Source organism: Molothrus ater, chromosome 29 (assembly GCF_012460135.2).
Source record: "Molothrus ater isolate BHLD 08-10-18 breed brown headed cowbird chromosome 29, BPBGC_Mater_1.1, whole genome shotgun sequence".
In the NCBI taxonomy this organism is placed as follows: Eukaryota; Metazoa; Chordata; class Aves; order Passeriformes; family Icteridae; genus Molothrus; species Molothrus ater.
In genome coordinates, this window is record NC_050506.2 from 921,089 (window position 1) to 1,182,443 (window position 261,355).

The 261,355-nt window shown below is 58.4% G+C and overlaps 27 protein-coding genes across 45 annotated transcripts in view; 12 read left to right on the plus strand and 15 right to left on the minus strand.

Moving 5' to 3' along the window:
- Window positions 1-6,750: 6,750 nt before the first annotated feature.
- On the plus strand, window positions 6,751-14,657 carry SLC27A3 (solute carrier family 27 member 3). The gene is made up of 10 exons (XM_036397710.2): window positions 6,751-7,336; window positions 7,890-8,099; window positions 8,180-8,338; window positions 8,424-8,548; window positions 9,179-9,373; window positions 10,375-10,465; window positions 11,191-11,389; window positions 12,128-12,225; window positions 12,703-12,833; window positions 13,474-14,657. Exons 1-10 carry the CDS (start codon window positions 6,751-6,753, stop codon window positions 13,648-13,650), a joined length of 1,971 nt encoding a protein of 656 aa, XP_036253603.1. The 3' UTR covers window positions 13,651-14,657.
- Window positions 14,658-19,972: 5,315 nt separating this feature from the next.
- Window positions 19,973-45,350, minus strand: GATAD2B (GATA zinc finger domain containing 2B). 2 transcript variants are annotated; one of them, XM_036397819.2, is made up of 11 exons: window positions 45,201-45,350; window positions 30,113-30,442; window positions 28,321-28,450; window positions 27,308-27,439; window positions 27,058-27,189; window positions 26,326-26,496; window positions 25,180-25,495; window positions 24,040-24,242; window positions 22,760-22,870; window positions 22,007-22,124; window positions 19,973-20,476 (listed from the first exon to the last, which is right to left on the minus strand). In XM_036397819.2, the coding sequence occupies exons 2-11, from the start codon at window positions 30,439-30,441 to the stop codon at window positions 20,343-20,345; spliced, it is 1,776 nt and encodes a 591-aa protein (XP_036253712.1). In that variant the 5' UTR covers window position 30,442; window positions 45,201-45,350; the 3' UTR covers window positions 19,973-20,342. The 2 variants fall into 2 exon arrangements, with proteins under 2 accessions (XP_036253712.1, XP_036253711.1); XM_036397818.2 differs by lacking the exon at window positions 45,201-45,350 and adding an exon at window positions 36,590-36,763.
- Window positions 45,351-45,993: 643 nt separating this feature from the next.
- DENND4B (DENN domain containing 4B) lies at window positions 45,994-62,048 on the minus strand. The gene is made up of 27 exons (XM_036397759.2): window positions 61,986-62,048; window positions 60,693-61,002; window positions 59,635-59,887; window positions 59,491-59,560; window positions 58,668-58,837; window positions 57,677-57,918; window positions 57,529-57,595; window positions 57,116-57,174; window positions 56,891-57,035; window positions 55,942-56,117; window positions 55,757-55,857; window positions 55,028-55,243; window positions 54,274-54,419; window positions 53,187-53,326; window positions 52,992-53,115; window positions 52,521-52,727; window positions 51,540-51,668; window positions 51,316-51,460; window positions 50,366-50,904; window positions 50,146-50,271; window positions 49,770-49,945; window positions 48,759-48,885; window positions 47,846-48,079; window positions 47,643-47,742; window positions 47,081-47,246; window positions 46,910-46,974; window positions 45,994-46,754 (listed from the first exon to the last, which is right to left on the minus strand). Exons 2-27 carry the CDS (start codon window positions 60,986-60,988, stop codon window positions 46,609-46,611), a joined length of 4,365 nt encoding a protein of 1,454 aa, XP_036253652.1. The 5' UTR covers window positions 60,989-61,002; window positions 61,986-62,048; the 3' UTR covers window positions 45,994-46,608.
- A 488-nt stretch (window positions 62,049-62,536) lies between these two features.
- CRTC2 (CREB regulated transcription coactivator 2) lies at window positions 62,537-73,408 on the minus strand. 2 transcript variants are annotated; one of them, XM_054517611.1, is made up of 14 exons: window positions 73,238-73,408; window positions 70,589-70,690; window positions 70,351-70,463; window positions 70,186-70,245; window positions 69,130-69,198; window positions 68,548-68,651; window positions 68,424-68,453; window positions 68,214-68,293; window positions 68,087-68,136; window positions 67,713-67,957; window positions 66,651-67,075; window positions 65,239-65,443; window positions 64,410-64,587; window positions 62,537-63,764 (listed from the first exon to the last, which is right to left on the minus strand). In XM_054517611.1, exons 1-14 carry the CDS (start codon window positions 73,406-73,408, stop codon window positions 63,269-63,271), a joined length of 2,328 nt encoding a protein of 775 aa, XP_054373586.1. In that variant the 3' UTR covers window positions 62,537-63,268. The 2 variants fall into 2 exon arrangements, with proteins under 2 accessions (XP_054373586.1, XP_054373585.1); XM_054517610.1 differs by lacking the exons at window positions 62,537-63,764; window positions 64,410-64,587; window positions 65,239-65,443 and having other exon boundaries at window positions 65,454-67,075.
- Window positions 73,409-73,892: 484 nt separating this feature from the next.
- SLC39A1 (solute carrier family 39 member 1) lies at window positions 73,893-77,545 on the minus strand. The gene is made up of 4 exons (XM_036397880.2): window positions 76,489-77,545; window positions 75,796-76,041; window positions 75,427-75,557; window positions 73,893-74,942 (listed from the first exon to the last, which is right to left on the minus strand). Exons 1-4 carry the CDS (start codon window positions 76,580-76,582, stop codon window positions 74,283-74,285), a joined length of 1,131 nt encoding a protein of 376 aa, XP_036253773.1. The 5' UTR covers window positions 76,583-77,545; the 3' UTR covers window positions 73,893-74,282.
- CREB3L4 (cAMP responsive element binding protein 3 like 4) lies at window positions 76,419-79,048 on the plus strand. The gene is made up of 8 exons (XM_036397908.2): window positions 76,419-77,274; window positions 77,375-77,572; window positions 77,862-77,939; window positions 78,021-78,127; window positions 78,215-78,283; window positions 78,489-78,564; window positions 78,640-78,730; window positions 78,831-79,048. The coding sequence occupies exons 1-8, from the start codon at window positions 77,170-77,172 to the stop codon at window positions 79,046-79,048; spliced, it is 942 nt and encodes a 313-aa protein (XP_036253801.1). The 5' UTR covers window positions 76,419-77,169.
- JTB (jumping translocation breakpoint) lies at window positions 78,091-81,195 on the minus strand. Of its 2 annotated transcripts, XM_036397957.2 has the most exons (6): window positions 81,027-81,195; window positions 80,903-80,943; window positions 80,549-80,634; window positions 80,392-80,471; window positions 79,559-79,688; window positions 78,091-78,245 (listed from the first exon to the last, which is right to left on the minus strand). In XM_036397957.2, exons 1-6 carry the CDS (start codon window positions 81,074-81,076, stop codon window positions 78,228-78,230), a joined length of 405 nt encoding a protein of 134 aa, XP_036253850.1. In that variant the 5' UTR covers window positions 81,077-81,195; the 3' UTR covers window positions 78,091-78,227. The 2 variants fall into 2 exon arrangements, with proteins under 2 accessions (XP_036253850.1, XP_036253849.1); XM_036397956.2 differs by lacking the exon at window positions 78,091-78,245 and having other exon boundaries at window positions 79,257-79,688; window positions 81,027-81,193.
- Window positions 81,196-81,805: 610 nt separating this feature from the next.
- RAB13 (RAB13, member RAS oncogene family) lies at window positions 81,806-84,134 on the minus strand. Its single transcript, XM_036397938.1, has 8 exons — window positions 83,961-84,134; window positions 83,150-83,210; window positions 82,992-83,052; window positions 82,801-82,878; window positions 82,621-82,710; window positions 82,264-82,329; window positions 82,094-82,144; window positions 81,806-82,011 (listed from the first exon to the last, which is right to left on the minus strand). Exons 1-8 carry the CDS (start codon window positions 84,082-84,084, stop codon window positions 81,934-81,936), a joined length of 609 nt encoding a protein of 202 aa, XP_036253831.1. The 5' UTR covers window positions 84,085-84,134; the 3' UTR covers window positions 81,806-81,933.
- Window positions 84,135-84,566: 432 nt separating this feature from the next.
- Window positions 84,567-85,859, plus strand: RPS27 (ribosomal protein S27). Its single transcript, XM_036397989.1, has 4 exons — window positions 84,567-84,642; window positions 84,907-85,015; window positions 85,291-85,401; window positions 85,735-85,859. Exons 1-4 carry the CDS (start codon window positions 84,637-84,639, stop codon window positions 85,761-85,763), a joined length of 255 nt encoding a protein of 84 aa, XP_036253882.1. The 5' UTR covers window positions 84,567-84,636; the 3' UTR covers window positions 85,764-85,859.
- Window positions 85,860-86,433: 574 nt separating this feature from the next.
- Window positions 86,434-90,493, plus strand: LOC118695998 (cathepsin S-like). Its single transcript, XM_036397902.2, has 8 exons — window positions 86,434-86,602; window positions 86,957-87,147; window positions 87,373-87,492; window positions 87,949-88,104; window positions 88,181-88,405; window positions 89,241-89,406; window positions 89,657-89,759; window positions 90,120-90,493. Exons 2-8 carry the CDS (start codon window positions 87,022-87,024, stop codon window positions 90,217-90,219), a joined length of 996 nt encoding a protein of 331 aa, XP_036253795.1. The 5' UTR covers window positions 86,434-86,602; window positions 86,957-87,021; the 3' UTR covers window positions 90,220-90,493.
- A 9,027-nt stretch (window positions 90,494-99,520) lies between these two features.
- ARHGEF2 (Rho/Rac guanine nucleotide exchange factor 2) lies at window positions 99,521-120,863 on the plus strand. 5 transcript variants are annotated; one of them, XM_036397790.2, is made up of 22 exons: window positions 99,521-99,604; window positions 108,270-108,420; window positions 110,560-110,627; window positions 110,760-110,823; window positions 111,311-111,440; window positions 111,839-111,948; window positions 112,030-112,176; window positions 112,971-113,221; window positions 113,408-113,533; window positions 114,039-114,156; window positions 114,869-115,126; window positions 115,981-116,057; window positions 116,141-116,310; window positions 116,507-116,574; window positions 117,203-117,391; window positions 117,957-118,070; window positions 118,154-118,215; window positions 118,325-118,366; window positions 118,456-118,506; window positions 118,960-119,352; window positions 120,066-120,255; window positions 120,337-120,863. In XM_036397790.2, exons 1-22 carry the CDS (start codon window positions 99,587-99,589, stop codon window positions 120,411-120,413), a joined length of 2,874 nt encoding a protein of 957 aa, XP_036253683.1. In that variant the 5' UTR covers window positions 99,521-99,586; the 3' UTR covers window positions 120,414-120,863. The 5 variants fall into 5 exon arrangements, with proteins under 5 accessions (XP_036253683.1, XP_036253682.1, XP_054373584.1 ...); XM_036397789.2 differs by lacking the exon at window positions 99,521-99,604 and adding an exon at window positions 103,599-103,702; XM_054517609.1 differs by lacking the exon at window positions 99,521-99,604 and adding an exon at window positions 105,698-105,717.
- A 308-nt stretch (window positions 120,864-121,171) lies between these two features.
- Window positions 121,172-126,236, plus strand: ANKRD35 (ankyrin repeat domain 35). Its single transcript, XM_054517584.1, has 12 exons — window positions 121,172-121,210; window positions 122,137-122,267; window positions 122,347-122,435; window positions 122,684-122,748; window positions 123,065-123,122; window positions 123,214-123,284; window positions 123,362-123,468; window positions 123,692-123,840; window positions 123,973-125,222; window positions 125,802-125,891; window positions 125,979-126,044; window positions 126,140-126,236. Exons 1-12 carry the CDS (start codon window positions 121,172-121,174, stop codon window positions 126,215-126,217), a joined length of 2,193 nt encoding a protein of 730 aa, XP_054373559.1. The 3' UTR covers window positions 126,218-126,236.
- A 340-nt stretch (window positions 126,237-126,576) lies between these two features.
- On the minus strand, window positions 126,577-128,540 carry NUDT17 (nudix hydrolase 17). The gene is made up of 8 exons (XM_036397909.1): window positions 128,453-128,540; window positions 128,174-128,296; window positions 127,920-128,091; window positions 127,810-127,835; window positions 127,641-127,733; window positions 127,453-127,551; window positions 126,873-127,045; window positions 126,577-126,763 (listed from the first exon to the last, which is right to left on the minus strand). Exons 1-8 carry the CDS (start codon window positions 128,519-128,521, stop codon window positions 126,595-126,597), a joined length of 924 nt encoding a protein of 307 aa, XP_036253802.1. The 5' UTR covers window positions 128,522-128,540; the 3' UTR covers window positions 126,577-126,594.
- Window positions 128,541-130,512: 1,972 nt separating this feature from the next.
- Window positions 130,513-139,606, plus strand: SEMA6C (semaphorin 6C). Its single transcript, XM_036397712.2, has 17 exons — window positions 130,513-130,790; window positions 131,407-131,521; window positions 131,835-131,892; window positions 131,991-132,047; window positions 132,140-132,241; window positions 132,681-132,771; window positions 132,853-132,975; window positions 133,615-133,703; window positions 133,994-134,211; window positions 134,978-135,103; window positions 135,186-135,341; window positions 136,130-136,375; window positions 136,970-137,116; window positions 137,336-137,413; window positions 137,507-137,562; window positions 137,756-137,797; window positions 138,083-139,606. The coding sequence occupies exons 1-17, from the start codon at window positions 130,682-130,684 to the stop codon at window positions 138,826-138,828; spliced, it is 2,559 nt and encodes an 852-aa protein (XP_036253605.1). The 5' UTR covers window positions 130,513-130,681; the 3' UTR covers window positions 138,829-139,606.
- A 7,413-nt stretch (window positions 139,607-147,019) lies between these two features.
- On the minus strand, window positions 147,020-150,983 carry MLLT11 (MLLT11 transcription factor 7 cofactor). The gene is made up of 2 exons (XM_036397935.2): window positions 150,792-150,983; window positions 147,020-148,678 (listed from the first exon to the last, which is right to left on the minus strand). The coding sequence occupies exon 2, from the start codon at window positions 148,669-148,671 to the stop codon at window positions 148,408-148,410; it is 264 nt and encodes an 87-aa protein (XP_036253828.1). The 5' UTR covers window positions 148,672-148,678; window positions 150,792-150,983; the 3' UTR covers window positions 147,020-148,407.
- A 2,270-nt stretch (window positions 150,984-153,253) lies between these two features.
- On the plus strand, window positions 153,254-158,114 carry CDC42SE1 (CDC42 small effector 1). Of its 2 annotated transcripts, none has more exons than XM_036397990.2 (5): window positions 153,254-153,592; window positions 155,758-155,904; window positions 155,984-156,094; window positions 156,571-156,645; window positions 156,734-158,114. In XM_036397990.2, the coding sequence occupies exons 2-4, from the start codon at window positions 155,851-155,853 to the stop codon at window positions 156,640-156,642; spliced, it is 237 nt and encodes a 78-aa protein (XP_036253883.1). In that variant the 5' UTR covers window positions 153,254-153,592; window positions 155,758-155,850; the 3' UTR covers window positions 156,643-156,645; window positions 156,734-158,114. The 2 variants fall into 2 exon arrangements, with proteins under 2 accessions (XP_036253883.1, XP_036253884.1); XM_036397991.1 differs by having other exon boundaries at window positions 155,796-155,904.
- A 1-nt stretch (window position 158,115) lies between these two features.
- Window positions 158,116-163,823, minus strand: PRUNE1 (prune exopolyphosphatase 1). The gene is made up of 8 exons (XM_036397861.2): window positions 163,025-163,823; window positions 161,385-161,489; window positions 161,103-161,308; window positions 160,213-160,397; window positions 159,336-159,494; window positions 159,148-159,242; window positions 158,900-159,058; window positions 158,116-158,791 (listed from the first exon to the last, which is right to left on the minus strand). The coding sequence occupies exons 1-8, from the start codon at window positions 163,061-163,063 to the stop codon at window positions 158,471-158,473; spliced, it is 1,269 nt and encodes a 422-aa protein (XP_036253754.1). The 5' UTR covers window positions 163,064-163,823; the 3' UTR covers window positions 158,116-158,470.
- An 81-nt stretch (window positions 163,824-163,904) lies between these two features.
- On the plus strand, window positions 163,905-171,647 carry MINDY1 (MINDY lysine 48 deubiquitinase 1). The gene is made up of 10 exons (XM_036397811.2): window positions 163,905-164,484; window positions 165,422-166,528; window positions 167,218-167,275; window positions 167,376-167,440; window positions 167,542-167,700; window positions 168,155-168,257; window positions 168,340-168,482; window positions 169,523-169,714; window positions 170,736-170,897; window positions 170,976-171,647. The coding sequence occupies exons 2-10, from the start codon at window positions 165,509-165,511 to the stop codon at window positions 171,024-171,026; spliced, it is 1,953 nt and encodes a 650-aa protein (XP_036253704.1). The 5' UTR covers window positions 163,905-164,484; window positions 165,422-165,508; the 3' UTR covers window positions 171,027-171,647.
- A 703-nt stretch (window positions 171,648-172,350) lies between these two features.
- Window positions 172,351-173,739, minus strand: LOC129046964 (translation initiation factor IF-2-like). Its single transcript, XM_054517585.1, has 2 exons — window positions 173,003-173,739; window positions 172,351-172,873 (listed from the first exon to the last, which is right to left on the minus strand). Exons 1-2 carry the CDS (start codon window positions 173,737-173,739, stop codon window positions 172,351-172,353), a joined length of 1,260 nt encoding a protein of 419 aa, XP_054373560.1.
- Window positions 172,372-177,202, plus strand: CERS2 (ceramide synthase 2). The gene is made up of 11 exons (XM_036397840.2): window positions 172,372-172,487; window positions 173,787-173,960; window positions 174,374-174,491; window positions 174,585-174,703; window positions 174,881-174,938; window positions 175,014-175,064; window positions 175,226-175,318; window positions 175,502-175,630; window positions 175,714-175,820; window positions 175,901-176,054; window positions 176,234-177,202. Exons 2-11 carry the CDS (start codon window positions 173,788-173,790, stop codon window positions 176,360-176,362), a joined length of 1,131 nt encoding a protein of 376 aa, XP_036253733.1. The 5' UTR covers window positions 172,372-172,487; window position 173,787; the 3' UTR covers window positions 176,363-177,202.
- Window positions 177,203-178,206: 1,004 nt separating this feature from the next.
- Window positions 178,207-196,409, minus strand: SETDB1 (SET domain bifurcated histone lysine methyltransferase 1). Of its 2 annotated transcripts, XM_036397762.1 has the most exons (22): window positions 196,351-196,409; window positions 195,787-196,009; window positions 194,854-195,020; window positions 194,251-194,288; window positions 194,032-194,131; window positions 193,575-193,745; window positions 193,086-193,287; window positions 192,122-192,195; window positions 191,650-191,840; window positions 191,153-191,330; window positions 190,581-190,701; window positions 188,302-188,460; window positions 186,850-187,440; window positions 186,394-186,510; window positions 185,946-186,115; window positions 184,434-185,059; window positions 183,958-183,986; window positions 183,736-183,868; window positions 183,064-183,220; window positions 181,742-181,956; window positions 179,344-179,432; window positions 178,207-178,872 (listed from the first exon to the last, which is right to left on the minus strand). In XM_036397762.1, the coding sequence occupies exons 2-22, from the start codon at window positions 195,996-195,998 to the stop codon at window positions 178,755-178,757; spliced, it is 3,858 nt and encodes a 1,285-aa protein (XP_036253655.1). In that variant the 5' UTR covers window positions 195,999-196,009; window positions 196,351-196,409; the 3' UTR covers window positions 178,207-178,754. The 2 variants fall into 2 exon arrangements, with proteins under 2 accessions (XP_036253655.1, XP_054373578.1); XM_054517603.1 differs by lacking the exons at window positions 178,207-178,872; window positions 179,344-179,432; window positions 181,742-181,956; ... (6 more) ...; window positions 186,850-187,440; window positions 188,302-188,460 and adding an exon at window positions 189,797-190,263.
- Window positions 196,410-198,590: 2,181 nt separating this feature from the next.
- ARNT (aryl hydrocarbon receptor nuclear translocator) lies at window positions 198,591-221,894 on the plus strand. Of its 8 annotated transcripts, none has more exons than XM_036397793.2 (23): window positions 198,591-198,658; window positions 205,160-205,265; window positions 207,899-207,943; window positions 208,618-208,662; window positions 209,588-209,632; window positions 211,392-211,605; window positions 212,753-212,966; window positions 213,049-213,114; window positions 213,231-213,330; window positions 213,650-213,715; window positions 213,839-213,924; window positions 214,321-214,397; window positions 214,558-214,692; window positions 215,117-215,191; window positions 215,970-216,121; window positions 216,944-217,054; window positions 217,233-217,308; window positions 217,729-217,852; window positions 218,178-218,277; window positions 218,619-218,772; window positions 218,947-219,106; window positions 219,539-219,693; window positions 220,263-221,894. In XM_036397793.2, exons 1-23 carry the CDS (start codon window positions 198,634-198,636, stop codon window positions 220,350-220,352), a joined length of 2,421 nt encoding a protein of 806 aa, XP_036253686.1. In that variant the 5' UTR covers window positions 198,591-198,633; the 3' UTR covers window positions 220,353-221,894. The 8 variants fall into 8 exon arrangements, with proteins under 8 accessions (XP_036253686.1, XP_036253687.1, XP_036253689.1 ...); XM_036397794.2 differs by having other exon boundaries at window positions 219,542-219,693; XM_036397796.2 differs by having other exon boundaries at window positions 218,619-218,721.
- Window positions 221,895-223,767: 1,873 nt separating this feature from the next.
- Window positions 223,768-226,823, plus strand: CTSK (cathepsin K). Its single transcript, XM_036397901.2, has 8 exons — window positions 223,768-224,051; window positions 224,880-225,024; window positions 225,152-225,274; window positions 225,353-225,508; window positions 225,586-225,804; window positions 225,882-226,047; window positions 226,126-226,231; window positions 226,313-226,823. The coding sequence occupies exons 2-8, from the start codon at window positions 224,899-224,901 to the stop codon at window positions 226,410-226,412; spliced, it is 996 nt and encodes a 331-aa protein (XP_036253794.1). The 5' UTR covers window positions 223,768-224,051; window positions 224,880-224,898; the 3' UTR covers window positions 226,413-226,823.
- A 620-nt stretch (window positions 226,824-227,443) lies between these two features.
- Window positions 227,444-230,941, minus strand: ECM1 (extracellular matrix protein 1). The gene is made up of 7 exons (XM_036397862.1): window positions 230,832-230,941; window positions 230,200-230,274; window positions 229,524-229,822; window positions 228,906-229,271; window positions 228,088-228,308; window positions 227,741-227,828; window positions 227,444-227,664 (listed from the first exon to the last, which is right to left on the minus strand). Exons 1-7 carry the CDS (start codon window positions 230,869-230,871, stop codon window positions 227,491-227,493), a joined length of 1,263 nt encoding a protein of 420 aa, XP_036253755.1. The 5' UTR covers window positions 230,872-230,941; the 3' UTR covers window positions 227,444-227,490.
- Window positions 230,942-231,825: 884 nt separating this feature from the next.
- On the minus strand, window positions 231,826-236,904 carry TARS2 (threonyl-tRNA synthetase 2, mitochondrial). Its single transcript, XM_036397807.1, has 18 exons — window positions 236,848-236,904; window positions 236,520-236,734; window positions 235,873-235,996; window positions 235,666-235,787; window positions 235,475-235,592; window positions 235,296-235,357; window positions 235,145-235,223; window positions 234,915-235,058; window positions 234,744-234,842; window positions 234,212-234,378; window positions 233,967-234,129; window positions 233,757-233,894; window positions 233,606-233,683; window positions 233,430-233,530; window positions 233,051-233,152; window positions 232,668-232,740; window positions 232,444-232,558; window positions 231,826-232,044 (listed from the first exon to the last, which is right to left on the minus strand). Exons 1-18 carry the CDS (start codon window positions 236,902-236,904, stop codon window positions 231,896-231,898), a joined length of 2,106 nt encoding a protein of 701 aa, XP_036253700.1. The 3' UTR covers window positions 231,826-231,895.
- A 199-nt stretch (window positions 236,905-237,103) lies between these two features.
- On the minus strand, window positions 237,104-252,199 carry RPRD2 (regulation of nuclear pre-mRNA domain containing 2). Of its 2 annotated transcripts, XM_036397760.2 has the most exons (11): window positions 251,700-252,199; window positions 246,946-247,075; window positions 246,601-246,701; window positions 245,468-245,542; window positions 244,182-244,234; window positions 243,581-243,707; window positions 243,032-243,207; window positions 242,126-242,411; window positions 241,597-241,872; window positions 241,204-241,407; window positions 237,104-240,648 (listed from the first exon to the last, which is right to left on the minus strand). In XM_036397760.2, the coding sequence occupies exons 1-11, from the start codon at window positions 251,923-251,925 to the stop codon at window positions 237,992-237,994; spliced, it is 4,311 nt and encodes a 1,436-aa protein (XP_036253653.1). In that variant the 5' UTR covers window positions 251,926-252,199; the 3' UTR covers window positions 237,104-237,991. The 2 variants fall into 2 exon arrangements, with proteins under 2 accessions (XP_036253653.1, XP_036253654.1); XM_036397761.2 differs by lacking the exon at window positions 245,468-245,542.
- A 501-nt stretch (window positions 252,200-252,700) lies between these two features.
- PRPF3 (pre-mRNA processing factor 3) overlaps window positions 252,701-261,355 on the minus strand; it is a 10,696-nt gene continuing 2,041 nt past the window's right edge. Inside the window, exons 1-15 of one of the 2 annotated variants that reach the window (XM_054517612.1) lie at window positions 260,412-260,494; window positions 258,488-258,581; window positions 257,668-257,814; window positions 257,483-257,566; window positions 257,157-257,377; window positions 255,938-256,244; window positions 255,205-255,371; window positions 254,584-254,666; window positions 254,330-254,473; window positions 254,036-254,135; window positions 253,821-253,934; window positions 253,599-253,717; window positions 253,263-253,346; window positions 253,116-253,177; window positions 252,701-252,943 (exon numbers count right to left, since the gene is read on the minus strand). In XM_054517612.1, coding sequence (XP_054373587.1) covers window positions 252,797-252,943; window positions 253,116-253,177; window positions 253,263-253,346; window positions 253,599-253,717; window positions 253,821-253,934; window positions 254,036-254,135; window positions 254,330-254,473; window positions 254,584-254,666; window positions 255,205-255,371; window positions 255,938-256,244; window positions 257,157-257,377; window positions 257,483-257,566; window positions 257,668-257,685 — 1,650 coding nt within the window. In that variant the 5' untranslated portion in view covers window positions 257,686-257,814; window positions 258,488-258,581; window positions 260,412-260,494 and the 3' untranslated portion in view covers window positions 252,701-252,796. Of the gene's footprint in view, window positions 252,944-253,115; window positions 253,178-253,262; window positions 253,347-253,598; window positions 253,718-253,820; window positions 253,935-254,035; window positions 254,136-254,329; window positions 254,474-254,583; window positions 254,667-255,204; window positions 255,372-255,937; window positions 256,245-257,156; window positions 257,378-257,482; window positions 257,567-257,667; window positions 257,815-258,487; window positions 258,582-260,411; window positions 260,543-261,355 lie in introns of those variants that run through there. The other variant, XM_036397808.1, reaches the window with a different exon arrangement.

Consider the following 261,355-nt stretch of genomic DNA (forward strand, 5'->3'; position numbering starts at 1 on the left):
CAGTTTTTATAAAGCACTTTAATAGTATCTCCCGCCGGGATTTGGCTGCCGGGGAGCTGCTCCCAGCTTGCCGGGCGCTGCTTGAGCTCTGTTTGCCGCACGGGGGATGCCCCCCGCAGCTGCCACGCCGAGCTCCGCTCCTCCTGCGGCTCCGCCCCTCGCCGCCGCGAGTCTCCAGCCGGACACGCCCCCCATTTCCCCGTCGGACCCCGCCGCTCCGGTACCCGCGGTCCTGCTCGCCCCTGCCGCCCCGCCCCCGCCCTCGCGGTCCCGACACCCGTCCCCCCGGCCCCGGCCCCTCCCACTGCTCCCGCCATCCCCGCCTTTGCCATCCCGTCGGTCCCGGCTACCGCGGGCCCCGCCCCTCAATCCCGCCCACCGGCGTCCCGCGGCCCCGCCCCCTCCTGCCGCCGCCGCCGCCCCCCCCACGTCCCCCTCGCCCCCTTTGCCGACCCAGCGGGGCCGGTGCTGGCCCAAGTCCCGTCGCTGCTGCTGCGTCTCTGCAGTTCCCTGCGGCTCCCGGATCTGCGGTGCCGAGCGCTCCTGGCGCGGCCGCGCTGCGTCTTCAGCGCCCCCTGTGCGCGTTGCCGCGGGAAGCTCTGCCCCCCCCCCACCCTCACGTTCCAGTGCACGCCGCACACCCCGAGCCGCCCACGGGCCCCGCGGCAGTGCAAACGCCCCCGGCTGACCCCGTCCCTGCCGGCGTTCCGGCGCAATCCCCCGGTCCCGGCACGGCACCGCTTGCGCTGGAACCGGAGCGCCCCAGCCCGCCCAGCCCGCCCGTGCCGGCGCCGCGGCGTCCGCTCCGGTGGCTGCAGCCTCTGCCGTGCTTGCCGCCGCTCCAGCGCTGCCTCCCGTCCGCGCCGCCCCTGCCCGCCGGGCCGGCAGCCACCGCAGCCCCCAGCGGCTGCACGCCGCGGCCCCCCCGCCGCCTCCCCGCAGCACCTCCCGCCACCCGGGATCATCCCCCGCTGACGAGGCCGCCCCGCCGCCGCCCGTGGCCGCTTTCTCGCTCCTGCCGCCGCCGCTCCATGGCGGGCCGAGCCGCGCCTTCCCCAGCGCGGCCCCCCCGCTTCAGAGCTGCTGGATGGCGCGGCTCCGCCGCCTCCTGCAACCACGGACGTCCCGGCGTTCCTTTCCACGGCCGCGGCCGCAGCCCCGGCTCCCGTTTCCGCAGCCCCGGCTCCCGTTTCCGCAGCCCCGCGCCCGCCCGCCATGATGACTGCCCTAGTGACGCAACCCACGCATGCGCAGTTGCTACAACCCCGCACCATCAATATCACTCCGCGCCGCCTCATCCAACCACGGCGCTGCTCCGCCGCCACCCCCACTGCTTTGGCCGCCGCTTTGGTACAGCCCGGTCCCGGTTCCGAGCCGCTGCGTGCCGCTGTCCGGCCACAGCCGGCATCCCTGTGCGCTGGCACGGCGCTTCCGCCGCCACCGGGTCCGTACACGGCACCACAGCAGGCGAAAACTGCAGCGCCGTGCATGTATCCTTCCGCGTTCCTAGCTCTGCCGGACCTCTCTCGGCCGCATCACCGAGAGATCCCTCCCCAGCGCGCGCGCGCGACCCTGCACAACCGACACCTGATATCCCTCCGCGTTTTTGCCTTCCGCACCCCTAACACCGAGTGGGACTACTTTGTGTCATGATTCGTCCGCACACAAACCGGGCAACGAGGCTGGAATATGACAGCTGCTTTAATAAATACAGGACAGACAGAGAATTATTTTGCCCCTGCAAATGCCGACCCTTTGATCCCAACAATAAAAAAAAAATTCGAAAAAGAGCTGTTCCCAAATAGCTCCAGTCCCCCCCCAGTGTTTGGGACAGATTTCTCGACCCAAAATGAGACACACTAAACCCTGAAAATTGGCCAGCATTAATCCCAAATTAGAAAACTCACAGAAATAATTTGATAATTTTCAACTAACAGACTGGGATGAAGTCAGAGGCCAGATTTGCAAGGAAGAAAGTCCAAACCCTTTAGCAATGCCTGTGCCATTCAGCCAGCGAGCCGGCGGTCCCAGAACACAGGTGGCTATCCCACCTCATGAGATGAAAGAATTGCGAAAAGCAATAAGGGACGGTGGCATCTGCTGCCCATATTTTAAGCAGCTGCTGAAAAGCACCCTGGAAGGACAGACAGACACCAAATGGCTGTAAAAATCCTGCTGGTGTAATTCTCACAGCCTCACAATGTATGCTGTGGGAAATCAAGACTGCTCACAGGGGTACGAGCCACTTACAGACCAAGTACCGATGCAGATCTTCGTACCCTTGTGGTGTCTAAGCTGACTGGTGACCCCTCCTGATGATCAGAATGATAATCGAGTGAATTTACCCAGAACAGCGTTAGGTGACATTAAAAAGATGGCTCTTTTTTGCAAATTCAGTGTGAAAAACGCCAATCGCTTGGTTTTTAAAATGTTAAAAGTTTCATAGTGACAAAATGGTTATAAAAATAGTGATACAATTGGAGTAATAATAATTTGGACAATTTGGATTAGGACAATATGAGACAATAAAAACAAAGAGTTACGGATGTCCAGGTACCTTTTCTGGGCAGCACCAGCCTGAAAAAGGCCCCACGTTAACAAAGGATTAACCCTTAAAAACAATAACCTATTGCATGTTCATACACCTCATCCATGATGCATAAATTCCATTCAAACACAGGATTCTGTCTGGTCATCATCAATTTCTTCCTCCGAATCCTGACAGCGCCTTTGAGGCGGGAAGAAGTTCGTTTCTCCTGATAATGGAGCAATAAATTCTTTTTCTCTGAAAGATTCAGGTGTCCTGTGGCTGCTATTTTTATAACCTAAAACTACATTTAACACACTACTTAAGAGAATGAAAACAGCATCACTTTCTAACACAACACATATAATAATAATTTGAATATTTGCGAAAAGCCAATCATAAAATACATGCATTTTTGCAAATTCGGCCTGCAGGAAGTTTTGAAAAAACCTATAATCCGATTAGCCAAGACTCCTCTGAACCATTCACCACATTTGTGGACCGGGTGATGCCAGGAGCAGAAAGACAATGTGGTGATGACACAGCTCACCCAATAACGACACGGGACATTATTGAAAATAATGGCAATGCAGAATGTAAAAGAGTTATCAAAGCCCTGGGAAAAGAAAAACCCACAGTGCATGAGATGATCGAGGTAACAAAACTGGGAGTCCACAGCAAGTGGCAATTATCCAGGCAAATGAACTTGGAAAAGCTCTAGGAGAAAAAAATTGAAAGGGCTCTTACAGCTCAAACAGTGCGAGCAGCTGCACAGGCGGCACAAGCAGAAGCTTTACCTGTAAAATTTTGATTTTTTAAAATTCAGATTTAGGTGGTTTTGAGGTGAAATTTTGATTTTTTTTTTTTCATTTGAATTTTGGGGGTTTTGAACCAAAATTTCAGGGTTTTGGGGGTGAAATGAAACAGGAAAGCCTTATCAATATGATTGTCTGGCAAAAGATTTTGAGAATATGGAAACTCTAAGTGAGATTGAAATGAAAGCAAGCTCTGAGATCCCTCAGTTACTGAACAGCTGGAAAACAACGCTGGGGCTGCTGAAGGTAAATCCCCTTTTGATGGAACAATCCCTCTGCTTACAGGTCCAAGGGTCAGAGCAGACCCTGCCAGCTCGGCAGAAGGGGCCCAAAGAGGAGTTTTTAGGATTTAAAATGTAACACAGTGTGGTGATGTAGTGATTCTTATAGGCTGTATGGAAATGCTGTAGGATTTGTGTATTGGACTGGATTGGTTAGTGAGAATCAGAATGTTCAACACTGAAGAAGATTTATTGTATTGTAATGGGAACCTCGCTGTCTTAGCTCTTTCTATGCTCTTGTCTCTTAGCTCTTGCCCCTTTTACCTTCTTATGCTCTCTCAGCCTCTCATCCTCTCTCCCCCTCTCTTCTCTCGGGCCTGCTCCAGCTGTGCCTGGCAGCTCCAGCAGGGCCCTGCGCCCAGGCCCTGTGCAATAACCCCAAATCCCAAAAATCCCCTGCACCCAGGCCCTTTGCAATAAACCCCAAATCCCAAAAATCCCCTGCACCCAGGCCCTTTGCAAAAACCCCAAATCCCAAAAATCCCCTGCACCCAGGCCCTGTGCAAAAACCCCAAATCCCAAAAATCCCCTGCACCCAGGCCCTGTGCAATGAACCCCAAATCCCAAAAATCCCCTGCACGCAGGCCCTGTGCAATGAACCCCAAATCCCAGCAGGGCCCTGCACGCAGGCCCTGTGCAATGAACCCCAAATCCCAAAAATCCCCTGCACCCAGGCCCTGTGCAATAACCCCAAATCCCAAAAATCCCCTGCACCCAGGCCCTGTGCAATGAACCCCAAATCCCTAAAGTCCCCCGCACCCAGGCCCTTTGCAATGAACCCCAAATCCCAAAAATCCCCTGCACCCAGGCCCTTTGCAAAAACCCCAAATCCCAAAAATCCCCTGCACCCAGGCCCTGTGCAATGAACCCCAAATCCCAAAAATCCCCTGCACTTGGCCCTTTGCAATAAACCCAAATCCCAAAAATCCCCTGCACCCAGGCCCTGTGCAATAAACCCCAAATCCCAGCAGGGCCCTGCACCCAGGCCCTTTGCAATAAACCCCAAATCCCAGCAGGGCCCTGCACCCAGGCCCTGTGCAATAAACCCCAAATCCCAGCAGGGCCCTGCACCCAGGCCCTGTGCAATAAACCCAAATCCCAGCAGGCCCCTGCACCCAGGCCCTTTGCAAAAACCCCAAATCCCAAAAATCTCCTGCACCCAGGCCCTTTGCAATAAACCCCAAATCCCAAAAATCCCCTGCACCCAGGCCCTGTGCAATGAACCCCAAATCCCAAAAATCCCCTGCACCCAGGCCCTGTGCAATGAACCCCAAATCCCAAAAATCCCCTGCACCCAGGCCCTGTGCAATGAACCCAAATCCCAGCAGGGCCCTGCACCCAGGCCCTGTGCAATAAACCCCAAATCCCAGCAGGGCCCTGCACCCAGGCCCTTTGCAATAAACCCAAATCCCAAAAATCCCCTGCACCCAGGCCCTTTGCAAAAACCCCAAATCCCTAAAGGTCCCTGCACCCAGGCCCTTTGCAATGAACCCCAAATCCCAGCAGGCCCCTGCACCCAAGTCCTGTGCAATGAACCCCAAATCCCAGCAGGCCCCTGCACCCAGGCCCTGTGCAATGAACCCCAAATCCCAAAAATCCCCTGCACCCAGGCCCTTTGCAAAAACCCCAAATCCCAAAAATCCCCTGCACCCAGGCCCTTTGCAAAAACCCCAAATCCCAAAAATCCCCTGCACCCAGGCCCTTTGCAAAAACCCCAAATCCCAAAAATCCCCTGCACCCAGGCCCTTTGCAAAAACCCCAAATCCCAAAAATCCCCTGCACCCAGGCCCTGTGCAATGAACCCCAAATCCCAAAAATCCCCTGCACCCAGGCCCTTTGCAATGAACCCCAAATCCCAAAAATCCCCTGCACCCAGGCCCTTTGCAAGAAACCCCAAGTTCCACGCCCTGTGCAATGCAGGGATCTCTTGTCTCTGTGTGTCCCAACTATGCCACCCCCTGTCACTCCTACAATGGGGACCCCCCCCGGGACCCTCCCCACCATGAGGACCCCCCCCAGGACCTACCCTGTTATGGGGAACCCCTCGGGACCCCCCAGACCGGTGCCAGCAAATCCCCAAGCTCGGGGTCCCCATCACTCCCTTACCCCCCCTCCCCTCCCTTTTCACCACCTGGGGAGGGGTCGCGTTGCCCCCCCCCCCCACCCTCAGGACCCCCCCATTGTTGGTGGGACCCCCCCTCAGGGGACAAGGGGGGCACCCCCAGCCCCATTTTCCTCCAGAAATGTAAATAAAGGGTGGAACCGAGTGGCTGCTCCAGGATGATTTGGGGAGGGGGAGTTGGGGGGTCCTGCCCCCCCCGCCGCGAGCGTTTTTAAGAAAAGCAGCAATAAAAACTTTCCTGTTTCGTACCGAACGGCCCCGATTTGTGACACGGCGGGGGCGGGGGTCGTGTGTCCCCTCCCCTCAAAAGGGGTGACAGGGATGGGACTCGGTGGCACCACGGGGACGGTGACACTGTCACAGCCCCCAGTGGTGACACTGCCAACCCCCCCAAGCAATGGTGACACTGTCACAGCCCCCAGTGGTGACACTGCCACCCCCCCAGCAATGGTGACACTGTCACAGCCCCCAGTGGTGACACTGCCAGCCCCCCCCGGGACAGGGGGAATCTGGGACACGGAGGGAGCGGGGAGGCCCCGGAGGGGGGACAGGGGAGGGACAGAGGCGACAATGGGAGGGGACAGGAGAGAGTGGGGAGGGGACAATGGGGAGGAAGGACCAGGGGAGGGGACAATGGGGAAAATGGGGGGGACAGAAGGGGGAACAGAGGGGACAATGAGGAGGGGACAGAGGGGAGGGGAAAATGGGGAGGTGACAATGGGGGTGGGACAGAAGGACCAGGGGAGGGGACAGTGGGGACAATGGGCGGGGTGACGATGGGGGGGGAGAGAGGGGACAGAGGGGGGGACAATGGGGAGGGGACATTGAGGAGGGGACATTGAGGAGGGGACAGAGGTGACGCGGTGTGGGGGGCGGGGTTGGGCTTGGCAGAGGGGTCGGGAATGGGGGGGGGGGGGCTCAGACCGGGCGCGTCCAAAGTGGGCGCGGTCGGTGGGCGTGGCCAAGGTGGGCGTGTCCGCCCCGCCCCCGAGGCGGGCGCGGGCGATGGCGCTGGCGGCGGCGCTGGGGGCGCTGGGGGCTCTGGGGGGGCTCCTGGGGGGGCTCCTGGGGGCGCTGGCTCTGGGGGGGCTCCCGGGGGCTCCCGGCCCCGCTCTGGGGGCGCTGCTGGCGGCTCTGGGGGCGCTGCTGGCGGCTCTGGGGGCGCTGCTGGCGCTGCAGCGGCTGCTCCGGCCGCACCTCTGGGCCGACCTGGCGTTCGCGCTGCGGGCGCTGCGGGTGCGGCGGCGGGCGCGGGGCGGCCCCGGGGGCTGCGTGGCCTCCCGGTTCCTGCGGGCGGCCCGGGCGGCCCCGGCTCGGCCGTTCCTGCGGGGCCGGCACGGAGCGGAGCCGCTGGGGCGGGCGGCGCGGAGCGTGGCGCGGGTGGCGAACGCGCTGCGGGCGCTGCGGGCCCCGCCGCGGCCCGGGGACACCGTGGGGCTCCTGGTGGGCAACGAGCCCCGATTCGTGTGGGGCTGGTTCGGGCTGGCGGCGCTCGGAGCCCGCCCGGCCTTCCTGGGCACGGCGCTGCGCCCCGCGGGGCTCCGGCACTGCCTGAGAGGCTGCGGGGCGAGGGCGCTGCTGGTGGCGGACGGTGAGAACCGGGGACACCGGGGGATAGCGGGGGGACAGCGGGAAACGTGCGGGGAAAAGGGCCCGGAGGAAGCGGGGGGACACCGGGGGGACCGAGGGATAACGGGGGGACCGAGGGGACCGAGGAACGGAGGGGGAAAGGCACCGGGAAAACCGGGGGGGACCGGGGGAAAACGGGGACCACGGAGTGCGAAGATCCCGGAGTATAACGGGGACAGAGCCGGGATCCCGGGGATCCCGGGGGATGAGAGGACCGGGAACCGGAGTGGGACATGGGCAGTAAAGAACGGGGACGAAGGGGACAAGGAGTGGGTGGCACCGGGGATGGGGTGGTGGCATCGGGGATAGGGTGGTGGCCTCGGGGATGCGGTGGTGGCCCCGGGGATGCGGTGGTGGCCCCGGGGATGCGGTGGTGGCACTGCGGATGGCACTGGGGATGCGGTGGTGGCCTCGGGGATGCGGTGGTGGCCCCGGGGATGCGGTGGTGGCCCCGGGGATGCGGTGGTGGCCCCGGGGCCAGCCGGGCGGTCCCCACACGGTTCCGTCCCCCCCAGACCTGTTCGGCTCGGTGGAGCCGCTCCTGCCCAGCCTGCGGGAGGACGGGGTCGCCGTGTGGGTGCTGGGAGCGGGGCCGTACCCGGAGGGCGTCGTGGCGCTGCAGGAGCTGCTGGACGCGGCCTCCGAGGAGCTGCAGCCCGAGGAGGTTTGGGAGCCCGAGGACATGAACGACACCTGCCTCTACATCTTCACCTCGGGCACCACCGGTGCGGCCGGCACCGGGAACCGGGAGGGGGCGGCTCTGGCTGAGCCGAGGGGGGGCTCAATTCTTGTTTTCCCCTCCCAGGCCTCCCCAAAGCCGCCCGCGTGTCCCACCTCAAGGCCATCATGTGCCTGAGCTTCTACGAGCTGGTGGGAGCCTCCAGCAAGGACGTGGTGTACCTGGCACTGCCCCTCTACCACATGGCCGGGTCCCTGCTGGGCATCGTGGGCTGCCTGGGCATCGGTGAGCGGGGATGGGCGTCCCGGGGCTGCTTTTGGGGGGTGTTTTGGGGCTGATCTCCCCCCCTCGCCCCGTTCCCATGCCGCAGGAGCCACGTGTGTGCTGAAGGAGAAGTTCTCGGCCAGCCACTTTTGGGAGGATTGCCGCGCCGAGGGCGTCACGGTGTTCCAGTACATCGGGGAGCTCTGCCGGTACCTGGTGAACCAGCCCCAGGTAGGGCGGGGGGCGGCACGGGGGTCCCGGGGCCTCTCCCGGAGCTGGGGGGGGGGGTCCCGGGGGTCCCCCCGAGCTGACGGTGGCCCTGGATTGTGGGGGGGGGGGGGTCCTGAGGGCACCCCCGGAGATCGGGGGCGGTCTCGGGCCGGTGAAGGGGCCTTGGAGGCTCCCCCAGAGCTGAGGGTGGCCCCAGGCCGGGCTGGGGGCGTTCCCGGAGCTGGGGCGGGGGGTCCCAGGGACTCCCCCAGAGCTGACGGTGACCCTGGAGCTGGGGGGTCCGGGGGGGCTCTCCCGGAGCTGGGGGGGGGGGGGGGGGGATCCCTGAGGGTTCCCCGGAGCTGGGGGGATCCCGGGCTGGGCTGAGGGATCCCGGGGTCCCCACGAGCTGACGGCGGCCCCGGGCGGGACTGGGAAGGGTCCCGGGGCTGTCCCGGGGCTGTCCCGGGGTCCCCATGAGCTGACGGCGGCCCCGGGCTGGGCTGAGGGGTCCCGGGTGTGTCCCGGGGGTGTCCCGGGGGTCCCCCCGCGCTGACGGCGGCCCCGGGCTGGGCTGGGGTGTCCCGGGTGTGTCCCGGGGCTGTCCCGGGGCTGTCCCGCGGTCCCCCCCAGCTGACGGCGGCCCCGCAGCGGCCCGGGGAGCGGCAGCACGGGCTCCGGCTGGCCGTGGGCAGCGGGCTCCGGCCCGACGTGTGGCGGAGCTTCCAGCGGCGCTTCGGGCCCGTGCGGATCGTGGAGACCTACGGGATGAGCGAGGGCAACGTGACCCTGTTCAACTACACCGGCACCCCCGGCGCCGTGGGCCGATGCAGCTTCATCTACAAGGTCTGCGGGAAAATACGGTTGTGGAAAGGTTTATTTTTTTTTTTTTAAAGTAAATATATAAATATATTTGTGTATTTTTTTGTTGTGAGATGCGACTAGAAATAAAGTAGGGTTTAGGTTGGGAATCAAGGAAAAAAAAGTTTATTAAGTTATAGTAATTAATACTTAATTAACCTTATTATTAGTTATTAATAATTCTTATTATTTAATTATCTATTTAATGACAATTATTAAGTAACCTTATTACTAAGGTTATTTAACTATTATTAATTAATAATTCATTATGTATTGATATTTATATATTATATACATACGTATAATAGATATACATATTATATTATATAAATATGTATATTATATATGCATTTGTATATTATATATGCATATGTATATTATATACACATGTTTATATTATATATACATATATGTATATACAATATATATAAAACCTAAAATTAATACTATATATTTGCAGTATTAATTTTATACATATATATAATATATATATAATATTTAGGTTAGGAATAAAGGGGAAAAAAAGTTTATTATTTTACCTTAATTAATAATTAATTAACCTTATTCGTTATTAATAAATAATTATTTAATTATCTATTTAATGACATTAATTAACCTCATTACTAAGGTTAATTAACTATTAATCAATAATGAATTATTTATTAATATCTATATAATTTAAATTTCTATAATTTAAATATAATTTATATAATTTAAATATAATTTATATATAATAAATATAACTATTACAATTTATATTTATTTTATTTCTATTTTTACTTACATTTGAATTTTATTTATATTCATTTCTAATTTCGTGACCCCAGTCCCCCTCAAATCCACTTTTTCATGAACCAACCACCAGAAAACCAACCACTCCTCATTGGCCACGCCAAAATTCAGACCTGAGCGCTCTTTGCTTCGGCCACAACCTCCCAAAATTCTGATTTCCTGACCGGTGCTGCCCCCCCTGCCCCTCTCCCCAGCTCTTCTCCCCGTTCGAGGTCGTTCGCTACGACGTCGCCGCCGGAGCTCCGGAACGGGACCGGAACGGGCGCTGCATCCGCGCCAGGACGGGTGAGGAGCGGGCGCGGGGGCACCGGGGGCGCCGTGGTTTATTTAAACCATGGTGGATCTTGAGCTGGAACTGACAGCCAAACGCTCTGGCAGTTTAGAGTTAGAAAGCCAATGTTTATTGCAGGGTAACTCCCCCCAAAATCCTCTAAATCCCTTAAAATTTGTGTTTCACCATCCCCTCAGCTGAGACAGGGCCCCGGTGATGCCCTAATTTTAATTAACTCCAATAAACTTATCTCTAAAATCTCAGCTCCTCTAAAAATCTCTAAATCCCTTAAAATCTCTACATCCCTTAAAATCTCTAAATCCCTTAAAATCTCTAAATCCCTTAAAATCTCTACATTCCTTAAAATCTCTAAATTCCTTAAAATCTCTACATTCCTTAAATTTTTCGCCTCACTGTCCCCATCCCCACGGGTGAGACGGGGCTGCTGTGGCTTCCCGGACGCAGTTCTGGGCTATTTTTAATTAACTCAAATAAAGCTAAAATCTCAGCTCCTCTAAAATCTCTTAAATTCCTTAAAATCTCTTAAATTCTCTAAAATCTTTAAATTCCTTCAAGGTTTGGCTCGCTGTCCCCATCCCCATCCCTGTCCCCATTCCCTCAGGTGACTCGGGGCTGCTGACCACCCCAGTGAGCCCCGGTTAAAACAATTAAAGCAGCCGTCCCTGGGCTGTTTTAATTAACTCCAAATTCTCTGAATTCCTTAAATTTTGTGTCTCAGGTGAGACGGGGCTCCTGATCGCGCCGGTGACCCCCAGGACGCCGTTCCTGGGCTACGCGGGCAGCCGGGAGCTCTCGGAGCAGAAATTGCTCCGCGGGGTTTTCGCCGAGGGCGACGAATTCTTCAACACCGGGGACCTGGTGGAGCAGGACCGGGAGCAGTTCGTGCGCTTCCGGGACCGCACCGGGGACACCTTCAGGTGCCCGGGACACCCTGGGGTGGGGACACCCCCAGGGACACCCCCAGGGACTGGGGAGACCCCCGGGGACAGCCCCAGAGCTCCCTGGGACAGGGACACCCCCAGGGACATCCTCAGGGATTGGGGAGACACCCAGGGACAGCCCCAGGGACACCCCAGGATGGGGAGACCCCCAGGGACACCCCCAGGGATTGGGGAGACCCCCAGGGACAGCCCCACAGCTCACCGGGATGGGGAGACCCCCAGAGGCACCCCCGGGATGGGGAGACCCCCAGGGACACCCTCAGGGACTGGGGAGACCCCCGGGGACAGCCCCAGAGCCCCTCCCAGGATGGGGACACCCCCAGAGCCCCCTGTGGGACAGGGACACCCCCAGGGACACCCCCAGAGTCCCCCAGGATGGGGAGACCCCCCAGAGCCCCCTCTGGGACAGGGACACCCCCAGAGCCCCCCCTCACAATGGGGACACCCCCAAAGACGCCTCCCCTGGGACAGGGACACCCCCAGGGACACCCCCAGAGCCCGTCCTAGAATGGGGACACCCCCAGAGCCCCCTGTGGGACAGGGACACCCCCAGAGCCGCCCCCTCACAATGGGGACACCCCCAGAGCCCCCTCCTTGCATGCCCAGGGGATCTCAGCCCTGTGGAATGTTCTGGGGGGTCCCGGGGGGTGCTCGGGGGTCCCCATTAAACATTTTTTGGGGTTTGGGGGGGGGTCTCTACCTGGTTTCCCCCAGGTGGAAAGGTGAGAACGTGGCCACCACCGAGGTGACCGAGGCGCTGCTGGCCCACGAGTCCCTGCAGGACGCCACCGTCTACGGGGTCACCGTGCCAGGTACGGCCGCCACCCCCATCCCTGCAGTGTCCCCAATGTCCCCCAATGTCCCCAAATGTCCCCAGTGTCCCCAAATGTCCCCAAATGTCCCCAATGTCCGCCAATGTCCCCCAATGTCCCCAATGTCCCCAAATGTCCCCAATGTCCCAAATGTCCCCGAATGTCCCCGAATGTCCCCAAATGTCCCAAATGTCCCCGAATGTCCCCAATGTCCCCAAATGTCTCCAATGTCCCCAAATGTCCCCAAATGTCCCCAATGTCCCCAATGTCCCCAATGTCCCCAATGTCCCCAAATGTCCCAAATGTCCCCAGTATCCCCAATGTCCCCAATGTCTGCCAATGTCCCCAAATGTCCCCAAATGTCCCCAAATGTCCCCAATGTCCCCAATGTCCCCAGTGTCCCCAATGTCCCCAATGTCCCCAATGTCCCCAATGTCCCCGAATGTCCCCAATGTCCCGATGTCCCCTCCTCTCCAGGACACGAGGGCCGGGCCGGGATGGCCGCTCTCGTTCTCCGCCCCGGCCGCTCCCTGGACGGCCCCGGGCTCTACCGGCACCTGGAGCAGCTCCTGCCGCCCTACGCACGGCCCCGATTCCTGCGGCTGCGGGTACCGGGGGGACCGGGGGGACCGGGGGGTCCCGGAGGGTCCTGGGGGGTGCTCGGGGGACCTGGAGGGTCCTGGGGGGTCCTGGGAGGGGACCAGGGGGTGCTCGGGGGGTGCTCAGGGGGTACCGGGGGTGCTCAGAGGTCCTGGGGGTGCTCAAGGGTCCCAGGGGGTACCGGGGGTCCTGGGGGATGCTCAAGGGTTCTGGGGGGTGCTCAAGGGTCCCGGGTGGTGCTCAGAGGGTGCTCGGGGGTCCTGGGGGTGCTCAGGGGGTGCTCGGGGGTCCTGGGGGTGCTCAGGGGGTGCTCAGGGGGTGCTCGGGGGTCCTGGGGGTGCTCAGGGGGTGCTCAGGGGGTGCTCGGGGGTCCCAGGGGTCCCGGGTGGTGCTCAGGGGGTGCTCGGGGGCCCCGGGTGGTGCTCAGGGGGTCCCAGGGGTCCCGGGTGGTGCTCAGGGGGTGCTCAGGGGTCCCGGGGGCCCCGGGTGGTGCTCAGCAGTCCCAGGAAGTGCGTGAGGGGTCCCGAGGGTGCTCGGGGGGTGCTCGGGGCTCCTTGGAGGTGCTGGGGGTCCCAGGGGGTGCTCGGGGGTCCCGGGCCGTGCTCAGGGGTCCCCAAGGGAGGGTCCCAGCGCCGCCGCTGTCCCCAGGAGGGGCTGGACATGACCGAGACCTTCAAGCAGCAGAAGGTGCGGCTGGCGCGGGACGGCTGCGACCCCGCGCAGGTGCCGGAGCCGCTGTTCGTGCTGGACGAGGCCGCCCGAGCCTTCGTCCCGCTGGACCCCGAGCGCTGGCAGCGCCTCCAGGACGGCCGGATCCGGATCTGAGCCGCGGGGCGGGGGTCCCGTGTCTGTCCCGGGGGTCCCCGTGTCCATTTCTGGGGTCCCCGTGTCCATTTCTGGGGTCTCCGTGTCCATTTTGGGGGTCCCCGTGTCCATTTTTGGGGGTCCCCGTGTCCATTTCTGGGGTCCCCGTGTCCATTTTGGGGGTCCTCGTGTCCATTTTGGGGTCCCCGTGTCCATTTTGGGGTCCCCGTGTCCATTTCTGGGGTCCCCGTGTCCATTTTGGGGGTCCTCGTGTCCATTTTGGGGTCCCCGTGTCCATTTCTGGGGTCCCTGTGTCCGTCCAGGGGTCCCCGTATCCATTTTTGGGGGTCCCCCCGTCCATTTTTGGGTCCCATTGTCAATTTTGAGGGTCCCCGTGTCTACTTTGGGGTCCCCGTGTCCATTTTTGGGGGTCCCCGTGTCCATTTTTGGGTCCCATTGTCAATTTTGAGGGTCCCCGTGTCTATTTTGGGGTCCCCGTGTCCATTTTTGGGGGTCCCCGTGTCCATTTCTGGGGTCCCCGTGTCCCTCTCGGGAGTTCCCGTGTCCATTTTTGGGGGTCCCCGTGTCCATTTTGGGGTCCCATTGTCAATTTTGGGGGTCCCCGTCTCCATTTCTGGGGTCCCCGTGTCCATCCCAGGGGTCCCTGTGTCCATTTTTGGGGGTCCCCGTGTCCATTTTGGGGTCCCAAAATCCATCCTGGGGGTCCCAAAATCCATTCCTGTCCCCTCCCTGTCCCCCCCCAGCCACCGGTGCCTTCCCCCCCCCCCGGGGGCTCTTTGTACACAAAATTCCCCATTTTGGGGTCTTTTTTTAGCAAATAAAATTCCTTTTGTAGCAAATCTGGTCCCTGTCACCCCCAAATCGGGGACAGGGACACCGAAATTTGTGTCCCCATGTCCTGGGGGTTTTTTTGGGGGGGCCCCATCTGGATTTGGGGTCCCCCCCCCCCCTAATTTGCCACCCCAGCAAATGATTCTTCTCTTAATTAAACAATTGTTACAAAAGGCTGAAGTTTTAATTCATTTTATTTTTAAGCCTTTCTCCAAAAATTGGGGGATCCTCACCCTCACCCCCTCCCACACTTTGCCCCGAGCTCAAACCCGATGGAAAAGAGGGAAAAATGGGGAAAATCCCTTAAATTTGTGCAAAAAAAGCCCCATTTTCACCCGCCCCCGCCCCAAGACAGAAACTGGGGTCTCAAATCCTGCAAATTTGGGCTGAAATCGTCCAAATTTGGACCAAACCTGACAGATCAGGGGCCAAAAATCCCCAAAGTGGTGCCTGAAAGATGGAAATGGGAATGAAAATCCTGCAGATGGGGCTGAAAGCCCAAAAATGGGGATTAAATTCGGCAATTTTGGGGCCGAATCCAGGAACCGGGCACTGAAATTCTGCAGATTGGGATCAGAATTCCAAACACAGAAATTGGGCCCAAAATGCTGGAAACTGGGACCAAACCCCCACAATTCTGGACTGAAACTGGGCCTAAAATCCTCTTTTTATTTTCTGAAACTCGAGCTGGGCTGAAATCCTGGGAATTTTACTGAAATCCCCAAATTTGGCCAGGAAATAAAAAACCTCGGTGTGAAATCCTGAAAACTGGGAGTGGAACCCAAGGGTTCGGGCTGAAGTGCTGGAATTTTGGGCTGAAATCCTGGAATTTTGGGCTGAAATCCCAGAAATTTTACCAAGAGCAGAACCCAATGGTTTGGGGCAGAAATCCTGGATTTTTGGGCTGAAATGCTGGAACTTTTGGGCTGAAATCCTGGAATTCCGGGCTAAAATAATGGATTTTTGGGCGGAAATCCTGAAATTTCAGGCTGAAATCCTGAATTTTTTTTTTTTCCTGTAATCCTGGAATTTTTGGGGCTGAAATGCTGGAATTTCGTGCTGAAATCATGGATATTTTTTTCTGAAATCCTGGAATCTTTGGAGCTGAAATCCAGGATTTTTTGGGCTGAAATAATGGATTTTTTGGGGCTGAAATCCTGGAATTTTTGGGACTGAAACCCTGGATTTTTTTTTTTTTTTTGCTAAAATCCTGGAATTTTGGGCTAAAATACTGGAATTTTTATTTTGCTAAAATCCTGGAATTTCGGGCTAAAATCACGGATTTTCGGGCTGAAATCCCAGAATTTTCTTTTGCTAAAATCCCGGAATTTTGGGCTAAAATAATGGATTTTCAGGCTGAAATCCTGGATTTTTTTTTTGCTAAAATCCTGGAATTTCGGGCTAAAATACTGGAATTTTTATTTGGCTAAAATCCTGGAATTTTGGGCTAAAATAATGGAATTTCGGGCTGAAATCCTGGAATTTTCTTTTGCTAAAATCCTGGAATTTTGGGCTAAAATTCTGGAATTTTTATTTTGCTAAAATGGTGGAATTTCGGGCTAAAATCACGGATTTTCGGGCTGAAATCCCGGAATTTTTTTTTGCTAAAATCCCGGAATTTTGGGCTAAAATAATGGATTTTCAGGCTGAAATCCTGGATTTTTTTTTTGCTAAAATCTTGGAATTTTGGGCTAAAATCCTGGAATTTTTATTTTGCTAAAATCGTGGAATTTCGGGCTAAAATCCCGGAATTTCGGGCTAAAATCACGGGTTTTTGGGCTAAAATCCTGGAATTTTTGCTAAAATCTGGCATTTCGGGCTGAAATCACGGGTTTTGGGCTAAAATCTGGAATTTCGGACTGAAATCCTGGAATTTTCTTTTGCTAAAATCCTGGAATTTTCTTTTGCTAAAATCCTGGAATTTCGGGCTAAAATCACGGGTGTTCGGGCTGAAATGCCGGGGTTTTGGGTTGAAATCCCGGAATTTTGGGCTAAAATCTGGCATTTCGGGCTGAAATCCCGGAATTTTCTTTTGCTAAAATCCCGGAATTTTGGGCTAAAATCTGGAATTTCGGGCTGAAATCCTGGAATTTTTTTTTTGCTAAAATCCTGGAATTTCGGGCTAAAATACTGGAGTTTTTATTTTGCTAAAATCCTGGAATTTCGGGCTAAAATCATGGATTTTCAGGCTGAAATCCCGGAATTTTCTTTTGCTAAAATCCCGGAATTTTGGGCTAAAATTTGGAATTTCAGGCTGAAATCACGGGTTTCTGGGCTAAAATCACGGGTTTTTTGGGCTGAAATGCCGGGGTTTTGGGCTGAAATCCCGGGTTTTCGGGCTGAAATCCTGGAATTTTGGGTCCAACCCCCCCCCAGTCTCACCCCCCCCTCGCCCCCTCCCCAATTTCCCCCCCGTTTCCCTCCCCTGGGGTCCCTGGGCGCAGGAAGAGGCGCAGCCGGGGTCCTTGGAGCCGTGTATTGTCGGGAAGCCAATCCAGAATAAAAACAGTGCAAATACAGGAACAGGGATCTGGGCCCCCCCGGGGGTCCCGGTGCCGCCCCGTGTGAAAGGCACAGAATCGGGGGGTGGGGCCCTGGGCCCGGAGCCCCCCGGCCCCCCCCCCTCGCACGGTTCATGTCACACACACGAGGTCACACGACACGGACGTGACACTTCCACAACACCAGGCGGGTCCTTCCCGGCGCCTTCCCGGGACTTTTTTTTGCCGATTTTTTTTTTTTTTTTCCGTTATTTTTTTGTCTTTTTTTTTTTTTTTTTTTTTCTACACAATGTACAGGTTTGGTTGTGGTTTTTTTTTTTTTTGTTTTTTTTTTTTTTGTTGTTATTTCTGCTTTTTTTTTTGTGTGGGTTTTTTTTTTTTTTGGCGGATTTTTTTTTTTTTTTGACCTTTTTTTGTCTCTTTTTTTTTGCCTTTTTTTTTTTTTTTTTTTAATGTGTCAAGAAACAGCTCAAGTTTTATATACACGGATGAGTCCTGGTTATATCGGCAGCGAGAGCGGAAGCAAACGGGGGGCGGGATTGGGGGGGGGATTTTGGGGTGGGAATTCGGGATGGGAAATGGGAAATGCCTTTGGAGGAACCAAAACAAAAAAACCACCCCCCCCTCCCCCAAAAACAGAAACCCCAAAAAAGCATTTTCACAAGCGGATCTACCCCTAGCCGGAAAAAAAGCGGGAAAAATCCTCAAAGTTTGGAGCTGGGAGGGGAAAGGGGGGGAATAAAAAAAGGGAATTTTCTGGGATATCACAGCCCTGGGGGCAGCAGGAGGGGGGGGAAAAGGGGGGCAAGCAAAAAATAATAATAATTATAATAATAATAATAATAAAAATAGGGATAAACCTATGCTGGGGGGGAGGAGGAGGAGGGGGCTGGACATGGATCCAAATTCCCCCCTGGAATTCCGGGATCGGGGTGGGGGAACTGCCTGGGATCCCAGGAGGGGCTTGGGGGCGTTTTTGGGATTGGGGGGGGTCCATTTTTGGGGGGGGTGGGAACTGCTCAGGAGCTCGGGAAAGGTTTTGGGGTCGTTTTGGGGTTGGGAACCTTCCCCCCCTTCCCCGTCCTGGGAATCACTTTTGGGATTTGGGGTCGATTTTGGGGGGTGGGAACTGCCCAGGACCCCCGGGAGGGATTTGGGGTCGTTTTTGGGGGGTGGGAACTGCCCAGGATCATTTTTTAGGGGGGGGGGGAACTGCCCGCAGCCCCCGGGGCTGAGACCCCCCCAGGGGGGGTGACAGGGCCGTCCCCCCCCCCAAAATTTCATTTATAGCACCAAGAGTTCGGCCCCCCGGGCCCCCCCCCCCCCACTATTGCACTTGGGTTTGGGATTTTTGTCCAGGTTTTCACCAATTTCATGGGTGAAAATCCCTTTTTTTTTTTAGGGTTTTTAAAATTCGTTTTTCTCATTGAAACTCAGACCTGGGGGGGGGGGGTGGAGAGAGAGTGACCCCCCCCCCTTCCAAAAGTAAAAGAAACCCCTAAAATAACCCAAAAATTCAGGTTTTAGCCCCAAAAAAACCCGATTTGTCAAAGTGCTCCCGGGGTGAGAAAAGGGGGGGGAGGATTTTGGGGGAGGGAATGGGAAAAGGGGAAAATGGGAAAAGGGGAAAATGGGAAAAGGGGAAAACGGGAAAATGGGAAAAGGGGAAAATGGGAAAAGGGGAAAATGGGAAAAGGGGAAAAAAAGGGGAAAAGGGGAAAATGGGGGTGGGCAAAGGGGGGGGGGGGGAGCAGCTGGAAATGGTCAAAGCCAATGAAAACACCCCAAAATTCTGAATACAAAACCCCATTAGCCCCCCCAAAAATCAGAATAAACCCATAAACCCCATTTTTCCTCTGCCTCTGGGGGGGTCCCGGGGGGGATTTTGGGGGCTCCAGCCCCCCCCGGGGTAAGTGCTCATTGAATTTGGGGAGGGGGCTGGACAGGGGGGCCCCTCCTCCCATTCAGGGTGGGTTGGGGTCCCCCCCCGTTTGAATTCAGGGGTTGGGTCCCCCCTGGTTTTGGGGTCGGGGTCTCTCCCCCTTTAGGGCTGGGGAGGATTTGGGGACCCCCCCCCCCTCCCCCCCAATTGGGGGAATTGCACGAGAGGAGCAGGAAAGGCTCAGAGCGAGGGAAAAAGGGGAAATTGTGACCAAAATTCACCAAAACCATGAAAAACCGGGGAGGGAGCGGGAGGGGAAGGCTGGCAAGGCTGAAGTGCAAATCGAGATTTTTCTCGCGGCTCATTTTCTCACTTTGGGTCGTCCTGACACCCCCAGGGGACACCGGGACCCCCCCAGTGCCCACCCCTGGGGACAGAGGGGACAGCAGAGACCCCTCCCCACCACCGGTGCCACCGCTGTCACCCCCGGGTGGCACAGAGGGACCCCGGGGTGGCACAGAGGGACCCCCCCCGCCCCCTCTGCTGTCCCTGGGGGGACACATTGGAGACCCCGGCGCCACCCCCGGGTGACAGAGGGGACAGGGAGGGGTGAGAGCGGCTCTGGAGCATGCAGGGGTTGGGGACACACGTGGGGACAGCTCTGGGGACAGCTCTGGGGACACTCACCCGCCCTGGCCGCGCCGTCCGCTCCGGAGCCGCCGCGTCCCCAACGTGGGGACACAGAGGGGACACCCCCGGGGGTGGGGGGGGGGGGCACCTGGAGGGGTCCCTGGGGACACTGAGGGACCCCCGAGGGGTTCCTGGGGTGGGTCTGGCAGCGTCTGTCACCCCTGGGGACATCGGGATTGGGGCTGGAGCCCAGGGCTCGGGGTCCTGCGGGGAGGTGACACCCCAGGATTGGGGCCAGGGGGAGGTGACACCCCAGGATTGGGGACAGGGGGAGGTGACACCCCTGGGATCAGATCCAACAGGGATTTGTCCCCCCCCCCCCGGGATCAGAGCATCCCCTCAATCCCCCCGGAATCAGCACAGGCTGCCCCCAAAATCTCCCCCTCGGGGAACTGGGGAAGGTGCCCTTGCCAAAGTCTCTGGAAAAAGGGAGAAAAAAGCTTTAACCATCCATGGAGCGAAGGGAGGGGGGCAAAAATAAGGAAAAAAGGGGCAAAAAACAACCCACAACACAAGGGGGAAGCGGCGGCGTTACAAAACGAGCGGCGGGGCCGGAGCCACTCCCGGCCTGGAAAACCGAAGGAATTTCGGGCTGGGGTCGGGGGCGGTCGCCGTTTGAAATGTTTGTTTTGTCTGTTTCGCTGTTTTGTTTTTTGTTTTTTTGTTTTTTGTGGTGTTTTTTTCCCACGTTTTTTCTGTTTGTTTCTCTGGGGTTCTCGCGGTCTCTTCTCCCCCGGAGCGGCGGCGCCCGGCCCGGCCCGGGAGGGGCTGCAGGGGAAATCCCGGGGCTATTTCTGCCCGCTGATGGACTGGGATATGGAGCGGGGCGGGATCATATCCAGCAGGTATTCCCGCTGCCGGTCCGCCAGGCTCGACGCTTTGTGGCCCCCGATGCCGGCGTTCAGGTAGGCGATGTTCACCCCTGGGGACGGCACGCGGGGATGGCAGCGACCCCAAAACTGCCCCGGATCCCACAGAGCCCAGGGACCGCCCCAGAGCCCAGGGACCGCCCCACAGAGCCCACAGAGCCCACAGAGCCCAGGGACTGCCCCAGAGACCCCACAGAGCCCATGGATCCCCCAGAGACCCCACAGAACCACAGAGCCCATGGATCCCACAGAGCCCAGGGACCGCCCCAGAGAGCCCACAGAGCCCAGGGACCGCCCCAGAGACCCCACAGAGCCCAGGGACCGCCCCAGAGACCCCCCCAGAGCCCATGGATCCCACAGAGCCCACAGAGCCCAGGGACCACCCTAGAGACCCCCCCAGAGCCCATGGATCCCACAGAGCCCATGGATCCCACAGAGCCCAGGGACCGCCCCAGAGACCCCACAGAGCCCATGGATCCCACAGAGAACAGGAACCACCCCAGAGCCCATGAACCACCCCAGAGACCCCACAGAGCCCAGGGACTGCCCCAGAGACCCCACAGAGCCCAGGGACCAGCCCAGAGACCCCACAGAGCCCAGGGACCGCCCCAGAGACCCCACAGAGCCCAGGGACCGCCCCAGAGACCCCACAGAGCCCAGGGACCGCCCCAGAGACCCCACAGAGCCCACGGATCCCACAGAGCCCAGGGACCGCCCCAGAGAGCCCACAGAGCCCATGGATCCCACAGAGCCCAGGAACCACCCCAGAGACCCCACAGAGCCCACGGATCCCACAGATCCCACAGAGCCCATGGATCCCACAGACAGCACGGGTCTGTGGCACCGTGTGGATACCAGGGACCCCACAGAGACCCCATAGATCCCAGGGACCCCAAGTATCCCAGAGACCCCAACTATCCCACAGAGCCCACAGAGCCCATGGATCCCACAGAGCCCAGGGACCCCAGAGACCCCCACAGAGCCCATGGATCCCACAGACAGCACGGGTGTGGATACCAGGGATCCCACAGAGACCCCATAGATCCCAGAGACCCCAACTATCTCACAGAGCCCATGGATCCCACAGATCCCACAGACAGCACGGGTCTCAGGCACCGCATGGATACCAGGGACCCCAAATATCCCAGAGACCCCATGGATCCCACAGATCCCACAAAGCCCAGGGACCCCAAACATCCCACATACCCAACAGAGCCCACAGAGCCCACGGATCCCACAGCACGGGTCCTCGACACCGCGCCGATACCAGGGACCCCAAAGATCCCAGAGATCCCAGAGATCCTACAGACCCCACAGACAGCATGGGTCCTCCAGCACCACATGGATACCAGGGATCCCAAAGATCCCATGTACCCCACAGATCCCACAGAGCCCATGGATCCCACAGACTTTCCAGACCCACAGATCCCACAGTCACCCCAAAACCCCCACGAGGCAGGAAGGGCCAGGATGGGGCTGGCACAGGGTGCGAATTCCCAAATTCTGCTCCGAAAGCCAGCGGGCATGGCCTGAGCTGTCCCACACTGCTGATCCCCCCCCATGCCCGCCCGTGCCCACCGTACCTGGCATTCCCAGGAGCCCCCCGGCCACGGAGAGCTGCGGGGCCTGGGCGAAGTTGGAGAGCATGGAGCGGGCGGAGGTGGGGATCCCGCGCTGGAGGCTGCTCTGGGGCTGCGGGGCCTGGAACCCCAGGGACACGGGGTTGGGATTGCGGGGATGGGGGCAAAGGGTGCCCACTGCACCCATCCTGATGGGCACGTCCTGTCCCATCCCCGTGGTCCCATCCCATCCCAGTAATCCCATCCCATCCCAATGATCCCATCCCATCCCCGTGGTCCCATCCCATCCCAGTAATCCCATTCCATCTTGTCCCATCCCATCCCATGATACCTTGCCATGATCCCATCCCATCCCATCCCATGATCCCATCCCATCTTGTCCCACCCCATCCCATTATCCCATGACACCATCCCATGGTCCCATCATCCCACGGTCCCATCCCATGATCCATCCCAGGAACCCATCCCATTATCCCATGGTCCCATCCCATTATCCCATGGTCCCATCCCATTATCCCACGATCCCATCCCATGATCCCATCACCCCATTATCCAACAATCCCATCCCATGATCCCATCACCCCATTATCCCACCCCATGATCCCATCACCCCATTATCCCACGATCCCATCCCATGATCCCATCCCATGATCCCATCACCCCATTATCCAACAATCCCATCCCACGATCCCACCCCATGACCCCACCCCATGACCCCCCGATCCCACGCCCCGGGTCCCATTCCCGCTGTCCCACCTGCCGGAGCGTGTGGTGCCGCAGGATCCCGTCCTGTTTGCCCACGCTGGGCACGGCGGGCGCGGCCGTGGGGGACAGGGCAGCCTGCTGCTGCAGCCGCTGCTCGATCTCCTGGGGACAGACAGACAGACAGACAGACGTGGGACAGACAGCCACGGGAATGCCACCCTCGGGAATGCCACCCCTCGGGATTGCCACCCCATTTCAATGCCTTGGGAATGCCACCCTGCTCAATGCCCCATGGCAATGCCATCCTGCTCTTCTTGGCAATGCCATCCCCTCGGGAATGCCAGCCCATTCAATGCCCCATGGCAATGCCATCCTGCTCAGCTCCCATGGCAATGCCATCCCCTCGGGAATGCCAGCCCATTCAATCCCCATGGCAATGCCATCCTGCTCAGCTCCCATGGCAATGCCATCCCGCTCAATTCTTCTGGAATGCCAGCCTGGCTGGGATGGGATGAGTAGGAGGGGATCAATGGGAACAGAAGGATGGGATCAGTGGGGTGGGATCACTGGGAACAATGGGATGGGATCAATGGGATCAATGGGATGGGATCACTGGGAACAATGGGATGGGATCACTGGGAACAATGGGATGGGATCACTGGGATCAATGGGAACAATGGGGTGAGATCAATGGGATCAATGGGATGGGATCACTGGGAACAATGGGATGGAATCAATGGGATCAATGGGATGGGAACAATGAGGTGAGATCAATGGGATCATTGTGATGGGATCACTGGGAACAATGGGATGGAATCAATGGGATCAATGGGATGGGATCAATGGGAACAATGGGGTGAGATCAATGGGATCAATGGGATGAGATCAGTGGGAACAATGGGATGGAATCAATGGGATCAATGGGATGGGATCAATGGGAACAATGGGGTGAGATCAATGGGATCAATGGGGTGAGATCAATGGGATCAATGGGATGAGATCAGTGGGAACAATGGGATGGGAACAATGAGGTGAGATCAATGGGATCAATGTGATGGGATCACTGGGAACAATGGGATGGAATCAATGGGATCAATGGGATGGGATCAATGGGAACAATGGGGTGAGATCAATGGGATCAATGGGATGAGATCAATGGGAACAATGGGGTGAGATCAGTGGGAACAATGGGATGGGAACAATGGGGCGAGATCAATGGGAACAATGGGATGGGGATATCGGAATGGGATGGGACAGGGTGGTTTGGGATGCTCTGGGATGCTTTGGGATGGGATGAGCCATTGGAAAGGGGCATTCCCAGCAACCCCCACCTGCTCCTGCTGCAGGGCCTTGACGAAGGCGTTCTTGAGGCGATTCGTGTGCTCGGCCTTGAGCGCCTTCTTCTGGTTGGAGGTCTGGCACTGCTCGCACAGGATCCGCCCGCCCTTCTCCTGCTTCCAGTGCGGCGTGAAGTCCGTGCGGCACTGCGCGCACACGAACGGCTCCACGCGCGGCACCGCCGGGGCGCTCTTCCCTGAAACACGCCCCGAACTCAGCACCCGCACAGAACGCAACGTTTCGGGCAAAAATCCTGAAAATCTCCACTGAAATCACCAAAAAACTGGGCGGGAATAGTGGAAGTTTTGGCTGAAATCTTGCGAATCGGCCAAAAATCCTGCACCCAGCCAGAACTGGCCAAAAATCGTGCACCCAGCCAGAACTGGCCAAAAATCGTGCACCCAGCCAGAACTGGCCAAAAATCCAGCACCCAGCCAGAACTGGCCAAAAATCCTGCACCCAGCCAGAACTGGCCAAAAATCCAGCACCCAGCCAGAAGCCAACGTTTTGGGCTGAAAGACTGAAAATCCTGACTGAAATCACAAAAAACTGGGTGGGAACAGTGAAAGTTTTGGCTGAAATCATGCAAATCGGCCAAAACCCTGAGAATTGGCTAAAAATTCTGCACCCAGCCAGAACGCAACATTTTGGGCTGAAAGACTGAAAATCCTGACTGAAATTGCAAAAAACTGGGTGGGAATAGTGAAATTTCTGGCTGACATCATGCAAATGGGCCAAAAATCCTGCACCCAGGCAGAACACAATATTTTGGGCTAAAATCCTGAAAATCCTGGCAGAAACCATAAAAAACTGCATGGAAATACTGAAATTTTTGGCCGAAATACCGAAAATTTTGGCCAAAATCCCGCGGATCGGCCGAAATCCCGCGAATCATCCAAAATCCTGAAAAATCTCATCTAAAATCCCACAAATTCAATCTGAAACCCTGCAAAAACCCCTTGAAAACCTTCAAACCCACCCCAAACCTTCAGCTTCCCCCCAAATCCCCACCACTTCCTCCTACGACCTTTCCAAGCACCCCCAAAGCCCCGAACGCCACGGTTTCAGCCCGGAACTCCCCAGACCGCGGGCTGAACGCCCCGGAATCCCCTTTGGGACATGCCCTGGATCACCTTGGCTGTCGATGACGCTCTGCACCACCTCCTCCAGCCCCACCATGTAGATGAACTCGCTGTTGGCGGCGCTGGGCAGGAAGTGCAGGAGCGGCGCCGGCGGTTTCGGGGGAGGGATCTCCAGCAGCGTCTTCTCCAGCTGCTTGCGCAGCGCCAGCTTGGCCGCGGCCTGGGAGTTGGCGGCGTCCGAGAGAGCGCTGGGGCTGGGGAGAGGGGAGGACACGCGGGCCACCGAGCCCGGCTGCATGTGCGACGCGAGGTTCATGTAGATGGCGGAGGAGGACGAGCGCTGGCACGGCACCGAGGAGCCCGATTGCTGCCGAGGAGGTTTGGGGTCATGGTGGGGATTTGGGGACACAGGGGGGATTTGGGATTGGGTGGGGGTTTGGGATCTGGGTGGGGATTTGAGATCACGGCGGGGATTTGGGATCAGGGCGCAAATTTGGGATGTGAGGTTCGTGTAGATGGCGGAGGAGGACGAGCGCTGGCACGGCACCGAGAAGCCCGATTGCTGCCGAGGAGGTTTGGGGTCAGGTGGGGATTTGGGATTGCAGGGGGAATTCGGGGTCAGGGTGCGAATTTGGGATCAGGGAGGAATTTCGGATCGGGTGGGGATTTGGGATCACAGTAGGGATTCGGGATCAGGGTGAAGATTTGGGATCACAGTAGGGATTCGGGATCAGGGTGAGGATTTGGGATCAGGGCAGGAATTTGGGATCAGGTGGAGATTTGGGATCAGTGGGGCACAAGGGCTGGGGAGTCCCGGGAATTGTGGAGCAGGTGTGGCCTTGTGGCCCAGACTGGTGCAAACTGGTACAAACCAGTGCCCAAACCAGTGCTCAACCAGCCCCAACTACTGCCAAAACCGGTACAAACCGGTAAAAGCTGAGTGCAAACCGGTACCAACCAGTGCCCATGCAGCCCAAACCAGTGCCCAGGTAGTCCAAACCAGAGCCCAAGCAGCCCAACCCGGTGCAAACCAGTCCAAACCAATGAAAAGCAACCCAAACCAGTGCCCAGGTAGCCCGGGCAGTGTCCAGGTAGTCCAAACCAGTGCCCAGCCAGTTCAAACCAGGCCCAAGCAGCCCAAACCAGCCCAAACCAGTGCCCAACCAGCCCAAACCAGTGCCCCAACCAGCCACCCACCGGCTGGTAGTTGATGGCAGGGCTCATCCCGGGCGTGGAGCTGCGGACCAGGCCGGGTTTCTGGGGCCCGCGCTGGCCCTGGAGCTGGGCGGGGCTGGGGGCGATGACGCGCTGGGACATCAACATGTGGGGCAGGGCTGAGCTGGCGGCCGAGCGGATCACGCTGTGGCCCTGCGGGGAATCTGGGGTTAAATCCCAGCAACCGGCTCGGGACAACCCCAAGAACCCCCCCAGAGCTCGGTAATGAAATGGTAGAAAAATGAGGGAAGCTTGGAGCGTTGATTCCCTGATGCACGGAATTCCTGCTTATGCGGAATCACAGTTAATCTCTAATGCCTCAAATCCCTCGTTTTCCCCCAAACTCTCCTGGATTTTGAGGATTGTGGACCTTTTCTCCAGCTCAAGCTGGCACATCTCTGTTTCCTGTGGGAGGCTGGGATTGCTCCATGGTCAAGGAGAGCAGCAGAAATCCATGGAGCAAACATTTCTCCTTTGGGAGCAGCAGGGAGGCTGCAGGCCTTGGAGAATTCCCACCATCCTCATCCCACTCCAGCTGGGACATTGGACATTCAGAGGATCATGGAATATCCATCTCCACAAGGATCACTGAGTCTTAATTCCTGACAAACCCAAATCCAACCCCAAGCACTGGGAATTGAGGGAAAAAGCCCCTCACCTCTGTGTGCACCCACCAAAATCAGCATTTTCCAGGAAAAACCTGGGAACTCTCACCTGTAATGTCCTTAAATTCTGCGGCTCCACCCCCTGAGCTCCGGGCCGGGAGGGGATCTTGGACAGGCCCTGCTGTCCCACGTGGGCGGGGGACGGCTGCACGATGGACGCGGCGTTCTGGACAACGGGGGTCTGGGGGGCACCAAGGACAGGATTTGTCTTCCCAGGAGGGGATTTAGGGAATCCCACAGGTGGAGTGGGGGCTCTGTGTGCACCCCTTGCCGTCATCCCTCCCATCCCCACCCCTCACCTTCTGCACCACGTTTTCCTTCTGGAGCTGGCTCTGCCGCAGCTTCTTGAGGAGCACCAGCCGGGCCTCCTCCAGCCGCAGCTCGTCCCGGAGCTGCTTGATCAGCTGCTGCCTCTCCTCCAGGCTCTTCCCCTGGAAAACCCCAGAAACCGAGCAGGATGTCAGCAAGGGAGAGGGGAAGCTGAATCCAAGCAGGAATTTGGGCCACAGGTGTGAGAACAGGGGAGCTGCACATGGAACTGGCTGAGAAATGCCCCAGATGCTTCATCCTTCCCCAACACCCCAAATGCTTCATCCCTCCCCAATGCCCCAGTACTTCATCCCTCCCCAAATGCTTCATCCCTCCCCAGTGCCCCAAATGCTTCATCCCTCCCCAAATGCTTCATCCCTCCCCAATGCCCCAAATGCTTCATCCCTCCCCAAATGCTTCATCCATCCTCAAATGCTTCATCCCTCCCCAATGCCCCAAATGCTTCATCCCCCCCCCATGCCCCAAATGCTTCATCCCCCCTCAACACCCCAAATGCTTCATCCCTCCCCAAATGCTTCATCCCCCTCCATGCCCCAAATGCTTCATCCCCCCTCAACACCCCAAATGCTTCATCCCTCCCCAACACCCCAAATGCTTCATCCCATCCCAAATGCTTCATCCTTCCCCAAATGCTTCATCCCCCCCATGCCCCAAATGCTTCATCCCCCCTCAACACCCCAAATGCTTCATCCCATCCCAAATGCTTCATCCCTCCCCAAATGCTTCATCCCTCCACAGTGCCCCAAATGCTTCATCCCCCCCCCATGCCCCAAATGCTTCAACCCCCCTCAACACCCCAAATGCTTCATCCCTCCCCAACACCCCAAATGCTTCATCCCATCCCAAATGCTTCATCCTTCCCCAAATGCTTCATCCCTCTCCAACACCCCAAATGCTTCATCCCTCCTCAAATTCATCCCTCCTCAAAGGCTTCATCCCCCCATGCTGTGCCTTTCCCAGGATGGAATCCCCGTTCCCTCACCTTGAACATCTCCAGGTTGGCCGCCTTGAGCCGCTCCTCCATGCGGGAGCTGGAGCGGGGGCTGGAGGCCTCGTTGTCCGACAGGACGATGATGTCCGGGGACGGGGTCAACCTGCCCCGGTCCTGGTCACTGCAGGGGGAGAGGAGTCCCAGTGAGGCAGGAATTGGGGATTTGGGAGCCCCACCGAGCCAGCAGTGTGGGATTCTGAGAGCACAGGATCGCCCTCGTTCCAGTACAGACCCGGAGCGGTGCGGCTCCCATGGATACCGAGAGGGAAGGACTCCCTCAAATGCACTCCCTCCCTCTGCAGGGGTGCAAATCCCACCTGGGAATCAGGTGGGAACCAGGAGCGTGTCCTGGTGCTGGGATGGGAGGGAATGGCAGGGATTCTCCAGCCTGGAATTGCTCGTCCTCACTGTGGTGGAGAAGGGGCTGAGCTCCCCCCACATGAACAGCACCACTCCAAGCCCACCCCAACCCAAATCTATTGGAAAAGCTCATTCCATAAAGGAAAACCTGCATGAATATCCAACTGATCCATGATGGGATCGGGAAACCAAAGGAGCAGCAGGGAAAAGAAATAAACCAAAAAATCAGTGGTGGAATCCAGCAGGATCCAGGCAGGATCATCCCAGGATCATCCCGGGAAGGGAGAGTCCAAGAAAAGCCCTTTGAGACCCTGGATTTCATTCCTGCTGCTTGGAAAACTGTGGGATAATCCAGCATGGAGGTAATTCCAGCTCCCTGGAAGGTCCCTGCAGTGAGGGGAGACCATGGAATATCCCATCCCAAACTCTGAGCTCTGACCACCCAGGAGGGACCCCAGAGACAGATCCCAGCTCCCAGGTTTGGCTGCTCCGAGGCTGGGGAGATGCTCAGAGCTGGGATTGCCTCCCAAACGTTCCAGCTGTTTTTGTGGATATTCCAAAGCACCAGGGCACGGAGCTGTCCCTGCTGCAGCAGAGAAATTCCAGAGCATCCCAAGGAGAAGGAGGCAGTGGGAGCCCGTCCAGGCAAAGCAGGCTGCGTGCCAGGAGTTCCAAACTGGGCTGGCACATCTGGGTGGCACTTCCCTGGATCGGGGCTGTCCTTCCTGCAGCTCCTGGGGATTATTTTGCAGGAGCATCCCGATACATCCAGGCTGCATGACTGACATTCCACCAGGGGAACAAGGGCAGAGCCAGAGTCCAAATCCAAGAGGGAAAACAGATCCATCCATGAGGAATCACAAATTGTTGGATTTCCTTTGTCCAGGGAAGAGCAGAATTCCAAGAGAATCACTGGAGGAGGAGCCAGGGCGAGGGAGGCAGGCAGAGGTGAGGAGAGCACATTCCCAAGGAAAATCCAGGAAAATGAGACATTCCCAGTCTCACTTCTCAACTCCGAGTGGAGCATTCCCAGCTCTTCCCAGGGCTGATTTCCTGATCCAAGTGTCCGTGTGCGATGCTGGTGACCCGCTGGGAACCCTCACATTGCACAATATCCAAGGAATCCCGCTGAGGATGCAGCTCCACACTCAGCAGGACCCTCCAGGGACACCTCCCACCATCCCAGGCTGCTCCAAGCCTCGTCCAGCCTGGCCTCAGACACTTCCAGGGATGAGAAATCCACAAATCTCTGGATAAGCTGTGCCACCTTCACATCCCACCTGCCCTCTGTCCGTGGGAAGCCATTCCCCCTCATCCCACCATTCCCAGCTCTCGGTGTCACCAGAACGGGCTCTCCAGGACCCCTCAAATCCCATTTCGTTCCCAACCCAGCTCCTCCCACCCCGGGATTCCCAGCACCCACCTCCTCCTGGCGCTCATATCCACGGGCTCGTCGTTGATGTTCTCCTTGCCCGGCCGGGCCGCGCTCCGCCCGTCCCCGTGGGGCCTCAGGCTCCCGTTGAGCTTCTCCTCGTAGCCCTTGATCCCGTCCGGCTTCACCGGGAGCTCGTGGGGCACCTCCAGCCCCGCCAGGTCCTTGCGCTTGAGCAGTGCCAGCATCTTCAGCCTCTCCATGGCCTCGTGTCCCTCCATCTTCAGCCTCTTGGCCAGGACGTCCTCGCGCTCCTCCGCCGGCTCCAGGCTCCGCTTGAGCAGGTTCAGGCGCAGCGCGTCCTCCGTCATGCGGTCCATCCTGAGGGACAGGGACAGGGACATGTCAGTGGCAAGGATCCCAGTGAATCCCCCCAGGACCTCCCCCGAGCTCAGCTTGGCTTCCCCAGGGAGCTCTGACCTCCTCATGGAGCTCTGACCTCTTGGAGAGCTCTGATCTCCTCATGGAGCTCCAATCTCACAGAACCTTAAGGTGCCTTGGAGAGCTCCAATCTCACAGAGCTCCAACCTCTTGGAGAGCTCTGATCTCATGGAGCTCCAATGCTTTGGGGAGCTCCAATCCCACAGAGCTCTGACCTCGTGGAGAGCTCCAATCTCCCCACAGAGCTCTGACCTCTTGGAGAGCTCTGATCTCCTCATGGAGCTCCAACCCCTTGGAGAGCTCCAATCTCACAGAGCTCCAACCTCTTGGAGAGCTCTGATCTCATGGAGCTCCAATGCTTTGGGGAGCTCCAATCCCACAGAGCTCTGACCTCGTGGAGAGCTCCAATCTCCCCACAGAGCTCCAACCTCTAAGAGAGCTCCAATCTCCTCACAGAGCTCTGACCTCTTGGAGAGCTCTGATCTCCTCATGGAGCTCCAACCCCTTGGAGAGCTCCAATCCCACAGAGCTCCAACCTTTGGAGAGCTCCAATCCTACAGAGCTCCAAGCTCCTCATGGAGCTCCAACGCTTTGGAGAGCTCCAGCCTCACAGATCTCCAATCCCACAGAGCTCCAACGCCTTGGAGAGCTCCAGTCTCCTCATGGAGCTCCAACCTCTCCAGCCCCCATCCAGGTCAGGAGTTTCCCCCTCTGAAAGGCCCTGAAGTCCCTGGGAACAGCAGCACCATCCTTCCTTTGGGATTAAACCCCATGGATGCAGCTCAGCAAGGAAGGGGAGCTGGGATGAACCCCCTGGAACACCAGGAAATCCCCACCGTGCGCTTTTCCAGGCAGGAATGCTCGGCAGCTCCGGGATGGAGGCTCGGGCAGGTCCATCCCCGCCCTCCCACCTCTCCAGGTGCAGGAATGCCCTCTGGAAAACAGGCAGGAGCCCATCCCAACCCCATCCCAAGCCTGGAGCCCATCCCAACCCCATCCCAATCCCGCTCCCAGGCTGATAAGGAACCAGCTCCGACAACAAAGAGCCAGGGGAGCTCCACCTGCAAAGCAGCTGGGCGAGGCCTTTCCCTGAGGAGCAGGGCTGGGGACCAGGACAAACACCTGGGGAATCAGGACAAACACCTGGGGAATCGCTGGGAATTCCATGTGGCTGGCTGGGCAACACAGGAATTCCTTGCTCTGCAGGGAACAGAAAGTGTCCCGTGGAGCACCTGGAGCTGCTCCACACCTGCCAGGACCCGGCTCCGAGTCATTCCCGGGACAAACCCTTCCAAAGCCCTGCCAGGAGGAGGCTCTGGCTCGGGTACAAATCCCTGGAGTGACGCATCCGCACATCGGCACACGAGTCCAGCTCCCACTGGAGACAGCGGGAGCAGGGGAGGGCAGCAGGAAAACCCACGGAAATCCCAAATACGATCCCAAAAAAAGCCGGACGGAGCCTCTGAGGAGCACCGAGGGCTCTTCCCTACCTGCTCATCCCGTCGCTCCGCACGTCTCCCAAATTTAGCCCGGCAAGCCGGGACAGGCCGCGGGAGCCGCTCCCGCCCCCGTCCCGCAGGAGTGACCCCGGGGGGAGCGGGGATGTTCCAGACACCCCGGGAGCACTGGGAGCCGCGCCCAGCGCTGCGGCTGGAGCCGCTGGGAGCGCGCCAGGAACGGGCCCAGGGCTGCTCCCGGCAAGGAGACAGCAGCAGGAGGAGGAGGAGGAGGAGGGAGAGGTGCCCAGGAGCAACATCCCACAGGATAGGAGCTCGCCACGGACAGCTGAGCTGAGCACGGAGCTGGGATCCAGCAGGGAGAGCCAGGATCTCCTGCTCCAACTTCCTGCTTGTCCCTTCCAGGATCCTGCAGGAATTGCAGAGATCCCCCCCAGTCCCTGCTCCATCACCAAGGTGGTCTCACAATGCCCTCCCCTCTGGCATTCCAAACAAATCCAAAGGGCCGTTACCAGGAATGGGGCCCACCACCATTTAATCCACTCCAGAGGTTCTCCAGGCTCAGCCAGATCCAATAAAAATGAAATTAGGCTTTGGATTCGGTCTTGAATGGGGCCCTTTGGCTGGAGGGGGAAGGGGAGGATCCACTGGGAATTTCCAGAGCGCTGGGAAAACCAGGGCAGAGCTCCTGATTCCACGCAGAAATCCACAGCAAAGAGCAGGAATGATTCCAATCCCGGGAATCGTCTGGAGGTCGGACAGGCTCCGGGAGGCTCCGCGCTGGCCCCGCTCCGGTCTCGGCACATCCCAAACCGGATCATCCGGCCCCGCCGCCCTCGGGCACAGCCGCCGGGGCTCCGGCACATCCCAGGGAACAGCCTCAGCCTCTCCCTTCAGCTTCCATCTAAAATATCCTCCTCACTGGAAACAAATTCCCAAATGGTGGCAAAACTCATGGAAAACAGGAGCTAAATCCACGGTGCGCCTCCGGACCGGGGTTATCCCTGAGAGCCAAGATTCCAGAAGCCGCAGGAGTGGGATGAGCAGGGCGGGCTGGACCGACCTGGGGAGGCTTTCCAGGAATCCCAGGGTGCTGGACACGGCCTGCTGGTGATTGCCAGCTCTCCGTGGGGATCCCGTCCCTGCCGCGGCACCACGCGCTCCTCGGCACGTTCCTCCCGCTCCGCGGGGCCCGGCAGGACGGGTTTGGTGCAGACAAACAAAGCAGCACCCCCTTTTCCATGGGTATTGGATGCGGTGCCCACAGGGGAAAATATCCAACAACAACAACAAAAAAAAAACAAAAAAAAAATTCCTCAGTGGGAGGATTTGAAAGGCTGGAACGAGCGAGCTGGGCCAAAAGAAGGAATATTCCAGGAAGAAGTGGGAATATCCAGGGAGAGATGAAAATATCCTGGGATTTACCCGATGGAATCCAGAACCAAGACTTGGCAGCACCAGGAGTTAATTCCAGCCAGAGTTTATCCAGGCAGGTCCCAGCTCCTTCCCAGCCTCCTTGGAGGGTTTTCCGTTGGGTCAATCCCCATGTTGGTCTTCCAGCCCCAGTTTCCAGCCTCAGACCCTCCAGAGCTCATGGAGGGGTTGTAATTCCTGATCCAGCACCAGGAATGGTCCCTGATCTGCCAGGAACAATCCTTGATCCACCAGGAACGATCCTTGATCCACCAGGAGTGATCCCTGGTCTGCCACGAGGGATCCCTGATCCACCAGGAACAATTCCTGATCCAGCACCAGGAGTGATCCCTGATCCACCAGGAACAATCCCTGATCCAGCACCAGGAGTGATCCCTGATCCACCAGGAACAATCCCTGATCCACCAGGAACAATCCCTGATCCACCACGAGGGATCCACATGCCCCCAGTGCCCCCCCAGCATCTTCCAGTTTCCCAATCCCTTTCCACCAGGACCGGAATTCTGCTGAACGGAGCTGCTGGCAGCCCCAGAGGAGCCGAGGTGGATCCCTGGGATCCGAGGGAGCAAGGATGGGAAATCAGGGATAAACCAGCCCAGCCCCTGCTCTGCCCCTTGGGAAGCTCGGGTATGGCCAGGCAGAGGCAGCCTCGGGGACCCAGAGCATCCCTCAAAGTCCATTTGGGGCTGGGATTAATCCCAGGAGAGACCCAGAATCCAAACCCATCCCCAAGGTGCTCCATGAGGCTCCAGCACCATTCCAGTCACTCCAAACCCAGACACCACTCAGATACAAGGCTGATGGAATAAAACCCATCCAAATCCCATTAAAGTCCCGTTTTCCCGGGATCAGGGAGCGGGAATTGGCGAGATCCAAGCCCTGCAGCTCACCTGGGCACGCTCCCACTGCCCGAACCCCCCTAAATCCCAGGATCTGGCGTCAATCCCCGCTGATCCCATGGGAAATGCACAGGGCTGGCTGCTCATCCGGAGCCATCCGGCCACAATCCCGCTCCGGGGGCTTCCCGGCACGAGGCGGCTCCGATTCCATCTGGGCTCGGCACATCCCGACGTCGTCGTAAAAAAAAAAAAAAAAAAAACCACCAAAAAAAAAACCCACCGCGTTCCGGCACGGAGGAACACAAAATGAACACAAAATGGCTGGCTCCCAGGGCCAGCATTCCCAAGGAACGCCAGGAAAAGGAGAATCACCTAAAAAGGTAATTGGGATTGAAGGGCTCGGCGGCCGGGAGCGGGACCCGGGAAGGGGAAAAGGCTCCTTCCTCCAAGGCTGAACAAAAACCGCGCTGGCTCCAGGAATCCCCGGGCAGGAATCCCGAGGCAGGTAAGGGAGGATGAGGGCGGCTCACGGAGATTTTCTCCGGAGCAGGAGGAGCACCGGGATTAAAGCGACGGCAGAGAAGCCCTAAGAACGGCCCCAGAGCCATCCCAGAAGCCGCAGGGACGCGGCTGCTCCCGGGAGGGAATGGGAATACGAGGGAAGATTTGGGAAGGGATGGGAGCGGGCACTGGGATGTGGCAGAGTGGGAATTCCTGCAGAGCAAACTGCTCCAGGAGTTCTGCTGCTCCCGCTCCTGGAGCCCAGCACGGGGACACCGGTCCCTGCTCCCACACACCAGTGCCAGAGCCTGGATCCCCCCGATTCTGGATCTGACAGACCCTGGATCCCCCCGATTCTGGATCTGACAGACCCTGGATCTCCTGGATTCTGGATCTGACAGACCCTGGATCCCCCCAGTTCCAAATATCCCAGACCCTGGATCTCTTGGATTCTGGATCTCCCAGATTTCAAATCTCCCAGACCCCATATTCCACCAATTCCAGATCTCTCAGACCCTGGATCTCCTGGATTCTGGATCTTCCAGACCCTGGATTCCCCCAATTCCATATGTCCCAGCCCCTGGATCTCCTGGATTCGGGATCTCCCAGACCCTGGATTCCCCCAATTCCAAATCTCCCAGACCCTGGATTCCACCACCAATTCCAGATCTCTCAGACCCTGGATCTCCTGGATTCTGGATCTCCCAGACCCTGGATTCCCCCAATTCCAGATCTCCCAGACCCTGGATCCCCTCGATTCCATATGTCCCAGCCCCTGGATCCCCCCCAATTCCAGATCTCCCAGACCCTGGATCTCTCGGATTCTGGATCTCCCAGACCCTGGGGATCCCCCCAGTTCTGGGTCTCTCAGACCCTGGATCTCTCAGATTCCAGGTCACCACCCCCAGCTCGGGATGTCCTCAGATTCTGCACCCCCAGGTCAAGTACAAAACTAACAATGGGAAGCAGGAAAAGTAGGAAAGGAGGAAAATCCTCCCTCCCCAAAAGTGCTTCCCTTCCCTCCTAAGTTTGTGTTCTTGTCCAACTCCACTTCTCGGGAGCAGGGAATGCCAGGGCCGGGCCCAGCACCACGGGCCTCACACCTCATCCCAGCCCAGGATTTTTGGGATGTGGGAGGAGAGCAGGAATTCCAGAAACTGCTTTATGCCCTGAAATGGGTGGGGGGAAGACCCAAAAACTCCTCAAAGTCTTAGAGAGAGATAAAAATTCCAAAGCATCTGGCTGGGCCGGCCCATTTTGGGAAAAGCCAGCCGGGAAAAAGAAAATGCAATAAAAAGTGATGGGATGGAAGGTGGGGGGGAGGAGGCAGCGCCGGGCCCCGGCCCCCTCCCCATCCGGGATGACGCAGACTTCCCAGGCTCCCTTATATAACGCTTCCCGATTTCCTCGACTGCGGGCGCTGCCTTTGTGCGGCCGCTCCGGCTCGGCGGGGCCATCGATCACTGATGAACGGCCCAATCGATAATGAAATCAATCACCAGGGGAAGGGGAGGGCGTGACAGGGATGCGAGGCATTGTTGTTGCCGGTATTTTTGTCAGCCCCTGTCCAGCGGGCGGCGGGGAGGGTGGGATTGGAGAATTCCAGGGGAATAGCGATGGTGGGGAAAGGGGGGAGGGAAGGGAGAAGGGAATCACGGATCCGCTCCGACAGCAAATCCCAGCGCCAGCGCTCCTTTTCTCCTTAAAACACTCCCTCCTCCAGACACAAAATAAAACCACAAAAAAACCCCAAAAATTAAAAAAAATTTTAAAAAAGCGGAAAAGCACCTTAAGGAACCCTTTTGTCCGGTGCGAATTGCCCGACAAACCCCCGGCACGGTCTGAGGGATACTTACAGGTCCAATATTCCCGCTGCCTCGAGTTGCCGAGAAAGCGAGGGAGGAGCGGAGCGGGGAGCGGAGCGGGAAGGGGCAGGAGGCGGCCGGGGCCGGGCAGGGCCCCGCGCTCCATCGCCCGCGGAGCCGCAGCCGCAGCCGGAGCCGGAGCCGCGCTCCGAGCGGGCCCTTCCCTGCCAATCATGCGCGTTCTGTTTTATTAAACAAAAGAAAAGGGGGGATGCTGACTTTTTCCCATGATGCCTCGCGGGGCAGGGAAAAAGAGAAGGGAGAGGGGAAAAAAAAAAAAAAAAAAGGGAATTAAAAAAAAAAAAAATTGAATGAAAAAAAAATTCAAAAAAAAAAAAAAAAAAAAAAGAAGAAAAGATAAAAATTCCGGTCGTGACCGGTTTGGCACTTCCCGACATGGAACTGGCTCCGGATTTTTTTTTGGGGGGGTGGGGGTTTAATTTTTCCTGGGGTTTCGGCGCTGGCGCGGCCGCCCCCTCCCCGCTCCCCCTCCCCCCGCTGCTGGCCCCCCGCCAAACTTTGTCTTCATTCATGGAAGCTCCTTCCCTCCCCTGGAATTTTAACCCTTTCCCTCCCAAAAAGGAGCCTCGGCGCCGCCGGGAGCCGCCCCTCCCATCGCCAAAAAAACCGCGGCCCGAGGTCGAAGCAGCCTCGGGATCGCCGAGCCCAGGGCAGGGAGAGGGTCCCGAGAGATCCCAGGGAATGCGCCCAGGGATCCCAGGAAATGTGCCCAGGGATCCCAGGGAATGTGCCCAGGGAATGTGCCCAGGGATCCCATGGAATGTGCCCAGGGATCCCAGGGAATGTGCCCAGGGATCCCAGGGAATGCACCCAGGGAATGTGCCCAGGGATCCTGGAATGTGCCCAGGGAATGCGCCCAGGGATCCCACGGAAGTTGCCCAGGGAATGTGCCCAGGGATCCCAGAATGTGCCCAGGGACCCCAGGGAATGTGCCCAGGGATCCCAGGAAATGTGCCCAGGGATCCCAGGAAATGTGCCCAGGGATCCCAGGAAATGCACCCATGGAATGTGCCCAGGGATCCCAGGGAATGTGCCCAGGGAATGTGCCCAGGGAATGTGCCCAGGGATCCCATGGAATGTGCCCAGGGATCCCAGGAAATGTGCCCAGGGATCCCAGGAAATGTGCCCAGGGATCCCGGAATGTGCCCAGGGAATGCGCCCAGGGATCCCACGGAAGTTGCCCAGGGATGTGCAAGATGCCAAGGAACACACCAAGAAGACACCAAGGGATGTCAACGAAGACGCCAAAATCCCAAAAAAGACACCAAGGGAAGGGGCAGGAGGAGATGCTGAGGGATGTGAGGAAGATGCCAAAGGGTCCCATCGAAGGTCACAGGGAGCAGGGGAAGATCCCTGAGGATTCCCTGGGAAGATTCCCTGAAGATGCCAAGGGCTGGGAGACGCCACCTGTGGGGTTTGGCCCTGCAGAGGAGCATCCAGAGGGATTTCAGCTGTCCCAAACCTCCTGATCCAGCTGAGCCCAATTCCAGAGGCGCCCAAAGCCCACTCTGGGTCCCCAGGGCTGAGGGTGTCCCAAGGGGGGAGCAGAGGGAAGAGGATGGGGACAGATCTGGGGCCTCGTTAAGGAATTAATGAGAGCTTGGAGCATTCACCGCATGGAGAACCCAGGAGATGGGAGAATCCCAGGGATGGAGAATCCCAGGGAATGGAAAACACAGTTTTGAACCAAAACACGGAGGATTGAGCATGGATATTTGGGATTCCTTAGCCACAGGAATATCCCTATCCTCGTTCCAGCCCTCCCTGTGAGGGTGGGGAGGCCCTGGCACAGATTATCCCGGGATTCTGAGGCTGCCCCATCCCTGGAAATGCTCAAGGCCAGGCTGGACAGGGCTTGGAGCAGATGGAAGGGCTCAGATTCCCCCAAAACACCCCGATAATCCCATAATCCCCCACATCCACGGCTTGGTTCCACCCCTGAGGTGTGGGAGTCTGGGAATTCCACAGCATTCCAGCACTGGAACACCCAGTTTGCCTTTCTTGGATAAAATGGAACAATTTGGTTTCCAAAGGGGGAAAGGATTAATTAGCTTTAATTGCATGCTCGTTTCCATGGATTTATCAGCTAATGAGGGGGTGGGATGGGCCCGGGGATGATTTATTCCAGGCTGTGTCCATGGAAAACGCAGAGGGCACAGGAGAGCAGCAAATTCCTTTATTTCTCCATCCCCTGGTTTTTCAGGACCATTCCAGGCTGTTTCCATCCTCCCCCTTTTCCTCAGGCCCTTCCATCCCTGTTTTTGCTGGGTGGGGATTTGGGAAGGGATAAAATCCCTCCCATCCCACTGCTCCCAATGGATTCCCAATGGATCCTCCCAGCCAGGATGGGCAAAGGAAGCACTCAAACATCATTTCATTGGATTTGGGGGTTTTTCCCTGTGGATCCATTCCCTGGGAGCTTCTGTTTCCTCAAAAGGTCTTTGAGGAATCTGACCAGAGCTCCTTTCATCCCAAATCCAAAGGATCCCCGGATCTTCTTCCCCACTGATGCATCTCCCTCAAAACAGAGAATCCCTGGATCCAATTCCCTCTCCTCCTAAACGAAACACAGACAGGATCTGTGATCCTGATCCGGCCTCAGGCCAACACTGTGTACTCAGCAAGAGATTCTGCGAAAACTGGAGGGTGATTAAGCAGGGAAATGGAAGATTCTTCCCCAATTCTGGCATCCAGTGGGAATCCTGATCTCCAGGGAAGGCCTCGCTCAAGGAGCTTCCACCACAACCTCAGCACAACCCAAGGATTGCCAGGATCCGACCAGGGGAAGGTGGGAATCCATGATCCCATTCCCGTGGCTTCATCCCAACCCCTCCAGAACGTGTCCTCTGCCTGCTGGGAATTCAGGATTCCCATCCCAAAGGACACCAGCAGAGCCATCCCCACCCACATCCAGCAGCTCCACATCCAGTAAAACCAGCGAGCGTTGGGTTCTGGGATTCCATCAACCTTCACTGAGGCCATTCCTTGGAAAAGCAGGAACCCACGATCCCATTCCCACGGATTCATCCCAACCCCAGCTGGGTTAACCTCTCCTTTGCCTGATGGGAATTCAGCAGCTCCAACTTCCCAAGCCCAGCAATTCCAGCTAAAACCAGCAAATTTTGGGTTCTGGGATTCCTCAATCTTCCCTTGAGGCCATTCCATGGAAAAGCAGGAATCCACGATCCCATCCCCATGGAATCATCCCAACCCTTCCAGAACGTGTCCCTGGCCTGCTGGGAATTCAGGATTCCCATCCCAAAGGACACCAGAGCCATCCCCACCCACATCCAGCAGCTCCAACCTCCCAAGCCCAGCAATTCCAGCTAAAACCAGCAAATTTTGGGTTCTGGGATTCCTCAACCTTCCCTTGAGGCCATTCCATGGAAAAGCAGGAATCCACGATCCCATCCCCATGGAATCATCCCAACTCTTCTAGAACATGGCCTTGGCCTGCTGGGAATTCAGGATTCCCATCCCAAAGGACACCAGAGCCATCCCCACCCACATCCAGCAGCTCCAACCTCCCAAGCCCAGCAATTCCAGCTAAAACCAGCAAATTTTGGGTTCTGGAATTCCATCAACCTTCCATTGAGACCATTCCTTGGAAGGAACAAACACCCAGCCATGGGAATGCCCCCATGGCACAAGGAGGTGTTGGGATTTCTCAAGGCTCCAAGATTTAATTGGAATCCAGGATTTAAGAAAGAGGAAAATCCAAGTTCGGGATTTTTATTTTTTTTTTTTTCCCCAAACAGCAAGTTTGGAGTTACTGAAGGAGAACCATGGGATCATTCTGGAATTCCCTGGAATTCTGTGTCCCTCTGGTTGCTGCCTTTTCCCTCAGTCTGGAGGCAGCACAGGGATGTGTTTGAGGAGCTGGGGAATTCCTCATGGACATGGAGGAGCTCCCCCACCTGCACCTCTCACCCTTGAGGTGAGCTGGAACCGGGAGCAAACCGGGAGCAGCTGAAATTCCCAATCCTTCCTTCAGCCAAGGGCCAGTCCCTGGAGCCTCGACCTTAAAATCCCCTGGGGGAAACAGCCCAGGCAGGTTTTGCAGCCAGGCCCTCCCTAAAAGCCAGGATTTGGGGAGCACACCTGCAGTTTGGGGAGTTTCAGGTGGATTTTGGGCAATTTCTTGCTCGCAGCCGACTGGGAAACCAAAAATGGGTGCTGGGATGGATGACAAGGAGCAGCCTCCCCTTCCCACAGGCTTTGGCTCAGTCTCATCCCAAAAAACCCCAGGGTTCATGCGTCCATCTTCTGGGACTCCATGAAAATGAAGCCCAAATTTTACTGGGAAAAACACCCCAGGCATGGAAAACCCACACAAATCCAACTCCTCCCATCGCCTCCGCCCCCAGGGCTTCCAAAATGGGGCAATTCCAGGATTCAGCCCCAAAATCCACGCTCAGAGCTCACGGGGTGGAGTCTCTGGAGCGGGGATGGGACCCCATGGCCGTGAGGAGCATCCCTGGAAATCAAACCCGGGGCTAATTTTAGGTTTGGAAGCGCCGCTCCCAACACCCTGCGGATTCCAGAGGCTGGGGCTGCTCTTCAGAGGGAGTGCAGGGATTTTCCAGATGCCACCATCCCAAATTCCACGTCCGAGGGGCAGGGAGGCAACCCCGGGGTCTGGAGGGGGGAGTGATCCCCTTGCCCCAGCCCATCCTGAACCTGCCAGTGCTGGGAAGGGCTGCACTCATGGGAAAACCAGGGGAAGAAAAAGGAAAAATAAATCAAGAAAAATTAAAATAAAGAAAAATAATAATAATGATAATAAAAATTTAAAAAGAAGCATAAAAAATTAAAATAAAAATTAAGAAAAATTTTTTTAAAAGAAAAAAAGAAAAATAATAAAAAGATAAAAAGAAAAAAGAAAAAGAAAAATAAAGAAAAATAATAAAAAGAAAGGAAAATAAAAAAGGGGAAAATAAAAAAGGGGGAAAATAAAAAAGGGGGAAAATAAAAAAGGGGGAAAATAAAAAAGGGGGAAAATAAAAAAGGGGGAAAATAAAAAAGGGGGAAAATAAAAAAGGGGGAAAATAAAAAAGGGGGAAAATAAAAAAGGGGGAAAATAGAAAAGGGGAAAATAGAAAAGGGGAAAATAGAAAAGGGGAAAATAGAAAAGGGGAAAATAGAAAAGGGGAAAATAGAAAAGGGGGAAAATAGAAAAGGGGGAAAATAAAAAGGGGAAAATAAAAAAATAAAAAGAAAAATAAAAAAGAAAAATAAAAAAAGAACCAAGCTCAGCACTGCAGCCTCTTCCTGACCCACTTCCCTCAGATCAGGATGAGCTCCCCCAGCTCTGAGTGAGCACTGAGGTGCCCAAAATCCCCAAAGCAGCGGGATGGGGGCGGATTTGGGGATGGAAGGACACAACAGGGCAGCTCCTGATGGGAACGGGCCGGGACATCCTTGAACATTCCCCGTGTCCTGCTGAAGGAGGAGGGAGCTGGGATTGCCCAGCCTGGAAAAGGGAAGGCCCAGGGAGAGCTTGGAGCATCCCCAGCAGCCAAAGAGGCTCTGAGGGCTGTGGGACAAGGACGTGGAGTGGCAGGAAAAGGGGGAACGGCCTGGAGCTGGGAAAGGGGAGATTGGGGTGGGATGTTGGGAAGAAATTCCTGCAGAGAAATGAGGGTGCATCCCAACACATCCCATCCCAGCCATGAGAGCATCCCTAAATACTACAAAACAGAGAATTTCCCTAAGAACCTGGAAAAGACCCTAAAACAGCAACAAAACCCACGGCAAACACAACCCCAGCCATCCATGGGGAGGAATTCCAGGATCCACGTGAACCCCAAACCCACAGATTTCCCTAAAAATCTCAAAAAAATCCCAAAGCACCAACAAAACCCACGGCAAACACAACCCCAGCCATCCATGGCTGTACAGAGCAGAATTCCCAGATCCATGTGAACCCCAAACCCACAGATATCCCTAAAAACCTGGAAAAGACCCTAAAACACCGACAAAACCCACGGCAAACACAACCCCAGCCATTTGTGGGGAAGAATTCCCAGATCCAGGTGAAAGCCAAACCCACAATTTTCCACCAGGAACTCTGATGGACCAAGGAGCATTTTTGCCATTGGAGATGGAAGAGCCAAGCATGGAAAACTGTCAATGACCTGGGAAATAATCAGGGAAAAGCTGAAGATTGGAAGGAATCTGGGAAATTCCTGTCCTGAGCGTGGATCCCAACCCCCTTGGGAGATGGCACTGGAGGGGAAGGTGCTCCCAAGAACATCCTGAGTGGGATAAATAATAAATCCTGCCAGGCAGGAATTGCTGCCCTCCCCTGCGCCAGCAGCACCCGAGGGGAGCCCGGGAGCCGCCCTGCTCCGGGGGGATGCTCTGAGCACAGATGGAAAAGGGATGGAGGCAGCGCCAGGAATGGTGCCAGGGGAAGGTGGCACCCAGATCCCAAAGGACCAGAGCAGTGGCACCGCCATGGAGCCCTGGGATGGATCCCAGCAGCTCCAACACCACCAAATCCCAGCCCAACCCTGGATTCCCAGCAGGGACTCCCTGTGGAAACTCCATTTCACCCCAACAGCAACCTCAGCATGAGCATCCCTGAGCTCTGCTCCCCCAAATCTCAGCTCTGCTTCCCCAAATCTCAGCTCTGCTCCCCCAAATCTGAGCTCTGCTTCCCCAAATCTCAGCTCTGCTCCCCCAAATCTCAGCTCTGCTCCCCCAAAATCCCTGTGCAGATGTCCCAAAGCCTGGCACGTGCTCCAAGCAGAGATGGAAGATGGATGGAGGCAGTGCCAGCCTCGTGACCAGGAAAGGTGCCAGGGGAAGGTGGCACTGAGATCCCAGAGGATCAGAGCACTGGAACCACCACGGAGCCCTGGGATGGATCCCAGCAGCTCCAACACCACCCAGGTGACAAATCCCAGCTCGAGCCTGGATTCCCAGCAGGGATTTCCCTGTGGAAACTCCATTTCACCCCAACACCACACAGATCTGGGGGATGTCCCAAATCCCGGCGCGTGCCAGGGTCTCTCAGGGCGGGCACCCCCAGTCCTTAAAACGCCTGAAATCGCCCTAAAAGCGCGGCTGCCTGTGCCATCAGCCCCAGCCCCCACCCGGGAGCACCGAGGAACAGGAGTCAAATCCTCCCACACTCCTGCCAGGAGGAGGCTGCTCCCATTCCCGTGCTCCCCCTTCCTCGTCCTCCTCCTCCTCCTCCTCCCGCCCGGCAGCGGCCGAGGAAGCTCCAAAAAAAAAAAAAAAATCAAATGGATGTTAAAATTAAAAAAAAAAAAAAAAAATCAGAAATGCTCGGGAAAAGCCAATCGATCCCGGCTCTTCCTCCCTGCTCCCAGATTCCCAAATCTCCTCCTCCTCCTCTGTTCCCGGCAAACCACCCCCTCCCCCCGCCATCACAGATCCCTTCTCCAGGCTCCAAAGGGAGGGGAAAGCGCCCAAACGCCTCAATTTTGGGAATGTGGGCAAGGATTCTCCTCGGGAGCAGAAATCCTCATCGCCAGGAGGAGAAATCCTCTCGGATCTGCTGCTGGGAGAGGATCCAGCTTCCCAAAAAGGGGTGAGGAAGGGGCCGTGCCCCCTCCCACCCCCCCAGTGCGGCGTTTCCATCCCGATCCCACCCCAAAGCCGGGCAGGGGAAGGCGCCGGAGGCTCCTGCAGGGATGGCAAAGTTTCCCCGCTGCCTCCGAGCAGGGGAAGCAGCACCGGGAAGTGAGGGGGGGGCGGCAGGAAAAGAGGGAGAATCCCGCGGGGAGGAAATCCGGGATGAGGCCGGGAAACGGCGCGGAAAGGAACCGGGAGCCGCTCCCGAATCCCGCAAGGAGCGGAGGAAACAAAGCGGGGCTCGAGGGGGGGCGATCCAGGGGGTTCCCGGCATCCGCCCCCCTAAATCCCATCGGGAACACCCCGGATTTCCCGGGGGATTCCCCGGCGCGCCCCTAAACCTCCCGGGCTGAGCCCCAAAATCCCTCGGCTCTGCTCCCCCAATCTGGGCTCTGCTCCCCCAAATCTGGGCCCTGCTCCCCCAAAATCCCTGAGCGCTGCTCCCCAAACCTGGGTTCTGCCCCCCAAAATCCCTCAGCTCTGCTCCCCAAAATCCCTGAGCATTACCCCCAAAATCCCTCAGCTCTGCTCCCCAAAATCTGAGCTCTGCTCACTAAAATCCCTGAGCTCCGCACTCCCAAATCCCTGGGCTCTGCTCCCCAAATCCGAGCTCTACCCCCCCAAAATCTCTGAGTTCTGCTCCCCAAAATCCCTCAGTTTTGCTCCCCCACATCTGAGCTCTGCTCCCTAAAATCCCTCACCTTTGCTCCCCAAAATCCCTGAGCGCTGCTCCCCCAAATCCGAGCTCTGCTCCCCCAAACCCGACCTCCGCCGCCGCCCAACCCCTCGGGCTCTGCCTGCTGCCCTCAGCCCCCCAAAATCCGCCCTCAGCCCCTCAAAATCCACTCTCAGGCCGCCAAAATCCGCCCTGAGCCCCCCAAAATCCCCCTCAGCCCCTGTTCTCGCCCCCCCCACCCCGAGACAGGCCCTGCCCCGCCCCCGCCGGGCCCGGCCCCGCCGCCCCCGCGGGCCTCACCTGGCTCGGGGGTCTCGGCGGGTTCCCGGCGGTTCCCGGTGGTTCCCGGCGGTTCACGGTGGGTCCCGGCGGTTCCCGGCGGGTCCCGGGCGGTCCCGGGGGTCCCGGGCCGGGCGGGCGGAGCAGACGCGGCCACCGCCGAGCGCAACCGGCACCACCACAAACAATGCCGCTGATTGGCCGCCGCCGCCGCCGCGCCCGCCCCGCCTCCCGACCCCAGCCGCGACGCCAATTGGTGCGGCACGCAGACTGGCACAACATCTCACCAATGGAATCCCTGCAACCCGCTCTTATCCCACCTGACAGCTTTCACTGGGTGTCTCAGCAATGATTGACGTCCCGCTGCACCAATGTGAACGCGCCGAGCTTCCCCGCGGGGCGCCTTTAATGGGTCCCCGAGCCTGAACATCCGGGTACCACCGGCGGCGCGCGGTGGCGGCGCGCGACTTCTCCCTCGGCGCGCCGGGGATTTTTGTCCCCTCCCAGCCGCCGTACCCGCCCCGGGCGCAGCACCGGCCCGGTTCCGCCGCACGTGGCGCCTCTGCGAGGCCAGGTGGCTCCGGGGAGGAGATCCCGGCTCTGGAGACACCGGGCAGAGCCCACCAATGCCCGGCGGGGCCGCAGCGCGTGGGGCTCGGCGGCCGCGAGGCCTCATGGCCCGTGCCCGGATCCAAGATGGCGGCCTGAGGGCAGCGCCAGGGTCCAAGATGGCGGATCCGGCCTCACTCCCCTCAGGGGGGTTCCGCACCCTAAAACCCCCCCGGTAAATAAAAATTATCCCGGAGACAGCGAGGAAAATACCGCAGCAGCTTTTATTTACAGGCCCCTGGGGCGGGGGCTGCTATTGCACAGTGCGAGGGGAGGGGGCGGCCCCGAACCCCCCCCCAGTGGCCACCGAACCCCCCAATGGCCCCAAATCCCCCCGGGGGGCACAAACCCAGAGCCCCCCCAGCTGCCCTGGCACCCCCAAACCCCCTCGGGACAGAAATGAGGAGGGGGAACCCCCCCAGAGCGGCCCCTGCCTGTCCCACCCGCGCTCTCACTCTGGGGGAGGCTGAATAAATAAATAAAAATATATTAACACTGACTTATAAAACCCGTCGTGAGCCTGGGGTGCCGGGGGTCCTTTCTCCCCACCCTGGAGCATTTGAGGGGGATCCTGGGGGGTCCCTTCTGCCTCCTGGAGTATTTGAGGGGTTCCTGGGGGTCCTTTCCCCACCTTGAAAGATGTGAGGGGGGTCCTGGGGGTCCCTGGCGTATTTGAGGAGGGTCCTGGCGGGGGGGGGGGGGTCCCTTCCCCATCTCGCCCCCCCACACACACTTTGGGGGTGCCCGGGGGGGGGTCGTTCCCATCTCCTCCTGGGGGGTTCCCGGGGTTCCCTGTGCCGGTGTCGGTCCCGGGGGTCTCTCAGCACTCGGGGGGCGCCCCGAAGCACCGGCGGCACTCGGAGGCTCTGGCGCTCGGGGGCTGCGCCCGCCGCCGCCGCAGCTCGTCCCGGCCCGGGGCCCCGCCCAGCTTGGCCAGCGCCGAACGGTACCGGCGGTCAAAGGCGGCTGGGGGGGACACGCGGGGGTCAGCACGGACACCCCCGGACCCCCCCCGTGTACCCCCCCCGGACACACCCTGAGCACCCCATGGCCCTCCGAGCCCCCCAGACCCACCGTGTCCCTCTGTGCCACCCCCAATGTCACCCCCGTGCCCCCCGTACCGATGTCCGTGTGCTCCCGGCCCAGCGCCGCCAGCGTCAGGAACAGCAGCTCCCGGTAAATGCTCCTGCAGGAGGGGACAGGGAGGGGGGATTTGGGGGGAATTTGAGGGGGTTTTGGGGAGATTTGGGGGGGAATTTGGGGGGGGTTAGAATTTGGGGGTGTGTCCGTACCTGTGCAGGGTGCGGGGGGCTTTGGGGTCCGCCAGGGTCTCCAGGAAGAGCCCAATGGCTTTGTGCACCTCATTGAGCCCCACATGGCTCAGCAGGGCCTCCAGGAAGGGCAGCGAGAACGGGGGTGCCGGGGGGCCCCAGGGGTGCAGCCGGGGGGGGATGTTACCTGAGGGACCCCAAAATGTGACCCCAGTGTCCCCAAATCCCCAGGATTGTCACCTGGGGGACCCCAAAGGTGAGCCCAGTGTCCCCAAGGTGTCCCCGATTCCCCTCTTTGCTCTTGGCCATTCCCCTCCTCCTTCCATCCCCCCGTTTACCCCATCCCCACATCTCCCAATCCCATGTCCCCATTCCAAAATCCCCAATCCCATATCCCCATACCCCAAATCCAATCCTCCACCCCAAATCCCAGCCCCAATCCCATATCCCCATCCCCATATCCCCAATCCCACACCCCAAATCCAATCCTCCAATCCCACCCCCCAAATCCCACACCCCAATCCCATATCCCACACCCCCATTCCCATATCCCAATCTCCCCAATCCCAGTCCCTGTTCTCACTGTGCAGCCTCCAGATCACGTAGAGGGGGGGGCAGCTCTCGGGGTCGGGGCTCAGCACATCCCACAGGAGCCTCACACGGACACGGGAGGGCTCGGGGGGCTGCACGATGGGGGGGGGGGGTCAGGACCACCAAGGACCCCCCAGACACCCCAAGATCCCCACCAGAGCCCCCCCAGAACTCCCCAGAGCCCCCCAAGCGCACCTGTGGGTCCGGGGGGGCGTGCTGGGAGCCCAGCAGCAGCAGGGGCAGCTGGCTGGGCAGCGCCAGGCGCTGGAAGAACCAGAGCAGGTTCCAGTAGATGATGGGGTGTTTGTCCACCAGCTCGGGCCGCGCCAGCAGCTCCCCGCCCTCGTTCTCCACCAGGCTCTCGAGCTCCTTGCGCAGCACCAGGGGGCTCAGGTAGGCAAAGGCCACGCGCTCCCGGCGCCACGAGGGCTGCAGGGGGGGACACACGATGGGGACACCCAGATTAGGCAGGGGGACACGATGGGGACACCCGGATTAGGGGGGGACACGTTGGGGACACCCGGATTGGGAGGGGGACACGATGGGGACACCTGGATTGGGAGGGGGGGACACGATGGGGACACCCAGATTAGGCAGGGGGACACGATGGGGACACCCGGATTAGGGGGGGACACGTTGGGGACACCCGGATTGGGAGGGGGACACAATGGGGACACCCGGATTGGGAGGGGGGGACACAATGGGGACACCCGGATTGGGAGGGGGACACGATGGGGACACCCGGATTGGGAGGGGGGGACACGATGGGGACACCCGGATTAGGGGGGGACACGATGGGGACACCCGGACTGGGAGGCGGGGACAACCTCTGCCCACCCCTGGAACACTCCGGGACCTGGGAGCACCCCCTGTCCAGACCTGGGAATGGGGGGCAAGCCCCAAATTAGAGGGGAGGGACCCCCTAGAATGCACCAGGACGTGAGAATGTGGGGGGGGACACACTTGGGACCCCCTGCCCAGCCCAGAACCACCAAAGCACCCCCGGTGACCCCAAATCCTGGCTGGGACTGTCCCAACCCCAATTTCAGGGATGAGGGACCCCACCCCACCATTCCCAGCCCCCCCCATTCCCAGTCCCCCCCAGTACCGGGGTCTCGGCGCAGCCGTTGCACAGCCCGGGGGTCCCGGGGGTCTCGGGGGTCCCGTCCAGCTCCAGGCAGCGCCGGCGGTCACTGAGCACCGGCCCCTGTGGGGAGGGGGGCACCGGGGGGGGGCTGCGGGACAGACAGGGGGGTCAGAGTAATGGGGGGCACCAAGGAACCCCCAAAGGGTGGATGGATGGATGGATGGATGGATGGATGGATGGATGGATGGATGGATGGATGGATGGATGGATGGATGGATGATGGATGGATGGATGGATGGATGGATGGACGGACGGATGGATGATGGATGATGGATGGATGATGGATGGACGGATGATGGATGGATGATGGATGGATGATGGATGGACGGATGATGGATGGATGATGGATGATGGATGGATGGTGGATGGATGGATGGACGGATGGATGATGGATGGATGGTGGATGGATGGATGGATGGATGGATGGATGGATGGATGGATGGATGATGGATGGATGGATGGATGATGGATGGATGGATGGATGGATGGATGGATGGATGGATGATGGATGGATGGATGGATGGATGGATGGATGGATGGATGGATGATGGATGGATGGATGGATGGATGGATGATGGATGGATGATGGATGGATGGATGGATGGATGGATGATGGATGGATGATGGATGGATGGATGGATGGATGGATGGACGGATGGATGGATGGATGGATGATGGATGGATGGATCCATGGATGGATGGATGATGGATGGATGATGGATGGATGGATGGATGGATGATGGATGGATGATGGATGGATGGATGGATGGATGGATGGATGGATGGATGGATGGATGATGGATGGATGGATCCATGGATGATGGATGGATGGATGATGGATGGATGGATCCATGGATCCATGGATGGATGATGGATGGGGGGAATGGTGGGGAGCAAAGAGGGGGGTTGGGGACACCTTGGGGACATGGGGAGGGCAGTGGGGATCCCTGGGGGCGTCCCCGGGGGTGGCACCTGGGGGGCCGCCGGAGGTCGCGGATCTCGATGCTCAGGAAGGGCACGAAGGAGCGGGAGCAGAAGGGGCACGAGGTGTTGAGGTTGGAGTCGTCCGAGGTCCAGCCGGCCATGAGCTCCTCATCGAACACGAGCGCGGCACAGCCCGGGCAGCGCGAGCAGCTGGACAGCAGCACCTGCGGGCACGGCTCACTCTGACCCCAAAGGCAGCTGTGCCCCCTAAACCTGGGCTCTGCCCCCCTAAACCCGAGCTCTGACCCCCCAAACCTCAGCTCTGACCCCCAGACCCCAGATCTGCCACCCAAAGCCCAGCTCTGTCCCCCAAACCTCGGCTGTGCCCCCCAAATCTCATCTCTGCCCCCCCCCCATTTCCCACCTCCAGGCCGGGGGGCTCCGTCCCCGCCCCCCCGTCCGTGCAGGGCTCCCCTGAGGCTTTGGGGGCGCCGCTGCTGCCCCCCGAGGCATCGGACAGGTCCAGTTCACTGCCCAGGGACACCGAGCTCTGGGGAGAGACGGGGGACACACGGGGGTCAGTGGGGGCGGCCGGACAGACGGATGGACAGACAGACGGACGGACAGACGGACAGACACGGTACCTCGGAGGCCGTGGACTCGGGGCGCTCCCGGGGCCGCAGCAGGGTCCCGGCGGGGCTGCGCCGTGAGGTGGGGGGGTCCCCGTCCCGGTGCTCCGACCCCCGGCGACCCCCGGGCTCCCGGGGGGGCTCCGAGGGGCGCGGGGGGCGCTTACCGGGGGACAGCAGCTGCTGCAGCTTGGCCGCCAAGCCCCGGCGCGGGGTCACCCCCCCGGGACCCCCACCCCCGGCACCACCGGAACCCCCCGCCCCGGGCCCCTCGTCGCCGCCGCTGTCGTCGGTGGCGATGTCCGAGAGGCTCCCGTCGGCCGAACCGGGGGGGCCCCGCGGGCGGTGGGGAGGGGGCGGCGGGGTGGGGGTCACCGGGAGCAGGGGGGGCTCCCCGGGACCCTCCCGGGCCGCCCCCGCCTCGGTGCGGGCGGGGAAACTGAGGCTGCCGCTCTTGACGAGCCGCGGGGCCGGCACCGGGTCCCGGAGGCTCCGGCCCGCCCAGGTGGTCTGGCGGTGCAGGGGGGGGCGCGGGGCGGGGGGCGCACGGTCACCTGGGGGGGGGACAGAACAGAGGGGTCAGGGACAGAGGGGTCAGGGACAGAGGGGTCAGCACAGCAGCCCCCAACCATGGCGGGGGACAGAGGGGTCAGGGACAGCAGATCCCACCCCTGGGGGGGCTCAGTCACCTGGGGAGGACAAGGGGGTGTCAACGACCCCCATAACATCCCCCCCCCCCGCCCCAGGGGGGTGACAAGAGGGGGACAGGGGACAATCACCGGGTCTCCCCCATGCCCTGGAGATGCTCAGAGGGGCTCAATCACCCACAGGGGGCCCAGGTGTGGTGAGTGTGGTGCCACCCCCTCTGTGCCCCCCGTGTCCTCACCAGGGGGGTCTCAGTCACCTGAGAGGGCCCAGGTGTGGTGAGTGTGGTGCCACCCCCTCTGTGCCCCCCGTGCCCTCACCAGGGGGGTCTCCAGCCGCTCTCTGGCGCTGCCTCTGCCTCAGGGGCTGCCGGAACTGCGCCGCCCCCAGCACCACGTTCCGCAGCTTGGCCCAGCGCAAGCGCCCCCCCTGCGTCCCCGCCGGCCATTTGCTCTCCAGCACCGCCTGCCGGGGGGGCGCAGGGGGGGTTAGGGGTGGCCAGGGGACCCCCAGCACCCCCCCCAGGGCGTCCCCTCCGTGTCACCTTGTTGTAGTAGCCGTAGGTGACGGTGTTGGGGACGATGCCGGCGCGCTTCATCTCCAGCAGGACGCGCACGGACAGCACGGGCTCACCGTACTGCCCGCACAGCTGCATCAGGATGCGGTAGCACACCTGGGGGGCACCTCCCCGTCAGCCTGGGGGGCACCCCGGGCACCCCTCCGGCCTCAGGATGCCACAGAGCCCCAGCAGCACAAGCTGTGCCAATCCCCAGCTGGACGCCAATGCCCAGGACTCCTCAGACACCGCCCTGGGCAGCCCTTCCAAAGCCTGAGCAGCTTCTTCAGGAGGGATTTTCCCAAATATCCACCCTGAGGCTCCCCTGGCCCAGCTCTCATCCTGTCCCTGTTCCCTGGGAGCAGAGCCTGACCCATCCCCTGGCTGTCCCCTCCTGGCAGGAGCTGTGCAGAGCCACCAGGTCCCCCTGAAAAGGGCTGAGCCCCTTTCCAGCTCCCTCAGGAATTCTCCATTCCCCTCTCCTGCTGCTCCAGCCCCTCCAAGTCCCTCCTGCCCTGAGAACTGGACACAGCACTGGACACTGGACCCAGCCCTGGACACTGGACCCAGCCCTGGACACTGGACCCAGCACTGGACAGTGGCCACAGTTTCCCATATCCCTCATCCTCCAGCCCCACTGACCCCAGCAGTGCCACCCCAGACAGGAGGGGACAGGAGTAGGACCTGACTCATCCCCTGGCTGTCCCCTCCTGTCAGGAGCTGTGCAGAGCCACAGAGTCCTCTCAGAGCCTTCTTTTCTCCCTTTCCAGCTCCCTCACACGTTCTCCATTCCCCTCTCCTGCTGCTCCAGCCCCTCCAAGTCCCTCCTGCCCTGAGAACTGGACCCAGCCCTGGACACCAACCACAGTTTCCCGTTTCCCTCATCCTCCAGCCCCACTGACCCCATCAGTGCCACCCCACAGCAGCTGCCCCTTTTTCCTGCAGGTTCTGGGGCAGGACCTGACCCACCTCGTCGGGCAGCACCACCTTGTGCTGCTCCATCTTGCGCAGCACGTCGTAGGCCAGCTGCAGCGCCCGCAGCTTGGCAGGGGCAGCGCGCACCTGCGTGGGCAGGTACAGGAACCAGAGGCCGTAGCAGTGCCCCAGCAGGCACCGTGCCCACAGCTCGGGCACCGCCGACGACTTCTGGGCCACCCGCTGGGCCACCTTCATCTCCTGGGGACACCAGGGGACAGTCAGGGAATGGGAGCTGAGCCCTCAGTGCCGTGCCCAGCTGGGCACCTGGCCGGGTGGCACAACTCAGAGACACCTGTGCGGGTGCTGTCCCAGCTGGGCACCTGTTCGGGTGGCACAGCTCAGGGGCACCTGTGTGAGTGTTGTTGCCATCTCACAGGTGGCACAGCTCACAGGGACACTTAGCCAGGTGCTGTCCCACCTGCCCAGGTGTCCCAGCAGCCGTGCCCAGGTGCTGTCCCTCACCTGCTTGGTGCGCCGTGGCGCGGGGCTGCTCGGGGCGCTGCTCCTGGCCTGGCACAGCTGAGCCACCAGAGGGTCCCGGGGGGGCTCCAGCAGCTCCGGGCGCAGCGTGGGGAACCCGTCATACCTGGGTGTGGGGGGCACAGGTGAGGGGGGTTTGGGGAGGGGGACACCCAGGGAGGGGCCCGGGGGTCTCACCTGTAGCGCGCGGGGGGCTCGGCCCCGTCGGGCCCCGCCGGCTGCTCCGGGGGGGTGATGAACACCGTGTGCTCCCCACCACGGGGGTCGTCCAGCTCCATCAGGGGCGTGTCCTCGGGCTTCTCCAGGTCCACCTGCACCTGGAGGGGCGGCGGGGTCAGCAGGGGGACGGAGGGGACACAGGGACACATGGAGGGGACACAGAGACAAACAGAAAGGACACAGGGACACACGGAGGGGACACAGGGACACGTGGAGGGAACACAGGGACACACAGAAAGGACACAGGGACACATGGAGGGGACACAGAGACACACGGAGGGGACACAGGGACACACGGAAAGGACACAGGGACACACAGAGGGGACACAGGGACACACAGAAAGGACACAGGGACACATGGAGGGGACACAGAGACACACGGAGGGGACACAGGGACACACAGAAAGGACACAGGGACACATGGAGGGGACACAGGGACACACGGAGGGGACACAGAGACACACAGAAAGGACACAGGGACACACAGAGGGGACACAGGGACACACAGAAGGGACACAGGGACACACCTTGGGGACACCTGTGAGGAACTTGAGGCAGGGAGTGAGTGACACACAAGGGACACGCAAGGGGGACACACCTTGGGGACACCTGTGAGGAACTCAAGGCAGGGAGTGAAGGACACACAGAGGGGACACAGGGACACACCTTGGGAACTCAAGGTGGGGAGCAAGGGACACACAAGGGACACAAAGGGGACACAGGTGTGAGGAACTCAAGGCAGGGAGAGAAGGACAGACGAGGGACATGCAAAGGGGACAGAGGGACACACCTTGTGGACACCTGTGAGGAACTCAAGGCAGGGTGTGAGGGACACACAAGGGACATGCAGAGGGGACACAGGGACACACCTTGTGGACACAGCTGTCGAAGAACTCAAGGCAGGGAGCAAGGGACACACAAGGGACATGCAGAGGGGACACACCTTGTCGACGCAGGTGTCAAAGAACTCAAGGCAGGGAGCAAGGGACACAGAGGGGACACACAAGGGACACAGAGGGGACACAGAGGGGACACAGGGACACACCTTGTCGACGCAGGTGTCGAAGAACTCGAGGCAGGGCTCGCGGTCGCTGGCGAAGGAGCAGTCCTCGATGAACTGCGTGAAGAGCTGCGTGCGCAGCAGCTGCCCATAGAAACGCTGGTACGCCCGCTCGCGGGAGCGCAGGAACCCTGGGGACACAAAGGGGACACGAAGGGGGCATTGGGGTGGCATGGGATCAATGGGATGGGATGGGACGGGATGGGATGGGATGTAGAGGATGGGATGGGATGCACAGGATGGGATCGATGGGATGGGATGGGAACGGGAATGAGATGGGATCAATGGGATGTACAGGACGGAATGGGATGGGATGCACAGGATAGGAAGCACCAGATGGGATGGGATACAAAGGATGGGATGCACGGGATGGGATGGGATGGGATGGGATGGGATGGGATGGGATGGGATGGGACGGGACGAAGATGAGCAGGAACCAGCCGGACAGGACAGCACAGAACTCACAAGGACACCCCGCCATGTCCCCCCCAGCACCCCAATGCCCTGCTCTCCCTGGAGGGCGAAGAGGCTGCCGGTGTTGCAGCCGGCCGGGGCAGGCACAATGGGGTGCAGGATGGGATGGGAACAGGAATGGGAATGGGATGGGATCAGTGGGATGAGATGGGATGCACAGGACAGGATGGGACAAAGACAAGCTAGAACCAGCCGGACAGGACAGCACAGAACTCATGTTCTCACACCCTGCGTGTCCCCCCCAGCACCCCAGTCCCCCGCTCACCCTGGAGCGCGAAGAGGCTGCCGGCGTCGCGGCCGGCCGGGGCGGGCGCGGGCGCGATGGGCCGCAGGAAGGAGCGGTACCCGCGCAGGGCACAGGCCATGAAGCGCAGGAAGGCCGCCCGGGCCTCCAGCTCCAGCTGCGCCCGCCGCGCCCCCGCCGCCTCCGCGTCACTCAGAACCAGCTCCGGGGGCTCCTCCTCGCCCGGCGCGCTCAGCACTGCGGGGACACGACGGGACAGGGTCAGTGCTGGGGACAGCGATGGGACAGGGTCAGTGCTGGGGACAGGGATGGGACAGGGTGGGTACCGGGGACAGGGATGGGACAGGGTCAGTGCTGGGGACAGGGATGGGACAGGGTTGGCACTGGGGACAGGGATGGGACAGTGTTGGCACTGGGGACAGGATTGGGACAGTGTTGGCACTGGGGACACGGATGGGACAGGGTCGCGACCAGGGACACTCAGCTGGACAAGTCTCCTATGGCTGCAAAGCCCCAGGGGTGGGGTCAGTTGGGAAGCAACGCCCAGGGAATGAGGGAGTGAAGCCACAGCTCTGATCCTGCTTGGGAAATGCTCCCAGGCAGGGGGGGAATTCAGGGTGGCTTCTGTCCCCAGTGGGTCCCTCCCAGTTTGGGCAGTTCCATGATAAACAGCAGAGCTGGGGGTTGTGGTGACCCCCAGATCCCCCAGACCCCCAGACCCCCCAGGCCGGCCCCAGGCCCCCCACTCACGCTCATCCAGCTGCTGGGACAGGCTGTGCAGCGAGGCCAGCAGCACCTTGCAGGGCCGGCGGGGCAGCGCGCGGGGCGACAGCAGCTTCCGCTCCTCGCTCCTGGGGACACAGGCACGAGGGCAGGGCGGGACCCCCGGGACCCCCTGGGACCCCCTACCCGCCCCCAGCCCTGGGGACACTCACTGGAAAATGGTGTTGGTGTCCAGGTCGACGAAGATGACGTCGCGGGGGGGCTCGTAGAGGTCGAAGTAGCTGGAGTGGATGCCTACAATGAAGGGCACGGGGGCACACAGCACGTCAGCCAGCGCCAGCGGGCACAGCGGGATGTAGGGGCACTGCCAGCGCAGGGGGAAGATCATCTGGGGACAGGACGAGGGTGGTCAGCGCCGCAGGGCCCCCACCAGGCGGGATGGGGGTCCCGGCGCCGCGGGGTGGGGTCTCCAGAGCTGTGGGACCGGGATCACCAATGGCTTGGGAGCGGGATGCCCAGTCCTGTGGGATCAGGGCCCCCAGCAGCACAAAATGGGGATGCCCAGCACTGTGGCGGGGAGATCTCCATGGCACATCCCCAGCACTGTGGGATCAGTGCTCCCAACACCACAGGACAGGGATCCCCAGTGCTGAGGGACAGCAATCCCCAGTGCCACAGGTCCCCAGTGCTGAGGGACATCAATCCCAGCACTGAGGGACAGCAATCCCAGTGCTGAGGGGTGGCAATCCCCAGTGCCACAGGTCCCCAGCACTGTGGGACCAGGATCCCCAGTGCCACAGGTCCCCAGTGCTGAGGGACAGCGATCCCAGTGCTGAGGGACAGCAATCCCCAGTGCCACAGGTCCCCAGTGCTGAGGGACAGCAATCCCAGTGCTGAGGGGTGGCAATCCCCAGTGCCACAGGTCCCCAGCACTGTGGGACAGCAATCCCCAGTGCCACAGGTCCCCAGTGCTGAGGGACAGCAATTCCAGTGCCACAGGTCCCCAGCGCTGAGGGACAGCGATCCCATTGCTGAGGGACATCAATCCCTGTGCCACAGGTCCCCAGCGCTGTGGGACCAGGATCCCCAGCACAGCAGGTCCCCAGCCCCATGGTGGCACGTCCCCTCAGTGTCCCTGCAGTGTCCCCTGCGGTCACTCACCGCCACCAGGGCTTCACCCACGCTGGTCAGGACATCGGGGCGCAGGGAGTGGATGAGCAGCTTCTGCTCGGTGAGGACGGCCACCAGCAGCGCCACCGCGTTGTCGGGGCCCAGGTTCTGCAGCAGCGTCAGGAAACTGGCCCCGCTGAGGGTGGGGACATCACCTGGTCACCCACAGCCCCCTCCCCACCTGTCCCCCCTCCCAACAGCACCCCCCAGTCCTACCTGAGGGGCAGCGGGGAGGACACGGGCCGGCACAGCAGCAGGCTGTCATAGGGGGACATCTGCAGGGACACACGGACGTGGTGGTGGGGGACACAGGGACACACTGAGCTGGGATGGGATGGGCTGGGATGGGATGGGAAGGGAACAATGGGATGGGATGGGATGGGATGGGAACAATGGGATGGGATGGGATGGGATGGGATGGGATGGGATGGGATGGGATGGGATGGGGTGGGATGGGATGGGAACAATGGGATGGGATGGGATGGGATGGGATGGGATGGGATGGGATGGGATGGGATGGGATGGGATGGGATGGGATGGGATGGGATGGGATGGGGTGGGGTGGGATGGGATGGGATGGGATGGGATGGGATGGGATGGGACGGTCACCCCCTCCCCAGGTGACTCACCTGGACCAGGATCCGCGGGCGCTGCGGGGACGGGAAGGGCACGTTGTGCATGAAGTGGGAGATGTGCCTGCGGGCGGAGCGGCCCCGTCAGCGCGGGGGTGGCCGCGGGCCCCCGTCCCCCCCGGAGCCCCCCCCGGACCCCGCTCACGTCTCCAGGGGCAGCACGTGGGGGCCCGAGATGGAGTAGCGGTAGATGAACATGAGGAACTTGCGGAAGACGTCGAAGAAGGGCCAGTGGGACAGCACGCAGATGCTCTTGCGGGTGTGCAGCGAGCGCCCGGGCACCGGCCGCCGGTCCACCACGCTGAGCAGCCCCAGGCGCAGCGCCTGCGCCTCCGACAGCCGCTCCCGGGGAAACGCCTCGTGGAACTGGATGGCGGCGCCGTACACCTGCGGGGCACCCCGGGCTGTCAGGGCACCCCTGGCACTGCGATCCTGGGCCCATGAGGGATGGGAACCCCTGGCACTGGGATCCTGGGCCCACGAGGGATGGGAACCCCTGGCACTGTGATCCTGGGCCCACAAGGGATGGGAACCCCTGGCACTGGGATCCTGGGCCCACAAGGGATGGGAACCCCTGGCACTGGGATCCTGGGCCCATGACAGATGGGAATCCCTGGCACTGGGATCCTGGGCCCATGACAGATGGGAACCCCTGGCACTGGGATCCTGGGCCCATGACAGATGGGAACCCCTGGCACCAGAAATCCTGAGCCCACAGCACCAGGAAGCTCTGGCACCAGGATCCCTGTCCCATGAGGGATGGGCACCCCTGCACTGGGGATCCCAGGCCCATGAGGGATGGGAACTCTTGGCACAGGGATCCCGGGCCCACAGTGCCAGGAACCCCGGGCATCAGGATCCCTGTGCCACGAGGGATGGGAACCCCAGGCACAAGGATCCACAGAGCCAGGAACCCATGGCACCAGGATCCTGGTCCCACGAGGGATGGAAACCCCAGGCACAGGGATCCACAGAGCCAGGTACCCATGGCACAGGGATCCTGGTCCCACGAGGGAAGGGAACCCCTGGCACTGGGATCCCGGTCCCACAAGGCTGTGGGTGCTGTGGGCACCCAACCCCTCCCATGGCACTGGGGACCCCCATCCCACCCCCCCGAGCCCCCTGTCCTGCCGTGCCTTGTCCCCCGAGGCGCCGGTGAGGACGAAGGTGGAGAAGACGGGCAGGGGGTACTTGGTGCCCACGGGCCAGCTCTCGATGGTGGCCCCCATGGGCAGGCAGAACACGGGCACCGACTCGGGCAGAGGGAAGGACTCACTGTCCTGCTCGGGGTAGCGGCTCAGCAGCCCTGCACGGACACACGGACAGCCGGACACGTGGACACCAGACACCGGGATCAGCGCCCCAGGTCATCTCACCCACCCCAGTGAGGAGGGGGCAGCCGGGTGTGTGCCCATAGCTCCACAAAATCACCCCCCAAAACTTTCCCCCAACAGGAAACAAAACTGCCCCCAACCCCAGTAAGAGACCCCAGTGTCACCCCAGTAAGGGACCCCAGTGTCACCCCAGTAAGAGACTCCACTGTCACCCCAGTAAGGGACCCCAGTGTCACCCCAGTAAGGGATATCACACTTTCCAAGAGACCCCATTGTCACCCCAGTAAGGGACTCCACTGTCACCCCAGTAAGGGACTCCACTGTCACCCCAGTAAGGGACACCACACTTCCCAGTAAGGAACCCCATTGTCCCCCCTCCCCAGCAAGTGACTCCAGTCCCAAAAGCCTGGCAAGGCCCCCCCAGGGGTGCTGGGGGGGCTGAAGGGCCCCACCTTGTGCTCCCCAAACCCCCCTGAGGAGACCCAGGGGCTCCCGCGCCTCCCCCAAATCAGCCCCACACCAGCTGGACAAAACAAACACAAAATAAAATAATAAAATAATTGTGACAATAAACAACTCTGGCTCCCCCTGCGAGGCCCCAAAACCCCCAGCCCCAGGTCCCCACCTGCCTCGTAGACCAGCGTGTTGTCCTTGGCCACGGCGATCTTGTAGCACAGGAACAACGCGGGGCCCCACTGCAAGGAGGGATTTGGGGCTCAGCGCGGGCTGGGCAGCACCAGAGCGATGAGAGGGACCCCCCCAAACGCACCATGCTGGTGTTGAGGTTCTTGTCCACGCGGCAGAAGGTGTGGGGGGTGCTCTCTCCCTTGCTGGGCATCACCAGGCAGATGTCGGTGACCCCCAGCGTGTGGTGCCCGGGGGGCTCGGCCGCGCGCCGGAACGTCAGGAACGTGCGCTGGTGGCCCGGGGAGCCCGAGGCCAGGTTGGCAGAGCGGCTGTAGGGGGTCGTGTCCAGGATCTGGTACCCCGGCTTGGGCCGGTCCTTGCCCTCATAGTGCACCCTGAGGGGGTGGGAGTGTCACAGAAGGGGTTTTATGAAAAATCCTTTCCTTGGGGTTGTTGCTGCTGAGAAGCTGAGAGGCCTCAGGAACAAAATGTAAAAAATGGTTGTCTGCTTCTGTGGGACGCAACAGGTGGGTCTGGGATTGGTCTCATGGGGTTGTTTCTAATTAATGGCCAATCACAGTCCAGCTGTTTTGACTGTCTCAGTCAGTTCAAGCCTTTGTTATCATTCTGTTTCTATTCTTAGCTAGCTGTCCAAAGAAATCCCTTTTTCTATTTTTTTAGTATAGTTTTAATATAATATATATCATAAAATAATAAACCAAGCCTTCTGAAACATAAAATCAACATTCTCATCTCTTCCCTCATCCTAAGACCCCTGTGAACACCACCCCAGGGAGAGGGGTGAGGGGAACCCCAGGAGCTGCCAGCAGCACCTCTGGGGTCCTTCCCAGCTTCCCAAACTCTTCCCTCTCCTGGTTATTTCCCAGTTTCCCAAACTCTTCCCACTCCAGGTCCTTCCCAGCTTCCCAAACTCTCCCCACTCTGGGTTATTTCCCAGCTTCCCAAACTCTTGCCTCTCCTGGTTATTTCCCAGTTTCCCAAACTCTTCCCCCTCTGGGTTCTTCCCCAGCTTCCCAAACTCTTCCCTTCCAGGTTCTTTCCCAGTTTCCCAAACTCTTCCCCCTCCTGGTTATTTCCCAGCTTCCCAAACTCTTCCCCTTCCAGGTTCTTTCCCAGTTTCCCAAACTCTTCCCCGGGGCTGCTGTGACCCAGAGCAGGACTCGGCCGCCCCCCACTCACCCCAGCTCGATCAGGGGGGGTTTGTCCCGCCCTCGTTTGTAGCACAGGAACATCTGGGGGTTGTTGAGCAGCCCCGCGTTGAGGTCCACGGGGTGGCCGGACGTGCTGGTCTCGATGCAGGTGAAGCCCTGGGGCACCTCCTCGCCCTGCGAGCGGATGATCACGGCCACGTCCGTGATGGGCTCCCCGGGCCGCGCCGGCCGCGGCTGCTGCTCCTCCTCCAGCGCCCGCGACCCCTCCGCCAGCCCGGCCACCACGAAATAATCCACGAGCTGCGGGGGCTTCTCGTCCGACATGGCTGTCACAGCATCTGCGGGGACACGGCCGATGATGCCGCCACCCCCGCCGGCGACGGGAAGGGAAGGGAAGGGAGGAGTTTTCCGGTCACGCCGCGGGACATAGGGACCCCCCAGAGCCTCCAGCCACCCCCGAGCACGGGCAGATCCCCTCGGTAGTGGCCGGAGAGAGGACGGAACCCCCAGCCCGAGGCACCCCCGGTTCGCTTTGGGGACCCGCTCCCTTCTGTGCCCCCTCGCTGTCCCCAGCGCCGCCGGGCCCCAGCAGCACACCCGGTGCCCAAAGTCCCCCCGGTCCCCGGAGCCCCTCCGGTGTCCCAGTCCCCAAAGTCCCCCCGGTCTCCGGAGTCCGCCCGGTGTCCCCAGTCCCCTTCGGTGCCCGTGGCACCCCCGGTTTGCCCACGGGGAGCGGCGGAGCCGGAGAACGGGGGCAGCAGGAAAGGGGAAGGAAGCGGCGCCAGGCCCGGGCCGCGCACGTCACCCCGGCCCCGCCACACCGGGGGGGCCACACAGCCGCGACCCCACCGCGGACACCCCCAGGGGCAGCGGGGTGGCACCGTGACCCCGGGAGGGCAGCCCCGGTACGGAGGTCGCGGTCGCTGCACCGAGGGGTGCCAGCGGTGACACCCCCTCAGACGGGCGGCGACAGCCCCGGGGACAGTGACAGGGACAGCGACAGCCCTGCCTGGGGGTCACCTCCCGCCGAGGGCCTGCGGGAGTCCCCCATCCCTGTGTCCCCCCCGGTGACCCCCCGGAGGATCCTCTGTCCCCGTGTCCCTCCCGGTGGCGCCTCCGGAGGGTTCCCCATCCCCGTGGCCGCCCCGCTGGCCCCCCCGGCGGGGTCCGCATCCCCGTGTTCCCCCCTCCCGGTGACTCCCCCACATGCGGCCCGGGGCCTTCCCCGAGCCCAGACCCGGCCCTGCAGCCCCCGCAGCCCCCGCGGGACCCCTGGCCCGGCCCCTCCCGGGTGTGTCCCCCCCCCCCCACCTCCCGGTACCTGCGGGCCGGGCCGGGCCGGGCCGGGGCCGCGTCTTTGGGCTCCGCTGGGCCGCGACCGCGCGCCCGCCCGGCGCCCGCCCGCCACGGCGCCCCCTGGCGGCGCGGAGGACTCGGGGGACCGACCGGGGAACACCGCCCCCCGCCCCAAAAACTCAGAACCCCCCGAAACCCTCAGAAAATCCTCAGAACCCCCTCCCCAAAATCCTCAGAACCCCTCCCCAAAATCGTCAGAACCCCTCCCCAAAATCCTCAGAATTCCCCTGAAATCCTCAGAACCCCTCCACAAAATCCTCAGAACTTCCCCCAAAATCCTCGGAACCCCCTCCCTAAAATCCTCAGAACCCTGCCCCAAAATCCTCAGAACCCCTTCCAAATCCTCAGAAAGAACCCCCCAAAATCCTCAGAACGCCCCCAAAATCCTCAGAGCCCCCTCCCCAAAATCCTCAGAACCCCGTCCCCCAAATCCCCCAGAAACTGGGGGGGGGGGGGATCTGAACCCCCCCTTTTAACCTCCCCAAAATCAACCACACGCCAGCAGGAGGGGGGGGATTTAATTAACATAGAATATATTTTAAAAAATAATAATAATAATAAATCACTCTGGCTCCCTCCGGGGGGGGCCCAGGGCCCCCCACCCGCGGACGGGCCCCCCAATTTTGGGGAGGGGGGCGGGGGGCAAAGTTACAAGTGCTTTCTACACGTCCCCGGCAGCTGGGTAATTTGGGGAGGGGGGCTGGGGGTACATATTGGGGAGGGGGGAGCGGGATTTCTCCTTAAACATGATGATTAGCCGGAAAAATGATAAAATAAAGGCAGAAGCGGCCCCCCCGAGCCCCCCCCGGGGGTCTCTACCTACAGGGTTATGTACAGCCCCACCCGGGGGTGCTGGATTGCAGCCCCCTCCCCAAAATTTCCCGGGGTTCGGTGCCAGGTGGGGTCTGGGGGTGGTGGGAATTAGAGGAGGGGGCGCTGGGTGGAACCCCCCAGGATGTTTGGGGGGGGGGGGGGTGCCTGGATTGTCTCCCCCTCCCCAACTTTCCCCACCCCGAGGTGGTCCCGGGGTTTTCCTGGAGAACAGAACCCGGTGGGAGCTGGGGGGAGAGGAACTGGGGGGTGCTGGGGACCCCCCCCCAGCCTCGGAAGGAGCAAAAGGAGCCCTTGAGAGCCGCGGCTGGAGCCCCCTCCCCACATTCCCAGGATTTTCCTGGGATGACGGTGACAGGTGGGGCCAATTCCCAGAGCGGGAACTGGGGAGGGGGCTTGGCACGGACCCCCCCAGACTCACTGGAGGCGGTCGCAGCCCTTGACAGCAACAGTTTGGGGGGTCCGGACGGAGCCCCCCGCCCATTTTTCTGGGACTGGGGGGGGTCGCAGCTCCCTCCAGCCGGGTTTGGGCCGCCCGTTCCCGCCCCTCCCGGTGCATTCCCGGTGCTGTCCCGGTGCATTCCCGGTGCTGTCCCGGCCTTTCAGCGGGAGCGCAGCGGGCGGCGGGGCCGGGGGGCGGCCCCGGGGGCGGGGATGGCGGGGGGGGGCGCGGCCCCGGGGCCGCCCCGGGCTCACTGGAGGCGGTCGGAGCGGAAGGAATCCTCGACGGCGGGGTCGGTGAGCAGCGCGCAGGGGTCGCTCAGCATGCTCAGCCCGTCCAGCGTCAGCGGCTCGATGCGCAGCTCCTCCTCCAGCCCCCCCAGCCCCCCCAGAGACCCCCCCTCCACCTCGAAGCCCGGGACCCCCGCCAGAGCCGTGGCGATCTCCTTGGACAGCCCGGGGGGGGAATCGCCTGCGGGGAAGGGTGGGGGGGACACGGGGGTCAGCAGGGACAAACCCTCTGTGACAGCCCAGAGAGCCCCGGGACACCCCAGAGAGCCCCAGGACAACCCAGAGACCCCTGGGACACCCCAGAGAGCCCCAGGACACCCCAGAGAGCCCCGGGACACCCCAGAGAGCCCTGGGACACCCCAGAGACCCCCGGGACACCCTACAGAGCCCCTGTGACACCCCAGAGAGCCCTGGGACACCCCAGAGACCCCTGGGACACCCCAGAGAGCCCCAGGACACCCCACGGAGCCCCTGTGACACCCCAGAGAGCCCCAGGACACCCCAGAGAGCCCCAGGACAACCCAGAGAGCCCCGGGACACCCCACAGAGCCCCGGGACAACCCAGAGACCTCCGGGACACCCCAGAGACCTCCGGGACACCCCAGAGAGCCCCAGGACACCCCACGGAGCCCCTGTGACACCCCAGAGACACCCGGGACACCCCAGAGAGCCCTGGGACACCCCACAGAGCCCCCTGCCCACCCAACTTCCTGTGACACCCCAGAGATCCCCAGCCCCTCCAGGCTCCCCTCCCAGGACACCCCAGAGACCCCCAGGACACCCCACAAACCCCCAGAGACCCCCAGGACCCCCCCAGCCCCCCCACCTGTGAAGATGATGTTGGGGATGGGGCCGTGGCGGCTGCAGTTGCTCAGGTTTGGGCGGCTCAGGCCGGGGGGGTCGTAGCCCCCCTCGCTCGGGGGGTAACTCAGGGCCCCCCCCAAATCCTCGGGGAAGCCTCCGCTGTTCCCGGGGGGGCTCTCCCCGATCCCGAACTGCTCCAGCTGCAGGGGGGGGGACACAGGAGGTGAGACCCCCCCAGAGGGAGGTGAGACCCCCAGAGGGTGCCCTGACCCCATCTCTCCCCCAGTGACCCACCCAGAGGGTCCCCATGTCCCCCATGCAGGGTCCCCACCCCCATGTCCCCCTTACCCCCCTGACCCCATATCCACCCCAAAAGGACCCTCCTGACAGGTCCCCATCCCCATGTCCCCCATGCAGGGTCCCCCATCCCCATGTTCCCCTCCCCACCCCCCTGATGGGTCCCTGTCCCCACGTCCCCCTCCCCGTCCCCATGTCCCCCCAGAGTGTCCCCGTCCCCATGTCCCCCTCCCCGTCCCCATATCCCCCCAGTGTCCATGTCCCCATGTCCCCCCAGAGTGTCCCTGTCCCCATGTCCCCCCAGTGTCCCTGTCCCCATGTCCCCCTCCCTGTCCCCATATCCCCCCAGAGTGTCCCTGTCCCCATGTCCCCCTCCCTGTCCCCATATCCCCCCAGTGTCCATGTCCCCATGTCCCCCCAGAGTGTCCCTGTCCCCATGTCCCCCTCCCTGTCCCCATATCCCCCAGTGTCCCTGTCCCCATGTCCCCCTCCCCGTCCCCATGTCCCCCCAGAGTGTCCCTGTCCCCACGTCCCCCTCGCCGTGCCCCACTCACGCTGCCCAGGCCGAAGTCTCCGTGGGGCTGTGCCAGGGGCTGCCCCAGGGGGGTCCCGGGGGTGTAGGGGGGGTTGTAGGGGCGCGGGGGGGGGCGCGGGGGCCCTCGGGGGGGGCTGGGAGCCCAGCAGCATCCCCGGCTGCCCGTAGGGGTACGGGGGCAGCCGCTGCTCCGCCGGCAGCTTGCTGGTGTCCAGGGGGACGCCCTGTGGAGACAACAGGGGGAGGGGGGCGTCAGCACCGCCCCCCGAGGGTGGGGGGCTCCCCCAGCCCCCCCGGCGCCGGCAGGAGCCGTCCCTGAGACCCCCGAAACAGCCACGGCTGCAGCCGGACCCCTGTGAGGGGAGGGGGCCTGGAAGGGACATGGGGGGCCCTGGAAGGGACATGGGGGACCCTGGAAGGGACACGGGGGTCCCCCCCACTGGCCCTGAGCATGGGGAGGGGCTGTGGGAGTGAGGGGGGCCCTGGGGTGTGGGTGAGATGAGGATGGAAACGAGACAAGAAGTGAAGGGCAGGAGGAGGGGAGAGGAGAGGAAGAGGAGGATGAGGAGGTTGAGGACAAGCAGGACAAAGAGGAGGGAGAGGAGGGCCAAGATAAGGACAAGGGTGGGGAAGAGGAGAAAGAAGAAAAAGAAGAGAAAGAATGGGGAAGAGGACGAGGAGGAAGGAGACGAGGAGAAGGAGAAGGAAGGAGAAAGGAGGAAAAAGGGGACGAGGAAGAGGAGGAAGAGGACAAAGACGAGGCCCAAGACAAGGACGAGGATGGGGAAGAGGAGAAAGAGAAGAGAAAGAGGAGGAAGAAGAGAAAGAGAAGGAACACGAGAACAATGAGAAGAAGGAGGATGGGGAAGAGGACAAGGAGGAAGGAGACGAGGAGGAGGAGGAGGAGGAAGGGGAAAGGAAGAGAAGGGGGACGAGGAAGAGGAGGAAGAGGACAAAGATGAGGTCCAAGACAAGGACAAGGACGGGGCAGAGGAGAAAGAGAAAGAAGAAAAAGAAGAGAAAGAGGAGGAAGAAAAAGAGGAGAAAGAACTCAAGAAGGATGAGAAGAAGGAGGATGGGGAAGAGGACAAGGAGGAAGGGGAGAGGAGGAGGAGCAGGAGAAGGAAGGGGAAAAGAGGAAGAGGAGAAGAAAGGGGAAAGGAGGAGGAGAAGGAAAGGGGGAAAGGAGGAGGAGGAGAAGGAAGGGGAAAGGAGGAGGAGAAGGAAAGGGGGAAAGGAGGAGGAGGAGGAGGAGGAGGAAGGGGAAAGGAGGAGGAGAAGGAAGGGGAAAGGAGGAGGAAGAGGAGGAAGGGGGAAGGAGGAGGAGAAGGAAGGGGAAGGGGAAAGAAGGAGGAAGAGGAGGAAGGGGAGAGGAGGAGGAGGAGGCCGAGGAAGAGGAGGCGGCGGCGCTGGAGCGGGGGCGATGCGTACCTGGGTGATGGAGGACAATGTGGGTGACATTGTTGGTGAGAACTGTTTGGGGTGCTGCCGTCTGCAGTCGCCGGCCACGGGCAGGGACAGGGGGCTGAGCGGGACGCGCCGGCGGGGCGAGGTGGCCGCGAAGGAGCCGCCCAGCCCCGAGGGCAGGCTGGGGTTGCTGGGCGAGGACTGGAGGGGCTGCGGGCGGGGGGACGTGGGCAGCGAGGGGTTGGAGAGCGAGGAGGACAGGGAGGAAGGCAGGGACTGGTTGGAGAGAGAGGAGGGGATGGAGGAGCTGCTGTGGGAGGACTGGAGCGAGGGGTTGCTGAGGGAGGCCTGGAGGGAGGGGCTGCGCAGGGAGGCCTGGAGGTTGGGATTGCTCAGGGAGGACTGCAGGGACGGGTTACTCAGGGAGCTCTGCAGAGGTGAGGGGAGTCCTGTGGGGACAAAAACAGAGAGCACCGTTACCCCAGCACGGCCCCGAGCCCCGGGACGGCCCGGGCGGGGCTCCCCGGGGGCACGGCGGGGGATGGAGGGGGGACAAAACGATGGAGACGGACACGGGGACGGACACACACCCCGGGCAGGGGGACAGCGGCGGGAGGGGGCACCAGGGTGGGAGATGGGCTCCTCCCAGAGCCCCGTGAGACCCCTGGCACCGTCAGAGCCCAGGGAATGAGAGCTGGGCTCCCCCCAGGGACCCACAACACCAATGGACCCTATAGGGCAACAGGGTGGGAGCTGGGCTCCCCCCAGGGACCTACAAAGCCATTGGACCCCATAGAGCAACAAGGTGGGAGCTGAGCTCCCCCCACACACCCCCAGGACCCCCAAATCCATCAGAGCCATCCCCACCCCACTCCCAGACTGGGATCCCTGGAGCTGCCACAGCGACCCCAGGACACCTCCTGGGGGGGGTGGGGGGATCTGTGTCCCCCCACGCTGGCCAGGGGTCCCCATCTCTGTTTGCTGGACACTGGCCGAGGCTCCTGTGTCCCCCAGAGCAGTTCCCAGCCTGGGGACCCCCTCTGGCCCCCCGTGTGCCCCCGGTGCAGGGAGGGGGTCCCAGCTCACCTGGGGGGTCGTAGCCCAGCCCGACGCCGGCGCTGCCGCTGATGCCCAGGTGGGTCATGGTGGTGGCCAGGTTGGAGGTGCTGCTGCCCCCGCTCAGGGGCGGGTACGGGGCCTCCTCAGGGTCCAGGGGGGTGGGCAGGGGGGATGGGAAGTGCAGCGTGGTCAGGTCGGGCAGGGACCCCCCCGTGTTGAGGGCCGAGGGCATGAGGGGCACGTTGGCAGGTTGATCCGGGGACGGGAATATGCTGGGACAGGGGGGAGAGACACAGGATCAGAGCAGGAGAGGGGCTCCCCCAGTGGCCCCTGTGTCCCTTTCCCACCCCCAGCCCCTCTCTGAGATCCCCCTCCCCATCCCAGCCTCCCCCAGCACTCACTGGATTCCCGGGACCTCGCAGGAGCGTGGCCGGGCCGAGGAGGACGAGAGCTGTGGGATCAAAGGATGGGAATGAGGCCAGGCCAGGCCACAGGGCTGGGGGACACAGGGGGGACGTCCCCACCCACCTTCTTGGTGTCCCAGGGCTTCAGCGAGTGCTTGTTGTCATCGAAGTTCTCTTCGATGGGAGGCACTTGGAAAAGAAACACTGGGAAGGGCAGGGGGGGTCAGTGGGAGCAGGAGGGGGCAGAGGGGGGTTCGCTCAGAGCCCCCCAGCACAGAGAAAGAGAAGAACACAACACTCCCACACTGGGGACCCAGCTGGGTGCCACGCTCACCTTTGCTGTCTGAGTCCCCGTCCAGGAAACCTGTGGGGGAGCAGGAGGGTGAGGGGAGCACAGAGGGGAGGGGGGGCTGCCCTGGGAGCCCCCAGACCCCTCAGGGGGAGCGGGGGGCGCTCACCAGCTCGGCGGCCAGGGGGGGGCCCGGCCTGGGAGGGGCCCAGGTAGGAGTCCTGGGGCGTGGGGTTCATCACGCTCGTGTGCAGCGCCGAATCCGAGTTCGTCCTGGGAATGGGGAGAGCTGCCTGGATCCGGGCTCAGCCTGGCCCCCTCCCCACTGACCGACAGCCCCCTCCCCACTGACAGCCCCCAGCCCAGCCCCACACCCCTCCTGGTGCCCCCTCCCCCTGTGCCCCCAGACTGGCTCCGCTCCCGGCTCCTCCACCACCCCCCGGCATGGGGGGACCCCCAGGGACCCTCTGGGGACCCTTTAGGGGCTGGGGGCACCCAGGGTGTTCCCACTGAGTTGTTGCAAGGCAGAGGAGGGCAGGGAAGGGCTGGGAAAAGGCGGCTGGGACGAGGGACAAAGAGGGACATTGTTCAGCTGCGGCACTGGGGAGCAAAGGGACCCCTCCAGAGGGGGGCCCTGAGGGGGAGTCAGGGGCCACCTCCTCCCCAGGGGGGTCCAGGGCCACCTCCTCTGCAGAAAGGGCTGGAGCCTGGCTTGGGAACGGGGAGAAAACGGAATCAATGCATCCATTACCTGTTGAGAGCCGAGGGCAGCCGGAATAAATGTCCTTTCTCCATGGGGAAATTGCTCCAGGGCATGGTCCTGAGGGAAAAGGGGATCAGGAGAGGCAATGGCGGGGGGAACAAGGAGCTACAGGGGAGGCAGGGACCCCTCAGTGATCCAGGACCCCATTCCCTGCCTGGGAGGGCTGGGAACGGCAGGGAGATGGAACAGGGACAGGGACACGGCTGTCACACGCCATACTGGGGACAAGGACATGGCTGTCACACGCCATACTGGGACAGAGACACTCCAGGGACAGAGCTGCAGCTTGGACTTGTCACCTGTCCCTGGGGATTCCTCTTACTGGATGAAATTCCCCCTCAAACCCCCACTTTGTGGGACAATCCTGGAATCTGAGAGGCAGCAGCTTCCCTCTGCCCCCATCCCAGATCCCAGGAATCCCCAGGAATCCCAGGCAGCTCTGGCCGCCTGTGCCAGAGCCTCTGCCACTCCCAAACCTCCAGGATGGGGAAGGGATGGGAAAGGGATGGGAACAGGCTGGGGAAGGGATGGGAAAGGGATGGGAAAGGGATGGGAAAGGGATGGGAAAGGGATGGGAAAGGGATGGGAATGGGATGGGAATGGGATGAGAAAGGGATGGGAACAGGCTGGGGAAGGGATGGGAAAGGGATGGGAAAGGGATGGGAATGGGATGGGAATGGGATGGGAAAGGGATGAGAAAGGGATGGGGAAGGGATGGGAATGGGATGGGAATGGGATGGGAACAGGCTGGGAATGGGCACCTGGGATCCAGAGAAAGCAGGGAATTACTTCCTCCAGGATAGGAATGGGATGGGAACAGGATGGGGAAGGGATGGGAACGGGATGGGAATGGGCACCAGGGATCCAGGGCAGGCAGGGAATCACCTCCTCCAGGATGGGAATGGGATGGGAATGGGATGAGAATGGGCACCAGGGATCCAGGGCAGGCAGGGAATTACTTCCTCCAGGATGGGAATGGGATGGGAACAGGATGGGGAAGGGATGGGAATGGGCACCAGGGATCCAGGGCAGGCAGGGAATCACCTCCTCCAGCTGGGCTCAGGTGGTGGTGACAGGTACGTGGGTCCGTAGGGAGAGCTGTCGATGTGGGGGGCACGTTAAGGGACACACAGAGAGCAGGGGGGGCTCCCGAATGCCCTGGGAAGGGCGGGAGGGCTGGGACACTGCTGGGGACACGGGACAAAGGATATCTGGCGGACGTAGCGGCGCAGGGGGGACATCATCCGGCGCGGGTCCCGCTGCACGCGCTCCACCAGCCCGTGGTGCCGCGTGCTCCGCGTGGAATCCAGCGGGGACGGGCCCTGAGGGGAGGGGGAACGGCTGAGCCCACCCAGGAAGGGCTCAGGACCCCCAGCTCCCCCCTTCGTGGGAGCGGGTGAAGGGATTGGGGAGCGTCCCTGTGTCCCCAGACGCCCCCTGGAGTCACCTGGAAGTCGGGCACGCCGCTGCCGATCTGGTTGACGTTGGGCAGGGAGCCGCTGTAGAAGGGCCCCCGGCTGTGGGCCAGCCGCAGCTTCTGCGCCTGCAGCTGGGGGGACACGGCGTGGGGGACACGTCAGGGGCGTCCTGGGCTGTCCAGCACCCCCTGGGACACCCAGGCTGCCCTTCAGGGGGGACACGTTGGATCCGGGCCCTTCCCGTACATCCAGAGTGGGATGGATGAGAGCCGGGATCCCAAGAGGATCCCACAGTCCCAGAGCAGAGGCTGAGCCTGGCTGTCCCTGTCCCAGACAGGCTCTGGAGTCAGATCCAGAGGGATTTTCCACCTCATCCACCCAAGGCCACCCCGGAGATTCCAGCACAGAGCGGGACTCAAGGCCGGTGGAAGGAGTCACAGCAAAGCACGGCGGGAGATAAGGGGATCCCAGAAAACACCCGAGAGCTGGGATTCCCAGCAAAGGGAACGGCCCCCACCACCCCCCAGCAGCAGGGCATGGGCCAACCCCCCCATCCTGCCAGAGCAGGGTTCCCCTGATCACCCCTCCCTGCTCCCAGTGCCCGGGGAGGGAGGAATTCCCTGGGCTGAACCCACAGGAATCCCCTGTCCCTCTGGAGCCGGGGGTCCCTAAATAAATCCAAGAATTGTTGCTCCTCAGTGCCTGGAGAAATCCCAGGGAGAGAGAAGCTGAAGCCCAAAAAACAGCTGAGAAACGGGAAACACCGAATTCCTGAGCGTAAAACCGTGGAAATCCAGATCCAGAGGGAAAAACAAGGAAAACAACCCAAAAAACCCAGGAGATTTAGGCAGCAGCTGGCGGGATTAGCGCCCGGAGCTGCGCTGGGGCTTAAGGTCTTGGGATGGAGCATGGAGCTGTGAGCCAGGATCCCTGTGGGAGCCTGGAACCTGGGAGCAGCTCTGAAAGAGCCGGGAAAAACTCCAGGAACCACGGAGCAAAGCTGGGGGGGGCTGTGGATCCCACCCGAGAACTGATCGGGCAGGGATGAGGGGAGGAATTCCCAGAGGAGCCATCCCAGAGAGGGATCAGGGAGTGGATTCCTAAGGGAATGATTCCAGAGAGGGATCAGGGAGTGGATTCTCAGAGGAATGATTCCAGAGAGGGATCAGGGAGTGGATTCCTAAGGGAATGATTCCAGAGAGGGATCAGGGAGTGGATTCCCAGAGGAATGATTCCAGAGAGGGATCAGGGAGTGGATTCCCAGAGGAATGATTCCAGGCAGGGATCAGGGCATGGATTCTCAGAGGAATGATTCCAGGCAGGGATGAGGGAAGGAATTCTCAGATAAACGATTCCAGGCAAGGATCAGAGGGTGAATTCCCAAAGGAATGATCCCAGGCAAGGATCGGGGAGGGAATTCCCAGAGGAGCCATCCCAGAGTGGATTCCTAGAGGAATGATTCCAGGCAAGGGATTGGGGAAGGAATTCCCAGAGGAATGATTCCAGGCAGGGATGAGGGAAGGAATTCCCAGAGGAATGATTCCAGGCAGGGATCAGCACAGCCCCGCTGCACATTAACCAGCTGTTTGCTCTGCAAACACGGCCCCAAAATCCCTGTGGATGGAAGCACCCGGGGATGCTCCACCCCGTTCCTAAACTCCCCAGGAAGGGACAGAAAAGTCCAGCCCATCCCCAAACTCCCCAAGGATGTCCCTGTGACGGCGGCAGTGACATCCCAGAGCCCGGGTCCCCACAGAGCCGGGAGCCACGGGGCTCTCCAAGCCAAAAATTCCCGGTTTTGGAAGCTCTGCTGAGTATTCCCTGGATTTCCCCAGGGTCGGCGCTGCCCCCATCCCCTGGACGAGCCTCCCCGGACTCCACACTCCACACCCTCGCTCCTCCGTCCTGCACTTTGGGCCGGGAAGGACCAAATCCCACCAAACGCCGGGATGGTTGGAAATTCCCACAGGTTTCGGGAGGCAATTCCTGACCAGCTCCACATCTGGAGCATTCCCGGTTTTCCCGATTCCCTCCGAGTTCCCCGCACTCGCCTTTCCCGGAGCTGCCGGGTGGGATTTATCCCAGATATTCCATCCCTGCTTCTCCCAGCTCCCAACAAGCCCAACCTGAGCATCCCCCGAGGGTCTCCGAGGACAGGGACAGAGCCCGGAGCTCCGCGGAGGGGACACGGGGTGGGATCCCAGCGATCAGGGATCCTTTTCCCACCCTGATTCCGCTGGACACGCCGGGATCCACCCGGAGCCCCCCTGGACCCCCTCCCCAAAATCCTCACAGCCCCCTCCAACACCCCCAAACCCTTCTCAGCTCTTCCGGACCCTTCTACCCTCAGCCCAAATCCTTCAGAGCACCCCTCGACCCCTTAAACTCCCCCCCAACACCCTCGCAGCCTCCTTAGCCCCCTCTTAGCCCCCTTCCCAAATGCTTCACAGGCCCCCCCATCCCCTCACGACCCCTCCAGCCGCCCCACACCCTCGCCCCCGCATCCCCTCAAGATCCCCCCAAATCACGACCCCCGCCAGCTCCTCAAGACCCCCCTCAGCCCCTCACGATTCCCTCAGTCCCCACCCCCTCAGCCCCGGTCCCCCCCAGCCCCTCACGGCTCCTCCGCCCCGGCCCCCCCCGCCCCGCGGCGCATCCGGCGCGCGGCCCGTCCTCACCCGTGTGGAGCAGATCTCCATCATGACCTCCTCGAAGGCCGCGGTCTCCTCCGCCTGCCGCTGCTTCTGCAGTGCGATCTTCTCGCTGAACTTGCGCGGGTTGGACGCACCGGCGCCGGCCGAGGGTCCCGCGCCGGGCCCGGGCCCGGCCCCCGCGCCCGCCGCCGCCATCTTCCCCGCTCCGCCGCTCAGCCGCCGCCGCCGCGCGTGGCACGCCGGGCTCTGTAGTTCAGCAGGCCGTGCCAACAGCAGCGTGTGCTGGGTGTCTGGACTACAACTCCCAGTGATCGGTGCGAGCGCTACGCAGGGAGCGCTGGGAAATGGAGGCACCGGGTTATGAAGTACTGGGGGGTGAGGGAGGCTGGGACTACAAATCCCGGAGAGCAGCGCGAGAGCGCGGGGCGGGGAAAGGGCGTGATCTGCGCTGCGAGGGGAATGGGACGGACGAGGATGGAGGGGCTCAGAAATGGGGGCGGCTCTGGGGGGGTACAGCGGGGTCACCCCCTCCCCAAGCCTAGGAACAGAGCAGACACGCCCCAGACCCCAAATTAGGGGGTACCAGACTCCCCCAGCCCATATATCCTGGGGGGTGATCGGGGGACACTGCAACACCCACCCCAAATTCTGTCCCACCCTCCCCAGGCACAGGCAGCAATTTGGGGTTCAGTCCTTTATTTGCTTCATCCAACACCCCCAAACCCGGGGGAGTCCATAAGGGCACTTGTGGTTATGAGGTGGGGTGGGGGGGACACTCACCCCCTCCCGGGGTCCTGAGGGGGGGGGGGGGTCACAGCACCGATCCCTTGTGCAGATGGGGAAACTGAGGCACAGTGCTGAGAGAGGCACTTTGGCACTTTGGAAAAGGGGGGTGCAGGGTGGGACACGAACTCCAGGAGCAAGAATGGGGGATCCCAGGCCGGGCTTGAGAAAGAGGACAGTTTAGACAGGGAAACTGAGGCACAGAGCTGGGAGAGGCACTTTGGCACTTCGGGGTACAGGAATTCCACGAGATCCTCCAAGGCTGGGGTGCGGATCCCGGGAGATCTCATCCCTTGACGAAGAGGATGGCGCTGACCAACGCGAAGCCGGCGAGGATAAGGATGACCTTGGGGATGCGATTCCGTGGCACCCCCAACTCCTGGGGCAGAATCTCCAGGAAGGTGACGAAGAGGAAGGTCCCGGCCGCCAACCCCTCCAGCACGGCCCGGCACAGGCGCTGCCGCGGCCCCGCGCCCGCCGCCAGCGCCGTGCCCACCCCGACGCCCAGCGGGGACATCAGGGCCAGCAGCACCAGGCACGAGGCCACGGCGGGCGGGCGCAGGCGGCTCCGCAGCAGCTCCAGCGAGAGGCCGAAGGCCACGGCGCCCTTGTGCAGCAGCAGGGCCAGCAGCACCCGTAGCGCCGCCGCGTCGCCCTCGCGCAGCCCCAGCGCCAGCCCCTCCAGCACCGCGTGCAGCGCCAGCGCCAGCGCCAGCGCCGCGGCCCGCAGCGCCCCGGGGGCACCGGGCACCGCCGAGCCCACCGGGACACCGGGGCCGCCGCCGCCGCCGGGAGCCGTGGCCTGGATGGAGGAACCGTTGGGCAGCAGCGCCCGCGACTCCTCGGGAGGCTCGGCCAGCTCGCGCTGCGCCAGCGTCACCTGCTCCAGCACCAGCACCAGGAAAAAACCCATGGCCAGGATGAACTCGGGCAGGGGGAACTGCAGCTGTGGGAAGGGGACAGTCAGTGCCAAGGGGAAGGGGACAGTGCCAAGGGGGAAGGGATAGTCAGTGCCAAGGGGAAGCTGCGGGCAGAGGAGGATCCGTCCGTGCATCATGTGACAGGGAAACTGAGGCACAGAGCTAAGAGAGGCACTTTGGAGAGGCCGGGGAATAGTGTCACCATTCTGGGGGATGTTGTCACCATTCTGGCTGCTCCGCTGGCACCCCTGGGGCCCTGCTGTCCCAGCTGCCCTGTTCTTCCCCATCCTCAAAGTCCTCAGTGCCCCTTTTTCACTGTACCCCCTGTAATGTCCGTTCTCTGTCCTTGTCCCTTTGCCACTGTTCCCCCTGCACTGTCCCCATCCCAGCCACCCCCTCCCCACCAGCCCCTTTCCCAATCCTGGGGACAGGGACAGCCATGGGGACAGGACCAGGTCCCTGGGGACAGGGACACCCGTGGGGACAGGACCAGGTCCCTGGGGGTCTCACCGTGATGCGCAGCCCCTCCAGCGCCGCGGCGATGCTGCCCAGGTAGTCAGGCAGGAGGTCCAGCAGGAAGGTGCCCATGAAAACCCCGCCCGAGAAGCAGCTCACGAGGCTGAGCACGGGGCTGCGGGGGTCTGCGGGGGAAATTGGGGGGGCTGAGACCCCAACGAGACCCCCCCCCCTCAGCCCTGCACCCTGCCAGACCCCTTGGGGACAGCCCTGAGGTGGGGACAGCCCTGGCCCCAGCCTGTTCCAGACCCTCGGATACCCCCAGACTCCCCAAGACCCCCGGGAACGCCCCAAATTCCACGAGTCTCCCACTCCCCGAACCCCTGAGACCCCGAGACCCCCCAGACCCCCAATTCCCGGTACCGGGGGGCTGTCGGAAGCACCAGAGGGGTGCGAGGCCGCAGGCGAGAGGCAGCAGCAGCAGCAGCACCAACGACCCCAACTTCACCCCCAGCCCGGGCGGGGGCTGCGAGGCCGCCCCGGGGCTCCAGGCCAGCGAGGCCCCGATCCCGGTGTCTCCGATCCCGGTGTCCATCGTGCTCCCGGAGCTCAGCGCCCGCCGCCGCCGGGGAAGCTCCGAGCCGCGCTGCGCATCCCCGGGCAGCGGGGCTGGAACGGGACGGGCCGGTCAGAGCCGCCCGCCGGCCCCGGTGACTCACCCGGCGCCGACCCCCCCCGCCCGCCCGGGGGCCCCGGGACACGGACAGGGCGGCGGGGAGGGACCGGAATGGGAACAAGGACCGGGACCGGAATCGGGGACCGGGATGGGGAACTTGGGCACCACAGACCGCGTTAGAGGTCACGGACCGCGACCGGGAACCACGACCGCGATCGGGATCAAGGACCGGGACTGCGACCACGATCAAGAACCGGGATTGCGAACCGGGACCGAGGAACGGCACCGAGCGGGGATCGGGAAATAAGGACCGGGACCGGGAGTCAAGGATCGGTTATTCCGGGACTGGGATCGGAACCGAGGCCGAGGACAGGAACGGGGGTCGGGACCGAGAACGGAACCGAGAACGGGACCCCCGCTCCCCCCTGCCCCGCACTCACCGCCCGCCGCATCCCAACGGCGTCCCGGGAACTCCGGGGGGCGGTGCGGTCGCCAGCCCAGCCAATAGAGACGCGGAATCCCCTGTGGCGTCATTGATTGACGCGCAGAGCAGCCAATGGGGAGCGAGCGGAGCCCGCGCGGCCCCGCGGCCCCGGGAGCGCGCACGTGTCCGCTCGGCCGGGCGGGGCGGGGGAATCCTCCGGTGTCCGGGGGGATCTCCCCGTTCTGTGCTCCCTGACCCCGTTACCGGGGGCATCCCCCCGTTCCTCCACCCGAATTCCGTTACCGGGGGGCGCGGGGGGCACCGGCTCCGGTACAGATCCACCGGCGGCCGCAGCGGAGCCGCCCCAAGCCCGGCTCCCCCGTTCCCGGTTCCACCGCGAGACCCTCCGGGGCGCGGTACCGGGGCAGCCGCACCCCCCCCGGTACCCCCGGTGCCCCGGTAGGGCGGCCGGAGCCCCGAGCCCCGCGGGGGGAGGGATGATCCCGGCCCTTCCCGGCACGGGGCGGGACTTGGCCGCGTTCCCCGGGATCCCGGAGATCCTGGTGCCCAGCGCCGGCACCGGGCGGAGGCGGCGGCACCACCGGGGACCGGGGGACCCCGAGGAGGGGGCGCAGGGGGTTCATCCCCGGGGGTCGGGGCACGAGGGGTCCCGCGGTGGGGTCCCCAGGGAACCCCAATGGAGGCACCGGAGCTCCCGGAGCCGGACGGGCTCTTCTCGGATCCCGCCTCGTTCCCGGTGCCGGTACTGGGCTTCCAGACCTTGACGCTCCCGGAGGATGATGTGAGTGGGGGCGGGAGGGGCGCGGGTGGGCAGGACCCCCACGGGGACACCGGGATGTCCCGGGGATGCTGGCACGGACCCCGGCCCGGTGTCCCCGCAGGGCAGCGGAGCCGAGGAGCTGCTGGGGCTGACGGTGAACCCCGACATCGCCTGCGGCCTCGGCACCAGCCCGGCGCCCCCCCGGCCCGAGGGGCCCCCCCCGGTGCTGCTGGAGGTGGTCTGTGACCTCAGCACGCCCCTTCACCCCTCGCTGTTCCCCGGCATCCAGCTGGCCCCGAGCCCCGAGCCCCAGCCCATGGTGAGTCCCCGCACCCCCAGCTCACACCCGGACCCCCCCCCAGTTTGCCCCCAGACCTCTCGAGCTCATCCCCAGACCTCCCCAGTTTGTCCCTGGACCCACCCAGCTCATCCCCAGACCCCCTAGTTCGCCCCCAGACCCCCCAGTTCAATTCTAGACCCCCCAGTTCGCCCCCAGACCCCCCAGTTCACCCCAGTTCCCCCAGTTCACCCCAGTTCCCCCAGTTCACCCCAGTTCACCCCAGTTCCCCCAGTTCGCCCCAGTTCACCCCAGTTCCCCTGTCGCGCAGCTCCAGCTGACGGAGGAGGAGAAGCGGCTGCTGGCGCAGGAGGGGGTGACCCTGCCCGGGGCCCTGCCCCTCACCCAGGTACGGGCGGGGGGGACACGGGGGGCTCGGTGGGACCGGGGCAGGGGGGGACGGGACAGGAGTGACCCCTCCGTGCCCCAGGCCGAGGAGCGGCTCCTAAAAAAGGTGCGGAGAAAGATCCGGAACAAGCAATCGGCGCAGGACAGCCGGCGGAGGAAGAAGGAATACCTGGACGAGCTGGAGAGCAGGTGGGGCCGGCGTTCCCGTTATCCCAGCGTTCCCGTTATCCCGGGGTGTCCCTTTCCCGCTTATTGTCCCTCTTTCTGTCCGGGCAGGGCGGCCGCGTGCTCAGCACTGAACCAGGAGCTGCGGAAAAAGGTCCAGGAGCTGGAGACGAGCAACGGGTGAGCACCGGGAGGGGCACGGAGCCGGGAGGGGGCACTGGGAGGGGCACCGGGATGGGCACAGAGCCGGGAGGGGGCACCGGGAGGGGCATGGAGCCGGGATGGGGCACCGGGAGGGGCACGGAGCCGGGATGGGGCACCGGGAGGGGCACGGAGCCGGGATGGGGCACCGGGAGGGGCACAGAGCTGACCCCCATTCCCGCAGGTCTCTCCTGCGGCAGCTCCAGGCGCTGATCAAGGAAACGTCCACCAAGCCCGCGCAGACCGGCACCTGTGTCCTGGTACGGCCCCCCCGGGACCCTCCCGGGACCCTCCCGGTCCCGCTCCGGGGCTCACGGCTCCCGTCCCTCCCGCAGATCCTGTTCCTGTCGCTGGGGCTGATCCTGCTCCCCAGCTCCAGCCCGTTCCGCCGGGACGGCAACCGGGACGGCCTCGGACCCACCGAAGGTAACGGGAGCACCGGGAGGGGGGCGGGGATGGCCTCGGGAGCACCGGGAGGGGGGCGGGGACAACCCCTCCGGCCCCATCGCTGTCCCCGTTCCCGCAGTGATCTCCAGGAAGATCCTGACACGGCGGGCACCGGGAGAGGCCGCGGAATCCCCGCTCCTCCGGTGGATGTCGGGGCCAGAGCCGGGATCCGGAGTGGAGGACGGAGCCGGGGAGGGGCCTGGGGATGGAATTCCCGCCCCCCGGAGGGATCCAGGCACCAATTCCTCCAGGCAGGACACGGGGACAGAGACACGGGGACATGGGGATGAGATGTGATGGGGGGGGATCTCAGGGTGGGGGAACGTTCCAGAATAAACCTGAGCTGTGTTTGCACCCCATGCAATGTCGGGGGGGGGGGGCCCAAAGGCCAAACATGCTCCAACCACATGGATCAGGATTTATTCCACATTCCACCCCCCTGGGGACCCTCAGCACTGGAGGAACCAGGGACCCTCCCAAGAAACAACCACGGCATCACTCCAGGAACGATGAGCAGGATTTATTCCACATCCCTCTCCTGGAGGATGATCCCAAAGCAGATCCCAGTGCTGGGGGGGGGCACGGGGATTCCCCCAAAGGGACGAACCCAGGGATTTATTCCACATCCCGCTCCGGGGGATGCCCTGGACGCTCTCCCAAGGCAGATCCCAGCAGGACTGCAGGGCCGGGCAGCAAGGCAGGGGCTGCCTCTCCTCCCTCCCGCCGCTCGCTCGGGGCGAGCGGAATTCCCGGCTCCAAGCCTTCGGGAGGAGCCTCTGGCTAAATGGACTCGATCTGTTTGCGGACCTTCTCCAGCGCCCGCCGGTCCAGCACGCGCTGCCGCAGCACCACCAGCGCCGCCGCCGCCGCCGCCACGCCCAGAGCCGAGCCCACGAAGCGCCAGAAGCGCTGAGCCTCCAGCGCGGCCGAGCGGCAGCTGCGGACACAGCCCGGGGGGACGATGAAATGAACGCCCCATCCATCCCCTGGGAATTCCCGGCCCCATCACCTGCCCCGATTCCCCGGGAATTCCCGGTCCTGATCCCCCAGGAATGACCAGTCCCAATCCCCCGTCAACTCCCAGCTCCAATCCCACAGGAATTCACAGCTCCGATCCCGCTGGAATTCACAGCTCCAATCTCACAAGAATTCCCGGCCCCAATGGAATTCCCAGCCCCGATACCGTCAATTCCCAGCCCCGATCCCGTTAATTCCCAGCTCTGATCCCGTCAATTCCCAGCCCCGATCCCCCGATCACTCCTGGCCCCGATCCCGGGAGCTCCCAGCCCTGATCCCCCGTTAATTCCCAGCCCCGATCCCCCGTTAATTCCCAGCCCCGATCCCCCGTTAATTCCCAGCTCTGATCTCACAGGAATTCCCAGCCCCGATCCCGTTAATTCCCAGCTCTGATCCCGTCAATTCCCAGCCCCGATCCCGTCAATTCCCAGCCCCGATCCCCCGATCACTCCCGGCCCCGATCCCGGGAGCTCCCAGCCCTGATCCCCCGTTAATTCCCAGCCCCGATCCCCCGTTAATTCCCAGCTCTGATCTCACAGGAATTCCCAGCTCTGATCCCGTTAATTCCCAGCCCCGATCCCGTTAATTCCCAGCCCCGATCCCCCGTTAATTCCCAGCCCCACCTCTTGTACTCATCCCGGTGGGACGAGGCGCAGTTGATCTTCTCGATGAAGCCGGTGGGGCCGCACGCCGGGATCGTTTTCTGCCAACGGAGGGCTCGGTCACGGAGAGACCCCCGGGGAAAACGGGGGGACCCCGACCCTGGGGAGCCGCACTCACCATCTCGAAGCCGGAGCACCGCGTACACTCCTGGGCAACCACGAACTGCTCCACTCGCCAGCACGGCGTGGCCACCGCGGGGCTCGCTGCGGTGCGGGGGGATCGCGTTACGGGGGAACCGGCGGGGAGCGCCCCGGGACCGGACAGAGCCCCAGACCCCACTACCGGACAGACCCCTCCGTCTCCAGCCTCCCAGCCCCGGATCTATATCGGTCCGAGTCCCCGGGACCCCGGTCCCAGCCCCCCGGTCCGAGTCCCCCACATCCCGGTCCAAAGCCCTGGGACCAGACTGAGCCCCCTGGGACCGGTCCGAGCCCCCGGGATCGTCCCAAATGCCGGCCTGGCCCTGCTCACCGGGCCGCTCCTCGCTCGCCGCCGCCGCCGCCGCCGCCGGGCTGTGGGCACAGAGGAACTGCCGTGAGGGCCCCGCACCGGGCCCGTCCCTTCCACCCCACGGTTTCCCCCGGTCCCCGCTCACCGCAGCCCGTTCAGCACCGCCAGCAGCACCGTGAGGCCGCCGGGCCCCATCGGGGCGGCGGGATCGGCGGGAAAGCCCCAGGAACCCCCGCGATCCTCGGGAACTACCGGGCACGGCCCCGCCGGGACGGCGGCACCGCCATGTTGGAACTGCCAGGGGTGCCGGGAGGGGAAGGGCGGGGCCTGGCGGCGGCGCCGGGCTCAGCCAATGGGAGAGAGGGGCGTGGTCCGAAGGACACAAAGGGGCGTAGCTTGACCATAACGGTATTGATTATTTAATTAGGGGCGTGGTTTAAGCTTAATTAGGGGCGTGAATATGCGGCCGGCGTAGGGCGCGGTTCGGGAAGTGGGCGTGGTAAAATTCCATGTTTGGTGTTGTGGGCGTGGCTTGGGCGCGGCTTCGGTGCCGCTCGTCCCGGTCCCGGTCCCGGTCCCGATCACAATCCTGGCCCCGACCCCGGTCCCGATCCCTATCTCAACCCCGTCTCCGATCCCGATCCCGGTCCCGGTCTCGATCGCAATTTCGATCTCGATCCCGTCTCCAATCCCGATCCCGGTCCCGGTCGCGATGCCGATCCCGGTCCCGACAGCAATCCTGTCCCTGGTACCGGTCCCGATCCCGTCTCCAATCCCGGTCCCAATCGCAATCCCGGTCCCGGTCCTGATCTCGATCCCATCTGCAATCCTGATCTCGATCCCGATCCCGGTCTCAGCGCCAATCCCGGTCCCGACCTGTTCCACCCCCTCCAAACCCCCATCAAAGAGACTCCGGAGCCGGGACAAGGCACAGCGGGGCTTTATGGCACAAGGAGAGAGGGGGGCAGCCCCAAATCCCCCCAGATTCCCCCCCAGATCCCTCCGGAGAGGCGCCCGCGCTGCCCCGGGGGTCTCGGGGAGCTCCCGAGCCCCTATCCCAGGGAGCATCTCCCGCCGGCCTTCCGGGGGGGGCCGGGCTCCAGCAGGGCCCTGCTGCTGCTGCCGGGGGGCTGTGAAGAGAGCAGGGGGTCAGGGGGGCGCAGGGGGGGTCCCTGGCCTGCCCCCCACCCCTCAAATCCCGGCCCCACTCACGGCTTTGCAGAAGGATTTGTGCAGGATGTCCCGTGCCAGCGTGCAGAAGGCCTGGGGGGACAGGGGCTGCTCAGAGAGGGGGGCAGTGCTTGGGGACCCCCCCGAGGAGGAGGGAGGGACCCCCCGTCCCGGCAAATCTGGGGGTGCAGTCGCAGGGACCCCCCCCTCACCTCCTCCACGTTCTCGCTGGACTTGGCGCTGGTCTCGAAGAAGCGAATCCCGTGTTCCTTGGCCAGCTGAGGCACCACGACCCCCCTGTGATCCCCACGCAGCCCCTCCAGCCCCCTGGGACCCCCCCCAAACCCCCTGTGACCCCCACAATCCCACGAACCCCCCTAACCCCCCTGTGACTCCCCCCAATTCCCATGGAGCCCCCACAGTCCCAGCCCCACAGACTCCTCCAGTGTGTCCCCAGAGCCCCCCAGCCCCAAAGCCGCCTCCAGACCCCCCAGTCCCGCCCCCAGGGACCCCCCCAGCACCCCAGCACCCCACTTCCCTCCCAGCCCCCTCCCCGAGCCCCCTCCCACCTTCTCGGCCGCGTCCCGCTGCACTTTCCTCCTCCCCTCCATGTCGCACTTGTTGCCCAGGAGGAGCCGCTCCACCCCAGCCGAGGCGTTCTGGGGAGAGGGGAGGGAAACACGGGCAGGACCCCCGCGACCCCCGCCCGAAACCCCCACCCACCCCCCCACCGGAATCCCCCCACCCACCTCCTTGATGCTTTTCATCCAGTTCTGGATGTTCTCGAAGGATTTCTCGTCCGTGATGTCGTACACCAGGACGATGCCCTGGGGGGGGATCGGGGGTCATGGGGGGGGGTCGGGACCCCCTGCCCGCGGTTTTGGGGTGGGGTCCTCACCCCCAGGGTCCCCCCCGCCGGGGTGTAGCCCCCTCCCCGTACCACGGCTCCGCGGTAATAGGCCGTGGTGATGGTTTTGAAGCGCTCCTGTCCCGCCGTGTCCCTGCGGAAACGGGGCGGTTTTGGGGATTTTGGGGGAATTTTTGGGGGGGATTTGGGGGTCTCCTACCCTCCCTAAGCACCCCCCATCCCCGACTCACCAGACCTGCAGCTTGATCTTTTTCCCATCGATATCCACAGTGCGGATCTTGAAGTCGATCCCTGGGGGAAAGCGAGGGGGGCACTGGGAGCTGGGGAGCAGAACCGGTCCCCTCCCAGTGCTCCCAGTGCCGCCATTCCGGCGCCCAGCAACCATCTGGCTCTCCGGGAGAGGCGGGGGCAAAATCCGGGAAGGGAATCCCGGGGCATTCCGGGGTGGAGGTTCCCGGGAAGAGCCCGGTAGGTTCCCGGTGGGGGGTTCTGGTGAATTCCAGCGCGGGGGTCCCGGCGATTTTGGGATGGGGGTTCTTGCTGAGTGCCAGAGTCCCAGTGAATCCCGGGATGGGGGTCCCGGTGGGGTCCCGGGGTGGAAGGATCTGGGAGGGGTCCCGGGGGAATTTCAGAGAGGAGGGATCCCGGTGAATCCCGGGATGGGGGTCCCGGTGGGGTCCCGGGGTGGAAGGATCTGGGAGGGGTCCCGGGGGAATTTCAGAGAGGGGAGGTCGCGGTGAATCCCGGGATGGGGGTCCCGGGGCAGAGGGATCTGGGAGGGGTCCCGGGAGGATTTCAGAGAGGGGGGATCCCGGTGAATCCCGGTTGGGGGATCCCGAAGGGCTCCCAGGATTGGAGTCCCAAACAATCCCGATGGGTCCCGTTGGGAGGTCCCGGTGAATCCCGGAGGTTCCCAGTTGGGGAGGGTCCCACTGGGGGGGTCTCAGGTTGGGGGGGGTCCCGGTTTGGGAAGTGCCGGTGAATCCCGGTGGGTCCCCGTTGGGGGGGTCCGGGAGGGGGTCCTGGGGGGGTCCCACTCACCGATGGTGGAGATGTAGGTGCTGCTGAAGTTGTCCTCGGCGAAGCGGATGACGAGGCAGGTCTTGCCCACGCCGCTGTCCCCGATCAGCAGCAGCTTGAAGAGGTGGTCGTAGGCCTTGGCCATGGCCCCCGCCACCGCCCGCCGCCACCGGGACCGGGCCGGCCCCCCCGGGCGGGGCCTGGCTGCGGCCCCGCCTCCCGCCGTGACGCCACGCCCAGATGACGTCACCAAATAGATACCCTTACGTCACGAGTCCGATATGCCACTCCCAAAATGGCGAAAGCGCCACCATCCCAAGATGGCAGCGGTTCAGTGACCTTCCTAAAATGGCGGACGGCCATGACGGCCTCCCCAAAAGGGCGGCAACATAGGGACCGTCTCAGAATGGCGGAAACACGAACGACCCTACTGACAATGAGGCACCTTCCCAAATTCCCACAGTTTAAAGGACCACCCCAAATGGCGGCAATGAGAGAGGCCTTCCTCAAAGTGACAAAACTTTAACGACCGTCCCAAAAGGCGGCTAAGTGAGCGACCTTCCCAAAATGGCGTCAACACCACGGCCACAGCCCATCGATGGCACCGCCCCACTTCCGCCCCTGGGGCCGCCCCACAGCGGAAATGGCGGTGCGGAGCTGAGCCCGTCCCTTTCCGGCCTCTCACGCCGCCGCCGCCATGCCCGTGAGTGCGGCCCGACCCTGCCCGGGCTCCGCCGCCCCCGCGGCCGCCCCGGGACCGCGCCCGGCGGGGCCAGCGAGGGGCGGGAGGACGCGGGGAAGGCGCGGGGAGGGCGGCGGGGCCGGGGGCGCGCGAGGCGCTGAGGGCGAGGAGCGCTAAGGGGGGAGCTCCAAGATGGCGGCAGCGGCGTGAGGGGACGGAGGGGGGGAGTGGGAGCGATCGCGATCGCGGTGCCCCCAGGATTGACCGATCCCGGTGTCCCCGCAGCTCGCCAAGGACCTGTTGCACCCGTCTCCCGAGGAGGAGAAGCGCAAGCACAAGAAGAAGCGGCTGGTGCAGAGCCCCAACTCGTATTTCATGGACGTCAAGTGCCCCGGTGGGCACCGAGGGTCTCCCCGTGTCCCGCTGTTGTCCCCGCTGTGTCGTTGCCCTTCCCTCCGTTCCTTTCCACGTGTTTCTTTCACTATCTCCCGCCATCTCTTCGTGTCCTTCCCCGTCTCCCACCGGGCTCTCCCTCTGTGTCCCTCTCGGGGTCCCCTTTTCGTGTCCCTTCACGCGTTTCCTGCCTTGTCCCGTTGTTCCTCCACGTGTCCCGGTCCCCTTGCCCGTGTGCCCCCCGGTGACTCCGCTGTCCCCACGTTGTCCCCGCAGGCTGTTACAAGATCACGACCGTGTTTAGCCATGCCCAGACCGTGGTGCTCTGCGTGGGCTGCTCCACGGTGCTGTGCCAGCCCACGGGGGGCAAGGCTCGTCTCACCGAGGGTGGGTATCCTGGTGGGGCTTTGGGAATCCCGGGAATCTCGAGGAGGGGGATGGAGGAATCTGGGGCTGCTCCATGGGGAGGTGCCATCCAAGGAGGGCTTGAGAGGATCTGGGAATTTTTGCCATGGGAATTTTTGGGTGTGGATCCCACTGGAGGGTGTTGGGACCCTGGGAGGGGCTGGTTCCTGCTTGGGGTGGGGGGATTTGGGATTCCAGGGGGGATTTGGGACCTCAGGGGGGCTGATTCCCCCTCTCAGTAGTTTTGGAATTCTGGTGGAGGGTTGGAATTCCAAGGAGAGGTAGCATTGGCAGGTTTGTGTTTGCTCCCCCCAGGCTGCTCGTTCCGGCGGAAGCAGCACTGAGCCAGCCGGGATGCCACGGAGACACACGGGAATTCCGCCCGGTCCCTGTCGCCCCCTCCGCTTCCTGCTAATAAATTTTGGATAAAATACCCAAAATGGGTCACTTCTGGTTCTTGGCTTGCAGGGACAGCGGGGTTTGGGGATGTGGGGAGGGAATTCCTTCCCGGGAGGTGTCCCTGCCATCCCTTCCCAAACCATTCCATGATTCCCAAAGAGTCCAGGTGCAGATGGTGCCACCACCAGCCTGGGGTGGGACAAATCTTGCTGTCCTTGTGGGGATGCTCCAGCTGGACTCGATTGGGAAGTCCATGTGGATAAAACTTTTCTGTCTGTGCATTAACTGGAAGAACTGGGAATACCTTTACATGGATTAGTGCTCTGATCCTAATACGGATCCTGATCCTATCCCTTTTTTCCCATCTGGAGGGGAATAACCAGGATGTTTTCCCCAGATCTGCCTTTGGAGGGACTGGGGGGAACTGGGGGCTCAGCTCTCCCCATTCCCACCTGGAGCTCCCAAAACCCACCCTGAGCTGTGACCCCACTCTCACCCCGCATTTTTGGGGTGCTGGAAGGACAAACCCCCTCAGTTTCCTGGGTGTTTTCTGGAAGCTCTGGCCCTGCTGGCCCCTCAGCTCCGAACTGAAATCGAAATTGGGACTTTCGGTTCCTCATTCCCTCATTTCCTGGCTCGTGATTTCTCCCCACGGCGCCACTGCCCCGCGCCCCAAATCCCGGCGTGCCGGCCCCGGGAACGCTCCGGATCCGACCCCAAATCCCGTCCCCGGCTCCCCCTCCTGGCGCTGGAGGTCGGAGCCGCCCCGGAGCAGCTTCTGGAGGTAATTTGGGCGGCTTTGATGTTTTAATCCCCGCCCCAGGAGCACTTTGAGGAAGCAAAACTCCGGTACAAGTGGATTTATGGGGATTTATTGGGGTCCGTCTCACCCCGGAGCTCCACCTGGATTGTGGGATTGTCGGTGTGTCCCATCCTGGGGGGCACAGGTTGGGTAAAACCAGGGAATTTGGGGATTTTTGGGCATGGATTTGTCCCAGCAGCTCGGATGTGTCCTGGCCTGCCCTCACGGACACGGGGCTGGCTCCTGCATTCTCCCCTGCAGGGAATTTTGGGCTGCGTGTCCGGGCGGGCTGGTGGCACCACCAGGTCACCGGGGTGTTGTCACCTCCCTGCCCAGACCGGATTTGTCACCGAGGGGTCAATCCCGGCTCCGAGCCCTCGGCTCCCGCTCCGAATCCCGCGATGGAGCCTCTGGCTCCCGCCGCCCTCCTGGCCCTGCTGGTGCTGGCACTGGGACACCCCGACCCCGCGCTGGACCGGCACTGGGAGCTCTGGAAAAAATCCTACGGCAAGGAATATCATCCCCAGGTGGGAATGTGATAGAGGGGGAGCTGGGAATGTCCTGGGAATATCCTGGGGGGCTCTCCTGGGGGGTGACCACCGGCTGGAGAAGATCCGATGGCGCTTCCAAGCGCGGCTGCTCCCCAGGGATGACCCAGCTGGGGCTCCCAACAGCCTTTACTGGGATGAACTGGGGTGGGATGGCTCTGGAGGGGCTGTCCCAGCTCCGACAGGGCCCTGCTGGAATTCCAGGAGGATTTTCTCCGTCGCCTGACGTGGGAGAAGAACCTGTGGCTGGTGACCCTCCACAACCTGGAGCACTCCCTGGGCCTCCGCTCCTACACGCTGGGGATGAACCACCTGGGGGACATGGTGGGTGCTGGGAGCAGTTCCAACCCTCTGGAATTGCCCTGGAGGGTGACTCAACCTGGGTTTTGGTGGGTTGGAGGTGGGAAAATTCCTGACATCCCCCTCAGCCCCATCCTGGTGGGATCCAGCAGCCGGGGACAGGCTGCTCTGGAATTCTGTGAGGAAAGAATTCCCTGGGGTGGAATTTGGGGCGCACAGGAGCTGTCATGGTCATTTGGGATATTTATGGGTCATCCCCAATTTGGGAGGGGGGATTTATGGCCCAGTTTCCAGGGATTTGGGGAGCTGGAGCTGAGCTTTTCCTTTTCTGACGAAACCCTTGAAATTAAATGGAAAAACAAGAAGTTGAGGATCCCCCACAGCCAATTCCACCTCCAAACTCCCATTGCACCCCCAACACCCTCATGTGGGGCTGACAAGAGATCAGGAATCACCCTCTGGGATTCTCCTTCCCACCAGACCAGTGAGGAGGTGGCGGCTTCGCTGACGGGGCTCCAGCTCCGTCCTCGTCCCCGTCGGAATTCCGCATTCCCAGCCCAATCCCGGCCGCTCGGTGACATCCCCGAGGCCCTGGACTGGCGGGACAAGGGCTGTGTGACCGAGGTGAAGAACCAGGTGAGCCTCGCCCCAGGTGAAGAACCAGGTGAGCCTCCCCGGGGCAGCTCCTGAGCCTCTCCCGCCTCCTTCCCAGGGCGCCTGCGGATCCTGCTGGGCCTTCAGCGCCGTGGGAGCGCTGGAAGCGCAGGTGAAGCTGAAAACCGGGAATTTGGTGTCCCTGAGCGTCCAGAACCTGGTGGATTGCTCCAGGATGTACGGGAACAAGGGCTGTGCTGGGGGGTACATGACAGAGGCGTTCCAGTACATCATCGACAACGGCGGCATCGAGTCCGAGGAGTCCTATCCCTACACGGCTCAGGTGGGCCTCAAAAGCCTCTTTTCCAGGAAAATCCATGGAAATCTCACCCTGTTCCTTTTTTTCCTCCCTCCTCTCCCATCCAATTCCCCCTGCCCCGGTTTCCTGGTGGCACCTCAGTGTCCAAAGCCATCCCAGGAACCTTGAAGTTATTTGGAGGGGAGTGACTGGACCAGGAGCTGGAATTCCTACCTGGTTATTTCACCATTTCTTAAGCAACGAGCTGGAGGGGAGGGAAAAATGGGTCAGGAGCCTCCTGAAAACACAATCCTGGGAAATGGGTCAGAGCAACAACAGCTCAATCTGAGAAAAAGCAGGAATTTACTCTCCAATGTGGAGCTACAGAGGGAAAAGCTGCTGTTCCTGGGATCTGGAGGGAATGAGAAGCATCTGTGGATAGGGAGGATGAGGATGGAGGCTTCAGGGAAGAGGAGGATGAGAATGAAGGCTTGTGCTGGATTTGGGATTGGGAAGGGGAACCAACCTCAGGATGGGGTTGGAATTTTGGATGTTTTTGAGGAAAAAGGACAGAGAATGCTGTGGGAAACAAACCAAGGATGGGGAAGGTGGGAATGGATGGGGTCAGACGGGGGTCTGGGAACGCTCCTCGATCCCATTGGCTCATTCCCATTTTTTGTCTTGTTCCCATTTCCCAGCTGGTCCCCATTCCGTGGCACATTCCCATTCTTGGCTCGTTCCCGTTTCCCACCTGGTTCCCATTTCCCTGCTCATTCTCATTTCCCATCTCATTCCCGTTTCCCGTCTCATTCCCATTTCCTGCCTGGTTCCCGTTTCCCAGCTCATTCCCATTTCCCATTTTTTTCCCGTTTCCCATCAGAACGGGACGTGCCACTACAACGCCTCCGCCCGCGCCGCCTCCTGCTCCCGGTTCGTGGAGCTGCCCGAGGGTGACGAGGCCGCGCTCAGGGACGCCGTGGCCACCGTGGGCCCCGTGGCCGTGGCCATCGACGCCACCCGGCCCAGCTTCTTCCTCTACCGCTCCGGTGAGGGCTCCGGATTGGGCGGAATTCGGGAATTTCGGGGGTTAATTCCTGGAGGGAGGCTGGAGTGGGGTGGTCTTGAGGCCTTTAGTGCTCTTCCAACCTTCCAAATCCACCTTCTTCCTTTCTTTCACCCCAGAATCCTTCCCCTGCTGAGAGGGATTGGGAACTCAAGTGGGATTTGGGAGGCTGGCGGTGAATTCCTGGAGGGAGGCTGGGACCCGTTGGAATTCCGGGTTTTCTCCCTCCCCAGGGGTGTTTGATGACCCCCAGTGCTCGCAGGAGGTGAACCACGGGGTGCTGGTGGTGGGATACGGCTCCCTGGAAAACAAGGAATATTGGCTGGTGAAGAACAGGTAAGACCCTGAGGTGAGATCACTGAGTCCAACCTATGCCCTAAAACCTCAACTATAGTACCCAGTGCCATGTCCAGTGTTTATTTAAATACATCCAGAGATGGTGATTCTACACCTCCCTGGGAAGAGCATTCCAGTGCTTTATTATTCTTTCAGTGAAAAATTTCTTCCTAACATCCAACCTATCCCTTCCCTGATGTAGCTTGAGACTGTGTCCTCTAAGTCAGGACACCCCAGAGCAGAGAGAAAAAGAAACATTTCCGCTGCCCTGGGAATGGCTCAGTGATTCCCAGGATCCTGGCACTTTCTCCTTATAAAAAACGAGGATTTTCCCCTTTTTTCTCCTCCCTGTTCCCAAAGCTGGGGCGTGCATTTCGGAGACGCGGGGTACATCCGCATGGCCCGGAACGCCTCCAACCTCTGCGGCATCGCCAGCTACGCCTCCTACCCGCTCATCTAGACCTGCTCCAGGCCTGCTCCGGGCCTGCTCCGGGCCTGCTCCGGGCCTGCTCCGAACCTGCTCCGGGCCTGCTCCGGGCCTGCTCCGGGCCTGCTCCGGGCCTGCTCCGGGCCTGCTCCGAACCTGCTCCGGGCCTGCTCTGAACCTGCTCTGAACCTGCTCCGGGCCTGCTCCGGGCCTGCTCCGGGCCTGCTCTGAACCTGCTCTGAACCTGCTCCGGGCCTGCTCCGAACCTGCTCCGAACCTGCTCCGAACCTGCTCCGAACCTGCTCCAGGCCTGCTCCGAACCTGCTCCGGGCCTGCTCCGGGCCTGCTCCGGGCCTGCTCCGGGCCTGCTCCGGGCCTGCTCTGGGCCTGCTCTGGGCCTGCTCCGGGCCTGCTCTGGACCTGCACTCCAGGCACCTCCCCAAAGCTCCGGATTTCCATGGATTCCATCCCAGCAGGGATTCCTCCACTCCCAGGGTCGCTTTCCAGCGCTGGGCGTCATCCGATGGTTGGATCCATGGGCTGGGAGGGGATCCGGGCCGTGGGAAGGGGGAATGTTGTTGATAGGCATGCAGGGAGTTCTTTTTTGGGGGTTTGGGAGTAAAATGGTGATTCCTGCAGGGATTGGTCACAGGGGTAACAGGGAGTGGGTAGTGGGATCACAGGGGTCACTGGGATCACAGGGATCACTGGGATCACAGGGGTTTGGTACAAGGATCATTGGGATCATTGGGATCGGGCACAGGGATCACAGGGATCATTAGGATCATTGGGATTGGGTACTGGGATCATAGAGATCATTGGGATCACAGGGATCACTGGGATTGAGTACTGGGATCATTGGGATCACAGGGATCACTGGGATCATTTGGATCAGGTACAAGGATCACTGGGATCACTGGGATCATTGGGATTGGGTACCAGGATAACTGGGATCACTGGGATCACTTGGATCATTTGGATCAGGTACAAGGATCACTGGGATCACAGGGATCATTGGGATTGGATACTGGGATCACAGTGATCATTGGGATCAGGTACAAGGATCTCTGGATCATTGGGATCACAAGGATATTTGGGATCAAGTACTGAGATCACAGGGACCACTGGGATCACTGGGATCAGATACAAGGATCATTGGGGTCATTGGGATCAGGTACCAGGGTCACTGGGGTCACTGGGATCACTGGGATCCAGTATCAGGATCACAGGGATCGTGGGTTCCTCCCTCTGGAGCTGCTGCGATGCCGGACATCAATTTCCCTCCGTGTGCCGCTGCTGGAATTGCAGAAATTCCATGGAAAATAAAAGATTTGCATTTTGCTGCCTCAAAATCCCGATATTTGGAGATGACCCCCAAAAATTCCAATATTTGGTGGCTCCCATCACCCCACAGCCAAGAATTCCCGTGTTGGTGGACGGAGATCCCGAGGGAACAGTGTCCCTTTTGTCCCTAAAAAATGTCCCGGGGCTGGAATTCCTCACCCCCGGATCCCACCCCTCCCTTGCCGGTGGGATCCGAGCTGCCAGGAGGATCGGAGCGCCGGGAATCTCAGCGGGATGAGGGGTAAGGATGATCCCAGCGGGATCTGCTGCCACTCCCATGGGATTTCCAGCTGGAAAAAGGGCGAGGGTGGCTCATTCCCAGCAGCTGGATTGGGCTTTAGGGCAAGGTTTTGGTTGGGAAAAGGAGTTGCCCCCGCTGGATCCCAAATCCTGGCACCTCCCTGGATTTCGGGAGGTGGAGCTGCGGCATCGGGGCAGGATGAGACCCCCCCCCAGCCCCGAGGGGACCCTGGTGAGGAGGAGCCAGGTCCAGAATCCCCTTGGAAATCATGGAATTGTTCAGGTTGGAAATACTTCAGAGAAAGATTCCACCTGGAATATCTCTGGGGTTTTTGTCCCTCTACGGAATCACAGCTTGGCTTAGCAAGGACCCAAAGACCCCATTTCCGCCTCCATCCAGGAATTTAAGCCCCAACTTCCCAAATTCCACCCTAATTCCAAAGGTTTATGCACACAAGCACCGCGGGGCGGACCCGCAGAACCAGGAAACTGCGAGGCCAAAATTTAACCCCAAAAAAACCTGGGGGAAAGGCTCGTTCCCTGCCCTGGAAAGGAGAATTCCCGACGAAATCCCCTGGAAAAGCTTCGGGAGCGGGCAGGGCTCGGGTCCCGGGAGTTGTCACCTTCCTGGCACCTCCCGAATCCCGCACAAAGGTCCCCGTTCCACCCGTTTGTTTAAACAAACACGTTCCCGGCGGGACAAATCCCCGGGAATACCCGGAGGGAGACGGAACCCGAGGCCGTTTGGCTCCGGAGGGGGCGGAATTCGGGATTTTCCTGGGATTTCTGCCGGCGGGACACCCCGGCCGAGGCTCTGCGGGGGCTTTGGGCGCTCCCGGAGCTTTGTCCACGCTCCCAGATATTCCCGGGAGGTGGGAATCGCTTCCCCCCCACCCCAACCCGGAGGTGCTGGGGGCCCGCAGGTGCCTCCGGAGCGGGATGGAGCCGATGCAGCCGGGATTGAGCCGTTCCGCGCTGGTTTTTCGCAGGAGATGAAATCCCGCCTGGATCCGGCTGTGCTGGGACTGACCAAGGTGTGTGACCCGTCTGGAACCGGGACAAGGTGGGGATGTGGGGGCAGCCCCGTGGAGTCGGGGTTCAGCCCCGTGGGATGTGGGGTTCTGCCGGCTGCGGGAAAAAAAAAAATGGGAATATTCCGTGCGGGAGAGAAGGAATTCCTGCCTTTGGGGCAGGGAAACTGAGGCACGGAGTCAGCCCCGCCCTGCCCTGCGGCGCTTTGGGGGTTCCCAGCTGAATTACGCATAAATCCCATGGGAAGGATCTCGGGGAGTGGGGAAGGGAGAGTTTCACCCCGAGGGGGACGCGGGGGCCGTTCCCGATCCCTGGAAATCGCTGGGAAAAGGAATCGGGGGGTGCCGAGGGCCGTGGGGGAGGGGGGAACGGGGAGCGGTCCCGGATTTGGGGAACGGGAGCGGCAGCCCCGGATCTGCGGGAAAAGGGTTAACAGGGAAAAGGATCCGCTCGGCCAATGGTTCCTGGTTGGGTTGGAGTGCGGGAGACGAGGGGGAGGGGGCGCGGGGCCGGGACCCCTCGGGAATTGGGAATTTCCGCCTCGCACGGAGCTCGCCCCCCGCTCCCGTCCCCCGCAGGTGCGTCCGGGGTGAGCCGGGGTGAGCCGGGGTGACCTGGGGACACCAGGACACCCCCAAAGTCCCCCCTGAGCCCCCCTGACCCCACCCCAGGGCCCCCACCCGGGACACCCCCGTGGTCCCCCCAAGGCGGTCCCGGCTCCCTCCGACACCGCCGGGATGGGGATCCCCCGCCGATCGTTCCCCACCGGTACCGGGGGCGATCCCGGGAAAACACCGGAACACCCCCCCCCCCCACTCTGTCACCCCCGGCTCCAAAGCCCTCCGGGAACCCCGGAATTCCCAGCGGGAATCCCGGCCCACCCCGCCCCGTCCCGGGCAGCAGTTTGGCCGTTCCCAGCTCGGAGCAGCTCCCGAAATTCCCGATCCGCCGTTATCCCGCTGTTCCCGCGTCCCGTTCGGGATCCAAACCCGCCGCTCCACCACCAGCATTTCGGGGCTGCCCCCAGGACCGGGATTTGGGAGGGAAAATGTCCCCAGGATCGCGATCTGGGGCTGGAGCTGCCCCCAGGATTGGGATTTGGGGGGAGCTGCTGCAGATTGGGATTTGGGGGCAGAGCTGTCCCCAGGATTGGGATTTTGGAGGGGAAGATGTCCCCAGGACCGGGATTTGGGGGGGATCTCCCCAGGATTGGGATTTAGGGGTGAAGATGTCCCCAGGACCGGGATTTAGGGGTGAAGATGTCCCCAGGACCGGGATTTGGGGGGAGCTGTCCCAAGGACTGGGATTTGGGGAGGGGGCTGTCCCCAGGATCAGGATCTGTGGGGGACTTTCCCAGAATTGGGATTTAGGGGGAGCTCCTGCAGGATTGGGATTTGGGGGGGGGAAATGTCCCCAGGACTGGGATTTGGGGCTGGAGCTTCCCCCAGGATCGGGATTTGGGGGGAGCTGCTGCAGGGTTGGGATCTGGGGAGGGGGCTGCCCCCAGGATCGGGATTTTGGGGGCAGGACTGGCCCCAGAATTGGGATTTGGGGGGAGCTGCTGCAGGATTTCCCTTTCCCTGCTCCGAAGTTTGGATTTGCATCCTGACGTTCCCACCAGGCTCTGGGAAGCTCCCGCTCATCCCGGTTGCTTTTCTGCACCTGGATGAGCCCGGGAACCCCAAAATCTGCGTGGGGGGAGCCTCGTGGGTTCTTGGGAAGAGCCGTGCCTGTGGTTTTCCCCCGATGGCCACGCTCCTCTCCTCATTTTTTTATTATTCCATATTTATTATCCCACGTTTGTGGCCGCTCCCCGGCAGATCCAAGGGCAGATCCACAAAGGAAAACGGGGTTTTTTTGTTGTTTTTTGTTTTTTTTTTCTTTAAATCAGCTGACCGGGCTGGGAATGTAAAAACAGGAAAAACGGCTGAGCTCATCCCAGCTCATCCCAGCTCATCCCAGTCCTCTCCCTGTCCCCTGTGGGGTGAGTCTGGCCAGGGCAGGATGTCGGGAATGGTGTCGGGATTTGGGGATTGTGGGACTGGGCTGGGGCACAGGGATCGAGGGGATCCCAGCAGGAGCAGCCCAGGATGCAGGAGGGGATCCCAGCAGGAGCAGCTGGCTCGGGATGCTCAGGAGGTGTCGGGGTTCTGGGAGGATGTCAGGATTTTGGGAGGGGGGTCGGGATTCCCAGGGGTTTCCCGGTCTCATGGGGCCTTTTAGGGGGCCATGGCCAGGCTGAAATCCCCTAGATCCCATCTTAGATCCCAGCCCAAAACCTGCTCAGATCCCATCCCAGACCCAATCCCAAACCTCGCCGTGTTCCCATCCCACAACCTCTCCCAGCCCCATCCCAAATCCACCCCAGGTCCTATCCAAGATTCCATCCCACATCCCCCAGTCCCTCTAAAGCCCCCTGGTGCCTCTCCCCACTCTGGGGGGGTTTATCCCTCCCCTCGGGGCTGGAATTTGGGGGCTCGGATGAGCTGCATCCTTGCAGGGTCCCCCTGGGCGGGGGGTCCCAATCCCATTTCCCATTCCCTCTCCCATTCCCATTCCCAATCCTTTTCCCCCTGGAAAAGGAATTCCTTCCCCTCCCAATCCCACTCCCATTCCCAAACCCATTCCCTTTCCCATTTCCCATTCCCACAATTCCCATTCCCATTTCCCCATTTCCTCTCCCATTCCCATCTTCCCATTCATTCCCATTCCCACTCCCTTTCCCATTCCATTCCCAATCCCACTCCCATTCCCAATCTCATTCCAGTTCCCATTCCCATTTCCCATTCCCAATCCCAGTCCCATTTCATTTCCATTCCCTGTTGCTCCCATTCCCAATCCCATTTTCCCATTTTTTCCCATTTTCCCATTCCTGTCCCCATTCCCATTTCCCATTCCCAATCCCATTTTCCCAGTTCCTCTCCCATTCCCATAATTTCCCATTTTCCCAGCTCCTCTCCCATTCCCATTCCCATTATTTCCCATTTTCCCAGTTCCTCTCCCATTCCCATTCCCAATCCCATTTTCCCAGCTCCTCTCCCATTCCCATAATTTCCCATTTTCCCAGCTCCTCTCCCACTCCCATTCCCATTATTTCCCATTTTCCCAGTTCCTCTCCCATTACCGTTCCCCTTCCCCGCCCGCTCCTCCCGGCCGAATTCCTCCCGGTTTAATGAATAACCACCAGAGCTCAAGCTTGGGCAGGGGGGGTGGATTTTGACTTTCCCGCCCCCCCTGCTCCGGCTGAGACCCCCCCAAAATCTCCTCAGGGCTGGGCTGGACCCCCCCCGACCCCTGCACGCCCTCCGGCCCTGAGCGGCACCGGGAGCCCCCAAAAATCCTGGAACCTCCCAAAATCCTGGAACCTCCCAAAATCCTGGAGCCCCCCCAGGTCGCCCCAGAGCCCTGCGGGGGGGTCCCCGCGGGGCTCCCGCCCCCGAGGCGCCGCTGCGTGTCCGTCCTGGAGCCCGGCACGGCCTGGGATGAGGAGGAGGAGGAGGAGGAGGAGGAGGAAGGGCGAATCCCCGGCGTGTCCCTGCGGAGATCCGGGGCGCTGCGGAGCTCCCTGGACCCTTTCCGGAGGCACAGCTGGGAACCGGGCAAGGAGCCGCGGGGCATCCCGGGCTACGGGCAGCTCAGGTAGGGGGGACCCCCGGGCCAGCGTCCCCCCCAAATCCAGAGGGGCCGGGGGGGTCCTCCGAGCCCCCCAAACCCGGGGATTGGGATCCATCCCTGCCTGGGTGGGGACACCCCCAAATCCAGCGGGGTCAGGGGTGTTCCTGCATCCCCGAACCCCCCAAATCCAGCGGGGTCAGGGGTGTTCCTGCATCCCCGAACCCCCCAAATCCAGCGGGGTCAGGGGTCTTCCTGCATCTCGGAGCCCCCCAAATCTGGGGACTGGGATCCATCCTTGCCTGGGTGAGGACACCCCCAACCCTGAGCCCCCCAAATCCAGCGGGGTCGGGGATCTTCCTGCATCCCTGAGCCCCCCAAATCTGGGCATTGGGACCCTCCGCACATCCCTGCCTGCATGGGGACGCCCCAAATTCCCTGCTCACCCTCGGGCACCCGCTTTGGGGATGTCCCCCCCGCTTTGGGGGTGACTTTCCCCGTGTCCCCCCCCCCCCAGCAGGAGCCCCGAGCTCGGCTCCAGCGCGGAGCAGCTGGGGGGGCTCTGCCGGCGCCCCCGGGACCCCCGGCGAGCCCCCCTGGTGCACAGCAGTGACGAGCTGGACTCGCTGCTCTCGCAGGACGAGGAGGACGAGGCCGACGTCAGGCGGGCGCAGGTGGGTCCCTCCTGTCCCCCCGGGGTCACCCAGAGCCCACCTGAGCCAGGGGAGGGGACAGGGGACGCTGGGGAGGGGAGCACTGAGGGAAGGTCACGTCCTGGGGGGCTTTGCTGCCCATCCTGGGGGGCTTTGGCATCGTCCTGGTGGCTTTGTTGTCACCCCAAGTGGTTTTGTCATCGTCCTGGTGGCTTTGTCACCATTTGGGGCGAGCCTGTCGTCACTTTGGGTGGCTTTGCCATCATCCTCCAAGACTTTGTCACCACCTTGAGTAGCTTTGCCACAGTCCTGGTGGCTTTGTCATTGTCCTTGTGCCTTTGCCATTGCCCAGAGTGACTTTGCCATTGTCCTGAGACGCTCTGTGACAACCTTGAGTGACTTTGGCATCGTCCTGGTGGCTTTGGCATCACCCCAAGTGGTTTTGTCATCGTCCCGAGTGGCTTTGGCATCATTTGGGGTGAGCCTGTCGTCACTTTGGGTGGCTTTGCCATCATCCCAGGTGGCTTTGCCATTGTCCTGAGACACTTTGTCACCATCTTGAGTGGCTCTGCCACAATCCTGGTGCCTTTGCCATTGCCCAGAGTGACTTTGCCATTGTCCTGGGGGACTTTGTCACCATCTTGAGTGGCTTTGCCACAATCCTGGTGGCTTTGCCATTGTCCTGCAGGTTTGCCATTGCCCAGAGTGACTTTGCCATTGTCCTGAGACACTTTGTCACCACCTTGAGTGGCTTTGCCACAGCCCTGGTGGCTTTGTCATTGTCCTTAGGCCTTTGCCATTGCCCAGAGTGACTTTGCCATTGTCCTGAGAGACTTTGCCTCTATTTTGAGTGGCTCTGCCACAATCCTGGTGGCTTTGTCACTGTCCTCGTGCCTTTGCCACCATCCTGGGTGGCTTTGCCACCACCCAGAGCGCGCAGGACGCTCCTTCCCCCCCTGCCCGCTGGCAGCAGGTTCCTTTTGGGCACCGATGGTGGGGCGGGAGGGTGGCAGTGCCACCACTGTCCCTGTCCCTGCCCGCAGGAGGACGCGAGGAGGCTCCCGGCGCCCCGGGCCGGGCCGCGCTCCCGGGGCTGGTCCCGTTTCAAATCCGCGTCCCTCGGTGTCATCGCCAGCGTCCCCGGCGAGGAGGGTGAGTCTGTCAGTCTGTCCCTTCCCCAGGAGGGACCCCCGTGTCCCCCCGGGCTCTGTCCCTGCTCCGACCTCTCCGGTAACGACCCAAAATCGATGGCGCTGCCACCGCAGTTAATTAGATAGTTAATGAATTAATTAATTAATTATGGCCCCCCCCTCCCTGCTCCCCATTCCCAGCTCCTCGCCGCCCTTTTTAAATTCCTTTTTCCTTTTTTTCCAGCCGCCGAAATTCCCCCGTTCGCCTCCCAGCAGAGCCTGCTCGGCGGGTGAGTCCCCCCCGGTGTCCCCTGCGTGTCCCCTGTCCCCTCCCCGCGCCTGTCACAGCCCATTCCCGTCCTCATTAGGGCGGCTGTGCCCGGCAATCGTCACACCCGGGGCTGGCCCGGAGCCCCACAGGGACAGGGATGGGGACAGGGATGGGGACGGGGACAGGGATGGGGACAGGGATGGGGACAGGGATGGGGACACGCTGCCCTGCCAGAAATGGGGCTTTTCCCCCCTTCAAAAGTGGCTCTGAAGGTGATTTGTCCCCGCCCAAGGGCATCTTGTGACCCCCCCCGAGGGTGATTTATCTCCGAGGATGGCTTGTCCCCCCCCAAAAATGGGGATTTGTCCCCCCTAATTGGGATTTGTCCCCCTCCAAAGGGAATTTGTCCCCCCCAATGGAGATTTGTCCCCCCCCAATGGGGATTTGTCCCCCCACGACGAGAATTTGTCCCCCCCCAATGGGGATTTGTCCCCTCCAATGGGGATTTGTCCCCCCAAAAACGAGATTTGTCCCCTTCAGGGGGAATTTGTCCCCTCAAATGGGATTTGTCCCCTTGAGGGAGAATTCGTCCCCCCCAGTTGGGATTTTTGTCCCCCCCCAATGGGGATTTGTCCCCCCAAATGGGGATTTGTCCCCTCCAAGGGGGGATTTCTCCCCTTCCAAGCGTGGCTTTTGTCCCCCCCATCAAAGGGGATTTGTCCCCTCCAAGAGCTCTTTGTCCCCTCCCAGGATGTCCCCAAGGAACCAGGACCCCCTCCCCGCTGCCCAGATCGGGGGGCAGAGACACGGGGGGACCCCCGGGAGGGGACAGAGGGGGCACGGAGGGGGCTGGGAGGGGACAGAGGGGGCTGGGAGGGGACAGAGGGGGCTCCGTGGTGGCGGCGGGGAGGGGACGCGCTCGCTCCTCCCCGCTGCCGGCGGGGCCAGAGCGGGATCGTCCGGCGGGATCGACCGGCGGGATCGACCGGCGGGATCGACCGGCGGGATCCTCCTCCCGCAGCACCGGGAGCCGCGAGCGGCTGGCGGGGGAGGCGGCGGGGACCCCCCCGGGCCGGGAAGGGACCCCCCTGGACAGGACCCTCAGCTTCATCCGCAGGATGACCGGGAAGACAAAGGTAACGGGAAAAACGGGGAACGGGGCGGGATCGGCTCCGCGGGCGCGGCGGGACAACGGAACAACGGGAAAAGGGAAGAACGGGAGAACGGAACAACGGGAAAAGGGAAGAACGGGAGAACGGGATACCGGGAAAACGGGATACCGGGATAGCGGAAAAAGGGAATAACGGGATACCGGGAGAACGGAATATCGGGATACCGGGATACCGGAAAAACGGGAGAACGGAACAACGGGAGAACGGGATACGGGGAAACCGGGAGAACGGGATGGATTCACGGATGCTCTGCCGTGCCTCAGTTTCCCCTCTCCCGCCCGGCTCCGCCGCTCGCTGTTTGCCAGATTTTGGGGTCTAAAAGAAAGGAAAAGGTGGGAAGGGATCCCGAGCGCCCGTTCCTGCCGCCATCCCTTCCTCGGGAATGTTTTCCTCCTGCTCCTTCCCCCCTCCCGTGCCTCAGTTTCCCATCTCCCGCCCGTTCCTGGAGCGCTTTGGCGACTCGGGGGGAGGGGGATCCCCCCCTCAATTCCCTCCTCAGGGGGGGAAACTGAGGCACGGGGGGACCCCGCAGCCGGGCCGTGGCTTTGTCCCCGGTTTTGGGGGGGCCAAACCCCGCTCGGCCCCCCCCGGGCGGCCCCGATTTGCCGCCATGCGGAGCCGTTAATCCCTGACCTCCTCCTCCTCCTCCTCCTCCTCCTCCTCCTCCTCCTCCTCCTCCTCCTCCCGCTCTTCCCGCCGGATCAGCCGCCAGCTGTTCCCATCTGGGGGGGGGGCCCGCGTCCCCTCCCCACCCCCCCGGCCCCAAATCCCGCCTGGAGCAGCCGCGGGATCCGGAACCGCCCGGGGGAGCGGCTCCGGCCTCATCCCGGCATCGCGGCAGGGCCGGGACGGGCTGAAATCCGGCCTTGCCTGGGATGTTTGTTGGGATTATTGGATTGTTTGGTTGGGATTCTGTAGGGGAAAGGCGCCTGGAAGTCGGGGTGAGCTTGTGGGGGGGGGGGGTTCCGGCTCCGTTTCGGGGTGGGGAGGGGTCGGTCCCGGCTGGAAAAACGGGACATGGAAGGAATATTCTTCCCAAAACGGCTCTTTTGGGAAATAATAATAATAATAATAATAATAATAATAATAATAATAATAATAATAATAATAATAATAATAATAATAATAATAATAATAATAATAATAATAATCCCGTGGGGGTCTCCTTTGGGGGGTTTCAACCCCCAGATCCGGTCCCGGCGGTTCCCATGGGAGGTTCTGGCGAGGGGTCGGTGCTGGGGCTGATTCCGGGGGTCTCCTGTGACCGGACCCCCCCCCCCCATTTCCCTCCTCCCGCCGTTTCCCCTCGGCCTCGGGGGGATTTTCCACGCCGGGCCCCCCCTCGGTCCTCCCGGAGCATCCGGGGGCGTCTCCGGGGATTCCTGCGGCGCTTTTTGGGTGTTTGGGGAGGAGAAGCCCCGGTCGGTCCCGGTGTATCCGGGAGGAAACGAGGATGGGGAATGTGGGTGAGAGGGGGACTCTGGGCACGTCCTCCCCCCTCCCCCGGCTCGGGGGCCCCCCCGAGGGTTCGATTCCGCTTTGGCGACCAGGAGTTAATTAAAATCCGCAGTTTAATTAAAATCCAGCCTTGGCAGGCCCGGGAAGGAGCCGGGAATGGGGTGGGAATGAGTCAGGAATGAGGCCCAGGAACTTCCAGGGATCTGCCCCCATCCTGGCCTTGGCACGTGCGATGTTTTCCTGGATCCAAAGAATATTCTCCTGAATCCCAGGAATGTTTCTCTGGATCCCAGGGATATTTTCCTGAATCCCAGAGATGTTTCCTGCATCTCTGGAGTGTTTTGCTGGATCCCAGGAATATTTTACCAGATCCAAAGAATATTTTCCTGAATCCCAGGGATGTTTTGAACCCTGGGGATATTTTCCTGGATATCAGGGATGCTTTCCAGAATCCCAGAGATGTTTCCTGGATCTCTGGGGTGTTTTTCTGAATCCCAGGGATGTTTTCATGAATCCCAGGAATATTTTCCTGAATCCCAGAGATGTTTTCCTGGCTCTCAGAGTTATTTTCCTGAATCCCAGGGATATTTTCCTGATTCCCAGAGATATTTTCCTGATTCCCAGGGATGTTTTCCTGGATCCCAGGGATATTTTCCTGATTCCCAGAGATGTTTTCCTGGATCCCAGGGACATTTCCCTCTATCTCAGGGATGTTTTCCTGGATCCCAGGGATTTTTCCCCAGGAATGCCCATCCCACCCTCCCGATGGTGCATCCCCGCCTCTCCCCGGGAATTTTTTGGCGCCGTTCCCTTTCCACAGCCGCTGTTTTTCCCCAGGGAAACTGAGGCAGCCGGGAGCGGTGACACCTCTCGGCGGCGCCGCTGGATTTTCCTGGTTATTCATTAATCCCAGCCCTGCCGCTCTCGCTCCCGTCCCCTTGGTCCCCTCGGTGTCCCCTCGGTGCCACCAGGCTGGGAAATGAGGGATAAAATGACATTTAACTCCTCTGCATCCCGGAACTGCGGGGGTGGCTTTGTCCTGGCGCTCCCCGAGTGACACTTGGGGACTTCGGGATCCCCAAAAAGCCACAGCTGGGATCAGGAGCGTTATCTCAGATTGATCCCATAAATCCTGGCTTATCTTGGTGGAGTTAATGTTCAACCGGGTGACGCCGGCCCGGCTCCCGCTGCCAGGGCCTCTCCCAAGCCGCTGTTTTATGGGGAAAAAGTGACATTTTCCCCCAAACAGCACTTTTATCCCAACTTTCCATCCCCAGGGAAGCGGCAGCACCCGTGGAGGGGCTCTCCCGGGAAGGGCCCAGCCTGGATTTGCTGCAGTTGGGAGACAAGAGCCCCAAAAATGGAGGAGAGCAGGGCTGGGATTTGTGTCACCCCAGAAACGGAGCTTTGGGCCGTGCAGGGGCTTGGGGATGGGTGGAATTCCATGGGGTTCGCTGCTTCCTCCCGGGATTCCTGTCCTGGTGCCCCGCTGGGATGGGAAGGGGGTGCTCCCAAAGGTCGGGGCTTTCCAGGGAGTGCGCGAGGGGGGAAACTGAGGCACAGAGAGGAAGGGCTGGACCTGGGGCCACATCCGGGCTGCTGGGGCTGGAGCAGGGGGGGCTCCGAGGGGCGACCCCGGGGGGATGCTGGGGATGGTCCGGGGGCATTCCAGGGATTGATCCCCAGGGATGCTGGGGATGGACCGAGGTGGATCTGGGGATTGATCCCGAGGGATGCTGGGGACGGTCCAAGGGGACTCTGGGAATTGATCCTGAGGGGGGTTCCAGGGTTTGATCCCCAGGGACGCTGGGTGAAGATTCCGGATGAGCCTGGGGACCAATCCTGAGGGATGCTGGATGTGATCTGGGGTGGCCTCAGGGACTGATCCCTTGGGATGCTGGAGCACAGATCCCTTGGGATGTTGGTATTCAGATACCTCGGGATGTTGGGATTCAGATCCCTCGGGATGTTGAATTCGAATCTCTTGGGATGCTGGAGCAAAGATCCCTCAGGGTGCTGGATTAGAGATCCCTCGGGACATTGTGATTCACATCCCTCGGGACATTGGGATTCAGATCCCTCGGGATGCAGGAATTCGAATCCCTCGGGATGCTGGCACTCAGACCCCTCAGGGTGTTGGATTCCAGATCCCTCGGGATGCTCAGCTGCGATCCCCGGGGACGCTGCAGTTCCGTGCCCAGAGCTGGGCTCAGTCCCGGCTCCGCTCCCTCGGGAGCCGCTCCCGGAGGAGGGCGCGGTGCCGGTCCCGGAGGATGCGGATGCCGGGCAGAGGCTCCGGGGCGCCGATCCCGGCCGGATCCCGGGAATCCCGGCGGGATCGGGGCCGGATCCCGGGGACCCCGCGCGAACAAAGGCCCCGCGGGCAGCACGAGGCCGGGGGGCGGCGCCACCCGCCCCCGGGAGGGCGGGACCGACGGGGACCGGGCAGGGACCGGGAGCACCGGGAGGGGACCGGGAAGGAGCCGGGAAAGAGCCGGGAGACACCGGGAGAGCAGCGGGGAGCACCGGGAGGGAGCCGGGAGCGCTCCCTGGATTATGTCCCGGATCGAGTCGCTGTCGCGAGTCAGGAGCGATCGCGCCAAGGTGGGTCCCGGCAGGGCAGCCCCCCCCGAGCGGGGTCCCCCCCCCTTCTCCAGCCCATCTTGGGGTGCGGGGCCTCTCCCCTCCCTGCTCCTGTTTGGGAGGGGTCGCCCCATCCTTCACCCAAACTTGGGGGGCTCTGCCTTGTCCCAGGCGGCCGCGGGGATTTTTTGGGGTTTTTTTTGGGGAGGATTTTGGGGTTTTTTGGGGAGCACGGGGTGATGCTCAGGGTGGGGGGGGGGTTCCGCACCTCGGGGGTCCCGAGGGAAGGGGGATGGGGGGTGGGGAGGGGGCGAGGGCCCCCCCAGCTGCTCCCCATTGTGCATCGGGGGGCGCTGCCTGCAACAAGGACCCCCCCCCTCCCTCCCCGCAGCTCTGGGGACCCCCGTGTGTCCCCCCCCCCCCCACGCCCCCCTCCCCAAATTCCCCGCCGCCCCAAACTTGGCCCCGACTCTTCCTCATCCTCCTTTCCGCCCAAGCTTCGGGTGACGCGAGGATGAGGATGAGGAAGTCGCCTTCCCCTCCTGCCGGGCGGGGCGGGGGGGGGGAAAGAAATTTTAAGGACCCTCCACACCCCGCACCCCAATTTGAGATAAATGAAAGACAAAGCCTCGCACGGGGCGGCGGGGTTGGTTCGGGGATGGGGAAACTGAGGCACGGGAGCGTGGCCGCGGCTCCGACCCCCGTGACCGGGGGGGGGGCACCGGGCATGTGGCAATGCCGGCGTGGCGAAACCAGGAACGGACGGGGGGGGCTCGGGGGGGCCCCACGGGGCTTTGTGTGCGCCCCGTGCTCGGGCCAGGCCTTTTTTGGGGGGGGGGGGATGCTCTGTGCCCCCCCCCCGGCGCCTCAGTTTACCCCAAAACTGAGATTTTTTGAGGACCCCCCCCCCCAGCCCTGAGCGCTCTTGGATGCTCTGAGTTGTTCGGGGGGGGGGGGGGAGGTTTGGGGGTGCCCCCCCACCCCGGAAAGGGTTTTGGGGGGGCTCTGGGGCGGTTTTTGGGGGGGTCGGGGTGGTTTTGTGGAAGGGGGAAGTGGTTGTTGCTCCCTGCGCCGCCTCGGGGGGGGGGGGGGGGAATGGCGTTTTTTGGGTTTTTTTTTTGTTTTTTGGTTGTTTTTTTGTTTTGTTTTAAAAAAGTTTCGTCCGAGGCGTTTCGGCCCCACCCAGAGCCCGGGGGGTGTCGGGGCTGCCCCCCCCCCGCGGACGCAACGACCCCAAAAAACAGCGGCACCCCCCCGGTCCCGACTGCGAGGGGAAATTTGGGGACCCCCCCCCTCGCTCCTCCCCGCGGCTTTTTTGGGGGATCCCCACCTGCGTTTGGGGTTGGGGGGTTCCTGTCAGCGACCCCCCCGCCCTCCCCGCAGCCCCCCCAAAACAGCCCAAGGGGGTCCCGCTACCCCAGATCCCCCCCAAATCCGGGGGGTTCCAACCTCCGAGAGGGAAAATTTGGGGGTTCAGGGGGTCTGGGGGGGGGGGGGGTGACCCGGTGGATTTTTTTGGGGGGTTCAGGGGGGATTTGCTGGGAGTCCCCCCGTGTTTCCCGGCCCGGCCCGGCGGGGTCTTTGTTGCCTCGGCCGGGGCTTTGTTCGCCGCCGGGGCTGTCCCCAAAGAGGGGGGGAAATGTCCCCAAAACGGGGGGGGGGCGCTGTCCCCAAAAATGGGGAAATTCCCCCCAAAAAGGCGAGGGCCGCCCCCAGCAGCTCCGTGACGCCGTTTTGGGGTTCATCTCTGTTAAATCTCGGTGGCTTTTGGGGTGGGGGCTCCCCCCTTCATCCCCCCCCCCCCCTTTCCAGGGCCGCTTTTAGGGTGGGGTCTGAGAGCACCCCAAAAACTCCCCCCGAGCTCCGCGCGGAGTTTTGGGGCCGGAACAGGAACCCGAAAAGCCCCGGCTCTATTTAAAGCACCGAAACTTCCTCCGCCCCCAGCTCGGGGGGGTGGGGGTGGCCAGGGGGGGGGTTCGGAAGCGCGGGGACCCCGAAATTCCCCGCACGGAGCAGCCGCGTGTCCCCACAGCCCGGTTCGTGCAGGTTTTGGGGTTCGGGGGGGCTTTTTTGGGGGTTTTTGGGGGGGGGTTTAGGGGGGCGCGGTCTCTTCCTCCCCCCCCCACATCCCCGGGGTTTTTAGGGCTTCTCGGGGTGGTCCCGGACCCCCCAAATTTGCAGCGGGGGGGATGCGGGACCACCCCTAAATCCTCCCAGGGTGGTTTTGGTTGCGCGGGTGGGACCCCCCCTTTCTGCTGAGGGTTTTGTTCGGGGGGTTCTGGTTCGGGAGGTTCGGGGGGGGTCCCGGGGCGGGCAGGAAGCGGCGGCGGCGGCGGCGGCGGCTCCCGCCTTTGTCTGGCGCGGTTCGGTTTCCTTCTCCAGGCGGGGGGGGGGCCCAAAATGGGGAGGAAAACACGGAAATGGGTGCGGAGAAAAGCGGGGAAAGAGGGGAGAAAAGTCAGGGGGAAAAAAGAAGAGAAATGGTAAAAAAAAAAATAATAATAGAGGTTAAAAAAAGTGGGGGGAATAGAGGAGAAAAAAAGGAAAGTAAGATTTAAAAAAGGGGAATTAACGGGGGGGGGGAAAGCGGTGAAGATGGAAAAATCAGTTAAAAAGAAAAATGCTGTAAAAAGGGGGATATAGAGATAGAAAAGGAAAAATGGTAAATAAGGGGGAAGGTGGGAAAAAGGAATGATAAAAAAAAAGGAAAGAAAATCGGGATGGAAAAGGAAAGAAAAGCAGAAAGATAAAGGAAAGAAAGTGAAGGGAAGGAAAGGGAAAAAAAATAGGGGGAAAAGGGCGAAAAGAATAAAGGGAAAGCAAAAAAAAAAAAAAAAGAAAAGGAAAGGCAAGCAAATAAAGGGAAGAGGGGAAAAAAAGAAAAGAAAAGAAAAGAAATGAACAAAAACCGGAGGAAAAGCGAAGCAAAGCAAACAAAACCGGCGGAGCAAAGGGAAAAATCAAAGGAAAACAAACAAGCGGGCGGGAACAATCGCGGCGGGGCCGATGTCGCGGCCGGAGGCGCCGCCGGGCTCGGGGGGGGCCGGGATGTGCTGCTGCTCCTGCGCCCCGTTCCCGGCGGAGCGGGAGCCGGAGGGACCCCTGAGGCCAGAGCGGGTGAGGCCCCCCCGCGACCCCCGCCCGGGTTTGGGGACACGGGGCGACACTGGGGGCCCCAGCACCGGGGTCTCACTGGGGTCTCGCTCCCCATCCGAGGGGTCCCAGAGGTGCGCGAGGGGTCCCAAAGGTGCCCGTGGGGTCCCTGTCCCAATCCGAGGGGTCCCAAAGGTGCCCGAGGGGTCCCAAAGGTGCCCGTGGGGTCCCTGTCCCAATCTGAGGGGTCCCAAAGGTGCCCGTGGGGTCCCAAAGGTGCCCATGGGGTCCCTGTCCCAATCCGAGGGGTCCCAAAGGTGCCTGAGGGGTCTCTGTCCCAATCCGAGGGGTCCCAAAGGTGCCCAAGGGGTCCCAAAGGAGCCCAAGGGGTCCCAAAGGTGCCCGTAGGGTCCCAAAGATGCCCATGGGGTCCCTCTCCTGCTCTGAGGAGTCCCAAAGGTGCCCATGGGGTCCCAAAGGTGCCCGAGGGGTCCCTGTCCCAATCTGAGGGGTCCCAAAGGTGCCCAAGGGGTCCCAAGGTGCCCATGAGGTCCCTCTCCTGCTCCAAGGGGTCCCTGTCCCAATCCGAGGGGTCCCAAAGGTGCCCGTGGGGTCCCTGTCCCAATCCGAGGGGTCCCAAAGGTGCCCGTGGGGTCCCAAAGGTGCCCGTGGGGTCCCCCCTGTTCTCCCTCCCTCCCCCCCTCCAGGCCCCCCCGGGGGTCCCCCAGCCCCTTCCCCACCCTCGGGGGGGGGGAGCAGGGACGGACCCCGGGACCCCCCTGGGGATTGGGGAGCAGAACTGGGGGGGTCCCGAGGGGGTTTTGGGGGGCTGTTGGTTGGCACCCGCCGGTGCCAGGCACGGCCGGGGGTGCCAAGGGGGGGTAGGGGGGGCACAAAGGCCTCTCTGTGCCCGTGGGGGGGGGGGGGGGCACGGGGGGGGTCCGAGGCCAGCCCGGCGACACTGGGGGGGTGACACCGACTCGCTCCCCTTTTCCATATGGGAAAAAAAACCCCAAAAGCGACCCCCCAAAACCATCCCCATGATGGGGGGGGGGGGGGCTCAGCCGCACCCCCCCCACCCCACGGGTTTTTTTAGGGGTGGGGGGGGTTGGAAAAAAAGGGGGTGATGGGCTAAAAATAGATGGTGGGGGGGCGCAAGAGGGGGGGCAGCGTCACCCCCGGCGGCGCCCCCGCAGCCCGTCCCCATTGGGGCTGGCACCGGGGGGGCCGTGCCGGGGCGGGGGGGATCTCACCGGCAGAGCCTCCGGTTACCGTGGGAACGGCAGGGATGCAGGGGAGCGGCGGCGAGCGCAGGGAGCGCGCCGGGCTCTCCCCATCCTCCGGGCTCCCCGGCGAAAGCCCGGGAACCACGGGGGACCGGCGGCTGCCCGCGGCCATGAGCCGCGTCCCGAGGGCGGCGGGAGGAGCGGGAGGAGCGGCGGGGAGGCCCCGGTGCCGCAGCCCCGTCAGGCGTCCGGTGCCGCTGTCCGGGCAGGGCAAGGACAAGGAGAGGATGAAGGAGGGCAAGGAGAAGGACGCGCGTTACACCAACGGGCACCTGTTCACCACCATCTCCGTGTCGGGCATGACCATGTGCTTCGCCTGCAACAAGAGCATCACGGCCAAGGAAGCGCTGGTGTGCCCCAGTGAGTGCCCGGGGGCATTGCAGGGCACAGGGAGGGAAATGCCGGCTGCGTGTGCCCGGCAGGGCTTGCCAGGGGGGGTTTGCCAAGGGGATGTGGCAGGGGAGGGTTGGCACGGTGGCATGGCCGGGGTGGCTTTAGCGGGGTGGATTTGGTGGGGAGGCTTTGCCGGGGTGGCATGGCCGGGGTGGCTTTGGTGGGGTGGCATTGCCAGGGTGGATTTGCCAGGGTGGCATTGCTGGGGTGGATTTGGTGGGGTGGCTTTGCCAGGGTGGCATTGCTGGGGTGGATTTGGTGGGGTGGCTTTGCCAAATTACCATGGCTGCAGTGGCTTTGCCAGGGTGGCACTGCTGCGGTGGCTTTGCCAGGGTGGATTTGATGGGGTGGCTTTGCCAGGGTGGCATTGCCGGGGTGGTTTTGCCAGGGTGGCTTTGCCAGGGTGGCATTGCTGGGGTGGATTTGGTGGGGTGGCTTTGCCAGGGTGGCATTGCTGGGGTGGCATTGCTGCGGTGGCTTTGCCAGGGTGGCTTTTCCAGGGCAGAATTGCCATGGTGGCTTTGCCAGGGTGGCATTTCTGGGGTGGCATTGCTGAGGTGGCATTGCTGCAGTGGCTTTGCCAGGGTGGATTTGATGGGGTGGCTTTGCCAGGGCAGAATTGCCAGGGTGGCATCACTGCAGTGGCTTTGCCAGGGTTGATTTGATGGGGTGGCTTATCCAGGGTGGCTTTTCGAGGGCAGAATTGCCAGGGTGGCTTTGCCAGGGTGACATTTTGGGGTGGCTTTGCTGCAGTGGCATTGCCAGGGTGGCTTTGCCACAGTGGATTTTTTGGGATGGCTCTTCTGGGGCATCTTTTCCATCATCACTTTGCCAGGGTGGCATTGCCAGGGCAGAATTGCCACGGTGGCTTTGCTGCAGTGGCTTTGCCAGGATGGATTTGCTGGGTGGAATTGCCAGGATGGATTTGCTGGGTGGAATTGCCAGGGTGGATTTGCTGGGGTGGCTTTCTCACGGTGCCTTTGCCAGGATGACATTTCTGTGGTGGCTTGGCCAGGCTGGCATTGCCGCAGTGACTTTCGCAGAGTGGAGTTGCCAGGGTGGCTTTTTCTGGGGTGGCTTTGCCGCAGTGGGTTTGGTTTTTTTTCTTTCCCGAGGAGGCTTTTTTTGGGATGACTTTTTTTGGGGTGGCTTTGCTGGGGCGGAATTGCTGGGGTGGCTTTGCCAGATTGGATTTGCCGCAGTGCCTTGGCCAGGGCGGCTTTTTTGGGACGGCTTTTTTTGGGGTGGCCTCACCAGGATGACTCTGCCATAGTGGCTTTTTTGGGACGGCATTTTTGGGGTGGCCTCACCATGATGGCTGTGCCATGGTGGCTTTTTTTGGGATGGCATTTTTGGGGTGGCCTCACCATGATGGCTGTGCCATAGTGGCTTTTTTGGGGTGGCATTTTTGGGGTGGCCTCACCATGATGGCTGTGCCATGGTGGCTTTTTTTGGGATGGCATTTTTGGGGTGGCCTCACCAGGATGACTCTGCCATAGTGGCTTTTTTGGGACGGCATTTTTGGGGTGGCCTCACCAGGATGGCTGTGCCATGGTGGCATTTTTGGGGTGGCCTTGCCAGGATGGCTCTGCCATGGTGGCTTTTTTTGGGATGGCATTTTTGGGGTGGCCTCACCATGATGGCTGTGCCATGGTGGCTTTTTTTGGGATGGCATTTTTGGGGTGGCCTCACCAGGATGACTCTGCCATGGTGGCTTTTGTGGGGTGGCATTTTTGGAGTGGCCTCACCAGGATGGCTGTGCCACGCTGGCTTTTCCAAGATGACTTTTTTGGGGCGGCTTTGCCGCACGGGCACCGCGGTGCCCATTCCCAGAGCCCAGTTCCTGCCGGGTTTTCTGCCTGGAGCAGGAGATGGTTTCTCCATTTCTCCAGCCTGGCACGTCCCAGCTCCCTGGCGCTGGTGGCCCCGCTCTGGCGCGGTGCCCTCAGGCTCGGGGCAGCTGCTCCGTGGCAGCTGCAGCTCCGGGTGCTCCTCACCCACCCTCATTCCCACCACATCTGCTGCCGTCGCTCTGCCAGGAGCCGGGGGAGGAGGGGTGGCAGGAGGGTCCCCGTGGCCTTTTTGTCACCTCTCGGTGTCCCCCAGCCTGCAACGTCACCATCCACAACCGCTGCAAGGACACGCTGCCCAACTGCACCAAGGTGAAGCAGAAGGTGAGCGCGGTGCCACCGAGGGGTGACGGAGGGGAGGGGAGGGGGGATGTGGCACTGGGGACACGCGAGGACAGTGACGAGGACGGTGACGAGGACGGTGACGAGGACAGTGACGCTTCCGCTCCCCCGCAGCAGCAGAAGGCGGCGCTGCTGAAGAACAGCTCAGCCCTGCAGTCGGTGTCCCTGCGCAACAAGAGTGAGTGGGGGGAGCTTTCCTTTCCTTTCCTTTCCTTTCCTTTCCTTTCCTTTCCTTTCCTTTCCTTTCCTTTCCTTTCCTTTCCTTTCCTTTCCTTTCCTTTCCTTTCCTTTCCTTTCCTTTCCTTTCCTTTCCTTTCCTTTCCTTTCCTTTCCTTTCCTTTCCTTTCCTTTCCTTTCCTTTCCTTTCCTTTCCTTTCCTTTCCTTTCCTTTCCTTTCCTTTCCTTTCCTTCCCTTCCCTTCCCTTCCCTTCCCTTCCCTTCCCTTCCCTTCCCTTCCCTTCCCTTCCCTTCCCTTCCCTTCCCTTCCCTTCCCTTCCCTTCCCTTCCCTTCCCTTTCCCCTCCCTTTTCCCTTTCCCCTTTCCCCTCCCTTTTCCCTTTCCTTTCCCCCCTTTCCTTTTTTTCCCCCTCTTTTCCCTCCCCTCCCGTGTGTCCCTGCCCAGCCTGGGAGGTGACAGGGGGGTCCCAGCAGTGTCCCCCTCCCCAGATGCCATCCGGGAGCGCCCCAACTCTGCCATCTACCCCTCGGAGAGCTTCCGGCAGACGCTGCTGGGGCCCCGCCGCGGCCGCCCCTCCTTGTCCCTCTCCAAGAGCGTCTCCACCACCAACATCTCGGGGTAAGGACGGGTGACAGAGGGGACAGGGGGTGTCCCCAGTGCCCCCGTCGTGTCCCACCCCCTCCCCAGGAGGTTCAACAATGACTTTTTTTGGGGGGGGCGGAATTGCTGGGGTGGCTTTGCCAGATTGGATTTGCTGCAGTGCCTTGGCCAGGGCAGCTTTTTTGGGGTGGCCTTGCCAGGGTGACTGTGCCATGGTGGCTTTTTTGGGGTGGCTTTTTTGGGGTGGCCTTGCCAGGACAACTGTGCCATGGTGGCTTTTCCAAGATGACTTTTTTGGGGTGGCTTTACCAGGGTGACTGTGCCATGGTGGCTTTTTTGGGATGGCTTTTTTGGGATGGCTTTTTTTGGGGTGGCTTTCCCCATCATGTCCCCATCACGTCCCACCCCCTCTCCAGGAATTTCAATGATGACTCTCCCCTGGGCATCCGGCGGATCCTGTCCCAGTCCACGGATTCCCTCAACATGCGCAACCGGACGCTCTCGGTGGAGTCGTTGATCGACGAAGGTGGGGACGCCCCCGGGGACGCCGTGAGGACGCAGGGGAGGGACGCAGGGGGCTCCATGTCCCTGCTGATGTCACCTGCAGGCCCTGACGTCATCCTGAGCCAGCTGCTGAGCGATCTGGAGGCGGATGGGAAGGAGTTTGAGGCGGATTCCTGGAGCCTGGCGGTGGATAACAGCTTCCTGCAGCAGCACCGCATGGACGTCATGAAGCGGCAGGACGTCATCTACGGTGAGGGCACAGAGGGACGGGGACATGGGGACAGGGGTGGGACACAGGCATGGGGAATGTGAGGACGGGAAAGGGATACAGGGGTGGGGATGCAGAGATGGGGGACACGGGGACAGGGGACACAGGAAGAGGTTGGAGAAGCGGGAATGGGGACAAAGGGACAGGCTGGGTGGCTGTCCTTGGGGTCCTGCTCCCTCTGTGCTGTTGTTGGGGTGCTGTCCCTGTCCCCAGGGGTGTGTCCCTGTCCCCAGGGGTGTGTCCCTGTCCCCGAGGGTGTGTCCTTGGGGTGTGTCCCTGTCCCTGAGGGTTCTGACCCTGGGGGTGTGTCCCTGTCCTCAAGGGTTCTGTTCCTGTCTATGGGGATGCTATCCCTGTCCCGGGGCTGTGTCCCTGTCCCGGGGCTGTGTCCCTGTCCCCGTGGCGTGTCCCTGTCCCCGAGGGTTCTGTCCCTGTCCCCGAGGGTTCTGTCCCTGTCCCCGTGGTGTGTCCCTGTCCCGGGGCTGTGTCCCTGTCCCCGACGGTTCTGTCCCTGTCCCCAGGGCTGTGTCCCTGTCCCCAAGGGTTCTGTCCCCGTCTCCATGGTGTGTCCCTGTCCCTGTGGTGTGTCCCCGTGGTGTGTCCCTGTCCCCGAGGGTTCTGTCCCTGTCCCCATGGCGTGTCCCTGTTCCCAGGGCTGTGTCCCTGTCCCCGTGGTGTGTCCCTGTCCCTGAGGGTTCTGTCCCTGTCCCCGAGGGTTCTGTCCCTGTCCCCGTGGCGTGTCCCTGTCCCCTGGTGACCCCGCCGTGCCCCCGCAGAGCTGATGCAGACGGAGCTGCACCACGTGCGGACGCTGAAGATCATGGGCGCCCTGTTCCGCAGGGCCATGCTGGAGGAGCTGCAGCTGGACCCCGGCACCGTCCAGCGCATCTTCCCCTGCCTGGACGAGCTCAGCCACATCCACGAGCGCTTCCTGGCCCAGCTCCTGGAGCGGCGCCGGGAATCGCTGGCCCAGGACAGCAACAAGAACTTCGTCATCGACCGCCTCGGTGACATCCTCGTCACCCAGGTGGGCAGAAAACCGGGATTTAGGGGGTGGGATGCAGGGAAATGAGGGTTTGGGGGTACAGGGGGGTGGGGATAGCCCCTGGGAGGCAGTGAGTGGGTTAGCAGGGTGCTTTGGGGTGGGGATGGTGGAGGGGACGCACTCACTGATGGGATGGCACTCACTGATGTCCCCTCGTTGTTCCCCAAGTTCTCGGGCCCGAGCGCGGAGCAGCTGCGCAAAGCCTACGCCGAGTTCTGCAGCAAGCACACCAAGGCACTCAAGGAGTACAAGGACCTGCTGGCCCGGGACAAACGCTTCCAGCAGTTCATCAGGGTGGGCTCCCTGGGGACCCCCGGGCTGGGGAGCGGGGTCTGGGGGACCCCCAGGATGGGGAGCGGGGTCTGCATCCCCCCAGGATGGGAGTTGGGGTCTCCATCCTCTGGGGAACCCCCGGGCTCGGGATCAGGGTCTGGGGGACACCCAGGATGGGGAGTGGGGTCTGCATCCTCTGGGGGACCCCTGGGATGGGGATCAGGGTCTGCATCCCTCCCAGGATGGGAGTTGGGGTCTTCATCCTCTGGGGGACCCCTGGGATGGGGTTTGGGGTCTCCATCCTCTGGGGGACCCCTGGGATGGGGTTTGGGGTCTCCATCCTCTGGGGGACCCCCGGGATAGGGGTCTCCATCCCCCAGCACATTCCAGTGGAAAACCCTTCTCCCACCTCCTTGCCTCAGTTTCCCCGACTCGTGTCCTTCCCTTCCTGAGCTCCGGGGGTCTCTGCTGATGGGGGTCTCTGCTTTTGGGGGGCCCTGCTGACGATGTGGTGTCCCCCCCCCAGCGGGTGACACGCTCCCCTCTCCTCCGCCGCCACGGCGTCCCCGAGTGCATCCTGCTGGTGACGCAGCGCATCACCAAGTACCCGGTGCTCATCGAGCGCATCCTCAAGAATTCCAAAGGTACCTGGGAGGGGCTGGAACCCACCCGGGGCGTTTTGGGGTGGGGCTGGGATTCTGTGGTGTCAGGATCCAGGACATCCCTCTGGCTGTCCTGAGCAGCCCAGACCCTGCCAGGGGGCTCAGGGACCCTGGCACAGAGCCCAGGACGCCCCTGTGGGTTTGATTATGACCCGTGGAGCAAGTGACCAACCTTGTATGAAGATCTGCAAGCCACAACAGTTTAAGTGGAATATTAGTGAAGTTATCAGGGGGTGGAAAAGTAGATTTTGGGGTTTTTGGTATGGGGGTTCAGGAGGCAAGATGGAGGGAACTGGGTGTGTCCAGCCTTTCTCCTTCTTCTTCTTGGTCTCCATCTTCTGCTGTGATGGTGGCACTTTTGGATTGGTTTAGAGTAGAAGCTCAGTGTCTAACACAGGTGATAAGTATTGGAAAGTTATTGTAAATATTGTACACATTGTAGTTTTTAGTATAAAGACAAAACCCTGCCCTGGGGGCAGGCAGAGTGCCTGGAACTGCCCTGCTGGACAGACCTCGGCAGGGCAGGAGAAAATTTTTTACAGTTAAGACACAACAAACAACCTTGAGAGCGAGAAATGAAGAGCCCAGACTCCTCCTTCAAGCGCCGGGCTGGGAAAAGAGACTTGGGAACTTTTCTCGGGGTGGCTGCGAGCAGCCAAAGATCCCGACACCGTCTTCCCTCCCCTCCTGGCAGACAACGAGGGCGACTGCGCGGACCTGTCGCGGGCGCTGCGCTTGGTGAAGGAGCTGCTGTCGGCCGTGGACGAGGAGGTTCACGCCTGGGAGCTCCGCGGGCGCCTCTGGGACGTTTTCCGGCGGGTGGATCCCCGCGCCAAGGTGCCGCTGTGCTGGGACAGCCGGCCCGGGGCCTTCGGGAGGGACGAGCTGCTCCGCAGGAAGCTGGTGCACAGCGGGGGCATGCTCTGGAAAACGGCGGCCGGGCGCTTCAAAGGTGGGAAATTCCGGGGAAAATGGGACTGGGGGATGTCCAGGGAATGGGGATGCCCGTGGAGAAGGACGTGTTGGCAGAGCTGCTCTCTCCCCACGGCTGAATTTGGGGTCAGCCATGGGATTTGGGGGGTTCAGCAGGGTGGACCCCCCCCCCCCCATTCACCCCAACTGTGGAATTTTTCCTCACTCGGGGTCACCAATTGTGGTGGTGTTTGCAGGGGTCCCAGGATGAAGGAAGGGACGAGAACCTTGGCTCCATGTTTCAGAACCCTATTCTTTTAGTATAGTTTTAATATATCCTTTTGTTTTAATATAACATATTATATTAAAACATATTATTTTATATTAACACAAATTTATATTATATTATATTATATTATATTATATTATATTATATTATATTATATTATATTATATTATATTATATTATATTATATTATATTATATTATATTATATTATATTATATTATATTATATTATATTATATTATATTATATTATATTGCATTATATTGCATTACATTATATTATATTACATTACATTATATTACATTATATCAAAAGGATATATTAAAACTGTACTAAAAGAATAGAAGAAAGGATTTCATCAGAAAGGAATAGAAAGGAATGGAATGATAATAAAATCTTGTGACTCTCAGAGAGTCTGAGACAGCTGGACTGTGATTGGCCATTAATTAGAAACAACCGCATGAGACCAATCAAAGCTGCAGCTGTTGCATTCCACAGCAGCAGATGATCATTGTTTACCTTTAGTTCCTGAGGCCTCTCAGCTTCTCAGGATAAAAAGATCCTAGCAAAAGGATTTTTCATAAAATCTGTCTGTGACACATCGCAGACGTCCTGGTGCTGCTGATGACGGACGTGCTGGTGTTCCTGCAAGAGAAGGACCAGAAATTCACCTTCCCCATGCTGGTGAGCTGCTCCCTCCTCGCCCCGACCCTCACAGGGGCCTCCAGGGCACCATTCCCCGTTCCCAACGCTCCCCAATCCCTCAGGACAAGCCTGCTGTCATCTCCCTGCAAAACCTGATCGTGAGGGACATCGCCAACCAGGAGAAGGGGATGTTCCTGATCAGCGCGGCCCCGCCCGAGATGTACGAGGTGCACGCGGCCTCGCGGGACGACCGCAACCACTGGATGAAGGTCATCCAGCAGGCAGTCAGCCTGTGAGTGTCCCCTGGGAACTGGGGACACCTGGGATGGCCCCCAGCCTGTCTGGGGATCGCTGGGGGGCCATGGGTACAGGGTGGGTGGTGGTGGGTGCGTGGATGTGGAGGGGAAAAGGGGATGGGTGTGGGGTGATGGGGTTGGGGGGTTCTGGTTCTGACACCCCCCCCCGCCCCCCAATCCTGGCTCTCCCAGCTGTCCAAGCCGCCAGGATTTTCCCCTGATTGAGACGGAGACTGAAGCGTCCTTGAGGAAACTGAAAGGTGGGGGCTCATCCCTGTTCACCCCATCCCATCCTGCTCCATCCCTGTGCATCCCATCCTGTGCATCCCATCCCTGTTCATTGCATCCCATCCTGTTGATCCGATCCCATTGATCCCATCCCATCCTGTGCATTCCATGGATCCCATCCCATGGATCCCATCCCATCCCATCGATCCCATCTCATTGATCCTATTGAACCCATCCCATCCCATTGATCTTCTCCCATCCCATTGATCCCATCCCATCCCAGTGATCTAATCCCATCAATCCCATTGATCCCATCAATCCCATCCCACCTCATCAATCCCATTGATCCCACCCCATCGATCCCATCCCATTGATCCCACCCCATCGATCCCATCCCATCCCATCGATCCCACCCCATTGATCCCATCCCATCCCATTGATCCCACCCCATCGATCCCATCCCATCCCATTGATCCCATCCCATCAATCCCATTGATCCCATCCCATCGATCCCATCCCATCCCATTGATCCCATCCCATCCCATTGATCCCATCCCATCAATCCCATTGATCCCACCCCATCGATCCCATCCCACCCCACTGATCCCACCCCACCGCAGCCCCCGCTGACCCCAGTCCATCCCCTCCTGCCCTGGGCAGAGCGCATGGAGCAGCAGGACCGGCAGATCGCGGCGCTGCTGGAGGACAAGGTTGGCATTTTTGCCGACATGCTGGCGCTGGGCAGCGGCTGCTCCGAGCCCCCCGCAGCCCCCCGGGGCACCCCCTTCCCCGGGGACCCCACCCGGGGCCCCCGCGGGGACGTCCTGCTGCACGACGCCATCCGGGAAGGTACGGCGGGGTCACAGCAGCTTTTCTGAGTCACTTTAATAAGTTTTTGGACGTTCATAACGTATTCAGTGTGGCTTAGTTACTTTTGGAGGCATAAAAATAAGTCGGGTGGTTTTTGTTGTAGTGTTGGGAATAAAAACGTAAAATAATGAATAAAAGGCGAAATAATAAACAGAGAAAATGGAGTTAGGTGTTAGATGGTTTTGGTTTTTGGTAAAATACTTTATAAAAGTAGTTAATTTCTTTGTTTACACCTTTTTCTAGTTGATGCTTAGGTGGCACCTTTTGGGTTTTGTCTAATTAGCTGTTTTGAAGTTTGAGATGAAGTTCTTTAGGCTTATGAAGTGGCTTTTTTCACCTCACCAAAGAGAGAAACTTCCAGGCTTCTTTCCTTTCGAAGAGAACAAAAAAAAAATCATTTTGTCACTCCATCAACAAAAAGCAGCTCCGGGATGGGGAGATCCAGGGTGGGAAGGAGAAGTACAGGATGCTCTGGGGTGGGGTGGAAACTTCTGGATGCCCCAGGATGGGGAAACTGAGGCAGGGCTCCACCTTTCCCCCACAGTGGAGTGCCTGAAGGAGATTTTCACGGGATGCACCCGGGACCGGGACCAGAACCAGAACCAGAACCAGAACAACGCCCCCGAGGCCGAGAGCTGCCCCAGCCCCAGCGCCAGCAGTAAGGGGGGGACACAGGGAGGGGTTGCTGGGTTGGGGGGACCCCCGAGACCCCCTTGGGGCTCACCCAGCCTTCCCCTGCAGACGGTGACTCCGGCAGCATCAACGGCTCCTTGGAATTGCGGGCGGATCCGGACGGGCAGCGGGTGAGCCGGGGAGGGGGCACAAAGGGGGACAGCTGGGGGGTGCAGGGGGACAGCTGGGGACCCCCAGCCCACGCTGGGACCCTCAGTGTCACCCCACTCTCTTCCACAGGACGGGAATGGGAACCAGGTGCCACCGAGGGGATCCCAGGAGGTGAGGAAAGGGTTTTGGGTGCTCGGTGGGTCCCCCCGATGGGGCACTTGGGGTTCACCTCCCCTCACCCCAAATTCTGTCCCCTACAGGAGATCAACCAGCGCCTGGTGAACCTGTACGGGCTCCTGCTGCGGCTCCAGGTGGGACAGGGAGGGAGGACAAGGGGGTACCCCTGCCCAAATCCATCCTGCTCCCAAATCCATGCCCTTTGTTCCCCTCTTTCTCCCCATTGCCACCTGTTCCCTATTCCCCCTTTTATTTCCCCTTTTTTCCTCCTTTTTTCTCCCCCCTTTTCCCCTGCTTTGTTCCCTTCCCATTCCCTTATTTCTCCTCATTTCCCCCTGTTCCCTATTCCCCCTTTTATTTCCCCTTTTTTCCCCCTTTTTCCCCCCCTTTTCCCCTGCTTTGTCCCCTTCCCATTCCCTTATTTCTCCTCATTGTCCCCCTTCCCTCTCACTCTATTCCCCCTTTTTGTCCCCTTTTTCCCCCTTTCTTCCCCCCTTTTTTCCTCCTATTTTCCCCCCTTCTTTACCCCTTCCCCCCCCCTTTTCCCCTATTCTTCTCTCCTTTCCCTGACCCCTCTCTCCTCTCAGGTCCACCTGACCCACCAGGAGGTGCTGCTGGAGCTGCAGCTGCCGGAGGGGCTGCAGCGGCCGCGGCCCCGCCGGGGCTCCCAGCCGGCCGTGCCGGTAACCGGAGCTGCGGAACCGGGTGCCGGGGCGGAGCTGGCGCTGCTGCAGCGGCAGCACGGGCTGGTGCAGGAGGAGCTGAGCCGCTGCCGCCAGCTGTGCCAGGAGCGGGCGCAGGAGGCGGCGGCGCTGGAGTCGCGCCTGCGGGACAGCGAACGGGAGCGCTCCCGGTTGGAACGGGAGCTGCAGGAGGCGCGGGGGGCACCGGCGGGGCCGCGGGGCCGGCGGGCGGCGGAGCCTCGGCGTAGGAGCCTCCCGGCTGGGGATGCGCTGTACCTGAGCTTCACCCCCCCGCAGGTGAGCCCGGGGGCACTGAGAGCACCGGGGGCACCAGAGGGACTGCAGGAACCGGGGGGGCACCGGAGGGACCGAGGGCACCAGAGGGACTGCAGGAACCGGGGGGGCACCGGAGGGACCGAGGGCACCAGAGGGAATGGGGGCACTGAGGGCACTGGGGGCACCAGAGAGACTGCAGGAACCGGGGGGGCACCGGAGGGACCGAGGGCACCGGAGGAACCAGGGGCACTGAGGGCACCGGAGGGAATGGGGGCACTGAGGGCACTGGGGGCACCAGAGGGACTGCAGGAACCGGGGGGGCACCGGAGGGACCGAGGGCACTGGAGGAACTGGGGGCACTGAGGGCACCAGAGAGAGTGAGGGCACTGGAGGGACTGGGGGGCACTGAGGGCACGAAGGACACTGGGGGGACCGAGGGCACTGGAGGGAGTGGGGGCACTGGGGAGACTGGAGGGACTGGGGGCACCAGAGGCACTGGAGGGACCGGGGGGCACTGGGGGGACCAGGGACACCGAAGGCACTGGAGGGACCGGGAGCACTGGGTGCTCCAAGGGCACCAGAGGGACCGGTGGCACCAAGGGCACCGGAGGGACCGGGGACACCGAGGGCACTGGAGGGACCGGTGGCACCAAGGGCACCGAGGGTACCGGGGATGGGCACGGCCCGGTGGGGTCTCTGTGAGTTGAATCCCCCGCTCGGTTCCCGCCCCGCAGCTGAGCCACGCCAGCCCCCCCGCCGTTGTCCCGTTCCACGCCCCCGCCTTCCCCGGCAGCTCCCGGGACGAGCTGGAATTCCGAGGAACCGACCCCGAACGGCTGCGGGAGGGCGAGGACACCCTGGACGTGCTCCTGGAGGACGAGGGGGGCTTGGGGGGTCGCCACTCCCCCCCTGCCAGCCCCCGAGGTGGGTCCCTGGTTTTTGGGGGGCGATAGATCCCACCCCGGGGTCCCGATTTTATTTTGTTAACCCCGAGTTTTCCCGTAGATTTCCTGAGGATGCAGGATATTCCCGAGGAGGCGGAGAACAGCCAGGAGCTGAAGGAGGGCGATGGGGACAGTTAGGGACCCCCGCAGCCCCCCCAGCACCCCACGATTCCCCCCCAGGAGACGCCGGGGGTTGGATCCAGCTGTGGGGAGCGTTGGGAAAAGCGGGATGGGGACGCTGCTATTCCCACGGGAGCCTTATGGGAATTGGGGTGGGGGGGTCCAGTCGCCCCCTCCCCTACTCCAACCCGGGGGGGACAGGGGTGACATCGTGTCCCTCCTCTTCCCGCTGGGATTTATTTATTTATTTGGATGTTTTGGGGTGCGGGAGGCGGCCCCGGGCAGGGGGTGGGGGGGAATCCCCCCGCTCCTGGGTCAGCGGTGACAGTGACCCCCCCCCGGTATCGGGGGGCTGCCCAAGGGTGGGGCGGGGAGGGACGGGGTCCCCGCGGATTAACTGTAAAAACAAAGGATAAAAGAAATGAAAAATATTAAAAAAAAAAAAAAAAATTCGGAAAATCGTGAAAATGAAGAGTTTGGAGCCAAAATGAAGGGGGTGGGAGGGGGCTGGGGGCGGCACGGACCAGCCGGGGCGGGGGGGTCTCAGCCGGGGGGTCTGGGCCGGGTTTGGGGCGCACCCGCAGGGCGGGGCCGTTCCCGGGGCGGTGCCGAACCCGCCGGGCCGGGTGCGGGACCGGGCGCGGGGCGGGGCGGGGCGGGCGGAGGACGCGGCCCCGGAGCGGCGGCACCCGGGAGGTCCCGCAGCGAGGAGGGGGCCGGGGGGGCCGGGAGCGGAGGGGCGGGGCCCGGGGGCTCCCGGGGCGGGGGTCCCGGCCATGAAGAGGATGTTCTCCTGCTCCAGCTCGCAAGTGACGGTGAGTCCCGGCAGGGAACGGGGCCCGTGCCGGCTGCGATCCCAGCTCCGATCCCATTGCGATCCCAGCTGTGATCCCGATCCCGATCCCACTGCGATCCCAGCTATGATCCCGATCCCATTGCGATCCCAGCTGTGATCCCGATCCCGTTTCGATCCCAGCTGTGATCCCGATCCCGTTTCGATCCCAGCTGTGATCCCGATCCCATTGCGATCCCAGCTGCCAGCCCAGTGCCGGTGCCAGCTCTGATCGCAGCCCCAATGGTGCCTCAGTCCCGACCCCAATCCAGCTCCAACAATCCCAATTCCATTCCCAGCCCCAATTCTGGTCCCAATCCTGGCTGCAATCCCCGTCCCAGCCCCAAATCCATCTCAATCCCAGCCCAAATTCTGGTCCCGATCCTGGCTGCAATCCCTGTCCCATCCCAATCCCAGTTTTGATGCTGGTCCCGATCCCAGCCCCATTCCCAGCCTCCATCCCAGTTCAACCCCAATCCCAGCCCCAATCCTGACCCCAATCCCAGCCCCAATCCTGCCCCATTGCCTTGCCCCCAGCCCTGGCCCCACTGCAGCTCCCGCAGCCCATCCCAGTCCCGGTTCCCGTTCTCAGACCCCGGTCCCGGTTCCGGTGCCACCCCGGCTCCCGGTGCCACGCTGGAGCCCAGCCCGCCTCGGTGGCACTCGCCAAACCAGCCGGGCGGGCACAGGCCGGGACACGCTCCGGCCTCTCCGCCCCCTCCCGGCTCCGCGGGGATCCCGGAGCCCTCACGGAGCCCCGCGAGTGGGGAAACTGAGGCAGGAGCTGCGTGGCAGGACCCGCACTGGGGGGGTCCTGCCTTGGGGTGGGCTTTGGGGTGCTGTCCTGGGTTTGGGGTCCTGTCCTGGCTTTGGGGTCCTGTCCTGGATTTGGGGACCCCCCCCCCGCAGATGGAGAGCTGGACGCGGCAGGACCAGAAGCTCCTGGAGGCGGTGACACGAGGGGACGTGGCCCGGGTGGCCGCCCTGGCCGCCCGCAAGGCCGCCCGCCCCGCCAAGCTCAACGCCAGGGGACAATCCGCGTATGTCACCGCCGGGGGGACACGGGGGGGTCCGGGAGGGGGGGACACAGGGGTCACGGCCACCTCTCACCCCCCCCAGGCTCCACCTGGCTGCGGCCGGGGGCCTCACCGAGTGCCTGACGCTGCTGCTGGAGCACGGGGCTCCCGTCAATGGAACCAACGATGACGGTGGGTGGGGACACCTTGGGGACACCTTGGGGACATCCAGGCAGGTCCCTGTGTCACCTCTGGAGGAGCCCAGAGCTGTCCCCCGAGGCAGGGACCCGCCTGGGGAGTGTCCCATGACGGAGGGGGTGTCCCTTGGAGGTGTCCCCTGATGGACGGAGTGTCCCTTAGGGGAGCAGGTGTCCCCTGGGGCTGTCCCTTAGGGGAGCAGGTGTCCCCAGGAGTGTCCCCAGCCCATCCTGTCCCCACAGGCAGCACCGCCCTGCACTTGGCCACCATCGCCTGCCAGCCCCAGTGCGTGAAGGTGCTGCTGCAGGTACGGAGAGGGACGGGAATGGGGTGGGATTGGGATTGGGATGGGATGGGATCAAAGGGGTGGGAGTGGGATGGGAAGGGATGGGAACAGGAATTGGAATGGGAACTGGATTGGGATGGCGCTGGGGGTGAAATCAGGGATGGAGATCAGGATAGAGACGGGGATAAGGACATGGATTGGGGATGCAGAGGAGGATGAGGATGGAGGTGGGGATGGGAACAAGGACAGGGATGAGGATGGGAACAGGACTGGGATGGGGGGGCCATTCCCAATCCCGTTCCCATCCCATTCCCATTCCCTTCCCCTGTGCCCCCAGCACGGAGCCAACGAGCGCCATGCGGACGGGCAGAACCGGACTCCGCTGCACTGGGCAGGTGAGGGTGGGGGACACGGGGACAGCCCGGGATTTGGGGGACACCAGAGGGGTCCCCCAGGGTCCCTGCAGTGACCCCACGCCCCCTGCAGCCTCCTCGGGCTGCGCCTCCAGCGTCCTCCTGCTCTGCGACCACGAGGCCCCGCTGGATGTCCCCGACGCTGTGAGTGGGGACAGGGGGACAGCAGGGGGTGACAGGGGACAGCAAAGGGTCGGTGGTCACCCCACGTGTCCCCCCAGCACGGCCAGACCCCCCTGATGCTGGCAGCACAGGGGAACCACGTGGCTGTTTGTGCCCAGCTCCTGCGGCGCGGGGCCGAGCCCGGGCTGGCCGACAGGGATGGCAGGTGGGTCACAGGGGACACTGGGGACACTGGGGACACTGGGACGCCCTGGGGACATCGCTCTGTGCTGTCACCAATGCGGGGAAGGGATGGGAGTCACCTGTGCCACCGGGTCATGGTGCCATCTTGTCACCGTGCCCGTGTGCCACCCCGTGCCATCGCTCACTGTCCCCGTGTCCCTCTGTGTCACATCCCCCCTGTCCCCCGTGTCACATCCCCGGCTCAGGACGGCGCTGGAGCTGGCCCTGGCTCACGGCAGCCTGGAAGTGGCCGAGCTGCTGCAGGGCCACAAGGGGGACAAGGACACCGGGAATGTCACTGGGAATGTCACCGGGGAGGCCCCGAGCTGGGCTCTCCAGAAGGCCCCAAGGAGAGGTGAGACCTCCTGGAGCGCCCCTGCCAAAAAAAAAGGGGAAAAATGGGGGAAAATGGGAAAACAATGGGGGGAAATTGGAAAAAAATAGGGAAAAATTGGGGAAAACGGGATTGCGTTGCTCCCTCCTGCAGAGAATGGTGCTGGACAGGTGGGAATCCAGGGCGAGGAGGAGGAGGAGGAGGAAGAGGAGCAGAGGGACGGATGCACTGCCCGGCGGCTGCGGGAGGAGCTGGCGAGGAAGACTCTGGAATGCCGGAGGCTGGAGGAAGCTGCCGAGGGCATCCGGCGGCGGCTGCGGGAGCTCCTGCGGCTCCTGCCGGGACGGGACGCGGGTGAGGATGAGGATGAGGATGAGGATGAGGATGAGGATGAGGAGGATGACGGCGCCTGCCTGGAGCTCCTGGCCCGGCGCGTGGCGGAGCTGAGGAAGAGGACGAGGGATGAAGAGTGGGAAGGAGGACAAGGCAGCAGCGAGGCTCCGGCGCTGATCCCGTTCCTGGCCTGGCTGGGGGAGGAGTGCTCCAAAATGCGGGAAGCGAAGGCCGGAGCCTTCTCCCGGAGCCGGGAGCTGCGCCGGGAATCCGAGCGTTCCCTCCGGGCCGAGCCCGCCTGGGAGCAGCTGGCGGCGGGGCTGGAGCAGGCGCTGGAGCAGCAGGACCAGATCCACGCCAGGATGCTCCAAGGATCCCAAATCCTCCTGGAAAAGCTCCGCCGGTGCTCGGTGAACGGCCCGGAGCCGGCTGCGGGCGGGAAGCACCGGCAGGAGATCCCGAGGGAGGGCGGGAGGATGGAGACGGAGCTGCTGGAGCTGCGGGAGGGTAACGGGAAGCTCCTGGTGGAGCTGGCGCGGCTGGGCCGGGAGCGGGAGCGGCTGCAGCGGGAGCTGCGGGAGCTGCGGGGGGATCCCGGCAAGCGGGACGAGGCCTGGAGGCTGCGCCGGGAGCTGCGGGCGCTGCGGGACGGGCTCGGAGCGCGGGTGCGGGAGGCGGGCGGCGACAGCGGGGCCGGGATCCTCCGGGATCTGCACCGGCGGCTGGACGCGCTGGTGCGCTCCCAGCACGAGGCCCTGCAGCTCATCACGGAGATGGAGGAGGGAGAGGCCGCAGAAACCCCCGGGAGCGACGAGGAGGGCGGGATAGCGGGAGAACCGGGAGAACCGGGAGCGGCGCGGGGCACGGAGCGCGGCACCGCCGGTGTCCCGGCGGGCTCGGAGGCGGAGCGGTGGCGGGAGGCGGCGGCGGCGGCCGAGGAGAGGGCGGCCGGGCGGGAACGGGAGCTGCGGGAGCTGCGGGAGGCGGCGGCGGGGCTGGAGCGCGGCGCGGCGGCGCTGCGGGAACGCGCGGGGCGGCTGGAGCGCGCCTGCCGCGACAAGGACGGGAAGGTGAGGGACGGGCTGGGGACGGGGACAGGGACGGGACCTTCCCAGCACCAGTCCCATCCCCATCATCATCATCCTCCTGCCCTCCTTGTCCCCATCGCTGACCCCTTCCCGTCTTCGTCTTCCTCTCATCCTTGTCCTCACTGCCGACCCCTTCCCATCTTCCTCTTCCTCCCATATCCATCCCCATGTCCCTCCCATCCCCATCCCCGTCTTCCTTCCATCATCATCATCATCATCCCTTTCCCACCGTTGTTCCCATCATCATCTGCACCCCCATCCCATCCCATCGATCCCATCCCATCCCATTGATTCCACCCCACTGATCCCATTGATCCCATCCCATCCCACCCCATTGATCCCTTCCCATCCCACCCCACTGATCCCATCCCATCCCATTGATCCCATCCCACCCTATCCCTATCCCCATCCTGTTCCCCCTCCCAGCCCCATTTGGGGGGGACCTCGGGGTAAACTGAGCCGGACCTTGAGGGCTGGCAAGGACCAAGGGGGCTCTGGGGGGGTGCTGAGAGCAACCAACCCCCCCAGCCCCCAATTCTGCCCCTGACTTTGCCCCCCCAGCTGAAGCAGCTGCTGGTGGAGACGGAGAAACTCTCGGCCGAGGTGTTGGGGCTGCGGGGCAGGAACGCCCGGCTCCAGCTCCAGCTGGAGGTGAGGACAGCGCCCGGTGTCACACCGTGTCACCCTTGGTGACCTCTTGTCACCCTGAGTCACCCAGTGCCACCCTGTGCCCCCCAGGTCCAGCAGAAGCAGCACCGGGACACCGTGGCCGTGTACCGGAGCCACCTCCTCCAGGCTGCCCAGGTGGGACCCCCGGCCCTGCCCGGGGTCTCTGGGGGGGGGTGGGGGGCACAGTTTTGGGTGGGATTCTGGCAAAAGCCACACTCCCTCCTCCGCAGGGATTCATGGACGAGGGCGTCCACGCTGCGCTGCTGCGGATCCTGCGGGCCCAGGCGGGAGCGGGGCCGTGGCATTAAACCGGGAAATTGTGACACACACGCGGCTGTGCCCCGTTCTGTGTCCCTTTCCGTGTCCCATTTGTGTCCCTTTCTGTGTTCCATCCCGTGTCCCATGCCCTGTTCCATCCCGTGTCCCTTTCCATGTCCTAACCCGTGTCCCATGTCCCCATTCTGTGTCCTATCCCATGTTCCCATCCTGTGTCCTATCCCATGTTCCCATCCCATATCCCACCCCATGCCCCTCTCTGTGTCCCATTCTGTGTCCCGTGTCCCCATCCCGTGTCCCCATCCCAACGGCCCAACAGGGGAAGGGGGTGTACCCTCTCCATTCCCCTGGAATCCCCCCGAACCCACGCAAACCCCACTCCAGGACGGGCTGGGATCCCGCTGGAATTTTATTCCCGCTCCTCCCCCGGGCCGGGCCCCGCCCGCCACCGCCCCAGCGCGAATTTGGTGCCGGTGCTGACGCGCTCCAGGTCGGGGCCGCGCTCCGGGGCCCGGCGCAAGAGGATCCCGGTGGGAATCCGGGAGCTGCGGAAGCCGTCGGGGCTCAGCTCCGTGATCCTGGACCGAGGAACGGGGTCAGGGACGGGGCCCTGGCGAGGCTGGGCAGCCCCGGGGGCTCTCCAGCCTCGTGTCGCTGTCCCCAGGGTGGCAGGGGAGGGGGTCTCACCCCACGGTGGCCGGCAGCTCTCTGGGGGACGATCCCGATCCCAATCCCGGTCCCAATCCCGATCCCGGTCCCGGTCCCTCGGCTCCATCCTCGGTGGCAGCGATGGCTTCCAGGACCGGAGGCTCCAGCCAGGCCACGGCGCTGACCTCAGCCGGGCTCGGACACAGCCGGGCCTGGGCATGGACCCCTCGTGGAGGGAGAGACCCCCACGGTGGGGGGGAACGCCAACCTCGATAGGGACCCCCCCACCCTCAGAGAGACCCCAACCCAGAGAGGGACTGCAACACCAAGAGGTGCCCCCCACCCACTGAGGGACCCCACCCATGGAGGGACCCTCTCAGAGGTGCCCTCCACCCATGGAGGGACCCCCACCCTCAGAGAGACCCTAATTCAGAGAGGGACTGCAGTACAAAGAGGGGCCCCCCACCCACTGAGGGACCCCCTTGGAAGTGCCCCCCACCCTCGGAGGTGCCCCCCATGCATTGAGGGACCCAACCCACGGAGGGACCCCACCCCGGAGGTGCCCCCCACCCATTGATGGACCCCCATGGAGGTGCCCCCCCCCCGGAGGTGCCCCCACCTGCAGCCGCTGGCGGGGCTCAGCCGAGCGCAGCCCCAGGTAGGTGACAATGTGGTGGCACCGCGGTGGCCCCCAGCTCAGCGAGGGGGGGAACAGGGACTGCGGGGAGCAGGGGTGACCCGTGGGACAGAGCGGCCACCTGGGGGTGTCACCCCCTGCCCAGCCCCGCTTTGGGGGGGGGTCGTTACCTCCCAGAGGCCGAGCAGGTGCCACGAGAAGGTTCCAGGCTCCAGGCGCAGCCCGGTCTCCTCGGCCAGCTCCCGCAGCCCCGCGGCCACCAGCTGGGGGGTTCGGGGTGTCACAGGTGTCCCCACACTCACCTGGGCACCCCCTGCCCACCCCGCGGTGTTACCTCACCTCTTCTCCTGGCTCCAAGTGCCCACCTGAGTGTGGGAGACAGCGGTCAGGGGACCCCAAAACACCTGTGACCCCCCCCCAGGGCTCCTGTCCCCTGTCCTCGCGCTCACCTGGTGGCACCCAAACGTTGGGGAAGTGTCGCAGGGTGGTGGCCCGGCGGGTCAGCAGGACGTGGCCGCAGGTGGCCTCCAGCAGCACGGCCACCGCCGCGACCACCCCCGCGTGTCGCCCTCGGTCACCCTGCGTGTCCCCTCCCAGCTTGGCGGGGCAGAACGGGGGTCTCTACGGGGACAGGGGATGTCAGGGCTGCCATGGCTCCCCGGGTGGCACCGGGGGGGACACCGGGGCTGGTGGCCCCGCGCACCTTGAGGACGGTGACGGCGGAGCCGGGGAAGGGCACATCGGAGATGAGGAAGCGGCTGCGCTCCAGCCCGCAGCTCACCAGGGCCACGTCCGTGTGCGCGGGGCAGAACACGCCGGTGACGCTCTGCGGGGACACCGCTGTCACCGTCCCCGCGCTGTCCCCGCGCTGTCCCCGCAGCGGCCGCCGCTCCCCCTGCCCTGCACTGACCCCCCCCCGTTACCCCCATAGTCCCCGGACCCCCCCATTGCCCCCGGTTCCCCCCCCCAGGTCCCCCCGGACCTGCCCGAACGCCGCCGCCCCCCCCGCCCCCGCGCGCCGCACGTGCACGAGCACGCGCGCGCCCGCCATGACGGGGGCGGGGCCTCCCGATAAGTGGGCGGGGCTTGACGCGGTCTGGGGGCGGGGTCTAAACCGAGCCGGGGATTGCGCCCCCTGCAGGAGCCGCCGGGAATGGCACCGCCCTCGGGAGGGCACCGGAGACTGGGGACAGTTCTGTGTCCCTCGGTCCGTGTGTGTCCCCATGTGTCCTGTGTGTGTCCCCTGTGTGTCCTGTGTGTGTCCCTCGGTCCGTGTGTGTCCCCATGTGTCCTGTGTGTGTCCCCCGTGTGTCCTGTGTGTGTCCCTCGGTCCTGCGTGTGTCCCCCGTGTCCTGTGTCTCCCCATGTGTCCTGTGTGTGTCCCCATGTGTCCTGTGTGTGTCCCCCATGTGTCCTGTGTGTGTCCCTCGGTCCTGTGTGTGTCCCCCGTGTGTCCTGTGTGTGTCCCCCGTGTCCTGTGTATGTCCCTCGTGTGTCCTGTGTGTGTCCCCCGTGTATCCTGTGTGTGTCCCTCCGTGTGTCCTGTGTGTATCCCCCTGTGTCCTGTGTATGTCCCTCGTGTCCTGTGTGTGTCCCCCGTGTCCTGTGCGCATCCTTTGTGTTGCCATGTCCTGTGTTCCCGTGTGTCCCGCACGTCCATGTCCTGTCTCTGTCACCGTGTGTCCTGTGTGTCCCATGTGTCCTCTGTCTTGTTCATGTCCGCTGTGTCCCCCGTGTGTCCTGTGTGTGTGTCCATGTCCTCCGCCTTCCCTCACTGGCGACACTGTCACCTGCCACCCCTCAGGGACACGACCAACGCTCCGGCGACACCGCCGTGTCCCCAGGGCTGCCACCATCGCTCCGGGGGGACACCGCCCCCCTGTGTCCCCGAGCGGTGCCATCCCAGGCCATGCCAGCAGATGTCACCCCGTGCCCGCCCCCTCGGGACCCCCGGCACCCCCCCGAGCCTCAGGGGTGTCCCCAGCGTCCCCCACCCCTGCCATGTCCCCACAGGGTGACACTCGGGGACACCGGAGCCTGAGCGGGGACACTGTGGGGGGGGCATCTCAGTGCTCCCAGTACGTCCCAGTAACTCCCAGCAGCTCTCGGTGGCCACACCGCGGTGCAGGTGACAGAGCCCCGCTCTGGGGACACAGAGGGGGACACCCGGGTGGCCGCCACACCGCGCGCGCGCCCGGCGGTTCCAGGCGGGAGCGCGCACCGACCCTGGGGGGAAAGGGGGGGGAGGGGGGGGTGTCACAGCCGCGCACACGCGCGTGCAAAACCCCCCCCCCATCCCCACCCCCACCCTCGGCGGTTAATGAGGATCATCTCATTAACGGGGATTAACGCCTATCTATAGGGCGGCCGCCCCGCGGGGGGAGCCCCGGGCCCGCGGCGGGGGCTGTGCGGTCCCCACGGGGGTCCCCGGTCCCGCCCTCCCCCGGCCCCCGCTCCGGCCGGTGCCCGGTCCCGGCCCGTTCCGGGGCGGAGCCGCTCGGGACCGAGCGGGGAGCGGAGCCGGTACCGAGCGCCGAGGGGTCGGGAGGGGCGGGGGTTGGGGGGGGTGTTGGGGTACGGCGTGGGTTTGGGGTGGTTTTGGGGTGATTTGGGATGGATTTGGGGTGATTTGGGATGGTTTGGAGTAGTTTTGGGGTGGTTTCGGGGCTGTTTTGGGGTGGGTTTGGGGTGGTTTTGGGGTGCAGCCTGGGTATTGGGTGGTGTTGGGGCAGGGGGTTGTTTTGGGGTGGTTTTGGGGTAGTTTTGGGGTGGTTTCGGGTGGGTTTGGGGTAGTTTTGGGGTGCAGGCTGGGTGTTGTGGGGTGCTGGGGCAGGGGGTGTGTAGGGCGCTGAACGGGGCTATGGAGGGTGGGAACGGGGCGGTTTTGGGGTGTTTTAGGGTTTTGGCTGGGACGCTGAGTGTTGTGAGGGTGTCGTGGGGGTACTTGGGGTGTAGGGTCGGGGTGTAGGGGGGCGTTTTGGGGGTGCTGGGGGAAATGTCCCAGCACTGGTGACAGCAGCTCCCAGAGCACTGGGGACTTTGGGACAGGAACACTGGAACAGGGGAAAATGGGGACCACTGGGAGGACTGGGGACACTGGGAGCACTGTCCCCACACTGTCCCCACTCCACCCCCATCCCCGTGCCTCAGTTTCCCCCCCCCGCTCGCAGCCCGGGGCGGGGCGGGGGGGTCGCTCTCAGCCCCACCCGCGATGCCGGGGGTCCCGCTGCTCTTCGTCCTCCTCCTCCTCCTCCTGGCCGGGACCCCCGCCCAGTCCTTCCCGCGGGACCTGGTGGCTCGCAGCACCGTGGGGCTGGCAGGTGAGCGGGGCTCGGGGGGGCTGGCTGCAATCCCAATCCCAATCCCAATCCCAGCCCCAATTCTGGTCCCAGTCCTGGCTGCAATCCCTGTCCCAGTCCCAATCCCAGCCCCAATTCTGGTCCCAGTCCTGGCTGCAATCCCTGTCCCAATCCCAAACCCAATCCCAGCCCCAATTCTGGTCCCAGTCCTGGCTGCAATCCCTGTCCCAACCCAATCCCAATCCCTGTTCTGATGCTGGTCCCAATCCCAGCCCCATTCCCAGCCTCCATCCCGGTTCAACCCCAATCCCAGCCCCAATCCTGATCCCAATCCCAGCCCAAATCCTGACCCCAATCCAGCCCCCAGCCCCAATCCTGACCCCAATCCCAGCCCCCAGCCCCATTGCCTTGCCCCCAGCCCTGGCCCCGCTGCAGCTCCCGCAGCCCATCCCAGTCCTGGTTCCCATTCCCAGACCCTGGTGCCGGTCCCAGTCCCGGTTCCCGTTCCCAGACCCTGGTGCCGGTCCCAGTCCCGGTTCCCGTTCCCAGACCCTGGTGCCGGTCCCAGTCCCGGTTCCCGTTCTCAGACCCTGGTCCCGGGTTTACCGGGGTCTCACCGTGTCCCCCCGCCCCGCAGCCACCGCCGCGTACCCGCGTTTCGGGGGCCTCCGGGGGGACAACGGCACGGCCCGGCTCGGCCTGGACTTCCAGCGGATGCTGCGGCTCAACGGGACGCTCTTCGTGGCCGCCCGGTGAGCGCCCGCTGTGCGGGACACGGCTCCGGTGTGGAGCATCCTTAGCTGCAAGGATTTGCACGCTCCTGCGCCCTTGTCAGTGTGTGACCCCGCTGTCCCCCTGTGCGTGTTGTCCCCGTGTCCCTTGCACACCCCCTGTGTCCTCTTGCACACCCCCTGTGTCCTCTTGCACACCCCTTCTGCGTGTTGTCCCCGTGTCCCCTTGCACACCTCCCGTGTCCCCTTGCACACCCCCTGTGTCCCCTTGCACACCCCCTGTGTCCCCTTGCACACCCCCTGTGTCCTCTTGCACACTCACTCCCCCCTCCAGGGACCACATCTACGCCTTCGACCTGCGGCAGGACAAGGGGACGCTGTACCCGGAGCGGGTAAGGAGGACGGGGACAGCGACCCTGGGGACAAGGGGGACACACAGGGGGTGAAGATCCCCGTGCCCACCCGCCCCTTGTCCCGTCTCACCCGGCAGCACCTCACCTGGGAGACGCAGGACAGGCAGAACTGCGCCATGCGGGGCCGGCGGCAGGTGAGGGGGTGTCAAAGGGGGGGTTTGGGGTGCGGGAATTTGGGGTGCAGGCGTTGAAGGTGGTGACACCAGGATCGCCTGTGTCCCCACAGGATGAGTGTCACAACTACATCCGAGTGCTGGTGCCCCGCGACGCCGAGACCCTCCTGGCTTGTGGCACCAATGCCTTCAGCCCCCTGTGCCGCACTTACCAGGTGAGGGGGCTCGGGACCCCCGAAATGAGGGGGGGTCCTGGGTGTCTCAGTCCCAGCAGGGCAGTTCCCACAGCACAGAGGTTCTCCATGCTCTGGGAACTGCACCGGGGGGACCCCGACTACACTGGGGGGACCCTGAGTGTCACCTGAGACCCTCCTGGGACCCCGAGTGTCACCTGAGACCCCCCGAGGACCCCCAGTGTCACCTGAGACCCCCCCAGGACACCCCAACTGCACCTGGGGGGGACCCCGAGTGTCACCCGAGACCCTCCCAGAACACCCCAACTCCAGCTGGGGGACCCTGAGTGTCACCTGAGACCCTCCCAGGACACCCCAAAAATGCACCCGAGGGACCCCGATGGGGTTGGGGATGGCACAAGGGGGGTGCTGGGTATTTGGGGAGGGGTCTCACGGTCTCTGGGCGTGTCCCCCCCCCCAGGTGAGCAGCCTGGCACAGCAGGGTGACGAGGTCAGCGGCCAAGCCCGGTGTCCCTTTGATGCCAAGCAAAGCATCGTGGCTCTCTTTGTCGGTGGGTGCTGGGCAGGTGGGGGGGACACGGGGGGGAGGCCGGGGGGGCACGGGGGTGACCCGGTGTGTCCCCCCCCCGCAGATGGCAGCCTGTACTCGGCCACCGTGGCCGATTTCCAGGCGAGTGATGCCGTGATCTACCGCAGCCTGAGCCCCGGGCAGGCTCCCCTGCGCACCCTCAAGTACAGCTCCCGCTGGCTGCAGGGTACCCCCAAATGGGGGGGTCTGGGGGGTGGGATGGGGGTCTGGGGGGGTCTGTGGGGGTGGGATGGGGGTCTATGGGGTGGGACAGGGGTCTGTGGGGGTCTGTGGGGGTGGGACAGGGGTCTGTGGGGGTCTATGGGGGTGGGATGGGGGTACCAGGGTGGAGGGATGTGTCAGAATGGGGCAGGGGGATGTGGGGATGGGATCAGGGGTACAGGGGGTCTGGGGGGGTCTATGAGGGTGGGACAGGGGTCTGGGGTGTCTATGGGGGTGGGATGGGGGTCTGTGGGGGTCTGTGGGGTCTGTGGGGATGGGGTAGGGGTTACAGGCATGGAAGGATGTGGCAGAGTGGGGCAGGGGGATTGGGGATGGGGTTAGGGGGGTACAGGGGGTCTGGGGGGGTCTGTGAGGGTTTGCGGGGGTCTGGGGGGGTCTGTGGGGATGGGATGGGGGTACAGGGGTGTGGGAGGATGTGGGGCAGGGGTTACAGGTGTGGAAGGATGTGGCAGAGTGGGGCAGGGGGATGTGGGGATGGGGTCGGGGGTGCAGGGCTGCAATCTGGGGGTACAGGGGAGGGGCTGAGCACAAAGGTGTGGGACAAGGACCTGATGGTGCCTCCAACCTCCCCTGGCCCCCCCAGAACCCCACTTTGTCCAGGTGCTGCCCTACGGCCCCTACGTCTACTTCTTCTTCAGGGAGGTGGCAGTGGAGCTCAGCGCCCTGGGCAAGGTGGGGGCACAGGGGGGGCACCCAGGGACCCCCACCTTGGGATCCAGGCAGGGGAGACTCCTGAGGCCCTCACCAGGGTGTCAGGCCTGTGGGTGCCCCCTGAGGTGTCTGGGGGACAGCCACAATGCCCAGGTTGCCCAGGTGCCTTGGGTGGTGACCTGAGGGTGTCCAGGTGCTGACCCTGAGGGTGTCCAGGTGCTGACCCTGAGGGTGTCCAGGTGCTGACCTGGTTCCCGTGCAGGTGTTGGTGACCCTGAGGGTGTCCAGGTGCTGACCCGGTTCCCGTGCAGGTGCTGGTGGCCCGGGTGGCCCGGGTGTGCCGCAATGACCGTGGCGGGTCCCCGCGGGTGCTGGAGCGGCGCTGGACGTCCTTCCTGAAGGTGCGGCTGCAGTGCTCCGTCCCTGGGGACACCGTCTTCTACTTCGATGTCCTGGAGGCCGTGACACCCCCACAGACCCTGCACGGGCGCCCCGCTGTCCTCGCCCTCTTTGGCACCCAACCCAACAGGCAGGGACATGGGGACACGGGGATGTGGGGACACAGGGATGTGGGGACATGGGAATGTGGGGACACAGGGATGTGAGGACACAGGGATGTGGGGATGTGGGGACACGGGGATTTGGGGACACAGGGATTTGGGGTCATAGGGACATCAGGACATGGGGGTCATGGGGATACGGGGATTTGGGGTCATAGGGACATCAGGACATGGGGGTCATGGGGATACGGGGATGTGGGGACATGGGACGTCAGGACATGGGGGTGTAGGGTCATGGGGACATGGGGACATGGGATCATGGGGATGTGGGGACAGGGGAGATAGGATGTGGGGACAGGATGATGGTGACATGAATAGGGACTCACATGGGGACATGGGGACACAGAGAGGGGCTTGCCCAGGGGGACATGGGGATGGACTTAAAGGGGGACATGGGGACACAGGGAGGGCCTTGCCCAGGGGGACATGGGGATGGACTTAAAGGGGGACATGGGGACACAGGGATGGACTTAAAGGGGGACATGGGGATGGACTTAAAGGGGGACATGGGGACACAGGGATGGACTTAAAGGGGGACATGGGGATGGACTTAAAGGGGGACATGGGGACACAGGGAGGGGCTTGCCCAGGAGGACACGAGGAGGGACTCAGATGGGCACATGGGGACGCAGAGGGGACACACACACACAGAAACAGAGCCTGGGGACACACCTGGGACACAGAGGGGCCCTGCTCAAAGCAAGGCCATCCTGTCCCCCCCTGCTGTCACCGCAGCATCCCCGGCTCGGCCGTCTGCGCCTTCTACCTGGCAGACGTGGAGCGCTCCTTCGAGGGCCCCTTCGCCGAGCCCCGCGGCGCCACCTGGAGCCCGGTGCCCGAGGACAGGGTCCCCCAGCCCAGGTACCAGCCCAGGTACCCCCACCCACAGCAGGACACCCCTGGGTGCCACAGAAATTGGATCCCCACGCCAACTGTGCCGCAGGCCGGGCTGCTGTGCCGGGATGGGAGCTGCTGCTGGTGTTGTCACCTCTGGGGACTTCCCTGATGAGACGTTGGCGTTCGCCAAGGAGCACCCGCTGCTGCACGGAGCCGTGGGACCCGCGGGAGGGAGGCCTCTCTTCACCCACACTGGCACCAGGTGCGGGGACAGGGTGGCCTTGGGGACAGGGTGGCCTTGGGGACAGGGTGGTCTCAGGGAAAAGGTGGTCTCAGGTACAGGGTGGCCTCGGGGACAGGGTGGCCTCGGGAGTGGGATGGACTTAAGAAGTGAGATGCCATAAGAAGTTGTTTTCCTAAATCAGCATGGTGCACTGTAAACTGTCCCAGTATTGCCCTTTTACCTGGTATCTTTAGATATATTTATATATTTACATTTACATTTACATTTACATTTATATTTATATTTATATTTATATTTATATTTATATTTATATCTATATCTATATTTATATCTATATTTATATCTATATTTATATCTATATCTATATTATTTATGTGTGCTTTATATTTTTATTTTTATATTTATATCTTTTATATTTAGACAGTCCACTTAGCCACTGTGTCACGAGGGGAACACATTTCTGTCCTTTCTTTTAAGAGCGATATATCAGATGATTTTTTTCCCCCCCCTTAAACATTTACAACCAAAAAAAAAAAAAAAAATGGAAAGAAAAACATCCCATTGAGAGATTTGAACTCTTTCCTCTCTGCTGTGGAAAAGGGTGAATTAGTTAAAAGGCAATAAAAAGTGATGGATTTGTGGGAGTGGCCATGGGGACAGGGAATATTTCACATGAGGAGGTTCAGGTGCCACAGGGTGGGGATGGTCCTTGTGCAAGGTTCCTGTGAAGGGCGTGTGGGACCACGGGAGGGTGCAGGAAGCCCCTAAGCCTTAAGCCCGGCTTTACAAGGCCTGTCCTGCCCCAGGCTGACCCAGCTGGCCGTGGACACGGGCGCGGGGCCCCGCGGCAACCAGACCGTGCTGTTCCTGGGCGCCGAGGACGGGCGGCTGCTCAAGGTCCTGGCAGCTGCACAGAGCCCCGAGGCCACTCAGAGCCCCGGGGGGACCCCGGCACCGAGAGACCCCCGAGGGCTGGGGGACAGCAGGGACAGCAGGGACAGCAGTGCCGGGACGCTGCTGCTGGAGGAGATCAGCCTCTACGACCCCGGGCGGTGAGGGGCAGGCCCAGGGCGGGGGGCTGGGGGTCTTGGGGGGCACTGAGGGGTGCCTGGGGGGCTTGGGGGTGGGTTCTGGGCCTGTGGGGGCTGGGGGGCTCTCGGGAACTGTGGGGTTGTGAGGATTTGGGGGTGTCAGGGCGGCTGTGCTGACCCCAGGTGCTATTGGGTGCAGGTGCCACAGCCCAAAGGGATTTGGGGGTGTCAGGGGGGCTGTGCTGGCCCCAGGTGCTCTCGGCTGCAGATGTCACAGCCCAAGGGGATTTGGGGGTCTCAGGGGGGCTGTGCTGACCCCAGGCACTGTCAGGTGCAGGTGCCACGGCCCCAGGGGGGTTTGGGGGTGTCAGGGGGGCTGTGCTGACCCCGGCTGCTCTCGGCTGCAGATGTCACAGCCCAAGGGGGTTTGGGGGTGTCAGGGGGGCTGTGCTGACCCCAAGTGGTGTCAGGTGCAGGTGTCACAGCCCACGGGGGTTTTGGAGTGTCAGGGGGGCTGTGCTGACCCCAGGCACTGTCAGGTGCAGGTGCCACGGCCCAAGGGGGATTTGGGGGTCTCAGGGGGGCTGTGCTGACCCCGGCTGCTCTCGGCTGCAGGTGCCACAGCCCGCGGGGGTCTGGGGTCCCCAGCCGGGTGCTGGGGCTGGAGCTGCACCTGCCGGGCCGGGAGCTGATCGTGGCCTTTGCCGGGTGCCTCCTGCGGCTGCCCCTGAGCCGCTGCGGCCGCCACGGCTCCTGCCGAGGGTGAGCGGGGCCGGGAGGGGGCTCGGGAGGGCGGGGAGGGATGGGAAGGGGGGCGGGAGGGAACGGGGATGTGCAAGGGAATGGGAATGTGCGAGGGCACAGGGGCACAAGGATGTGCGAGGTCATGGAAGTGCCCAAGGGCACGAGGGCAGGGGAGGGGACCCGGGCACACACGGGCACAGGGACACGGATGGCAGCTGTGTCCCCGTGTCCCCGCAGGAGCTGCCTGGCTGCCCGAGACCCCTATTGTGTCTGGCTGCCCTCCAGGGGCTGCGTCCCCTTCTCCGAGGACCTTCCGTGAGTCGTCCCTCCCATCCCCGACCTCCTGGGGCCCTGCCCCGTGTGGGGACGCGCTGGGGACAGAGGGTGACGTCCCCTCTTGTGTCCCAGGAGTGGCTTCCAGCAGGACATGGAGGGATCCCTCGGGATCAGCGGGACCTGCCAAGGTGAAGTGGGGGATCACGGGGGACACTGGGGATGTTTGGGGATTTCTGGGGGGATGCAGGTGGCACCACGGTGACCCTGGGTGGCTCTGGCACACGTGGGTGATGCCAGAGGATGGGGAGGATGTGGAGGGGACACCGGTGGCTCAAAGGGACACAGAGAGGGGCCTGGCCTGACCCTGCTCTGCTCTCACAGGGGCTGCAAGGGATGGTGACGAGAATGGAGACCTGGCCCACGGTCAGTGACATTGTCTGAGTACAATGGAGACCCCAGGGTTTGGGGAGGGGGACACCAAGGGCTGGGGAGGGATTGTGGTGTCCCAGAGACAAGTACGAGACCCCCAGGGACAGGAGAGGGACCCCAGGGGTGGGGGGACCCCAGTGACCAGGAGGGACCCCAGGACCAGGAGAAGGGGGGGACCATCGGAGGGGGGCACCCCAGGAGTGTGAGCGGTACCGGGGGGGTCTCTGGGCTGGGGTCCCGGCCCTCCCGCCGGCACCGGGCTGACGGGAGCTCCCGCAGGGGTGCGGCACCCCGGGCCCGGTGCCGAAGCGACGGTTCCGGTGCCGGTGCTCGTGGGCTGCGTGCTGGGCGCCTTCGCCGTGGGCGCCCTGGCCACCGGGCTGCTGGCCACGTGCTGCCAGCGCCCCGCCGTCCCCAAAGCCCCCCCGGAGCCGCCGTGCGCCCCGCGGACCCCGGGCCAGCCTCCCGTGCCCCGCCTGTACCCCGCGCTGCCGCCGCACGACGGCACCGGCACCGAGCCCGAGCCCCCCGCGCTGCCCCCGGCCCGCGCCCCCCGGGACCGGGAGCCCCGGCGCGGCCCCGCGGAGCCGCCCGGGCCGGGGCCGCCGGGCAGGGCGGGCCGGGAGGAGACAACGCTGCAGCGGCTGCCCGGGGGCTCGGCGTGGCCCGGGACCCCCCCGGGCAGCGGCTCCTTCGCCAACCGGGTGCTGCCCCGCGGAGCCGCGGGCCCCGCGCCCCCGTTCGGCCCCCACGACCGGGCTCCGGTGCGCCTGGACGTGCCCCCCGACAGCCCCCCGGCCCCGCGGCGGCCGCTGGCACAGAGCTACTCGCTGGGGGGGACCCCCGTGAGCCCCCCCGGGCCGCCCCGGGCTCTCACCCGCATGCACTCGCTGGGGACGCCGGGGGGGACACCGGGGGGGACACCCTGGGGACCCCGGCCCGGAGCCCTGGAGCGCTCGCTGTCCATGAAGCCCCCCCTGCTCCCCAAACCGCTGCTGCTGCCCGCGGCCCCGGGGCGGCCCTGAGACCCTCCCGGGACAGCCCAAAACTGCACCGGGGGGACCCCGAGTGTCACCTGAGACCCTCCTGGAACCCCGAGTGTCACCTGAGACCCTCCCGGGACCCCGAGTGTCACCTGAGACCCTCCGGGACCCTGAGTGTCACCTGAGACCCTCCTGGGACCCCGAGTGTCACCTGAGACCCTCCTGGAACCCTCAGTGTCACCTGAGACCCTCCTGGGACCCCGAGTGTCACCTGAGACCCTCCTGTGACACCCTAAAACTGCACCGGGGGGACCCCGAGTGTCACCCGAGACCCTCCTGGGATCCCGAGTGTCACCTGAGACCCTCCCAGGACACCCCAAAACTGCACCAGGGGGACCCCAAGTGTCACCTGAGACCCTCCTGGAACCCCAAGTGTCACCTGAGACCCTCCCAGGACACCTGAGTGTCACCTTCCCCAAGGTGCAGGGTCCCCACCGCCCCAGCTCTCTGTCCCCAGGTCACCAGGACAGCCCCCAGCAGGGTGACAGGGATCCCCATGTCCCCCCACACTGCAGTGACAAGGTCTCCATGTCTCCCATGCCCCTGGTTTTGCTTTTTTTTTTTTTTGTTTTTTTTTATTCTTTCTAATTTATTTTCTGTTCGGGGAGGGGGTGGGAGTTGATGTCACCTCCCCTCCCCTTTGGGGACACCAGGAAGGGGGACACATGGCCCAGCCCATCCTACTGTGTAGGAGCAGGGCTGGGCCAGGGCACTGCAACAGTGGCAGAGGATTTTAATTAAAAAAAAAAAAATACAGAACAAAAAACGAATTTAAATGTTGAAATTTCTGCATTCCAAAGCGTTTTCCCTTGGTGGAAAAGGGGCGGGGGGGGGGGGGCTGAGCATTTGTGTTGTCCCAGCACTCAGGGGATTCTGTCCCCGATTTCTTCAGTGATCAAAACAATGTGATAAAAGTCCAAAATAATGAAATAACGATCAGATTTTCCCCAAGAAGGGGATGGGGGTGGAAGGAAGGGTGGCATTCTCAGCCTGACCCCCCCAGCTCTGTGCTCCCCTTTCCTGGGTGTCCCAACAGGATCTGGGATAACTGAAACCACCCACTGCAGACAGGAGGGAAACAGGCGTCCAATTAACCCCAAAGTGCGCTAATTAACCCCAAAGTGTGCTAATTAACCCCAAAGGGTGCTGATGAGAGGGCAGACAGGCAGGGAAGGATGCGAGGCCGGAGGAGGCGCGGGCAGGAAAATCCCTGACACGGCACAGCCCGGCCTGGCCTCCCGTGGGAGGGAATTTATGACCAAAAAAATGCTGCTTTGGCCTTCAAAAAATGCTGCTTTGGGCTTAAAAAGCTCCTGGTGTTTTTCTGTGGAAGAGCTGGGTTGGAATTCCAGGCAGAGATCAGTTTTGGTCAGCTTTGGTAGACGGATATTTCCAGAAATTAAATCAGGGGGTTCCCCTCCGAAAGGTGACAACACCCTCAGCTTTATTTCCTCCAAAAATAACCCGAACCAGTTCTCATGAGCTTCGTGGAGTTTTTATTTTTCATTTCCTCTTCCAAAGGGGAAGTTTTCCCCCCAGCTGAAGGGATTTTTTTGGCAAAATCACCTGTTTTGAGGAGAAGGATGGCAATTACTGAGGGACAGTGGGGAAGGCACAATACAGATCAGCTGCATGTTAAAAAAAGGTTCTTAAAAAATAGAAATTTCAGCTTCAAAAAAGTGACATTTGTATCTCCAAAGACAAGCAGAATCCCAGGCTGCCATATCTGGATTTCCATGTGCCACCAGTTTACAGCACTGGCCAGCGTGGGAAGTAGAATATTTCCCTAAATATTGTAAAACTAAGGATTTTTTTTTTTTTTTATTTTGGGTGTTTTGATGAAAAACTCCCTCAAATTCTTCCTGAAACAAACAGGTGAAGGATGCTTTTCCCTGACAGCGTGAGATGCTCCACGTGACAAACATTCAACGTTGCCTCAATCCAAAAATTACCAATTCTGGGAGAAGAAAATCACGGATAAAAGGAGAAAAAAATCCCTTCCACACCCAAAGCAACACACCAAGAGAATGTTTTTGTTGCCATTCCTGATCTGGTCCCTGGGATTTATTTGCAGGTCCTTGCACAAGGTCTGTGCTCAGGCTGGAATTCCCAGGCAGCTCAGCACTAATCCAGCTGGGTGGGATTTCTTCCCATTCCCAACAATGCAGGTATTGACATCCCAGAATAAGCCTGGATCACCTGGCTGGGTGGAATTGTGAGGGAGAGTTTCAGATCTCTGCAGGTCAAGGTTTCAAAGCACTTTTTGGCACGGCAGGAAGGGGAGATTGGAGGGGGCGCTGCAGGAACAGCCCCGGATTTAAGCAAAGAGAGAGGAAAAAAGAGAAATTTTGCTTTATAAATGCCAGGATTAGGAGGTGACAGGGTCATTCATCATGGTGGGTGCTCCCACAGCACGTAGGGAAATGTGGGAAGGCAGGTGAGATCCCACCTGGATGAGTTTCAAAGGTTGGAAAGAGGTGGAACCAAGGTGCAAAGAAAAGAAAAAGAGTTCCCAGTGATGAAAAGTTGGGAGGGAAATGAGAAAAACATTTTTCCTCCTGAAAGAGGGATGAGGAGCAATTCCTGCTTTATTGCTGAGACCTGGATTATTCCCAGATCCCACTGGGAATCCTAATGCATCCCAGTAAAACCCCTGAGCTCCAGGTTTGGCACACAGAGACCCCCAGGCTCAGGAGTCCTTGTGCTCCTTGGGTCATCCACTCTTTGTTCCACTCCTCGCCTCTTAGAAGGCAATTCCAAATCTGAAATATCCCAGTATTTCACCCCAATGGGGCTGGCAGAATCCAAAGTCCAAAATTTTCATCTTAAAAAGAACCACATGAGGAAAAAAAAAAAAAAAAGTATAATTTTGATGCCTCACTAATGGCACTTCCAGCCCAGACAGGGTGAAGGAGAGGAATAGAAAGCTCTCCTGGATAATTCCTGCCTCTAAGCTCCCAAGCAGCTTTCAGCACATGCAAGAGCTGCAAATTTCCAGAGAATAAATATTTTAAATCTGTAAACATGAGTTTTTGCTTCGGGAAGGCAGAGTTTGGCCAAGCAGGGAGGAGAAATCTCATGTGAGTGACTGAAGGTAGCACCACCTAAACAGTTCCCCCTTTGTCTCCCTGGTGGGTCCCGAGCCAGGAATGATTTGTAGTAATTTGGCAAATAATTCCGAATAATTAACAGCTTTAGAAAATTGTTTTTCAGCAGGGCAAGTCTGTAAACAGACAGAACTGATGTAACCCGTCTCTCAGAGCTGCTCTGCTTCCTAATCCTCTTTTCCTGCCCCGAAGTTAATCCAAATAATCGAGTATCCCTGGGACACGCTGGAAGAATTGGCGGTAGTAGGCAAGGCTGGGAATGACATCCCTTGAGGAAACAAAGCAGAGCCCTGGAGCTGTGCCCTGCTGTGCTGGACACAATTTCTATCTGTCTCATAAAATAATGAGATTACAGAGCAGTTTAATGGCAGGACAAGGTGGGCTGAGGCTGATATTAATGGGCCAGTGTGAAGGTTTGGATAAACGATGGAGGAACAGGTTGGGGTTTCATGGGTTGGATGATTTACTCCCAGACTGGGATGTTCTCCACAGGATAAAGGAACAGTCTCTGCCAAAAAGACAACAGCCAAATTGGCATTTCTCTTCCTGAGGGCCTTGTGTTTCCAGGAAAAACCCAAAATATTCCAGTGTGGTTTAAGTGGCACCAGAAGCCCCATGGACACTCAGCCCTCAGACCCCACGAGCTCACAGGAGCTGGAATTTTTTTCCTTTTGGAATTGAACCTGGCTGCTCCTCACCCTGTTCCACCTGACAGGGACAGTGGCACTCAGGAGCTGGAATAATTCCTTCTGGAATTAACCAGAATAATAATTAATAATTAATAATTCTGGAATTAACCTCACCTTGCTGCCCACCCTGCTCTGGGCACAGTGGCACTTGGAGCTGGAATTTGTTCCTTCTGGAATTGAATCTGGCTGCTCCTCACCCTGTTCCTCCTGACAGGGACAGGTGGCTCTGGGCACAGTGGCACTCAGGAGCTGGAATAATTCCTTCTGGAATTAACCTCACCTTGATGCTCACCCTGCTCTGGGCACAGTGGCACTCAGGAGCTGGAATTTTTTCCTTCTGGAATTGAATCTGGTTGCTCCTCACCCTGTTCCACCTGACAGGGACAGTGGCACTCAGGAGCTGGAATAATTCCTTCTGGAATTAACCAGAATAATAATTAATAATTAATAATTAATAATTAATAATTCTGGAATTAACCTCACCTTGCTGCCCACCCTGCTCTGGGCACAGTGGCACTCGGGTGCCACAATCCTCAGCTTCTGTTTCCACCATTTCCTCCCTCTTGCCTTGGGAAATAAAGCAAAGGGCAGAGAAAAGAGTCAGGGTTTCCTTCTCTCTTCCTTGAATAGAAACTGAAGGGGAAAGGCTCGAGTGTGTGGCGTGAGACTCCTGGGATTATGGAAAACAATGTGGGAATACAGCAGGCTTTAGGAGAAAGAAAATAACATCACTGCAGCTCAGCAAAACAAAGGTTTCAGGGTAAACCCAGCGTAGCTGGGAGGCCCAAACAACCTCCAAGATCATCAAGTCCATTTGAAGGTTTGATTTACGATTTCTGGATGTCTTTTCCAGCCTTAACAATTTAATTTTGTGCACATTAATAAGGCCCAGCACACAAGTGAAAAGCTCTGGAACTGCAGGCAGCAGTTGAGCAGCCCTGGCTCTGCAAAGCTTCCTCCCCTGCCCCTTCCCTTGGCTGCATCCTGCTCCCAGTGCAGGAAACTGGGACCTGACCTGTGCTGGGTGCCAGAGAGGAAAACACTCGAGCGCCACGGGTCAACAAATCAGAGCTGTGGCACCAGCAGCTCCAAGAATTTAAATTACTTGTCTCTAGACTGGAGAAAAAAACAAAATAAAAATGCTTAGCTTTGGGGAAGAGAACGGAATCGAGAAGTGAGGGGATTAGATAAACTTCCACTTTATCAAATTCCTAAATTCAAAGTTAATTAAAGGTCAAACAGCATAAAAGATGGTTTAAAAAAAAACAACAGAAACCTTTCTGTGAGAAGGAGTTATCAGAGCCTCAGCATGGGGACAGGAAACATTTGAGACAGTTTCACTGTGAACTGTTTATCCAGGTTTGGATGTTACAGTCAACCCATTTCTGCAACAGTTTTTATTTATTAAAACAGTTTTTATTTATTTTTAATATTTTTATTTATTTTTAAATAAAAATTATTTAAGTTTATTATTTATTTTAAAATTATTATTTATTTAAATATTATTTATTTTTAAATAACTGTTAAAGCACATCAAGGGCCGCACATGGCAACATCAGGCATGGTGATTCATTAAAATTTAATAAGAATTTGGTTATTTCTATTGGTATCCATCAGCATTGCTTTAATTAAGTTTGAACTGGGATTAAATCAATAAATCACCCAAAAAGCACTCACTGCAAGGGGATATTGACTGAAATGAGATAAACAAACCTTCTCAGCCCCAAAAACAATGATTCTTCCTGCAATTGACCGTAGTAGCTCCTATTCAATGTAAGAATGGGGCAGGAAATTACCTAAATGGGCGCAAGCTCAGTGCAGAGAACCCACAATTCCCCTTTAAAAGGGAAAAAAAGAGATCCTGTTCCTCAAGATCAACAGATTATAGGCACACAGAGGGAAGTTCACCTCAAGTTCTTCTCGTTTAACCCTTGCAATCTGTTTTTTCTCTCTTCTTTTACCTGATTTAGCAAAGTTTTATCAGGTTTGTTTCATAGAATATTTGGGCTGGCAGGTGAAAACAGCCCAAGCCTGGAGTTTTCAGCACCTTGCAACCAGATTCCCCTTTAGCCCAGCCAAGGATCCTTGCTCCCATTTAAAAACAGGAGAGAGACGAGAAAAGTCTTTATGTGGAAGTGTTCAATAAACGGTTTTGTTACAATTAAAGTGGTTGCTGATGCCATCTCGCGGGAAGTGCAAAATTCACCTCTCCGAGCAGCTTTCAGGGCTGTTCCTGAGCCCTTTCTGGGTGGGAATGCCAGGATCTGGGATTTCAAAAGCACTCCCTGATTACTGAGCAAACATTCACGCAGGTGAACAGTCCCGCTTGACCAAAGAATTACTCACATGCAGAAGTGTTTGCAGGATGAGGCAAAAAAAGCTTCCCAAAACTTTTCAGCAGCCTCGAGACTGCAGAGAAACAGCAGTTTGGGTTTCCCCAAATGCACAAAATTGACTTGATGAGCTATTTAGAAAAATTTGGGTTACTCAAAAATAATTTGCATTTAGAACCGAGTCAAATGGGTTTTCCCAGTCAAAATAAGGGCCAAGGAACAACGGGAAACCTCTTTATTTCCATCTAATACGGGATAGAATAAATAAGAATACATAGAGTAAATAGAATAAATAAGGAGCAACCTACACATCTCTTAGACCTGCTTATCCAGGAATTTCCTTACTCAGTGTTTACCCAAAGCAAAACACTCAACGCTGGCGGTAAAGAGCAAAGCAAACTGTTCCACTCTGGATTTGGCACAGGCAGGAGGAATTCTCATTATTCCTCTGTTGCAATCAGCCCAAATCCATTTTCTCCAGACCTGGAGCAGCCCCTGGCCAAGTCCACGAGTAGCCACTCACACTGGAACCACCTTTATTTACACCAGGAGTAGGATCCTCCTCCCTTATCTCGCCTGGTGAAAACATTCAGCGGCAGGAAGCAGCACTTGGGCGTGTTTGGCCGCATTTCAGCACTTTTACTTTCCTAAATACCCATCTGCCCTCTACTGGAGAGCGATCTTAGGGGTTCTATCCCCAAGGTTTTCACACTCGAGGTCCCTTAAGACATTACCGGAGGTGGTTTTGGGGTTTGCTGAAGGGAAGAGATTGAGAATTTGCCCTGCTGTAAGAATGAAGGGCGAGATGAGGTGTTTGTGAGGGGATTTGTTCTCTGGGTGTTCTCTGGGGGTCCCCCCTCCTCAAGACCCCCAAGATCGCCCCTCTCAGAGGCTCATCCATCCCCTTCCCTCACTGGGGAAGCCCTCTGAACCCCTCACGGGTGTCCCCAAAGCCCCTCACGGGGGTCCCCCATCCTCAGACCCCCAAGATCGCCCCTCTCAGAGGCTCCTCCCTCAATGGGAGTCCTTTGAACCGCTCATGGGTGTCCCCCATCCTCAGACCCCCAAGATCTCAGCCCTTCCCTTCACGGAGGTCCCCAAAGCCCCTCATGGGTGTCCCCCATCCTCAGACCCTCAAGATCTCAGCCCTTCCCCTCACGGGGATCCCCCCTCAGCGGCCCCGGCCCCACTGACGGCGCTCGGCCCCGCCCGGGCCCGCGCCTGCCCCGCCCCTCCCGCCGCGGCCTCACAAAATGGCGGCCCCGGCAGCGAGCCCGTGAGGCGGCGGAAGGATACAGGACCTGCGACAAAAAAGTCCCCCGAGGCGGCGCAGAAAAATCGGGCTGGCCCCGCACTGGCTCCGCCGCAGCGGGAACTGTGTGGAATTCGGGGATTTCTCCTTCTTTTCTCCGTGGTCCTCCCCGCTCTGGGGCCGTCGGGAGAGGCCTGGCAGGGGAGGGGTTTCCTCTGGCGGAAGGATATCAATCAGTAGGGTTGGCGGATAGTGATGGGTTCCTGGATTTAGGTCCGGCCGAGGCGTTTTTGCGCCAAGTATAAAATGGCGGCGGCGCTTCACGGAGGCCGCGTGGTTTAGATGTGCTTTGCAACTTTGCTAAACGGGATTTGTAAATATATCTGCATTTATAGATGTGTATTTCAGTAGTTTGAGTATATCCGTCCCCTCTAAGCGCCGTCCAGTCCAAGACTTAGCTCCCCTCACACTGGCAACGCCCCCTCTCCAAGGTGTTAACCCCTGTCAGTGTTACCCCTGACTTGCCCAAAATGTCCTTTTTTTGAGGTAAAATTGGAGGTCTGGGGGCCTATTTCTTCTCTGGAGTGTTTTCCTTTGGGGCTTGGAAAAGCTGAAGTGTAAATAATAGCTTTAATGTGCTTATAATAATCTTTTAGGCTTCGTTTTTTCATGCTTAAGTCTTCTACAGCATTTGCAAAGACATAGGGGGAAGTTCCCAGCTCACTGTAAAGAGATTTGAGACATTTTAATGCCAAAAAGCTTGATGTCAGTCTGCATGTCCACAGGAATGTGTATGTTTTGAACTGATTTTATTTAAACTTTCATAATAAATACTTCTCCTGCAGGTTTTCCTAGCTGGGAACACAGAAGTCAAACAGCTCTGCAGAGGAGAGTTTACATTTTTCATCTCTGGTTTTACACAGATGGTTCAAAATCAGCACACTTGATTATTTCTGCAGATTACAGGAGAGCTGCATCCAATTTTCATAGTAGAATGCAGATTTTTTTTTCCCATTTTTTTGCCTATTTCTGGCACTTTTTAAAGTGCTGCCTCAGCCTGCCCCCAGCCACATACCCCTCAACTCTCAGGATGATTTTGGGATGCTCCACATCACTTCATCCCAATCAAACCCAAATAAAGCACATTCAAGAAGACAAATCAATCCCAGAAAACAATATTGGGGAAAAAAAAATACAAAACCCAACTGTTTAAAAGCCAAAAATTATTCCAGGTTGGGTTTTTTTTCTCCCGTTTTGAGATGATGCTCAGAAATGAACCTCAGCAGGTGAAAATCTCCCTGGAGAAAACTCAAGGCTTCCACTTGAATGAATACAGCATTGTTTGTTGTTGGTTTTAAAGGGATTAGGTGGGTGGAAAACCTGAAATATTTTCATTTGGGGGTAAGATCCACCTTTCATCACCCTTCCACACCCCACAATGTACCCGGTGTCTGTCCCAGCACTGGGAATAAACCACGTGGGGCACAAAAAAAGGATGAAAAAATCAAATTTGGGGGCAATTATCACCCAGCCTTGACCCCACTAAGCAAAGTCAGAGCATTTCCATGTCTATTTACCCTCCTGGACATAATTTTTTCTGCTTGGGCTCACACCACAAGGCTCAAAATGGTTTTTTTTCTCAGGAAGCAGGTGTGTGCTGATATCTTGGGCACGTCCCTGCCTCTTCCACCTTGCATTCCCGAGAGGAAGGTTAAGGGACGAAGAGGAATTTTGAGAAATTGGGCCACGGGAGCGTAGAGGGTCAAAGCTTTCTGCAGAACGAGGGCGATTCCCATTGCTCCTCGTTTGCACAAACGAGTTTCTTTAAAAAGCACTCGAGAAATGAGCTGAGAAATTGTCACACGGGGGTGGCACCTCCCAAACCCTCCGGGAATTGAGGGGGGGCTGTTTCTGCCCCCTCCCCTCATGTTTGCCCCTAGTGCTGCTGTGATTCCAGGAGGAAAAGGGAGAGAGAGGAGTTGGAGATTTTTGGGGAGCCCATCACCATCAAGGCCACGGTGAGCTGCTGAGCGCATGAAGAATGGCAAAACCACCCAGAAACCCAAAAAAAAATAAAAATCGAACCTAACAACCTCCAAAGTGACACCAAAACCAAATCCTGGCAGAAAGAGAGAGAGAGCAGGGGCGGGGCAGGGGGGTGAGGACTAACAGGGAGGGCTTCAAATTAAATCGAAATCTAAGGAGCTGATGCTGGCAATGGGAGCTCGCCAGAAATTGAAGCTGTTGAACTGCAGCAGACTGTCCTCTTCCTGGGAGAGCTCCTGGCTGCCTCGGTGGTCACCAAGCTTGCCCAGGCCTCCCTTGGGCTTGTAGAGGGCCATGTCTGCCAGCCCCAGCCCCTCCAGCTCGGCCATGTCCAGCCGTGGGATCGGCATCCTCCAGTAGATGAAGGAGTCGTACTGGCTGCTGATGGTGTCCAGCATTTTCAGGCTGTGGAGGGCACGAGGGGAAAGAAAAGGAAGAGAAAAGCTCTACTAAAAACACAGGAGTTGGCCCAAAGTGGGGAGAAATTTCAGGTGTTGCCGTGTTGAGCCTGTGCTGTAGGATAATCCCTTTAAAAAGGGAGATCCTTCTTAGGATAACCCCCTAAAACGAGGATATTATTTTTAGGATAATCCCCAAGAAAGGGGATATCCTTTTTAGGATAACCCTCTAAAAAGGGGATAGCCTTTTTAGGATAATCCCCAAAATTTATTAGGATAACCCCCTAGAAAGGAGATATCATTCTTAGGATAACCCCCTAAAAAAGAGACATCCTTTTTAGGTTAGTCCCTTAAAAAGGGGATATCTTTTTTAGGATAATCTCCCAAAAAGGGAGCTATCATTTTTAGGATAATCCCATAAAAACTTTTTAGGATAACCCCCTAAAAAGGGGATATCCATTTTAGGTCAGTCCCTTAAAAAGGGGATATCTTTTTTAGGATAATCCCCTAAGAAAGGGATATCGTTTTTAGGATAACCCCCTAAAAAGAGGATATTCTTTTTAGAATAATCCCCAGAAATGGGGCTATCCTTTTTAGGATAACCCCCTAAAAGGGAATATCCTTTTCAGGGTAATCCCCTAAAAAGGAGTCGATGGTGGAGGAGAGCCTGGGGTTGTGCAGGTTTCACTCTAGGCTGGATCTAACTGCAGGCTCGAGCTCTGCCAGAGTTTTATCCACACCCATCTCTGCACCGTAATTCGGGGGGGGATCCGAGGGATTTGTCCCTGCGTGCCTCAGTTTCCCCAGACAAACAGCATGGGAGGGTTGGGATTAACCCCTTCCCACCTGCTCCTCCTGAAATCCCTCCTGCCAGCTCTGGGGAGCAGAGGTGGGAGAGCAGCACCTAAATAAACTCTTTTTTTTTCCCACTCCTGCCCACCTTTCCCTGTGCTGAATCCCCATGGAATGGGCAGTGAGGAGGGGGGGGGGGGTGTCCCTGTGCATCCCCCTCCACCCCAATCCCACCCTAATCCCACCCCATCCCTCCCTCCCCTGACCGAACCCTCTAGAAAGGGCTGGAAGGAGCCTCGCCCGGGCATTGCCACCACCACCACACCCCACCCATCCCCGCCATGCCATCCGTCCATCCATCCATCCATCCATCCATCCATCCATCCATCCATCCATCCATCCATCCATCCATCCATCCATCCGTCCGTCCGTCCGTCCGTCCATCCATCCATCCATCCATCCATCCATCCATCCATCCATCCATCCGTCCGTCCGTCCGTCCGTCCGTCCATCCCCGCTGCAGAATTCCCCCTGCAGCCCCACCCCGATCCGCCAAAAAATTGGGAAAGAGCAGGACCAGGCGTGGATCAGCTTCTTCTCGGTGGAGCTGAGTCACTGCCTGGCTTCTCCCCGCCAGGGTTGTGTCATTCACCTCCTCGATTGGCACCGGAGGTGGGGGAAAAAAAGCAAGCAGACTAACCCAAAACATCCTCATTTTCCTGCTGATTCCCTGCCTTAAAATCAGAATTCTCAAGGATGATTCAGGCGGATTTTGGAGCGGTGCGATCAGCTGCTAAATTTAAGGTTCTGGATGTCGCTCAGAGGCTATGAAAGGCTCCTGTGTCACCCCCTCCGGGTAAACTGAGCCACAGGACTTTAAAATAGTCTCTTCCCTGGGAATTTATCCCTGGGGGGGTCCATCCCTAGGGATCTATCAGTGAGTTTTTTGCAGCAAAACGACAGAGAATTATTAATGGTGATGGGTGCTGTGGTGATGGATTTTTAAGCTCCAAATAGTGAAAAATTGGAGTTTAGTGACAAGAGAGGGGGAAAGAAGGCTTAGTGACAAGCAAATAATTAAATATCCAGTAAAAGGGAGTGAATGTGGAAGGAAAACCCCTCTTGTGTGGCGTGTCACCCCTAAAAAAAGATCATTTCCCGCGGGCTCTGCTCATCCCATGGAACCAAAAACCACCTTTCTCCACTTAAATCCCCGCTGTCTGTGGCTCATTTCTCCCCTCAAAAAAAGAAATTCCGACCTCTCCCTCCACCCAAATCCTTGGCGGAATGAAAAGCGTCCTCTCGCCGAGCATCCTCGCATCCCTTACCTGCGGAGGGCGGGCGGTGCCGGGAGCGCTGGGCTCGGAGCCGGGCCGGGCTCTTTGTGCCGGGGAGCCGCGGGCGGAGGGAGCAGCGTCGCTTTTGTCTGCCGGGTCTGTCTGCAATGCAGCCCCTCGGATTGCCCTTCCTCGTGGGGGGAGGATGGTGGTGATGATGATGATGATGATGATGGCAGATGAGTCAGCGGCTCCCACCCGCGCCAGGGAGGGAGGGGGAGGACGGCAGGGGCGGAGATGCTGCGTGCTGGACCCCCAGGCTGAGGATGGATTAAACCTGGTTCACTCCCGGAGCCTTCAGCTGCGTGTTGGGGGAAATAATTTTCAGCCTGCAAGGAGCTGGGGAATATTTCTTTCACCTGCATGTGTACCCCCAGACTTTGGGAGGACGCTGTGCAGGTCAAACACGGAGAAATTTGGCTCAAAGAAACCCCCCAAAAATATATTTTATTTTATTTTATTTTATTTCATTTATTTTATTTTATTTTATTTTATTTTATTTTATTTTATTTTATTTTATTTTATTTTATTTCATTTCATTTCATTTATTTTATTTTATTTTATTTCATTTATTTTATTTTATTTCATTTCATTTCATTTCATTTATTTTATTTTATTTTATTTTATTTTATTTTATTTTATTTTATTTTATTTCATTTTATTTTATTTTATTTTATTTTATTTTATTTTATTTTATTTTATTTTTCAATCTGAAACTGAGGGTATTTGATCCTAAAGCCACACAGCAAAAATATCCCCTCTTTGTGGCCGAAGCCAAAACGTGGAACTAGAAATAGAGGGAGACACCCAAAACTGGCATCAATCACTGCCAGGGCTGAGGGGGGGCTTCACCCAGGGTGGGGGCACCTCACACCCCCCTTCACCCCACAGCTGACAACAAAGAAAACCCCAATGCAACCCCTCAGACCAGGCAATCTCCCTGTCCCGGCACCTCTGAGACCCCCAACACCCTTTTTGGGGGGCACGGGCCACATCCGTGCACCTGAGAGGCTCAGAGCAGCCCTTGCCTTCCTCTCCCTGGGCTTTGCCTGAGATCAACATTCTTTTGGTGCTTTAGGGTTTGTTTTTTTCTCTTTTCCTCCCCGTTCCCTGCGTGCAGCTCATTTCTGATGGTGCCAAGCTGTTCTGCCAGTGCTCGGCTTTCAGCCAGACTATTTCTGCCTCCTCCTCCTCTTCCTCCTCCTCCTCCTCCTCCTCCTCTCAGCACTGTCATGGGCAAAGAGGATCCTGCTCCAAAATAGACCCTTGGTCTCAGCCGGGCCTTTGCAGCACTCAGCAGAGGGAAAATTCCAGCTGGGAGCCCTTTGGAGGATGCTGATCCCTCCAAGGGGTTGAGCTGCTGTGGTTTTGGGGGTCCCCCAGGCCATGGGGTGCAGTTTGGCTGAGCTACCTCATAAAAACCTTGTTGTCACCCATCTCCTTGCTCTTTGGGGTGTCACCTGCTCGTGTGATTGTGGTGTCCCTTTCTGAGAAGGGACCTGGGGCTGAACCCCAAGGGCACGTAGCAATGAGGGCACTGCTCTGGGTTTTGGGAGGGCTGCAAGGGGGACAGTGTTCTCTGGCAGCACAAACACCAAACAAAAAATGAAATGAGGTCACAAACACTTGGGGTATTATCAGCCAGGGCCACCCAATGGCTGGGGACAGGCGTGGGACAGAGACCCGAGTGAGTGGGGACAGTGCTGCCTTGTTCAGGATTTCTGGAGTGGGAGCAGTGGGGATGGCTGGGATTTGGGGGCTGACACAGCAAGGGACACTCTGAGGCTCACATAGGGGCGTCTCCTGTGTGGTGGCAGTGGCAGGACTGAGGTGGTGGCAGTGGCAGGACATTGGTGGCAGTGGCAGGACATTGGTGGCAGTGGCAGGACAGTGGTGGCAGTGATACGACTGTGGTGGGTACAGTGACAGGACTGCAGTGGTGGCAGTGACAGGACTGCAGTGGTGGCAGTGACAGGACTTTCGTGGTGACAGTGGTGACAGGACTGCGGTGGTGGCAGCAGCCCCTCAGATGTTGTGCAAGAGGAAGGGCACCGAGCTGGAAATGGTGACACCACTCAACACCAGCTGCAGGGCGTTCCCACGCCTTCGGGTGCCCCGGGGGCTCTGGAGTACCCATGGAAAAAGCGGGAATAAGGCTCGGGGGCACACGGGAGCACAACTGGCACTTGCTGGGGACACCCCCAGCCCTTCCTGGTCCCCTGGCATTCCCCCAGTGCTCCTGGAAGCACCAAGGCCTTCCACCCCCAGCTGGGGACCCCAGCCTTAACAGGACCTCAAGAACCCCCAAGCTGCTCCTTCTGGGACCCTGGGCCCCCCATTCCTAGTGGGACTCGGGCCCCCCGTTCCTCCCGGGCCCCCCGTTCCTCCGGGCCCGCAGTGCCGGCGGTTCCCGGGGAGGGCGCTGTGCGGGGCCGGGCCGGGCAGAGCCGCGCCGGGCGGCGGGAGCTGCGCCGCGTCCGCACCGGGCCACGCCTGGGGCTGCGAGCGGGGCACCGGCACCGGCACCTCCCGGCCACGCCTGGGGCTGCGAGCGGGGCACCGGCACCGGAACCCGCACCCGGACCGGGACCCCCGAGCCACGCCTGGGCTGCGAGCGGGGCACCGGCACCGGCACCGGGACCGGGGCTCGCTCAGGGATCGGGACTTGCTCTCCCGGGCCACGCTTGGGGCCGCTGCGAGCCGGACACCGGCAGCGGGACCGGGACTTCCGAGCCACGCGTGGGGCTGCGAGCCGGACACCGGCCCCGGGAGCCGCTCCCGCGCCGGGACAGGTAATGGGGCCGCCACCGGGACGGGAACCGGCCGGGACGGGAACCCTTCCGACCCCGCGGAAGGGCCCCCGGAACAGCCGTAGGAAGGCGGAGAGGGCACCGGGATCGGTACCGGAACGGGAGCGGGGCGGCGGGACGACCCCCCTTGCAGCTCGCTGGTTCAGCCGGGGAGCCCTCCCGGGATCCACCGGGTCTCCCCAGCCCCACCGGGACCACCGGGATCCCAAGGCCTGCCGGGTCCCACCAACCCTACCGGGACCCCCGGGGTCCCAAACCCTGCCGGGACCCCCGAAGTGCCGGAGCCCCGCGGAGCTGCCGCTGCCCCGGGGGTCGCAGCCGGGACCGTCCCTCGCAAAGGAAGGGACGGTCACTTCCACTCTGCCGCCCATCCCGGGGGTCCCGGCCCCGCAGCCGGGGCACCCCAGCACTGTCCCCCCGTCCACGCCTGTCCCCACACTCTGGCCTTCCCTCCGAGCTCCGGGAGACCCCCGCGGGTACCCTGGCCGTGGGTGACCCCAGTGCTGGGGGGCTCGGAGCGGACCCCCCTGCCCGGAGCCCGCCGGTGACGCAGAGCCCGGCGGTGCTTTCCCAACCGGGAAGTCATTTTGCCTGTGCCGGCAGGGCCGGGCCCAAAGCCGCCCTGCCCGGGGCCACCGAGCTGCCCAGGTGGGCTGAACCCGAGCACTGCTCCTCGCAGGGGGGACTGAGGGTGTGCGACCCCCAAAACGGGGATCGGGGGGCAAGAACCGACCAGAACCACCCGGAGCCGGGCCCGCCGTCGCCTTTTCGAGGCCGTGAGGCCCTGGCGGGTGCCGGAGGGGCTTTGGGGGCTTTGGGGGCTTTGAGGGCTGCGGGCAGGGGGTCGTGGCCGTGCGGACCCCGGAGGTTTCACTGGTGGCTCGTCCTTGGCCGAGGCTCTCCCAGCGCCCCGGGATGCGGTGCTGAGTTCGGGGGGCACCTCCCCAGCAAGGCCCGGCCGCTGCACGGCCGGATCCCAGCGCTGATTTTGCTGAGGAAATCAGGCTGGGAAGGAAACGCAGCCCCCTCCTCATCTGCCCCGCAGCCCCCTCCTCATCTGCCCCGCAGCCGGGGGCAGAGGCCGGGGTTGGGTTTGGGTTTGGCAGGGGGGGCACGGCGTGGGCACGGAGCCGGTGTGCGCCCAGCGGGACGTGCCACAGCCTGCCCGATCCCAGCGCTCCAGGAGGGGCTCACCGGGGAACGGGAATGGGGACACGGCGGGGGACACGGCGGGGGACACGGGGGTCCTCTGGTTATGGGGGGAGCAGCACAGGGGGCACCCACCCCGCGGGAATGCCCGGTTGGACGGTGATTCCGTGGGGTTACTGCGGACAGATCCTGGCTGGAGGCGCTGACAGGGCTGAGCCGAGGCTGGGCTCCGAGCCCCCCGTTTTGGGGGGCTGCCCCCCGGCCCCGCTCCTCCCCGCCGGGAGCAGGAAGCGCGGCCGGACTTTGGTCCATCCGGCGGCGCAGGGGCAGAGGAAGGAACTTGTCCTGTTCGCCGGAGCCCTGGGCCCGGCACCCATCGGCCGTGGGGGCTCTCCCGTGGCTGATACCGGGCTGAGCTCCGGCCGCGGCCCCTCGTGGGTGGGTGAGTTCCCTGCGTGCCGCTGGCTGCCCTTTTTTTTTTATTAAGGAGTTATCTCTCCTTAGCACGAGGAGAAGCCCCCATTTTGGGGGTGAACTCCCCCTTTCCACACCTCCTTGCCTACCCCAGGCAGTACCGTGGGAGTTTGGGATAAAATCCCACCAGTGCCTGTTTATTTCTCCCCCGCCTGCTCTTCAGAAGCTGGAGCGGAAGAGCTCGAGCTCCGGCCCCTTTTCGGAAAGGCCGGGATATTTTTAGCTGCCCGGCTCAGGGAGTTGGGATTTGCCATGGCTGCCTCCATCCCCCCCATCCTGCCGCAGCATCCTTCAGCTGTGTCCTGCCCTGGAGCAGGGGACAGGGTCCAACCATGGCCGTGGGGACAACTCTGGGGTCTCTGTGTGATACCCTGGGACCCTGGGACTCGCTTTCAATGACAGGTGTCCCCTTGGGTTAGCTGTGTGTGACCCTGGGGCTCTCTAGTTTTTGTTGCTTGATGGGAAATTACTTTACCATTAATTTGGGGAGGTCTGGAAGCATCACTCTCCCTTCCCACTCCCAGCCAGCCGCTCCTCTCCACGCTGTGCCCACCCTGACCAGGTGTCCCCATGGAGTGACCCTGCCTGGGGGGACGCTGGCTGCCACCACCGCCAGCATGAGCGACTTCTGGCACAAGCTGGGCTGCTGCGTCGTGGAGAAGCCCCAGCCTGTGAGTACCCCCCCCTGCAGCCATTTTGGGGAGGGGGCCTGGGGGTCAGCAGGGTTTGATGGCCTTCATCCCCTCGCAGAAGAAGAGGAGGAGACGGATCGACCGCTCCATGATCGGGGAGCCCATGAACTTCGTGCACCTGACACACATCGGCTCCGGAGACATGGCTGCGGGAGAGGGGCTGCCCATGGTACCCTGAGGGCTGGGGGGGCTTGGCTGGGGGGCTGGGGCTCTCACCTGGGTGATAGGCGTTGGTTTTGGGGTGCTGGGTGTTGGTTTTGGGGTGCTGGGTCTCAGGGTTGGGTGGTGGGTGTTGTTATAGGGTGCTGGGTGTTGTTTTGGGGTGCTGCGTCTCAGGGTTGGGTGCTGGGTGTTGTTTTGGGGTGCTGGGTGTTGTTTTGGGGTGCTGGGTCCCAGGCTTGGCTGATGGGTGTTGTTTTGGGATGCGGGGTCCCAGGGTTCTTTGCTGGGTGTTGTTTTGGGGTGCTGGGTCCCAGGGTTGGGTGCTGGGTGTTGTTTTGGGGTGCTGGGTCCCAGGCTTGGCTGGTGGGTGTTGTTTTGGGGTGCTGGGTTCCAGGCTTGGCTGGTGGGTGGTTTTTTTGGGGTGCTGGCTCTCCTGGCTGGGCCAGGGGGGTGGCACAGGTGGGTGACAGGTCCTCTCTGCAGACTGGTGCTGTCCAGGAGATGAGGTCCAAGGGCAGCCGGGAGCGACAGTGGAGCAACTCCCGAGTGTTGTAGCGTGTGAGTACCAGCCCATGGCACCCCTGGAACACCCACCTGAGCCACCACTTGGGCGCTCCCATAACCCACAACCTGTTGGATTTTTCAGATTCCTGGCTTTTTCAGCCCAAACTTGAACTGCCTGATCCCCCCCCGCTGGAGGAGAAGCCTTCCTGGAGTGCTCTAAACCCGCGGTATTTATGCAGCACCATCCTCACCCAGCTCCCGGTGACTTTGGGGCTTCATCCCTCTGGAAAATCCCTCCTTCCTGAAGGCACTGGCTGGTGACATGGGGGGGGAGCCCCCGTCTCCTGCCCCACCTGGAAAGGACACAGCCGCCCCTCTGAAACGTGCCAGGAGCTGCCAGGCGCAGCCCACGTGTCCCAAATCCCCCCAGTTTTCCCTTTTCCCACTCCCATGGGCTGCGTGGTGGTGCCTCAGTTTCCCCAGGGAACCAGTTATGGTGCAGAGACAGCTTTGATGCCTCCCAGAACATCCCAGAGAAGCAAAACCAGGATTAAGCCCTGATATTCTGGTGCCCAACCAGAGTTAAACCCAAGATGTTCTGGTGTCAAACCAGGACTGGGTGTCAAACTGGGATTAAACCCCAAGTTTTAGGAGCAGAACTGGGATTAAACCCCGATATTCTGGTGCCCAACCAGAGTTAAACCCAAGATGTTCTGGTGTCAAACCAGGACTGGCTGTCAAACTGGGATTAAACCCCAATTCTTAGGAGCAGAACTGGGATTAAACCCCGCTGCTTTGGTGCCAAACCAGGATCCAACCCCAAGGCTCGGCTGTGTCTGAGCTCACAGTGCCTCCAGCTGGCATTCCACCGCCGCCAAACCCCCACCTCCCTCCTTTTTTTAGGATCTGTTCCTATTTTTAAGCTCCCAAACCCACCTGAGCAGCCTCTGTGGCCTCGGGCAGGACGTGGTGGGGTCCCCTCCACCCGGGATTGTCCCCAGGCCGGACAGGGCCTGACCCGAGAAGGGCTCTGGAATTAGGTGCGGGTGTACATAGTTTAATTAGTGCCAGGATTAAATATTAATTAGCACGTGCTGGGTGACAGAGCCTTTCCCCTGCCCTGTGCTCCGGTGGGAGCTGGGATTTTCCAGCCCTGTGTCGTGCTCGGGTCAGGGTTTTTGGGAAGAACATTCCACCCTTGAAATAAATGCCTTGTGCTGGTCCAAGGGGTGGGTGCAGGAGCTGCCCCAGGCTCCTCGCTCCCTCCTCTGCTCCTGGAGCAGCCAAATCCACTGGGAAAAGCTGAAATTCACAGCAGGCAGAGGCCACGACTTTTTATGGCACAGTTTCCTCCCGGCTGGGCTGGACTCGGGAGTGTGGCTGCACTGACACCCCCTCCTTGGACACCCCAAAATGTTCCTCTGACCCACTGTAGAGGGGATTGCACCCCAGGGAAAGAGGGGGTGCACCCCCAGCCCGAGTGGGGCAGCACCCCATCCCAGAATAAAAGCCAAGAGCAAAAACTGGAAGAAAAGGGAAATTTAATCCTTGGAAAACAGTGACAGTTCTGGACGGCTGCATGTCCGGATCCACCTTCTGGGGCCTCCCTCTGCCCCCCAAGGAAGTAAGATGATTAAGAACTCATTAACTCCCCCACCCCAACGCCTTCATCAAGGGGGTGCAACTCCTGCCCATGGCATCCCCCAAAACCCCACCTTGGGGACCACTGGGGCACAGGGAGCCATCGGGGGGGGACAAACCACGAGCTGACCTCTAACAGAGACAGCTGCCACCCCCCACACCCAGGCGCCCCACGGGGGCCTGCTCAGTGACCCCAATTTCTCATCCAGACCTCAAAACTCCGCGGGGGTTCCCGCTGTTACTTTGGGGAGCCCGGGGGCTGCCCCGCGGCGATGCGGCTGACCCGCTCCAGGACATCCTGGGGACACAGCGGGGGCACGGCCTGTGCCAGGGGACACTCCTCCACCAGGCTGTTCATGGGCGTGGGCGGGGGCACCACCTCTTCCTCGGGGCCCCCTGCAGCCCCCATGCCCCCCAGAGCCGCCCTCAGGATGGGCAGCACCTTCTTGCGAGTGGCCACGGCGTTGCCCTGGGCGTAGGCGGCCACGCTGGGCCAGGGGCTGGGCAGCGGCCGCAGCAGCAGCGACGGCGCCGTCGCCTCCTCCAGCGCCCGGCACAGCTGTGGGGGAGCGAGCGTGGGGCTGGGACCTGCCCAGCACCCCCAACACTGCGAGGTTCTGGGGCAGAGCAGGGCTGGGTGTGCCCCAAACGTGGCTCCCTGACTCACCGTGCTGCGGAGGGGCTCCTGCGGGCTGTACACAGCGAGTTTCCGCGTGGGTTCGTGGTGTTCGTTAAAGGACACGGTCATGGCCACCAGCCCCGCGTAGCCACGGGCCTGGCAGAAAGCCTCCAGGTCCTGCAGCAAGCCAGGCCGGAGCAGGAAGGTCTGGGCAGAGGGGAGGGGTCTCGGTGTCACCGTGATGTCCCCAGCGTGCCACTCCCTGCCTCAGTTTCCCCCTCAGCCCCGAGTCTCACTTCCAGGTCCTCGAAGACGCCGCTGATGGCGACGACAGCCTCGTCGTTGGAGAGGGCTTTGAGGTCCTTCCGCAGCATCTGCTCTGTTGTCAGCCCTGGGAGGTGGCCAGGGGTGAGGCCCAGGGCACCCTCCTGTCCCCAAGGAGAGGGGGGGACACCCCTGGGTGCCGCTGGCCTGGCACACCCACCTGTGACATCGAACTTGGCGGCCTGCAGGGCTCCGAACACGGCGTCGCGGGCCGGCAGCTCCGGGAACCTCTCCTCGAGCAGGGACACGCAGGCCACGTCCCTGGGGGTGACCTTGCCTGCAGCTGGTTTGAGGTTGATGCAGTCCAGCAGGATGGTGCCTGTGGGGGTGAGTGGGGCCGTGGTGTCACCGTCCCCAGGGACAGAGCTCAGCCAGGAGCCCACAGAATCACAGAATGGTGAGGTTGGGAGAGACCTCCGAGATCACTGAGTCCAACCTATGCCCTAACACCTCAACTGTAGCACCCAGTGCCATGTCCAGTGTTTATTTAAACACATCCAGAGATGGTGATTCTGCACCTCCCTGGGAAGAGCATTCCAGTGATTTATTATTCTTTCAGTGAAAAATTTCTTCCTAACATCCAACCTATCCCTCCCCTGAGGTAGCTTGGGACTGTGTCCTCTGCTTCTGTCAGAGACTGACCCCACCTGTCTCCAACCTCCCTTCAGAAGTTGCAGAGAGCAATAAGGGCACCTCTAAACCTCCTCTTCTCCAGGCTGAACACCCCCAGTTCCTTCAAACGTTCCCCACAGGGTTTGTGTTCCAAGCCCCTCACCAGCCTTGTGTTTGGGCATCTCAACATCCTCCCTAAACTGAGGAGCCCAGAACTGGACACAGCGCTCAAGATTTGGCCTCACCAGAGAACAGGGGCAGAATGAGCTCCCTGCTCCTGCTGGCCACACCATTCCTGACCCAGGCCAGGAGCCATTGTCCTTCTTGGCCACCAAGGCACGTTGCTGGCTCATTTTCAACCTGCTGGCCACCAGCACCCCCAGGTCCCTTTGAGCCCCACTGTCCCCAGCTTGTCCCCTGCTCACCGTGCAGCAGCGCGGCCGTGGTCCTGTCCAGCACGCCCGGGGGGCCCTGCAGGATCCTCTCGGTCACCAGGGTGGCACAGGAGCCCACGGGCTCCACTGTCACCTGGCACGGGGGACCTCGGGCCCGCTCCAGTGGTCGGTGATCCAGGACCTCCACCACGGCCTCCTCCAGGGCAGCGTCAGCACTGGTGGGCAACGGGAAGGGTCACCCCTGGCAGAGCCTGCCAAACCCCCTTGTTCCTTTATTTCCCTTGAAAACTCCCTGGAAATGGATCCATTTCACCCATCCTGGGCGGCAAAATCAAGCGAGGCTCTGCCTAGGTGGCCCTGGCTGTCCCCAAGGTGCCACCCCCCAGCTCACCAGGGCAGGATGTGGTGATCAACCAGAGTCAGGGAGAGCGGCCCAGCGTGGTGCCAGGTCCATCTCATCCCAAAAAATGAGTGAGATGGGCGGGATGCCCCAGTCCCACAGCAAAATGAAGAAACCAACCAAGGCTCTGCATGGGTGACCCTGGCTGTCCCCAAGGTGCCACCCCCCAGCTCACCAGGGCAGGATGTGGTGATCAACCAGAGTCAGGGAGAGCAGCCCAGCGTGGTGCCAGGTCCATCTCATCCCAAAAAATGAGTGGGGTGTCTGGGATGCCCCAATCCCGCAGCAAAATCAGCCAAGGCTCTGCTGTCCCCAAGGTGCCACCCCCCAGCTCACCAGGGCAGGATGTGGTGATCAGCCAGGGTCAGGGAGAGCAGCCCAGCGCGGTGCCAGGTCCATCTCATCCCTCAGGTCGACTTCATCCCAAAAAACGAGCGAGGTGGGCGCGATCCCCCAATCCCACAGCAAAATCAAGCGAGGGTGGCCCTGGCTGTCCCCAAAGTGCCGCCCCTTGTCTCACCCAGGCAGGACATGGTGATCCACCAGAGTCAGGGAGAGCAGCCCAGCGTGGTGCAGCCGCCCCAGGTCGATCTCGTCCCGGAAGAGCAGCGAGGCGGCCGGGATGCCCCGCTCCCGCAGCAGGAACGCCGTCTCCGTCCGCAGCGCGAAGTCGGCGCGGGGGATGTTGAGCACGGGCACGAAGGCGGCCTTGGGAGCTGGCGTGGTCTGCAACAAGGGTGTCACCCTCAGTGAGGTGTCCCCAAGGCCAGCAGTGCTCCCCGGGGTAGTGGTTGAGCCTCACCTGGGCAAGGAAATAGGCCAGGGCCAGCGCGGAGACGGTGGAGTCCAGGTCACAGGCCTCGTTGCCCATCACCACGTGGATCTCCTGGTGCTGCTGGATGTGATCCTGCAGGGATGGGAGATGGGAGGTGTCAGGCACAGCAGCAGCACGGCCCTGTCCTCCAAAATGCCCCAAACTGCTGCCTTGTCCTCATCAGTGTCCCTGGAGTCACGCATCACAGGCGTCACCCATGGATTGCACCCTCCTGACGAGCTCCTGGCGCCCCTGGGGCTGCCTGGGATCCACTTCTGGCCTCCAGATGAGCTCCTGGCACCCCTAGGGCTGCCTGGGATCCACTTCTGGCCTCCAGATGAGCTCCTGGCACCCCTGGGGCTGCCTGGGATCCACTTCTGGCCTCCAGATGAGATCCTGGCACCCCTAGGGCTGCCTGGGATCCATTTCTGGCCTCCAGATGAGCTCCTGGCGCCCCTGGGATCCATTTCTGGCACTAAATCCTCAGGTTTGGGGTGTGTGTGTGTGTGTGGAGTGAGGTGTGTTGGAATTCCAGGAAAACTCACCTGAGCCAGCAGGTGAGGTCAGGGACCATCCCAGCCCTGCAGCCCTGGGAGCACTGAGTGCTTTAACCCATTTGTTTTAGAATTTGGGGTGGGTTGTCACCCCCAAAAAAATGATGTTTCACCCTGCAGCAGCAGGAAAACGTGGCTGTCACCCCAAAAAAAATGATGTTTTTCCTGCAGCAGCAGGGAAACATGTCACTCCCCCGTCCCCCGCCCACGGGAGCCACCCCGTCCCCAGGCTCTGATTTTTGGGACAATTCTCTGCTGCCGTAACCCAGATTTGCGAATTTTTGGTAAAACAGGAAAAAAAAAAACAACCCGAGAGCAGCTGCAGCCCAAACCCCTCGGCAGGTCCGGGATGGGGCTGCAGCAGGGAGAGATTTTGGGGTGTCCCTGGTGAGGCTCAGTGGGGCACCACCTCAGTGGGGCACCACACCTGGGGCTCTCAGCCTGATCCATGGGGTGCTCGATTGCCCCTGCACCCCCGATTTCCTGCTCCCTCATTTCCTTGCACCCCAATTACTCCCCTGCACCCCCAATTCTCCCCCTACACCCCAATTCTCCCCCTGCTCCCCCATTTTCTTGCACCCCATTCCCCCCCCCTGCTCCCCCATTTAACTGCACTCCCAATTCTCCCCCTGCACCCCACTTCCCTCCTCCCCCATTTCCCTCCCTGCACCCCCATTTCCCTGCACCCCCATTTCCTCCCCTGCACCCCCATTTTCTTGCACCCCATTCCCCCCTGCATCCCCAATTCCTTGCTCCCCCATTTCCCTGCTCCCCATTTCCTTGCAGCCCCATTTCCCTGAACCCCAATCCCCCCTAATCCCTCATTTCCTGCTCCCCCATTTGTCTGCTCCCCAATTCCCCTCTGCACCCCCAATTCCCCCCTGCTCCCCCAATTCCCTGCACCCCCATTTCCCCTGTGCACTCCCATTTCCCTGCTCCCCATTTCCCTGCTCCCCATTTCCCTGCTCCCCCATTTCCCTGCACCCCAATCCCCCCCATTCCCCCCCTTTCCCCTGATCCCCCCTGAGCCCCCCAAGACCCCTGGAGCCCCCCGATCCCCCAATCCCCCCGTACCTGCAGGGCCGCCCGGTTCCCCAGCACGAAGCGCTCCATGACAGCGCTGATCCGCGGCCTGAACCGCCAGGATGGCCCCAGTATAAACCAGTACGGCCCAGTATAACCAGAACAGCTCACTACAGCCCAGTATAACCCAGTATAGCCCAGTACAGCCTAGTATGGCCCCAGTATAACCCAGTATGATTCAGTACAGCCCAGTATAACCCAGTACAACCTAGTACGGCCTGGTACAGCCCAGTATAACCCAGAGCAGCCCAGTACAGCCCAGTATAACCCAGTACACCCTACTATAACCCAGTACAGCTCACTATGACCCAGTACAGCCCAGTAGGGCACAGTACAAACCCAGAGTACCCCAGTCCAGCCCAGTATAAGTTCAGACTATCCCAGCCCAGCCCAGTATCACCCTGGACTATCCCAGTACCCCCCGGGACTATCCCAGTATCACCCCAGGCTGTTCCAGTCCAGCCCAGTATAGGCCCAGACTATCCCAGTACAGACCAGTATCACCTCAGACTGCCCCGGTATCACCGCAGACTGTCGCAGTCCAGCCCAGTTTAACCCCGGACTGTCCCAGTATCACCCCAGTCCAGCCCAGTTTAACCCCAGACTGTGCCGGTATCACCCCAGTCCATCCCAGTCCAGCCCAGTTTAACCCCAGACTGTCCCAGTACCACCCCAGACTATCCCAGTCCAGCCCAGTCCGTCCCAGTTTGAGCCCAGACTGCCCCGGTTTAAGCCCAGACTGTCCCAGTCCCACCCCAGTTTGTCCCAGTCCGTCCCAGTCCAGCCCCGCCGCCCCTCCCCCCGCGCCGCAGGGGCCGCTGGGAGGGGGCGGGGCCGATCCCGGCATCCCCCGCGCCGGGGGGGGGCTCGGGGGGGACCCCAAATTTCCTCTTTTCACCCCAAAACCCTCCCGGGACCCCAAACCCCCCCTGAACCCCCAAACACCCCCCCCAGCCCCCTCTGACAGCCCCAAATTCCGCTGCGACCCCAAAATCCCCCCCCAGCCCAACCCTCAGCCCGCAGAGCCGCCCCCCAAAATTCGAGTGCACCCCCAAAATTTACACCTTGAATCCTCTTCTTCCTCCTCCTCCTCCTCCTCCTCCTCTTCCTCCTCCTCCTCCTCCTCCTCCCCCCGCCCTAAATCCGCCTTCCCACGGGGCAGCCGCAGCCAGGTGGAAAACAGGCCCCGAAAAGGGGGAAAAAGAGGGAAAAAAGAGGAAAAAAGGAGAAAAAAAAGGGAGGAAAAAAACCAACAGGGAAGAGGATAAAAGAAAGGGAGATAGAAAAAAAAAAAAAAAAGAGGGAAAAGGAAGACGAGAGAAGCGAAAGGAGCGCGAAGGAATTAAAAAATAAAAGAGGATTAAAGAGGAAAAAGCAGGAGGTGAAAGAAGGAAGAAGAAAGAAAAAGGGAATAAAGGAGGAGAGAAGAAGGAGAAAAAGCAGGAGAAAAGGTAAAGGGTTAAAAAGGAGGGATAAAGTGAAAAAAAGAAGGGAAGAGGTGGGGGAAAAAGGGAAAAAGTTGAACAGAAGGGGAAAGAAGGAAAAAAATAAAAGAAGGGGAAAGGAGGGGGAAAAAAAAAGGGAAAAGAAGGAAAAAAATTAAAAAGTAAGGGAAAAGGAGCATAAACAAGGAAGAAAGAAGGGGAAAGGAAGGAAAAACGAGGATTAAAGAAGGAAAAACAAGGAATAAAGGGGGAAAAACAAGGAATAAAGGGGGAAAAACAAGAATTAGGGGGAAAATGAAGGAAAAGACGGAAGGGGGGACCCCGGGCGGGGACACCGAGGGGCGGCCCCGCCCCGGGACCCCCCGGACCCGCCCCGGGACCCCCCGGTCCGGCCGGACCGGCCCCGCCGCGGGCTCGGGGCGGAGCCGTGAGTGGGGATTGAAATTCGCCTTCCCTTGTGCCTGTTAAATGGCACTGTGTTTTGTTTAATTTAATTTAATTTAATTTAATTTTATTTTATTTTATTTTATTTTATTTTATTTTATGTTATTTTATTTTATTTTATTTTTAAATTAAATTCTATTCTATTTATTTTATTCTATTCTATCTTTAATTCTATTCTATTTCATTTTATTTTAAAATTGTATTCTATTCTCTTTGATTCTATTCTATTTTTAAATTTAATTTAATCCTATTCTATTTTATTCTATTTTATTTTTAAATAATATTTCATTTCATTTCATTTATTTCATTTATTTGAATTTCATTTCCAGCCCCCGTATATATACATATATATCTATAGATATAGATATATATGTGTGTATTTATATTTATACATATATAAATTTACATTTCTGTTCATATTTATGATTAAATTTATATTTATGATTACAGTTATATTATCTCGCTATTTTCCTCAACCAGCCCAATTTTCCCTCCTCAGGCTGAGCTTTGGGATGCAGCTGCCCCTGGACAGACCCAGAGCATTCCCGGGAGCCTGATTGGAACCTGAGCAGCACCAGAGGGTCCCATGGAGCAGGAGGGGACCCCCGAGCCCCCCGAGGAGGCTGCGGGTGGGGACAGAATTCCCAGTGCTGGGGGTGCAAATCCTGGTGTAGGGGATGGAGTTCCCAATGTTGGGGATGGGATTCCTGAAGTTGGGAGCTCAATTCCCAATGTTGGGGATGGAATTCCCAATGTTGGGGATGGAAATCCCAGTGTTGGTGACGGAATTCCTGGTGTAGGAGCCACATTTCCCAATGTTGGGGACGGAATTCCCAATGTTGGTGACGGAATTCCTGGTGTAGGAGCCACATTTCCCGATGCTGGGGATGGAATTCCCGGTGCTGGGGACACAAACCCCGATGTTGGGGCCACAATTCCCAACGTTAGGGATGAAATTCCCGGTGCAGGGCATGGAATTCCCAATGTCGGTGACAGAATTCCCGTTGCTGGGGACACAATTCCCAATGTAGGGGACACGATTCCCAATGTTGGTGACACAATTCCCAATGTTGGGGACACGATTCCCAATGTTGGTGACACAATTCCCAATGTAGGGGACACGATTCCCAATGTTGGGGACGGAATCCCCGGTACCGGTGATGGAATTCCCGATGTTGGTGACACAATTCCCAGGGCAGGGAGCTCCCGGGAAGGTTCTGGGGGCCCACCTGGGCAGCAGGAGGGGGTCTCCAGCCCCGAGGGACCCCCGGGGGGCTCCCCCAAGGAGCAGCAGCAGCCCTGGCATGAGGGGTCCCTGCAGGAGGGGTCCCCCAAGGGGCAGCCCCTGAAGGAAGGGGGGGCCCCCAAGGGGCAGCCGGCCCCACAGGAGGAGGGGTCCCCCAAGGGGCAGCCCCAGCCAGACAGGGGCGCCCCCCAGGACAGGGGGTCCCCCCCGGCCGAGCCCCCCCGGGCGCAGCCCCCCGGGGATTTTTACTTTGTCAAGTGGATCCTGTGGAAGGGGCAGCGCACGGCCCTGGTGATGCAGAGCGAGAACGGGCCCTGCCCGCTGCTGGCCATCATCAACATCCTCCTCCTCCAGTGGAAGGCAAGCTGGGGGCACCCCCAAATCCCCAGGGGAGGGGGCCCAGGGTTGGGATGGGATGGGATCAGTGGGATGGGATGGGATTGATGGGGTGGGATAGGATGGGATGGGATCGATGGGATGGGATGGGATCAATGGGATCGATGGGATGGGATCGATGGGATGGGATTGGATGGGATCGATGGGATGGGATTGGATCAATGGGATGGGATCAATGGGATGGGATTGGATCAATGGGATGGGATCGATGGGATGGGATGGGATCAATGGGATGGGATCGATGGGATGGGATTGGATCAATGGGATGGGATCGATGGGATGGGATGGGATCAATGGGATGGGATCGATGGGATGGGATGGTATGGGATGGGATGGGATCATTGGGATGGGATCAATGAGATCAATGGGATCAATGGGATGGGATGGGATGAGATGGGATCATTGGGATGGGGTGGAATGGGATCAATGGGATGGGATCAATGGGATCAATGGGATCAATGGGATGGGATCAATGGGATCAATGGGATGGGATCAATGGGATCAATGGGATCAATGGGATCAATGGGATCAATGGGATCAATGGGATCAATGGGATGGGATCGATGGGATGGGATCGATGGGATCAATGGGATCAATGGGATCAATGGGATCAATGGGATGGGATGTGCCCAGCCTGCTCTGGTTGCCCCCAGGTGAAGCTGCCCCCACAGACAGAGGTGGTCACGGCCGAGGAGCTGATGGCACATTTGGGTGAGTGGGGACCCTGCTCTGGCACCAGGAACTGGGGTGGGGGGCTGCAGTGGGACCCCAACATTCCCTGGGGGGGGACTCTGACCCTGCTGCCTCGCAGGGAATTGCATCCTGGCCACCCAACCCCGGGACACCTCGGAGGGGCTGCAGCTGAACTTCCAGCAGGTGAGGAGCAGCCCCAGGAGGAGCATCCAACCCCGCTGGCTGCAGGATTTGGGGTGGCACCTTCAGCGGTGACCCCTCCCCGCATTTCTGCTGCCCCCCAGAACATCAATGACACCATGACAGTGCTGCCCAAGCTCTCCACGGGGCTGGACGTCAACGTGAGGTTCACGGGGGTCTCAGATTTCGAGTACACCCCCGAGTGCATCGTCTTCGACCTCCTCAACATCCCCCTGTACCACGGCTGGCTGGTGGACCCCCAGGTGAGCCCCCCTGCCTGGCTGCTGGTGCCTTCTGTGGGGTCACAGAGGTGTCCCCAGGGCTGGAGAGGGGCTGGGGCTCGTCCTGGCCGAGGTGACCAAGCTGAGGATGGATGTCCCAACCCTGGGAGCGCTCATGGCCAGGTTGGACGGGGCCTGGAGGAACCTGGTCTAGCAGGAGGTGTCCCTGCCTGTGGTTTGGGGGCTCCAGATGAGCCTGGTCTAGCAGGACTGTGGTTTGGGGGGTGTCCAGATCCAGAAATGATCCAGAAATTCCCAACCCAAAGCCCTCAGTGATGTTTGGGGTGGGGCTTTGAACCTGAGGCAGTGCCTGGCTCCTCTGGCCATGGCAGGAGGTTGCACTGGGTGCTCCCTTCCCTCAGAAGGGACCCTCAGACCCCTCTGCTCTGGCTCCACGCCCACCAGGAGCTCACCCTGTGTCCCTTCCATCCCACAGAGCCCCGAGCAGGTCCAGGCCGTGGGCAAGCTCAGCTACAACCAGCTGGTGGAGAAGATCATCACCTGCAAACACGCCAGCGACTCGCGCCTGGTGAGCGAAGGTAACGGCCCCGCTCCCTGCCCGCGGCCCTGGGGGCACCGCCGGGCACCCCCAGCCCCGCCACGTCCCCGCTGTGCCCGCAGGGCTGGTGGCAGAGCAGTTCCTGGAGTCCACGGCGTCTCAGCTGACCTTCCACGGGCTGTGCGAGCTCACGGCCCGCGCCCGCGAGGGAGAGCTCGGCGTCTTCTTCCGCAACAACCACTTCAGCACCATGATCAAACACAAGGTGGGACCCCAGAGCCCTCTGTGCCCCCCAGAGCCCTCTGTGCCCCCCCAGAGCCCTCTGTGCCCCCCAGACACCCAGCCAGGGCTCACTGTCACCTGTCCTGTGGGAATGTTCCTCACGCGGGGTCACCAGATGCGGTGGTGTTCCCCAGGAGGAGGGAAGGGATGAGAATCTTGAGTCCATGTTTCAGAAGGCTGATTTATTATTTCATTATTTTATGATATGATACTATATCATTATTGTATTAGATTAGATTAGATCATCATTATATTAGATTATATCATCATTATATTATATTACATCATCATTACATTATATTACATTATATTATATTGCATTATATTGCATTATATTACATTATATTACATTATATTACATTGCATTATATTGCATTATATTGCATTATATTGCATTATATTGCATTATATTATATTATATTATATTATATTATATTATATTATATTATATTATATTATATTATATTATATTATATTATATTATATTTCATTATATTATATTTCATTATATTATATTTCATTATATTATATTTCATTATATTATATTATATCATCATTATATTATATTATATCGTCATTATATTATATTATATCGTCATTATATTATATTACATTACATTATATTATATTATATCACCATTATATTATATTATATCGTCATTATATTATATTACATTACATTATATTACATTGCATTACATTACATTGCATGATAAGAAAATGCTCTGTTAAAACTGTACTAAAAGAATAGAAGAAAGGATTTCATCAGAAAGGAATAGAAAGGAAAGGAATGATAATAAAATCTTGTGACTCTCTGAGAGTCCGAGACAACTGGACTGTGATTGGCCATTAATTAAAAACAACCACATGAGGCCAATCAAAGCTGCAGCTGCTGCATTCCACAGCAGCAGATGATCATTGTTTACATTTAGTTCCTGAGGCCTCTCAGCTTCTCGGGAGAAAAAGATCCCAGCAAAAGGATTTTTCATAAAACCCGCCTGTGACACTGTCCCTCCTGCCCAGGGCCACCTCTACCTGCTGGTGACAGACCAGGGCTTCCTGCAGGAGGAGGGGGTGGTGTGGGAGAGCCTGCACAGCGTGGATGGGGACAGCAGCTTCTGTGACACCGAGTTCCACCTCAGCCACCCCCTGGGCAAGGACAGGGCCACCCCGGCCCCCCCGGACCCCCGGCTGCAGCAGAGACAAGTGGACCAGGTGTGGGGACAGGTGGTGGCAGTGGGCGTGGGTGTTGTGAGGCCCCCAGGGTGAGGGAAGAGATGAAATTTGGCTCAAAATTCTCAGAAGGCTGATATTATATTATATTATATTATATTATATTATATTATATTATATTATATTATATTATATTATATTATATTATATTATATTATATTATATTATATTATATTATATTATATTATATTATATTATATTATATTATATTATATTATATTATATTATATTATTATATCATATCATATTACATTATATTACATTACATTACATTACATTACATTATTTAATAATATAATATTATTACATTACATTGCACTATTACATTACCTTACATTACATTACATTATATTTATTATAGAATGCCATGCTAAAACTATACTAAAGAAACAGAGAAAGGACGCAGACAGAAGGCTTAACACGAATGATAAAATTCTTGTTATAATAAATAATATAATCGATTTAAAATAATAAAATTAAGTATTATAATAAAGTAGTATAATAAAATTATTCTTATGTTTTAAAATATCACAAATCTGAATATTTTTGTAATAAATAAGGTAATATTTTATTAAATATTAATATTAACATTAATATATATATATATATATATATATATAATAAAAACCTGTGACTCCCTCGACAGTCCTGGCACAGTTGGCTGGGATTGGTCATTAAGTAAAAACAGTTCTTCACGTGTTGGAAAAACAATCTCCAAATCACATTCCAAAGCAGCCAAACACGAGAAGCTGAGGCTTCTCAGCTTCCCAGGAGAAAATCCTGGACAGGGGGATTGTTTTAGAAAACATTTAGAAATTTTTTTTTAAAAATTTAGAAAATAGGCACATTCCAAAGCAGCCAAACACGAGGAGCTGAGGCTTCTCAGCTTCCCAGGAGAAAATCCTGAGCAAGGGGGATTTTTTTTAGAAAATCTGACGGGAACGAGTGAGTCCCATCATGGATCCCGCAGGGTTTGACCCCCCTCTCTTTGTGCTTCTGCCAGGATTTCATGGTGGCCCTGTCGCTGCAGCAGGGCCAGGACCCCTCCTCGGTGCTCAGCGACCTGGAGCTGGCGCGGCAGCTGCAGCAGGAGGAGTACCAGCAGCACCATCCTCATCCTCATCATCCTCACCAGCCCGCTCCTCCTCAGCCGCTCCCAGCGCAGGTAACCAGGGGGTGCTGCTGGCCCTGGGGGGGTCTCTGCAGGTCCCCCCAGAGCTCAGCCCTGTCCCTGTCCCCACAGGTGGAGCGGCGGCCGCGGCAGAGGCCGGATTTGGACTGCACCCTCCTCTAGCACCCCGTGCCTGGGGGTCCCCACGCCTGCGGCCCCCCAAAACCCTGCTCTGCATCCTCCAGGGACATCCTGGGGGTCCCTGTGGGCTGGAGAGGAGGCTGCGGGTGGGGACGGAATTCCCAATGTCGGGGATGGAATTCCCAGCGCTGGGAGCACAATTCCCACACAATTCCCAATGTTGGGGATGGAATTCCCAGCGCTGGGAGCACAATTCCCAACGTTGGAGATGGAATTCCCGATGTTGGGGACACAATTCCCAATGTTGGGGATGGAATTCCCAATGCTGGGGACACGATTCCCAACGTTGGGCATGGAATTCCCACTTTAGGAGGTGGAATTCCCAATGTTGGGGACACAATTCCCGGTGTTGGTGACAGAATTCCCGGTGTAGGGGATGTTATTCCCAATGAGGGGTGACCGTCTGAGCCCACCCCAGGAGCACCCCAAACTTCCCAGTGGCCTTAACACAGGGGGGTCCCACTCAGGGGGGTCCCACACCTCAGTCCACGCTCCAGGACTCGAGTGGGTGTGGGCGTGGGGATGGGGGGGACACCTGCACCCCCTGTTCGAAATGTGGCCTTAGCCCTTGGCAAGTAAAGGACTTGTCCCCCTGCACGTGGATCTGGCTCCACTGGGGGCTTCTGTTCTCTGGGGGGATTTGGGGGGAGTTTGGGGGATTTGGGGTCACGGTTCCTCCGCGGGTTTGGGCGCCCCTCTGTGGGGTGCTGTGGTGCGGCGTGGCCGCCAGGCGGCGACAGGGAGCGAGTGGGGGTTCCATAGAGGCACAAATGGGGCACATTCTGGGGTGTCTATAGGGGGTATATGGGGCACGTACAGGGCTGTCTGTGGGGGGTATATGGGGCACATATAGGGCTGTCTGTAGGGGGTGTATGAGGCACATATAGGGCTGTCTGTAGGGGGTGTATGGGGTACATATAGGGCCATCTATAGGGTGTCTGTATGGGGTGCAAAGGGCACATACAGGGCTGTCTATAGGGGATATATGGGGTACATATAGGGCTGTCTATAGGGTGTATATGGGGTGCACAGGGCACATACAGGGCTCTCTATAGGGGGTATGTGGGGTGTATATGGAGCACATACAGGGCTGTCTATAGGGTGTTTATATGGGGTGCACATGGTACATATAGGGCTGTCTATAGGGGGTATATGGGGCACATATAGGGCTGTCCATAGCGGGTGTATAGGGGGCACCCTGGGGTCTATAGGGGGTGCAAGGATCCCGTCTCGGCGGTCGATTGCTCACGCCTGGGCCCCGCTCCGCCCCACGGCGGGCGCCGCTCCCCGCAGCGTTGCGGTGACGTCACTCCCGGGTTCGCGGTGACGTCACTGCCGCCGCTGCCTGGCGCGGGGCGCGCGCGGGACGGAGGGGGGCGAGCGGCGGCTCCGTGAGGGCTCCGGGCGGCGGCGGCTCCGTGAGGGCTCCGGCGGCGGCTGCGGGTGAGTGCGGCCGGGGGCGCGCGGGGCCGCCCCGCTCCGGGAGGGGCCGCCCGGCGGGGGCCGCGGGATGGTTCCCGTTCGCCCCCTCCGCGCCAGGCCCGCGGCCGGGCCTTTCTGCGGGCGTTGGGCGGGCACCGGAGCCATCCCGGGCCTCCATCCGCCCTCGGGCAGGGGCCGGCGGGGCCCCCCGGGGCTGCCCGGGCGGGGCCGGGCGGAGGCGGGGCCCCCCCGGGCCCACAGCGGCCTCGGGCCCCGGTCGCTGCCCCCCGGCCCGGTAGGGCGCGCAGCCCCCGGGCCCGGATCCCTCCCGGTCCCGTTTATCTGCCCACGACTTGAAAGCGTCGGGGTTTTGCCGGTTTCCAGCAGGATCGCTGCTAAAATCACCTCTTGGGGAGGGGGGTCCGGCCTGGCGGTGCCCCCTCCTGCACCGGCTCCGTGCCCCGGTGCCGGCACATCGCGCTGTGCCGCCGGTGCCCCGGGGGAAAAGGAGCTGCCGGCCCTGACCGGGGCCTCACCCCGTCCTCCCACGCTCCCCTCCCGTTACCTGCCCGCGGCGCGGCCGCGGGAGTCGGGAATTGCGGCACCTCCCTCCCGCCCGCCCTTGCGAAACCGGCCACGGTGGTTCCTCTTCCTCCCGCAGCCGAGCGGAGCCGCCCCGGCCCTCGCCACAATCCGTGTCGGGGATTCGCTTCCCGGGGGTGCCATCCCAACCGACCCCATCCCGACCCCGCGGGGTTCCCCGAAATCGGCCGGTGGGGAGGGACGGGGAGCCGGGATGCGCTGACCCCGCGGCGAGCGGCGGCTCCCCCAAAGGCTCCCCCGTCCGAAGCCTTTTTGAGGCACAAAGGTGCTCATTGTGTCGCCAGCAAATCCCTAATCCCGCGCTGGGGCCGTGCCTGGCCTCGGAGGGCTGGCGGTGGGCTCCGTGCCTCCGTTTCCCAGCGGGAATGGGGTTTGGATCAGCCGCGGGATGCGCCCACGGGAGGGAAACCAAAGTCGGGGGCTTCTCCCTTCTCCCGATCCCGCTGCGGAGGCGGGAGCCCGGCTCTGCCCTCGGGCTGGTCGCAGGAGCCGAGCTCCGGTTGGAAGCAGGACTGGGGCCCCTGTTAATGATCACCCTCTGACCTCCGGGCTGCAGGGAGCAAAGTCCCTCGGTGCCCGAGCCGAGCACCGACGGGGATTTCACCGGCGCCTCCCTGGGAGCCGAGGTGGAAATTGGGGTGCCTGGTGGGGCCGGGGTGGGATCAGCCATCTCCTCGGAGATGTCCCCCTCACCTCTCCCCCTCTCCCTCCCCCCAGCATGTTTCAGACCTTGTACAGCTATTTTTGGTGGGAACGGCTCTGGCTCCCGGCAAACCTCACCTGGGCTGACCTGGAGGACCGGGATGGGCGAGTCTATGCCAAAGCCTCTGACCTGTACATCACCCTCCCCTTTGCCTTCCTCTTCCTCGTTGTCCGGCACCTCTTTGAGACGTGAGTCCCTTCCCCGGGGGTGGGGGCGGATGCTGAGCCCCCGATCCGGCTCTCCCCGTGCCCTGGGGGCTGTGGCTGAACCCTGGGATGTGGCACCTTGTGCTCAGCCTGGCTGGGGGTCCCGATCCCCCCTAACAAACCCACGTGCTCCCTTTTCCCCACACAAACACGGCCTTGAGGCAGTGGTTTGTTGGGTAAACAATGGGAACAGACCCGGCTTTGTTGGGATGGCAAGAGAAGGGGGGGCCGAGTGGGGACAGCCTATGACAGAGGGACCCGAGGGGCTCCCCTGTGGCAAAACCCACCCTGGAGGAGGCACAGCAGGATGGGGAGACCAAGGCACTGATGGTTGTGGGTCCCTGGGTGGCTTTGATGGGGCCAAATCACGCAGGTGACAGGAACTCCTTCCCCAGGTACGTGGCCACCCCCCTGGCCGGGCTCCTGAACGTCAAGGAGAAGGTGCGGTTAAAAGCCACCCCCAATGCGGTGCTGGAGAGGTTTTATGCTGCCACCAGCAAACACCCCAAGCAGGTGAGGCTCAGGGGGTGCCCAGAGGCGCTTGGGGGGGTCAGGGTGGCAGAGCCAGGGCTGTGTGACACAGTGGGGCTGCCCTGGTGTCCCCAGGCCGACGTGGAGATGCTCTCCAAGAAGAGCGGCTGCACCGTGCGCCAGGTCGAGCGCTGGTTCCGCCGCCGCCGCAACCAGGACCGGCCCAGCCTGCTCAAGAAGTTCAGGGAGGCCAGGTGAGACCCCGCTCTCCTCCTGCCTGGTGTCACTGTCCCTCCACCCTGGGGGGGGCTCTGGGAGCCCCAGCTCGGCCAGGAGCTGCCTGGGAGGGTGGGAGATGCGGGATCCGGGGCCGTCCTCCTCCCTCCTGCTCCCCGGTGCCCGTCTGAGGAACGTCTGCTTCCTTTTTCCAGTTGGAGATTCACCTTTTACCTTATTGCTTTCATTGCTGGCATGGCTGTCATAGTGGATGTGAGTATTGCCCCCCTCCCCTTGCTCCCCTAGCCCCCCTGGCCCCTCTGACTCCTGTGTCTCCCCATCCTGCAGAAACCTTGGTTCTACGACCTCCGGGAGGTGTGGAAGGGGTACCCGATCCAGGTGAGCACAGATCCCATCCCAGCTGCCAGCTCACGGCTTCTCCTGAGCACCAGGGGGAACTGGGGGTGCAGGAGGGTTTGGGGGTCCTCAGGGCACCCAGATGGTGCCCACAGAAGGGGACCAAACCCCTCTGGGGGACACAACCTGTCCCTTGCCCCCAGAGCGTGCTGCCCTCCCAGTACTGGTACTACATGATCGAGCTCTCCTTCTACTGGTCCCTGCTCTTCAGCATCGCCTCCGACGTCAAGCGCAAGGTGGGGGCTCTGGGATGGGCTGGGGGACACTGGGACTTCTCAGCGGGGTTTTCTTCACCCTCATGGTGGGCAGGAGGGAGCAGCTGCGAGGATGTGGGGACACCCAGGGGCTGTGGGATGGGGCTTTTTGCTGTGGGTGGGATCCAGGCTGCTGTAACCTCTCCCCCATTGCTTTGGGCACAGGACTTCAAAGAGCAAATCATCCACCACGTCGCCACCATCATCCTCATCAGCTTCTCCTGGTTTGCCAACTACGTCCGTGCCGGGACGCTCATCATGGCCCTGCACGACTCCTCGGATTATCTGCTGGAGGTCGGTGTGTCCCCCTCCCCTGCTGCCACCACCACGTCCCCCATCCCGCGCCCCCTCCCAGCTCACCCCCTCTGCCCTCCCAGTCTGCCAAAATGTTCAACTATGCTGGGTGGAGGAACACCTGCAACAACATCTTCATCGTCTTCGCTGCTGTCTTCATCATCACCCGCCTGGTCATCCTGCCCTTCTGGTGAGCTCTGCTGGGGAATGGGGGGAAACTGAGGCAGGGGCTGGGGGAGTCTCAGTGACAGGAGTGGCTTTTCCTGGCAGGATCATGCACTGCACAATGGTTTATCCGCTGGACCTCTACCCTGCTTTCTTTGGCTACTACTTCTTCAACTTCATGATGGTGGTGCTGCAGGTGCTGCACATCTTCTGGGCCTACCTCATCATCCGCATGGCCCAGAAGTTCATAACTGGAAAGGTGAGAGGGGGCTCTGGGGATGTCAGGGGAGACCCCCCCAGATCCTGAATCCCGACTGCTCTTGGCCCCCCAGATGCCTTCAGTGGGGAGAAGCCGCTGTGGTTGCAATGGGGAAACCGAAGCACGGCAGTGGAATGGGGGGAGCTGCTGCCTGAACGCCCTTTTCCCTCTGCCCACAGGTGGTGGAGGACGAGCGGAGCGACCGTGAGGAGACGGACAACTCTGAGGAGGAGGAGGAGGTGGCCAAGAACGGTCCCCTCTCCAATGGCCACCCTGTCCTCAACAACAACCACCGCAAAACCGACTGAGCGCCCCGGACCCGAGAGCTGCCACCTCCCGCCACCGGCCCGGCCCCTCCGGCCGCTCCGCACCGGGAGCCCCGGAGCGCCCGCCGGGCCCGCCCCTGCTGCGGAGCGGGGCCGCAGCTCTGCCTCACGCTCACCGCCGGTGCCCTTCCACCTCTCACCTGCTGCCTTAATCCACTGCGGTTCCCCGGCCAGGCGGGGACCCCTCCGGGACGGCTCCATCCCTCCGGGGCGGTTCCTTCCCGCCCCGCAGCCCCTCGGATTGGCTCTGGCCGAAGAGCTCGGCCCCGGCCCCTCGCCGGGCTCTGCGTTATTCCCGTTTTCCCAACCGTTCCTTCACCGGGGGCTGGGGGGAAAATCCCCCTTTTTTCCTGAGCTGGGTTCGGCTGGAAAAGCCGAACTGGGAGGGAGGAGCAGGGAATTCCTGGGTGTTCCAGTGCCTCAATGATGGGATGACACTATGGAAGTACTTGGGGGAAGGAAGCTGCGGGCTTGAGTCACTCCTGGTGTCTCACAGAGTTTAATCCTCTCATTTCTCTTCACTAAATGGATTTTTGAGTCTCTCCCTCTCCGTGGCCTCTCCCAGCTGTAACAGGACAAATTTCCAAATTTCCAACTTGATTTTTTCCTTTTTTTTTCTTTTTTTTTTTTCTTTTCCTCCTTTCTATTTATTTGGAAGACAGAAGGAGCCGGGCTTGGCTCTGTCTCCTGCATCCTTTGGGATGCTGTGAGACCTCCCAGAACAGAGGGGTGGGAGGGGAAAAGGACCATTAACCAATGTCAGACCAAAACGTGTTTTGTTGTTCTTTGTTTTTTTGGGTTGGTTTTTTTTTTTTTTTTTTTAAATAAATAAAAGGTTAAATATATTAAAAGTTAAAAAAACTAATAAACTTGGGTAAAAAAAAAAAAATGACAGGATTTGGGCATATTCTGTGAGTGGTACAGTGCCCCTGGGGTGGGGGGGTTATTTTGGCATAGATCCCTTAGGCAGTGCTAAAAATGGGCAGAGTTGAGGATTTTGATGGTTTTTATGGTTTTTTTTTTTTCCTCCTAAAAGTTCTCCAAGTCTTCAAGCCCAGGCTGGAGCGTGGGTTTGGGCTCCCTGAGGAGCTGCAGCCCCGCTGGGATGACAAAGCCTCCATTCAGGTGGACTCTCAGGATGGAACTGGAGCTCCAAGAGGCCCCAGAAAGGTTTTATTTAACAAAGAAAGAAAAAAAAAAAAGGTTATTTAGCAGGAAAAAACAAGCCAACAAGCCTCCCTTGCACAGGGCTGGTGTTGGTTACTGGGGGCTGGGGTGGGTGGAATCGGCTCCACCACCTCCCAGATTGGGTTTTCCACGTCAATAATGTGAGATTTGATCCCACTTTGTCAAACTTCAGCTTTTCATCCAGCTCTCAGGGTGGTTTTTTTTGAACTCTTTGGATCTGTCCTGCTCTGTCTTCCCTCCTCAAACAAACAAAAAACAAACAAAAAACAAAAAACCAAGGCTGGCACTGGTGCCACTCCCTCCCTCCCCTGCCCAGGTTGGGGCTGTCACCAGCTTGGGGCTCCCTGTGCCATTCTGGGAGGGTTGGGGATGGAGAGAGGCACCACATCTCCTTCCTCAAAACAAAAAATCCCAACCAATTCCTCAGTAATTTTCCCCAGTGGAAGGGTTTAAGGAGTGTTTGTTTTGAGGAAAGGTGAAGGAGAGGTGAAAATGTGGGAGCTCCTTCTCCCTTTGCCCGGGCCCATCCACCTCTGGCATTTTTCCTGCAAACCCCACAGGAACAAGGATGAGGGCAGAGGTTCAACTCTTTTGGAGCTTTTTCAGGGCTCTTTGCTGTGTCTCGAGACCAGGGCAGGTTGTTTTTAATAGAAAAACCCACTTTTATTGCTTTTTAGCAACTAAAAGATTCTTTACAGCTCACAGGTGAAGACAGATACTTACTTTTTGTCTTTTTTTCCCTTGAATTCTATAAATTCTGATTGGTCCAGTTTTCCAAGGATTCTTTCCACCATCCTCCCCTCCCACTTTCAAGGCCTCAGTCCCAACTGGAAAGCACTCCCTGGAAAATACTGGGCAGGTGCTTGCTGCTGGAAAAGTGAGCTTTGTGCCTTAAATTCGGTGGAAAAGATGGAAGAGAGCAGGAAAAACTCATTCCTTGAAGGGCACCCATTGTCTTGTGGGATAAGTGGAGCCTTTGCAAAGTGGGAGGAAACCCAGGGGGTGGAAATCGCGCCCAGCACAACCCGAGTCCGTTCCTGCTCCGCGTCCATCTGTGATTTGCCAGCTGACAAAAGGGAGAGCTGAGAACCTCTGGAGAAGAAACTTCACCCTCACTGAGGGGAATGGAGCAGCAGGCCCCTGCAGGAGGAGGGGGAGCTGCTGGCAGGGAGGGAGCGGGGCCGGCTCAGAGCAGGCGGCCCCGGCAGTCGATGGCCCCGCAGCAGCACAGCAGCTCCTTGCCCTCCACGCTGCCGACCTCGTAGTTGTAATCCCAGGTCAGCTCCGTGCCAGCTCGGATCCTCCTGGGAAGGAAAAAATAAAAAAAATAAAAAATAAAAAAATCCACAGGGGATGAGTGAGGAGATGAGTCCAGAAAAGAGGAGAAAAGGATGGGATGAGGCTGAGGCAGCCGGGGAGAAAAGGGATCAAGTTCCCCGATGAATCATTGCTGTGAGGATTCACTGCAGGAGCAGGGAGGCACACAGCAGGGGTTCAGCACGACTCAAAAGATTGGGGATTAAAACCAGAAGGGAAATTGGCTGCTCCATGCCCTCACTCTGCCCTTTGGGAAGGTCTAAAAGGGGTGGAAATCACAGCAGGATCTCCAGCACAACAGAGAGGATTTCACCTTCCACCAAGGCTTTTCTCTGCACAGGAGTGGTGAAAAATTGGGAACGGGGTTTCCAGGAGCAGGGAACACCCAGGCCTGGCCATGGAGCCAGGTCCCACCAGGCCCAGGAAGCCTCAGCCCCTCCCAGCAGCCCAGAACTCACTTGCTGGCAAAGAAGGCGACCCAGGGGAAGCGAAGGTCGTGGGTGTCCACGAAGACATTCTGCACAAAGAGGTTTGGGGTGCAGCTGTGCTGTAATGGCAACAGAGAGGAGCCTGAGCTGCTGCCCAGGCAGGGAGGCCGAGCTGCCAGCACTCAACAGAGCCTTTATAAACAAGCAGCGTTCCCGGTCTGCCCGCCACGTCCAGCGGAATCCTGCTGGAACGGCTGCGCGCCCGCGCTGACTCACAGGATCCACGCTCAAAGGTAACGGGCTCTGGGAGGACTGACAGGGCCGTTCCTGCTCCCACCAGGCTGCAGCAGCTGCTTTTCCACTCAGGAAGGTGCATCCTCCTCCCAAACCTCCCCTTTCCCAGCTTCCCCCTAGGCTTGGGGAGGAACAGCCCCACTGAGCAGAGGCTCAGTGCCCATAAATGCTCATTTTATCTTTGACACCTACCAGCAAAGGCAAACAGCAAATGGACTGTTTAAAACATAATCCTCACTGCAATTGTATTCATTTTTATGCTGCTTCATTCTTTATGTTGTTAATTGTCATATTGATCTTTTCTTTCTAATGAAAAAAGGGTGAACTGTGGTGTTACATTTTAGTTCAATGGTTTGCTCTGTCTCACCCCTCAAAAGTATTTATTCCAAGCCTGTGATCCTCCCCTGAAGTGTCAGGGATCTGCAATCCCATTGGCCCAAGTCTTATTCTGCACCCAGTTTGAATCTCCCTGCTCAGCTGTGGGGAGAGCACAGATTCTCTCGTAGCCCTTTGCTCTCTCTTGGCCCTTCTCTGCCTCTCCCTTCCCCAATGTCCTAGAGTGATGCTGTGATGCTTGGATCCCCATTTCTGTGTTCTGTTTATGCTGGATTTCATGTTCTGAGCCTTCAAGACTGGCTCTGAAGAGTCAAAGTTTAGTTTTGGTTTTGCTGTCGGCCGCTCCCCCATGGCTGGGACACGGAGGGCAGTGGATGGTGCTGCTTTTGCTTTTCACTTTGCTCTTGCTCCTGCTCATTAGGTAGTTTAGCCAAGCAGCCCAAATTTTCCCTGCACTGTTTTTCCTTTCCCTTTTTTGGAACCACTCAAACCTGCTCTGGACTGGGACCTGGGGAACACCCAGAGTTTGCACCTTGTGGCTGCAGCAGCTGCCCCAGCACCGGAGGGACTGATGGCAGAGAGAGACTTTCTGAATTTGTCACCTTTTTCAGAGCCATGAAAGAGTGCTGTCACCCAGTATTGTTCATTCTGTGTGCTGGGGGTGCTGTGCCTGTTAAATAAACAGCTTCTTTCCACTTCTCTCTGAGGAATCCTTCCTGAAATGCTTGAGGGGAGGGGCTGTGTGGGTTTGCTTTCTGGACAAGCCCCTTTGGAGGTTTTCTCCCACATTTGCCCTAAACCAGCACCACCCCACCCTTCTCCCTCAGGAACCACGCTGCTCCCAAGGGCGAGACCCCCAAGGAACCCTCACCTAATCCCCACCACCCTCAACATCCACAGGGTTAGGGTTAGGGTTAGGGGTTAGGGTTTGGGTTAGGGTTAGGGGTTTGGGTTAGGGGTTAGGGGTAGGGTTAGGGTTAGGGGTTAGGGTTAGGGGTTAGGGTTAGGGGTTAGGGGTAGGGTTAGGGGTTAGGGGTTAGGGTTAGGGGTTAGGGTTGGGGTTAGGGGTTAAGGTTAGGGGTTAGAGGTTAGCATTAGGGGTTAGGGGTTAGGGGTTAGGGTTAGGGGTTAAGGTTAGGGGTTAAGGTTAGGGGTTAGGGTTAGGGGTTGGGTTTAGGGTTAGGGGTTAGGGTTAGGGGTTAGGGCTTAGGGGTTGGGATTAGGGGTTGGGGTTAGGGGTTGGGGTTAGGGGTTGGGGTTAGGGTTTAGGGTTAGGGGTTGGGGTTAGGGGTTGGGGTTAGGGGTTGGGGTTAGGGGTTGGGGTTAGGGGTTAGGGTTAGGGTTAGGGGTTAGGGGTTATGGTTAGGGTTAGGGTTATGGTTAGGGGTTAGGGTTATGGTTAGGGTCTCCTCTCCTGCCTGCTGCTACCATCCAACAGCAGGTTAGGGGGACTCACGTTGAGGTAGCGGCCCAGGTTGGGTTAGGGTTAGGGTTAGGGTTAGGGTTAGGGGTTAGGGCTTAGGGGTTAGGGTTAGGGATTAGGGTTAGGGGTTATGGTTAGGGTTAGGGGTTAGGGGTTAGGGGTTATGGTTAGGGTTAGGGTTATGGTTAGGGGTTAGGGTTATGGTTAGGGTCTCCTCTCCTGCCTGCTGCTACCATCCAACAGCAGCTTAGGGGGACTCACGTTGAGGTGGGGTTAGGGTTAGGGGTTAGGGGTTATGGTTAGGGGTTAGGGTTATGGTTAGGGTCTCCTCTCCTGCCTGCTGCTACCATCCAACCCCAGCTTCGGGGGACTCACGTTGAGGTAGCGGCCCAGGTTGCCCTCCAGCTTGGCGTCGATGATGTAGCAGTTCTCCTCCCCATCGTAGAACTGGCGCGTGCTGCGCCGCACCGGCCCCGCGCTCTCGCCCTTGTCGGCCGCCGCCAGCGGCGTGGATTTGATGGCGATGCCGTGCGTGGATTTCAGGGCGAAGCCTCGCGTGGATTTCACGGCCACCTGCCTCTTGACAGGACCTGCTGGGAGACGGGACCGTCCCTGAGCCCGCTCTGCTCAAAGCCCTCAGAGCCAAGGCAGCGCTCCAGGCTGTCACAGACAGATTCTATGAAAAATCCTTTTGTTGGGATCTTTGCCTCCTGAGAAGCTGAGAGGCCTCAGCAATGAAATGCAAACAATGATTCTCTGCTGCTGTGGAACGCAGCAGGTGCAGCTTTGATTGGTCTTATTTTAAGAGTGGTCGTTTTTAATTAATGGGCAATCAATTTCCAGCTGTCTTGGACTCTCTGAGAGTCACAAGATTTTATTATCATTCCTTTCCTTTCCTTTTCAAGCCTTCTGATGAAATCCTTCTTTCTATTCTTTTAGTACAGTTTTAATAGAGCATTTTCTTATAATATAATGCAATGTAATGATAATATATTTAATATAATTATATTTATATTTATATTAATATATATTTAATATACATTATATTATCATATATAATATATATAATGTATAATATAATGTAATGTAATGATAATGTAATGTAATGATAATGTAATATAATGTAATGTAATATAATGTAATATAATGTAATATAATATAATATAATATAATATAATATAATATAATATAATATAATATAATATAATGTAATTATGAAACAATATAATTTTATGTAATATAATACAATATAATTATGATATTATATAAACTATATATGATATAAATATGGTATAATTATGATATAATATGATATAAAAATGATATGATAATGATATAATATGATAAAATATAATAAATCAGCCTTCTGAAACATGGAGTCAAGATTCTCATCTCTTCCCTTGTCAGGGCTGCCTACAAATTCAACACCTGGGATCAACCCAGCCCAGCCTGCAGACCCACCCTAAACCTCACTGTTGCTTTTCCCTACAATACCCAAAAATATCTGCTTTTGAGGAGCAGATTTTGCAGTTTTGTCTTGCCAAACACACGGGGAAGGTTCCAGCCTTCCTGGAACTGGCAGGAGAACTCCCTGGAGCTGAGGGACACAGCAGCAGCAGCTGCTACAGCCTCACGAGCCCTTCCTGGTGCTTTTCCAACCAGAACTTCCCGCCCTCAGCCCTGGTCTCCCCCCTCACCTGACCCAGATGATGGATTTTTCTTGTCCTCCCCTTCCTCCTCCTCAGACCCCGAGGAAATGGTCTGGATGTCGTCGCTGTCGTTGGCTGCGCCCGGGGCCTGCCCCGCCCTGTGCTCCTCGTCGCTGTCGGTGCTGCTCGACACCATCAGCACGTTCTGGGGACAGGAGCAGCTCCTGGAGTGCACCCCAGGGACCCTGTGCTCTCCTCCAGCTCCTCCCCTCTGTTCCCACCCTTTGGAAGGAGGTGATTCCCCCCCCTCTGGGCACCACGTCCCACAGGTGAGTGTTGGGAACACCTGAGGGGTTCTGAGGGGCTGCTGAGTTCTGCTTGAGATCCTGGAGCATTAGGTGCTCAAAAGGAAAGGAGGAGTCCCCAAAAAGCAAGGATAGTTCACCAGGATGGCTTCCTGCAGGTTGGTTCTGCCAATCAACGATGCCAGGCGTGCAACCCAAAGTGCCAAATCCAACCCAAACCCCCACACTCCCTTCTTGATTGTTCGGATCCACGAAAGACCCCAAAAAACCCAAAGGAAATCGAGCGCCCTCCAGGAAATCACAGCTACAACCACAAACCCTGCACTCAACTGGGAACCAAAGGCAGAAAATGACCCCAAACTAAGGCTGAAGAAGGGGTTTGGGGGAGGCCCCTCCACCTGGGGGTCCCTCTCACCTCGGAGGAGGGCGGCGGGGCCAGGGATCGCCGGCGGCTCTGCAGCAGCACCGTGCCACTGAGGGGCCTGCGGATCCCCTCCAGCCTGGGGGGACAGGGGTTGTAGCCGTACCTCCTGCCCAGGCTGCTCAGCCTGCAGGGACAAGACAAGGGCAGGTCACACCTGCATCTCCAGGGGAGCTGTGCCACGGGACGGGAAAAAAGCGATTTAAGGAATCTTACCCAGGAATTTTGGTTGATTCTTCAGGTTCCTGCGGAGGAGAGAAGCACAGATGATTGGAATCTCTCCCTTCTCAAGCACTCTCCAGGCTTTCTATGGAATTGTTTCCCAAAATGCCAGCCCAGGAGGGAGATGCTGCCTGTCCCCACACTCAGTGTGGAGATGCCCCTCCCTGGGGGACTCCAAGTGCCCTGCCTGGAGCAGGGGGTGGCCAGGGACCACCTCCATGTCCCTGCTGTCCCCAGCCACGTCCCTAAGGTCTCCAGGCAAGAGGATGTTCAGCTCTGCTGGCATCTGCAGCCTCTTGTGCCACAAATCCCTCCCTGGGAGGGGAAAAGCCAGAGAAGCCAGGGGAGCTGAGCACAGGGACATCCAAGAGCCCCACGGTCCCCCTGGATGTGCTCTATGGTGAGGAAAGCCACAGGAGCAGGAGCACCTCCCTGCCTTTAACTCTCCCATTCCCTCATCTCTCCCTCACCTCCTTCTTGGGTGCCTTTGCCTCTCCATTCAGGTCTCCTGGAAGCGTGGAAGCACAGCCCTTCTCCCTCTCTGCAGGCATCTCCATCTTCACAGCCTTGGCTTCGCCCCCTTCACCCACCCTGAAGGACGGGGCGCCGTCGCTGTCCTGCAGGCTCTCAGCCACGCTGTTGGAGGTCAACCACGAGGCCACTTTGCACTGGGAGATCTCCTCAGACACGGGCAGCTTGCACAGGGGGGCTGTGGAGGCTTCCTCATGGCCGAGGGCCCGGGTGAGCCCCGAGTCCTTGGAGGCCGTCTCCGAGGCGCCGTGGTCGCGCTGGCCGCGCGTCTGCCGGCGCGTGGCGTAGCTGCGCAGCACCGAGCTGGTGCTGAAGCTCTCGTCCTTGCAGAAATTGTCATCGGAGCTGTCCTCGTTGGACTCCTCCAGCTCCTCCGTGCCCGTGTTCTCCTCGTCATCGTCGTCGTCCTTGAGGTCCACGCCGCTGTTGTCCGAGGAGCACTTGGCGTCGCTCTCGTAGCCCTCCTTGAAGTTCTCCACGCTCTCGATGTGGTCCAGGTTGGCAAAGTACTCGTCACCCATCTCCAGCCCCTCTTTGTCAGCAAAGTCATCTGTCAGGATTTTCCCTGGGAGGGCAGAAAATGAAAGGTGAGTTTTCTCTTTTATCCTCTCCAAAGCTCACTGAGAAGAAAAAAGGGATAACGCAGCTTTATTCCAAAGGTGGCCTGGGAAATGACAACATAACCCCGTTTCTTGATGTAACAAAACCCTGAAGCTTGTGGTTAAACTAAAATCAAGATTTTCAGCTCAGAAATCTCTCCAGAGCAGCTCAAGCAGAGCCTTGGAAGGGCTGGAAGAGCACAGAGGCAGCAGCTGTGGCCGTGGGCGGCTCCATTCCAGAGTCAACGCAACAACCCCGGCGCAACTTCTGCATCTCGTGGGCTGTGCCGGGCCCGGCCGGTTTGCTGAGCACAGGAAGCAGGGCTGGGCTTGGGGCACCTCGAGGACAGCCCGGGGCACATCTTGTGACACTGGCACTGCCACCACAAGGGTTCTTGCAGCATTGGGCAAGTTCATCAGCTCAGCTTTCAATCCCCAGAATGGGCAGGGCAGGAGCTTTCCACCCCTTCTGCTGCGCTTTGAATCACTGAGGTTGGAAGAGCTTCTGGGTCCCACTGTTCCCCCCAGCACTGAGCCCTGGTCCCCAAGTGCCACATCCATGTGCTTTTGAGCACTTTCAGGGACAGTGACTCTACCACCTCCCTGGGCAGCCTGACCACCGTTCCCAGGAAGAAATCTTCCTGAATGTGCAACTTAAACCTCCCCAGGGCATTGGAGAAGGCCAAAAAGTCCCACTTGAGCCTCCTTTTCTCCGGGATGAGCCTCTCCAGCTTCCTCAGGAGTTCCCCAGACCCTTCTCCCTGTGCTCCAACCCCTTCCCCAGCTCCATTCCCATCTCTGGCTACCCCTCTTCCCACAGCAGAGTTTCCCACGTGCCAGGTGAGCTCCCACCTGCGTAGATGCAGACAAAGGAGCCCTTGGCGATGTCGTCGAGGCAGCGAATGCCCCAACCTTTGTTCTGGGTCTTGAAGAGCTGCAGCCGCACCTGGAGGCCGTGCTGGACCAGGCGGTTGGTGCACATGTTCACGTTGCACTTGCACCTCTTGTTGCACTCATAAACACTGGAAGAGAGGAGAAAGATGACAACTTTCAGGATGAAGAAACATCCCAAAGTCCGTGGCTGTTGGCAGTGCTGGGATTTATGCACAGAGATCCCAGAGGAGCAGGCTGGGAGCAACTCATGTTCTGGATGATCCCCAAGGCCCCTTCCAACCCAAACCAGTCCACAGATGGCAGAAGAACCAAGACCAGAGGCAGGTGGTGACACCTGCACTGGGATACCCAGGATCAGCTCCCTCTCAGTGGACCCGGGGCTGGTGCTCGTGAGGGCTCTGCTCACCCTGTTGGAAGACATTCCTCCAGCCGCTTGTGCTGGTAGCCTGAGTTGGGGTTGATTTGCCCTCCGGGGGTGCAGCCACTGGCCTGGATGGTCAGCTGGTGACAGGCACACCTGGATCTGCAGAGAGACACAGGAAAACCCATGAGATCAGTCTGGAGACAGGAAAATACATCACTCTAGGCAGAGATGGGCACCAAGGGTTTGACTTGGAATCAAACCAAGAGAAGCGGTTTGATTCCACTCCATTCCAAGAGAAGCTGTGGATTTCTCATCCCTAGAAGTGTCCAAGGCCAGGTTGGATGGGGCTTGGAGCAACCTGGGATAGCAGAAAGTGTCCCTGCCTATGTCAAGAGTTGGAACTGGACGACTTTTAACGTCCCTCCCAACCCTGCAACGGGCTGACCTGCGTGGCTTTAAACCCCAACGCTGCCCCCTCACCCAGGAGCAGTCACCTACTTGTCCCTGCAGCCATCCTTGCAGTCACAGCCCACGAGGAACTCCCAGCTGGTGTTGATGTACACCCCTTTCCCGGGGATCCTCTCCTTGCTGTAAGCCACCTGCGGCGGCGGCGTGTTGTCGATCTCGTTGACGCACGACAGGGGCACGTCCTCCTTGCCCTTGGTGATGTCGGCGATGTAGTAGTACGGCTTGTAGGGCTGGAACTTGCGATCCACCAGCACGTAGGGATCCAGGCAGAACATCTCCAGGAACAAGAAGTCGCAGTCCGTCTCGAAGAGGTAGCGCTCGATCTCGTGCATGGAGCGCAGGCAGAGCCCGCAGGGCGTCTTGTAGAGCACGTGGAAGCCCATCTTGCGGTTGACGCGGCGCCGCGCCGTCATGCGGCGGAAGTCGTAGAGCAGCGGGATGAGCAGCGGGTTGCGGCTGCGGTACTGATCGCCGCGCACCGGCCGCACCCGCGCCAGGCAGGCGTAGCTGCACACGTGGGGGAGGTAGAAGAGCTTCTCCAGAGGCGCTCGGTAGGACGGCTCGGTGGGAACGCGGTCCAGCATGCCGTGGAAGGGCTGGGAGGGGGCGCTGCTGGGGACGCTGAGGGGAGACATGGGGGGCTCGGGTTAGGAAGGGTTTTGAGGAGGGGCTTGGAACACAAACCCTATGAGGAGCGTTTGAAGGAGCTGGGGATGTTTAGGCTGGAGAAGAGGAGGGAGGCTTAGAGGTGACCTTGTGTCAGAACCCAGGAAATTCCTCCCGAGACCCGGCCAAGGGGCTCAGAGCCCAGGACCCCTGTGCCTTTGATCTTTGTTGTCATCGCATTTCAAAAGTTCCACACCTTCTCGGTGATTTCCCATGGGCAGCTCCTCACAGCACTGACTCCTTCACAGTACAGCCAACAAACTCCATCTCTCCTCACAGCACAACCAAAAAACTCCAACTCTCTTCTCACCCTGCTAACCCACTCTTTTGTAGCACTCTTCTTCTCACTGGACACAGCTGTAGCCTATTCAGGGCAGGCCTGTTCCTTATCTTTGGTGACTGGTACAGCTGCAATCCTCAGGTGTGAGACCGCCTTCTGCACTATCTTTATTTTCTTACATTCTATCCCTCCACAGATCTTGACCCGTGGAAAAAAACAATTACCAACATCTATACGAAGGATTACGAGTCAAAAAGGGTTTAAGTAGAATGAGAGTGAATTTATCACAGGGCGATTAAAAAAAAAAAAAAAATCGAAAGGAAATTCACTGCCCTCCAGGAAATCACAGCCACTTGGCAGTGCTGGGGGCAACTCCACGAACTCAGAGGCTTTTCCAGCCTCAGTGATTCCACCACTCCACGATTTGAGCTGCTGAATCCCCACCAGAAACCCACCAGCACCCCCTCGGGCCCCACGTGTGTCCCAGCAGCCCAGAGGGACTCAGGGATGTGTGTCCCAGCCAGAGCTCTGCTCACCGGTGCTGCGGGGCCGGGAGGGCCCTCCCGGCTGCCGGGGTGTCCCCGAGGACAGGCGAGGATGGGGACGAGTGGCCGGAGCCCACGGAGCCAGGGCGGAAGGAGGTGCTTTTCTTGGCCACCTGCTTTCTGCCCTGCGCCAGCTGGGTGTCGGAGCACCTGCAGGAGGGAAGGAGAAGCTGATTTGGAGCATGGGAAAAAGCAAAATAACACTGGGAATTCAAAGCAACGCTGCGCCGTGGAACTCAGAAACCCAGGAGAATCCCAGCTGTGGCTTTTTTTCCTAATGAGTGTGAAAATCAGCTCATTTCTGGCTATTTCTGCTATGGCAATGCCACAACCACTCCCAATTTCGGAATTCGGCTGCAGCTCCAAGTGACTTCTGATTCTGAAATGAGGCAAAGGTAACAACAAGGCCTTAATCCCAGGCAGCTGGGCAAACCAGACCATGAAGAAACCCCTGGCTTAGCAGAAACCAGCTTCTAGAAGCTCAACCAGGCCTGAGTAGGAGGAACAAATCCAGAGGCTCCTCTTGCAAGGACTAAGGAACGAGGTAAGATTGTGCAAGGGAATGTAATGACATCCCTGATGAAAGAGCTCGTTGGGGCTCTAAAAAAAACCAGGTTCTCAACCCATTTCAGGAGTTTTCAATCAACTGCAGGTTTCCAAGCCATTCCAGGAAGTTTTCAACCCATTTACATCAATAAAGCAGAAAATTACCACAAACCAGCCGCTGAAGAGGAAAAACTGTGAAGTTATTGGGGAGAAAGGGAGGAGACAAAGAGAGCAGGAAGGGACGAGGGTTTCTGCCAACAGCTGCCTGAAAGCCAAGTGTTCAAACACATCTCAAAAAGAGCAAGAGGAAAAATGGGCTTAAGCCAGTCAGAAGTGGTGACAACGTGAGAAAAACTTGAAAGAAGGGGGAGAAACCCAGGCTTTCCTCAGAGGAAACAAAACACCAGAGTGAGGAGACTGTTCTCAGTTTTAATAATCTGCAATCCAAGTGTTTGAACCCCACAGACTCCCTGGGACCAGCGTGGACACAGCCAGGCCTGGCTGCCTCCTCCCCCTGGCCAGGGGCAGCTGAGATTTAAGGGCAGGGAAGCAGCTGCACAAAAACCATGTCCTAAAGCCCAAGAGGGAAAAAATTCCTTGTAAAGCACTGCAAGGGCTGAATGGGAAAGGATTTGGTGATGACACAAGTGGCTGCAGGTCCAGCTTGGTTGTTTTCATGTTGTGACACTGCCCATGGTCCCGGGGTGGCCCAGTCTCAGCCCAGCTCTTCCCTGCAGGGATGGGGGCCCAGCTGTGCATTCCAGGGCCTCCTTCAGCATCCAGGATCTCTCTGGCATTATGGAAAAGGTGATTTTCTTGTGCCTTCCACTCCCAAATCCTGGTCAGGCCAGCACAGAAAGGGAGCATTTCCAGGGGTAAATTGGGTTATATTGCACTGCTGATTGGAGAGGAGCCCCCCAAGACCCCCGGTGGGGTTTGAGCTGCTGCTACACCTGGGAAGCCTGTGGGGAGTAAAGATTGACCTCCTGCACAGGCTGCTGACAGCTGGGACATGTCCTGCCCCCCTGGTGCCCCACCTGCAGGGCACAGGCAGAGCAGACACCGTGCTGGCACGGGGCCAGGCGCCCGGAAACCCGGATGGGGAATCCACAGTGCTGGCAAAAATGGACCGGGAGAGCCTCTCCCTCCCCTAAAAAGTCCCCGAGCACATCCCCAGGTTCCCTGGTGTCCTCCAACACACTCCCTTCATCACCAAGCCGAGTTCCTCCTTCCTCCAGGCCTCCTTCAGCCTGCAGCTCCGGGATTGTCCCCCTTGGGCCCCTGGCAGCGGCCTGGCCGTGGATTGCTCGGTGCCCACCGGGACCGACCGCTGATCCCGAATCCCCAGCGAGGTCAGCGAGCAGGTCAGTCCAAGTGGAGGGACACAAGGCAGCCGGGGGCCAGCGCCTGGATCGTGACACGAGGGAGCAATTCAGATTTTTGGGGAGAGAAAGAGCCAAGGGCTCATTTGGAAAGGCAAGTGCGAAGCTTTAGCCCTGAGGAGGAATGTTTGGCTCGGGGAGTTGTTGGCTTCTCAGCTCCCGCCCCCAGTTATTCATCCAGCAGCTTTAGCTGAAAGTTTTTTCCCCCAAAATCATGGCTAAAGGCATGGAGGACAGCTGCAGCTGAGGATTCCTCTGCACAGAAAAGGTGGTGCCTGAGAGAGCTGAGTGCTGGAGAGAAGCAAAGAGGTGGAAGGTGCTGGAGGTGGAGCTGGTACTTACTCCATCTCTGCAGGCTGAGGAGACGTGGGACGTGCAGCTGGCTCTGGAGCCTTGTACTGGGGACCAGCTCCTGCTAAATCCTGGGTGTACTGGACCACAGGGCCCTTGCTTCTTACAGCACCTGGTGGGGAAGGTAAAAAACCAGAGAGTCAAATCCTTAATGTTATCCCAAGTTGGCTGTATGGGCCCCAAAGTACTGATTTGTTCCTGGAAGGAAGCAAAACAGAGGGATTTGGGATTAATGGGGGTCATCACTGAGCTCGGAGCACAGCAACTCCCCCAGAACTTCTGGTCACTTCACCCAAGTGCAGTTTGGTTTTGTGGCATTATTCCAGGAGAAAAATCCCACTGGAAAACTAAATCTCCTATGCCAGAGGACAAAAACCCTCGAAATCGAAATCTCCTGTGGGAAAAGACTCTGTGGAAATCTGAAATCTCCTGTCAGAAGAAAGAATAAAACCAAAACCTAGAAACCTGAAATCTCCAGGAACTCTGCTAAAAAAACCCACCAAACCCAAACCACCCTGCAGTTAAACCCCAGGATCTAAATGAGACCAAAAGATGCCACCAACCAACGTTGGGACGAGTCCTGGTTTGCCCACTCTGCTTCTTTTCCTGGGTGGAAGCTGTGGAAGTTTTCATGCTGAACATGGGCTCGAGGCGTGTGGAACCTCGGTAAATCCACTCACAGCGTCTGTCCTCTTGTGGGAAAGAGAAGGAAACACTTGAAGTTCCCATGGGAAGAGCTTCCTGGAGTGAGACACGGAGACAACACAAGGAGACAACAATGAGCGTTGATAAACAGCAGTCAGAACAGAGAATAAATTGTCAAATGCAATTATTGATGTTGAAATCTCTAATCAGATATTAGGGAAAATTTCTTCCTGGAAAGGAAGGGTGTTCATGCCCTGGGCAGGGCAGTGATGGAGTTACCATCCCTGGAATTGTCCAAAACCCTCGTGGATGTGGCAACCAACCTCAATTATTTCCATGATTAGCAAGAAAACCAGAACTGATCAAATCCTCACAGCCTCAAATTGAATGCTAATGGGAGAAGGGAAATTCCTACCAGGAAAAGGATTTTCACCAGACTTCCATCCACTTCTTCCACTCTGGATTTCCACCAGGTGCCTTCCCACTCGGTTTTGATCAGCTGCCCATTCTTCAGCAGCACCATGGGTCGGTTGGGGTAGGCTGTGATGTATTCCTCAATGAAATCCCGACAGGAAACATCCTCAATGTCTTCCCAGGCTTTTTTCACTGTTTGGGACATGTGGAAAAAAGGGAATAAGACAAAACACAAAGAATATTTAACTCTTTATGGTTTTTTTTTTGGTTTAGGCTATCCCAGGTGCGTTTTTCCTAAGGTCCATCAAGGGGTGATCCCGAGGGCTGGAATGTTCAGGGTGGGACATCCTGAAGCCACCCTGGCAATAATCCCAGGATTTCAGATGTCTTCAGGCTCAGCACCACAAGGGCCACACCCGTTTTTGGACCTTCCCAAGAGCTCAGCAGGCCAGGAAGGGGCAGGGATCACTCACGGGGCCGGCACACCGGGTACAGCTCCCACTCCTTCACGTAGGACGCGTAACCATCGTCGAAGAAAATCAGGAACCTGGAAGACAAACAGGGGTTAGGAGCTGAAGAAAACACTTCTCACACCACGGAATGGAAGTGGAGAACCTCCCCTGCTCCTCCTGCAGACAGCCCAGTCTTGGGTGAGGACAGAATGAAGAGCTCCAAATGCTCCCCACGGCTGCTCAAAGAGCACAATTCCCAGCCAGGCCATTTCCCCCTGCTTCAAACCCCCTGTGTGCCCCAGGAAAGGGGAGATAAAGAATAGAAAATGTTTAATTGCTGCAGGGAAGATGGACAAGGCACCCACTTAGGGCCTCTGAGTAAGGACTCCAAGCCCTGGAGCTGTAGGATGAGGGATCAGCTGCAGGATGAGGGATCAGCATCACAACCAGGAGAAAAGTTGCAATTTGAGTATCAAATTCAGCTCAGTCAGTTATTAAACACAAATCAGATAAAATCCAACACAATCTACATCAGATCCAGGAGGATTAAATCCTTTATCAATCAGGAAAACCCCAAACCTTTATTCTAACAGATCAGAGCAGCCTTGCCCTTTTTTTATTCCCAAAAAAAAGCTGCTCCAAACCTGCTCTGTCTCCTCCTGAAAAGCTTTGGCATCACTGCTGCCACTCTGCCCTCCCAGGGCTCCAATTTCCTGCCACTGTTTCATGCCTCAGGCAGCCCAGACTCAACATTTGGGTGATAATTTGAATAAATTAGCAGATCTAGTTCCTGACTCAGGGCCATGAGCAAGAGTGGAAGCTCCACCCTGAGATAAGAAAGATGAAGAAAGTCAGAATCACATTCCTGGGGAGGGCTCAATTCAGCACCTGAAGGGTATTCAAATAAACCCTTTTAATTTTTGGCCTAAAACAAACAAAAAAAACCCCAGAGATGGAGGGAAAGAAGAATGGGAAAGAAGAATACCTGTCTTTATTCTTGACATTGGGGGTTTCAGCCACGATGCCAGCATAGAGCCACATCTGATTGCCATCCTTGTACCTGGCCACCACCCTCCTGCCCACGTGGTGCCTCTCAGCAGAGGGGTGGTAATCGTAGGCAATGTGGTTGCCCGAGAGCAAACTCTTCCCTTTGTTATCAAATTTCACTTTGTATTTCTTGCCAGCACCTGGAAGCACATTTGAAAGCAAACAGGAGATCAAATGAAGGGGAAAATAAACAAAAGCCACTTGAGTGCACAGCAGAATTCCAACGCTCTTCTGGGTCGCTCTGAGATCCTTTATTCAGAATTAACTCGGGGTTCATTTCAAAGCCTTTCAGGATTCAAGCTGGAGGGTGAAGCAGTGGAGGTGTGCTGCTCCCACAGTCCCTTCCAGGTGACATCAGGTGCTCTGACACCTTTCAATGCAGGTTTCCCACCCAGCATGCCAGGAAAGCCCCATGCACGGCACATACCAACTGTCTGGATGGCAATCAACGTCCCCTTGTGCCACGTCTTGGTTCTTTTTTTCCCCAAAATCCTCATGCCCACTTTGAGGTCCCCATCAGTGTTGAGATCATTGCTGGGGGCTGCAGGGACAGGGACGGGCTGGGCAGTGCCAGGAGGTTCCTGAGGGGGTTGTGCATCTACCAAAGGACAACAGCAAAAAGTCAGTTCTGAATCACCCAAAGCACAGTTCTGGAAGAAGAATTCCTGCTTCTCTTCCTCTCAGGCAGTCCAAGTGCCTCCTTTTTACTGAATGGAAACAGCTTGGAGAAAAGGCAGGAATTCAGAACTCATATACCCTAAATGAAAGTAGCAGTTTGGGATCAATAAATGTGAATAGAGATTTCTAGGACAGAAAGCAGATCATTGTTTTCCCATTCTGGGAAGCAAAGGCCCAGGGCACAGAGCCCCTGGAAGCTCCCACACCTTTCTGTGCTTCCTGCAAGTTGGTTTTCTTGTTTACAGCATCCATGAATTTTGCAACATCCCGGGCAGATTTCCTCATGGCAGCCATTGCTTCCCTCAGCTGCAGGAAAGAAAAAGGAAACACAGAAAAACTTTTGGTTTTTTTGCACCTAGCACAACGTTGTGCCTCAGCAAAACCCCACAAGAGGAAACATCTCCAGTCAGGGCCTCCCCACTCACCAGACTCTGATCCCTGGAGATTCTGGGACAGCTGCTGCCTGTGAGTGGAGAGAAAACAGTGGTTTAAAACCTCTTGATTTGTGGAAAATATCCATCCTAATTAAATCCCAGAGAGCAGAGGGAACAGGGAAAAGTGCCCATCCCAAATCCCTGCCAGGAAATCCAGCTAGACAAGGATTTTCCTCATGTGGGATCATTTGATGGGGACAGCAGTGAGGCAGGTGGGAAAAGGGTGAAATCCCAGTCTGGGACTCCAGGAATTCCAGGATTCCAGGGACACAAACAGGATCTGGCAGATGTTCCCCTTGAGTGGTTTAAAACCTTTTTTTTTTTTTTTTGTGGAAAAAAATCCATCTTAATTAAATCATAGAAAGCAGAGAGAATAGGGAAAAGCACCATCCCAAATCCTTGCCCAGACAAGGCTTTTCCTCATGTGGGATCATTTGATGGGGACAGCAGCGAGGCAGGTGGGAAAAGGGTGAAATCCCAGTCTGGGACTCCGGGAATTCCAGGGACACAAAGAGGATCTGGCAGATGTTCCCCAGGAGCCAAAAGCACTCCCTCATCCCCACCCTTCCCCTGGCCCTGCTGGGGACACTGAACTGCGTTTCCAGCTCGGGTCCACGCTCATGACATCATCATCCTCCTCGTCGGGGATCTCGATCACTTCGGTGGCCGCCGGAGCCTCGTCCTCCGAGCTGCTCTCCCGGTACTGCAGGCCCATCATGGAGTACAGCTCCTTGGCCAGCACCTCGCACTTGTCCATGGCCCTGCGGGAGGGAAAGCAGCTGTGCCTCCTCAGTTCCACAGGGAGCTACCCCTGACCGCTGAGGGAGGGCAAGAGATGCTCTGGAGTTTCCTTCACGTGCCTCGCAAGGGCCCTGAAGCCCCTCAACAGCAGCTCTGGCCTGGCTGAGGTGGGTGTTTTCTGGATGTTGTGCCAAGTGATTGCTGCTGTGCTTTCACAGAACACTGCTTCAAACAGGTTCTGATGAATGGTGGCTTGTCCTTGCACACTCACACCTGTCTCACAGACCAAGGGGTTTCAATACCGTGGCTCATGAATCACCTTTCAGCCAGATGCCACTTGCTTTGGACTAGAACTATATAAACTGGAACTTTCTGAGATGGCTTTGGTGAGCCCCCATGGACTACAGCAAATCTAGACTATGAAGATTCCATCTCATTGGTAGCCACATTCCCCTTCCCCTCTTTTCCTTTCTATCCTTTATTTCCTTTTCTGATCCCTCTATCACATTTGCTGTTGGCCCCCAATAAAGGTGCATTTGTTGTGATTAAACTGACAATCCCCTGCTGTTTGCCTTTTGGGATCTGGAAATGAACCATTACATCCTCGCTTGCCCTAACAGATCGTGACAGGGAGCACGAGCTGAGGGAAGCATCCACAGGAAAGGTTTCAAGCCTTGGGGGGAAAGTTGCCCGTGTGCCTCAATAAGCAGCCACACCATGGGTGTGCCCTGAAGGAAATGGAGCAGCCCCCCACATCCCCCTCCTCACAATTCCAGGCCCACACACCTCACAGCATCATCAATGAGCTGGTCAACGTGTGCCACCTCCTCCTCCTTGTGCCTCATGCACTGCTCCAGCTCCTCCAGCTGCTGCTTCCTCTGCCTCACCCACTCGGAATTCTCCACTTCTTTGTCGATGATTTCCCGCAGCTCCTCCATGGAGATTCCCAGCTCCTCCATCACCTCCTGCTGCAGCTCCTTGATGTCCTGGCAATCCATCCCTGCCACACCTGAGGAAGGGGTGATGAGGAAGGAGAGGTTGGAGAGGGAGATCACGGCAGCTCCCCCACCCTTTCCCACCTTCCCCTGCCCCAATGGCTCCTCACAGCCCCTCCTGATCCCCTCACAGCCCCTCAGGTCCCCTCACAGCTCCTCAGGTCCCCTCACAGCCCCCCCCCCCCGGTACCCTCACAGCCCCCCCCGGTTCCCTCACAGCCCCCCCCGGTCCCCTTAGTACCCCACACCGCGTCCCCCTCATCCTCCCCCAGCCCTGTCCGTCCATCCCACCCGCTCACAGACGCTCACAAGCCCGCTCCGTTGCCCTCAGCCCCGGCCGCTCCTCCTCACTCACCGCCGCCGGTTCCGGGGAACCGGAGCAGAACCGGAGCAGAGCCCGGCGCGGCCGCTCGCGTGACGTCACTTCCTGCGCGCGCCGCCCGCGCGTGGCGCCCCCTGGCGGAGCCGGCGTGAGGAGAAATCCCCGAAATTCGGGAATAAATGAAATAAAATAAATTAATTCCTCTGGAAATCGGGGGATAAATACCTCGGGGATCGGCAGTTCGGGGAATTGACTGAATGTCCACGGGAGCTGCCGTGAACGGCCGGCCCCGTTTCAGTTGTAAAGAGCGGGAAAGCCGCGGTTCGTTCCTGAGGCGGCCGCGGTTCGTTCCTGAGGCGGCCCCGGAACCGTTTGGGGCCGTTGAAGCCGTTACCGAACGCCCCCAGAACGATCCTTTAACCGCCACCTCGGAGGGGTTTGAAACACGGAGAGTGATGGGGGCAATGGGGAAATTGGGAGCAGTGGGGGAATGGAGGAGAATGGGGAAAACTTGGAATCAGTGAGGGAAATGGGGGAATGGGGAGCAATGGGGGAAATGGGGCACAATGGGGGAAATTGGGAGCAATGAGGGTAAACGGGAAGCAATAGGGTAAATAAGGAATTAATGGGGGAAATGGGGGTCCTGGAGGAAGGGGGCACCCACGGAGAATAAGGGGTGCTGAGGCTACCAGCAGCTCTGGGTTAATGGGAGCCCAGGTGGTTTTCCTGGGGCTGGGGTTCATTGGAGCACCCTGCAGGGTTTGGGGGGTCCCAGGGGAGGCGTTTTGGGGTCAGTTGATGGGTTCCTCCTCCCAGGTGGAGGTGGGAATGGCGCTGTACGGATCCACCACGAGCCGGGCGCAGCGCACGGTCATGGCCAGGAGGAAGAGCCCCAGCAGCACCACGAAGGCCGTGGCCACAGCTTTGTCCACGTCCATGGCGGGCAGCACCGTGGGGGTCTCCATGCAGGGACCCTCAGCTGTGTCTGTCACAGCTCCAGGGACCTTCAGGTCTCTTTGTTGCAGCTCCAGGTGTCTCTTTCTGGCTCCAGGGACCCTCAGGTGTCTCTGTCACAGCTCCAGAGGCTCCTCAGGTGTCCCTTCCTGGCTCCAGGGACCCCTCAGGTGTCCCCTCCTCTCTCCAGGGATCCTGCAGCACGTGTCCCCCAGCACTCAACACCCAATCACATCCCTAAGGGACCGGAACAGGGGCGGATTTATGGGACTGAGGGGTGAAAGCCACCCAAAAAAGGGGGGGAAATGTGGCCTTGAGTCCCCTCTGCTCCTTCCTTACCTGCCTGTGGCCGGCTCTGGGTCTCAGTCCTGGCCCTGCTGGCTCCAGGCCTTCATGAATTCTGCAGGAATGTGCCGGCATCACTTTTCAGACACAAGCCAGAGGATCAAATTCCCACCCCACACCCCCTTCTCCCATCAGGAGAAGCCTCTGGGTCCTTTCATGAGTCTTCCTGGTGACTTGGGGTGGTTTGGGAAGCATTTAGGAGGATTTATCCCCAAAATCTAAAGGCTTTGCCAGTGAGAGGATTTCAAGGTAGTTTTTTGCTTATATTGGAATAGACTGGAAGAAACTCTTGGAAAACGCATTGAACTGAGCTGCCTATGTGGATCTTGCAAAACAGGTCCATGAAAACCCCAGAACACCCAAAATACGTCAAAAATCTCCTTCAAGTTTCTTTATTTTCCCCCTCTGCGAGAAAAAACGATCACTTTGGGACGACAGTGAAACTTTGACACCCCAAGAGCTTGCCTGTAGGGGTGTTGCAGAGATTTTTCAGTGAAGGACGAGTTGTAGGGTCCTGTTGGTGGCCCCAAATCCCGTTCCAATCCCAATCCCAGTTCCGACCCAAATCACATGTGCAGTCTGGATTCTCATCTTCATTCCCTGGGGTTTAGAACCCCAACCTCGCCCCAGTCTCAATCCTAAATTTAATTTTAATCTTGATCTTAATTCCAATCCAAATCCCAATGTTACGTGACGTCATCAACACCACCCGCTATAGCCACGCCCCTTGTTAAAGCCCCGCCTCATTTTCGGTGGAGGGCAGGATCTCGCCGCCTTCGCCCCGCCCCCAGCCGTGCCCTCCGCTTGTCCCCGCCCCCAGCCTTCCACTTGGACCAATAGCAGCGCTGCATCTCCCCGTGTCCCTCCTCTCGCCCCCCTGTTTAACCAATAGGAGGCCGGCGTGGCGCTGGCCCCGCCCCCGCGCTGGCGGGGCTGTGGGGCCGGCGGAGGTTTTCCTGCGCCGCCATCTTGGATCGGCGGAGCGGAGCGAGGAGGGGGTGGCCCGGGACCCCCGTCATGGCCGCCACCGCCGCCAGCGCGGGTGAGCCGGGCCGCAGCGGCACGAACGGTGCTGGGGAGCGGGCTGAGAGCCTCAGGGAGGGCATGCGGGGCTGAGGGGGAGCACAAGGGGTCTGAGTGGACCCAAAGGCGGCCTCCAAAGCTGAGGGCGACCCTCAGGGGCGGGGGATGTCATGAGGGGCTCTGAGGGTGGTGAAGGGGCCCTGGAGGGGCTGACAGGGGCGTGAGGAGGCCCCTGAAGGGCTGAGGGGGAAATGGCACAGTGGGATGGGGGCCCCCTGGAGGGGTCAGGGCTGTGTTTATCTGGATTTGGGGTGCTTGGGACTGGGGGTCCCTGGTGGTATGAGGGACCCTCGAGGTGGTTTTGGGGTCCCTGCACTGGGTTTCCATCATCACTCCTTTGGATTTATTTTCCTTGACGGCTTCTGCCCCTTTTTCATTTGTGTTTCGCTGAGGTTTTTCTTAACCCCCAACACAAAGTGCTGGCCCGGTGTGAAGGTTTTGCACCAATGTTTCTTGGAGCTCTGTGAAGGAGGGGAGGGCCTGGAGCACAATGTTCCCTCAGCTTCGGCTCCTCGGGCTGCTCCCCAGAGTCCTCAGCTCCCTGTGCACAGGAAGCTGGGAGCTGCTGATCCCTGATTCTTGCCAGAAAAAGATCTGATTTTATCGATTTTCTGGCTAAACTGCTCTGAAGTGAGCTTGGATCCTGATGAACCCAGCGTCTGTGAAGTCGTGATTGATTTACAGCGTGGTGGCTGAGATCAGAATCTGAGCTTTGTTTGTTTTCGAGGGTTTTTTTTAGTCTTAGCTTGTCCTTTGTGGCTTGAGACACGCTCAGGTTTATCCAGGAGTGTTCAATGACACTGCTGAAGGATTCTGGGCTTTTATTTTAACGTTTCAGGAAGGTTTTGTGGTTTTTAATGGTGAACAAACACACTGGGGACTCATCCAGTGAGATACTCGTGGGTATCCAAGCATTTGTGGAAGTGGAGTCTTCAGGGTTCCGTGGTTTTTTTGCGTAAGAAAGTTTTAAATTCTGAAAGAAATGAGAAAGAATTTTCAACATCTGTGTTTAATATTTATAATCATGGGCAGAGTCACCAACTTTTACACAGAGGGAGGGAAATACACAAGCAGTAAACATGGAGATTATTAGGAGATTAAATTCTGAAGAATTCTCACAAATAATGTGGGTCTTCTTTTCATGAAAGTGTTTAAAAAACGGATTTCAGGGCTCCAGTGAATGCTGGATAATGCCCCAAAATAGCCAGAACGTCATCATTTCAACCCCTTAGCAATGGAAGAAACATTCTTTTCTTCATTTCCATATTTCTTCTTGGGGAAAGTTCCCATGGGGATGAAAGTGCTGAGCTGGCATTTCATGGGAAACTCAAACAAACTAAAAACCTTCTGCTTCAAAAAAAAAAAAAATCAATTTAATGTACCCCAGCCACAGAAATGGAAATGTTTTGTAAATAAAAAACCATAAAAGCAGAACTATCAAAGACTTCTAGTTGTGAGTGAAATGTAGAGTACTTTGAAGGCTGATTTATCTGCTCCCTAACATTTTGGGAAGATCACAAATGGGTGAATTTAAAGCAAATCTTGGGAGATTTGATACCCAAACCTGAGCCTGGCAATTAACCCCCTGCTGAAGCTTCTGCAGCAAAAAGCACCAGTTTTGCACAATAAAAATGCACATAAAATCTGCAGCAGCCCCTCTCATAAATCCCAGCTGGGAATATTTGCAGGGATTTTATTTTGGAGCCTTTTTTTGCCCTGTTGGGATGCCAGTGGTTGCAGCAGAGCCTTTCCCAGGAGAGCTGGGCTGGGAGCCTGGAGCAGTGATGGGGGCTGGGATTTCCATTTGCTCCTTTCTGGCCTTAATTAGATCCAGCCCATGGTGTGGGGAAGCAGGGATTGCTTCTGGCAAGGGCTGGGACACAGACCCAGCCAGGATTTTGGAAAAACACCTGGGATTTCTTGACTGGACACCTCCAGGAATGGTGACTGCAGAGCAGCCTTTGCTGGGAAGGAATTTTCCCTCACACCCATCCTAAAACTGCCCTGCTAGAACTTGGGGCTGTTTCCTCTCGTTTTGTTGGTCCTTGGGAGCAGATCCTGGCTCCATCCTCCTTCCAGGGAGGGAAAACTCCTCCAGGAATTCACCTCAGGGGTTTGGAATGGGGAGAAGACAGAAATTTGGGAAGGAATCCTTGTGTGTTTCCTGGAAATCCCAAAGAGTGATAAAGCCAGAGCTCTTCCCTTCTCGTCATTTGTGAGAATTCTTCAGAATTTATTCTTCTAACAATCTCCATCTGTATTCCCCTCCTTCTGCTCTCCCTGCCCTGGTTTTTGGGAGGTTGTGCCCACTCTAAAGCAGGTCCTGGTGCCCCTCTGGGTCTGTCCTGAGGCAGGAGAGGGAAATGTCCCTCACGGGCTGCGTGCTGGGCTCCAGAATTCACCTCAGGGCTTGGAATGGGGAGAAGACACAAACAGGGAATTTCTGTTCCTGTGTGTTTTCCTGGAAATCCCAAAGGGTGAAAACCCCAGAGGCTCTTCCTTTCTCGTCATTTGTGAGAATTCTTCAGAATTTTTTCTTCTACCAATCTCCATCTTTACTGCTTGTGTGTTTCCCTCCCTGCCCGTGCTGTCCCTGGTTTTTGGGAGGCTGTGCCCACTCTAAAGCGGTGCCAGCTCCTGGTGCCCAACCTCAGGGTCTGTCCTGGGATTCCACCTGAGCCAGGAGAGGGAAATGTCCCTCATGGGCTGCGTGCTGGGCTCCTGGGAGATCTCAAAGGTCTGAAAATCAATTTTCTGTGTCTGTGTCTGTCCCTGCGTGGAGCTGGGCCCAGAGCTCAGGGTCACTTCCTTCCCCTGCCCACAGCGGAAATTCCTTCCCCTCAGGAAAGGGATTCTCCTCTGTGCTCCAGAAACTTCATTTCTGTTCCCACCATGTCCAGATAGGGCTGGGGAAAAGGAGGAACCCTCCTGTCCTGCTTTATTCCCACTTGAAAACTTCATTTTGTTCAACAAAACCCTTGGATGTCACCTTGGGACTTTCACAGCAGCACCTGAGCGATCCCAAATCGAGCAGAGAGGAAGATGGGGAAGGGTTTCCACCTCTGGTTTGTTCTATTTTTTGTTCTCCAGATGTATTTTAGAATTGCAGAGGATCCTGGTGTTTTGTTGCTGCTCTTGCTTGGGATTGTTGGTTTTGGCTCCTCCAGCTGGATGCTTATTCCATGCTGGAGTCACCCCTGGGAAATCCTATGGATCTGCAAGGAAAAAACTTCCTCAGCAACACCAAGTGCTTGGAGCAAAACAAACCAGGCAGGCAGAGAGGCTGGGAGTGTTCATGTGGTAAAATGTGGTTAATTTTGGCCGAAATAGCAGAAATTTGGGAGTGTGTTTGCTGGGAGGTGCAGGCACACCACTGAGGTGATTGTACAGCTCCACTTTTAGCTGGAAATAAACCAAAATGCAACTGTGGAAGTGAAATTAAACTGTGGTTGGACTGAAAGCTGGCTTTGGGCAGTGGAGAAGAACTTGGCAACCCCAATTTAAAGCCCATTTTTGTCCCTAATTCTTTAAACCTGACCTCAGTTCTTCACTTTGTGCCCCCAGCTGTGGCTGTTCCTGCCCGAGCTGCTCTCGGTGCTGCTGAGGGTGGTTTGGGGAGCCCAACTTTGGGGTTTTTGGGGGTGTCTGGGTGGCTTTGGGGTCCCTGCACTTGGATGAAGCAGAAGTGGTTTGGGAGGTGCATCAGGCTCAGGTTGTGGTGGAGATTTTTGGGCTGGAGCAGTTGGTTCGTGGCGGTTTCACAGCACATGAACGAAGCCACAGCCATAAAAATATGCACAGAGCTGACTGATTGCAGCCAAACAGGAAAAATGGGGCTTAAGGCATTTAAAAAGTCATTTTCTGCTGTGGAACAGACTGTTTGAGTATAGGGTGGGTTGTGATGGTGATATACAGGAAAATGCAGGGAATGGAATACAGGAAATATACAGGAAAAATGGAATACAGGAAAATCCAGGGAAATGGAATACAGGAAAATGCAGAGAATGGAAATACAGGAAAATGCAGAGAATGGAAATGCAGGGAATGGAATACAGGAAAATCCAGGGGAATGGAATACAGGAAAATGCAGGGAATGGAATACAGGAAAATGCAGAGAATGGAAATGCAGGGAATGGAATACAGGAAAATCCAGGGGAATGGAAATACAGGAAAATCCAGGAAATGGAAATACAGGAAAATGCAGGGAATGGAATACAGGAAAATGCAGGGAATGGAATACAGGAAAATGCAGGGAAATGGAATACAGGAAAATGCAGGGAATGGAATACAGGAAAATGCAGGGAATGGAATACAGGAAAATGCAGGGAATGGAAATACAGAAGAATCCAGGAAATGGAAATACAGGAAAATGCAGGGAATGGAAATACAGGAAAATCCAGGAAATTGAATACAGGAAAATGCAGGGAATGGAATACAGGAAAATCCAGGGAATGGAATACAGAAGAATCCAGGGAATGGAAATACAGGAAAATGCAGGGAATGGAATACAGGAAAATGCAGGGAATGGAATACAGGAAAATGCAGGGAAATGGAATACAGGAAAATGCAGGGAATGGAAATACAGGAAAATGCAGGGAAGGGAATACAGAAGAATCCAGGGAATGGAATACAGAAGAATCCAGGGAATGCAGTGCTGGAATCACAGCCTGGTTGGGGTGCAAGGACCTCGGACACCGCCGGGGTCCCTCAGCCCCGTGCAGAGCGCCCCGGGCGCTTGGGGAGCAGCGCGGGCAGGTCAGAGCCGGCACCCACGGCTGTGCGTGGTGCAGAGCAGAGGGGATCCCCTGAGCCAGGAGTGCTTCTGAGGTGATCTGTGAGCATTTGGCTTCGTCCCTTGTCTCACCTGGGCAATGAACCCGCTGCAAGCTGGAGTCGTCAGCGAGACTTGATTTAATTTCAACAAGTTTGGGGTTTTTAGAGTGTGGAATGAGAGTTGTTTATGATATATTCTGCTCACATATCCCTGTGTTACTCTTTGCTCTTGAGGTTTTTGAAAGTCAGGATTCTTCCTAAAGCACATTTGATAAAAACCTGGTTTTGTGAAATGATCATCTTGGCTCTACCAGCTGCATGTCTAGCATGAAGAGACAGTCATGATTCTTGACCAAATGGCTCCTAGTTTGACAAATACAAATATATTATTAGTTTTACAAATGTATTATTATTTTATATATTATTAGTTATATTATTAGTTTTATATTATATATAATATAATAATATAATAATATATATTATATCATTATACTATTATGTAATATTTATTATATAATTATACTATTCCTTATATTATATTATATTATATTATATTATATTATATTATATTATATTATATTATATTATATTATATTATATTTTATTATATTATATTATATTATATTATATTATATTATATTATATTATATTATATTATATTATATTATATTATATTATATTATATTATCATATCGTATTATACTATATTATATTATATCATATCATCTCATATTATACTATATTCTATATTACTAATAATATATATATTATCATTATACTATTATATAATTTATATTATAGAATTATATTATTCCATAATGTATTTTATAATATATTATGATATATTATATATGTTATATTATATTAAATTATATTATTATGTTATTATATTATTGTATCATTGTTAGTTATATTATATTCTATTATATATAACTATATTATATTATTAGTTTTACAAATGTACATTATAATTATGAGCTATTTCTTATTCTATATAGAATATATATAGAATATTCTATATATAGAATATATAGAATATATTCTATAATATATATAGAATATATTCTATATATAGAATATATAGAATATATTCTATAATATATATAGAAAATATTCTATTTATAGAATATATAGAATATATTCTATAATATATATAGAAAATATTCTATATATAGAATATATAGAATATATTCTATAATATATATAGAAAATATTCTATATATAGAATATACAAATATAGAATATTTGTAGAATATTCTCTACAAATAAAATATTTGTAGAGAATATGAAATAGAATTTTTAGAATTAAATAGAATATTCTACACAAACAGCTCAGCTCCTCCTCCCTCCTTCACGGTGCAGCCTCAGCCCCTTCCCTGTTCCCAGCAGGCTCCTCCTCTCTCCCAAATCCCAAACCCTGCTCCCATCAGGCTCCTCCTCTCTCCCAAATCCCAAACCCTGCTCCCAGCAGGCTCCTCCTCTCTCCCAAATCCCAACCCCATCTCTGGGTTTGGCAGCCTGAGCTGTGCGTGTGCTCCTCAGAGCAGCACACGAAGGACATTGCCCCATCCAGCCCCAGCAGATGCTGACACCCAGCTCCCTCTAACTGGGCAGTGTTCCACAGAACCACAGGGGGTTGGGACTAAACCTGGTTGGTTTTTCTCTGATTCTTTTCTCCCCTGTTTAGAGATGGCAGCCGATGTTTCCTCGTTGGGTGCAGCCGTTGGCTCCGGGAACGCCGGCTCGGGAGCCCAGGCTGGGGCAGCTCAGAGACCCAGCAAGAGACGGCCTGGGTGAGTCAGGGAGGGAGGGCTGGCCCAGAAGGGCCTTTTGGGGGATGTTTTGTTCTCCAGAATGAGCTGTGGCTGCTTCTGGGGCGTTTCCTGCTGCTTTCAGGTGGGCTCTGTCCATCCTTTCCCTTTGTGGTCAGCTACCATTTATATAATTCTGTGCAAACATTTGACTTTATGATGTACTTCAGGGTTCTGTCTTGTAATTATGGGTTAAATCTGTATTTCTCTTTGCCTGAATGGTGTGAGCTTGGTTATACTGAAATTTTCATTTATTCTAGCTCTCTGTCCACCTCGATGTGCACTTACTGTGCATTACACTTGTGAAGTTTGGTAATTTTATCAATATATCTGTAATATATTTTAAGAAATTTTATCAATATATCTGTAATATATTTTAAGAAATTTTATCAATATATCTGTAATATATTTTAAGAAATTTTATCAATATATCTATAATATATTTTAAGAAATTTTATCAATATATCTGTAATATATTTTAAGAAATTTTATCAATATATCTGTAATATATTTTAAGAAATTTTATCAATATATCTATAATATATTTTAAGAAATTTTATCAATATATCTATAATATATTTTAAGAAATTTTATCAATATATCTATAATATATTTTAAGAAATTTTATCAATATATCTATAATATATTTTAAGAAATTTTATCAATATATCTATAATATATTTTAAGAAATTTTATCAATATATCTGTAATATATTTTAAGAAATTTTATCAATATATCTATAATATATTTTAAGAAATTTTATCAATATATCTGTAATATATTTTAAGAAATTTTATCAATATATCTGTAATATATTTTAAGAAATTTTATCAATATATCTATAATATATTTTAAGAAATTTTATCAATATATCTATAATATATTTTAAGAAATTTTATCAATATATCTGTAATATATTTTAAGAAATTTTATCAATATATCTGTAATATATTTTAAGAAATTTTATCAATATATCTATAATATATTTTAAGAAATTTTATCAATATATCTGTAATATATTTTAAGAAATTTTATCAATATATCTGTAATATATTTTAAGAAATTTTATCAATATATCTATAATATATTTTAAGAAATTTTATCAATATATCTATAATATATTTTAAGAAATTTTATCAATATATCTATAATATATTTTAAGAAATTTTATCAATATATCTATAATATATTTTAAGAAATTTTATCAATATATCTATAATATATTTTAAGAAATTTTATCAATATATCTGTAATATATTTTAAGAAATTTTATCAATATATCTATAATATATTTTAAGAAATTTTATCAATATATCTGTAATATATTTTAAGAAATTTTATCAATATATCTGTAATATATTTTAAGAAATTTTATCAATATATCTATAATATATTTTAAGAAATTTTATCAATATATCTATAATATATTTTAAGAAATTTTATCAATATATCTGTAATATATTTTAAGAAATTTTATCAATATATCTGTAATATATTTTAAGAAATTTTATCAATATATCTATGATATATTTTAAGAAATTTTATCAATATATCTATAATATATTTTAAGAAATTTTATCAATATATCTATAAATGTCTCCCTGCTTTCAGTAGCCTGATAAATCTGTATCTACAGATATTATTTTGTTACTTATACCACACTTAAAGAACAGTAAGTATGGTGTCCTTACTCCTCAAAGAGGGGGTTTAGTGACATATTCAGAGGGGACTAAAAACTTTGCACCTCATAGAAGGAGCAAATGCACACCAAAGATTGAGAGCTGCCTCAAGACCTGGTGGAACAGAGAATCTGAGTTTTGGGGCCTTCCTCCAACCTTTGCAGCTGTGCTGTCCCTGGGAGGGGTGGGGGGAAGCCACAATGTGCTTGTGGGAGGTTTTTTTGTTTGCTCAAAATGCCTTTGCAAATTCAAAGGGAGTCGAGTGCTTGTTCCCAGATTTCTGGCACGAGAAATTGCCTCGGGATTTCCGAGCAGACTGAGCTCTGTCTCTGCACCCCTCCCAGTCACTGCAACTCTTTCCTCCAGCCCCATTTGCTGGTGCTCCCACTCCCCTGCAGCTCCTCCCGTGCTCCCTGCTCTGCTGCATGCACAGCTTTCCATCCCAAAAGGAAAGGTGAAAACTCCTCTGTCCTTCCACATGAACTGCTCAGAAGTGAGGTTCTGGCCCTGTGTGAGCAAACACTGCACAAACTGAACTTTAACTCCAGGGAGGTTTTTACCGCCACTTTTTTTTTTTTTGTTTTGTTTTAATTTTAAATGCACCCAATCCAGGTTTTTTAAACTGGGAATGCTCCATCTGTAGGCTGTTGATGGTCCCAGATTCTCCTTGGAGATCCAGGCTTTTGGAACAGAAGGTTGGGATTCAGTGGATGCTCCACGTGGGTTTTCTTCCTTTGGAACTGTTTTTCCTTGCTCTGTTCCTGATAGACACCTAAAAAATTCCCCTTTCCAAACTCTGTTTTATATTAGGATCACTAAATTGCATTGGGATTACTTAATTTTTCCTTTCAGGAATCATCCATGGGCACAGACAGAAAAGTCATTTAAAGGAGAAACCACTTGGTTAGCAGTTATGTTTTTTTCCTGTTTTTCAGGCTCGATTTTGATGATGATGGAGAAGGGAACAGTAAATTCCTCAGGTGAGGGAGAACATGGCATCCAGAAGTTTCTATCCTGTAGCTGTGTCTCTGTGTTTTCTCTGGAGCAAGACCTTTCTGCTCCTGGGGCTTTTCCTCTCTGGAAGCAGTGGGAATTGCTCCAGTTCCTCAATATTCAGCAACGTTCCTCCATCTCTGTGGCTTTTGTTGCTGCCTCAGACATTCATTAATCCTCATCTGCTGTAGGGATGCTCCAGTTCCAGAGACTTCCTTATTCCTGAGGAGTTGGCAAGGCTTTCAGGGTCTCCTCATGATCCATATGGAGCGCAGAAGAGCTGGAATATCTCGTGGCATTTATTTGTAGCCACACTACGTGGTTTGGGATTGAATAACTCCAGTGATACTGGAGTTAACTCCAATAAAAACTTCAAATCACTCCAGTTCCACAATTCCCTGCATTCTTGTGCTTTAAGGATGGTTTCAGGATGATGAATGGGGGATTTACCAAGAGAAACCCTTGATGGAGATCCTCATTTGGGCTACCTTTGCCTTCCCAGTGCAGTTTGGGGTGATCAGTGAATTATCCTGCACTGCCCACAGCCAAATTGGTGTTTTTAACCCCAGGCATTTGTTGGTGGCAGTTATTAAACCTTATTTTCTGTGGGTTTTTGGGAAAGAAGGACGTGCAAACACTTTAACCTCTCCCCTTCTCCTAGATGTGATGATGACCCCATGCCAAACGATAAAGAGAGATTTGCCAGGTAAGAATTTGATGATTTAAAAGCTTTTTTTTTTTTTTTTTTTGTGCCAAAAAACCTTAATTTGAGAGAGATCCTGCAGCTCCCTTCTCACAACCATCAGTCTTTGAAGGGATCCACACATAACCCTTGATGTTTTTGGGACCAGTCCATTGAGTGTGACAATGACATTCCTCTTTCTCACCATTCCTTTCAGCTCTGCCCTTGGACTCTCATTCTTTTCTCCTGCTCAAGAAATTTGCAGAGATTCCAAGTTTCCTGCTCAGTACAAGTTTTTCTTGAACAGGCTTTCCTGGCACACGTTGGGATTTGTGTGTTTTGGAGGGAATCACACAGAAGCTCTACAAATTGGGGGTTTTCTGGAGATTGTAGGGAATACTTGGATTAGTTTTTGGTGTCTGACACGATATCTCTGAGTTTTGGGACTGAGCCCATGGGATTTTTACAGCCATTTTAAGCTCCATTCCTTTTTCTAGACACGTTCCAGCCCATCAATGTCCCATTTCCCAGGAGGGGCCCAAAAATACCCCCTGGATTTGGGGCAGTCCTGCTGTTCTTACCTTCCAAAGGGCTACAGGGAATTCCAAGCTGGGATTCTCCAGCTTTTTAAGTGGTTTGAGTCCTTCTGAAGTCAAGGAAATCAAAAATATCTTAAAAATATCAGAATACTTCTAATATTAGAAACAAGCAAATTAGAACTGGGTCACAGCCTCAGAAAATGTTTTGAAACTCCAACACATCAGGCACCAGTTGAATGTAGAATGTTGCAAACTAATGACTGTTTTATTTCATGGAACTGTTCCTCTGCAAAACAGACCTGTCCCTAGGCTGGGTTTCCTAGTCCATCTTTCCATTTTTGGTTTTTTTTTTTCCCATTTCTTTCAACTTTTTTTCCATTTTTAGCTTAGCTGGCTGATTTTATTTTTAGGTCTGATGATGAGCAGAGTTCAGCGGATAAGGAGAGACTTGCCAGGTAGGAGAATGGAGATTTCAAGCATGGACAAGCAGAGTTTTTCCTTTCCTTAATGTTTCTCTAGGCATCCCTTCTCTCTCTTTTTTTTTTATTTTATTTTTTCCCTCCTTCCCTCATCTGCTGCAGAGGATTTAACAAACTCCTGGAAATGGCTGTGGAATTGGGATTAGGAGGGGAGAGGCATTGAGGAAAGGCACACCTCATCCTTGGAAGAAACTTTTTAGGGAATACATGAAAGGATTTATTTACCAAAGGGTAGAGCTCCTGCTTTCACCTCTAGCTTTGCTAACCTGTGCTAAATTTAGTTCCTCTTGTCCTGGGTCCCAAATTGTCCATCTGGGAAGGTTTTGTGTGCTGGGAATGCTGTTGGACTCTCAGAACAGGCAGGAAAAGCTGTGTTAGCTCAGGTGTTTTCCTTCCAGGAAAGGTGGTGTCACTGGAAACAGGATTTAATTTCCCCCTGAGTTTCTATTAGTAATTAATGAGAGGCTGTGCCTGAAACCACCAGAACAGTCACCAGCAATCCAGGAACGGGCCCTGCAGACACCTGTGCCCATGTGCAGCTGATTTGTCACAGACTTCAGCCAGTTTGGGGCAGTTTTGTCCTTAAAGCAAAACCTGACCCCCAGAGTTCCTTGCTGACTGCCCTGAGCTGTGCTGAAATGTTGGAGGAGGTCAGGAGGGCACAGAGGTGTCCCCAGGGTGGACAATCCCCGTCCTCCCACCCTTTCCTCGTGGCAGAGTGAAATGGAAATGTGGTGGTGACTCCCCAGTAGCTTTTGTTGTTGAAGGATCTTTGTTTTTCACACCTGAGCTTGTGGGTTTAGAGAAGCTGCCTGACTCAAAGGTGAGGTCACTGAATGTCTGCACACACCTCGTAGTGATAAATGCTCCATTTTTGTATTTATCCTTTTATCCACCTGCCTATCCTTGCTCCTTCCAACACTTCCATCTCATTTCACGTCCCACCATGTGCTTCCTTGCACATGATCCATCCTTCTGTAGAGGAAACCTGGCTTTGAAGCTCTGTTTTGGAAAACCCACCTTAGGATCCCAGTTCAATGGTGTATCCTGGATAAAAGAACCAAGTTCTGCTCTGATGGGAGCCAAAGGGGTGCCAAGAACCTCTTTAGGTGCCAGCAGTGGTCTCAGAGCCACCACCCAGGTGCTGCCTGCTCCTGCTCTGCCCAGCTTGGTTGGCCTTGATGATCTGTGCAGAAATGAGGTGTAACCTGCTCGGGAGCTTTCCCCGCCGTGCTGCTGAGAGGGCTCTTGGTGTCACTGAGAGGTGCCTGGGCTGGCTGGGGCTGGAAGGAGCCTTAAAGCTCCTTCCCACACCTCCCACCAGCCCAGCTTGCCCAGAAGAGCAGATGCCCCAATTTTAGCTGCAGACCTGGTGTGTCTGATGGCGCAGGTGATCTTATCCACCCTCCCATGGACGGTGTTGAGGCCACCTGCAGGGAGGTGACTCCACTTTGGGAGCAGCTCCTTTGGCTTCCTGCAGCATTGTGTGCTGGATGGGGAAGGTCAGCCCAGATCCTCAGCGTCCCCACGTTCCAGGGAGCCTCTGGGACTTCGAGGAAGGTCCAGGTGTAGCCTCTCCTCCTTGCCCTGTCTCCACACTCCCTGTGCACGCCCAGCATGTGAGGCTTGATCCTAATCCCGACGGCGTCTCCGTGTGTGTGTGTGTGTGTGTGACAGAAACCTCCCACCCCTGACAACCTCACCTTCTTCTCTTCTCCTCCTCGCCCTCTGGCAGGGAGAACCACAGCGAGATCGAGCGCCGGAGGAGGAACAAGATGACGGCCTACATCACGGAGCTGTCCGACATGGTGCCCACGTGCAGCGCCCTGGCGCGCAAGCCGGACAAGCTGACCATCCTGCGCATGGCCGTGTCCCACATGAAATCCCTGCGCGGCACCGGCAACACCTCCACCGACGGCACCTACAAACCCTCCTTCCTCACCGACCAGGTCTCTGCCCATACAGAAAATCCCTTTTCCTCTTTTTGTTAAGGTCCTGGAAGGTCACAGTGAGGTGTCCCTGAAGGCTTCTGAGCTTGGCCTTGATGCTGCTTTGTGGGGATTACAGCCCAAACCCAGGGGGTGTTTTGGCTGTGGAGTTGAGAGGTGTCACCCTCTCCTTTCTCAGTGACCAGTGAGAGGTGTCAACCTCTCCTTTCACACTGACCAGTGAGAGGTGTCAACCTCTCCTTTCACACTGACCAGTGAGAGATGTCACCCTCTCCTTTCACACTGACCAGTGAGAGGTGTCAGCCTCTCCTTTCACACTGACCAGTGAGAGGTGTCAGCCTCTCCTTTCTCAGTGACCAGTGAGAGGTGTCACCCTCTCCTTTCACACTGACCAGTGAGAGGTGTCAACCTCTCCTTTCTCAGTGACCAGTGAGAGGTGTCAACCTCTCCTTTCTCACTGATCACTGAGAGGTGTCAGCCTCTCCTTTCTCTCTGCCCATATAAAAAATCCCTTTTCCTCTTTTTATTAAGTGGTCTTAAGGTCCTGGAAGGTCACAGTGAGGTGTCCCTGAAGGCTTCTGATCTTGGCCTTGATGCTGCTTTGTGGGGATTACAGCCCAAACCCAGGGGGTGTTTTGGCTGTGGAGTTGAGAGGTGTCAACCTCTCCTTTCTCTCTGCCCATATAAAAAGTCCCTTTTCCTCTTTTTATTAAGCGGCCTTAAGGTCCTGGAAGGTCACAGTGAGGTGTCCCTGAAGCCTTCTGATCTTGGCCTGATGCTGCTTTGTGGGAATTGCAGCAATCAGAGGGGAAAATTAAATTATGAGTGGAGGGGAAAAAGCCCAAACATGGGGTGTGTTGTTACAGGATATGAAATAACACAAGGCTCACACGCAGCTTTCTTAAGGTAAAAAGAGTATTTTCAATTTCTGATTTTAACATTTACAGATGTTTAAAAGTGACAGTGGATTGTCCAACGACACTGGACAAACTTACCAGTTTATCAACTTTTTCCTCTTCTATCAAAGAATGCAAAACAATCGCTTATTTACATAAAGCCTGTGAGAAAGTTCGTTATTAGGAGGCCTAAGAAAAATTAAAAAACCAAGGTGACAGGGATGAGCTGAGAGGTGTCTGTGTGTCTGCAGGAGCTCAAACACCTGATCCTGGAGGCAGCTGATGGCTTCCTGTTCATCGTGTCGTGCGAGACGGGGCGCGTGGTTTACGTGTCGGACTCGGTGACGCCGGTGCTGAACCAGCCCCAGTCCGAGTGGTTCGGCAGCACCTTGTACGAGCAGGTGCACCCCGACGACGTGGGCAAGCTCAGGGAGCAGCTCTCCACCTCTGAGAACGCCCTCACAGGTACAGCAGGGGCTGGCACGTGAGGGGCTGGCAGGTTGGGGACAGCCTGCAAAGGACTTGGATTAAATCCTTCCCTTTGTAGAGGGGACCAAGCCCTGGTGCCTTTCTACCAAGGATGCTGCAGCCCCCCCCGAGAGTGCATCTAAAGGTACCAGCAGTGACACTGGTGTCCTGCCAGTTCCCAGGACATCACCTGGCACCACACCTGGCTTGGTGGAAGGACTCCCAGTGCAGCAGCATCTCCTTTTCGTTGCCTTTTTTTAGGTCGTATCCTCGATTTGAAGACGGGGACTGTGAAGAAGGAAGGGCAGCAGTCCATGAGGATGTGCATGGGCTCCAGGAGATCTTTCATCTGCAGGATGAGGTAGGAGGGAATTCCCTGGGGAAATCTCTGAGCCTAAAGCCAGACTTGCTCCCTAAACCTGGCCCTTCCATGCTTTGATTTCAGCTTTTTCTGGGGCTTATTTTGATGTAGACATGACACAACATGGTTGAGCTTTCCCTACAGACAAATTCTCGAAATGTTTGTTTGCCCTGTTGTTGTAGAAGATCCAGTTAGTTTCAGTCCCCCTTGAGTTCTGCAGAATGAGGGGTCTTTGGGATGGAAATTCTTCTTATTCAAGATGTCCAGATCATTTCCATGTTGCTCAAGAAAGATCAAATCCTTTCTAACCCTGGTGCAGGTGTGGCAACAGCTCTGTGGATCCGGTCACTGTCAATCGTCTGAGCTTCATGAGGAATCGCTGCAGGTAAATGGCACATAAATTATATATATATATATATATATATATACATACAACACAGAAATGACACAGCTGAACAGCTTGCCTCACCTTCCCCCACTGCAGCACAACCTCTTTCTCTCTCCCAAGGAATGGTTTAGGTGCAGCCAAGGATGGAGAACCTCACTACGTGGTCGTGCACTGCACGGGCTACATCAAGGCCTGGCCCCCAGCAGGTAACAATCCCACCTCGTGCTCAGGTGGGCTGGGTTTAAGAACACATGGTCTGAAGTTGCCATTCCAGGAGCTGAATGTGCCAGGAAGTGCTTTGTAAACACATCTATGACTTTTATTTTAAGATTGATTTAATTTTTGCAGGTGAAGCAGCAGAGGTCTCTGTGTGTAGAGGATGAAAATAATACTGAATTGTCTGATGTGCAGCTTTTGCTGAAATTCAGAGATTTTCATTCCTTCTGGTGAAAAAAGGGAGGGGTGGACATCTTAATGTACGAAATCCCTTCATGGGGAAGAGTATTGAGTTACACACCAGGGCAGAGAGATGTCTTGAAGTCCATTCCTCTGAAATTTTTCCTGTACTAACCTTGCTGGAATTTTTGGCCCTCCCCTCCCAGGTGTTTCCCTGCCTGATGATGACCCTGATGCTGGCCAGGGCAGCAAGTTCTGCCTGGTGGCCATTGGCAGGCTCCAGGTGAGTGCCCCGTTCCCCTTTTCCAACATTACCTTGTCCTGGTAATCTCCAAACTTCAACTGTTCTGTCTGAAAACATTCCCTGATGGCCACAAATGCCAGTGCAGGGCTGGGAGCTGAGGGCCAGCGAGGGTTGGTGAGTGTCCCTGTGTTCCTGGCAGGTGACCAGCTCCCCCAACTGCACGGACATGAACAATGTCTGCCAGCCCACAGAATTCATCTCCCGGCACAACACCGAAGGCATCTTCACCTTCATCGACCACCGCTGCGTGGCCACCGTGGGTTACCAGCCCCAGGTGAGGACCTTCAGGAGCTTGTTAAGGAAAAAAGTGCTCTTGAAATTTACTTTTCCTTCTACATCGTGGCTCTGCTTGTCCCACAGAGCTGGTAAACCATGCCCAGGGCTTAACCCAGACATGTGTTTCTTCTCCACTGGTTGCTTTTCCATGTGTTTTTCCAAGTGCTTTGATCATGGGAAGGCTGGGTGTCTCTGGATTATGTCAAATGTCAATTAAAGCCATTTTTGCCTCAAATTGAGTTAAAGATCAAACAGCTGTTGTGCTTTTCTTTTAAAAAACAGCACACCAGCTCTTGTGCTTGGGTTGTGTAACAGGGATTTGGGGGGGAAGGAGCAGGAACTACCTGTCCAAAGATGGATTAATCATGGAATCTGCCTGCCAGATGAACTGACTCAATCTCTCACAATTCCTTGACAAATAGGAACTCTTGGGGAAAGACATTGTGGATTTCTGCCATCCAGAAGACCAACAGCTTTTACGGGACAGTTTTCAACAGGTAAAAGCATCACAGCTGCCCTTTGCATGCAGGGTGGAATTCAGATTGGAGCTCATTCCGAGACTGGAATGTCTTGGTGCTTGCAAAACAACAAAATTGACTGGAAAACCAAGAAGAAAAACAAAGCTTAGATAATTCTCCTGTGCAAACAGTTGCAGATTTAGTCATATCATGGAATGCAAAATGAAACAGAAGCATCTTATGTCTTAACTCCTGAATCCAGTCTTAACTCCAGCTCTGGCTGCTGGTCCAGTTGGCTTTTAGGGCCAGGGATGTGGCTCCCAAGTGCCTGCTTGACTTGGCTGAAACCCTGGTTCATCTCTAGGGCCCAGAACCCGCAGTGGAGGTGGTTTTCTTGCCCTGTTGTCGTTACTGTTATTTCTGAGGGCCTTGGACTGGTGGCAGGGCAGGTAAGGCTGCCCCTGTGGTTTCATGACTCCAAAAACCAGCTGCTCATATCCATTGCTCCAAACCGTTGGAATGGGAAGCTACAAGCATGTGTTTCATTTCTTGGAGGCTTTTCCATACATCTCACCAGTGCAAAGGAGATAAGAGAAGTGAAGCCAAAACAAGGGGATTTTAGATTCCCCTCCTGGATCCTTTAGGAATCGAGCTGTCCCAAGGGAATAGCGCCATTTAGTTTGGGAAGGCTGAGATGTGGTGGTCCAGGTTTGAGGCAAAGGGCCATCACAGGGGGCTGGGGGGGGAGCTTGTGCTCAGGTTACTCTTCCCCCACCTTTGATCAGGTGCTACTGATGCCATTCCATTTTGGTTTTAGGTGGTGAAGTTAAAAGGGCAGGTGCTGTCGGTCATGTTCCGCTTCCGATCCAAGAGCCGCGAGTGGCTGTGGATGAGAACCAGCTCGTTCACCTTCCAGAACCCCTACTCGGACGAGATCGAGTACATCATCTGCACCAACACCAACGTCAAGTGAGTGCCTGCACGGGGCTCTCAGTGCACAGGAACCCAGGGCTGGGCAGCCTCAGCCTCTGCCCATCGACTTCCACAACCCTGGAGAAGTTCCTAAATCCCGCCGGCTCCCATTCTCTGCTGGGCTGTGCCAGGCAGTGGAGGGCTACAAAGTGGAGGAATTGTCTTTTTTGTGTGGCTTAGCAAGCTGCCAAAATTCAGCTTCAGCAATGCCTGAAATTACTGAAATCTGCCTTAGAATGCTCTTGGATTCCTGTCACAGCCTTCCCATCTTTGGGGATGGTCAGAGCTGCTCTCTCTTTCCATGAGGGAGCTCCACACCCCTTGCAAGGACCAAGAAGCTGTGCCTGTGTGTGATCTGGAGCTGCAGGCTTGGCAGCTCCAGCAGACAACCAGAAGGCTGGATTGCCTGGGAAAGGGAAATCCAGGATTTTTTTTGCAATGAGGCAAAGTAGCACTGCTTCCCTGCAGAGCTGCAATCTGCTGCAAGCCTGGTTTCCTGCCCCATGTCAGAGCTCTCTCTTTGAACTTCTTCATTCCACACACAGCCATTCCCACACCCAGAACCCAGAAATCCGTGTGGAAGCTCAGAGCAGAGCAGCAGGGTCTGTGTGGTTGTGCTTGAGGTGTGCAGGGACTGAGTATGGAGGAGGGAGACTCCTTTCAAGGAAACCAGGTGGAAACTCCCTCAAGTTTCTTCACTCAAATGGGCTTTTGTATCTTGTCCCAGACATCCACACCCTGCTACACACAGGACCCAGCTTTGCTACCAGTTGGGACTTTTTTTAAAAAAATCTCTTTTTTTCTGTGTTTGCTTTGCAGGAACTCGAGCCAGGAGTCTCGGCCTGCCCTGGCAAACTCCATGCCAAGGCCTCAGCTGGGGCAGAGCGTCAGCCTTCCCCTGGACATGGGCACAGCCCCACTGCCCTCAAGGTCAGGAGGAGCTCAGCTCCTTTTTCCATTTCCTCCTTCTCCTCACACACCCTTCATTCCCAAATTCCCCTCTCTGCAGCCAGGAACTCCAGGCTGACAAATCCCTGGTGTAACCACCCAGAGCTGTTCCCTTGGGAATTATCTTGTGTTCCCCTGCCACAGACACTTTCTATTTTAGGCAGCAGCAGCCACCCCAGGCAGAGCTGGAAGTGGGCCCAGGAAGGGAGAGCTTGGCTGCCTATGAGCACTCACAGGTGAGTCCAGAGGGATTTGGGCACTCCCTGTTCATTGTCCTGCACTGTTTATGTCACACTTTTGCTGGGGGTTTAAAGGTGCTGGCACCAGGTTGAGGTGAGGTTTTAGGGGAAGGTGTTTGTTGGGTGTTGCTCAGTTCCAGTATTTATCACGTGGAATCAAAGAAACATGGAATAATTTGGGTTGGAAGGAACCTTAAAGCCCATCCACTTCCACCTCCTGCCATGGGCAGGGACACCTTCCTCCAGACCTCTTTGCTGCAAGCCCTGTCCAGCCTGGCCTTGGACACTTCCAGGGATGTGACTGTGCATCCTGAATGGTCCTGCTATCCCAAAAACCCCTTCAGAATCCCAGGAGTGGCTGAGCCCTGTGCTCACCCCTGTGTGCTGAGCTGTGAGCAGCCCCATGTCCCTCCCCAGGTCCCTGTCCAGCCCGTGAGTGCTGCTGGCCCCGAGCACAGCAAGCCCCTGGAGAAGGCTGAGAGCCTGTTCAGCCAGGAGAGGGACCCACGCTTCAGGGAGATCTTCCCTGGCATCAGCACAGGTGGGTCAGCAGCTCAGGTCAGCTCCTCCTGCCTGCCCTGGTCACATTTTTCCTGCTTGGCCCCTGTGGAGCAGCTCTCCCTGCTCCCCAGTCTGCAGTGGATGCTCTGACCCCAGAGAACTTCCATGAGAGTTGGGTAGAAAATGGAAAAGAAGTCAAATTTCTTTTTGAATTTAACAAAATTCAACAAAAAAAAAAGATTTAACAAAATTGTGTGGAGAAGGAACCAAGGAGTCTTCCTACACACAGACACATCTCTTCCAACTGCTTCTCTCCCTCTTCCTGAGATGTCCCAGCCCAAAAATGACTCGTGCTCTCTCCACAGATGAGAGCAAAGCCATCCCTGCCAGCACCATGCCAGCCAACCCTCCCCTCTTTGCCCAGGGAAACACCTTCACTGCTGCACGGCCTGCTGAGAACTTCAGGTGAGCCTCCACCTGTCCAGCTCCTGCCCGTTCCCCTGCTGTGCCTTGGGCATGCCCAGCATCTGGGTGCCCACAGCCCTCTCAGGAGTTTCCCAGTGTAGAACCATGAATCATTTAGGTTGGAAAGGCCTTCCAGGATCACCAAGTCAGCTGTTAACCCTGTGTTTGCCACTAACCCCTGTCCCCAGGTGCCACACCCACACATTCCTGGCACACTCAGGGGTGACCGCTGGGCAGTTACCCATCAATTATTGGGCTCATTTCCCTCCACCAACGACTTGAGCAGAAGGGTTTGGTGCCTTTTCCTCCCGGAAGTGCCTCAGACACCCGTTGTGTTGCAGGAGCAGCAGCATGGTCCCTCCAGTGAACATCATCCAGCAGCAGCAGCCCTCGCCCTCCGGCCGGGTCCTCTCCCAGATTTCCCGGCACTCCAGCCCAGCTCAGGTCAGCGGGACCACCTGGGCTCCAGGGACACGGCCGGTGTTCACAGCCCAGGTAGCACAGCCCACACCCTCAGCTGCAGGCTCCCTGCTGCCTCCCAGCCCCTTCTCTCCACGGGGAACCATCCTGCTTCCTCCTTCGGGGCTGAGCCAGCAACTCCTCCCTGAGCTGAGGGTCGGGATGAAGCCGTGCCTCCTCTTCCTCTCCTGTGTTTTTCCTCTCTTACAGCAAGTGGCATCTCAGACAGTGAAGACCCGACCTCCTTCCTTTGGCATGGGGACATTCCAGGGCACGCCGTCCTCCTTCAGCTCCATGACAGCGCCGGGGTCGACGGCGTCTCCCACCACAGCGCCCTACCCAGCCCTGGCCAGCCGTGGCACAGGCTTCAGTGAGTGGCCTTTGGGGGGCAAAACACCCCTGGGAGCATCCAGCTGTGGTGGCACGTGCTCTCCATCGTTTTTGGTGGATTTTGGGAGTGCCTAAATGTGGGGGGCAGAGTTGGAAGTTGTGCTTTGACTGATGTCGATCACCTTCAGTCATCTTCCAACCACAGCATTGGACTTGGGGTCCTTGTGGATCCCTTCCAGCTTGGGATAATTGGGGTCCTCCCAGCAGATGAATTTTGAACCATTTTAAAGCTGACTGGGAGGAAACAAACCCCTCTGGAAGTCTGTTTGTCCTATCCCATGGCAAGCACCTGCATTCCTGTGGCAGGAACTCCTGCCCTGGCAGCAGCAGCAGCAGCAGCAGCACACAGAGAGCACTGGAGAAGCTCCATTCCCAAAGCAGGGGTGATTCACTGCCTGTGTTCTCTGTCCAGCAGCCACGGAGGCAGCGCAGACCCCGGCCCCGTTCCAGCCCCGCGCCGCCGACGCCGTGGGGATGTGGCCCCAGTGGCAGGGACAGCACCACGGCCCAGCATCCGGGGAGCAGCACGTGCAGCAGCCCCAGCCCGGCCAGCCCGAGGTCTTCCCAGTAAGATGGAGCTTTTTAACCCCCCAATCTGCTGGGATCCACTGGTCTTGAAGCACCCAGAGCTTTGTCCCCCTGGTTCAAATCAACTGGGGAGGTCCCAAACTCCTGGATAACCTGGTGGAGCTGGAAGTGGAGAGGGCAGGACTGGCTTTGTGTCTTTGTGGCTGATCTGTTGCAGGATCAGTGTGAAATTCTAGTTGGGTTAACCCTTCTAATTAATTAAAAAAAACAAAGCTACAGTCCAATGAAATTTTAAAAATTCCTGTGAAGTCATAATCATCTCACCCCAGCTTTCCCAGCAGTTGGTGAGTACAGCTTAAATTTGCTGCTCTCCTTAAATCTGCCCTGCACACAGACCCTGTGTTCCCTTGGGAAAGGAACCAGTTCAGTCCACAGCATCTATTCCAGCAACCCCGTGATTAAATTACCCACGTGATCGTGGAGCCATGGAATTGTCGAGGTTGGAAAAGCCTCTGAGATGGAGTCCAGCTGTTCCCCCTTAATTTCCAATCTAAACCTCCCTTGATATTCCAGTCTGGATCCTAAACCCTCTCCTTGTATCCTCACAGGACATGCTGACCATGTTGGGGGACCAAGGCCCCAACTACAACAATGAAGAATTCCCAGAGCTGAACATATTCCCTTCTTTTTCTGAATAAAACAAGCCTTAGGGGGAAACAGCATCAAGCTCTCTACAATATCCACATGTAAAGGAAAACAGCTGAGTCTTTTTCTCAAGGAACTCTCTGAACACTTCCCACCTTCTGGAAGCAGAGCTCCGAGGAGGGATGGCCTCGGAGGACGAGGTGGTTTGGGCACCTCCTCCATGTGGGATTGTTCTGGAAGCTTCAGGACCTGAGTGCCGCGAGGCTGAAGGCCCCAGAGCCGCTCCCAAGTGGATTTTTTTTGAGGGGGAGGGATTCCTGTCTGCATCACAGACAGCCCTTCCAAACCTTTTAAGGTGGCTTTTGACTGTTTTTATTTCATTCTCTGCCGTGACTTTTTTTTTCTATAAAATACAAAACTATTGGAATTTTAAAATACTGGAAGGAACTCTTCCAAGTGTTAGCCCTGTAAACACAATCCTGGAGGGTGCTTGAGTAAGAATCCATGTCCCAAGCCAGTGTTTTCCTCCTTTTTGGAGGAATTCTGGCTCTTTTTGGAGGGTTGTTACAGCATCTCCAGTCCAGGGTGCTCCACGTGGAGATTCCTGTGTTTTTCTGGAATCTTCTCTCTCCTGTGAACTGTGCAATGAAATCAGTGTGACCCATGACCCCCCCCCCCCTCGTTACCCTGGGATAATTAACAAGCCATAAAAATATTACCCATGTAGCTTTCTTCTGGATGAATCCATTTTCCAGCTGATGGTTTCTGTGCTGCCACAAATTGATGTTTCAACAGGTTGGTTTGGGATAAAAGCTGCTCCATGGAATTTGATCACCTGTAGATGAGTTCCTTGTCCTCGTTTCGGAGCTGGATGGAGGAGAATCCCTGGATTTGAGAGGATTTTTCAGGGAATTGCTGAGGAACTGTGTGATTTCACTACATTTGCTCAATCACCTCCTTAAAAGAAGAATTCCTGCCATGGGATGATCCTGTTGCCAAATGACAAAGAGTAAGAGGAGAGCTGGAAAAGTAGGGAACAGAATGAAATTTTTTATATATATATATATATATCTATATATATAAATTTTTAATTTTTAAACATTGACTTGGAATCTTCTGGCTTTTTCCATGGAAAAAAAAAACCAAAAAAAAAACAACTTGTGGCCAACCCTGCTCTCCTCAGGGGCTGGAAGAACCATTTGATTCCCTCTTGCTTCAATTCCAACAGGAAACTGAATTTCAGAGTTGGACTTGGAAGGAAATTTGGCACAACAGCAGCTGGGGAAGGATCCCAAGTGTTCCTGGTTTTGTTTTGAATGGAATTTGGGTGTTCCCCCCCTTTTCCCTGCATGTTTTGGGGGGGCTCTGGGACCCCCAGGCTGGTTGTGAGTGTCCTCTCTGCTGGCTGAGGGCAAGAATGGGGAACCCCCCCTGCCTTTTTCCAAGAGCTGATTCCAGAGCTGTCATTCCTGACTAAAATCTGAAACCTTTGTGTCACCAGCCCAGAGAGATTCCTCTTGTAAGTGGAGCAGGAACCTTTATTCTTCCCTCTCCTTTTCCCTCTGGAAAATTAAGACTTGAAGGTTTTGTTTTAATTGGTTTTTGGGTTGTTTCTTTGTTTTTTGTTTTTTTTTTAATTTTATTCCAAATTTCTCTATGGAAAAGTGGGAACATCCCATTTGAAGTCATCCTGGGAGTCTGTTCCCAGCAGTAACCTCCTCCCCAGCATCCCATCACATCCTGGGCCCTTCAGTTCTTCAAGGGGAAGGAAAATCCCCATTTCCCTGAGCCCTTCCAGGTCCTGGGGCTGTATCCCCCTCCCCAAATTTTCCAGATCCTGGGAGCTGGAGGAGCCAAATCTGTTGGGAAGGAGAATGAGGAGAGGCTGGCAGGGCTGCCAGGGCTATTGGGGGGCACAGGGGGCAGGCTGGGCCTTTCCCCCCTCTTTGGGAGCTCCAGTGTTTGCCCTGGGGTGGAATTTTATCCTCCACCCCTCGGGGGGCAGGAGCTGAACCCCCTCAGGTTTGTCCCAGCCCCAGGTGGATTCTGGGCAGCAGAGATTTTCCAACAAGAGATTTTTTCCCCTTTTTCCAACCTTTGTCTCACTTCTGCCTCTTTCTTGGAGGAATGTCCCTAAATCCCCATCCCCTCCCCGTTCTGTTCCTGTTCCCTCCTTGTTTTGTCCCCCATTTCCCCCCCCTAAGCCTCCTCCTCTCGTTTTGCCCCCCAAACCCCTCGTGCTGCCCCGTTTGGCCCCGTTTGGCCCCGTTTGGCCCCTGGGTTCCCGGTCACCCAGTGCCACGTCAGGGCCTCGTGCTCCAGGGGATGATTCTGCCCTGGAGCCCCGAGGTGACTCAGCCCCCTCCGTGTCCCCACAGAGGTCACAGGGGGGTGGCCCCGCTCTTGGGGACCCCCGTGGGGAAGGGGGGACAGGGACCCTCCCTCCCCTGTCCCCTCCTGGTCCCTGGCACGGTCTGTCCTTGCTCCCATGGCTGGGGGGTGACGGTGGCAGTGATGATGATGATGATGATGATGATGTCCCCAGTGTGACACGTCTGGCGTGGCTCTGGTGCCACGTGATGAGGTGACAATCACTGCAGGCAGCGCCGCCCGGCCAGGGACCCCCAAACTGGGCACGGGGGGGCAGCCCCGGCTTGGGGACAGCTGAGGACAGTGGTGGGGTCCTGTCCTCCGTGCCTGCTGTCACAGGATGTCCCCAAACTGCCATGGCCGGCTGCTCCTCAAGGAAGTGGGTGCTCAGCCCCATCTGATTTGGACACAGGGAGAGATGGCAGGACAAGAGAATGTCCCCAGGGCAGCAGGACATCACCAAGCTGGGATTCTGGGACGAGAATATCCCCAGGGTGGGATGCAGGGACAAGAGGGTGTCCCCAGAGCAGCAGGACATCCCCAAGGTGGGATTCTGGGACAAGAGGATGGCCCTGGGGCCAGAATCCTTGGGACAGGAGGGCATCCATAGGGCAGGGTGCTGGGAGGGGGGGACATCCCGGGGACAGGAGGACATCCCAGGGATGGAAAGGAGCAGGTCCCGGGGACAAGAGCAGGTCCCGGGGACAGGAGAACGTCCCGGAGACAGGAGAAGGTCCAAGGGACAGGAGGACATCCCAGGGACAGGAGGACATCCCGGGACAGACAGGAGAAGATCAAGGGACAGGAGAAGGTCCCAGGGACAGGAGAAGGTCCCGGGGACAAGAGGACATCCCAGGGACAGACAGGAGGACATCCCAGGGACAGGAGCACGTCCCGGGGACCAGAGGATGTCCCAGGGACAGGAGAAGGTCCTGGGGACAGGAGAAGGTCCCAGGGACAGACAGGAGAAGATCCCAGGGACAAGAGGACATCCCAGGGACAGGAGAAGATCCCAGGGACAGGAGGACATCCCAGGGACAGGAGAAGATCCCAGGGACAGGAAAAGATCCCAGGGACAAGAGGACATCCCAGGGACCGGAGCACGTCCCAGGGACCGGAGAATGTCCCGGCCAGGAGCCGCCGCAGCCCCGCGCCGGCGCTGACTCAGCCCGAGCCCGTCCCGCAGCATCACGTGGAGCCGGGGGCAGCCCCCTCGTCCCCCTCCTCCCCGTCCCCTCCTTCCCTCCAGCCCATCCAAACCCGACGCTTGCCAAAATTTTCCGGCTGCTTCCAAACTTCCTCAATCCGGCAGCATAAAAAGCGCAGCGGCCGCGGCTCCCGCAGGCCCCGTCCCGGCGCTCCCACCGACGGCTCCGTGCTCGGTAAGCGGCGGGGAAGGGTCCCGGGGGAAGGAGGGGGGCGCTGGGTGGTTTTTATCCCAGGGAAATGGGAGGGAATCGGGTCCCATGTGGGACAAAAAGGGAAACTGAGGCACTGTACGAGCGGATCTGGGGGTCCCCAGCTCGGGGAAGTGTCCCGGGGTCCTGCTCCATCACGGGGGGCTGGGGGGCCGTGGGTGAAGGCCGGGACGTCCCCCCCTGCATCCTCTGCATCCCAAAACTTCCCCCTCCCGGCTTGGGGCTGCCGAACGAGCCGGAGCGGGAACGGGAACCAGCTGTGCCGGCTCATGTGATGCCGGCGCCCGGCCAGCCCTGCCCGCGGGGCTGTCCTCGCCCCAAATCGAGGGAGGAAGGGGTCCCAGACCTAAACCTGGGGGTCCTGGCCTCAAGGCAGGGTGTAGAGGGGATCCCAGCCCCAAATCAGGGTTTGCAGGGAGTACAGGGGGTTCCAACCCTAAATCAGGGTGTGCAGGGTGTCCTGGCCCCAAATCGAGGGAGGAAGGGATCCCAGACCCAAATCAGGGGGTACAGGGCGTCCCAACCCCAAATCAGGGTAGGCAGGGGGTCTCAGCCCCACATCAGGGTGTGCAGGGGTTCCTGGCCCCAAGGCAGGGTGTCCAGGGGGTCCCAACCCCAAATCGGGGGGTACAGGGGATCCAGGGGGTCCCAGCCCCAAATCAGGGGGTACAGGGAGTCCTGGGGGTCCCAGCCCCAAATCGGGGTGTGCAGGGGGTCCTGGTCCCACAGAAGGGTGGGCACAGGGTCCTGCTCCCCCCAGCCCCCCTGGCTCAGCCTGTGTCCCCTCCCCAGCGCTCAGGCTGTCCCCAGGATGTGGTGGCCCGTGCTGCTGGCCCTGCTGCTCCCTGCAGCTCCGGCCCAGCTGCACCCGGAGCGGGAACTGGACGCGCAGTGGGAGCTGTGGAAAAAGACCCACCACAAGCAGTACAACGGCCAGGTACGGGGGGAATGGGGCTGGGGACCCCCAGGGACAGCCCCAGGGTGGGGTGTGGGGCACAAGGACGGCCTGAGGGTGGGGGGCACAGGCAGGACCCCCGTCCCAGCACCATCTCCCCCCGGCGCAGGCGGACGAGGTGACGCGGAGGCTGATTTGGGAGAAGAACCTCAAATACATCAACACCCACAACCTGGAGCACTCCCTGGGCGTCCACACCTTCGAGCTGGCCATGAACCACCTGGGTGACATGGTGGGTGTCCCTTGCAGGGGGCAGAGGGGGGGGCTGAGCACCTCTGGGTGCTCCCACCCACCGGGGTTCTTTCCCCAGACCAGCGAGGAGGTGGTGAGGACAATGACAGGGCTGAAGGTGCCCCGAGGTCGCCAACGCCACAACGAGACGCTCTTTGTCCCTGACTGGAGTGAGAGAGCCCCAGCTGCCATGGACTGGCGTAAGAAAGGCTACGTGACCCCTGTCAAGAACCAGGTGAGATGGGTGTGCCCTCAGTGTCCCCCCAGTGTCACCCCAGTGTCGCCCTGGTGTCATCCATTGTGTCCCCACAGGGCCAGTGTGGCTCGTGCTGGGCTTTCAGCTCGGTGGGTGCCCTGGAGGGGCAGCTGAAGAGGAAAACAGGCAAACTGCTGTCCCTCAGCCCCCAGAACCTGGTGGACTGCGTGGCCAACAACGACGGCTGCGGGGGCGGCTACATGACCAACGCCTTCGAGTACGTCCACCAGAACCGCGGCATCGACTCCGAGGACTCCTACCCCTACATTGGCCAGGTGTGAGGGGTGCCAGCCCCAAATCCCTCTCCATCCCTCCCATCCCCACCTCACCTGACCTTCCTGGCCCCTCACAGGACGAGAGCTGCATGTACAGCCCCACTGGGAAGGCGGCCAAGTGCCGCGGCTACCGCGAGATCCCCGAGGGCAACGAGAAGGCTTTGAAGAGAGCGGTGGCCAGGATTGGGCCCATCTCCGTGGGCATCGATGCCAGCCTGCCCTCCTTCCAGTTCTACAGCCGAGGTGAGAGGCTGGTGGGGAGCTCAGGGGGCCGCTCAGGGAGCTGGGACACTCCTGGTGACACTGGCTGTTGTCCCCAAGGTGTGTACTACGACGAGAGCTGCAACGCTGAGAACATCAACCACGCCGTGCTGGCCGTGGGCTATGGGGCACAGAAAGGCACCAAGCACTGGATCATCAAGAACAGGTACAGGCCTTGGGATGGTTTGGGAGCTGCAGGTGGCTGGGGCTCTTCCAGAAGCTCAGGTTTTGCTCTTCCACCCTGCAGCTGGGGCGAGGAATGGGGCAACAAGGGCTACGTCCTCCTGGCCCGCAACATGAACAACGCCTGCGGTGTGGCCAACCTGGCCAGCTTCCCCAAGATGTGACAACCCCACCCAGCCCTTCCCTACCCACTGCCCTGCCCTCCAGCCTGGCCTCTTCCCTCCCAGCCTCAAAGATGGCAGTTCCCCCTGGGGGGAATTCTTTGTCTCTGTGAGAGATTTCCCTTGGGAAGGGGAAATTCACCTGCGGGGAATGGAGGATGAGTCCCCTCAACTCTGTTTTCCACACTTTGCCATGCTGGCTTCTGCCTTCCCGTGATCTGTGGAGGCCAATCCACCCAGACATGCTTCAGGAACCAGGTTCCACACCAGCCTCTGCCTCAGCAGCACTGGGGTGGAGGTGGAATATTCCCAGTGGAGAACAAAAACCCCTCTCCCTCCACCCTGTATCCCAGTGGAGGCTGCTGAGAAGGACGTGACTTTATTTTTCAACTAAAATTGGGAATAAGGCTTGGACTGGTTTGCTTTGTGCTGGGAAGAAGCCTCAGGGATGGGAAAAATTCTTCCTTTTGCCAAAGGGGCAAAAAGCCCCTTGTGAGGCAGAGCAGGGTGAGAAGAAGCTCCTGGGGAACCTTGGGACAGATGGATGGATGGAGTGTCTGGGGAGGGAGTGGTTCCAGGAAGGACACAGGGAAGGACAGATGGATGGATGGACCCACAGAACACCCCTAGCCCCATCAGGGTCCCCCAAACACTCCCCAGAGGCTGTCAGCCATGGCTGGGGGGGCACCATGGGGAATTTGGGGACCTCCAGGGATTGTGGCCATGGGGGGGGACACGAGTGACAATGCCACTGTGGGAAGAGGTGCACAGACACCCCTGGGGGGGCACGGGGCCGTGTGTGCCCCGCGTGGCTGAGCAGGGTAACCACAGCACACCCCAAAACCAAACACAGGTATCACAGCGGGCCCGACACACCCCAAGAGTGCAAACACCCCAATATCCACCCACATCCCGCCACGCCCCGGAACGGGGCCCCGTGGGGGGGACACTGAGGCCCGGGGGGGCCCCCCCTGAAACAATGGGGACAGTGAGGGATAAGGAAGTCCCCAAAGGCGGAAAGAAAGGGACGCTCAGAGGTGACACCGCAGCATCTTTATTGTTCCCTCCTGCCGGGAGGGATTCACTCCTCGTGGCCGAGGGGCGGGGGGGCCAGGGCGGCCCCCAGGGTCACCTGGCTCAGGTAGGCGTCGTCAAAGCAGCGGCGCCGCTCGGGCTCCTCCCACGAGCAGCAGCCCTGGGGGTCCCTCCAGGCGTCCCCAGGGGTGGCACAGAGCGTGGCGATGGCCTGGGACAGCTGTGGGCAGTGGGGACGCGGGGTCAGGGCGGTTTTGGGGGGTCCCCCAGCGCCTCTGACCCCCTCGGTCTCTCACCTGCTCCCGGGCACAGGCGCCGCGGTCCTCGGCGGGCAGCGGGCAGCACGCAGCCGTCATGGCCCCCAGCAGCTCCGGTACCGGGCGCCTGCGGACACGGGCACGGGCACGGGCACGGGGGTGAACGCGGGGGGCACCTCCAAGGGGGTTTGAGGCGCGGGGAAGGGACTGCTGGGCCCCCTCCCCATAAGGGGGTTCCCGAGCAATGGAGAGTGCCAGAGCCGGGGGTGGGGATGATGGGGGTGAGGGGTCCTGCAAAGCTGGGACCCCCCAAAAGCGGGGACTGTGCTGTCCCCCCAAACAACAGGGACTGTGCTGTCCCCCCGGGCTGTTCGGGGCGCACCCACCTCTGTGTGAAGAGCCGGGTGGGGCCGCACAGGGAGCGCAGCAGGGCCGGGCCGGGCCGGGCCAGGCTCACGTTGTGCAGCTCCCGGTCGTATTCAGGGTGGGGGGCGGCGGCGGCGAAGCAGCGACCCCGGGCCTTGGGACCCCCCCGCTGGCAGCAGCGGTGCTGCCCCGTCTTCACCGCTGATTCTTCCCGGCAGAACCGATTCAGCCCCTTCAGCCACTGCGGAGGAGGAGCTGGGGGTCAGGGGGGGCGCCCCGACACTGGGACCCCCAAGCCCTGAACACCTGGGTCATCCCTGGGACATTTCCGTCCCCTCCCCGGATGCCGGGGCCCCTCCCTGACACGTTTGTCACCTTCCCGGATACCTGGGAGCCTTCCCGGCCTCTGAGTGAGTGGCTGGGTCACGCTCCGGGCACATGGGTCATGGCCGGGACACCGGGGGCCCCTCCCCGGATACCGGAGTGCCAGCCCAAACACCTCGGTCCCTTTCCCAGACACCTCGGTCCCTTTCCCAAACACCTGGATCCCCTTCCCAAACACCTCAATCCTTTCCCAAACCCCTGGCTCCTTTCCCAGATACCTGCACCCCCTCAATCCTTTGACACCTGAGACCTTCCCAAACACCTGGGACCCCCCGAGCCCTTCAGCACCGCCACCCTCCCTCCCATCCTTGTCCCCCCGTCCCCGCCGTGTCCCTCCCTCCCATCCTTGTCCCCCCCTCCCATCCTTGTCCCCCTCATCCCAGCCGTGTCCCCCCGCCCCAGCCGTGTCCCCGCTGTCCCATCCGTGTCCCCCCCGCCCCGTGTCCCCGCTCACGGCGCTGTGGGCGCAGCTCAGGCTCTCGTTGCGGCAGCACCGCCCGTACTCCCGCTCCAGCCGGACGCGCAGTCGGACGCGGGGCCCGGAGCGGCCCCCGGGGCCGGGGGGGCCGGGGCGCAGCGCCCGCAGCCCGCAGATGTTGCCGATGTTGGTGGCCGTGGGCTCGCCGGGAGGAAAGGGGGGTTCGCTGACCAAGTCCCAGGCCACGCTGCGGTCCCAGGTGGGGACGGGGTCCCAGGTGGGGGCCGGGGTCTCCTGGGCGAAGCAGCGGCGCCGCGCGGCCCCGTGGCGGCGGCAGCAGTGGAACTGCCGCGTCTTCACCCCGAACTCATCCGTGCAGAACCCGTCCAGCACGTCCGTCCACTGCGGGGCAGAGTCCCCTCGGTGTCACCCCGCGTCCCTCCCTCCACAGTGTCCTCACGTCCTCTCTCTCGGCATTGTCCCCGCAGTGTCCCCACGTTACACCTGACCCAGTGTCTTCCCCTCCAGCAGCGTCCCCTTGTCCCTTACGGTGTCCCCCCATCCCCACAGTGTCCCCATCCCTGCACTGTCCCCTCTCCCCACAGTGTCCCCGTTCCCTGCGGTGTCCCCCATTCCCCCGGTGTCCCCACTCACGGCGCGGCGGGCGCAGGGCAGCGGGCTGTGGTGCCGGCAGCAATCGTTCAGGCGGGGCCGGAGCGCGGCCAGCGCGGCCGCCTGGCGCCGGAGGTGCGCGAAGGCGTTCGGGGGGAGCAGCAGCGGCGGCGGCAGCGTGGGGGGGTCCCGGCAGTGCCGGGTGACGGTGGCGGCCATGGGCCAGGCCGGGGGGAACCCGTCCAAGGCGGTGCCCCAGAGCGGGGGGTTGCTCGAGGGGGCCACGGCTCCCCCCACCAGGATGTCGGGGGGCACCTCCAGGTCCTGCTCCTGCTGCAGCACTGGGAAAAAGGGAGCGCGGTGGGCACAGGGCGCTGCGCTTGTCCCTGTGTGCCCCTCTCTGCCCTCCTGTGCCACTCCTGTGCCCAGCCCTCGCTGTCCCCATGTCGCTCCCATCCTGTGTCTCCCTCCATCCAAGTCCCCTTTCTCCTCCATCACGGTGTCCCCGTGTCCCCTCCATCCAAATCCCCACCCATGAGCGTCCCCCTGTTCCCAGTCCTGGGTGTCCCCCTTTGTCCCCTCACCCCTGGGTGTGTCCCCCTTTGTCCCCTCACCCCTGGGTGTCCCCCTGTCTCCAGTCCCGCGTGTCCCCCTTTGTCCCCTCACCCCTGGGTGTGTCCCCCTTTGTCCCCCCACCCCTGGGTGTCCCTCCCCTCACCTTGTTTGATGCTGGGGGGCCGCAGCTCCAGGCTCTCCTGCTGCACCACCTGCTGCAGATGCCCCGAGGCCAGCGCTGTCACCGATGGGGGACACAGGGGGAGTCAGCAGGGTCACCCCCTCCATCCCCCCACCCATGGAACAGCGAGCAGGGACCCCCCCCCAGACCTGTGGGCTTGGAGCCCCATAATGGGGAGGGGGTCCCAGGTGTTCAGGAGGGGCCCCAGGAGCTGGAGAAGGGGACCCAGGCACCCAGGAGGGCTGCGGGTGCTCGGGACAGGCTCCTCCAGGCATTTGGGAGGGATCCAGGTGTGTGGGCAGCAGCCCTGACATCCGGGGTGGGGACCCAGCTGTCCCTGGAGGCGTCCCAAACACCTGGGCAGGAGCTCAGGTGTCCCAGGTGGAACCCAGGAGTTCGGGAAGGGACCCAGAGTTCGGGAAGGGCCCCCAAATCTCAGTGAGGGATCTCAGGAGTTCGGGAAGAGGATCCAGGTGTCCGGGAAAGGGACCCAGAGTTCGGGAAGGGCCCCCAAATCTCAGTGAGGGATCTCAGGTGTCCGGGGAAGGGGCCCCGGGTGTTCGGGGGGCCCCGGGCGTGCAGGGGGGCCCTGGGTGGGGGCCGCGGGGACTCACCGGCGGCGCTGAGGAGGAGGAAGAGGCCGAAGGCCGCCATGGCGTCGGGAGCTGTAGGGTCAGCGCCGGCTCCTCCGCCTTATGAAGGGCCGGGTCGGGCGTGGGGCCACATCCCGCGGGGCTGAGTCACGGCCCTGACGTCGCGGCAGAGCCGGGAGGGGGACCCCGGGGGCACCGGGGGGCTGCGCTGGATCCCGCACCCCCAAACTGGGCCAGGGGGGGACCCCCGCCCCAGCCAGGCTGTCACAGCCCTGTCCCCACCCTGGGGGTCGCGTCCCCACCCTGGGGGTCCCGTCCCCGTCCCGGTAGCCCCGGATCCCCCCCTGGTGGCCCCAGCTCCCCCCCCGCCCCCGACCCCTGCGTCACAGGAGGGGGAAGTGGTCAAACCACATTTTTGTGGGTTTTACCCCGTTTTGGGGCCCCCACCCACTGAGTCACCCCCGGTGCTGGGGGGGGGCTGAAGGGGCACCTCCAGCGGGACCCCCGGACGGAGGGGGGGGGGTCCCTCAGCTGATGTCCCCAAGGGTCACAGCCTCGGTCATTTATGGACAGGGGGGGCTCCTGTGCTATCCCAATTATTTGATCACCGAATCCCCGACAGGCCCGGGCAGGTGTTTGGGGTGGGGTGGGGGGGACAGCCCCGTGTCCCCCCCGCGATTGCCCAACGGGGCTGCGGCTCCGTGACTCGGGCTTTGCGCAACCCCCCCCACTTTCCCCGACGCGTGGGCGGGGGGGAAATCCCGGCTGGAAGGACCCAGAAGTGCCGGGGGCAGCTCGGGAGAGGGAAGGGAAGGTGGGAACGGAAAACTGGGAATGAGAGCCCGGGAATCGCAACCCGGGCAGGTTGTGGGGTGGGTATCCAGGTGTTTCGGGGGGGGTCCTGCCCCCCAGGTGTCCCAGGTGGGACTCAGGAGTTCGGGAAGGGGCCCCAGGTGTTCGGGGGGGTTCGAGCACCCCAGCACTCAGAAGCGCCCCAGTCTCAGCTCCCACAACCTCCAGCGCATTTCCCAGCAGTTTATTGAGTTGGGGGGTCCCGGGGCCCCCCGATAAGAGTGAGGGGGGGGTCAGAAGCGCTGCTCGGCGTCGGGAACGCGGCCGTCCCTCAGCTCCTGCAGCCGCTGCAGCACCCGGGGCAGCTCCAGCTCGCCGAGCTGCCGGTTCTCCCGGCTCCGGACGCTGACGGTGCCGCGCTGCCGCTCCCGCCGCCCCACCACTGCGGGGGCACGGCCGTCACGGCGGGAAAAACGGGGTTCCCGAGCCCCCCGACCCGCACAGGCACCCCCCAAACACAGCACCCCCCCCCCGCCAGCGGGGTCCCAGGGCAGGGATTTGGGGGGGTCCCAGAACAGTCCCGGGGGGTTCAAAGGTGGTCCCAAAGGGGGTCGGGGGTCTCCGAGGGGTCCCTAAAACACTCCTGGGGAGCTCCCAAATGGATCTCGGGGAAGGTGAGGGAGAATTCCCAAGGGGGGACTGAGCTCCTGGGGGGGTCTCATAGGAGGGGGCTCCCAGGGGATTCAGTTTTCCTCCCCAGCAGCACCCAGGATGTGGATGGGGGTGTCCAGCCAGTCCTGGGGGGCTCCAGGGGGGTTCTGGGGCTCTGCCCCACCCTTACCCAGCTGGAAGTTGTAGTGGGCGAGTTGGGCCCGGCGGATCTTCCGTGCCAGGGTGGTCCCGGGGTCCCCGTCCAGGTCAGCCAGGAGGCCCCCCCTCCTCAGCACTGCCTGCACCTGGACCCCCAGAGTCAGTGGGGAGCACGGGGGGGCACGGAGGGATGGTTTGGGGGTCCCAGGGGATGGGGGTCCAGGGTGGGAGAGCACAGGGGGGTCACACACTCACCTCCCGAGCATAGTCCTCAACCTCAGGGGTCTGTGGGATGACCATGGCCTGCAGTGGGGACAGCCAGAGCGGCCTGGGGGGCACCAGGGGTCACTGGGGGTGACACACAAGGAGGGGGTGCCCCAAGGGTTGCAGGGGGGGTCCCCAGAATGGAGGGGCCCCAAAGATGGAGGTAACTTGGGGACCCAGAGAGTGTCCTGGGGATTGAGTGTCCCCAAAACTGGGCAGTGTCTGTCCCAAGCTGGGGCAGGGGTGACACTGGGGATCGAGGGGACCCAGACAACTGGGGGTGTTCCTGGGAACTGGAGGGTTGTGCCCCAGGGACTGGGGCAGTCTGAGGGACTGGGGGTGAGCTGTGGGGTGTTTTTGGGGTCCCCCCTCACCATCTCCCGCCGTAGCTCTCGGCCAGCACAGCCACCATGCGCTCCACGGAGCCCAGCACAGCCCGATGGATCAGCACCGGCCTCGCCGGGCTCCCGCTGGGGCTGGGGGGGAAACGGGCTCAGGGGGACCCATTGATGCCCCCCAAATCCCCAATTCTGCCAATCCTGACCCTCTCCCCCCGCCCCAGCGCCATTTCTGCCCCTCCACCCCAATCCTGACCCCCTCTCCCAGCCCCCAATTCTACCCTGCCAATCCTGACATTCCCCAATCCCAATCCTGCTCCCCCAGCCCCAATCCTGATCCTCCCAACAGAAATCCTGAACCCCAGCCCAATCCTGGCCCCCACAAATCCCCCAATTCCTGCTCCCCTACCAATACCTGGCATATTCCAGCTCGAATCTCTCAGGCATCTGGAAATCCAGCTGGATGGTGCCACACTGATGGTGCCTCCCCAGAGCATCCCTGATCCGGATATCGATCTGTTGGGAATCAAGAGTTTCCAGAAGGGTCCTAATTTGTCCCCTTTAGGGATCCCCCCTCCCCAGATTCCTCACCTTGGGCCCATAAAAGGCTCCATCCCCTGGACTCAGCTCCCAGGGCTGCCCAAAATTCTTCAGGCTCCGCTCCAGCTGCTGCAGGGGTGGGTTGGGAGGGTCAGGGGGGCACAGAGCAGAGGGCACAGCACTCAGGGGGGAACCATCCCACCTGCTCAGCACGATCCCAAGTCTCAGGGTCCCCCAGGAATCCATCGGGACGCGTGGCCAGGGCCAGGCGGAAGGAAAAGCCCAGGACGGCGTAAACGGCGCGGATGAAATCCAGGGAGGAATCAATCTCACTCTCCAGCTGGGAAAGGGGGGTCAGGGGGGGCAAGGGACACATTCTGGGGGGACAGGGAAGGGTCAGGGGCACAGACACCTGCTCCAGGGTGCAGAAAATGTGGGCATCATCCTGCTGGAAGCGCCGGACCCGCGTCAGCCCCGTCAGGGTCCCGGGGGGTTCGTTGCGGTGCAGGACCCCGAAATCCGCCAGGCGCAGGGGCAGCTCCCGCCAGGAGCGCGGCCGGTGGGCGAACATCAGGCTGGGGACGGACAGACAGACAGACAGACAGACAGGCTGCCCCCGGGAGCCCCCCCCAGGCGCCCCAGGGCCGCCTGACTCACCAGTGGGCCGGGCAGTTCATGGGTTTGAGGGAGAGGGTCTCGGGGGTGGCAGGGACGGAGAAGATGTGGGGGCTGTAGTGCTGCCAGTGCCCCGAGAGCTCCCAGAGCCGGGGGCTGAACAGGTTGGGGGTCACCACCTCGCTGAAGCCCCTGGCCCGGTACTCGCTCTGTGGGGACAGGGACAGGGCAGGACATCAGCTCAGCCCCACAGCATCGGGCATGGGGGGGCTGCAGGGACTGGGAGGGTGAGAGCTGTGGGGTGCAGGGTGGGCAGAGGGGTCTGGGTGTGAGGGGATGGGGTGCAGTGGGGTCTGTGGGGATCAGCAGTGCCCAGCTGTGATGGGGATGGGGTGCAGTGGGGTCTGTGGGGGGCACAGCAGTGTCCAGCTGTGATGGGGATGGGGTGCAGTGGGGTCTGTGGGGATCAGCAGTGCCCAGCTGTGATGGGGATGGGGTGCAGTGGGGTCTGTGGGGATCAGCAGTGCCTGGCTGAGGTGGGGATGTGGTGACAGGGAGATGATGGGGCTCGTACCCGGATAAACTCCACCAGGGTGTTGTAGACGTGGGCACCACGGGGCAGGAAGAAGCAGCTGCCAGGGCTGAACTTGTGGAAGAAGAAAAGCTCCTGATCCTGCAGCACGGAGGGAGTTACTGGGGGGATCCCCGTGGCTGCGAGGGCCCCCCAGCCCCTGGCAGGGCTCACCTTGCCGATCCTGCGGTGATCCCGCTGAGCCGCCTCCTCCTGTGCCCGCTCCCACTGCTCCAGCTCCTGGGCACTGGGGAAGGCCACGGCGGCCACACGCTGCAGGGACTGACCCCCAGCTCCCCCCCAGAGCGCAGCCGAGCTCTGCGGGCACGGGGGGACATCAGAGGGGCACCGGGGACCCCACCCAAGAGCAGGGCAGGGCACAGGGACCCCCGCCCGACACCCACCGTGAGCACCCGCAGGGCTCCGATCAGCCCCGTGTGCCGCAGGAGGGGCCCGTGGCACAGCTGGAGCAGGGGGCCACACCTGAGGGAGGAACAGAGGGATGTGGGGACAGCTGCGGTGACATGCAGCCACCCCACGTGTCCCTGTGCTCACCTGTACACCGTGGCCGTGGGGGATGTCACCTCCTCGAGCTGCTGCAGCTGGAAGGCGTTGTGCTGGGGAGGGACAGGGAGGTGCGTGATGGTGGGCGTGGTGACATTAGAGGGGTGACACTGAGGGGTCCCAATGTCCCCAGAATGGCCTCCCATGACACTCTGGGGAGGGGGACACACCTTGAGCAGCTCAGCCAGCTGCTGGCGGGTGGCCTCGAGGCGCTCGAAGCGGTGCCGGGCACGGGCGAACGTGGCACAGGCCTCCTCCAGCACCGGCAGCTCCGTGCTCTGCACCGTCCTGGGGGCACGGGGACACGTTGGGGACACACTGGGGACACCCCAAGGACCCTGCAGCACCTGCCCAGCCCTACCTGCTGCCCATGTGCACGTCACAGAAGAAGCCATCCTCGGTGGCCCGGCTGCTGCAAAGCGTCGCCCCGAAAATCTGCTCTGCCACCGCCCCCAGGACGCAGGCACTGGAGCGCCAGAAAGCCTGGGGGGACACAGGGGACATTGGGCACACGGGGGCTGTGAGGGGAGCCAGGTGCAGGTTTGGCCCCCCAGGCCCCTGGGCTCACCTCCCGCCCCTCGGGCGTGGAGAAGTCGAGCAGCTCCAGGTCGGTGTCACCTTCCAGAGGCCGGTCCAGGTCCTGGAGGGTCCCGTTCACCCGGGCCACCAAGGCCACCTCGGCCAGGCCAGCCCTACAGGGACAGCAGAGACACTGTGGAGACACTGTGGGGACCCCATAAACCCTGTGGGGATCATGAAGACATGGTAGGACCCCCACAAACCTTGTGGGAACCACAGGGACATTGTGGAGACCCTGAGAACCTCGTGGGGACTCTGTGGCGATCACGGGGACCATGGGGACACAGTAGGAACCCCACAAACCTTGTGGGGACCACAAGGACATTGTGGAGATCTCAAGAACCACGTTGGGACTCTGTGAGGATCATGGGGACCATGGGGACATTGTGGAGATCCCGAGACCTCGTGGGGACTCTGTGGGGATCACGGGGACATTGCGGACCCTGCAGACCTTGTGGGGATCATGGGCACATCACGGGGACATTGCGGACCCTGCAGACCTTGTGGGGATCATGGGCACATCACGGGGACATTGCGGACCTTGCAGACCTTGTGGGGACACCCTGAGGGGCCCGGGAACCTTGCTGGGACACTGCGGGGACCCCGGGGACAGCGTGGGAAGCCCTCGGGCCGTACCCGAGCTCCGTGGCCACCTGGAACGGGGTGGTTTGCAGGGCCCGGCCGGGCAGGCGGCGCCCGCCGGGCAGCGCGATGCGGATCGGGGTCCCCGGTGGGAGGCGGCCGCTCCCGGTCCCGCCGCCCGCCCCATCCCCGGGCCCGTCCCAGCGCTCCGCCGCCGCCGCCCGCAGCCGCTGGAAGAGCCGGAGGCGCTCGGGGTCCGGCCCGGACACCTGGGGACGGGAATCGCCGCGGGGTCACCGGATCGCCCTTGGGGCTCAGGGCCCGGGGGGGGCGGGCAGGGGTGGGGCGGGGGGATGAGGGGTCCCGGGGGTCCCGAGCGCACCCGGTGTCGCCGCGGGGCTCCCGCCAGCAGCAGCCGCGAACCGGCGCGTGCGGACATGGCCGAGGCTCCGCCCGTTCCGCCGGAACCGGGGATGGGCCTTGTAACCCCCCCCGCGGAAGCCGCGTTGGATTCGCCCGCCCGTGCGGGAGCCCCGCACACAGGACGAAACCATGGAGGGCGGGGGGGGGGGGGGAAGAAGGAGCTACACGGACCCCTCAAACCGGGGATGAACGCGAGAAAGAACGGACCCGCCAAGGGTGGTTTGGTAGTTTTTATGCAGATCCTGAAGCCCACACCGGTATCCAACAGGTACGATGGAGGCAACTAAAAACCAACAAAAAATAATTAAAATAAAATCACATAAAATCCCAACTTCATATAAAAGCCGCGGGGGCGGCTCTGGGTGTAAGGGGGGGACCCCTCTGAGCCCCTGCGGGGCTCCGGCTGCGTGTGGTGAACGATCCCGGAGGGAATTAAAAAGTGATTGCTATATACACACACGTAGAAAGTCAACAGTGATCCCGGGGGGAAAAACAAAACAAAACAAAAAATCCAAAGATCCCCAAATGAACCCAAACCCAACCACAGTCTTCCCAAGCAGGAGGGACAGGCTTGGGCCTTCTTGCTGCCAGTCCCATGGAGCTCCAAGGTGGGTTTGGGTGGGTTCCTCGACCCTTTTTTTTGCCTTGTTTTGGTGCTTTGGGCAGACAGGAGGAACAGGGCGGGGGGGGTCTCCCCTCCTCCCTGCAGCAGCAATTTGGGGATCGGCTGGAAACCAACACCCCAACACCACTCAGCGCTCCTCTCGAAGCTTTCAGAGTTTTTCCTTTTTTTAATTTTTTTTTTTTTTGTCTTAACTCTTTCAACTACTACCGAAGGTTTTATTTAACAGCAACGTGTCTTCTTCTCATTAAAACATCAGTTTTGTGTCTTGTTTTCTTGTCTCACCCAATGCTGGGGGCGGGCGGGGGACGGGGAGGGGAGGCTGGGGCTAGAACCAACCGAAAAGTACAGAACATTTAATTTAGGAGAAGGTTACAGGAATCGTTGGGGGAAGGAAAAAAAGAAAAAAAAATTAAAAGAAAAAAAAAGAAGAAAAAAAAAAAAAAAAAAAAAAGAAGAAATGGCAGCCCCGGGAGCTGCATCAGTACCGGGGAGGGAAGAAGGGGCGCTTAGGGGTGAAGAAGGGAGCCCCCCCTCTGCCGAAGGGTGGCCGCGGCCGCTTCAGGCTCTGGAAGGGGTCTCTGCCGCCGAAGGGCTCCCGCGGGCGGAACTCGGCGCGGGGCGTGCGGAGCAGGACGGAGCCGCGGCCCCCGGAGGGCTCCCGGTGCCCGGGGGGGCCCAGCCCGCGCGCGGCGCCCCCCAGCTGCTCCCGGGGCAGCGGCGCGGGCCCCGCGGGGTCCCGGGAGCGGGGCAGGGGCTCCCGCGGCTGTGCCCCCCCGAAGTGCTCCTTCAGCGTCCCTTGCATCGTACCGTGCTCCTTGGGGAAAGCGCCGGCGCCGTGCTCCAGCGGGGGCGGCGCGGGGAACGGGACCCCGCCGTGCTCCCCGGCCGGCGGCGGCTGCGCGGGGAACGGGACCCCGGCGTGATCCCCGGGCACCGGGGGCGGCGGGGGCGTGGGGAACGGGACCCCCGCGTGCTCCACCGAAGGGGGCGGGGGGACGCCGTGGGGCAGCGGGAGCGGCGCGGGCGTTTCCTTGGAGAAGGGGTTGGCGTGATCCACCGACGGCATGCGGGGAGGGACCGGGTGGTCCCTCGGGAAGAGGCCGCCGTGGTCCTTGGCGGGAGCGGGCGGGGGCACGGCGGGCGGCCCCACCGGCTCCCGCGGGAAGGGGTTCCCGTGCTCCAGGGGAGGCGGAGCGAGGGGCGGCGGCGGCAGGTGGTGCTCGAAGGCGGAGCTGAAGTTGTTCGTTCGGAAGTTGTTGACGCTCTCCGGGAAGGGCGGCACGTGCTCCTTGTAGGGCGCCGGGAAGCCGCCCATGCCCGGCAGCTCCGAGGAGCCCGAGGGGCCGTTGTCGAAGGCGCTCCCGCCGCTGCTCAGCTCGAACCAGCCCGCCCGGCTCCCCTCGCGCCCGTGGCCCCGGCTGCCCTTGCCCAGCACCCGAATGGACTCCACGGTCTGGATGGGCTCCCCCGACATGCCCCGGCTCGAGGCGTTGTGGTAGCCCAGCGTCTCGATGGGAGCCCCCTTCTCCTCGGTGCTGTCGGGCAGGTCCAGGCAGGAGGAGGAGACGCGGGTCTCGATGCGGTAGTGCTCCTCCGGCGGCTGCGGCTCGCCCTTGGCAGCCCCGGATAAACTCCCCACCTCGCCGGAGCCGCTTTTGGGAATCTGCCCAAAATGCTTCTCCTCGGAGGGTTTCCGGGAGGCGTTTTTGAGCATGTTCTTGAACTCGATGGTGGAGGTGGCGGAGATGGAGGAACCCAAGGGTTTGTCCCCACCCGCCGCGGGCGCTCGGCTGGCGGGGCTGGGGAGGGCGTTCTGGGGGGAGAAGAGCGAGGAGCGGTGGGGAAGCGCGTGGGGCGAGTCCGAGTATTGCTTCTGCGGGAGGCCGGGCTTGGGCAGGCTGCTGTGGTTGGAGTCTGGTGTGAAGAACACGTCGTTCTTGCTGGGCGATGGGGACCCATCCGAGGCCGAGTCCTTCCCCCTGCGGCCGTAGCTCCCAAACATCCCTGGGGACGAGGCCAGCGGGTCGCAGCTCTCACTCTGATCCAGGAGAGACCTCATGGCCGGGGGGAAGGATGGCTTCACACCAAACTCCTGCGACCGCTGCCCGTAGCTGGGCAGCACCGGCTGGTACTCTGCAGAATCGGGGAGTTTACTCGATTTCAGGATAGACTTGACCGGCTTCTTCTCCAGGTTCAGCATGGCCGAGGGCGGCGGCCCGGAGTAGTCGAAGTCGCGGTAATCCTCGTCTTCTTGGAAAGATGTATCTGGGTAAAACTTCTCCTGGGAGGAGTCCATCAAAGAGGAGGGCATCTCCCTGCTGTCCACAGCTGGCTTGTACAGGCTGGCCGGGGACTCCCTGCCAAGGCCGAAGGGCCGGTAGCCGTGCACGGAACTGGGAAGTTCTTGGGAATATCCATCATCCCGACCCTGCAGAGGAGACCTTGTGCTGCTGGGAGTTGAAGAACCGGGGCTCATGATTTTTGACAGCAGGGAGATCGTGTCGACGCTGCTCGACGTTGGCTTGTCCATCATCTCGTCCTGGGTGGGCGTCCCGCTGCGCTCGTCGCGCACCGGAGTCCCGTCCACATTGTCCATGGAAGTGCTGGTGGGACCACGCTGGAAGTCAGAGCTGTGACTCTCCGTTGCCATGCTGGACCCCAAGCTGCTGAGGATGGGAATATTCAAGTTCAGGCCACTGAAGCCAGGATTTCCCTTCAGGAAATTGTGTATCTTCATCTCCAAGCTGGGAGAAGGGGGTTCTGATTCCAGCTTGGCTTTTGAAATTTCGGAGGGTTGACCCAGTGAGGTTTCTGTTGGCAAAAGGGAGGAAGGACTGGTAGGGTGGGAACTGGAAAATCCCAGGGAATTAGTTGGTGGCTTAAAGCCAGAGCTTGACAGTGCTGGGGTATGTCCGACTGGAGCCTTATTGACTGAAGTGGAGGAAACCTCCGCGGTGGTTGAGTTTGGAGAATAACCAAAACTTTTGGCTATAAAGGACTGTGGATTGGAAGGAACACTCCTCCCCTTCAAGCACGGCACGGTTGTGTTGGCTGGCGATGCCGAGGTGCTCTGTGAGGCAGGTTCTCCTGACTGAACAGTGTTTCCAGCCACGCTCTGCAGCAAGGACGACAGCCCTGGAAAACAGAACTGCTGCATCAGGTACTGAGGGCAGGGGCAAATCACCCCAAGCCTCCTAAACTGGCACTTTACGCCCCCCACTCTCCAGCCATGAAGAGGATTGGATTTTGCTGCACCCGGTGAGGTGCAACATTTTGCCAGAGGCTTGGATTGATGTACAAATATAAAATTACACCATCGAGTCAGGTGGGTAAGAACTCATCCTGGTCTGCAGCCAGGAGTGGGGAAACCTGCCCTGCTGGCCAGGTGACCGTGGCAAGGTGCCAGAGCAGGAGCACAAGCTCTTGGTCTCCTGTTCTGCTCAGGGAATGTTCCAGATACGTGTGATTGAGCCACAGCACAAGCACGAAGTACAGGGAAGTGACAAATGCCACTGGTCCGTGACACCTGAGCCACCTGAGAAAGACCATCCACACGTGCCAGAGACGTAAAACATTCCAATGGAGCTTTCCTCCCTCTGATCTCCCTTTAGGACAAGCAGAGCAGCACGTTTCAGCCTGGCCACTGCCCTCAGACACCTGCCAGCCCTCCCCCAGCACCCACCCCAGTACCTTGCAGCGCTGGCGCCGTCTGAGTCTGGGTTTTGGAGAGTGCTGACAAAATGCTTTCTGGAGTTATCTCAACTTTGGAGAGAATATTTGCTAATGGATTGGAAGGAGCAGATGGGGTTCCCAGGACAGGAGTCTTCAGGCCACTGGTGAGAGCTGAGGGGCTGGTCGGGGTCCCTGGCGAAGGTCTCGAGGCGGGACTCACACCTGGGGCAGGAGCACACACCACTCACCTGAGCTGCTCTGGCAACACAAGTGACTCAGGTTCCCCACAGGCACACAGAGCCGACCAGACCTCTGAGAGCAGTAACTCCCTCGTGTTTATTTTGAGATAATGAAAGGTTTAAATGATCACCCAGCTCCGTTAGTGCCCACAGCCCAGAGCTCAGCACTCACCCGTGCTCTTCATCACCGACGTCAGACTGCTCAGGATGGAGCTGATCTTGGCCAGGTCCACGTTGGCCAGGTTGGGTAAGGCAAGTGCTGGTGCCAGAGGGATGGGAGCCGTGCTCACCACCTTTGGAGCTGGGGGTGTTGGAGGAGCTGGGGCTGGTGTGGCCGCTGTCCCCGAGGCCGTGGCAGCCGCAGCAGCCGATGGCACCGCTTTGGGGACGCTCTCAGTCTTGGCAGGGGCCAGGGCTGGAGCAGCCTGCTTGTCCTTCCTCTCCTCCACTGCAGCAGAGAGGGGAAAACAAAAGCAGAAAGGTCACTCAGTCCCCCTAAAAAGACTCAGGGAATATCAATTCTGATTCCCAGAGATGTAGAAACATCTTTGGTAAGTGTTCTGGGAGATGGAAATGATCACAGTGGGACTGGGACTTCCCTGCCAGGAGATTCAAACCCCAGCTCTGTGCCTCCTCCACATCTCAAATGAAGCTGGAAAAGGCTGGTTTCCTCCTTTAATTCCCACAGCACAATCACATACCGATGATTTTAGACGTGTCATCCTCCACATCAGACAGCTCCATGTCCTCCACATCCCGGTTATCTGTGGCAGGTTCTGGAGAAACCATCTTGCGTGCGCCGGCTGCTGGAGAGCGGGTGCTGTTCTCCTCACCCATGCCCTGGAAAGGGGACTCAGAGCCCGTTGGAGATGGAGCATCCATGCTGGGAGAAGGGACAGGAGACTCCTCGGGATCAGGAAGGGTTGCTTTCAGCTGGTCCAGCTTTTTCTTCAGGTTGCTGACGCGGTTAGCAAATGTTTTATAGGCCTAAGGAAGGAAGGACACTGGACTGGGGATCTTTCATGCCTCAGTCATTTCCTTAAGGAAGCAACACAAAGCCTGAAAAAAACCGATTCCAAATCCCTGGACCCTGCGGTGGTAAGAACACAGCTTCTCCACGGGACTCACAGGGCAACAACCACAAAAACTGGGGAGGATAAAACCTTTTTCCACTGACTTAAAACAATTTTCATAATCCCCCCATATTTTAACAAATGTGTTCTGCCCATCTGGGGCTTTTGGCAGGTTCTGGATGGTGTTGGTTGTTTTTATAACACTTTACTACTGTCCTTTATTTGCTCGTCTAGTTCTCACATAAATCCCCAGTTTCCAGGATTCAGGATTTGTCACACTAACTGTAATTTTGCCCTGTTTAGGAATCTAGAGGGTATCCAACACTCCAGCAACACACACAAACTGAGCTTCCAACTGCTGCATTTTGAGAGCACATCCATGTCTTACCCAAAGCCTCCATTCCGCTCTCTGTGGAAACCACCCTTAAACCAACCCAACAAACTTTGTTATTTGGGAATAGTGGAGAGATGAGGCATTTTCCAGGCTCTGAGGTGCTGTTCCACCTGTGGAGGATCCAGGAAAGTCACACTTACATTTGCCACCACCTTGACTTCTTTGTACTGTGCCTCATAGAAAATCCCAGCGTTCTCCAGCGCCTCGGTGAGCGAGGGGCCGTTCTTCACCTGCTTGTCCAAACCATTGACAAATTCCTCCAGCTTTGAACTTGCTTCTTCAAACTCCTTGGAGAACTTCTTCCCTCCTGTTTTATCTGCAGGGAGATGAACACCACGGGAATGAGGCAAACCACAGAAGTGTGGCCTCGATGGCAGCACCCAGGATATTGGGACAGTGGAGCTGCACAGTCCCAGACCACCCTGGTCATGCACTGGGATCTGGCAAGGGATGACCAGGGCCTGGTTGCTGGCAGAGTTTTGGTTCTCAGACAGTCATTTGCTTGGTCTGAGTTCTGCACCTGAGAATTTCCACAGAAATTCCACCTAACCAAAATTTTTGGCTCCTGATTGCTGGTTCTGAACCTCACTCTGAAATTCTGGCATTTTCCAGACATAAATTCTGGCACTTCCCAATCTTGACAGAACTGAGGAGCTCCCACAACACCTTCAGTGCCCTCAGGGCTTTACCTTTCAAGCACTTGAGTGTCTCAGTGCTGCAGACATCCACCCTCATAGTGGAAAGCTGCTTCTCCTTCAGCTCTATCTGATCCTCTGAGCGTTTGTACAACAGCAGCTCATCAATGAGGGACTGGGGCTGGAAAAAAGCAAACAGGAGAAGCTTCCTCATCACATTGCAGGGAAGAGGAGCCCTGCCTCTGCCCTGGTTCCAGACTGCTTCCAAGGGACAGCTAACCCAGGAACCACGTGGAGCCCGTGATTTTTAACCTCAAATTTCACAATGAGCAAAACCTGGGCCCAGGCAGGAGCTACAATTCCACAAATCTCCTGGCTATGAGCAGGGCACAGGTCTTTTTTATTTACTCCCCATTTCACCCTACAGGTGCCATGAATACGTCCCACTCTGTCAGGGGACTGAATTTAGACCAATTTCTCGCCACCAACTCCTCAGCCACCTCAAACTCCTCTTCACAAGGATCTTCTGAGCTTGCCCAGACCCTTCCCCGTGTCAGCCCCAATGGTACAGGTGGCTCTTGGGCCTGGGGTCACCCCACATGCAAACCCCAAGGCGGGGGTCAGTGCCATGGGTCACTTCCACTCACAGACTTACTCGGAATTCAGCAACAATCTTGGACTTCAGAGCAGCTTTGGGGTTGGTGGAGGCTGTGGGGAAAAAGAGAAATCGTGAAGAAATGAAGGAACTGCCTGCCCGTGGAAAGTCAGCCACAAAAGGCAGCCTAATAAAGGATATTTGAAGATAATTTCATGTGTTACCCATCACATCCTCCCCTCCATGCAGGTGTCCCTCAGTGCTCCAGGCTCCTGGCACTCACAGGGACATGGACAGGCACAGCTGGATTGGGACTGAGCTCAACAAGTGACACTGCTGCTGTTTAACATGCTCTGAACCCTTCCTGGGCACACCTTTTCCTCAGGAAGACAAGTCCCTGCAAGGTCAATCTAACAGCTTCATCCAAGGAGCTCCAGCTCTCTGCAAGGAAGGGAATTTTATTCCCAAAGTGCCAGACCTGGAGCTGCCACGGAGCCCAGGTTTCCTGTGGGCAGAGCTTCCCTAGGGCACTTCCTAGGCCTGGCCATGCTCAGAGCTTTAACAACTCTCACACCTGGCTACAGGGTGGGGGGGATGAATCCTGCTGGCAAGAGACTGAATCCATCAGGTTCTGGACAAAACAGGAGAAACAGGAAAGAAGAAACGAGCTGATGAGAAGCAAAGCACTAAACCCTCCATCCACGCTGGACACAGCCCAGTTCTGCCTGGGAAAGCAGCTTCTGGTTTGTTAAGGCCAGGAATAAACACTCCCAACTCTTTTCATCTTCTGCTGTCACCACCTGATGTCCCACAGGTCACACATCACACCTGCTGATGTCCCACACGTCACACCTGACGTGTCACCAGCTCTGTGGGGACCACTCGGGGTGTGGGTGCAACGTGAGAGCATTAAAGTCACTCTGTTATAGTAAATTCTCTCCTGCTGGTCTGGGCTCTGCACTGTCACGTGTCACATCCTGTCCCTGCACTGCCAGCTCCAGGTTCCTCCTCCCAGCCCAGCCTGCTGGGGCAGTTCCTGAGCATGAAGGGAATGTCCATCTCCTCCTCCTCCTCCTCTCTGTCTTCCCTCCATCTCTGACCAGCTTCCAAGAGGTTCCACCAGCTCCTTCCTCTCCTGTCCACAACCTCTGCTCTCGTATCTTATTTTTGCCTCACTCCTTTTCTTTCCAAAGCCTTTTTTCTACCAACACCTCCTTGGTGTGCACGTCCTGGGGCCCTTGTGAGCCTGCAGGCTCAGCTGGCTCAGCCCACGCTGGGCTCAGCCCTTCTGCTCCTTGAGCAGCCAATTTCTGCATTAGTGCACAGAGTTCACAGTGGTTCCTTACTTTGTGATTTCTTCCACGGCTTATTCGGTTTGTTCAGAGACTCTTTCAGCTGCTTCTGAGTTTTGAAAGTGGTACCTGGAAAAACATTTCATTTTTGGCAGTCTGACATTATGGGATTCCTGTCAAAATCTGGTTTTTGGTGCCATACAGTTGCACGGTGAAAGAGTGAACAGAAATTTGTTTTAAAATACCTCGACCAACTTCCTTAGAGGAGCTGCTGGATGCCCAAGAGAACCTCAGTTTACTCAGGAATGCAGCAACCTGGGGGTGGTCTGCCATTTTTAAATCAAGTTTCTGTTTGCCCTTACACTAAGGCAGTTCAAAAAAAAAATCACAGTAAAAAGGGAAAACACATGGAAATCTAAAAAGGAAACTCTTTAGGAAGGCTGTAATGGAATCAAACAGACAAGTGCTGCTCATTGGGAAAGCAGCCACAATACCTGATTTAGCTGGAACCTCACAGACCTGTTTTCAAGTCCCAGAAATGAGCCATTTCAGAGCAAAAAGCACAAAGGTCACTTCTCAGCATGCAACACCCAGCTCAAGCCTGTCCTCGTGCCACAGCCCGACCCAAGACACCACACTCCTCTTGCTGTGATGGCCACTGACCCTCAGAGCACACCTGAGGGCTTCCTGAGCACCTGCAGCTCTTCATGAGGGGAGGAAAGCCAAAAGCTGGACTGATTTCCACTGCTAATTCCTGGTTTTAACCAACTCCACTCGTTTCTCCCCTAAGGACTTGAGGATTCTTCACCCTCCAGCTTTGCTCCTGCCTCTTCCTACCCCACAAACACCATCAGTTAAACCAGACTATGAACGAACAGCACAAGGAGGTAGAGCCAGAGCACCCTGCTCGGGATGGGTTGGATCGTTTCAGCCTCAGGTCCTGTTTGCTCTCTGCTGGAGCAGTTCCAGCTCGTGTGCAAGAGTTCACAGCTGCCTTAAGAAAGGTACAAAAGAGGTAAAGCAGGAGAATCCAGCGCCGCCCACGTCCCACACTTGGTTGTGTTACAGCCTGTGCCAGGTGCAAACGCCCCTCTCGCTCCCCTCAGTGACCCCAAACTGTCTCTACAGCTTCAGTGAGCTCACGGGGCAGTTTGTAAGGTGAGAAATGCAAGAGGTAAGGAACTTACTCAGTGCTTCTTTCAGTGCCAAAATGGTTTCCTCAGGGTACACGTTTCTGTCCTCCCAGATTTTGAAGATTCTTTCGATGGATTTGGAGACTGATGGGTCCCTGGAAGAGAAGAGTTCTTTACCCCCTGGCTGCAGGACATTGCTGTGAGGTTATATTGGATAATTTGACCCTAACCAACCCTCTGTGCAAATTAAAACCCTGCTCATGCCCACACATGGCTGTTCCAACAGAATCCTTGGAAGTTCTGCTGATGTTCGTAGAGAGTTGGAGATGTCAGAAGAAAAATTCCCCCTTTTAGAGACCCTCAGCCTCCCAAGAGCCCGTTAGCTCATTCATTACTCACTTCACTAATGAAGCAGCCTCAGGGAGCACCTCTGCAAAGGTGTCCCGAAAAACAATGGCATTTTTCCTCTTGCAGTTCTGTATGACATCATTGGCCAAGTAAAAAAGGTTCAGGCGGTGAGGAAAAGCAGCTGAGGACAAAAGAAAACCGAGAGTCAGCATCAGACACAGGCACCACAACAGCCACACCTTGACCCCAGTAGTTCAGCGCTGCTTTTGGGAAAGTTTCAGGGTTTCCAAAGCCCAGCAGGCAAACCCCTGAGGACTAGAGAGGACATCTTTAATTTACAAATGATTTTCAGATTCCTCCAGCTGTGCTTGCTCCTCTGACCCTCCTGAGGTTCAAAAGCTCCGAACTGAGTTACTTCATCAAATCCCTTCCCTCAGGGGTGGGTGGGTAAACTTAGGAAACTCATTCACATGCAAATGATGGTAACGAGCTCCTTCATTTCACTAAAGGACACTGCCAAGGATTAAACTGGAGGAACAGTGCCAAGAGATGGTGTTACCTCACTGGGTTGTCACCTCTCACCTGCCCATGTCGCCCCTGGCTGCAACCAGAATCACTTTTCATCTAGGGATCCCTCAATTCTCTTATCCTGCTTCATTTTCCAGCTGGCCCTACCTTGGCAGAACAAATTCCCACAGCACGGCTGCACCTTGCAGCTCTCCTGGTCTGCAGGATTCCTCTCAGGAAGCTCAGCATCCTTCCTGGCCCAGAGCCCTGGGTGAGGAGCTCACCCCTCGCTCACAACCTGAAAAAGCTCCCAGCAGAAAAATTCCTGTTTCTGGAACGCCCTCCCAGCATGAGGCTCACAAAGTTCAAAAGGAAGATCCTGCACAGAAGCTCCTCCTCTGAGGGCAAGCAGAGCTGAGGACACAGGAAAAGGCTTAGCTGGGATGGGTTCTCCTGGCAGAGGTTGATGTCCTTAAGCCTCTCTGAGCCCCTGCCAGCAGCACTGGGCTCTCCTGGCACTGCGCCCTCGAGCATCACTCCAGACTGGGGTCAGGAAGGGCACAGGGACAGAGCCCTCGGGGAGCCCCTGCTCCTAAAGCCACGTCCCTGCTCCTAAAGCCCTGTCCCTGCTCCTAAAGCCCCGTTCCTGCTCCTAAAGCCCTGTCCCTGCTCCTAAAGCCCTGTGACTGCTCCTAAAGTGCTGTCCCTGCTCCTAAAGCCCTGTGCCTGCTCCTAAAGCCCCGTCCCTGCTCCTAAAGTGCTGTCCCTGCTCCTAAAGCCCCGTCCCTGCTCCTAAAGCCCCGTCCCTGCTCCTAAAGCCCCGTTCCTGCTCCTAAAGCCCTGTCCCTGCTCCTAAAGCCCCGTCCCTGCTCCTAAAGCCCTGTGACTGCTCCTAAAGCCCTGTCCCTGCTCCTAAAGTGCTGTCCCTGCTCCTAAAGCCCCGTCCCTGCTCCTAAAGCCCCGTCCCTGCTCCTAAAGCCCCGTGCCTGCTCCTAAAGCCCCGTCCCTGCTCCTAAAGCCCTGTCCCTGCTCCTAAAGCCCCGTCCCTGCTCCTAAAGCCCCGTCCCTGCTCCTAAAGCCCCGTCCCTGCTCCTAAAGCCCCGTCCCTGCTCCTAAAGCCCCGTCCCTGCTCCTAAAGCCCCGTCCCTGCTCCTAAAGCCCCGTCCCTGCTCCTAAAGCCCCGTCCCTGCTCCTAAAGCCCCGTCCCTGGCTCCTAAAGCCCTGTCCCTGCTCCTAAAGCGCTGTCCCTGCTCCTAAAGCCCTGTCCCTGCTCCTAAAGCGCTGTCCCTGCTCCTAAAGCCCCGTGCCTGCTCCTAAAGCCCCGTCCCTGCTCCTAAAGCGCTGTCCCTGCTCCTAAAGCCCTGTCCCTGCTCCTAAAGCCCTGTGCCTGCTCCTAAAGCCCCGTCCCTGCTCCTAAAGCCCTGTGCCTGCTCCTAAAGCCCTGTGCCTGCTCCTAAAGCCCCTTCCCTGCTCCAAAAGCTCTGTCCCTGCTCCTAAAGCCCCTTCCCTGCTCCTAAAGCCTTGTCCCTGCTCCTAAAGCCCTGTCGCTGCCCCAGGACACACAGCAAAGGCCTGAGAGCCACTGCCAGCAGCTGCTCACCCCCAATCCCACACGGAGCCCCAGCTCCCACATCCCAGGAGGAGATTTTGTCCCTGATCCTGCTCCTCTGGCCACTGTCACCTCATGGAGGAGTTTTTATCCCTGGTCCTGCTCCTCTGGCCACTGTCACCTCACAGAGCCCCAGCTCCCACATCCCAGGAAAAGCTTTTCCAGCACAGACTCAGCAAGCCAAGGATTTGTGAGCAGAACCTGTTGCTCACAACCTGTGCCCTGAACATGCTGACAGGACAGGCTGAGATGGGTTTTCTGGAGCCCACAGTGCTCTGCTCTGCCCTGAGGGCTGGGAATTCAGCTGGAGCAGGGCTGCACTCTGCCTGGTGCTCCAAAACAATCTGCAGCCAGCTTTCCCCAAAATGCCAGCCTCAATAATCTCTCAGATCATCATCCCACTGGAATGGGGCTCCTGTGATTTAGTTGAACCCAGCAATTCTCCTGCTGCTCACCCTCCATCCCAGAGACATTTCACCAGCAGACAGCAATGATTCCACATCTTAATAACGTAAAATAGATTGCAAAGAATTTTAAACCTTTGATTCAAAGAAGTCTAAACCTTGGATTTAAATGATCCAGCATCTACACAGCAGAAGGAAATCTGGAGCAGGGCTCCAGGCTGATGCTGACCATGCACAGCACCACTTGTCCAGAGCAAAGGCAGAGCCACAGGTTATAAACCAAGATACACCCACATCATACAGGAGGAATGCTGGGTCCAGAGGAAGGCTGTGGACGTGATCCACAGAGAAAACCAAGTGTTTGTGGTTCCAAGATGCAATGGGCGAACAGCTCCTCTCAGCTTAAAGCAGTGAGGAAACGTGGGCAAAAAGGAAAGGGCAGAGCTGAGCCCATTCCAAACCAGGCACAATGGCACCGACAAAAATGGCATTTCAGAGCCTATGGGTGTGTTTAACTCACACTTAAACCCTCTGACCGAGCCCTCCTGCAGGGACACTCGGGTTCCCATCAGGAATTTCCCACAGGTGAAGATACAGAAGGATGTCCTTGCAGGAACATTCCTGTTGGGAAGCTCTGCCTGTGACCAGCATGGATCAGAAGAAGCAAGATGCCAAAACAACAGCAACACTGCAAATAGCACCAACCCTGGTTTTCCTGAAAATACACAATTCTGTGCTCCAGGAACCCCTCACCAGGGGGATTTGATGTGTTGATAAGAGCTTTGGAGTTAAAGATTTAAATGCTCAGAAATGAACTCAGAGCCACCTGTACTTGCTGTGGCTGGGACAGGGACTTCCCACAGAGAGAACTGTGAGGTCCTTGGGGCAGAGGATGAAGGGAAAAGCAGGGAAAAAAACCCTAAGGAAGCAGGGAATAACCAAAGAATCAGGGGTCAGGGCATGGCAGCATCACAGCTGCTGTCAAGGACTGGGTGAGCAGGATAAGATGGTGAAGGAGGGACCTGGACAAAAGGAGGGGTGTGGAGGTGAGATCCTCACAAGGGCTGTGAAGGGAAACCTTGAAAGAATCCCATAAAACCCAACAAAAATTCCAGGCTGGGGCCAAGGGCTCGGGGCAGGAGCTGGGGCAGAAACGGGGCATGGAGGACCTGCAGGTGGGAACAGTTCAGTGGCTTTTGATGAGCTTGGGAAGGGGGAAGGAGGGATGGGAGAGCACTGAGGGCCTCAGCAGAGCCAGGACAACTGTGAGAAAGCCACGTCCAGAGGAGCTGGCACATCCCAAGGAGAGATGGGCTGGATTTTCTTCAGGGGCATGCACTTGGAGCAGAAGGGGAAGGACGATGAAGGATGAAGGAAGCCCCAAGGATGGTGCCACAGTGCCAAGGAAGGAGGATTTCCAGGAGAGGTGGCAGTGACAGCAAGGCTTGAGGACCCAGGGCACCTCCTCCAAAGCTCTCACCTTCCTCTCCTAATTCCACGGAGTACAGACAAAACAGATCAAACTCTGGGGAAAGAGGATCTCCTGCATTCTGCAGTGGTGCCTTGAGAGTGAACCCCAACACTCCCAAATTTTCCAAAAGGTTCAGCACACAGCAGACCGACACTTTGGGATGGGAATGTTATCTCCACGTTCCTGCCAAGCAAAGCTTCCTTGAACTCCCACAAGAAGAGTCCAACCTTCCCACAGCAGCGGAGATAACACTGCTGTGCTGAGCCCTCCAGGTCAGGGACACATCCTGATGGGCACTGCAAAGCCCAGAACTGGCACCCGGACTCTCCATGCCCACCCCGGGCTGCTCCAGGCACAGAAACAGCTCCCTGAGCCCCCAAAGTGCTGCTTTGGGAGATCGTGGATTCAGGAGCACAAAGGTGCCACCACTGAGGTGCACACCAGCACGTTGTGTTCCTCCAAGGATGACAAGGTGATGCACACGCGACAAGAGGGAACATTTTCAAAGTAAAAGGGACAGATTTAGGAGAGGTGTCAGGAAGGAATTCTTGCCTGTGAGGCTGCTGAGGCCCCGGCACAGGTAGCAGAGAACAGCCGTGCCTGCCCTATCCCTGCAAGGGTCCAAGGCCAGGCTTGGAACAACCCGGGCTAGCGGAAAGCGTCCCTGCCCATGGCACTGGACGGGCTTTAAACCTTTCCAACCCAACGACGAGCCCGACCCTGCCCCGCCGCCGGTCCCCGAGTGCCCGCTGCGGGCTCGCCGCCGATGGCGGGGCCCCGTTCCGCCCCGGCCGCCCCCCGGCCCCGCACTCACAGCGGCGCAGCCACTTCATCCAGTGGTACACGATGGTGCTGTGGTGCCGCTTGTTCTCCAGGCACCACGAGGAGAGGCCCTGGATCGACTCCATCGTGTTGGTCACCGCCTGCAGCTTCCTGTCGAGCGAGGCCTCGAGCGCGCCGGCCGCGGACGAGGCGGCGGCGGCCGAGGAGGAGGAGGAGGACGAGGAGGCCCGGCCGCCGCCTCCGCCGCCCGCCGCCATCTTCCCGCGCTGCTCGCGGCCGGGCCGCGCGGGGGGCGGCGGGGCGGCGCCTCACGGGGCCCAGGGAGGGGGGGCCCGAGGAGATCGAGGGGGCCCGGGGGGTGCTCGGGCGGTGCGAGGCGGTCCCGGCCTGGGGTGGGGGGAAAGGCTCGGCCCGGGCGGGTGCAAGAGGCGGTGGCGGCCCAGAGGGATCTCGGGGGGGGACCCCGGCTAGTGGCCGGGCGGTGCCGGTAGGCGGTGCCGGTACCCGAGGCGGTGCCGGTACCGGAGGCGGTCACGGCCCGGCCCCCCCCCGCGCGCGCCGCCCGCCCCCCCGCCGCCATTTTGTGACTCCCGCACACCGGCGGGACGCGCACGCGCACGCCCCGCCCCCCTCCCCGCCGCGCCTGCGCGCGCGCGCCCGCCCCGCCCGGCAAGATGGCGGCGCCCCCCCCCCACAGAGCCGTTTGCACCCCCCCCCTTCCCGGCCATGAGGGGGCGGAGAGCGCGCGAGCATAAAAACGGCGTTTATGCCGTAAATCCCCGAATCACTGAGCTTGGAAAACACTTCTGAGTCCAACCCGTGACCGATTGGCACAGAGAAACTGTGTGAACCACATCCAGTCGTTCTTTGGACAGAACCAGGGATAGGGATTCGAAGAAATTCCCTCATGTCCAACCTGAACATGGCCGGACCTCCCTCAGCACAGCTTGGAGAAGAGGGGAAGTCATAAAGTCAAAGACAGCGGCATCATCATCCTTTTCCCCCCCTTGACCCAAAACCACGCTACGGCGATTTGTTTTAAAAAATATGTCTTTAATAGGGGTGCTGAGGAGAGCGATGGGAGCTGTGTGGCTCAGGGGCTGTGGGACAGGAGCAGCCATGGCGGGCTCAGTCCGTGGACTCGAGCACGGACTCGCTGAGCGCCAGGTCCCAGTAGTGCTCGGCGCTGTGCTTCTTGAAGTGCTCCCGCGCCATGTTCTCCGTGGGGCACTGCTTGAACTTCATCTCGCCAAAGCTGCGATCCTTTGCCGTGCCCTGGTGGGAGATAAGGGGTGACGTGTCACCCTAATTCCCACCCGGCTCCGGGGGATGTGGGGAACGTGGCAATATGTGGGTTTTTTTCAGGTTATAGCTCAAGGAATGGGATGGAAAGTTGGATCCCACCTCAGCACCTCACCTTTGTTTGTTTTCTTAAACCACAACTCACCTCCCAAACCAGAGAGCATTTGTTTGTTTTCTTAACGGACTCCTCATCAGACTCATCATCATCTGCAAAAACCCCACAATAAAGCTCATTTAGCCCCTGAGGTGGAGCAGGACTCCCCCCCTCTCCCAGCAGCACAGCATCTCTCACCCTCTCCCTTTGTGTTTGACGTCTGCTCGTCCCACTTTATTCGATGCAGCATAAGACGTTTGAATTTCTTCTGTGCTTTCGGGCCTGTGGAAGAATCAAGATTCAACATTTTCAGAAAATCTCTTAACCTGCAGCTAGCAAAGGTTCCCTTCCTCATGGGTTTTCTGACTGGATTTCTGCACTCTGCATCATTAACAACGTAATTAAGGGAGTTTTTAATTGCCTCCTCACTTCCTTGTCCTTCCCTAACCCTGTCACCAATTTCCATAGCAATTGCTGCTGGAGGCAAGCTCCACAGTGCTCTGTGGTGACCCAAGCCTGCCTAGAAGGCCTCACCTCCTTCTACCACCACCACATTGACATCTTTGTGCAGAACCACCACTCCTGTGAGGTACAGCTGCCCAGCGTTCGCTTCAATTTTGAATTTTTTTGCTGGATTGCTCAAGTTTCGAACCCTAAGGAAAAGATGAAAAAAATAAAATATTTGTCAAAAAACCAGAACTAAGAGGTCCCTCCACCCCCCAAACTCACCTGTGAGATCTCTCTGAGCTCACTCACCTGTACACAGCTATGTGAACTCCCTGGGAAACATCTTCCTTGAGCTTTTTCACCTTCTTGGCTTTCCGCTGCTCTGCCGTGAGCTTCCTTGCTGCGTTCGCCTCCTCGTGAGCCCTGGAAACCAACAGCACTGAAAGGACTGATCCTAACCAAAACACTAGCACTAAATCTACCCAAAAGTGTCCCAGAACGTCACAGTACAAGGTGCCACCTACTTCTGTCTCTTGGCCATCTGTGCTCGGACGTGAGCTTCCACTTTTGTTGGGTCCTGGACAGCTTCTGTGCCCAGCACCCGCATCAGGTTGGAAATCCTCACTGCAAGGGAATGGAAGAGGTGCTGGGAGGGCTCCTCTAGGAGAGAGGCTCCCACTGGACAGCTTTTCCCACCAGAACAATTGCACACAGATAAATCCAGTGTCTGTGTGGATTTCAGATCCCTGCAATCCCATCAAGGCTGTGCTGCTGTTTCAGCATCCCCAAAGCCTGCCCAGGGCCTGGCTGTCACTCACCTTTGGGCTCTGGTGGTGGCATCAGGCCCAGCCTGACCTTCTCCTGCAGCTCCTTCTGGGCTTCTCGCCGTGTCTGGCGCCGTAATTTCTTCTGCTCTTTCTTGGTTAAGTACACACCCAGGGTCACCGGCGTGTCACTGTCCACTGGAGGGAAATGAGACCATCAGGAATGTGCCCTGGAGGAGCCAGGGGGACACAGGCAGTGCCACACAGAGGGGATGGGGCTGCTGGGTGCCCCCAAGCCAGGGCCATACCTGGGGGGTTGAGCTGGGCTGGGTGCTCCACCAGGTTGGTGATCCCAAAGTATTCGTCTTTCTTTGAGGTCGTGCCACCTTTTCTAGAAAGGAGAGAGTTGGGCATCATGGCAGAATTGCCAGCATGAATTCCTGCACAAATGCCAAGCCAGAGCTCGATGGGCTGAAGGAGAGAGTTTTTTCTCTCCTTTTCTAGAAAGGAGAGAGTTGGGCATCATGGCAGAATTGCCAGCATGAATTCCTGCACAAATGCCAAGCCAGAGCTCGATGGGCTGAAGGAGACCCACGGTGGTGTTAATGTACAGGAGTCTCCCCACATTTTGGGGTTCAGAAGCAGGGCCCCACATCCACCACGAACACAACTTGTGCACAATGTTCATGCTTGGAAATAAAACCAAACTTCCCCAACTTTGGGCTAAAATATCCCTCCAACTCCACAGCAGCTGCTCACTTACTGCAGCCCCCAGAGAAACTTTGGGAGCAAACCCAGTGCCTGGGTGAAATTTTTTGGTGAAATTTGATGCTCAAGCATGAACATGATTTCCCATGTGCTTTCCACACCCACTGTGCAGTTCCTGAATTCCTGCTGTGGCAGAACCATCAACACCTGGAAACACTCACAAATCCAGGCCGTTGGGGATGATGTAGGAGTCCCACCACTCAATCTCTGGGATCTCCCCCTCCTTCAGCTCCTTCTTTGGGGTGATCAGAGCCAACTTGGTGGAAGTGTGGATCCCAGTTTTCCTGGCAGCCTGGGAGATCTCTGCCTGCAGCTTTTCTAGCTGAGCCTGAGAAGGAAAATGGAACAGAAAGGTCATTGCAAAGCAGCAGAAGCTCTGTGGAGAGCTGAACACAAATCACCTGCTGATTGATCTGGGTTCTCAAACAATCTGAAGCAGACTGCAAGAGAAACCACGCAGCACGTGAGGGTGAGGGGAAGCTCCCAAGAGTGCCAGAACTCTGCTCTTGTTCCTGAGCCTTTCAGGACCGTGGAACATTCCCAAAGGAACATCTCCCTCTAAGGATTGTATCCCTGGACGTTTTCTCTCCCCTTCTCCCCAAGAACTTGGAGCATTTTAACAAAATTCCTTTAAATCTCCACTTCTGAGCTGACCACTCAGCCAGAAAGAGACCTGTTCTCTTGGGAACTTCCAATGTTTTGTCAAAACAAAGGAGATTTTGCCCTTCAACAGGTGAAGACGGTGGTGAGAAAACCCCTTGCTGACTTGGGCACACACCATCCCACCAAAAACAGGGTTTTTAGGAAAAAGTTTCAAGTGATTTGACTGGAAAACTTCAGAATCAAAGCCAGTCCAGGAGAGGAGAACCCCCTCGTACCCAAGACCTCTGATACCTTTGTTCTCAACCTTTGGGCAATTTTCTCAAATTTGCCTTTTTCATGGAACTTAAAGGTGCGTTTCTGCCGCTGGGCCGGGGTTATGGAGACCCGTGGGTCAAAGTATGTGTTTGATTCCATATCTTCTGAGGGCTTTTCCTTCAGCTGCTGCTTGAACTGCTCCCTCTTCACTGCCCTGATGTTGGCCTTCAGCGTGGGCATGCGGTGGGTGAGCTCGATCTCCTTCCCGCTGGCATCCACGGTCCGGCCCTGCTCGTCCAGGATCAGAGGTGTTGGCTTGGTCTGATCCTTCAGCTCCACTTTCCTGGGGGACAGGATAAGATGTGTTCTATTCAAATGTGAATGCAGTGCTGAATCAAAGGAAATTTGAGCTTATTTCCATGGTTTCTGTATTTTTACAGCTCATCTGTACTGCCAGGAGAGACTCCAAGCTTGGAGAAAAGACTCCAATCTCAGCCAAGGGAGGAGGAACCTCCATTTCACCTCTTTTAATGTAAATTCTGTTCCTTCAGCAGCAGTTAAAGCCATTGCTGGGGAACCAGCAGCACTGGAGAAGTGTCACTGTCACATTTTCTGAAAAATCCCTTTGCCAGGATTTCTTCTCCTGGGAAGCTGAGAAGCTTCAGAGAAAAATGAAAACAATAATGATCTGCTTGCTTCTCCTGTGTTTTGCTGCTTTGGAATGTGCTCTGGAGCTTGTTTATCCAACAGGTGGTTGTTTCATTGGTTTCATATGAATTGTTTTTACTTAAAGACCAATGAAGAGACAGTCACGAGTTTTAGCCTTCGGTCTGCATCCTTTGTGTATTCTTTAGTATAGTTTTAGTATAGCATTGATATGATATGATATGATATGATATAATATAATATAATATAATATAATATAATATAATATAATATAATATAATATAATATAATATAATATAATATAATATAATATAATATAATATAATATAATATAATATATATTATTATGATATTATATATGATATATGATGCAATGTGATATGATGTAATGTGATGTAATGTAATATAATGCAATATAATGCAATATAATGCAATATAATGCAATATAATGCAATATAATAATAAATTAGCCTTCTAAGAACATGGAGTCAGACTCCCTGATCTCTGCCCTTGTTGGGGTTATCTACAATTCACCAGAGAAGCCTTTGTCCAGTCCCTGCCTGGCACTGGGGTTCGCCCTGGTACTCACGGTGGCGCGATGCCCATGGCGTGCAGGTTGGCCAGTCCCACCATGTTGGCGTTGCCAATGAGCCCTGGTTTCAGTGCCAGCTGAGCCTGGATCCTGGCCTGCAGCTCTGCAGCTTTCCTGGCTTTCTCAATGGCATCGTTCATGAACGTGGCTGCCTGGGAGGGCTGGATGGTGTTGCCGATGGGGAGCCGCTCCGATTGCGATGAAGAAGAAATTTTGGGCTGTTGGAAGAGGAGGAAGTTTTGATCCATGCCTCTTCCAGCAGACCCAGGCAAATATTTCACAGCTGAAACAGGGGCCAGGGATGTGAGGGATTTGCCTGTTACCTGTGGTGTTGGAGGACTGATGAAACTCAGCTGCTTTTTCCTCTCCTCAATCTGTCGCGTGGCTGCCTCCATCATCTGTTTGATCTGTAGGAAAAAACAGACAGTGAGTTTCCCTTTGCTCTGTTTGGGATACAAGTTAGGATAAGCTCTACACTGTGTGGGGACACAGCCCAGCTAAGACTGACCTGGAGCTTGGTCAGCATCCCTGGGCTCTCTGATGGTGGGCCTGGAATGACTTCAGGCTCATCCTCCACCTCCTCGAACCGTGGGATGCGCCGTTTCTTGACACCAGAGGATTCCTTGGACACCTCAGAGTCATCACCAAACACATCCTAATGTAAGGAAACAGCAGAAAGCTGTGGTTAGAACAAAATGTCCTCCTCCCAGAGCAGGATTTGAGATGAGAAACCACCAGCATGTCTCAGCTCCAGCTCCGTAACGCAGAATTCCGGGGTGGCACTTGCAGGCTGAGCCCAAGCCCAGCCTGGGCCCTGCTCCCCCACCAGAGAAACACCAATGAAGTCCATGCAAGAGGAGGAGACATCACAGGGATGAGCCTGCCTAACAGCACCACTGCTCCCCTGGCTGCTCAGAGGGGGGAACTGGCACTGAGGAGATGTGGAAAGACAGAAAAAGCCTGCCCAGGGCTGATCTGACTGGGATAAAAACATTTCCACGTCTTCCACCAACTTGAGAGGGTTTGGTGAAAGAATCTGTGCTGTCCTATCAAGCAAAAGGAGGATGTGGCTCTGTTCCCAGGGAGTGTTGGGACACCTGCAGCATTCCCTCACACTCCAGAGAAGCACAGCTCAGAGAGCACATGGAGCAATGGCCCCTCTGATGGGCTTTCAGCAGCCTCAGGTGTCACCAAACAAAAGGCACAGCACATTTTCCACAGAGCTCTGGTCAGGCCCTGTGGATTCCATCAGCAGTGCCTGGTTTGTGTGTGGAAACCTGGATGTAGTGTGTGTGTCAAGGTGTTATTTGAAAAGAAAATATACACACCGGTTGGGAGCGTTAGTTGCAATCCCTTCTTCACTACAACGGTTCATATCCTACAAGGACACTTCCTCAGCCACACAGGTACTTCTTGGAAAACCTACAAGTTCAAGAGAAAGGACTTGCCCATAGTATAAAGTGTGGAAACTTTACGTTCAGTTCCTGACCTTCCCAAGCCATGACCTACCCCAGAGTGAACCGAGGAGCGGCCCTGGGAATCAGCACTGCCCGACGCCATGGGGACAACAGGAGCCAGGAGAAATCCCTGTCCAAGCCTGTGCTGGGGGCAGTCACTCACAGAGTTCTGCCACAGCCTGACCACCTCAGAGACCTGTTCGTGTTCCTGCAGGGTCCACACAGAGCCAGAGCGCGATGGATGAGCTCCAAGGAATGGGATTGCAGAGAGAAGAGCGAGGGTTTGGCAGGAGGAACATCTCTCTCCAAGCCAAGAGAGCCAAGAGAAGAAGGAGCAGATTCTGCTGTTGCTGCCAAACCCAGCTTCTGGCTCAGCCAGGAACACCAGCAGTGCTCAGGCCAGACAGCCCTGTGGCTTCACTGGGGAGGGGTCCCCTGCTGCAGCCCCAGCCCTGCTCCTGCTGCCATCACCAGATCCTTCTGTCATCACAGATCCCTGCTGCCATCACAGATCCCTCTGCCAGCACCAGATCCCTGCTGCCATCACAGATCCCTGCTGCCATCATCAGATCCTTCTATCATCACCAGATCCCTGCTGCCATCACCAGATCCTTCTATCATCACAGATCCCTCTGCCAGCACCAGATCCCTGCTGCCATCACCAGATCCCTGCTGCCATCACCAGATCCCTGCTGCCAGCACCAGATCCCTGCTCCTATCACGAGATCCCTGCTACCATCACAGATCCCTCTGCCATCATCAGATCCTTCTGTCATCAAAGATCCCTGCTCCCATCACCAGATCCCTGCTGCCATCACCAGATCCCTGCTGCCATCACCAGATCCTGCTGCCAGCACTTGCTCTCCCCAGCAGGCTGTCACCCCACTCCTGCCATCATCAAGTGGTGGCACTGCCACTGTCCCCACCTCTGCCATGCCCATGGGAGCACTTGGACCTCCAGCCCTGCTCAACCCTCACATTCCCACAGCCCCAGGGACCAGCTCAGAAAAGAATTCCTAGAGGGAAGTGAGGAGTCCCAGCATTCCCAAAGAGATGCAGATCCTGAACAGAACTGTTCTGGCTCACTGAGGTTCAGTGCTGACTGCAAGTGTTGGGGAAACCCAGACTGCCCTAAAATAGGAAGCTCAGGAAGAGTGAAAGGAACGTCACTGTGAGCAGGAGCAGCACAGAGAGGGACTGCCAGACTTGTAAGAGTGGTGGCAAAATGGAATTCTACAGGATGGTGAGAGAAGTCCTCAAGAGAAGAAAGGAAGTGAAAACAGCGTTGGATGCACCTTTCACCATCCCAGGCAAGGGAGAAACAGCAGAGCAATGGAATCCCAGCTGGAATCAATCCTGTGCTAGGACAGGAGTTGCCAAAATGCACCTCTTGTTGATTCTGGGTGGAGAAAGGGAATGAAAACCCCCCCAGATCATCCACCACAGCCCCAGGTGCTGTGTCAGGGCACAGGGAGCAATGGGACATCACTGGGAGCAGCTGTCCCAGGCTCCAAATGAAAATACAAGCACAAGGAGCACTGAGGAGAAGAGATGGATCCCCATGGATTCACTCCAGCAGCCTCACAGAAAGCCAAAGCCAGGCTTCCACCTCGGCTTTGGGAAAGAGAACCACAAGGTAAAGGCTCCCACACTTCACCATGGAGAGGAGTCATTTCTCTTGAACATTCCAAGCTGTACCTCTCTGGAAGAGGAGAGTGTGCCAGAGCACCAGTGCTGCCTCCAGGCCACCCAACCACAGGAATAAACCAAGCAATAATCAATAATCAATAATCACCTTTAGCTCCCGTTTCCTGTTCCGGTCGCTGTTGGATTTGGAGTGCCGGGAGCTCCGTCCTTCCTCCACTGCCTCGAAGAGTTTGTCCACAAATCTCAGGGTGGAATCATCCAGGAAGGGTTTGAGGTGGTCTGGAAAGGAGGAAAATCCCATCAGTGCACAATTCTGAGCTCGAGGTGAGCAAGAGGATGGAGAACACACAGAGATTCCTTGGAAAATGGAAACCACTTAAATTTAAGTGTGATTCAAATCTATAAACACAGGGAGACCTGGAAGCCTCTGGGATCTGTGGATTGTGTTGTCAGGAGCTTTAAACTAAGGGATCAAGGGAGAAGCAAAGCAGGGCTGTAATGGGCAAAAAAAGCACCTTAGTTAAATTTCCATTTCCAGTTCCTTGGATGAGGAATTCATTTTTACTCGTTGGATTTTTTAACACATCCCAAGGCCTCCAGCTGAGTCTGGCCTGATGGATTTTCCCCTCCTCACCTGAGAGAACCACCCTGTGCCTCTGCCCCTCCACCCTGGTGAGGTTTGGGGCTGTTTTCCATCACCATTTCCAATTCCTTGAATGAGGAATTAATTTTTACTTATCAAATTTTTTAACACATCCCAAGGCCTCCAGCTGAGTCTGGCCTGATGGATTTTCCCCTCCTCACCTGAGAGAACCACCCTGTGCCCCTGCCCCTCCACCCTGGCAAGGTTTTGGGCTGTTTTCCATTAAGAGAACCGCCCTGTGCCCCTGCCCCTCCACCCTGGCAAGGTTTTGGGGTGTTTTCCATTAAGAGAACCGCCCTGTGCCTCTGCCCCTCCACCCTGGCGAGGTTTTGGAGCTGTTTTCCATTTCCAATTCTTTGAATAAGGAATTAACTTTTACTCATTGGATTTTTTAACGCATCCCAAGGCTTCCAGCCTGACGGATTTTCCCCTCCTCACTTCATGGAGGC

Coding starts and splice junctions, on each gene's coding strand:
- SLC27A3 (XM_036397710.2), top strand. CDS start 6,751: ATGGCGCTGGCGGCGGCGCTGGGGGCGCTGGGGGCTCTGGGGGGGCTC. Junction 7,337..7,889: donor GGCGCTGCTGGTGGCGGACG/GTGAGAACCGGG, acceptor CGTCCCCCCCAG/ACCTGTTCGGCTCGGTGGAG. Junction 8,100..8,179: donor CTTCACCTCGGGCACCACCG/GTGCGGCCGGCA, acceptor TTCCCCTCCCAG/GCCTCCCCAAAGCCGCCCGC.
- GATAD2B (XM_036397819.2), bottom strand. CDS start 30,441: ATGGACCGCATGACGGAGGACGCGCTGCGCCTGAACCTGCTCAAGCGG. Junction 26,497..27,057: donor AGAATTTAAGGACATTACAG/GTGAGAGTTCCC, acceptor GATTCCCCGCAG/GGCCACAGCGTGATCCGCTC. Junction 25,496..26,325: donor CTGCCATCAACTACCAGCCG/GTGGGTGGCTGG, acceptor CCTCCTCGGCAG/CAATCGGGCTCCTCGGTGCC.
- DENND4B (XM_036397759.2), bottom strand. CDS start 60,988: ATGTCGGACGAGAAGCCCCCGCAGCTCGTGGATTATTTCGTGGTGGCC. Junction 57,175..57,528: donor GCCCGCGGATCCTGGTCCAG/GTGAGTCACCTG, acceptor GTGTCCCTGCAG/ATGTCCCCCTATGACAGCCT. Junction 46,975..47,080: donor GCCCCCCGCACCCTGCACAG/GTACGGACACAC, acceptor CCCCTCCTGCAG/GAGCATTTACCGGGAGCTGC.
- CRTC2 (XM_054517610.1), bottom strand. CDS start 73,408: ATGGCGGCGGCGGGCGCGGGGGCCGGGCCCGGGCCCGGCGCGGGACCC. Junction 68,294..68,423: donor CGGGGACTCAGACAGCAAAG/GTGAGCGTGGCA, acceptor TGCCCTTCCCAG/TGTTTCTTTTCCAAGTGCCT. Junction 67,076..67,712: donor GCTGGGCTACGACCCCCCAG/GTGAGCTGGGAC, acceptor TTGTCCCCACAG/GACTCCCCTCACCTCTGCAG.
- SLC39A1 (XM_036397880.2), bottom strand. CDS start 76,582: ATGACGCCACAGGGGATTCCGCGTCTCTATTGGCTGGGCTGGCGACCG. Junction 75,558..75,795: donor GTGCTTCCGACAGCCCCCCG/GTACCGGGAATT, acceptor TTTCCCCCGCAG/ACCCCCGCAGCCCCGTGCTC. Junction 74,943..75,426: donor TGGAGGGGCTGCGCATCACG/GTGAGACCCCCA, acceptor CCCTTCCCACAG/CTGCAGTTCCCCCTGCCCGA.
- CREB3L4 (XM_036397908.2), top strand. CDS start 77,170: ATGGAGGCACCGGAGCTCCCGGAGCCGGACGGGCTCTTCTCGGATCCC. Junction 78,128..78,214: donor CTGGACGAGCTGGAGAGCAG/GTGGGGCCGGCG, acceptor CTGTCCGGGCAG/GGCGGCCGCGTGCTCAGCAC. Junction 78,284..78,488: donor GAGCTGGAGACGAGCAACGG/GTGAGCACCGGG, acceptor CCATTCCCGCAG/GTCTCTCCTGCGGCAGCTCC.
- JTB (XM_036397956.2), bottom strand. CDS start 81,076: ATGGGGCCCGGCGGCCTCACGGTGCTGCTGGCGGTGCTGAACGGGCTG. Junction 80,944..81,026: donor GCGGTGCTGAACGGGCTGCG/GTGAGCGGGGAC, acceptor CTGTGCCCACAG/CCCGGCGGCGGCGGCGGCGG. Junction 79,689..80,391: donor CACCGGGATGAGTACAAGAG/GTGGGGCTGGGA, acceptor CTGTGTCCGCAG/CTGCCGCTCGGCCGCGCTGG.
- RAB13 (XM_036397938.1), bottom strand. CDS start 84,084: ATGGCCAAGGCCTACGACCACCTCTTCAAGCTGCTGCTGATCGGGGAC. Junction 82,711..82,800: donor GGATGAAAAGCATCAAGGAG/GTGGGTGGGGGG, acceptor CCCTCTCCCCAG/AACGCCTCGGCTGGGGTGGA. Junction 82,145..82,263: donor CCAGCGAGAACGTGGAGGAG/GTGAGGGGGGGG, acceptor CTGTCCCCCCAG/GCCTTCTGCACGCTGGCACG.
- RPS27 (XM_036397989.1), top strand. Junction 85,016..85,290: donor CATGGACGTCAAGTGCCCCG/GTGGGCACCGAG, acceptor TTGTCCCCGCAG/GCTGTTACAAGATCACGACC. Junction 85,402..85,734: donor CAAGGCTCGTCTCACCGAGG/GTGGGTATCCTG, acceptor TGCTCCCCCCAG/GCTGCTCGTTCCGGCGGAAG.
- LOC118695998 (XM_036397902.2), top strand. CDS start 87,022: ATGGAGCCTCTGGCTCCCGCCGCCCTCCTGGCCCTGCTGGTGCTGGCA. Junction 87,493..87,948: donor TGAACCACCTGGGGGACATG/GTGGGTGCTGGG, acceptor CCTTCCCACCAG/ACCAGTGAGGAGGTGGCGGC. Junction 88,105..88,180: donor TGACCGAGGTGAAGAACCAG/GTGAGCCTCGCC, acceptor CCTCCTTCCCAG/GGCGCCTGCGGATCCTGCTG.
- ARHGEF2 (XM_036397787.2), top strand. CDS start 108,171: ATGAGCCGCGTCCCGAGGGCGGCGGGAGGAGCGGGAGGAGCGGCGGGG. Junction 112,177..112,970: donor GCGGCAGGACGTCATCTACG/GTGAGGGCACAG, acceptor GTGCCCCCGCAG/AGCTGATGCAGACGGAGCTG. Junction 116,058..116,140: donor AATTCACCTTCCCCATGCTG/GTGAGCTGCTCC, acceptor CCAATCCCTCAG/GACAAGCCTGCTGTCATCTC.
- ANKRD35 (XM_054517584.1), top strand. CDS start 121,172: ATGAAGAGGATGTTCTCCTGCTCCAGCTCGCAAGTGACG. Junction 121,211..122,136: donor GCTCCAGCTCGCAAGTGACG/GTGAGTCCCGGC, acceptor CCCCCCCCGCAG/ATGGAGAGCTGGACGCGGCA. Junction 123,841..123,972: donor CCAGAAGGCCCCAAGGAGAG/GTGAGACCTCCT, acceptor TCCCTCCTGCAG/AGAATGGTGCTGGACAGGTG.
- NUDT17 (XM_036397909.1), bottom strand. CDS start 128,521: ATGGCGGGCGCGCGCGTGCTCGTGCACGTGCGGCGCGCGGGGGCGGGG. Junction 127,734..127,809: donor ACTTGGAGCCAGGAGAAGAG/GTGAGGTAACAC, acceptor CGAACCCCCCAG/CTGGTGGCCGCGGGGCTGCG. Junction 126,764..126,872: donor GAGCTGCCGGCCACCGTGGG/GTGAGACCCCCT, acceptor TCCTCGGTCCAG/GATCACGGAGCTGAGCCCCG.
- SEMA6C (XM_036397712.2), top strand. CDS start 130,682: ATGCCGGGGGTCCCGCTGCTCTTCGTCCTCCTCCTCCTCCTCCTGGCC. Junction 132,976..133,614: donor CAGCTCCCGCTGGCTGCAGG/GTACCCCCAAAT, acceptor TGGCCCCCCCAG/AACCCCACTTTGTCCAGGTG. Junction 137,563..137,755: donor GATCAGCGGGACCTGCCAAG/GTGAAGTGGGGG, acceptor CTGCTCTCACAG/GGGCTGCAAGGGATGGTGAC.
- MLLT11 (XM_036397935.2), bottom strand. CDS start 148,671: ATGCTGGACACCATCAGCAGCCAGTACGACTCCTTCATCTACTGGAGG.
- CDC42SE1 (XM_036397990.2), top strand. CDS start 155,851: ATGAGCGACTTCTGGCACAAGCTGGGCTGCTGCGTCGTGGAGAAGCCC. Junction 155,905..155,983: donor TCGTGGAGAAGCCCCAGCCT/GTGAGTACCCCC, acceptor ATCCCCTCGCAG/AAGAAGAGGAGGAGACGGAT. Junction 156,095..156,570: donor CGGGAGAGGGGCTGCCCATG/GTACCCTGAGGG, acceptor TCCTCTCTGCAG/ACTGGTGCTGTCCAGGAGAT.
- PRUNE1 (XM_036397861.2), bottom strand. CDS start 163,063: ATGGAGCGCTTCGTGCTGGGGAACCGGGCGGCCCTGCAG. Junction 161,490..163,024: donor GGAACCGGGCGGCCCTGCAG/GTACGGGGGGAT, acceptor CCATCCCTGCAG/GATCACATCCAGCAGCACCA. Junction 158,792..158,899: donor AGGAGCCCCTCCGCAGCACG/GTGAGTCAGGGA, acceptor GCTCCCCCACAG/CTGTGCCGGGCGCTGGAGGA.
- MINDY1 (XM_036397811.2), top strand. CDS start 165,509: ATGGAGCAGGAGGGGACCCCCGAGCCCCCCGAGGAGGCTGCGGGTGGG. Junction 166,529..167,217: donor TCCTCCTCCTCCAGTGGAAG/GCAAGCTGGGGG, acceptor GGTTGCCCCCAG/GTGAAGCTGCCCCCACAGAC. Junction 167,701..168,154: donor GCTGGCTGGTGGACCCCCAG/GTGAGCCCCCCT, acceptor TCCATCCCACAG/AGCCCCGAGCAGGTCCAGGC.
- LOC129046964 (XM_054517585.1), bottom strand. CDS start 173,739: ATGGCTGATCCCACCCCGGCCCCACCAGGCACCCCAATTTCCACCTCG. Junction 172,874..173,002: donor GGGGAGCGTGGGAGGACGGG/GTGAGGCCCCGG, acceptor CCCCTCCCCAAG/AGGTGATTTTAGCAGCGATC.
- CERS2 (XM_036397840.2), top strand. CDS start 173,788: ATGTTTCAGACCTTGTACAGCTATTTTTGGTGGGAACGGCTCTGGCTC. Junction 174,939..175,013: donor GCATGGCTGTCATAGTGGAT/GTGAGTATTGCC, acceptor CCCATCCTGCAG/AAACCTTGGTTCTACGACCT. Junction 175,319..175,501: donor CCTCCGACGTCAAGCGCAAG/GTGGGGGCTCTG, acceptor CTTTGGGCACAG/GACTTCAAAGAGCAAATCAT.
- SETDB1 (XM_036397762.1), bottom strand. CDS start 195,998: ATGGATTGCCAGGACATCAAGGAGCTGCAGCAGGAGGTGATGGAGGAG. Junction 183,221..183,735: donor CCCCGCCGCCCTCCTCCGAG/GTGAGAGGGACC, acceptor TCCTGTCCCCAG/AACGTGCTGATGGTGTCGAG. Junction 179,433..181,741: donor ACCTGGGCCGCTACCTCAAC/GTGAGTCCCCCG, acceptor TTGCCATTACAG/CACAGCTGCACCCCAAACCT.
- ARNT (XM_036397793.2), top strand. CDS start 198,634: ATGGCCGCCACCGCCGCCAGCGCGG. Junction 212,967..213,048: donor CTCTGAGAACGCCCTCACAG/GTACAGCAGGGG, acceptor TTCCCTTTGTAG/AGGGGACCAAGCCCTGGTGC. Junction 215,192..215,969: donor TACGGGACAGTTTTCAACAG/GTAAAAGCATCA, acceptor TTTTGGTTTTAG/GTGGTGAAGTTAAAAGGGCA.
- CTSK (XM_036397901.2), top strand. CDS start 224,899: ATGTGGTGGCCCGTGCTGCTGGCCCTGCTGCTCCCTGCAGCTCCGGCC. Junction 225,025..225,151: donor ACAAGCAGTACAACGGCCAG/GTACGGGGGGAA, acceptor CCCCCGGCGCAG/GCGGACGAGGTGACGCGGAG. Junction 225,805..225,881: donor CCTACCCCTACATTGGCCAG/GTGTGAGGGGTG, acceptor GGCCCCTCACAG/GACGAGAGCTGCATGTACAG.
- ECM1 (XM_036397862.1), bottom strand. CDS start 230,871: ATGGCGGCCTTCGGCCTCTTCCTCCTCCTCAGCGCCGCCG. Junction 230,275..230,831: donor CCTCCTCCTCAGCGCCGCCG/GTGAGTCCCCGC, acceptor CATCGGTGACAG/CGCTGGCCTCGGGGCATCTG. Junction 227,665..227,740: donor GCGCCTGTGCCCGGGAGCAG/GTGAGAGACCGA, acceptor CACTGCCCACAG/CTGTCCCAGGCCATCGCCAC.
- TARS2 (XM_036397807.1), bottom strand. CDS start 236,904: ATGTCCGCACGCGCCGGTTCGCGGCTGCTGCTGGCGGGAGCCCCGCGG. Junction 235,358..235,474: donor AGCTGGCTGAGCTGCTCAAG/GTGTGTCCCCCT, acceptor GTCCCTCCCCAG/CACAACGCCTTCCAGCTGCA. Junction 235,224..235,295: donor CCCACGGCCACGGTGTACAG/GTGAGCACAGGG, acceptor TTCCTCCCTCAG/GTGTGGCCCCCTGCTCCAGC.
- RPRD2 (XM_036397760.2), bottom strand. CDS start 251,925: ATGGCGGCGGGCGGCGGAGGCGGCGGCCGGGCCTCCTCGTCCTCCTCC. Junction 243,208..243,580: donor GACACTCAAGTGCTTGAAAG/GTAAAGCCCTGA, acceptor ATCTCCCTGCAG/ATAAAACAGGAGGGAAGAAG. Junction 240,649..241,203: donor GACGGCGCCAGCGCTGCAAG/GTACTGGGGTGG, acceptor TCTGTTTTCCAG/GGCTGTCGTCCTTGCTGCAG.